Source organism: Phasianus colchicus, chromosome 32 (genome assembly GCF_987193195.1).
Source record: "Phasianus colchicus chromosome 32, bPhaCol1.hap1.1, whole genome shotgun sequence".
NCBI classification, from domain to species: Eukaryota; Metazoa; Chordata; class Aves; order Galliformes; family Phasianidae; genus Phasianus; species Phasianus colchicus.
The window spans coordinates 912,741-1,184,174 of record NC_143467.1 but is presented as its reverse complement, the minus strand read 5'-3'; the positions used below and the strand labels follow the sequence as shown (position 1 = coordinate 1,184,174).

At 54.0% G+C, this 271,434-nt stretch overlaps 19 protein-coding genes, 4 long non-coding RNA genes and 2 pseudogenes across 37 annotated transcripts in view; 6 read left to right on the top strand and 19 right to left on the bottom strand.

Moving 5' to 3' along the window:
* The window catches only part of LOC149914009 (antigen WC1.1-like), a 7,532-nt gene extending 3,988 nt beyond the window's left edge, over window positions 1–3,544 (top strand). Inside the window, exons 6-14 of one of the 2 annotated variants that reach the window (XM_090127977.1) lie at window positions 1–233; window positions 446–760; window positions 881–937; window positions 1,009–1,323; window positions 1,494–1,529; window positions 1,765–1,902; window positions 2,068–2,163; window positions 2,359–2,511; window positions 2,724–3,544. The exon at window positions 1–233 is cut by the window's left edge and continues 82 nt beyond it. In XM_090127977.1, coding sequence (XP_089984103.1) covers window positions 1–233; window positions 446–760; window positions 881–937; window positions 1,009–1,323; window positions 1,494–1,529; window positions 1,765–1,902; window positions 2,068–2,163; window positions 2,359–2,511; window positions 2,724–2,839 — 1,459 coding nt within the window. In that variant the 3' untranslated portion in view covers window positions 2,840–3,544. The remainder of the gene's footprint in view (window positions 234–445; window positions 761–880; window positions 938–1,008; window positions 1,324–1,493; window positions 1,530–1,764; window positions 1,903–2,067; window positions 2,164–2,358; window positions 2,512–2,723) is intronic. The other variant, XM_090127975.1, reaches the window with a different exon arrangement.
* A 13,372-nt stretch (window positions 3,545–16,916) lies between these two features.
* On the bottom strand, window positions 16,917–20,565 carry LOC149914008 (coiled-coil domain-containing protein 81-like). The gene is made up of 8 exons (XM_090128003.1): window positions 20,439–20,565; window positions 20,217–20,278; window positions 19,629–19,782; window positions 19,174–19,430; window positions 18,904–18,989; window positions 18,174–18,265; window positions 17,558–17,654; window positions 16,917–17,246 (listed from the first exon to the last, which is right to left on the bottom strand). Exons 1-8 carry the CDS (start codon window positions 20,563–20,565, stop codon window positions 17,021–17,023), a joined length of 1,101 nt encoding a protein of 366 aa, XP_089984129.1. The 3' UTR covers window positions 16,917–17,020.
* Window positions 20,566–30,641: 10,076 nt separating this feature from the next.
* Window positions 30,642–33,934, bottom strand: LOC149914007 (uncharacterized). The gene is made up of 3 exons (XM_090128069.1): window positions 33,852–33,934; window positions 31,578–32,069; window positions 30,642–30,828 (listed from the first exon to the last, which is right to left on the bottom strand). The coding sequence occupies exons 1-3, from the start codon at window positions 33,932–33,934 to the stop codon at window positions 30,642–30,644; spliced, it is 762 nt and encodes a 253-aa protein (XP_089984195.1).
* Window positions 33,935–36,078: 2,144 nt separating this feature from the next.
* LOC149914006 (coiled-coil domain-containing protein 81-like) lies at window positions 36,079–39,637 on the bottom strand. Its single transcript, XM_090128068.1, has 8 exons — window positions 39,517–39,637; window positions 39,295–39,356; window positions 38,707–38,860; window positions 38,252–38,508; window positions 37,981–38,066; window positions 37,251–37,342; window positions 36,616–36,712; window positions 36,079–36,304 (listed from the first exon to the last, which is right to left on the bottom strand). Exons 1-8 carry the CDS (start codon window positions 39,629–39,631, stop codon window positions 36,079–36,081), a joined length of 1,089 nt encoding a protein of 362 aa, XP_089984194.1. The 5' UTR covers window positions 39,632–39,637.
* A 205-nt stretch (window positions 39,638–39,842) lies between these two features.
* On the bottom strand, window positions 39,843–42,979 carry LOC149914005 (uncharacterized). Its single transcript, XR_016460737.1, has 3 exons — window positions 42,168–42,979; window positions 41,757–41,833; window positions 39,843–41,633 (listed from the first exon to the last, which is right to left on the bottom strand). It is a non-coding gene; the product is annotated as an uncharacterized LOC149914005 (long non-coding RNA).
* Window positions 42,980–43,307: 328 nt separating this feature from the next.
* On the bottom strand, window positions 43,308–49,382 carry LOC149914004 (uncharacterized). Of its 4 annotated transcripts, none has more exons than XM_090127993.1 (5): window positions 48,896–49,382; window positions 45,713–45,787; window positions 45,142–45,228; window positions 44,833–44,898; window positions 43,308–44,734 (listed from the first exon to the last, which is right to left on the bottom strand). In XM_090127993.1, exons 2-5 carry the CDS (start codon window positions 45,717–45,719, stop codon window positions 43,542–43,544), a joined length of 1,353 nt encoding a protein of 450 aa, XP_089984119.1. In that variant the 5' UTR covers window positions 45,720–45,787; window positions 48,896–49,382; the 3' UTR covers window positions 43,308–43,541. The 4 variants fall into 4 exon arrangements, with proteins under 4 accessions (XP_089984119.1, XP_089984118.1, XP_089984120.1 ...); XM_090127992.1 differs by lacking the exon at window positions 48,896–49,382 and adding an exon at window positions 46,361–46,888; XM_090127994.1 differs by lacking the exon at window positions 48,896–49,382 and adding an exon at window positions 46,063–46,175.
* Window positions 49,383–65,746: 16,364 nt separating this feature from the next.
* Window positions 65,747–68,632, bottom strand: LOC149914003 (uncharacterized). Its single transcript, XM_090128066.1, has 2 exons — window positions 68,550–68,632; window positions 65,747–66,767 (listed from the first exon to the last, which is right to left on the bottom strand). The coding sequence occupies exons 1-2, from the start codon at window positions 68,630–68,632 to the stop codon at window positions 66,053–66,055; spliced, it is 798 nt and encodes a 265-aa protein (XP_089984192.1). The 3' UTR covers window positions 65,747–66,052.
* Window positions 68,633–70,776: 2,144 nt separating this feature from the next.
* On the bottom strand, window positions 70,777–74,332 carry LOC149914002 (coiled-coil domain-containing protein 81-like). Its single transcript, XM_090128065.1, has 8 exons — window positions 74,218–74,332; window positions 73,996–74,057; window positions 73,408–73,561; window positions 72,953–73,209; window positions 72,682–72,767; window positions 71,952–72,043; window positions 71,314–71,410; window positions 70,777–71,002 (listed from the first exon to the last, which is right to left on the bottom strand). Exons 1-8 carry the CDS (start codon window positions 74,330–74,332, stop codon window positions 70,777–70,779), a joined length of 1,089 nt encoding a protein of 362 aa, XP_089984191.1.
* A 274-nt stretch (window positions 74,333–74,606) lies between these two features.
* Window positions 74,607–77,201, bottom strand: LOC149914001 (uncharacterized). The gene is made up of 3 exons (XR_016460738.1): window positions 76,867–77,201; window positions 76,456–76,532; window positions 74,607–76,332 (listed from the first exon to the last, which is right to left on the bottom strand). It is a non-coding gene; the product is annotated as an uncharacterized LOC149914001 (long non-coding RNA).
* Window positions 77,202–78,006: 805 nt separating this feature from the next.
* Window positions 78,007–190,019, bottom strand: LOC149913991 (uncharacterized). 8 transcript variants are annotated; one of them, XM_090127988.1, is made up of 5 exons: window positions 188,538–190,019; window positions 80,412–80,486; window positions 79,841–79,927; window positions 79,532–79,597; window positions 78,007–79,433 (listed from the first exon to the last, which is right to left on the bottom strand). In XM_090127988.1, the coding sequence occupies exons 2-5, from the start codon at window positions 80,416–80,418 to the stop codon at window positions 78,241–78,243; spliced, it is 1,353 nt and encodes a 450-aa protein (XP_089984114.1). In that variant the 5' UTR covers window positions 80,419–80,486; window positions 188,538–190,019; the 3' UTR covers window positions 78,007–78,240. The 8 variants fall into 8 exon arrangements, 7 of the variants coding, with proteins under 7 accessions (XP_089984114.1, XP_089984111.1, XP_089984110.1 ...); XM_090127985.1 differs by lacking the exon at window positions 188,538–190,019 and adding an exon at window positions 83,595–84,035; XM_090127984.1 differs by lacking the exon at window positions 188,538–190,019 and adding an exon at window positions 81,060–82,015.
* LOC149914000 (uncharacterized) lies at window positions 85,858–92,713 on the bottom strand. The gene is made up of 5 exons (XM_090128064.1): window positions 92,696–92,713; window positions 90,682–91,263; window positions 89,534–89,671; window positions 89,244–89,395; window positions 85,858–86,490 (listed from the first exon to the last, which is right to left on the bottom strand). The coding sequence occupies exons 1-4, from the start codon at window positions 92,711–92,713 to the stop codon at window positions 89,285–89,287; spliced, it is 849 nt and encodes a 282-aa protein (XP_089984190.1). The 3' UTR covers window positions 85,858–86,490; window positions 89,244–89,284.
* On the top strand, window positions 92,766–93,898 carry LOC149913999 (olfactory receptor 6F1-like; annotated as a pseudogene).
* LOC149913998 (antigen WC1.1-like) lies at window positions 95,112–103,544 on the top strand. Of its 3 annotated transcripts, XM_090127973.1 has the most exons (15): window positions 95,112–95,372; window positions 96,811–97,170; window positions 98,020–98,334; window positions 98,540–98,848; window positions 99,068–99,373; window positions 99,526–99,843; window positions 99,920–100,234; window positions 100,447–100,761; window positions 100,882–100,938; window positions 101,010–101,324; window positions 101,495–101,530; window positions 101,766–101,903; window positions 102,069–102,164; window positions 102,360–102,512; window positions 102,725–103,544. In XM_090127973.1, the coding sequence occupies exons 2-15, from the start codon at window positions 97,104–97,106 to the stop codon at window positions 102,838–102,840; spliced, it is 2,856 nt and encodes a 951-aa protein (XP_089984099.1). In that variant the 5' UTR covers window positions 95,112–95,372; window positions 96,811–97,103; the 3' UTR covers window positions 102,841–103,544. The 3 variants fall into 3 exon arrangements, with proteins under 3 accessions (XP_089984099.1, XP_089984098.1, XP_089984100.1); XM_090127972.1 differs by lacking the exon at window positions 95,112–95,372 and having other exon boundaries at window positions 96,014–97,170; XM_090127974.1 differs by lacking the exons at window positions 95,112–95,372; window positions 99,068–99,373 and having other exon boundaries at window positions 96,014–97,170.
* LOC149913997 (uncharacterized) lies at window positions 106,527–110,028 on the bottom strand. Its single transcript, XM_090128063.1, has 4 exons — window positions 109,996–110,028; window positions 108,292–108,873; window positions 107,144–107,281; window positions 106,527–107,005 (listed from the first exon to the last, which is right to left on the bottom strand). The coding sequence occupies exons 1-4, from the start codon at window positions 110,026–110,028 to the stop codon at window positions 106,895–106,897; spliced, it is 864 nt and encodes a 287-aa protein (XP_089984189.1). The 3' UTR covers window positions 106,527–106,894.
* Window positions 110,055–112,150, top strand: LOC149913996 (olfactory receptor 6F1-like; annotated as a pseudogene).
* On the top strand, window positions 112,722–121,154 carry LOC149913995 (antigen WC1.1-like). The gene is made up of 15 exons (XM_090127971.1): window positions 112,722–112,982; window positions 114,421–114,780; window positions 115,630–115,944; window positions 116,150–116,458; window positions 116,678–116,983; window positions 117,136–117,453; window positions 117,530–117,844; window positions 118,057–118,371; window positions 118,492–118,548; window positions 118,620–118,934; window positions 119,105–119,140; window positions 119,376–119,513; window positions 119,679–119,774; window positions 119,970–120,122; window positions 120,335–121,154. Exons 2-15 carry the CDS (start codon window positions 114,714–114,716, stop codon window positions 120,448–120,450), a joined length of 2,856 nt encoding a protein of 951 aa, XP_089984097.1. The 5' UTR covers window positions 112,722–112,982; window positions 114,421–114,713; the 3' UTR covers window positions 120,451–121,154.
* LOC149913994 (coiled-coil domain-containing protein 81-like) lies at window positions 135,887–139,549 on the bottom strand. The gene is made up of 8 exons (XM_090128001.1): window positions 139,423–139,549; window positions 139,201–139,262; window positions 138,613–138,766; window positions 138,158–138,414; window positions 137,888–137,973; window positions 137,158–137,249; window positions 136,542–136,638; window positions 135,887–136,230 (listed from the first exon to the last, which is right to left on the bottom strand). The coding sequence occupies exons 1-8, from the start codon at window positions 139,547–139,549 to the stop codon at window positions 136,005–136,007; spliced, it is 1,101 nt and encodes a 366-aa protein (XP_089984127.1). The 3' UTR covers window positions 135,887–136,004.
* Window positions 152,159–155,703, bottom strand: LOC149913993 (coiled-coil domain-containing protein 81-like). The gene is made up of 8 exons (XM_090128061.1): window positions 155,577–155,703; window positions 155,355–155,416; window positions 154,767–154,920; window positions 154,312–154,568; window positions 154,042–154,127; window positions 153,312–153,403; window positions 152,696–152,792; window positions 152,159–152,384 (listed from the first exon to the last, which is right to left on the bottom strand). Exons 1-8 carry the CDS (start codon window positions 155,701–155,703, stop codon window positions 152,159–152,161), a joined length of 1,101 nt encoding a protein of 366 aa, XP_089984187.1.
* Window positions 166,319–169,981, bottom strand: LOC116240317 (coiled-coil domain-containing protein 81-like). Its single transcript, XM_090128002.1, has 8 exons — window positions 169,855–169,981; window positions 169,633–169,694; window positions 169,045–169,198; window positions 168,590–168,846; window positions 168,320–168,405; window positions 167,590–167,681; window positions 166,974–167,070; window positions 166,319–166,662 (listed from the first exon to the last, which is right to left on the bottom strand). The coding sequence occupies exons 1-8, from the start codon at window positions 169,979–169,981 to the stop codon at window positions 166,437–166,439; spliced, it is 1,101 nt and encodes a 366-aa protein (XP_089984128.1). The 3' UTR covers window positions 166,319–166,436.
* On the bottom strand, window positions 180,425–184,467 carry LOC149913992 (coiled-coil domain-containing protein 81-like). The gene is made up of 8 exons (XM_090127999.1): window positions 184,143–184,467; window positions 183,921–183,982; window positions 183,333–183,486; window positions 182,878–183,134; window positions 182,607–182,692; window positions 181,877–181,968; window positions 181,261–181,357; window positions 180,425–180,949 (listed from the first exon to the last, which is right to left on the bottom strand). The coding sequence occupies exons 1-8, from the start codon at window positions 184,276–184,278 to the stop codon at window positions 180,724–180,726; spliced, it is 1,110 nt and encodes a 369-aa protein (XP_089984125.1). The 5' UTR covers window positions 184,279–184,467; the 3' UTR covers window positions 180,425–180,723.
* Window positions 190,020–192,688: 2,669 nt separating the features above from the next.
* Window positions 192,689–195,446, top strand: LOC149913990 (uncharacterized). Its single transcript, XR_016460729.1, has 2 exons — window positions 192,689–193,008; window positions 193,970–195,446. It is a non-coding gene; the product is annotated as an uncharacterized LOC149913990 (long non-coding RNA).
* An 11,920-nt stretch (window positions 195,447–207,366) lies between these two features.
* On the bottom strand, window positions 207,367–210,387 carry LOC149913989 (coiled-coil domain-containing protein 81-like). Its single transcript, XM_090128005.1, has 6 exons — window positions 210,303–210,387; window positions 209,848–210,104; window positions 209,577–209,662; window positions 208,847–208,938; window positions 208,231–208,327; window positions 207,367–207,919 (listed from the first exon to the last, which is right to left on the bottom strand). Exons 1-6 carry the CDS (start codon window positions 210,385–210,387, stop codon window positions 207,694–207,696), a joined length of 843 nt encoding a protein of 280 aa, XP_089984131.1. The 3' UTR covers window positions 207,367–207,693.
* Window positions 210,388–215,460: 5,073 nt separating this feature from the next.
* On the bottom strand, window positions 215,461–219,288 carry LOC149913988 (coiled-coil domain-containing protein 81-like). The gene is made up of 8 exons (XM_090128036.1): window positions 219,168–219,288; window positions 218,946–219,007; window positions 218,358–218,511; window positions 217,903–218,159; window positions 217,633–217,718; window positions 216,930–217,021; window positions 216,325–216,421; window positions 215,461–216,013 (listed from the first exon to the last, which is right to left on the bottom strand). The coding sequence occupies exons 1-8, from the start codon at window positions 219,280–219,282 to the stop codon at window positions 215,788–215,790; spliced, it is 1,089 nt and encodes a 362-aa protein (XP_089984162.1). The 5' UTR covers window positions 219,283–219,288; the 3' UTR covers window positions 215,461–215,787.
* Window positions 219,289–232,771: 13,483 nt separating this feature from the next.
* Window positions 232,772–250,880, bottom strand: LOC149913987 (uncharacterized). Its single transcript, XM_090128060.1, has 11 exons — window positions 250,766–250,880; window positions 250,544–250,605; window positions 249,956–250,109; window positions 249,501–249,778; window positions 243,608–243,693; window positions 242,982–243,106; window positions 242,360–242,464; window positions 241,838–242,043; window positions 239,397–239,954; window positions 239,082–239,248; window positions 232,772–232,877 (listed from the first exon to the last, which is right to left on the bottom strand). Exons 1-11 carry the CDS (start codon window positions 250,878–250,880, stop codon window positions 232,772–232,774), a joined length of 1,962 nt encoding a protein of 653 aa, XP_089984186.1.
* A 16,097-nt stretch (window positions 250,881–266,977) lies between these two features.
* Window positions 266,978–271,301, bottom strand: LOC149913986 (uncharacterized). Of its 2 annotated transcripts, none has more exons than XR_016460739.1 (3): window positions 270,953–271,301; window positions 269,425–269,746; window positions 266,978–268,158 (listed from the first exon to the last, which is right to left on the bottom strand). It is a non-coding gene; the product is annotated as an uncharacterized LOC149913986 (long non-coding RNA). The 2 variants fall into 2 exon arrangements; XR_016460740.1 differs by having other exon boundaries at window positions 271,048–271,301.
* Window positions 271,302–271,434: the final 133 nt, after the last annotated feature.

Below are 271,434 nucleotides of genomic sequence, written 5' to 3'. Positions count from 1 at the left end.
GGTCTGCGACGATGCCTGGGACACGGCCGACGCCAACGTGGTTTGCCGCCAGCTGAGCTGCGGATGGGCCGTGGAGGCGGCCGGCTCGGCTCACTTTGGGGAGGGCTCCGGGCACATCTGGCTGGATGGCGTCAACTGCTCTGGGGCCGAATCTGCTCTCTGGAACTGCTCTGCTGAGGCCTGGGGACAGCACGACTGCGGGCACAAGGAGGATGCGGGAGTCGTCTGCTCAGGTCTGTGCTGGGAGCCCAGGACAGGGAGGCGGCCGGGGGGCTGAGGCCACCAAAGGCCGCTTCCCGAGCCCGGCCTGGGGACACCCCATCCACCGGTGCGGCTGGGGGCAGTGGGGAGCACGGCCAGCCTAACACTGAGCAGGGAGCACAGGGGGCTTCCTCTCTCCAGCCCCCAACCAGCGACTTCCCCCTGGGGCCTTTCCTCCTGCCAGAATTCATGGCCCTGAGGCTGGAGAACAGCGATGGCTGCTCCGGGCGCCTGCAAGTTTCCTACAATGGCATGTGGGGGAGCGTTTGCTCCAACTCGATGACTCCCTACACGGCGCCACTGGTGTGCAAGGAGCTGGGCTGCGGGGACACAGGGACCCTGGAAACCAGCATCTACTACAGCAGGGTGAATGGCACCGCGTGGCTGGATCGCGTGCAGTGTGGGGAGAGCAACAGCTCCTTCTGGCAGTGTCCCTCTGATCCCTGGCAGCTGCAGTCCTACGATGATGTGCGAGACAAGGCCAGCATCACCTGCAATGGTAAGTGAGCCACCTGGGCACCAGATCCTGCCCCCCTCACCACGACCAAGGTGTCACGGCGAGGTGCAAGCAGAGGCCCGCCCTGCACAGCTTCCTTCACTGCTACGTTTCCCTCCACAGGGAGAAAGCCGGAAAGGACGCCGGCAGCTGCGTGCCCCAATTCCACGAGCTGCACAGGTGGGAGCTCCTTCTCCGTGTGACTCCTCACCCAGTCGTGCCGGTGCCATGGGAGGTCACTGCCTCTGCAGACAGGGAGAAGATCCGTGCTGTGGGAGGCAAGGACGGGTGCTCGGGCAGAGTGGAGGTGTGGCACCGTGGCTCCTGGGGAACTGTGTGCGACGACTCGTGGGACATGCAGGACGCCCAGGTGGCATGCAGGCAGCTGGGCTGTGGCCCTGCGCTGTCTGCCCTGGCCGAGGCTGCCTTTGGGGAGGGGACAGGACCCATCTGGCTGGAGCAGGTGGAGTGCAGGGGCACGGAGCCATCTCTGCAGGATTGCTGGGCCCGGACTGCGGGTGGCGGTGCCTGCCAGCATAAGGAAGATGCAGCTGTGAACTGCTCGGGTGAGTAGCTGGGGTTACTCAGGCTCTGCTCACAGCCCAGAGCTAAGCAGAGCTCTGGGCTGTGTTCCAGCCTGGAGGAAAGGATAATCTGGGTGGGACGTGTTGGCTGCATCAGCCACTGGTCTGCCTGGTACCGCAAACCCACCTCTCAGCTCAGCTTTTCTCTGCAGCTGCACCCAGGATGACAGCTTCCCCCCCACAAAGAGGTAACATCTCCTCCCACTCGAGCTGGGTCTCCCCCCGACACAGAACTGGGGCTTCTTACTGGGCATTTCATACCCCAGGAAAAAGCACCAGGCTGGGGGATATATGGGGAGGGCCATCATGTACCCAGTAGGGTGGGAGGTTTCCCATCATCCACCCCCTGCCCCTCTACCCCTTACTGCCCCCAACTCTCACGCACGTGCTTGGTGCTGCTCCTGCCACATTTGTTCCCTGCAGACCCCATCCTGGGCTATGCGACCGTCAGCAGGAGAGTCTCGGTGCCTGTCATCATCTGCATCATCCTGGGGCTCCTTATTTGCCTGCTCCTGGCCCTCCTGGCAAGGCAGATGCAAAGCGCCAGAGCTCGGCGCAGAGGTAGGTCCTGACTCAGCGGTGCGTGGGATGTGCCGTGTCACTCCATTGGCATCCAGCAACAAGCAATAGAGAGAGCCCAGTGGTGGGGGAGTTCATGGTGGAGCGAGGGGAGAAGTGGCAGAAGGAGGCTGGGGAAGCACAGCAGGGTCTCGTCTCTGTCCCCAGACTCCAGGAGATCTGGGGAGCCCTTCTCTGAAGCCGTCTATGAGGAGATCGAGTACAGCCCAGTCAGGGAGAAGAAAATGAGATACAGTTTCTCAGGTGGGTGCAGGTCCCTGCAGGAACACATTTGACAACACTTTTTTCCAGCCCCAGCCCACAGCTCACACCACAGCACGTGCTGCGCCTCTTTCCAGGCTCCTATTTGGAGTGCTCCCTGACCAAACTGCAGCCCTACCTCGGGAAATGTGAGGAGGAGGATCTTATCACTGTTATCTGCTCCCCTCTCTCTTACAGACATCCCTGTTGTGCCCGGTGATTCCCCAGTAGAGGGCTATGATGATGCTGGGGAGGTTTCTGACCCTGGAGAGCATCCTGTCCCAGGGCAGGGAGACTGGCAAGAGCCTGGGGCACAGGAGGAGGGAGAGGGACCCAGGGATGCTGCCAGAGGTGAGAAGGAAATGCAGTGCTGCAGCTTGCTGGGTGCCATCCCTGGTGCAGTAATGAGAGCCACACCTCGTGGGTTGAGGAACTTTCCTCGGGAGGTTTCATGGGGAGAAAGGGACTGGGAGAACGGGCTGAATGTCCCACCGAGGAGACAAGTGATGGACCACCCAGGAGGAGCACCCCATGGGGCAAACAGTTGTCTTTGCTGCTGGCAGGAGAGAGTCTGCACTCCTGGAGAAGTGCCGGAGCCCCTGAAGCTGATGGAGACACCTCACCTCTGTCCCTTGCGAGCACGGGCTATGATGATGCTGATGAGATGTCTCTCTCATAACCCCACTGGACACAAAGGCTGTGACACCAGAGCACTGGGATGCCTGAGCTCTGGGACAAGAGACTCTGTCCCTGCCATGAAGTTGGGTGTAGACACAAAGGAGAGGTCAGTGCCGCTGGGAGAGCCGTGAGTGCCAGGAGCTCTTTTCACAGGGGCATCAGAAACAGCCAAGCAATTCCTCGAAGTTTTATCCCTCTGCTTTTATGCTGTGCATCCGTATTGGTTCCTATTAAAAGCCCGTGAGAACTTTGACCCAGAGCTTTTGCTTCCCTGCCCATATTTTGGGACATCTCTCTGAGGCTGACTGGATAAGCAGAGCACAAGGGCACAGTGTTGGGCTGGGGCACTTCTTGGGGACAGTGGGCTTGGGCTCAGGGCCATGGTGCCTGGGAAGTATTCCTGCTGAATCTACTCCAACCAGGGCAGCCAATGTGACCCTCTGCAAAGTCCCACGATGCTCCCCAGTAGGAGGGACTGACTGCTGCTGCCTTGGAGCCTGTGGACTCCAAGCACTTCAAGAATGGGAAGATCTTTCCTTCTAGATTGTTGGAAGCAGAGGACAGAGGGACGGAAATCATCCCCACAAGATGTGGGCTGCGGCCCTAGGTCATGGCAAAGCCCCTGGCCAGCAGAAGGGCCCCACTCCAGTTCTTCTACCAGGTATGCCAGACAGTGGGGTGAATAAAAAAACAAATCACCCAAATGGAAAAAAATGAGCTATAGATATAGGAAGGTCTAAAAACAGTATAGCTTTATGTAAGGTAGAGTACTCCATTTTATGCTGATGAACCAGAAGAAGTAATCCATGGAAGGCTAGATGACTAACTACTTCATACCACAGGCCTCTCTCAAGAAGTCTATCATGAGGGTGGGTTCATTCATCTAAGCAGGTGTCAGCGGTTTACGGGCTGGTTCGGCCCGGTTCCATGACCAGCGGGGCAGAGGGATCCGCAGATCTGCGCCTCCAGAAAAAGGGAACAGGGGACCCCAAAATAATTAAAAACAGCGGCAACAATCTGAGGAGAAACAAAGTAATTTACTAAATATAGTATCGGAATGCAAGATAACACACTATAATACAGTATAATTAAAATTGAAGCTAATAAATCAAATATAATGAGAGAGAGAATGTCCGAAAGGTGGGTAGGCTTCACCACAACGCGGAGAGCTGAGGTGAGATGCGCAGTCCAGTTGAGCAGCAGGGAGAAAAGGGAGGAGAGCTGATGAAAAGCAGGCAAAGAAGAGCGCATCAGGTGACCTTGCCAGGAGTTGTATCTCGAGACTCTCTGTGACCGCAAAGTCCCCTGGGGAATGCAGTTCTTCTTCTCTTCCAGGCAGGTACCCAGAGCTTGAGCACCAACAGTTAAACTCCCAGTGCCCCACATGATGTTATGATGTGGAATACCGAAAACCAAAAATCACAAAACCATGATATTCCACCCCTTATTCTACATCACTACATCATGCTTAACATACACAAACAAAATATAATTACCAAACACTAAACACGCACACACAAACCTATATATCTACATGGAATTACTGACTGCACTCCCCCAGCATCAAATTCCCTTGTGGTACACATTGAACATCCCCGTTTTTCTGCATCACCCACCAAGTGGATCCAGGTCCCTGGGCAAAAACAGTTCCACAAAGAGGTTTGCCCTTCCCAGAAGCTGGAAAGACCCAAACTGCTTTTCCCAACATGTTCTTTACATGTACTACAGGGACCTTATCTCCCTTGACAGTATGTAGGGAGCTAGCAGGACCATCACGATTGATAGATCCTCTGGTATTGACTAACCAGGGGGCTTCTGCCAAATGTTTCTCCCAATGCTTAAATGTTCCGCCACCCATTGCTTTCAGCATTGTTTTTAACAACCCATTGTATCGTTCGATTTTACCAGAGGCTGGTGCATGGTAGGGAATATGGTAAATCCACTCAATGCCATGATCTTTGGCCCAAGTATTTACAAGAGAATTTTTGAAATGAGTCCCATTATCTGACTCAATTCTTTCTGGGGTGCCATGTCGCCACAGGACTTGTTTCTCAAGACCTAATATGGTGTTTCGGGCGGCAGCATGGGGTACTGCATATGTTTCAAGCCACCCAGTGGTCGCCTCTACCATGGTAAGCACATAACACTTACCACTGCGGGATCGTGGCAAGGTGATAGAATCAACCTGCCGTGCCTCCCCATAGTTATTCATTTGCCATCGCCCTTCCTCCCAGAGTGGTTTCATCTTCTTGGCTTGTTTGATTATAGCACATGTTTCACAGTCATGAATAACCTGTGCAATAGCATCCACAGTTAAGTCCACCCCTCGGTCTCTAGCCCACTTATATGTTGCATCTCTCCCCTGATGGCCCGAGGTCTCATGAGCCCACTGAGCTAGAAAAAATTCACCCTTGTTCTGCCAGTCCAGGTCTATCTGAGCCACCTCAATTTTGGCAGCTCGGTCCACCTGGTGGTTATTTTGCTGTTCTTCAGTAGCCCGTCTCTTGGGCACATGAGCATCTACATGGCGCACCTTCACGGCCATATTCTTTATTTGGGCAGCAATATCTTTCCACAGTTCAGCAGCCCAAATAGGTTTACCCCTTCTTTGCCAGTTATTTTGCTCCCACTGCTGTAACCACCCCCACAAAGCATTTGCCACCAGTTTTGAGCTCTTCTCCTGCCCTGCATACCTCAGCAATTTCTAATTCTGCCTATCTTTCCTCCCCCCATGCTTTCTTAGGGGCCCTTTCCTGCTGAGTGGAGAAGGCTCTTGTTTCACTGGAAACCAGATACTCCATGAGCAGCAATGTGGAGATATGTTCTCCTTGCAGTTGTTCCCCTGTGGCTTCTTTCTGATGTGCGTGGAAACTCCCACTAGAATAGGCTGCTGCATGAGACAGAGGCCTGATACAGCATCACTTGTGTGGGTGGAGTTTTACTATCTCCTTGTTCATCTTTTATGTTTGTTTGTTTTATTTCAACTCTATGTATGTGTGCATTGGTGCAAGTCTGCCTTTGCTAACTCCTTTTCTTGTGGCCTTAGGCAACAATCAAGGGGGTCTCAAGTTTTAGTGCTGAACAAGAAGCGCAGGCACTCAGGAAAGCCATGAAGGGCTTTGCTAAGTTGATCTCCCTCCCTCCACAGGTCAACTTTTATTTTTTCCCCAGCACTGGCAAGGGCTGCTCTGGTGGTTTGTTAGAGGGAAGCGTAGCTGCTTGCATTGCTCTGCTGCACAACTGCCCTAAAAATCGTTGGAGAGTGGAAACAGAACTGCCCTTCATGTCCCGAAATGCAGCTGCTCTGGTGGTGTGGGTCGTGGCACTTTGTGTGCATAGCTGTAGTCCTGGGGCTGTTGAGAGCTGGCTGTGTAGGGGACTGGAGGTGGCCCAAGAGCAGAGGGCACTTGTGATTCTTGTGCAAGCAGCCTGACTAGCTTCCATTTGTTTCTTGCAGGCACGGATGAAGATGCCAGCATTGATGTCTTGACCAAACTAAATGTTTCCCAACATCAGTGAGTTCTGATCACCTATAAGAGCACCAGTGGCAGGGTAGGTGGTCTGCAGAGATGTGTGAACGTGGTTGTGTCACTTGGGTGAAAAGCGAAAAACGACGCCATCTCCATAAGAGAAAGGTCAGCAGAGACTTTGCCTGACCAAGGCTGTTTGGTTCTTGTTCAGTTCAGAGCAGTTGTTGATGCAAGGAGGGTTGGAGCCTGAAGGGAAGTGGTGAACAGCTCAGTTCCTTCTGTCCTCGAAGGCCGTACCTTCTGCCAACTCCTTTCTCCTCTCTTGGCCTTCTAGGATTTGACTGATGACTTGAAGTCGGAGCTGAGTGGGAGTTTTGAGAGGGTGATCATTGGGGTGATGACTCCCACCACCACGTATGATGTGCACGAACTAAGGAGGCCTGTGAAGGTTTGGAAGTCTTCCTTTCGTGTTGCTTAAGTTCTGGCCAAGGACTTACTGCTTTGTTATGTATGTCTTCTTATTTTACATTAACTCTTAACGAAACCTGGTTGCACGTCACGAGCAGTTGTTGGTATCTTAAATCTTGCCTTGGCGATTCCCTTGGGAGCAGGAACAGATGAAGGCTGCCTGATTGAAATTGTGGCTTCTCACACCAAGGAAGAGATTCGTCGCATTGATGAGAACTACAAGCTTTGTAAGTAGAGCAAAAGGCCAGGCCTTGTCCTGCTGTCTGACAGTCAGTCTGTGTGTGTGCAGGCAGACGTGAAGAGGAAGGAGTCTGGGGAACTTTTAGGTGTGACGCACTGGCCAACCTGGGTGTTGCTGTTTGTCCAGAGAGAAGCTAGACTAGAATTTCACCAGCATCTGAGCTGGTGTAAATAAAATGGGGAGGAGCATTCTGTCTGTCAGCAGGACGTGTGGCTCTCTTGCCAGTTTCTTACTGTCTGCGCTTCTTAATTGGAGGCTGTAGCACTACTGATGATGGCTGGAGTGCTGCAGTGATGCTGAGAGCCCTGGGCTCAGTTCTGTACTTAGCAGGTTATGGCTGGCAAATGCTGTGGGCAGCACCCAGGTGGTGGCCCTGCTCCTAGCAGATGCTGTGTGTGTGTTCTTGCTAGAATGTGGCTGCTCCCTTGAGGATAACATTGTATCTGACACATTGTCCATGTTTCGAAGGGTCCTCGTGTCCCTCGCAGCGCTGAGCCACGTTGAGGGGAGAAGGGGGTGAATCTTCAGAGCTGTGGGCACAGCTCTGCACTCAGTGGTGAGGATCTCCAGGCTGGCTTTTTCACATGGGACCCTGTGTGTCCCATGGCCTGCTCCTCACATGCAGATTCTGCAGGGAGGAGACTCTGACTCTGGGTGTGCATGAGTGGTGTGGGCCCTTCTTTAAACATCCCAGTAAAGTGGGTTGCTGCTTGTTTCAGAAGGAAGCCCGAAGCACACCTGAGCTGTGTTTCGCTGTGTTTGTAAGCTGGTGTTCCCTTTGACAGACTCCATTATCCATCTCCAGCAGCTGGTCCTGAATGGGGAGTTCTCAGGAGTTGTTTCCAGTAGATGCTCTGGTGAACTGAGTCTTCTATCCTTGTGTCTTTGCAGGGAAGCTGAGTTGAGGGAATGTATGTGGATGATGGCCTTGCTCAGCAGGATGCTCAGGTGTGTAGTAACATGCTTACTTCCAACCTGTTTGTGTCTGCGTGATGCGTGGTGAAGAGAAGACAACGTGTGAAATGGGAATAATGGTTCTAGCCTTGTTTCCAAGTCTCTAATGAGAGGTCTTTAGCCAGGCTGGTTCCTTGGCAGGGGCAATGACTTTTGGTTGTGGGTTGCTGTGCCTGGTTGGTGCTTGTTGGAAAATACCCATGATCTAGACAAGTACGGGCCAGCAGTGCTCTAGCTCCGAGGAATTAAAGATCTCCTGTACACCCAGTCTTCTCCACGAGCCTTACTTTGCCATCCATGATGTCTGTAAGTGCCTGTACGAAGCGGGGGAGAAGAAGTGGGGAACAGATGAGGTGCAGTTAGGTCCATCCTCTGTACACGGAACAGGGATCACCTACTGAGAGGTAGGACCCCTCCGCCGTGTCCTGGGTTTTTCTTTCCTTCCTCGTTTGTACGCGGTGCTTTTGTAGGAGCTCCGTAGGTGTTCAGTAGATGGGAACTCCTCTGAGGCAGCAGGTGTCCTGGAGAGAGCCCCATTGCACCCATTCCATTCGGGCTGTTTTATTCCCTCCTGAGACTGAAAGGGACTTCAGAAACCTAAGTACACCTGGCTGCAGCTCCAGCATGGAAAGCAGAGATCACCAAGTGATCTCCACGTCCTTGCAAAGCTCCAGCTTGTCATAATTTTCCAGGACGGTATCTCTGATAAAGCAGATTTTCTTTACAATGGCAGTGTTGGGCCTCCTGCAAGCAGGAGCGCGCAGAAAACAGTGTTCCACCTTTTATCCCCTACTGCCCAACGCTGATCTCTTTCTGCCCTGGTTCCTCATTGGCTGAGTACTGCAGGTTCACACTGTTTCGTGATGCTTCACTAATCACACATATGCCAAGTGAACACAAATCTTTGCCATCCAAACACAGATACCTTAATTGGTTAATTGCCTTCTAACCATTGCTTTCTGAACAAACATCTGGTCAGGTCAAGAGGCAGATGTGTCACCTCTCAGAAACGACTTGATTTCAGTGGCCTTAAACGGTCCCTGTGTGATGGTTATCTTCTTACTGACTCGCTGTCAAACACAGCCAGTGGATCTCTGTACGTGCAGTTTGGAGCTCCTAGCTAAAACAGACTGCACAAATGCAGATTACGGATATTCTTATCTCAGCACTCTTCTGAGATGGAGCATTCCAATTACAAGACCTTCAGTCTACTGTTTAATCTGACCAGCAGGAAGACTTCACGACAGTTATTTTCCTTGATTCCTGTGCAATTTTATTTGAGAATTGGAGCTCGACCTAATTTAAACCATTTTTTGCAAAGTCTGTAAGGAGAGTTGCATTTTTGCTTATATCTAGCCGCTTTGATCCACGGTGAGTGGAAGTCACAAAACAGAGTATAAAGGGAGTTTCTAAACTGCCTGTTGTTGAGTGCATTGAAGGCAACAGGAGAGCCCAGAATGTGACCTGTGAGAGTAGATGTGCCTCTGCTTCTTACTGAGTTTTGTGCCTCTGCTTCTTACTGAGTTTTGTATTGCACTTTTCTGGGGGTGCATTTCTTCTGACTCAGAAATACGAGTTACAATGAAGGTGAGGTACTTCCCAGTACATTAGAGATCTTCAACAAAAATGCATTTGGAAAACACATTATAAGCCTAAACACTGCAGAAGGACACAGACTAAGAATATATCGCCCTTAAATAGAATCCATCTTTGCACACAGCTGGAAAATGCTCTTTCTGCATTTCATTGATCACCACGTCAGCACCTCTAGGGATCAGCCCATCGGTTCACTGGAATAGCAGTACACTGCCAAAGTGCTGCTGTAATCCTGGAAACCACGGAATGCTCATGGATTTTGTCAGCCAATTTACAGCCTGGTTTCAACACTGCTGAATAGGCATTTGTTCTCCAGCAAAACATCTCAGAATCTGCAGAACGTTGCTAGTAACAGCAGTGGAACAGGGAGGAATGGTGAGAACAGATTTCTGCTTAGAATGCTTTCCAGTTTAATACTTAATGCATCTTATTGTCACTTTCATAGGATTATCATGAACTCTAGATATGCAGTTAAAAAAGCTAAATGAGACAGCAGAACTGAATCACAAGCACAGGAAACAGATTCTGCGTTCATTTTCTTGCATGTCTGTCCTGCTGGCATGTTTGTTGTACTTTCTACCATTTCAGAACCACAGGAGCTCAAACAGCCTGAAAAACAAGAGTGCAAACCCTTGTCTTTGGAAGGCCCACCCAGTTACCCAACTCCCAAGCAAAGAAAAAGAAGAACCAAGGCCTCACTCACCACACACACTCAAGTCAGTCAGCCCTGAACTAAAAGCTACCTTTTTCATGCACCTCCACAGATGTGTGGGAGAAAAGCACTCTGGGCATTCAGCAGATTGCTTCCTTCCTTTTGATCACTCGGGCTGTCTGGTGAGAAGCCTGATAATCGTTTACACCAAGAAATGGAGCAAATTCACAGTCCATGCACACAGTCCTCTTCTGTTGCCGTGGCATCCACAAACTGCAGTAAGGTTCCACCCTGGGATGGAGGCACCCAAGTCTCAGGCTCACGAGTTGACCAGTTCTCACAGATCACTGGGCTGTTCTCAAAGCCCTGGCTAACACTGTCCAGGTTAACTGGCTCTTTTCTCCCCGTATTGGGGTTCTCCTCTTCCAAGGCAAATGGTTTTAGGTTGCATTTGGTCAAAGCAGGCAAAAATAAAATAATAAAAAGGCATCCTTCAAATCCAGAAGGGAAACTCCACCTCCTCATTCATAAGTTGGTTAATGAAGTGTATGGATTTGCTACCACTAGGTGCATACATTCAGCAGTCCTATCACTTGCCCTCAAGTCTTGTACCAAACTGCAGCTCTTGCCGTCCAGTTTTTCATCGGCAGGATTGGGGTGCTGTGTTTGGACTCACATTCAATTAGCAATCCAAACTCCAAAAGTTATTTATGATTTCTATCCTTCTACAGTCTCGTATCCTCAGAGGGCACTGCTTTACGCTGACTGGGCTGGCTCCTGCTTTTAACTTCACTTCCTCTGGGGCTGCATTTTGGCTCTGCCAGGCATCCCTGATAGCCACACTCCTAAGTAATTAGGATTTAAGATCTCGGTAACTTCTGGGGGTACAACCTTGTTTTTCCCAGTTTGTGTTAAAGCCAGAGGATGAGGAGATGGCGGGGAGGGAATGGGGGGCAATGGGCGATGGGGAGATGGAAGGGTTGGAGTGGGGCATGTAGGGGTTGGAGGTGGGAGGATGGGGGGGAGGAGAGTGGGATGGAGAAGAGAGGTGAAAGGATGGACAGAGAAGAGGATGGATGGAGAACGTGGAAGGAGAGGTGGACAGAAGTGAAAGGATGGATAAGGGGAGGGATGGAGAGCAAGGAAGGAGGGAGGGACACGCACCAGGCCACGTGCTTGGCTCACGTGCTTGGACAGAGAAGGACCACGGTGGCACTGGAAGCGATGGGCAGAGCCAGCACGGCGTCCCTGCTGCAAAGGGCACTTTTCCTCTCTCCTGCTTTGGTTCTCACCTGGCTCTGCAGAGTTACTTCCACTCCATACCCGCTCATCCAAAGCGTCATGCAGAGCCAACGTGGAAAACCTGCTTGCAAAACAAGTCTTGGCACCAACAAGATGAACTGCCAAGCTCAGCTCTCACTACAGAACCAGTTATTTGTGACTACAGCTACAACTATCAGCCCCCATCAAACTGGCTAAACTGCTTCTTCCATCCCAGGATCACTCATCAGTCAGGGGCCTCAGGTAACTGCTACACAGTAAGCTTTCATATTTGCCTGCCCTGTAGTTGAGCTAAATAATTAAAAACAATGGATTGCAACATTTCTTTCCTCACTTTGTGCTTCTTTCATTATTTTTTCTGTTTTTCTAACAACCTTTCCCACCCAATACCCTTCCAAGCCCCAACTTACCTTTCCTGCTCTTCACTGACTTCTTGACTCTCTTGGCTTTTGCTGCTACTCACCATGAAATGCCTCCGCTGCTGCTTCTGGTCAGCTTAAGGCCTCTTTGGTTAGAGACTGAATCCAACGTGCTGGCTCTGTTTTACTTATGCACAGCAGGTTCTGAAGGGCAACCAGAAACGTGAACAGAGGTTATGTTGGAAGCAAAAAAGCAGCAACAGAGCTTCCAGCGCACAGGCAAACCAAATGCACGCTTGGATTCCCTTTTTGCACAAATAGAAGCTAAGAAAATAAACTGAAATTATTCCCAGTATTTATTTCCTTCTCAATGAAAATTTGAGCTAGGTAACTTGACAGATTCCTTTACCTGTGTCTTCCACAGGTGTTTTTCTTTTCTTTCTTCTTTCTTTTTTTGTTTCTTTGTTGCATTTTTCTTCCTTCCCTTCCTCTCCCTGCAGACTCCCCAGGATATTTCAGCAATCCAGAAAGAAAAGGGCCTCAGGTGCTTATCTTTGAAAGCTCGAGGGTGAGTGAATTTGAAATTGTACAACTGGTTTCTAAAGAGCTGACCACATAGAGACACAAAGCTTTAAACACGGCTGTGAAAACCAACTCTGCCAACAAACATATGGGTTTTTGAGTACTCAATAAAAATAACTAAATCACAGAATGGTTGAGGTTGGAGACACCTCTGGATCCATGTGCTCAGCAGACTCAGGGCAGGGTTCCTGGGACCACGTCCAGACTGCTTTTGGAGATCCCCACGGATCCACCCCACAACCTCTCCAGGCAGCCTTTGCCACTGCTCTGACATCTGCACAGCACAGAAGTGCTTCCTGCTGGTCAGACAGAACCTGTGTTCCAGGTTGTGCCTACTGCCTCTTGTCCTGGCACTGGGCACCACCCAAATGAGCCTGTCTCTGACCTCTCTGCACGCTCTCTTCAGGCCTCTATAGACATTCCACACGGAGACATCCCAGCTCTCTCAGCCTTGCCTCCTACAAGGGGCGCTCCAGGGCTTTCATCACCTTGGTAGCCCTGTTTTGGAGTCTTTCTTCTTCGTTCACGTGTCTTTTATACCGGGGAGTCAGAATTGGACCCAGTGCTTCAGGTGCAGACTCACCAACACTGAGCATAGGGGAAGAATCACTTCCCAGCACTCACAGGCAATATTCTGCCTAATGCAGCCAGGAAGCCATCAGCCTTCTTAGTGGCAAGGACACAGTGCTAGCTCACGTTCCACTTGGTGTCCACCAGGAGCCCCAGGCTCTTTCCTGCAGAGCTGCTCTCCAGCCGAGTGCCACCAGCATACACTGGTGCCTGGGCTGGTTTCGCCCCAGATGCAGGACTCTGCACTTCTCAAGGAACTCCATGAGACTCTCTATAATGAAGTTACCCCTGGAGGGATCCTGTTTTAGCAGGGGGGTTGGACTAGGCGATCTCCAGAGGTTCTTTCCAGCCCCTACAGTTCTACGATTCCGTGATCCTGTGTCAGCCACCTCACAGCCTGCTGAGTGCACTCTGGATGGCTGCATGGCCCTCTGCTCAGTCAGTCACTGCCCCCACTTTTGGGACAGCTGGCACCTCCTGAGGGTTCACTCTGCCCCGCTATCCAGATCCTGAGGGAAGATATTAGAACAGGACCCACTACTGACCTCTCAGGAACTCCTGTCATTCATGGCCTCCAGCAAGACTTACATCACTGAAATCCTCTTAAATAACCTTTTCTTTTTAAACATTCCCCGCTTATACTTTCTTAGAGGTATATGACTTCGTTTACTTCAAAGTCAGACTCCCTCATTGGTTCACAGCAGCTCCAAGCAAGAGAGATCATGACAGTGCAGGTCCAGCAGTACACAGTCCTTTCTACTTGGCTCCTTGTGTGAATTCGCTCTCCAACAACAGCCAGCAAGCTAAACACAACAACAAACTATTCCACCCAGAGGTTCCCAGACTCTTCAGGTTATTACCAACTCCAACAACATAAAATTAAGAACAATAATAAAACATACCCTCTTCATTTATGGCATCTTTAGGCAGAATCAGCAATGCATTTATTTACTCACATAGTCATTAAACAGCACGGAGCTGCCTGCTGCACTTCCAGCCCCAGTTTGCTTTAACTATTTTAGCCTACACAACAACACAGGCAGTCATCAGCACAACGATCTTCAGGTAAGAGTAGAAGAGGGAAAGAGACAAAAGTCCCACGAAAGAACAAACAGAAAGCCTAGGCAGACAGACAGTGCTACAGCACTGCAGCTCACAACACCTCCTTACCCACAGAGGCTCTCCCCTCCCCCCCTTCCTCAATACGATTCAATCAAATCCCATGCTTCTCCCCTAAAATGAGCTACAATTAATCCATGTCACAGAAAACAGTTGCCAATACAAGGCACTTGCTGTCAGCTCATGGCACCAACAGTCCCTCCAACACAGCATTTCCACTGCCAAACCTAACTGATTTCTCAACTGCAGTGCCCTTTCAGAAGGTATTACCCCCAAAAGGAAAAGAACTCAATCCAGAACACAAAGACAACACTGCTGAACCCATTCTGAAGACCAGGCACACACAACACAACAAAGAACACACCTCCATGCAGAGAGCCCTTACAGGGGGCAGCCAGCCCTGAAATGAGGTTAGGGAGGGGTGGCACCAGGCTCCACCCCTTTGCCAGACAGGTGAATTGCTTCCACCTGTCCTCCCCAGCAGAACAAGGGCTCATGAAGATGAAAGAGCAGTTGGCTGGGGAGGGGGACCTACATTGGCAGCTTGGGCTGGGCTGATGTGATCTTTTCTTCTTAGTCCTCTGCCTGAGGAGTTTGAGTGATCCACAAGGCAGATGTGGCAGCCCTGGCTGGTCTGCCTTGGGGCTGCGTGGAGCGGCTGCACTCAGCCCTTGAGGGAGATCCGGAATCTTTGGTAAAGCTGGCTGACTGGCTGGGGAAGCCTTCCGAGGCCTGAAGCCTCCTGGCCGGCCAGTTGGGCCAGGCCGAAAGCCGGCTGGCCGTTCAGGGGAGCACTGCCAGGCGAAAGGTGGCCGGCCGGCTGGCCCATGGAGCTCTGCATTTCCAGACCTCTCCAAGCCAGCCAAAGGGGCCCTGCCAGGCCAAAAGCTGGCTGGCCAGCCAAAATGGGGAACCCTGCCAGGCCAAAAGCTGGCAAGCTGACTGACTCGGGTTGCCCTGCCAGGCCATAAGACTCCTGGCTGGCCAGGGGGCCCTGCCAAGCCAAAAGCCAGCTGGCCTGTCAGGCCCTGCTTGCAGAAAGCTGGCAGGTTGGCCGTGGTATCCCGGCCGGCTGGGGGAACGTACCAGGCCAAAAGCTGGCCAGCCAGGGTCCCAGCCAGGCCAAAAGCAGGCCAGCGGCTTGAGAGGGCCGTGCCGGGCCAAAGGCTGGCCAGCCAGCCCAGCAGATGCTGCCAGGCCCAAAGCCGGCCAACCGGCTGGCCGGGGGGGCCCTGTGAGGTTTAAAACGGGCTGGCCCTTGAGACCCTGCCAGGCCAAAAGCTGGCCGGCCAGGTCAAAAGCTGGACCAAGGCGTGGGTAGGATGTGTCCTCCCTGTGGTCAGGGGCTTTGGTCTTCAGAGGCTGACACTTGGCAGACCCCGTTTCTTCTCTTATCGGTGGCAGCAATCCAGAGCGGGTGATGCAAGTCTCCTCAGGCAGGCTGGTTTCCCCACGAAGTGGTGATGCTGCCATCTGCTTCAGTGTGTCCAGCACTGGCCTGATCTTCCTTACCCTCTGCCTGAGAAGTTTCGCTGAGTCACATGCCAGAAGTGGGAGCCGGGATGGTCTGCCTTGAGGCTCCATAGACTCAGCCCTCGAGGAAGATCTTCTCGACTCACTTCTGAAAGGTGTTGTTGGCCTGAAGGTGATGTGATGGGGTGAGGCCTTGGCTGTCTGCAGTTTTCGCACCGCACGCTCACGATGGGCTTTTCCTGCTTCCTGCACTTCATCAAGGAAGCGCACGTGTTTGGTTCCCGGTGCTCGGCGCAGGTCTTGTTGGCTTGATGTGCCTGCTTCCCCCTGCAGGTCAAAACACTGAGGGGAGGCAGCCATTTCTCTGCCTCTCTTTATCCCTTCCCTGCAAGTCGCCCAGCTGCAGTGTTTTGCTCCTAAGCTATGCCAGCACCTCCCCAAAAGCCCTTGTCTTCCCACCAGGGATCTAAAGGAGCAGCGAGCTGGAAGGAAAGAGTCTCCTCTCTGGCCTCACACTTAGCTACACCTTTGAGCTGCTGCAAAACCGTGGGCTTTGCTATGCTCTGCGTGTCACCGGAAAAGAGCACCGCATTGGAAAATGAGGAACTCGGGGTCCCAGGGCTCCAAGGAACGTAGCCACCCCATCTGTCAGAGCCAAGGGGTCTTGGAAGAGTCCCCATCGTCCCTCTGCTTCTCTTCAAGGAGATGGCACTGTCTCGCTGCTATTATCAGAGCGAGAGGAGCTGCTAATCTATGTATACCTGACGGTGAGATTAATACACAAAGGGTAGATGTTAGCCCGTCCAGTTTATTGCAAATGCTGGTCATCTGGGGAGATGGGGAAGGGAAGACGGGCGATAGAAAAGATGGTTCAGATGTTGATCTCCAGATGTTGATCTTCAGTGGTGGGTCTTGAAGGGTTGCTGTTTGGTTGACGACTGCACAAACTTATTTCTAAGTCCAAAAGTGGTTGAGTCAGCCTTCCTTGGAGTGGCAGCTTCTGGCCTTAGGATCTCAGCAGAAACTCCTTTGTTCCCACCTCCCGGGCCTTGCCAGCAGATCAGATGGAGCAGGGAGGTGCCCACCTGCATCCCGGTCTTCATGAGATACGATGGTGTCCTTCCCCACTTCTCCCATACCAAGCTGGAGTTTCTGGTCACAGGCCAGATATTCTGCCAGTAAACACTCCTGAGCCCTCTTCTGAAGGCAAACAGCTCCCAAGAAATGCTTTGAAAGGTAAAATTGTCCACAAATGGATGTTGGTTGCTGCCACACAGACACTTCTCATCTGCTGCAGAAGTCAGTGTCTTACTGCAAGAAGTGCCTGAGAAAGCAAACTTTCAGCCACCAACAAAGAAGGGTTCAGGCAGGCACCCAGGAATGGCACAGACAGGAATTGCAAACCTGTCTGTCAGCCTCAGGTGGGGCTCTGCTCCTCCTGGGCACCCCACGCCCTGCTCAGCGTGGGCAGGACTGGACAGGACATCCCCCGCCTGGGGAGCTCCACTTTGATTGGTGGCAGAGTCTGCAGAGATCCAGTCCTCTTGTGCATCTTTGATCCTTTTCTTATGGTGGAGCACGTTCCCTTCTCTTCCTGGGGCTCCTCTTGGGCAGAAGATGCCCCCGGGATCGCTGGCAGCTGACTGAAAGGACAGAGTGGGAGAGGTCTGCCTGAGTGGGGGACGGCTTTGGGGCCGTATCCTGCAACCCCGAGCCAGGACCCCTGGCTGCAACGCAGCCTTCCCTACACATAGCTCTCGGGTTGCGCTGGTGCTTTCCTGAGGGCTGGAGAGGGGCCAGCCCTGTGAGCTGGGGGCTCCCAGCAGCCCCATCCCACCCCTCCACTGCTGCATTCACGTGCCCTGAACAGTGCCTGCCTGGCCTTGGGGAATGGGCTCTTGTTGGGGTGGGGAAACACAGCGTGCAGATCTGTACCCTGAGCCTGCAGTCTCACCTTGCCTTCCTCTTGTCCTCGCTTGTTCCCTCCTCAGACTCCACTACAGAGGTGATGTGGATCCAGCTGGGGAGGGGATGCAGTTCAGGAAATTTCCCTGCAATTGAGAAGGACAGATCTCGTCAGAGGAGACTGACTGTGGACCTGCTGGCCCGGTGACACGCAGGGGTGCTCAGTGTCCCAAAGCACCCAAGAGGGCTGCTCTGTCCCCCTTGCAGATGCAGTCTCCCTCTGTGCCCTCCGTGCCTCGTGCCCAGCTCCTCCTCCCCAGGCTGCAGCTCTGTTTTGGGACTGCATTAAGGGCTTTGCTTTGGGAAAGAGGAGCTGGGTGGCGCCTGTGCGGTGACAGTGTCTTTTGGGGGCTCATTTCCTGGGGGAAAGGACAGGGCCGAGGACCCCCCGTGCTCTTGCCATCCCCTGGGATGGGAGCACTTGTGGGAACGTGGCAGCCAGCATCTCAGATTTGATGAGGACGACGTGTGGTCGGGAAGAGAGGCAGTGCTGAGCTGGTGCGAATGGTTTCACAAGTCAGATCCTGTGGGTGATGGTGGGATGGGGATTTTGCCATCACGTGTTGGTTGCGTGTGGTATAGAGAGGGACTGGCAGCTGCTTTACCTTCCTTCCCCCGGCCAAGACGTAGCAAAGGGACTTTTGAGGCCTTGCTGGGTTTCCCGGGCGGTGGTTTGGGCGCAAACTGCCGTTTAAACCTGTACAAAAGGAGAAGACGCGGTGTGAGCCAGGGCTCCGGCGGCCCTTTCTGCTGGTTGGGATCACCCTGCTCACAGGCAGATTCTCACATCGCCTGAAGGCCATCCTTCCCCAGGATCGACTGAGCCCCAGAACCAAGGACTGTCCTGGGAAACGGAGTCACCCGGCCACGATGGGATGAAAATGTCACCTACATCCCTTCATCTCTTCCCCCAGATCTACCTCTCGAGAGAAGGTCAGCCTTCCCTGAGTTCCCTAAGCACCGTGACCTGTGACCTGAGGTGTTAGCGAGCACCAGGGGAGCCTGGCACGCTGCCTCTAAGAAAGCGCGGACTGTGGAGCAGGGTGGATTTGCGTGGCCACATTCCATGACCGCCCTGCAAGGATGGGGACTTGATGACGCTATTGGAGCAGATAAGCTACCCTGTTTTCCTGGCCCACCCTGAGCCAAGGCTTTCCACCTTACATGTTTTCAAGTACACTCTGCAGGACAAAGGTATATTTGACTTGGGAGACTCAAGCTCTACCCGAAAGTAAGAAGTGGTATAAAACGGCATGAGAGAGAAGGAACAAGGGGGGGTGGAAGGATGCCGTAGGCAAGTGGGGAAGCAGGGGCTGCAGCCACAAACATCCTCACCTGGGAAAGACGATGACTCGGCCTGAGGAGGTCAGCGAGGCTACAGCTGCCATCCGGGACACCAGCATGTTCAGCAGCCAGGGGACCTGCAGGGGAGGAGCAGGGAGGATGCGGGACGTCCTCGTCACGGCTGAGGCACTGGGGACACGAGGAGCTGACGGCAGCACAGCTCTCGCACGGCCCAAGCAGCCGGCCAGCGCCTGGTGAGCCATGTGCAGGCAGCTCTGGGCTCGTGGGACTGCCCAGGCCACGGAGAAACCTACAGCTCACCTTGAAAACAACTTTCTCTAGGTTCTCCTTCCCGCTGATCCTCTCCAGGAAGTCGTAGTAGAACTTGACGTGGACTCTCGTTCCCTCGATGAGGAGCACTCCGATGTCCTTCAGGACAAAGGCGATGTTCTCCCCCTTCTTCAGGCAGTGGGAGACGAGGGACGTGGTGCCGAATATGCAGGCCTTCGCAGTCTGCCGGCTCACAGATGCGGCCGCGGCCACCTGAGAGTATTTGAGGGCCTCCACCTCCTTATGGCCTGGAAAATCACACGGCAGAGTTTGTCATGCGGCGGCTCTTCCACGGCTGCTTCCCAAGTGCTGCTTCTTGCAGTCACCACCCAGGACAGCCCCATATTTGCACGGACTCCATGCAGGGAGGGTGAGGTTTGCTTTTGCAATGGATGGCTCCATTCGTCCTGTCTGTGCAGCAAGAAGGGGTTTAAGCCTCCTCGTACCTGGCAGGTAATCCTTGTTATCCGCGAGGTTACGGATGCCCGCAAGGTTCCTGGCCAGGTGAAACGCAGGCCACTGAAGAGTCATGGTTCCATCCTCAGCCTCGATCCGCTCGGAGGCAATGCTGAAGGAACCGAGGGTGGGAATTCGGACTCCCTGCACGTGGAAGAGAAGGGAAGGGCTGAAGTGTGAAGGCTGGAGGAAGAGCTGAAGGTTGCCCCGTCCACGGACGGTGCTTTGGGTCCTGCTGTGCCCTCTCCCACTGTTCGGAAGCTCAGGCAGGGCGGTGGGAGAGCTTTGGGAAGGAGCTGCCCGCTCCTCCCCCTCCCTTCGCCCTCCAAAAACGCGGCACAGCAGTCAGGGCAGAAGCAGCCTCGTGGAATCCAGAAGCTTGCAGAGCTTGTGAGCAGCCCCAGCACACTTGGTGCAGCCATACCACGCATGTGGGAGGCCCACTGGTACCCGAGAGGCATTTTGGGGGTGAATAGCCTGCTTTCCGTGGAGGGGAAGAGTCATTGCGTTCTGTGGCCCAAGGCGAGGGGACTCCCCACCCCTGCAAGCAGACAAGTGGGAAGAAGGCGCCGACCCACCTTGCGCAGCAGGAGCTGCTCTTGGACATAGACGGCCACCGCATCCCAGACAGCAACTTGCTCTGCAGGGCAAAGGAAAAGCAGGTCACGCTCTGCTTCTGCCGCTTCTCCTGCTGGCTCAGGGCAGGAGGGAGGTGGCAGATGGAAAATGTCGTCCCTGTCCCCAGCCCCACACGGAGGCAGTCCTGAGACGGTCCCCGTGTCGGCTGTGGGCCCGCGTACCTTTGGCGGTGACCTCTGGCATTCTGTAGCCCCGCTGTGTGGCGGGGCCATCCTCCCAGAATTTCATCTCGGTCTGCTTCACACCAGCGCGATGCTCCCTGTTGGCAACAGCCATGCCGGAGCTCATCCTTCAGATGTGTCTGCTCTCTGCCAGATGCTCCTTCAGGATGCAGGACCCACCTCCGTGCTCCGCCTTCATACTCCTCCCAGGCGGCCGTGTCACAAACGTCGCCGTGGTGACACGGTGACAGCGTGGCCGGTGCTGCCTGCTGCCCATTATGACGCTGGCACAGCAGCCTGCTGCCCGCCCTGCCGCGGCAGGAGCCCAGCTCTGCGCCTTGGTGGCTGGCAATGCCCAGACCCGGAGCCCTGGTGTGCCAGCAGCACCACACCGGAGGTGTTGCCGGCGGCCCCTCGGGCAGGCTGGCCTCACAGTCAGATGCTGAGTCTGCAATCTTCGAAGGTTCTCCCTGTGCTGGCCTGAACTCCTTCGCCCTAAACTTCAGGCATTTGGCTGAGCTGGAGCTCGGTGGCTGCAGCGCTCGCTTGCTCCCTCTGGGCACCGAGGGCAGGCTGGCCTTCGAGCTCCATAAAGACCACGGGGTGGGTTTGGCTGCCTTTACTCAGTGCAGGTCTGCTGCTTGGCCTTGGGTTCCACGTTAGTTTGGCTGGATGCTTTTCAGGCAGCAGACCGCCCCGGAACACCCGCGCCCTCTTAGAGATGGCCAGCTGAATGCCTGGAGAGGGGGCGAGAGAGAACCAGCATTTCCAGGGAGCTTGGCAGCAGGCGCCTGTTCTCTGTTTTCCTTCTAAAGTGAGCTTCTCTAAGAGCAAGAGGAAGGAAATTTCATCTCAAAGAGCGCTTCACAGGAAATGCGATACCCTGAAAACCAGTTTGGACGTGGGACTAGTTTTTGGTCACAATACAGTTTAGAAGAGAAAAATGCAAACGCTTCTATTAAGTGCTAAAGTGCAGTTATTCTCCATGGAGCCTGCGTGTCAGGGAGCCTGCGCCTTCCCACCAGTGCCCCATTCCATGGTGTTGCCATGCGACAGATGGGGCAATCTGACAAACTGGCACCTGGCATGGAAGTGTGTGTGGAGCAAAGGTGTGGACCTGAGCTCCTTCGTGCAGAAAAAATGGCACCCACTGACCTTCACTGATGTTCACGGAGACAAAACAGTAGATGTCGGCTTTGGCATCACGTAGAAGTAGCACGGAGTGCACTGTGAAGAGCTGCAACCTTGTAATGAAGAACAGATAGCAAGGATTGCAGCCTTTCAGTACCTAAAGGGAGCCTGCAAACAGGACGGGAATCAACTCTTTGGAAGGGGAGATAACTGCAGGACGAGGGGAAATGGTTTGAAGTTGAGGGAGGGGAGATTTAGGTTGGATGTCAGGGGAAATTCTTTACTATGAGAGTGGTGAGGTGCTGGAACAGCTGCCCAGAGAGGCTGTGGATCCCCGTCCATCCCTGGAGGTGTTCGAGGCCAGGCTGGATGGGGCCCTGGGCAGCCTGGTCTGGTATGAAATGGGGAGGTTGGTGGCCCTGCGTGTGGCAGGGGGCTGGAGATTCGTGATCCTTGAGGTCCCTTCCAACCCTGGCCATTCTGTGATTCTGTGATTTTTGTGCTTTTGGTTAGGAACACAGAGGCAAAATCCTTGGCATCAAAATGCATAGAATGATGGAATCACCACGGTTGGAAAAGACCTCCAAGACCATCCGACCCAACCACCCCCCTGTCACCAATATTCACCACTAAACCACGTCCCTCAGCACGGCATCTAAACTCTTCTTGACCACCTCCAAAGATGCTGACTCCAATTCCTCCCTGGGCAGCCCGTTCCAGCCCCTGACCACTCTCTCGGAGAAGGTTTTCCTAACATCCCACCTGAAACACCTCTCTTTTCTTAAAGGTTCTTTAATTCCTTCACAAAGGTGTTCACAATCTTCATCTGTTTCTTCCCTCTCAATAGAATATGCAGTAGCTCTCAAAGAATAAGCTCAAAGAATAAGACCTGCAATTTTACAGTTAGAACTATTTTCCCCCAGCCAATGAATTTCTTGTGATCGCATAGGAAACCTTTACTCTTTTCATAGGTGAGTTTGGGAGGTTATCTCAGTGAATGCTGTTAGCATAACAACGCAAAAGTTAATCACTAAAGTGTCGTGGTTTTATGACACGGCTCCCCAGCCGTCTTGCCTTCAGCTTTAGCATAAAGCCTTTGGTTCTGGACACTCACCCTCTCATTCATTCGGTTTATTAGGGAGAAGCAGGCAGCTCAGCACCACGCAGCCATTCACCCGCTCTCCACAGTGAGATGGGGGACAGAATCCAAATTGAATGTGTAAAAACCCGTGGGCTGAGATGAAGAGAGTTCATCATGAGAGAAAAGGCAGATAACTAATAGTAAGAAAAACAAGGAGGGTGATCATCATCATGCAAGGAGAGTAAGAATGATGAAAGAATAATATATGGAACAAGAGATGCACGGTGCCATTGCTCACCATCTGCTGAACTGCCCAGCCAGTTCATGAGCCCCGTTCTACTGTTCAGCCCCACGGCACAGCCTCACAGCTGGTGACGGACTGAAGCTGGAGAAGCCTGGCAGCAGAGGACGCTCCTGCCCCACAGAAGGGCTCGCGGCTCCATCGCAGCTCCGGTGCCCTCAGTGCTGGAGAGGAGGCTGAGGTGCCTCCAAGCGATGGATGCGGTCCACCCAACCTTCCAGCTCGTGTGGTTCACCGTGCAAGGCCAGCAGGAAGAAGGGTGGGCACAGGTCACACTGCATCCAGAGTGACTGCAGAGCTCTCGGGCTGGTAGTCCAGGCTGTGGGGCAGGAGTGAAAGGAGGGCACTGGTGCTGCGTGCCAGTCCTTGGCTGCAGGACTGGTGCTGGTGGCAGGGCCTTGGGTTCTGTGTCTGCAGCACCTATTTGCGGATTGGTGCCTGCTTGGAAGGGATGGGACCCACCTCCTTAAGGGAGGTGAGGATATTTTTGTCAGTAGGATGGCAGCCTTGCAAGGGAGGCTTTAAACCAAGAATTGGGAGGGCTGCTGAGCAAAGGGATGGGGTGATGCAAGGGACAAGCAACAGAAAATGAGCACTTGCAGGGTGGCAAGGAAATGCCTGAAGGCACCACTATGGGGAGATCCCCCAAAGCTCCAGAGGAGGTTCTGGTGGGTAACAGGGGGAGGCTGCTGGGAGCGAGGAACAGATGGACAGAGGGACCAATGGAGGAGGGATGGATGGAAAAAGGGATTGAAGAATCATTGGATGGATGGAACGATTGTTGGATGAAAGGATGGATGCAAATACAGGTGGATGGAGGGATCAACAGGAAAATATGATTTCTGCCTCAAAGAGCAGTGTGCCCCCAGGCCCCACTCCCTCCATGTGCACCAGTGGGGGTGGCCCTGGGGGTACAGGAGCCACGACCCATTGTCAGAAGCCACTCCCTGGGCTGCTACAGAACCCTGAACATGTCAAACGAGTTACACTGTAAAAGGAGGTCTCTTCCCAGGCTAAAACCCCTCCCACCTACATTGAGAAAAAGCAAACGAGTCACGGACTCATCTTTTCTTTAGGAGTTGAACTTTCAGTCCTGCACTTTCCTTGACAGTGCAAGTAGTTCCCAGGCATCTTGGAGTAACCTCCTGTAGCAATACTTCAGTTACCTCCTGTGCCTTATTAATTCTACAAGGGAATGCCTGCAGCCACCCTAAGAAGCTATCAGCACCAACTTCTGCGGGTACAACCTTGTTTTTCCCCAGCTTCTGTTAAAGCCAGAGGAGGAGGAGATGGCGGGGAGGGAATGGGGGGCAATGGGCAATGAGGAGATGGAAGGGTTGGAGTGGGGCAAATAGGGGTTGGACGTGGGAGGATGGGGGGGAGGAGAGTGGGATGGAGAAGAGAGGTGAAAGGATGGACGGAGAACGTGGAAGGAGGGGTGGACAGAAGTGAAAGGATGGATAAGGGGAGGGATGGAGAGCAAGGAAGGGGGGAGGGACACGCACCAGGCCACGTGCTTGGCTCACGTGCTTGGACAGAGAAGGACCACGGCATCCCTGCTGCAAAGGGCACTTTTCCTCTCTCCTGCTTTGGTTCTCACCTGGCTCTGCAGAGTTACTTCCACTCCATACCCGCTCATCCAAAGCGTCATGCAGAGCCAACGTGGAAAACCTGCTTGCAAAACAAGTCTTGGCACCAACAAGATGAACTGCCAGGCTCAGCTCTCACTACAGAACCAGTTATTTGTGACTACAGCTACAACTATCAGCCCCCATCAAACTGGCAAAACTCCTTCTTCCATCCCAGGATCACTCATCAGTCAGGGGCCTCAGGTAACTGCTACACAGTAAGCTTTCATATTTGCCTGCCCTGTACTTGAGCTAAATAATTAAAAACAATGGATTGCAACATTTCTTTCCTCACTTTGTGCTTCTTTCATTATTTTTTCTGTTTTTTTTTTTTTTTTTTTTTTTTTAAACAACCTTTCCCACCCAATACCCATCCAAGCCCCAGCTTACCTTTCCTGCTCTTCACTGACTTCTTGACTCTCTTGGCTTTTGCTGCTACTCTCGCCTTGCTTTCCTTTGCAGTGCCATGCATTGCTCTCTCTCTATTTGTTGCCACCCATTCTTTTCTTCGGTGGTGTTCTTTACTTCTTACTTGACTTCTTTTTTCTTTTCGCTTTACCTTTTGTCTCTTTGCTTTATTTGGTTTTCCTTTTTGTCTTTTTTCATATATTATTTTTCTTTTTCTTCTTTTCTCTTTTTTCTCTTTTTCTTTTTTTTTTCTCATTTTTTTCCATTTTTTTTCTCATTTTTTTCCTGTTTTTTTTTTTTTTTTAATCATAGGTTTTCCTTTAAGCCCCCCTTCATTTCCTCTTCTCCCATCCCCTCCCCTCTTTTCTCCCTTACCCTCACCTCCCTTGCTCCTCCCCTTCCCCCTGCCTTAGCCTACCATTACCTTCCCTGCCTTTCACTTACCTTCTCCTCACTTCCTCCTCCTTGATGCTCTTGGCTTTTGCTGCTACCTTGATGCCCAATCTCAACACTTGCCTGCTCTGCTCGCTGCTCTGCCAAATGGATTAAAGTTTACAATAGCAGTTTGAGAGCTGAGAGACTGTGAGAAAATAAATAGAAGCATTCATCTTCTATACGTCAAATAAGTACAAAAGTGATGAAGCTAAATGTAACACACATTATATTAATTGACTGATATTAATAAAGGGACATTCACTTCTGAAATACTCAACTACATTTCCATTAGTTGGTACTAGAGATCACGTCTGGACCACAGCTGCCCTAGGGATCTGAAAGGCACCTAAGATTTGTGCACTGTAGTTCTGAACTCTATTCAAGAGCCCAGCGAAGCTGAGATGATGGACAGCCGGGCTTAAAATGCTGCAGTATCGTACTGATACAAGAATTTCCTGCCTCTGTTTAATCAGGAGCAGGATTATTTCACAGTAGCATTTCAATTAGTTTACTTCTAGAGCTTTCTGACAGACGTGGGTTCTAGAGAGGGATTTGAAGGAGAGTACAGTACCTGGCAAACAGACACGGTACCTAACGACCATGGAATCTAACATGCAGGAGTTTGCCATCAGACACAAGTTCCTGAATCACGCAGCAAAATCCAGAAGCAGTGCAAAGCTCTTCATTCACACTTAAGGTATGTAACTTCTGAAGAGTTGTTACGTGCCCTTAACACCTGGGCACAGAATTGTACTTCTGTGCCTACTCACCATGAAATGCCTCCACTGCTGCTTCTGGTCAGCTTAAGGCCTCTTTGGTTAGAGACTGAATCCAACGTGCTGGCTCTGTTTTACTTATGCACAGCAGGTTCTGAAGGGCAACCAGAAACGTGAACAGAGGTTATGTTGGAAGCAAAAAAGCAGCAACAGAGCTTCCAGCGCACAGGCAAACCAAATGCACGCTTGGATTCCCTTTTTGCACAAATAGAAGCTAAGAAAATAAACTGAAATTATTCCCAGTATTTATTTCCTTCTCAATGAAAATTTGAGCTAGGTAACTTGACAGATTCCTTTACCTGTGTCTTCCATGGGCGTTTTTCTTTTCTTTCTTCTTTCTTTTTTTGTTTCTTTGTTGCATTTTTCTTCCTTCCCTTCCTCTCCCTGCAGACTCCCCAGGATATTTCAGCAGTCCGGAAAGAAAAGGGCTTCAGGTGCTTATCTTTGAAAGCTCGAGGATGAGTGAATTTGAAATTGTACAACTGGTTTCTAAAGAGCTGACCACATAGAGACACAAAGCTTTAAGCACGGCTGTGAAAACCAACTCTGCCAACAAACATATGGGTTTTGGAGTACTCAATAAAAATAAGTGAATCACAGAATGGTTGAGGTTGGAGACACCTCTGGATCCTTGTGCTCAGCAGACTCAGGGCAGGGTTCCTGGGACCACGTCTAGACTGCTTTTGGAGATCCCCACGGATCCACCCCACAACCTCTCCAGGCAGCCTTTGCCACTGCTCTGACATCTGCACAGCACAGAAGTGCTTCCTGCTGGTCAGACAGAACCTGTGTTCCAGGTTGTGCCTACTGCCTCTTGTCCTGGCACTGGGCACCACCCAAATGAGCCTGTCTCTGACCTCTCTGCACGCTCTCTTCAGGCCTCTATAGACATTCCACACGGAGACATCCCAACTCTCTCAGCCTTGCCTCCTACAAGGGGCGCTCCAGGGCTTTCATCACCTTGGTAGCCCTGTTTTGGAGTCTTTCTTCTTCGTTCACGTGTCTTTTATACTGGGGAGTCAGAATTGGACCCAGTGCTTCAGGTGCAGACTCACCAACACTGAGCACAGGGGAAGAATCACCTCCCAGCACTCACAGGCAATATTCTGCCTAATGCAGCCAGGAAGCCATCAGCCTTCTTAGCGGCAAGGACACAGTGCTAGCTCACGTTCCACTTGGTGTCCACCAGGAGCCCCAGGCTCTTTCCTGCAGAGCTGCTCTCCAGCCGAGTGCCACCAGCATACACTGGTGCCTGGGCTGGTTTCGCCCCAGATGCAGGACTCTGCACTTCTCAAGGAACTCCATGAGACTCTCTATAATGAAGTTACCCCTGGAGGGATCCTGTTTTAGCAGGGGGGTTGGACTAGGCGATCTCCAGAGGTTCTTTCCAGCCCCTACAGTTCTACGATTCCGTGATCCTGTGTCAGCCACCTCACAGCCTGCTGAGTGCACTCTGGATGGCTGCATGGCCTCTGCTCAGTCAGTCACTGCCCCCACTTTTGGGACAGCTGGCACCTCCGGAGGGTTCACTCTGCCCTGCTATCCAGATCCTGAGGGAAGATATTAGAACAGGACCCACTACTGACCTCTCAGGAACTCCTGTCATTCATGGCCTCCAGCATGACTTACATCACTGGAATCCTCTTAAATAACCTTTTCTTTTTAAACATTCCCCGCTTATACTTTCTTAGAGGTATATGACTTCGTTTACTTCAAAGTCAGACTCCCTCATTGGTTCACAGCAGCTCCAAGCAAGAGGGATCATGACAGTGCAGGGACCAGCAGTACACAGTCCTTTCTACTTGGCTCCTTGTGTGAATTCGCTCTCCAACAACAGCCAGCAAGCTAAACACAACAACAAACTATTCCACCCAGAGGTTCCCAGACTCTTCAGGTTATTACCAACTCCAACAACATAAAATTAAGAACAATAATAAAACATACCCTCTTCATTTATGGCATCTTTAGGCAGAATCAGCAATGCATTTATTTACTCACATAGTCATTAAACAGCACGGAGCTGCCTGCTGCACTTCCAGCCCCAGTTTGCTTTAACTATTTTAGCCTACACAACAACACAGGCAGTCATCAGCACAGCGATCTTCAGGTAAGAGTAGAAGAGGGAAAGAGACAAAAGTCCCACGAAAGAACAAACAGAAAGCCTAGGCAGACAGACAGTGCTACAGCACTGCAGCTCACAACACCTCCTTACCCACAGAGGCTCTCCCCTCCCCCCCTTCCTCAATACGATTCAATCAAATCCCATGCTTCTCCCCTAAAATGAGCTACAATTAATCCATGTCACAGAAAACAGTTGCCAATACAAGGCTTGTGCTGTCAGCTCATGGCACCAACAGTCCCTCCAACACAGCATTTCCACTGCCAAACCTAACTGATTTCTCAACTGCAGTGCCCTTTCAGAAGGTATTACCCCCAAAAGGAAAAGAACTCAATCCAGAACACAAAGACAACACTGCTGAACCCATTCTGAAGACCAGGCACACACAACACAACAAAGAACACACCTCCATGCAGAGAGCCCTTACAGGGGGCAGCCAGCCCTGAAATGAGGTTAGGGAGGGGTGGCACCAGGCTCCACCCCTTTGCCAGACAGGTGAATTGCTTCCACCTGTCCTCCCCAGCAGAACAAGGGCTCATGAAGATGAAAGAGCAGTTGGCTGGGGAGGGGGACCTACATTGGCAGCTTGGGCTGGGCTGATGTGATCTTTTCTTCTTAGTCCTCTGCCTGAGGAGTTTGAGTGATCCACAAGGCAGATGTGGCAGCCCTGGCTGGTCTGCCTTGGGGCTGCGTGGAGCGGCTGCACTCAGCCCTTGAGGGAGATCCGGAATCTTTGGTAAAGCTGGCTGACTGGCTGGGGAAGCCTTCCGAGGCCTGAAGCCTCCTGGCCGGCCAGTTGGGCCAGGCCGAAAGCCGGCTGGCCGTTCAGGGGAGCACTGCCAGGCGAAAGGTGGCCGGCCGGCTGGCCCATGGAGCTCTGCACTTCCAGACCTCTCCAAGCCAGCCAAAGGGGCCCTGCCAGGCCAAAAGCTGGCTGGCCAGCCAAAATGGGGAACCCTGCCAGGCCAAAAGCTGGCAAGCTGACTGACTCGGGTTGCCCTGCCAGGCCATAAGACTCCTGGCCGGCCAGGGGGCCCTGCCAAGCCAAAAGCCAGCTGGCCTGTCAGGCCCTGCTTGCAGAAAGCTGGCAGGTTGGCCGTGGTATCCCAGCCGGCTGGGGGAACGTACCAGGCCAAAAGCTGGCCAGCCAGGGTCCCAGCCAGGCCAAAAGCAGGCCAGCGGCTTGAGAGGGCCGTGCCGGGCCAAAGGCTGGCCAGCCAGCCCAGCAGATGCTGCCAGGCCCAAAGCCGGCCAACCGGCTGGCCGGGGGGGCCCTGTGAGGTTTAAAACGGGCTGGCCCTTGAGACCCTGCCAGGCCAAAAGCTGGCCGGCCAGGTCAAAAGCTGGACCAAGGCGTGGGTAGGATGTGTCCTCCCTGTGGTCAGGGGCTTTGGTCTTCAGAGGCTGACACTTGGCAGACCCCGTTTCTTCTCTTATCGGTGGCAGCAATCCAGAGCGGGTGATGCAAGTCTCCTCAGGCAGGCTGGTTTCCCCACGAAGTGGTGATGCTGCCATCTGCTTCAGTGCATCCAGCACTGGCCTGATCTTCCTTACCCTTTGCCTGAGAAGTTTCACTGAGTCGCATGCCAGAAGTGGGAGCCGGGATGGTCTGCCTTGAGGCTCCGTAGACAGGCAGGACTCAGCCCTTGAGGAAGATCTTCTTGACTCATTTATGAAAGCTGTTGTCTGCCTCAAGGTGATGTGATGGTGTGAGGCCTTGGCTTTCTGCAATTTGGGTGCAGCACCCTCACAGTGGGATTTTTCTGCTCCCTGGTCTTCACCAGGGAAGCTCACACGTTTTGCAGCCCTGGGAGCCCCGGCCAGGCCAATAGGTGGCCAACCGTGGGGACACAACCAGGAAAAAAGACGGCTGGCCAGCCAGACACCCTGCCAGGCCAATAGCTGGCTGGCCAGCCGGCCGAGGAAGCCGTGCCAGGCCAAAAGCTGGCAAGCCAACTGACCCAGATAGCCCTGCTAGGCCCTGAGCATGCCAGCCAACCTGGGGGTACCTGCCAGGTTAAACGCCTGCTGGCCGGGCGGGGGGGGCCAGCAGGGTTAAAAGACAGTTGATCGGCTGGCCTGGGTAATCCTGCCTGGCCAGAAGCATCCTGGCAGACCGGGTCAATGCGGTTGGCCAGCCAAAATGGGGTAAGCCCCGCCTGGCCAAAAGCCGTCCTGCCAACTGACCCAGGTAGCATTGCCAGGCCAGAAGACTTCCAGCTGACCAGGATGCCCTGCCAGGCCAGAACCCACCAGGCTGGCCTGTGGGGCCCTGCCAGGCCTAAAGCCAGCTGGCTGGGTGGGCCCTGCCAGGCCGAATCCCCTTAGCCCTCTGCCTGAAAAGCTTCAGTGATTCGGAAGCCGGAAGATTCAGCCTGCATGGTCTGCCCTGGGATTCCGTGTACAGGGTGGACTCGGCCCTGGGGAAGATCCGGAATCCTTGTTATAAACTGGCTAGGTGGTCGGAAGGGCCCGACCAGACCAAAGGCCAGCTGGCTGGCCCAGATGGCCCTGCCAGGTTAAAAGCTGGCTGGCCAGTCGGGGGGCCAGAAGACTCCCAGCCGGCCTGGGGGGCCCTGCCGGGTCAAAAGCCGATAAGCTTGTGGCCCAGATAAGACAAAAGAGACGCTGGATTTCCTTTGGCATCAACAAAAGCACCGTGAGACGCTCTGATGCCCTCTCACAATTCCTTCTCCCTCCACCAGCACAAGAGCTGGCGTCAAAAGACGCAATGACACTGTCACAGGCGTTCTGGAGATTTTTAAGGGATAGGCCATGGTAAGGCTTTATTGACAGTTTTGCCCCTCTACATTTCACCCTAGATCTCCTTGTTTGGCCTGGGGAAGGGAAGGCAGCGGGGTGACCTCATTGCAGCCTTCCGTTACGTAAAGGGAGCCTACAAACAGGAGGGGAGTCAACTCTGTGATAGTGTAGCTACTGTCAGGCCAAGGGGAAGCGGTTTTGAGTTGAGGATGTCAGATTGGCTTGTTCTTTCCAGAGAGAGTGGAGAGATGCTGGAAGCGGATGCCCAGAGATGTCAGTTGTGGATGCCCCGTCCCTGGAGGTGTTCAAGGCCAGGTTGGACGGGGCCCTGGGCAGCCTGGTTTAGGAGTAGATATGATGCAGATGGGATTGATGCATCTGTGTTGCAGCCTCCATTGTTGCTCTGTCTGTCCTGGGCACCCCGTGCCCGCATCAGCGTGGGTAGGGTGTGTGTGCCCTTCCTGCGGAGTGGGGCTTTGGTCTTTGGAGGCTGACACGTGGGAGACCCCGTTTCTTCTCTTATGGGTGGCAGCAATCCAGAGCGGTTAAGGGAAGACTCCTCAGGCAGGCTGGACCCACCACAAAGTGGTGATGCTGCCATCTGCTTCAGTGCGTCCAGCACCGGTCTGATCTTCCTTGCCCTCTGCCTGAGAAGTTTCACTGAGTCGCAAGCCAGTGGGAGCCTGGATGGTCGGCCTTGAGGCTCCGTAGACTCAGCCCTCGAGGAAGATCTTCTCGACTCGCTTCTGAAAGGCGTGGTTGGCCTGAAGGTGATGTGATGGGGTGAGGCCTTGGCTGTCTGCAGTTTTCGCACCGCACGCTCACGATGGGCTTTTCCTGCTTCCTGCACTTCATCAAGGAAGCGCACGTGTTTGGTTCCCGGTGCTCGGCACAGGTCTTGTTGGCTTGATGTGCCTGCTTCCCCCTGCAGCTCGCAGGTCACCGGCTGCTCTTGGGCTTCAGACGCCCTCCGGATGGGTGGCAGCGGACTGAAAGGACAGAGCGGGAGTGGTCCGCGTGAGTGGCTGATGGCTTTGGGGCCACATGCTGCAAGCCTGAGCCAGGAGCCTTGGCTGCAACGCAGCCCTGCCCACAGACAGCTCAGCGGCTGCCCCGTGGCTCTCCTGAGATGCGGAGAGGGGCCAGCCCTGTGAGACGGGGGGCTCCTGGCATCCCCATCCCAGCACGGTGGGTGCTGCGTTCAGCACTGTTGGGCGGCCACCAACAGTGACCCTTTGGGGCTAGGGAACGGGCTCTCGTTGGGTCACCCCCATGCACATCCCAGCCCAGAGCCTCCAGCCTCACCTGGCCTTGGATCTCTCCTTCACCAGCAAGCTCCTTATCCTTCTGAAACGGGGAGGATGTGGGACATCCTCTCACGGCTGAGGCACTGGGGACATGATTACAGGGAGACAAAGGCACTGTGCTGGTGGCTGTGATGCTGAGAACAGCATCCTTTGTCTTATGAGGCAGAAAGGCCAAGCCCTGATACCTGGGCCGTTGGAAGGGAGGTCCTGTCCCCTATGCAGGATCGAGACTATTCCTGGGGCGGTGGGAGCCTTTGCATGGGGCACAAGGAGGCCACGAGAGCCCAGTGCCACGAGGACAGCGTGTCCCCTCACAGTTCTCTGTAGCACAGACACCACCCACAGCCTGCTGGACAAAGACCTTGGCTCTGTCAGGGCCTTCAGCGTTGCCAGCCCCTCAGCCATCTCCACCACGTGCTGTCCTACACTGCCCCATGCAGTCTGCACCTGTTTCCCTGCAGGATGTAGGCACCAAGCCTGCTTCCCACCGCAGTGTCGTGGGCTACAATTGCACTCATGTGAGCTTCTGCTTCACCAGGCCTAAGCCCAGGCCTCTCTGCTTGCTTACCCCTAGCCCCAAACAATCCTGTTGCAAACCTCTGTTGGATCTGCCCCAGGTCCTTCCCACTCTTCCAAAGCGAAGAGCCCCACGCTGGCTCACACTCTGACCAATGTTGCCATGCTGGTCCTGAAGCAAGGGCTCTATCAAACACTGTTACTGGGCTCTTTGTATCTGTTGTAGTTTCCACGGGAATAAGTAGGAGGCCTTACTTCCTCCAACGGGGAAGCTTCCTATACAGAAAAAGTCCTCTGGACATCTGTGAGTCTCTTCGTCACTTCCTTTTCCAACCTGTTTTCCTATGATTGTTCTTCTAGAAAAGCTTCCTGCCAGTTGACATCCTGAAGGCATGACCTGTACCAGCAGGAAAGACAGGATAGGGTCATGCACCTCACTCGGCGCCTGCTGTGTTGCGTGCTCTGCATGCAGTTTGTACACTGGTCCCATCAATTCTGTTTGTTAGCATCCCAACGCCAGGAGAACCTTACAATCAGAATCATGGGATCACAGAATGGCCAGGGTTGGAAGGGACCTCGAGGATCACGAATCTCCACCCCCCCTGCCACACGCAGGGCCACCAACCTCCCCATTTCATACCAGACCAGGCTGCCCAGGGCCCCATCCAGCCTGGCCTTGAACACCTCCAGGGATGGATGGGGATCCACAGCCTCTCTGGGCAGCTGTTCCAGCACCTCATCACCCTCTCACTGATAAATTTCTCTCTGATACCTAACTTAAATCTCTGCTCTTTTTGCTTAAAACTCTTCCCCTTCGCTCTGTTGCTCTCTCCCCGTGTTAAGAGCTGACTTCCCTCCTGCTCATAAGTTCCCATTTAATTACTGGAAGGTCACATCAGGTGTCCCCAGACTATTCTCTTCTCCAGACTGAACAAGCCCAGCTCTCACTGCTGGCTCAGGTGAGGTTTTTTGTCCGCCAGCACGCCTAAGTTCTTCTCAGCAGGGCTGCCCTCAGTCAATTCTTCTTCCATTCTGGACATATACCTGGGATTGCCCCGACCCAGGTGCAACACCCTACACTTGACCTTATGGAATCTCCTTAGGTTCACGTGCTCCCTCCCAGATGAAGATTTTGAAACAGCTTTGTGAAGAAATGCAAGAAAGCAGCGAGAGTTCTTGCAGGCTGGACGTTAGGAAAAACTCCTCCAAAAGAGTGGTTGGGCAGTGGGACAGACTGACAGAGTGCCCAGGGAGAGACTGGAGTCAGGTTCCCTGGAGGTGTTCAGGAAACGTTTAGGTGTGGGACTGAGGATGACGAGTGATGTGGAACAGGTTTCTATGGAATTGTTTCAGAACGGCATTTCACTTAATTATGAACAAGGCACGAGGGTGTAGAATGAACAGAGGAAAACAGAGGAAAACAGGGAGGGATGTCGAGGGGGGGTGAGCTGAGGAATGCAGCCTTGTCTCTCTCTGGCACCAGGCACTCATGCTCATGTATTGGTTCAGACTGCGACTTCGGAATTCCACTGCAAGTCACAGTAACTCAGCAATTGGGGCGGATGATATGATAATAACTTCTTGGAAACAGTTGTGATATCCCCTCCCATTCTAATTGTAATATCAGAATACTCTACGCCTAGTTGTTGGAACCAATGTAATTATCCCCTCCTCTTCTTGCGTATGTATAACTTGTCTCCAAAAATATCCTTAAGCTGCCACTTTGTGGTGTGCAAGCTAGGAGGGGCTACCCCCTCTGCACCCAGCGTGTGTGTGCGCAGCACTCACCTGCTTTGGAACTACTTTGCGGGTTTTTGGCTTCTCTTTTGCTTCGTAAATGAGAAATTGCAATTGTTTCACTTGGAGCCTGCGTTTCAGGGAGAAGAGCATCCCTGTAAGGCTGATGGATCTTGTTCAGTGCACCGATGATGGGAACGGAGCAAAGGACCGCTTTCTGCAAGACCTTTCTTGCATTTTCTTCCATCTCTTTCCGTGTGGTCCAACAGCCAATGGGTTTCCGTACAAGAAGAGAAACTCTTCTCAAAAAATAGGGCGGTTCTTCTCCCGGATGCAGACCCTGGGGATGGTTTGAGGTCAGAACGCTGAGGGGAGGCAGCCATTTCTCTGCCTCTCTTTATCCCTTCCCTACAAGTCGCCCAGCTGCAGTGTTTTGCTCCTAAGCTATGCCAGCACCTCCCCAAAAGCCCTTGTCTTCCCACCAGGGATCTAAAGGAGCAGCGAGCTGGAAGGAAAAAGTCCTCTCTGGCCTCACACTTAGCTACACCTTTCAGCTGCTGCAAAACCGTGGGCTTTGCTATGCTCTGCGTGTCACCGGAAGAGAGCACCGCATTGGAAAATGAGGAACTCGGGGTCCCAGGGCTCCAAGGAACGTAGCCACCCCATCTGTCAGAGCCAAGGGGTCTTGGAAGAGTCCCCATCGTCCCTCTGCTTCTCTTCAAGGAGATGGCACTGTCTCGCTGCTATTATCAGAGCGAGAGGAGCTGCTAATCTATGTATACCTGACGGTGAGATTAATACACAAAGGGTAGATGTTAGCCCGTCCAGTTTATTGCAAACGCTGGTCATCTGGGGAGATGGGGAAGGGAAGACGGGCGATAGAAAAGATGGTTCAGATGTTGATCTCCAGATGTTGATCTTCAGTGGTGGGTCTTGAAGGGTTGCTGTTTGGTTGACGACTGCACAAACTTATTTCTAAGTCCAAAAGTGGTTGAGTCAGCCTTCCTTGGAGTGGCAGCTTCTGGCCTTAGGATCTCAGCAGAAACTCCTTTGTTCCCACCTCCCGGGCCTTGCCAGCAGATCAGATGGAGCAGGGAGGTGCCCACCTGCATCCCGGTCTTCATGAGATACGATGGTGTCCTTCCCCACTTCTCCCATACCAAGCTGGAGTTTCTGGTCACAGGCCAGATATTCTGCCAGTAAACACTCCTGAGCCCTCTTCTGAAGGCAAACAGCTCCCAAGAAATGCTTTGAAAGGTAAAATTGTCCACAAATGGATGTTGGTTGCTGCCACACAGACACTTCTCATCTGCTGCAGAAGTCAGTGTCTTACTGCAAGAAGTGCCTGAGAAAGCAAACTTTCAGCCACCAACAAAGAAGGGTTCAGGCAGGCACCCAGGAATGGCACAGACAGGAATTGCAAACCTGTCTGTCAGCCTCAGGTGGGGCTCTGCTCCTCCTGGGCACCCCACGCCCTGCTCAGCGTGGGCAGGACTGGACAGGACATCCCCCGCCTGGGGAGCTCCACTTTGATTGGTGGCAGAGTCTGCAGAGATCCAGTCCTCTTGTGCATCTTTGCTCCTCTTCTTACAGTGGAGCACGTTCCCTTCTCTTCCTGGGGCTCCTCTTGGGCAGAAGATGCCCCCGGGATCGCTGGCAGCTGACTGAAAGGACAGAGTGGGAGAGGTCTGCCTGAGTGGGGGATGGCTTTGGGGCCGTATCCTGCAACCCCGAGCCAGGACCCCTGGCTGCAACGCAGCCTTCCCTACACATAGCTCTCGGGTTGCGCTGGTGCTTTCCTGAGGGCTGGAGAGGGGCCAGCCCTGTGAGCTGGGGGCTCCCAGCAGCCCCATCCCACCCCTCCACTGCTGCATTCACGTGCCCTGAACAGTGCCTGCCTGGCGTTGGGGAATGGGCTCTTGTCGGGGTGGGGAAACACAGCGTGCAGATCTGTAGCCTGAGCCTGCAGTCTCACCTTGCCTTCCTCTTGTCCTCGCTTGTTCCCTCCTCAGACTCCACTACAGAGGTGATGTGGATCCAGCTGGGGAGGGGATGCAGTTCAGGAAATTTCCCTGCAATTGAGAAGGACAGATCTCGTCAGAGGAGACTGACTGTGGACCTGCTGGCCCGGTGACACGCAGGGGTGCTCAGTGTCTCAAAGCACCCAAGAGGGCTGCTCTGCTCCCCTTGCAGATGCAGTCTCCCTCTGTGCCCTCCGTGCCTCGTGCCCAGCTCCTCCTCCCCAGGCTGCAGCTCTGTTTTGGGACTGCATTAAGGGCTTTGCTTTGGGAAAGAGGAGCTGGGTGGCGCCTGTGCGGTGACAGTGTCTTTTGGGGGCTCATTTCCTGGGGGAAAGGACAGGGCCGAGGACCCCCCGTGCTCTTGCCATCCCCTGGGATGGGAGCACTTGTGGGAACGTGGCAGCCAGCATCTCAGATTTGATGAGGACGACGTGTGGTCGGGAGGAGAGGCAGTGCTGAGCTGGTGCGAATGGTTTCACAAGGTGCAAATGGTTTCACAAGTCAGAGCCTTTGGGTGATGGTGGGATGGGGATTTTGCCATCACGTGTTGGTTGCGTGTGGTATAGAGAGGGACTGGCAGCTGCTTTACCTTCCTTCCCCCGGCCAAGACGTAGCAAAGGGACTTTTGAGGCCTTGCAGGGTTTCCCGGGCGGTGGTTTGGGCGCAAACTCCCGTTTAAACCTGTACAAAAGGAGAAGACGCGGTGTGAGCCAGGGCTCCGGCGGCCCTTTCTGCTGGCTGGGATCACCCTGCTCACAGGCAGATTCTCACATCGCCTGAAGGCCATCCTTCCCCAGGATCGACTGAGCCCCAGAACCAAGGACTGTCCTGGGAAACGGAGTCACCCGGCCACGATGGGGTGAAAATGTCACCTACATCCCTTCATCTCTTCCACCAGATGTACCTCTCGAGAGAAGGTCAGCCTTCCCTGAGTTCCCTAAGCACCGTGACCTGTGACCTGAGGTGTTAGCGAGCACCAGGGGAGCCTGGCACGCTGCCTCTAAGAAAGCATGGAGTGTGGAGCAGGGTGGATTCGCGTGGCCACATTCCATGACCGCCCTGCAAGGATGGGGACTTGATGACGCTATTGGAGCAGATAAGCTACCCTGTTTTCCTGGCCCACCCTGAGCCAAGGCTTTCCACCTTACATGTTTTCAAGTACACTCTGCAGGACAAAGGTATATTTGACTTGGGAGACTCAAGCTCTACCCGAAAGTAAGAAGTGGTATAAAACGGCATGAGAGAGAAGGAATACGGGGGGGTGGAAGGATGCCGTAGGCAAGTGGGGAAGCAGGGGCTGCAGCCACAAACATCCTCACCTGGGAAAGACGATGACTCGGCCTGAGGAGGTCAGCGAGGCTACAGCTGCCATCCGGGACACCAGCATGTTCAGCAGCCAGGGGACCTGCAGGGGAGGAGCAGGGGAGGATGCGGGACGTCCTCGTCACGGCTGAGGCACTGGGGACACGAGGAGCTGACGGCAGCACAGCTCTCGCACGGCCCAAGCAGCCAGCCAGCGCCTGGTGAGCCATGTGCAGGCAGCTCTGGGCTCGTGGGACTGCCCAGGCCACGGAGAAACCTACAGCTCACCTTGAAAACAACTTTCTCTAGGTTCTCCTTCCCGCTGATCCTCTCCAGGAAGTCGTAGTAGAACTTGACGTGGACTCTCGTTCCCTCGATGAGGAGCACTCCGATGTCCTTCAGGACAAAGGCGATGTTCTCCCCCTTCTTCAGGCAGTGGGAGACGAGGGACGTGGTGCCGAATATGCAGGCCTTCGCAGTCTGCCGGCTCACAGATGCGGCCGCGGCCACCTGAGAGTATTTGAGGGCCTCCACCTCCTTATGGCCTGGAAAATCACACGGCAGAGTTTGTCATGCGGCGGCTCTTCCACGGCTGCTTCCCAAGTGCTGCTTCTTGCAGTCACCACCCAGGACAGCCCCATATTTGCACGGACTCCATGCAGGGAGGGTGAGGTTTGCTTTTGCAATGGATGGCTCCATTCGTCCTGTCTGTGCAGCAAGAAGGGGTTTAAGCCTCCTCGTACCTGGCAGGTAATCCTTGTTATCCGCGAGGTTACGGATGCCCGCAAGGTTCCTGGCCAGGTGAAACGCAGGCCACTGAAGAGTCATGGTTCCATCCTCAGCCTCGATCCGCTCGGAGGCAATGCTGAAGGAACCGAGGGTGGGAATTCGGACTCCCTGCACGTGGAAGAGAAGGGAAGGGCTGAAGTGTGAAGGCTGGAGGAAGAGCTGAAGGTTGCCCCGTCCACGGACGGTGCTTTGGGTCCTGCTGTGCCCTCTCCCACTGTTCGGAAGCTCAGGCAGGGCGTTGGGAGAGCTTTGGGAAGGAGCTGCCCGCTCCTCCCCCTCCCTTCGCCCTCCAAAAACGCGGCACAGCAGTCAGGGCAGAAGCAGCCTCGTGGAATCCAGAAGCTTGCAGAGCTTGTGAGCAGCCCCAGCACACTTGGTGCAGCCATACCACGCATGCGGGAGGCCCACTGGTACCCGAGAGGCATTTTGGGGGTGAATAGCCTGCTTTCCGTGGAGGGGAAGAGTCATTGCGTTCTGTGGCCCAAGGCGAGGGGACTCCCCACCCCTGCAAGCAGACAAGTGGGAAGAAGGCGCCGACCCACCTTGCGCAGCAGGAGCTGCTCTTGGACATAGACGGCCACCGCATCCCAGACAGCAACTTGCTCTGCAGGGCAAAGGAAAAGCAGGTCACGCTCTGCTTCTGCTGCTTCTCCTGCTGGCTCAGGGCAGGAGGGAGGTGGCAGATGGAAAATGTCGTCCCTGTCCCCAGCCCCACACGGAGGCAGCCCTGAGACAGTCCCCGTGCCGGCTGTGGGCCCGCGTACCTTTGGCGGTGACCTCTGGCATTCTGTAGCCCCGCTGTGTGGCGGGGCCATCCTCCCAGAATTTCATCTCGGTCTGCTTCACACCAGCGCGATGCTCCCTGTTGGCAACAGCCATGCCGGAGCCCAGCCAGTTCATGAGCCCCGTTCTACTGTTCAGCCTGGTGCCATGTGGTGTGGAATATTGCTTTGGCCCTTCTGGGTCGGCAGTCCTGGTTCTGTCCCCTCCCAGCTCCTCGTGCCTCCCCAGCTCCTCACTGGCAAGGCAGTCTGAAGAGCTGACGACGCCTTGGCTGAGTGGAAGAACTGCCCAGCAACAGCCAAAGCATCGACATTATTCTCATACAGAATCCAAAGGACAGGAAGCACACACAAAGAAACAGGGTCGGTTGGGTTTATGCCAAGGTTTTGGTAGCAGGAGGCTGAAGGTATGGCTTCTGGGAGAAGAGACCAGGACCAACCGTTCCTGCAGACTCCTCCAAAACCCCTTGGCCATTGGCACGTGTGATGGATGTATTTCACAGAATCATCACAGAACCATAGAATGGCTGGCCTGGGTTGAAAAGGACCTCAAAGATCATCTCGTTTCCACCCTTGCAGGGTCGCCAACCACCAGACCAGGCTGCCCAGAGCCACATCCACAATTTGCTGGCAGTTCTTTGTGTGCACAATGGCCACAAATCCAATCAGGTCCCTTTAGTGCTACTGATCAAAGGGTCCATCCCATTCATCAGCCAGTTTATGAGCTTGAAAGTATGTGGCGGTGAGAGGTCCAAAAGGACACCCTGCCACATTGCAGTTCCAGCCATGACCAGTATCACTCTCATTCCTGCTCCACTTTCACCTCCAAGCTCCCTGGAGGCGTCAGGCCTCCAGGAGCATCTCATACCTCCAGCTTCAGTCAACAGGGTGTTGTTGGCGGAGGACTAGGAGTGAGAGAACCCTTGTCCCAGTCCCAGCTGATTGTATGTACCACCCCCATTGATGCACAGTGGGGCTTCCTGCTCGAGGTCCCTTTTCAAAACCCATTTTACGATAAACCCAAGTGCAATTGCTTGTCCCAACGTAGATACCACCTGGCTGAGTACGATTCAGACAAAAAATCCCCACAGTGGCATTTTGCATTGGCCATGGAGATGGATTCTTCCCAGCGGGTAGCGCGGTTGATTCTGCTGTAGCTGCTTGCCAGCCATTTAGGGGCGATAGGAGTTGAAACCCAGGGTCAGGTTTCAAGTCCCATGGGTCCTCCGCAGACCTAACAGTTACTCAGCCTATAGACATTTGCTATTTGCTCAGCCAGTTGGAAGAAAAAGGGTTTTTTATATCCCACCCCTTCCCATCCCTGAAGTTTTGGGGAAGATGACCAACTGTGACAGGAGTTGCAACACATACTATCCAGCAAAATAACAAAAATGACATTTTGGTCAAACGTTGCAAGACTAATCACCAAAGCACCAATGATTAAAGTCAGCTGTCGGCCTCCCTGTGTTCAGTCACGGTCCCTCAGGAGTCTTCTGTAAAATAAAACAGACATCGGCTTGCCCTTTTGAGCTTTGTTAATACGGTTAAAATGAGGGAATAATCCAGCGAGTGTTAATTTTATATTCCTGTTCCTGGACATCGTTAGCCTTGCAAGCATATTTATTATTCCGTTAGGGTCAGGGGGACTGGCCCCACACTAGGCAAGTCAACCAACACAGGCTGGCCAGGGAGATAAGAGGGCTTCCCTGGCTTATCTGCATCTGGATCGAGAGTGACGGGCAAGAGTGGTGGGGCCTTGGGACAGAAGGCATTAAATCGAGGACAGCCATTAATTCCCCAGCAATCGTTAATTCTTCTGACTGCCTCAGAGGTGCTGGTGGTCCAATGGGGTTCTTCCAGTCTCAGGAATTTCTGAAGGAGGACGTTGGATCATTCCACAATGCCACTAGCTTGGCTGTAGCAGGGGATGTGAAAGATCCAACGAATGCCTTCCTCTCTGGCCCATTCTCCTACACCTCTGCGGTGAAATGGGAGCCATTGTCTGATTGGAAGGCAGCCGCTGCCTTCTGACGCTCCTCCTCTCGGTCCTTCAGCTGCAGCTTCTGCATCATCTCCACAAGGCTTTTCGTTGCACAGGACTGGAAAGAAACAAGGCGAGTGTAGGAAGAGGACACCACTTCCCTCGGGAAATCTCTTCCGTGTCCGACAGACGGAGGCCCTGGGAACAACAGGAGCCGTGTCTGTGCTCACCAAGGACTCACCTCTGCTCGTGCAGCAGCAGCTCTCTGAGAAGCCTTCTTCAGTTCCACGCTCCTCTCTTTTCGTCGCTGTCTTCTTGCTGTAAGGCAAGAGAAAAGATGAATTTGTTTTGTCGACAGCAAAACTGCAGAAACATGGGTACCGTAAAAGCAGATGGCAGAAAAAAGACAAAGGGAGTTGGACTAGGAAGCCTCTCAGTGAATGACATTTCCATGGGACGTGCAGACCACCACCATGGAGCTAACGGAAAGAGGCGGGCTTGCGCATTCTGGCACCTCACTGCCCTTGGACTTTGTAGCCTTCAACCCATTGCCCCTGTACAGAGAAGGAAAAAGCAAAGCAAACCCTAAGCAAACTCGGGGTGCTTGAAAAGGGAAGCAGCTCAGCACGGCGGTACCACAGCACCTGCTCACCTCTTCGCCTGGAGCTCCGCGCTGCGGCAGGCCCAGGCTGTGCTGCTGGAGCCGGCACGCTGTCTCCGCTCTGACCCCTCGCTCTCTTTTTGGCAGGCAGTTGCGCTGCTGTTGGTCTCCCTTCTTCCAAGCCCTTGCGTTTACATCCAGCCTGGGCCTTGGAGACGGAGCGGGGGCACACGGCAGGGGAAGGTCTTCCCCCTGTGCTGGACCTGCTCTTCTAGGAAGCCCTCCAGCCTGGAGAGGAGCTTCAGCTGCTGTTTGGTGACAAGCTCTCTCAGAACGCACCTGCTGCACCACTTTCACAGAGATATTGCCATTTGGCTGAGCACCAATCTCTGTTAAGAAAGGAGAAGCAACAAGATTTAGCAAGAGCCCAACGCTACTTTCAGTCTGCAAAATGGGCCACAATGCTAGGACATCTCATCTGGAGTGTTCACGGTCATGGATCTTAGGATCTCGGGTGAACCGTGGTTCACATTTCTAATCAGTACAGGAATGCTAATGTGATTATGACCACAGCCAACACACGACGACAACAGTCCCAGCAAGGGACAGACAGAAAGCCTAACTAGAAAGACGGTGCACCAAACCCCGATGCCTGTTGTGTGCCTGGACCTCTCTTGGGTGCCATGTCACACTCGGTGCTCCCCCTCTGCCTTTCCGCATGGCTGCGCTTCAGAGGAAGGCCACTGGCATCAGCTTCTGACAGAAAGAAAACAAGGAAGACATGAAGAGCATCTCCTTGGAGGAAGAGTTCAGCACAGTCAGCCACAAACTTCTGGTCCTCAAGCGTAGTTTCTTCAATTGGCCTTTCCGCTGCTATATATTCCCTCCATGGGAAATGCCCCTGCCGGAGTCTCTTCTGGCACAGTGAGCCAGGGCAATTCCCCTCCATCCGCCCGTGCCTGCTGCCCATCCCCACAGCAATGCATGGTACTGGGCAGCACAGGCGAGCTGTGTGAAACACCCTCTGCATCCTGCTGCACAAAGGAGTGCAGGGAGAGAGGAACGCTGGGGCTGGTGGTGGCAGCTGAGGGACACGGCCATCTGTGGTGCCCCATCCTGCCCCAGAGGCGGGTATGGGGAGCAGGGGGGCTGTGACACAGCACAAATGACTGCAGGCAGAGGGACACAGCAAAGGGAGCACAAAGCTTTTAATAACGTAACATAGAAAACAAGGAGTAACAGTAAGGACGATAACCCTAAAATTCCCATCCCACAAGAGTTCATTGCCAGATGACGTCCCATCCCACTGCCACGATGACTCCGGAGGACAGCTTGGTTCTGGAAAGGAGGGATGGGGCCGCTGGCGGTGCCTCTGGAACGCTGCCACTGCTGCCTGGTGCTGTGGGGCCGGCGAGGAGCGCAGGGTTACGGGTAGCCATACTGGTCGGCTATGGCCATGTCTATCTCCCGCTGCACCAGGAACTGCACGGGGCCGATCTTCATCTGCTGGGCCGCCCGCTGCCGCTCCTCCTGGGCCAGCTTCTTCATGCGCTCCCGCTCGGGCCGCTGCTCGGCTGTGATGGGCAGCGACTCCTCCATCACTATGGGTACCGCACTGCCGCCCGCCCGTGGCCCCACGCAGGGCACAAAGTCCCCGGGGCGCTGCAGCCGAGGCTGCTGCTGGTGCAGCACTGCTGGTGGTGGTGGTGGTGGTGGTGGTGATGGTGGGTCCCTCCGCAGCGGTGAGCTCCTCTGCGGGGACGGGCGCAGGCAGCTCGGCGCCGTCTTCTCGGCAGTGCCCCCCTCTTGCCCCGTGCTGCCTGGAGATGCCGGCGCTGCCTGGTCTGTGCCGCTGTGCTGGGGCCGGAGGGCAGCAGGGCCGGTGCTGGCTGAGGGTTGGGGCTGCACGGAGGGTGGCTGGCGCGCCGGGCCCACCACAGTCACCCTCTGCCCCAGCGGGTGCACGACCTGGATGGATTTACACAAGTGCACGCGCAGCTCGCTGGCAGTGCCCGCTTGCCCGCTGCTGCTGGCTCCTGCGCTGGCCCCAGACAGCTCCGCTTGGCACGGGCCTTTGCGGCCTTTTCTCTCTGTTCTTTCCCTGCGCGGCGGCAGCTTCCTTTTCTTGGCTGGAGCGCTGGTGGTGGGCTGCTCCTGCTGGGAGCTCTCCCGTTTCTGGGGGGTGCCGGCAGGCGCAGGGCGCTTGGCCCGCTTGGTGCTGCCCCTCTTCTTCTTTTCTGCCACCCGGCTGGGGACAGAGCCCGGTGACGGGGGCGAGTGAGCCTCACCCACCTGCGGCTCCCTTTGCTGCACCTCCTCGGTGGGCTGTGCGCTTTGGGCTGAGGGAGGCGTGGTGACAGCCAAGGCGGTCGGCTGTGGACTGAGCCGGGCACTCGCAGGTGCCGTGATGGGGCGCAGCTGCGACAACCCACAGTGCAGCTCAGGCAGGAACCCGGGGGATGGTGGGAGCCCCCAGAAGGGGTCGGCGGGCGTCCCGGAGGCAGCCTGTGTGCTGAGCTCTCTGCTGTCCCTGGGGTTGTCAGGGAGCTCAGCCATGAAGCATCCTGGGGCAGGGCTGCTGGGGTTCTCATGGGGGACCTCAACAGCTCTTGCCACGTCTGAAAATGCAAGAACATCCCCAACAATGGCGATGATAGCCTTCCCACACCCGCTCTGCGCAAACACGCACCTGCAGCTCTGCAGCCCCCAAACTCACCATCGATCCAAGACAGCAAACCCTGGATGTCCGTGATGTCCTCCGGCACATCTGAGCTGGTCGCCACTGCAGGGAAAAGCAAAAAAATCCCAAAGAGTGAATGCCAGCTCTCCCGGACCATGTTCACAGAACGGGATCTAGGACGAACATCGGCTTCCCATTATAAATCAGGACAGGAAAGGTAACTGTAAATCCCAGGGATTAAGACCCCAAGCAACACGCAATGAGAACAGTCCCAGGAAAGAACAGGCAGAAAGCCTAACGAGAAAGACAGTGCACCAAACCCCGATGCCTGTTGTGTGTCCGCACCTCTCTTGGGTGCTGTGCCACACTCCGTGCTCCTGCCCTGGCTTTCCACCTGGCTGCGCTTCAGAGGAAGGCCACTTGCATCAGCTTCTGACAGCAAAGAGACAAGACAGACATGAAGAGCATCTCTTTGGAGGAAGATTGGAGCACTGCCAACCACAAACTTCTGGTCTTCAAGAGCAGTTTTGTCAGTTGGCCATTCTGCTGCTGCAGCCTTGTGCCACTTCTGCAGTCAGCACAGAACTGCAGTGTCCTTTCCTCTCTCCTCCATCACACACAGCCCTGCACGCAGCCCTGTTTAGAGGCAGGTACCCACACCGCAGCTCACAAGAGCTTCTTCCCTGCGGAGGCTTTCCGTTTCCCCCCTTGCCCCGCACCATTCCACAGATGCACTGGTTTTGTCCCTACAACAACAGACAGTATGTTGATTTCACAGACACCAGCAGGCAGAGAAGTATTGTCCAGTAAGACCACGTCTCCCCCAAAAACAGAAAGATGCTACTTTGATAGCCCAAACACAAACTGACACAAACTCTTCTCACTGCCCCTTCCTGCACTCCAAACGGATGCTTACTTGACATCGCCTACAGCACTGCAACTGCAGTCTTCAGCTGCCTTGATTCCTGAGTTCTCCTTTTGGACAGGAACCCTACACAAAGTATGAACAAGTGAAAAATCATGAGGAAGAAGCGTTTTCCCAGCTTTCTTCTGCCATGCAATGTAGCCTCTGGAGGAGGGCAATGCTTGGACATCAGCTGGCTGCAACAGCTGCCCATCACTAGCTCCAGCTTGTGTCTGACTGCCATGGCTTCTGTCAGCAAGTGCCCCCAGGTCCCCTTTTCCCCCACAGCTGTGCTGATCGTCCACGGCCACAGCTGAGCAGCTGGCTCTCTGCCGTGACTGCAGCGTGGTTTGGGGAAACACCTGCTGGGTATGGCACACCAAGCAATCCATGGAGCAGTGAGCCACAAGTTGCACTCTATGGAGCCTGCGCTCTGCTTCCTTGGAAAGGTCTGACACGAAGGTGGGGGCTCGGCAGCAGTTTTCCAGGGGAGGAATGACGTTTCATCATCCTCACCGAATCGTGGGATGGAATCTCAACAAGAGCCCATTTCCTGTGGGTACAGCCAGAAGGGCACTGTGTGAGCTGGGAAATCCTCCCCAGCCCAGCTTTTCTGCTGAGACACCTCCCGGCAACCAGCCAGCACCCAACCCAGCTCACCTGGTCAGCCTGCTCAGCCTGAGCTGTGCCCAGCTCACACACACGCCGCAGCGGTGCTTCCAGTGGGCTCTCACAGGGTGATCTCTCTCAAGAAAAGCACAGAGCTCAGTCTCCGCGTGCAGCACGCTCACGAGTGCACCAGCTCTGCTCACCAGCTGTGGCACAAACGCTCCCAGCCTGGCAACGACTGTGACCTCAGCGAGTGCCCGCATCACTTCTGTGCTTTCATCACAGGCAAAGGGAGTGGTCACCTCCTAGACCCACATTTTAGGAAACCAACACCAGGGCCGCCCAGTGGGCTGAATGGGGGTAATTGAAGGGGGGTTAATTGAAGTAAAGCAACAGAGAAGTGAAGATGACTCTTGTGCCGCCCAGTAAAAACTCAGTATGGCCTCGTAGTGGTCAGTGGAGTCCCAGAGGAACTAGTGGGAACTGGGAGGAGTGCACAGCAGTATGGACCAGAAAAGTCCAGTATGGCTAAGTAAAAACCAGCGAGGACCAGTATGGCCTCAGAGTGGTCAGTGGAGTCCTATAGCTATCAGTAGAAACCAACAGGAAGGCACATCTGTGTGCCCCAGGGCCGGTGCCGGCCTCTGCCTCTGGCTTTGGGCCCCAGGGCTGGTGCTGGGCTCTCTGGCTGGAGCTTCAGACTTCAGGGCCGGCACCAGCCTCTCAGGCTGTGGCTTCAGGCCCGAAGCTGGTGCTGGCTTCTTGTGTTGTGGCTTCAGGTTTAGGCCCAGGACTCGTGCCAGCCTCTCTGGCTGGGGCTGGGCTTTAAGGGAGGGAATGGCCTCAAGTTGCACCAGGGCAGATTCAGGCTGGACGTTAGGAAATATTACTGCTGCAACAGAGTGGTCGGGTGCTGGAATGGGCTGCACTGGGAGTGGTGGAGTCACCAACCCTGGAGGTGTTCAAGGAACATTGAGACGTTGTGTTGAGGGACGCGGATTAGTGAGAGCTATTGGTGATTTCAACCTGGTGATTGTGTGATTGTGTGATTCTGGATGGGGGATTCAGGGAGTACGCTGGGGGGGAGAGGGAGGAAGGAGGGGAGGAGGAGCATCAGAATGGGGGACTAGGAGGGGTGGGTCGGGGGAAGGGGAGGAGGAAAGGCACCCTGGGGGTCAGAATGGGGAATGGGGAGGGAACTGAGAAGGGGGCAGTGAGGTGGGGGGTGGAGGAGGACTGCAGGGATGAGAATGGGGGAACTGGAGTTGGGAGGGTGTTCCAGTAGTCAGATGGGAAGGGGACCACAGAGGAGGGTGTGACCCTGGAGGTCAGAAAGAGGGACTGCGGGGGTTGCGGGCGAACCACTGGGGGGGACACAGAGCACCTCCTGCCACCGAGCTGAGGCCCTGAGGGACACAGAAGCCCCACGGGGCCAAAGCAGAGCAGCACGTGGCCCCTGGCTCCCTTAGCCCCGGTCCCCATCTCGGTGCATCCTCCCCCAGACACCCACATGTAGAAGCTGAGGCAGCATGTACTCCCCCTCTGAAGTACTGTGTCCAGGTCTAGGGCCCTCAATACAAGGAAGGCAGAGAGATGTTGAGAAGGTGCAGAGGAGTGCCACAAAGATGATCAGAATGCTGCAGCACCTCCCCTACAAAGACAGGCTAAGGGAGCTGGGCTTGTTCCACTTGGAGAAAAGAAGGCTGTGGGGTGAGCGAATGGCAGCCTTTCGGGACCTAAAGGGAGCCTACAAACAGGAGGGAAGTCAACTCTTTGAAAGGGTAAAGAACAGCAGGACAAGGGGAAATGGTTTGAAGCTGAGGCAGGGAAGATTTAGCTTGGATGTCAGGGAGAAATTCTTTACTATGAGAGTGGTGAGGTGCTGGAACAGCTGCCCAGAGAGGCTGTGGATGCCCCATCCATCCCTGGAGGTGTTCAAGGCCAGGTTGGATGGGGCCCTGGGCAGCCTGGTCTGGTATGAAATGGGGAGGTTGGTGGCCCTGCCTGTGGTGGGAAGGTGTTAAAGATGATGCTTAGAGTCCATTCCAACCTGGGCCATTCTGTGTGATTCTGTGATTCTATCCTGCTCCTATCAGCGCTCCAGGCCATCCTGCAGGCTGTTGTGCAGAGCGCAGAGCTGCAGAACTCTGCTTCCCGGCCCTGTGCTCTCCAGCACTCTCCTGTGAGTTCCGCCTCTTCCAGGAACCTCCGCTGCTCCCCTGCACACACATCTGTGTGCACATTCGTGTGCAGAACCACACACCCACGTGCAAGGACTTCCCCGCACACATACCTGTGCATTCACACGCACGTGTAAGCACATCCTTGCACAGCCCTGTGTGCACACTCCATCCACGTGCATGCAAATGTGTGCAAAACCACACGGCCTTGTGCAAAGACCTGGATGCACACAACTGTGTTCATGCACACGTGTGCAAATTCACCCCTTTGCACATCAACATGCATGAAGACACGAGCGCAGCGGCAGCCTTGCACACAGCCATGCACGCACACACACATGGAAAAGTAAAAACCCTGGCCATTCTAGGATTCTACAATCTCTGCACACCCTGTATGCACACATACCTGCACTCACTGCTCTGTAACCAAACGCCACTCACATGGCACAGCCAACGTGCAGAGGATGGGAAATGTCAGGAGGAAAGATGCCCCGTTACGCTCCTTCATTCTCCTCTCTTTAATGAAGGCACTGGGGCACAGCTGCAGCCCATCCTGAGATGCGGGTTGCTGCGGGATTCCTCGTTTGGACGCTGCAGGGTTAACCCGGAGACGCAGCCTGAGGGACGCTCCTCATGTGCTCTGCAGATGGAAGTTGTGCCAGGAGCCAAGACAAGACTTTCACAGACAGCGCAGGGATGGCGCTCCTGGGCCGGGCGGTGACTGCAGAGCAGTGCCCACTGCCCTGGGATCTGCAGCACTGCACAAGGGCTCAGGGTGCAGCACTGCAGCACCGCTCACTGAGGACGCTGGGCTCAGCACCAGAGCCCTGGGTGAGCTATGGGGGTCCTGGGACGGTGATGGGGGTCCTGTCAGGGACTGTGGGAGTCTGTGAGATCCCAAGCGTGAGCCGAGGGGGTAAGGGAGGACAGCAGGAAAAAATAGCTGGGTTCTGGGGGAGCCCAGAGCAGGGACAGGGGGTGTTGATGGAGACTGTGGGTCTCTGTGAGGTCCTCGGCTGGCTGTGGGGGAGGTGCACCAGGTCTGAGGAGGTCCTTGAGGAGCTATGGGGCTCTGTGGTGGGGGGGGGGGGGGGGATACAGGCACCTGGGATGGATATGGCAACACAACCTGCAGGAGCAGAATGCTGCTCTGGTGAAAACAAGATGACGGCTGCAGGTGGGACACTGGGATATGGGAAGGTCTGGGGACAGTGGGGGTGCAGGAGAATGCGGGGAGTGGTTGGAGTTAGAAGGGGGTTGGGGGGGGGTGTGGGGTGCTGTTGGAGTGGTTTTATTTCTTCCTGAGAGGGAACCGGGGGTCCCTGTGGCCCAAAGGTGAGGCCCTGAGCCACGACCCCACCGGAGCCATAACCCAAGATGACCACATAACCCTGTATGTGCGTGATCCCATGGCTGCACGTGAGCCACAGCCCTGTGTGAACCATACCCCCACACGACCCTGGGACTCCCTGACCCTGCCTGCCCCCATCATGCTGTGACCTGACACCGTGTGACCTCATCTGGAGAAACAGCAAAGCGGATGCGTGGCATAGACTGTGAGCCTGCAGTCCCCAGCCAAGAGGGAACAGGAGAGCAGGGACTGCCACGGGAGGAGAGCAACAGGAGCAGAAGGAGCTCAGTGAGCAGCTGCGCCTTTTGTCCCTCACCACGAGGAGGGAGAGTGCAGTCATGCCATAGCAACAACAGATGAGCTTTGCTGCTGCACCGAGCTGTGCCAGGTGGAACAGCAGTGATGAGAGCGTTCCTCGCACTCCCCATGGGCACTGGAGGGATCTGCTGGGATGGGGAGAAGCCCTACAAACTTGTGGGACGGCTAAAGGACACCTATGGGAGGACCCCAAAGGAGCACTTTGGAGCAGCTATGGAGCAGAGCCACACCTGGGAGCTGCCTTTAGCCAACACACCGCTGGGGGTGGAACTGCTGCTGGCCACAGGCCGTGGGCAGTGATGGGGCTGTTCTGGGATGCTCTAGGATGGCTCTGGGGCTGCTATGGGGCAGCTATGGGACACAGCCACAGCTCAGTGGGGTTGATGTTCCCCCACACGGAGCTGGCGGTGAATCTGCTCTGATCATGGAACCTCTTCCCATAGCCCCCCACCGCCCCCTGGACGCCCATCTTGCCCAGCAAGATGGGGGAGAGCTGGGGGTCAGCAGATGTTATAGGCAGCTGATCTACAGCGACCCCAGAGCCACCCTAGAGTGTCCCCTGAACGACACAAGAACAGACCCATCACTGTCCACAGCCCCATCTGGGATTATGATGCCCATAGGGTTATGGGTCATGTGGAGCCTTGGGGTCACGCCAAGTTATGTGGGGTTATGGGGTCATATGGGGTTTTGGATCAGGACCCCACCTTTGGGCCACAGGGAACCCCAATCCCCTCTCAGGAAGGAATCAATAAATACATTCCAACACCTCCCCACATCCCCCATTCTCACCCAAACCCCTCCCCACGTGCCCCCAGACCCCCTACATCCCCATGCCAACCCACGTCCCCACAGCCACAAGTCCCACCTTTACCTCACACGTTGCCTTCTCCTGCACAGCACTCTGCTCCCGCTGCCTGTGGCCCACATCCCCAGTGCCCCCACATCACTTTCACCCACATCTGTGTTGTGTAGGTGCTGCTCCAGCTCCAGATTCCTCTCCTGCTGCAGCCACCCCTGCCCCAGTACTATTTGGTTGTTTGGGTGCTGGAGGGAGAAGGGGGTGAGGAGGGGCCCCAGGTGGGCTACTGGGGTCCTGGAATAGTGACGGGGCTCCTGTCAGGGACCTGTGGGTTCTCTGAGGTTGCTAAGGAGCCCTAGAGGTGGTAAGGGAGATCTGAGGGAGGAAATAGTGGTGTTCAGTTGGGGTCTAGTGGGGGATATGGGGTGCTGCTGGGGACTATGGAGGTCTGTGAGGTTTTGGGCCAGCTATGGTAGAGAAGTACCAGGTCTGAGGAGGTCATTAAGGGGCAATGGGGTTCTGTGGTGGGCTGTAGGGTGGCTACTGGGGTCTTGCAGGGAAGGTATTGAGGGAGGTATCGGTGCTCTGAGGGAATTATGGGTGGGCTGTAATGGAAAGGTAATGGGTTACCTTGGGGAAAGCAAGGGGCAGCCAGGGGGATGGAAGGGACACGCACTGGATTGCAAGGGAATCCAGCTGAGGCAAGGGGACAGCTAGGGGAAGAACTGGGGAACGTCCCAGGAACTGAGTTCTTTCCAATCCACATCTTCTGCTTCCTGACGTAGCTGCAAAACTGCCAGAGGAGCTGCAGTACCGCTGCCCGTCTCCTGCCTGTGTCAGAAAGAGCTGCACGTTAGCGGGCTGCAATTGCCATTAAAAAGCCAACTCCATTATATATATATATATATATATATATATACATATTAAGCGTGATGCAGTGATGTGGAATATTGAAAATCAAATAAGCAAAAACCAAAACCATGACATTCCACCCCTTATTCTACATCACTACATCACGCTTTATATATATATATATATATATATATACACACATATACAAACAAACAAAATGATTACAAATGCATCACACGCACACGTCTATATACATATACATGGAATTACTGTCTGCACTCCCCCAGCATCAAATTTCCTTGTGGTACACATTGAACATCCCCATTTTCCTGCATTACCCACCAAGTGGATCCAGGTCCCTGGGCAAAAACAGTACCGCGGAGGTTTGCCCTTTCCAGAAGCTGGAAGAACCCAAACTGCTTTTCCCAACATGCTCTTTACATGTACAACAGGGACCTTATCACAATTGATAGATCCTCTGGTATTGACTAACCAGGGGGCTTCTGCCAAATGTTTCTCCCAATGCTTAAATGTTCCGCCACCCATTGCTTTCAGCATTGTTTTTAACAACCCATTGTATCGTTCGATTTTACCAGAGGCTGGTGCATGGTAGGGAATATGGTAAATCCACTCAATGCCATGATCTTTGGCCCAAGTATTTACAAGAGAATTTTTGAAATGAGTCCCATTATCTGACTCAATTCTTTCTGGGGTGCCATGTCGCCACAGGACTTGTTTCTCAAGACCTAATATGGTATTTCGGGCGGTAGCATGGGGTACCTATAGGTATATATACCTATAGGTATGAAACCTATGTTTCAAGCCACCCAGTGGTCGCCTCTACCATGGTAAGCACATAACACTTACCACTGCGGGATCGTGGCAAGGTGATAGAATCAACCTGCCATGCCTCCCCATAGTTATTCATTTGCCATCGCCCTTCCTCCCAGAGTGGTTTCATCTTCTTGGCTTGTTTGATTATAGCACATGTTTCACAGTCATGAATAACCTGTGCAATAGCATCCACAGTTAAGTCCACCCCTCGGTCTCTAGCCCACTTATATGTTGCATCTCTCCCCTGATGGCCCGAGGTCTCATGAGCCCACTGAGCTAGAAAAAATTCACCCTTGTTCTGCCAGTCCAGGTCTATCTGAGCCACCTCAATTTTGGCAGCTCGGTCCACCTGGTGGTTATTTTGCTGTTCTTCAGTAGCCCGTCTCTTGGGCACATGAGCATCTACATGGCGCACCTTCACGGCCATATTCTTTATTTGGGCAGCAATATCTTTCCACAGTTCAGCAGCCCAAATAGGTTTACCCCTTCTTTGCCAGTTATTTTGCTCCCACTGCTGTAACCACCCCCACAAAGCATTTGCCACCAGTTTTGAGCTCTTCTCCTGCCCTGCATACCTCAGCAATTTCTAATTCTGCCTATCTTTCCTCCCCCCATGCTTTCTTAGGGGCCCTTTCCTGCTGAGTGGAGAAGGCTCTTGTTTCACTGGAAACCAGATACTCCATGAGCAGCAATGTGGAGATATGTTCTCCTTGCAGTTGTTCCCCTGTGGCTTCTTTCTGATGTGCGTGGAAACTCCCACTAGAATAGGCTGCTGCATGAGACAGAGGCCTGATACAGCATCACTTGTGTGGGTGGAGTTTTACTATCTCCTTGTTCATCTTTTATGTTTGTTTGTTTTATTTCAACTCTATGTATGTGTGCATTGGTGCAAGTCTGCCTTTGCTAACTCCTTTTCTTGTGGCCTTAGGCAACAATCAAGGGGGTCTCAAGTTTTAGTGCTGAACAAGAAGCGCAGGCACTCAGGAAAGCCATGAAGGGCTTTGCTAAGTTGATCTCCCTCCCTCCACAGGTCAACTTTTATTTTTTCCCCAGCACTGGCAAGGGCTGCTCTGGTGGTTTGTTAGAGGGAAGCGTAGCTGCTTGCATTGCTCTGCTGCACAACTGCCCTAAAAATCGTTGGAGAGTGGAAACAGAACTGCCCTTCATGTCCCGAAATGCAGCTGCTCTGGTGGTGTGGGTCGTGGCACTTTGTGTGCATAGCTGTAGTCCTGGGGCTGTTGAGAGCTGGCTGTGTAGGGGACTGGAGGTGGCCCAAGAGCAGAGGGCACTTGTGATTCTTGTGCAAGCAGCCTGACTAGCTTCCATTTGTTTCTTGCAGGCACGGATGAAGATGCCAGCATTGATGTCTTGACCAAACTAAATGTTTCCCAACATCAGTGAGTTCTGATCACCTATAAGAGCACCAGTGGCAGGGTAGGTGGTCTGCAGAGATGTGTGAACGTGGTTGTGTCACTTGGGTGAAAAGCGAAAAACGACGCCATCTCCATAAGAGAAAGGTCAGCAGAGACTTTGCCTGACCAAGGCTGTTTGGTTCTTGTTCAGTTCAGAGCAGTTGTTGATGCAAGGAGGGTTGGAGCCTGAAGGGAAGTGGTGAACAGCTCAGTTCCTTCTGTCCTCGAAGGCCGTACCTTCTGCCAACTCCTTTCTCCTCTCTTGGCCTTCTAGGATTTGATTGATGACTTGAAGTCGGAGCTGAGTGGGAGTTTTGAGAGGGTGATCATTGGGGTGATGACTCCCACCACCACGTATGATGTGCACGAACTAAGGAGGCCTGTGAAGGTTTGGAAGTCTTCCTTTCGTGTTGCTTAAGTTCTGGCCAAGGACTTACTGCTTTGTTATGTATGTCTTCTTATTTTACATTAACTCTTAACGAAACCTGGTTGCACGTCACGAGCAGTTGTTGGTATCTTAAATCTTGCCTTGGCGATTCCCTTGGGAGCAGGAACAGATGAAGGCTGCCTGATTGAAATTGTGGCTTCTCACACCAATGAAGAGATTTGTCGCATTGATGAGAACTACAAGCTTTGTAAGTAGAGCAAAAGGCCAGGCCTTGTCCTGCTGTCTGACAGTCAGTCTGTGTGTGTGCAGGCAGACGTGAAGAGGAAGGAGTCTGGGGAGCTTTTAGGTGTGATGCACTGGCCAGCCTGGGTGTTGCTGTTTGTCCAGAGAGAAGCTAGACTAGAATTTCACCAGCATCTGAGCTGGTGTAAATAAAATGGGGAAGAGCATTCTGTCTGTCAGCAGGACGTGTGGCTCTCTTGCCAGTTTCTTACTGTCTGCGCTTCTTAATTGGAGGCTGTAGCACTAATGATGACGGCTGGAGTGCTGCAGTGATGCTGAGAGCCCTGGGCCCAGTTCTGTACTTAGCAGGTTATGGCTGGCAAATGCTGTGGGCAGCACCCAGGTGGTGGCCCTGCTCCTAGCAGATGCTGTGTGTGTGTTCTTGCTAGAATGTGGCTGCTCCCTTGAGGATAACATTGTATCTGACACATTGTCCATGTTTCGAAGGGTCCTCGTGTCCCTCGCAGCGCTGAGCCACGTTGAGGGGAGAAGGGGGTGAATCTTCAGAGCTGTGGGCACAGCTCTGCACTCAGTGGTGAGGATCTCCAGGCTGGCTTTTTCTCACCCTGTGTGTCCCATGGCCTGCTCCTCTAACCCAGCTTCTGCAGGGAGGAGACTCTGACTCTGGGTGTGCATGAGTGCTGTGGGCCCTTCTTTAAACATCCCAGTAAAGTGGGTTGCTGCTTGTTTCAGAAGGAAGCCTGAAGCACACCTGAGCTGTGTTTCGCTGTGTTTGTAAGCTGGTATTCCCTTTGACAGACTCCATTATCCATCTCCAGCAGCTGGTCCTGAATGGGGAGTTCTCAGGAGTTGTTTCCAGTAGATGCTCTGGTGAACTGAGTCTTCTATCCTTGTGTCTTTGCAGGGAAACTGAGTTGAGGGAATGTATGTGGATGATGGCCTTGCTCAGCAGGATGCTCAGGTGTGTAGTAACGTGCTTCCTTTTGCAACCTGTTTGTGTCTGCGTGATGCGTGGTGAAGAGAAGACAACGTGTGAAATGGGAATAATGGTTCTAGCCTTGTTTCCAAGTCTCTAATGAGAGGTCTCTAGCCAGGCTGGTTCCTTGGCAGGGGCAATGACTTTTGGTTGTGGGTTGCTGTGCCTGGTTGGTGCTTGTTGGAAAATACCCATGATCTAGACAAGTACGGGCCAGCAGTGCTCTAGCTCCGAGGAATTAAAGATCTCCTGTACACCCAGTCTTCTCCACGAGCCTTACTTTGCCATCCATGATGTCTGTAAGTGCCTGTATGAAGCGGGGGAGAAGAAGTGGGGAACAGATGAGGTGCCGTTAGGTCCATCCTCTGTACACGGAACAGGGATCACCTACTGAGAGGTAGGACCCCTCCGCCGTGTCCTGGGTTTTTCTTTCCTTCCTCGTTTGTGCGTGGTGCTTTTGTAGGAGCTCCGTAGGTGTTCAGTAGATGGGAACTCCTCTGAGGCAGCAGGTGTCCTGGAGAGAGCCCCATTGCACCCATTCCATTCGGGCTGTTTTATTCCCTCCTGAGACTGAAAGGGACTTCAGAAACCTAAGTACACCTGGCTGCAGCTCCAGCATGGAAAGCAGAGATCACCAAGTAATCTCCACGTCCTTGCAAAGCTCCAGCTTGTCATAATTTTCCAGGATGGTATCTCTGATAAAGCAGATTTTCTTTACAATGGCAGTGTTGGGCCTCCTGCAAGCAGGAGCGCGCAGAAAACAGTGTTCCACCTTTTATCCCCTACTGCCCAACGCTGATCTCTTTCTGCCCTGGTTCCTCATTGGCTGAGTACTGCAGGTTCACACTGTTTCGTGATGCTTCACTAATCACACATATGCCAAGTGAACACAAATCTTTGCCATCCAAACACAGATACCTTAATTGGTTAATTGCCTTCTAACCATTGCTTTCCGAACAAACATCTGGTCAGGTCAAGAGGCAGATGTGTCACCTCTCAGAAACGACTTGATTTCAGTGGCCTTAAACGGTCCCTGTGTGATGGTTATCTTCTTACTGACTCGCTGTCAAACACAGCCAGTGGATCTCTGTACGTGCAGTTTGGAGCTCCTAGCTAAAACAGACTGCATAAATGCAGATTACGGATATTCTTATCTCAGCACTCTTCTGAGATGGAGCATTCCAATTACAAGACCTTCAGTCTACTGTTTAATCTGACCAGCAGGAAGACTTCACGACAGTTATTTTCCTTGATTCCTGTGCAATTTTATTTGAGAATTGGAGCTCGACCTAATTTAAACCATTTTTTGCAAAGTCTGTAAGGAGAGTTGCATTTTTGCTTATATCTAGCCGCTTTGATCCACGGTGAGTGGAAGTCACAAAACAGAGTATAAAGGGAGTTTCTAAACTGCCTGTTGTTGAGTGCATTGAAGGCAACAGGAGAGCCCAGAATGTGACCTGTGAGAGTAGATGTGCCTCTGCTTCTTACTGAGTTTTGTGCCTCTGCTTCTTACTGAGTTTTGTATTGCACTTTTCTGGGGGTGCATTTCTTCTGACTCAGAAATACGAGTTACAATGAAGGTGAGGTACTTCCCAGTACATTAGAGATCTTCAACAAAAATGCATTTGGAAAACACATTATAAACCTTAACACTGCAGAAGGACACTGACTAGGAGTCTATTTAAGAGCAATAGATTCTATCTTTGCACACAGCTGGAAAATGCTCTTTCTGCATTTCATTGATCACCACGTCAGCACCTCTAGGGATCAGCCCATCGGTTCACTGGAATAGCAGTACACTGCCAAAGTGCTGCTGTAATCCTGGAAACCACGGAATGCTCATGGATTTTGTCAGCCAATTTACAGCCTGGTTTCAACACTGCTGAATAGGCATTTGTTCTCCAGCAAAACATCTCAGAATCTGCAGAACGTTGCTAGTAACAGCAGTGGAACAGGGAGGAATGGTGAGAACAGATTTCTGCTTAGAATGCTTTCCAGTTTAATACTTAATGCATCTTATTGTCACTTTCATAGGATTATCATGAACTCTAGATATGCAGTTGAAAAAGCTAAATGAGACAGCAGAACTGAATCACAGGCACAGGAAACAGATTCTGCGTTCATTTTCTTGCATGTCTGTCCTGCTGGCATGTTTGTTGTACTTTCTACCATTTCAGAACCACAGGAGCTCAAACAGCCTGAAAAACAAGAGTGCAAACCCTTGTCTTTGGAAGGCCCACCCAGTTACCCAACCCCCAAGCAAAGAAAAAGAAGAACCAAGGCCTCACTCACCACACACACTCAAGTCAGTCAGCCCTGAACTAAAAGCTACCTTTTTCATGCACCTCCACATGTGTGTGGGAGAAAAGCACTCTGGGCATTCAGCAGATTGCTTCCTTCCTTTTGATCACTCGGGCTGTCTGGTGAGAAGCCTGATAATCGTTTACACCAAGAAATGGTGTTCACAGTCCATGCACACAGTCCTCTTCTGTTGCCGTGGCATCCACAAACTGCAGTAAGGTTCCACCCTGGGATGGAGGCACCCAAGTCTCAGGCTCACGAGTTGACCAGTTCTCACAGATCACTGGGCTGTTCTCACAGCCCTGGCTAACACTGTCCAGGTTAACTGGCTCTTTTCTCCCCGTATTGGGGTTCTCCTCTTCCAAGGCAAATGGTTTTAGGTTGCATTTGGTCAAAGCAGGCAAAAATAAAATAATAAAAAGGCATCCTTCAAATCCAGAAGGGAAACTCCACCTCCTCATTCATAAGTTGGTTAATGAAGTGTATGGATTTGCTACCGCTGGGTGCATACATTCAGCAGTCCTATCACTTGCCCTCAAGTCTTGTACCAAACTACAGCTCTTGCCGTCCAGTTTTTCATCGGAAGATTGGGGTGCTGTGTTTGGACTCACATTCAATTAGCAATCCAAACTCCAAAAGTTATTTATGATTTCTATCCTTCTACAGTCTCGTATCCTCAGAGGGCACTGCTTTACGCTGACTGGGCTGGCTCCTGCTTTTAACTTCACTTCCTTTGGGGCTGCATTTTGGCTCTGCCAGGCATCCCTGATAGCCACACTCCTAAGTAATTTAGCATTTAAGATCTCGGTAACTTCTGGGGGTACAACCTTGTTTTTCCCAGTTTGTGTTAAAGCCAGAGGAGGAGGAGATGGCGGGGAGGGAATGGGGGGGAATGGGCGATGGGGAGATGGAAGGGTTGGAGTGGGGCATGTAGGGGTTGGAGGCCCACCTAGGATGGGGGAGAGGAGAGTGGGATGGAGAAGAGAGGTGAAAGGATGGACGGAGAAGAGGATGGATGGAGAAGAGGATGGATGGAGAAGAGGATGGATGGAGAAGAGGATGGATGGAGAACGTGGAAGGAGAGGTGGACAGAAGTGAAGGGATGGATAAGGGGAGGGATGGAGAGCAAGGAAGAAGGGAGGGACACGCACCAGGCCACGTGCTTGGCTCACGTGCTTGGACAGAGAAGGACCACGGTGGCACTGGAAGCGATGGGCAGAGCCAGCACGGCGTCCCTGCTGCAAAGGGCACTTTTCCTCTCTCCTGCTTTGGTTCTCACCTGGCTCTGCAGGGTTTCTTCCACTCCATACCCGCTCATCCAAAGCGTCATGCAGAGCCAACGTGGAAAACCTGCTTGCAAAACAAGTCTTGGCACCAACAAGATGAACTGCCAGGCTCAGCTCTCACTACAGAACCAGTTATTTGTGACTACAGCTACAACTATCAGCCCCCATCAAACTGGCAAAACTCCTTCTTCCATCCCAGGATCACTCATCAGTCAGGGGCCTCAGGTAACTGCTACACAGTAAGCTTTCATATTTGCCTGCCCTGTATTTGTTGCAATCCACTGTTTTTAATTGTTATTATTGAGCTCATTTCTTTCTTCACTTAACGCTTTTTTCATTATTATTTATTTTTTTTTTTTTTAACAACCCTTCCCACCCAATACCCTTCCAAGCCCCAGCTTACCTTTCCTGCTCTTCACTGACTTCTTGACTCTCTTGGCTTTTGCTGCTACTCTCACCTTGCTTTCCTTTGCAGTGCCATGCATTGCTCTCTACTTGTTGCCACCCATTCTTTTCTTAGGTGGTATTCTTTACTTTTTACTTGACTTTTTTCTTCTTTTCTCTTTACCTTTTGTCTCTTTCCTTTATTCGGTTTTCCTTTTTGCCTTTTTTCATATATTCTTCTTTTTTTTTCCCTTTTCTCTTTTCTCTTTTTCCTTTTTTCTTTTCTGTTTTAATTTTTTTTCTCATTTTTTTCCTTTCTTTTATTTTTTTTTAAATCATAGGTTTTCCTTTATTCCCGTCTCCGACCTTTTCCTCTTCTCCCATCCCCTCCCCTCTTTTCTCCCTTACCCTCACCTCCCTTGCTCCTCCCCTTCCCCCTGCCTTAGCCTACCATCACCTTCTCTGCCTTTCACTTACCTTCTCCTCACTTCCTCCTCCTTGATGCTCTTGGCTTTTGTTGCTACCTTGATGCCCAATCTCAACACTTGCCTGCTCTGCTCGCTGCTCTGCCAAATGGATTAAAGTTTACAATAGCAGTTTGAGAGCTGAGAGACTGTGAGAAAATAAATAGAAGCATTCATCTTCTATACGTCAAATAAGTACAAAAGTGATGAAGCTAAATGTAACACACATTATATTAATTGACTGATATTAATAAAGAGACATTCACTTCTGAAATACTCAACTACATTTCCATTAGTTGGTACCAGAGATCACGTCTGGACCACAGCTGCCCTAGGGATCTGAAAGGCACCTAAGATTTGTGCAATGTAGTTCTGAATTCCACTCAAGAGCCCAGCGAAGCTGAGATGATGGACAGCCGGGCTTAAAATGCTGCAGTATCGTACTGATACAAGAATTTCCTGCCTCTGTTTAATCAGGAGCAGGATTATTTCACAGTAGCATTTCAATTAGTTTACTTCTAGAGCTTTCTGACAGACGTGGGTTTTAGAGAGGGATTTGAAGGAGAGTACAGTACCTGGCAAACAGACACGGTACCTAACGACCATGGAATCTAACATGCAGGAGTTTGCCATCAGACACAAGTTCCTGAATCACGCAGCAAAATCCAGAAGCAGGGAAAAGCTCTTCATTCACACTCAAGGTATGTAACTTCTGAAGAGTTGTTACGTGCCCTTAACACCTGGGCACAGAATTGTACTTCTGTGCCTACTCACCATGAAATGCCTCCACTGCTGCTTCTGGTCAGCTTAAGGCCTCTTTGGTTAGAGACTGAATCCAACGTGCTGGCTCTGTTTTACTTATGCACAGCAGGTTCTGAAGGGCAACCAGAAACATGAACAGAGGTTATGTTGGAAGCAAAAAAGCAGCAACAGAGCTTCCAGCGCACAGGCAAACCAAATGCACGCTTGGATTCCCTTTTTGCACAAATAGAAGCTAAGAAAATAAACTGAAATTATTCCCAGTATTTATTTCCTTCTCAATGAAAATTTGAGCTAGGTAACTTGACAGATTCCTTTACCTGTGTCTTCCACAGGTGTTTTTCTTTTCTTTCTTCTTTCTTTTTTTGTTACTTGTGGCATTTTTCTTCCTTCCCTTCCTCTCCCTGCAGACTCTCCAGGATATTTCAGCAGTCCGGAAAGAAAAGGGCTTCAGGTGCTTATCTTTGAAAGCTCGAGGATGAGTGAATTTGAAATTGTACAACTGGTTTCTAAAGAGCTGACCACATAGAGACACAAAGCTTTAAACACGGCTGTGAAAACCAACTCTGCCAACAAACATATGGGTTTTGGAGTACTCAATAAAAATAAGTGAATCACAGAATGGTTGAGGTTGGAGACACCTCTGGATCCTTGTGCTCAGCAGACTCAGGGCAGGGTTCCTGGGACCACGGCCAGACTGCTTTTGGAGATCCCCACAGATCCACCCCACAACCTCTCCAGGCAGCCTTTGCCACTGCTCTGACATCTGCACAGCACAAAAGTGCTTCCTGCTGGTCAGACAGAACCTGTGTTCCAGGTTGTGCCTACTGCCTCTTGTCCTGGAACTGGGCACACCCAAATGAGCCTGTCTCTGACCTCTCTGCACGCTCTCTTCAGGCCTCTATAGACATTCCACACGGAGACATCCCAGCTCTCTCAGCCTTGCCTCCTACAAGGGGTGCTCCAGGACTTTCATCACCTTGGTAGCCCTGTTTTGGAGTCTTTCTTCTTCGTTCACTTGTCGGTTATATGGGGGAGTCAGAATTGGACCCAGTGCTTCAGGTGCAGACTCACCAACACTGAGCATAGGGGAAGAATCACTTCCCAGCACTCACAGGCAATATTCTGCCTAATGCAGCCAGGAAGCCATCAGCCTTCTTAGCGGCAAGGACACAGTGCTAGCTCACGTTCCACTTGGTGTCCACCAGGAGCCCCAGGCTCTTTCCTGCAGAGCTGCTCTCCAGCCGAGTGCCACCAGCATACACTGGTGCCTGGGCTCGTTTCGCCCCAGATGCAGGACTCTGCACTTCTCAAGGAACTCCATGAGACTCTCTATAATGAAGTTACCCCTGGAGGGATCCTGTTTTAGCAGGGGGGTTGGACTAGGCGGTCTCCAGAGGTTCTTTCCAGCCCCTACAGTTCTACGATTCCGTGATCCTGTGTCAGCCACCTCACAGCCTGCTGAGTGCACTCTGGATGGCTGCATGGCCCTCTGCTCAGTCAGTCACTGCCCCCACTTTTGGGACAGCTGGCACCTCCTGAGGGTTCACTCTGCCCTGCTATCCAGATCCTGAGGGAAGATATTAGAACAGGACCCACTACTGACCCCTCAGGAACTCCTGTCATTCATGGCCTCCAGCAAGACTTACATCACTGAAATCCTCTTAAATAACCTTTTCTTTTTAAACATTCCCTGCTTATACTTTCTTAGAGGTATATGACTTCGTTTACTTCAAAGTCAAAGTGTGAGGTTCAAAGTGTGAACCTCATTGGTTCACAGCAGCTCCAAGCAAGAGAGATCATGACAGTGCAGGTCCAGCAGTACACAGTCCTTTCTACTTGGCTCTTTGTGTAAATTCACTCTCCAACACCAGCCAGCAAGCAAACACAACAACAAACTATTCCACCCAGAGGTTCCCAGACTCTTCAGGTTATTACCAACTCCAGCAGCATAAAATTAAGAACAATAATAAAACATACCCTCTTCATTTATGGCATCTTTAGGAAGAATCAGCAATGCATTTATTTACTCACATAGTCATTAAACAGCACGGAGCTGCCTGCTGCACTTCCAGCCCCAGTTTGCTTTAACTATTTTAGCCTACACAACAACACAGGCAGTCATCAGCACAACGATCTTCAGGTAAGAGTAGAAGAGGGAAAGAGACAAAAGTCCCACGAAAGAACAAACAGAAAGCCTAGGCAGACAGACAGTGCTACAGCACTGCAGCTCACAACACCTCCTTACCCACAGAGGCTCTCCCCTCCCCCCCTTCCTCAATACGATTCAATCAAATCCCATGCTTCTCCCCTAAAATGAGCTACAATTAATCCATGTCACAGAAAACAGTTGCCAATACAAGGCTTGTGCTGTCAGCTCATGGCCACCAACAGTCCCTCCAACACAGCATTTCCACTGCCAAACCTAACTGATTTCTCAACTGCAGTGCCCTTTCAGAAGGTATTACCCCCAAAAGGAAAAGAACTCAATCCAGAACACAAAGACAACACTGCTGAACCCATTCTGAAGACCAGGCACACACAACACAACAAAGAACACACCTCCATGCAGAGAGCCCTTACAGGGGGCAGCCAGCCCTGAAATGAGGTTAGGGAGGGGTGGCACCAGGCTCCACCCCTTTGCCAGACAGGTGAATTGCTTCCACCTGTCCTCCCCAGCAGAACAAGGGCTCATGAAGATGAAAGAGCAGTTGGCTGGGGAGGGGGACCTACATTGGCAGCTTGGGCTGGGCTGATGTGATCTTTTCTTCTTAGTCCTCTGCCTGAGGAGTTTGAGTGATCCACAAGGCAGATGTGGCAGCCCTGGCTGGTCTGCCTTGGGGCTGCGTGGAGCGGCTGCACTCAGCCCTTGAGGGAGATCCGGAATCTTTGGTAAAGCTGGCTGACTGGCTGGGGAAGCCTTCCGAGGCCTGAAGCCTCCTGGCCGGCCAGTTGGGCCAGGCCGAAAGCCGGCTGGCCGTTCAGGGGAGCACTGCCAGGCGAAAGGTGGCCGGCCGGCTGGCCCATGGAGCTCTGCACTTCCAGACCTCTCCAAGCCAGCCAAAGGGGCCCTGCCAGGCCAAAAGCTGGCTGGCCAGCCAAAATGGGGAACCCTGCCAGGCCAAAAGCTGGCAAGCTGACTGACTCGGGTTGCCCTGCCAGGCCATAAGACTCCTGGCCGGCCAGGGGGCCCTGCCAAGCCAAAAGCCAGCTGGCCTGTCAGGCCCTGCTTGCAGAAAGCTGGCAGGTTGGCCGTGGTATCCCGGCCGGCTGGGGGAACGTACCAGGCCAAAAGCTGGCCAGCCAGGGTCCCAGCCAGGCCAAAAGCAGGCCAGCGGCTTGAGAGGGCCGTGCTGAGCCAAAGGCTGGCCAGCCAGCCCAGCAGATGCTGCCAGGCCCAAAGCCGGCCAACCGGCTGGCCGGGGGGGCCCTGTGAGGTTTAAAACGGGCTGGCCCTTGAGACCCTGCCAGGCCAAAAGCTGGCCGGCCAGGTCAAAAGCTGGACCAAGGCGTGGGTAGGATGTGTCCTTCCTGTGGTCTGGGGCTTTGGTCTTCAGAGGCTGACACTTGGCAGACCCCGTTTCTTCTCTTATCGGTGGCAGCAATCCAGAGCGGGTGATGCAAGTCTCCTCAGGCAGGCTGGTTTCCCCACAAAGTGGTGATGCTGCCATCTGCTTCAGTGCATCCAGCACTGGCCTGATCTTTCTTGCCCTCTGCCTGAGAAGTTTCGCTGAGTCGCATGCCAGAAGTGGGAGCCGGGATGGTCTGCCTTGAGGCTCCGTAGACAGGCAGGACTCAGCCCTTGAGGAAGATCTTCTTGACTCATTTATGAAAGCTGTTGTCTGCCTCAAGGTGATGTGATGGTGTGAGGCCTTGGCTTTCTGCAATTTGGGTGCAGCACCCTCACAGTGGGATTTTTCTGCTCCCTGGTCTTCACCAGGGAAGCTCACACGTTTTGCAGCCCTGGGAGCCCCGGCCAGGCCAATAGGTGGCCAACCGTGGGGACACAACCAGGAAAAAAGACGGCTGGCCAGCCAGACACCCTGCCAGGCCAATAGCTGGCTGGCCAGCCGGCCGAGGAAGCCATGCCAGGCCAAAAGCTGGCAAGCCAACTGACCCAGATAGCCCTGCTAGGCCCTGAGCATGCCAGCCAACCTGGGGGTACCTGCCAGGTTAAACGCCTGCTGGCCGGGCGGGGGGGGCCAGCAGGGTTAAAAGACAGTTGATCGGCTGGCCTGGGTAATCCTGCCTGGCCAGAAGCATCCTGGCAGACCGGGTCAATGCGGTTGGCCAGCCAAAATGGGGTAAGCCCCGCCTGGCCAAAAGCCGTCCTGCCAACTGACCCAGGTAGCATTGCCAGGCCAGAAGACTTCCAGCTGACCAGGATGCCCTGCCAGGCCAGAACCCACCAGGCTGGCCTGTGGGGCCCTGCCAGGCCTAAAGCCAGCTGGCTGGGTGGGCCCTGCCAGGCCGAATCCCCTTAGCCCTCTGCCTGAAAAGCTTCAGTGATTCGGAAGCCGGAAGTTTCAGCCTGCATGGTCTGCCCTGGGATTCCGTGTACAGGGTGGACTCGGCCCTGGGGAAGATCCGGAATCCTTGTTATAAACTGGCTAGGTGGTCGGAAGGGCCCGACCAGACCAAAGGCCAGCTGGCTGGCCCAGATGGCCCTGCCAGGTTAAAAGCTGGCTGGCCAGTCGGGGGGCCAGAAGACTCCCAGCCGGCCTGGGGGGCCCTGCCGGGTCAAAAGCCGATAAGCTTGTGGCCCAGATAGGACAAAAGAGACGCTGGATTTCCTTTGGCATCAAGTAAAGCACCGTGAGACGCTCTGATGCCCTCTCACAATTCCTTCTCCCTCCACCAGCACAAGAGCTGGCGTCAAAAGACGCAATGACACTGTCACAGGCGTTCTGGAGATTTTTAAGGGATAGGCCATGGTAAGGCTTTATTGACAGTTTTGCCCCTCTACATTTCACCCTAGATCTCCTTGTTTGGCCTGGGGAAGGGAAGGCAGCGGGGTGACCTCATTGCAGCCTTCCGTTACGTAAAGGGAGCCTACAAACAGGAGGGGAGTCAACTCTGTGATAGTGTAGCTACTGTCAGGCCAAGGGGAAGCGGTTTTGAGTTGAGGATGTCAGATTGGCTTGTTCTTTCCAGAGAGAGTGGAGAGATGCTGGAAGCGGATGCCCAGAGATGTCAGTTGTGGATGCCCCGTCCCTGGAGGTGTTCAAGGCCAGGTTGGACGGGGCCCTGGGCAGCCTGGTTTAGGAGTAGATATGATGCAGATGGGATTGACACATCTGTGTTGCAGCCTCCATTGTTGCTCTGTCTGTCCTGGGCACCCCGTGCCCGCATCAGCGTGGGTAGGGTGTGTGTGCCCTTCCTGCGGAGTGGGGCTTTGGTCTTTGGAGGCTGACACGTGGGAGACCCCGTTTCTTCTCTTATGGGTGGCAGCAATCCAGAGCGGTTAAGGGAAGACTCCTCAGGCAGGCTGGACCCACCACAAAGTGGTGATGCTGCCATCTGCTTCAGTGCGTCCAGCACCGGTCTGATCTTCCTTGCCCTCTGCCTGAGAAGTTTCACTGAGTCGCAAGCCAGTGGGAGCCTGGATGGTCGGCCTTGAGGCTCCGTAGACTCAGCCCTCGAGGAAGATCTTCTCGACTCGCTTCTGAAAGGCGTGGTTGGCCTGAAGGTGATGTGATGGGGTGAGGCCTTGGCTGTCTGCAGTTTTCGCACCGCACGCTCACGATGGGCTTTTCCTGCTTCCTGCACTTCATCAAGGAAGCGCACGTGTTTGGTTCCCGGTGCTCGGCGCAGGTCTTGTTGGCTTGATGTGCCTGCTTCCCCCTGCAGCTCGCAGGTCACCGGCTGCTCTTGGGCTTCAGACGCCCTCCGGATGGGTGGCAGCGGACTGAAAGGACAGAGCGGGAGTGGTCCGCGTGAGTGGCTGATGGCTTTGGGGCCACATGCTGCAAGCCTGAGCCAGGAGCCTTGGCTGCAACGCAGCCCTGCCCACAGACAGCTCAGCGGCTGCCCCGTGGCTCTCCTGAGATGCGGAGAGGGGCCAGCCCTGTGAGACGGGGGGCTCCTGGCATCCCCATCCCAGCACGGTGGGTGCTGCGTTCAGCACTGTTGGGCGGCCACCAACAGTGACCCTTTGGGGCTAGGGAACGGGCTCTCGTTGGGTCACCCCCATGCACATCCCAGCCCAGAGCCTCCAGCCTCACCTGGCCTTGGATCTCTCCTTCACCAGCAAGCTCCTTATCCTTCTGAAACGGGGAGGATGTGGGACATCCTCTCACGGCTGAGGCACTGGGGACATGATTACAGGGAGACAAAGGCACTGTGCTGGTGGCTGTGATGCTGAGAACAGCATCCTTTGTCTTATGAGGCAGAAAGGCCAAGCCCTGATACCTGGGCCGTTGGAAGGGAGGTCCTGTCCCCTATGCAGGATCGAGACTATTCCTGGGGCGGTGGGAGCCTTTGCACGGGGCACAAGGAGGCCACGAGAGCCCAGTGCCACGAGGACAGCGTGTCCCCTCACAGTTCTCTGTAGCACAGACACCACCCACAGCCTGCTGGACAAAGACCTTGGCTCTGTCAGGGCCTTCAGCGTTGCCAGCCCCTCAGCCATCTCCACCACGTGCTGTCCTACACTGCCCCATGCAGTCTGCACCTGTTTCCCTGCAGGATGTAGGCACCAAGCCTGCTTCCCACCGCAGTGTCGTGGGCTACAATTGCACTCATGTGAGCTTCTGCTTCACCAGGCCTAAGCCCAGGCCTCTCTGCTTGCTTACCCCTAGCCCCAAACAATCCTGTTGCAAACCTCTGTTGGATCTGCCCCAGGTCCTTCCCACTCTTCCAAAGCGAAGAGCCCCACGCTGGCTCACACTCTGACCAATGTTGCCATGCTGGTCCTGAAGCAAGGGCTCTATCAAACACTGTTACTGGGCTCTTTGTATCTGTTGTAGTTTCCACGGGAATAAGTAGGAGGCCTTACTTCCTCCAACGGGGAAGCTTCCTATACAGAAAAAGTCCTCTGGACATCTGTGAGTCTCTTCGTCACTTCCTTTTCCAACCTGTTTTCCTATGATTGTTCTTCTAGAAAAGCTTCCTGCCAGTTGACATCCTGAAGGCATGACCTGTACCAGCAGGAAAGACAGGATAGGGTCATGCACCTCACTCGGCGCCTGCTGTGTTGCGTGCTCTGCATGCAGTTTGTACACTGGTCCCATCAATTCTGTTTGTTAGCATCCCAACGCCAGGAGAACCTTACAATCAGAATCATGGGATCACAGAATGGCCAGGGTTGGAAGGGACCTCGAGGATCACGAATCTCCACCCCCCCTGCCACACGCAGGGCCACCAACCTCCCCATTTCATACCAGACCAGGCTGCCCAGGGCCCCATCCAGCCTGGCCTTGAACACCTCCAGGGATGGATGGGGATCCACAGCCTCTCTGGGCAGCTGTTCCAGCACCTCATCACCCTCTCACTGATAAATTTCTCTCTGATACCTAACTTAAATCTCTGCTCTTTTTGCTTAAAACTCTTCCCCTTCGCTCTGTTGCTCTCTCCCCGTGTTAAGAGCTGACTTCCCTCCTGCTCATAAGTTCCCATTTAATTACTGGAAGGTCACATCAGGTGTCCCCAGACTATTCTCTTCTCCAGACTGAACAAGCCCAGCTCTCACTGCTGGCTCAGGTGAGGTTTTTTGTCCGCCAGCACGCCTAAGTTCTTCTCAGCAGGGCTGCCCTCAGTCAATTCTTCTTCCATTCTGGACATATACCTGGGATTGCCCCGACCCAGGTGCAACACCCTACACTTGACCTTATGGAATCTCCTTAGGTTCACGTGCTCCCTCCCAGATGAAGATTTTGAAACAGCTTTGTGAAGAAATGCAAGAAAGCAGCGAGAGTTCTTGCAGGCTGGACGTTAGGAAAAACTCCTCCAAAAGAGTGGTTGGGCAGTGGGACAGACTGACAGAGTGCCCAGGGAGAGACTGGAGTCAGGTTCCCTGGAGGTGTTCAGGAAACGTTTAGGTGTGGGACTGAGGATGACGAGTGATGTGGAACAGGTTTCTATGGAATTGTTTCAGAACGGCATTTCACTTAATTATGAACAAGGCACGAGGGTGTAGAATGAACAGAGGAAAACAGAGGAAAACAGGGAGGGATGTCGAGGGGGGGTGAGCTGAGGAATGCAGCCTTGTCTCTCTCTGGCACCAGGCACTCATGCTCATGTATTGGTTCAGACTGCGACTTCGGAATTCCACTGCAAGTCACAGTAACTCAGCAATTGGGGCGGATGATATGATAATAACTTCTTGGAAACAGTTGTGATATCCCCTCCCATTCTAATTGTAATATCAGAATACTCTACGCCTAGTTGTTGGAACCAATGTAATTATCCCCTCCTCTTCTTGCGTATGTATAACTTGTCTCCAAAAATATCCTTAAGCTGCCACTTTGTGGTGTGCAAGCTAGGAGGGGCTACCCCCTCTGCACCCAGCGTGTGTGTGCGCAGCACTCACCTGCTTTGGAACTACTTTGCGGGTTTTTGGCTTCTCTTTTGCTTCGTAAATGAGAAATTGCAATTGTTTCACTTGGAGCCTGCGTTTCAGGGAGAAGAGCATCCCTGTAAGGCTGATGGATCTTGTTCAGTGCACCGATGATGGGAACGGAGCAAAGGACCGCTTTCTGCAAGACCTTTCTTGCATTTTCTTCCATCTCTTTCCGTGTGGTCCAACAGCCAATGGGTTTCCGTACAAGAAGAGAAACTCTTCTCAAAAAATAGGGCGGTTCTTCTCCCGGATGCAGACCCTGGGGATGGTTTGAGGTCAGAACGCTGAGGGGAGGCAGCCATTTCTCTGCCTCTCTTTATCCCTTCCCTACAAGTCGCCCAGCTGCAGTGTTTTGCTCCTAAGCTATGCCAGCACCTCCCCAAAAGCCCTTGTCTTCCCACCAGGGATCTAAAGGAGCAGCGAGCTGGAAGGAAAAAGTCCTCTCTGGCCTCACACTTAGCTACACCTTTGAGCTGCTGCAAAACCGTGGGCTTTGCTATGCTCTGCGTGTCACCGGAAGAGAGCACCGCATTGGAAAATGAGGAACTCGGGGTCCCAGGGCTCCAAGGAACGTAGCCACCCCATCTGTCAGAGCCAAGGGGTCTTGGAAGAGTCCCCATCGTCCCTCTGCTTCTCTTCAAGGAGATGGCACTGTCTCACTGCTATTATCAGAGCGAGAGGAGCTGCTAATCTATGTATACCTGACGGTGAGATTAATACACAAAGGGTAGATGTTAGCCCATCCAGTTTATTGCAAATGCTGGTCATCTGGGGAGATGGGGAAGGGAAGACGGGCGATAGAAAAGATGGTTCAGATGTTGATCTCCAGATGTTGATCTTCAGTGGTGGGTCTTGAAGGGTTGCTGTTTGGTTGACGACTGCACAAACTTATTTCTAAGTCCAAAAGTGGTTGAGTCAGCCTTCCTTGGAGTGGCAGCTTCTGGCCTTAGGATCTCAGCAGAAACTCCTTTGTTCCCACCTCCCGGGCCTTGCCAGCAGATCAGATGGAGCAGGGAGGTGCCCACCTGCATCCTGGTTTTCATGAGATACGATGGTGTCCTTCCCCACTTCTCCCATACCAAGCTGGAGTTTCTGGTCACAGGCCAGATATTCTGCCAGTAAACACTCCTGAGCCCTCTTCTGAAGGCAAACAGCTCCCAAGAAATGCTTTGAAAGGTAAAATTGTCCACAGATTGATGTTGGTTGCTGCCACACGGACACTTCTCATCTGCTGCAGAAGTCAGCGTCTTACTGCAAGAAGTGCCTGAGAAAGCAAACTTTCAGCCACCAGCAAAGAAGGGTTCAGGCAGGCACCCAGGAATGGCACAGACAGGAATTGCAAACCTGTCTGTCAGCCTCAGGTGGGGCTCTGCTCCTCCTGGGCACCCCACGCCCTGCTCAGCGTGGGCAGGACTGGACAGGACATCCCCCGCCTGGGGAGCTCCACTTTGATTGGTGGCAGAGTCTGCAGAGATCCAGTCCTCTTGTGCATCTTTGCTCCTTTTCTTACGGTGGAGTACGTTCCCTTCTCTTCCTGGGGCTCCTCTTGGGCAGAAGATGCCCCCGGGATCGCTGGCAGCTGACTGAAAGGACAGAGTGGGAGAGGTCTGCCTGAGTGGGGGACGGCTTTGGGGCCATATCCTGCAACCCCGAGCCAGGACTCCTGGCTGCAACGCAGCCTTCCCTACACATAGCTCTCGGGTTGCGCTGGTGCTTTCCTGAGGGCTGGAGAGGGGCCAGCCCTGTGAGCTGGGGGCTCCCAGCAGCCCCATCCCACCCCTCCACTGCTGCATTCACGTGCCCTGAACAGTGCCTGCCTGGCGTTGGGGAATGGGCTCTTGTCGGGGTGGGGAAACACAGCGTGCAGATCTGTACCCTGAGCCTGCAGTCTCACCTTGCCTTCCTCTTGTCCTCGCTTGTTCCCTCCTCAGACTCCACTATAGAGGTGACGTGGATCCAGCTGGGGAGGGGATGCAGTTCAGGAAATTTCCCTGCAATTGAGAAGGACAGATCTCGTCAGAGGAGACTGACTGTGGACCTGCTGGCCCGGTGACACACAGGGGTGCTCAGGTCTCTCCCAAAGCACCCGAGAGGGCTGCTCTGCTCCCCTTGCAGATGCAGTCTCCCTCTGTGCCCTCCGTGCCTCGTGCCCAGCTCCTCCTCCCCAGGCTGCAGCTCTGTTTTGGGACTGCATTAAGGGCTTTGCTTTGGGAAAGAGGAGCTGGGTGGCGCCTGTGCGGTGACAGTGTCTTTTGGGGGCTCATTTCCTGGGGGAAAGGACAGGGCCGAGGACCCCCCGTGCTCTTGCCATCCCCTGGGATGGGAGCACTTGTGGGAACGTGGCAGCCAGCATCTCAGATTTGATGAGGACGACGTGTGGTCGGGAGGAGAGGCAGTGCTGAGCTGGTGCGAATGGTTTCACAAGGTGCAAATGGTTTCACAAGTCAGAGCCTTTGGGTGATGGTGGGATGGGGATTTTGCCATCACGTGTTGGTTGCGTGTGGTATAGAGAGGGACTGGCAGCTGCTTTACCTTCCTTCCCCCGGCCAAGACGTAGCAAAGGGACTTTTGAGGCCTTGCAGGGTTTCCCGGGCGGTGGTTTGGGCGCAAACTCCCGTTTAAACCTGTACAAAAGGAGAAGACGCGGTGTGAGCCAGGGCTCCGGCGGCCCTTTCTGCTGGCTGGGATCACCCTGCTCACAGGCAGATTCTCACATCGCCTGAAGGCCATCCTTCCCCAGGATCGACTGAGCCCCAGAACCAAGGACTGTCCTGGGAAACGGAGTCACCCGGCCACGATGGGATGAAAATGTCACCTACATCCCTTCATCTCTTCCCCCAGATCTACCTCTCGAGAGAAGGTCAGCCTTCCCTGAGTTCCCTAAGCACCGTGACCTGTGACCTGAGGTGTTAGCGAGCACCAGGGGAGCCTGGCACGCTGCCTCTAAGAAAGCATGGAGTGTGGAGCAGGGTGGATTCGCGTGGCCACATTCCATGACCGCCCTGCAAGGATGGGGACTTGATGACACTATTGGAGCAGATAAGCTACCCTGTTTTCCTGGCCCACCCTGAGCCAAGGCTTTCCACCTTACATGTTTTCAAGTACACTCTGCAGGACAAAGGTATATTTGACTTGGGAGACTCAAGCTCTACCCGAAAGTAAGAAGTGGTATAAAACGGCATGAGAGAGAAGGAATACGGGGGGGTGGAAGGATGCCGTAGGCAAGTGGGGAAGCAGGGGCTGCAGCCACAAACATCCTCACCTGGGAAAGACGATGACTTGGCCTGAGGAGGTCAGCGAGGCTACAGCTGCCATCCGGGACACCAGCATGTTCAGCAGCCAGGGGACCTGCAGGGGAGGAGCAGGGGAGGATGCGGGACGTCCTCGTCACGGCTGAGGCACTGGGGACACGAGGAGCTGACGGCAGCACAGCTCTCGCACGGCCCAAGCAGCCGGCCAGCGCCTGGTGAGCCATGTGCAGGCAGCTCTGGGCTCGTGGGACTGCCCAGGCCACGGAGAAACCTACAGCTCACCTTGAAAACAACTTTCTCTAGGTTCTCCTTCCCGCTGATCCTCTCCAGGAAGTCGTAGTAGAACTTGACATGGACTCTCGTTCCCTCGATGAGGAGCACTCCGATGTCCTTCAGGACAAAGGCGATGTTCTCCCCCTTCTTCAGGCAGTGGGAGACGAGGGACGTGGTGCCGAATATGCAGGCCTTCGCAGTCTGCCGGCTCACAGATGCGGCCGCGGCCACCTGAGAGTATTTGAGGGCCTCCACCTCCTTATGGCCTGGAAAATCACACGGCAGAGTTTGTCATGCGGCGGCTCTTCCACGGCTGCTTCCCAAGTGCTGCTTCTTGCAGTCACCACCCAGGACAGCCCCATATTTGCACGGACTCCATGCAGGGAGGGTGAGGTTTGCTTTTGCAATGGATGGCTCCATTCGTCCTGTCTGTGCAGCAAGAAGGGGTTTAAGCCTCCTCGTACCTGGCAGGTAATCCTTGTTATCCGCGAGGTTACGGATGCCCGCAAGGTTCCTGGCCAGGTGAAACGCAGGCCACTGAAGAGTCATGGTTCCATCCTCAGCCTCGATCCGCTCGGAGGCAATGCTGAAGGAACCGAGGGTGGGAATTCGGACTCCCTGCACGTGGAAGAGAAGGGAAGGGCTGAAGTGTGAAGGCTGGAGGAAGAGCTGAAGGTTGCCCCGTCCACGGACGGTGCTTTGGGTCCTGCTGTGCCCTCTCCCACTGTTCGGAAGCTCAGGCAGGGCGTTGGGAGAGCTTTGGGAAGGAGCTGCCCGCTCCTCCCCCTCCCTTCGCCCTCCAAAAACGCGGCACAGCAGTCAGGGCAGAAGCAGCCTCGTGGAATCCAGAAGCTTGCAGAGCTTGTGAGCAGCCCCAGCACACTTGGTGCAGCCATACCACGCATGCGGGAGGCCCACTGGTACCCGAGAGGCATTTTGGGGGTGAATAGCCTGCTTTCCGTGGAGGGGAAGAGTCATTGCGTTCTGTGGCCCAAGGCGAGGGGACTCCCCACCCCTGCAAGCAGACAAGTGGGAAGAAGGCGCCGACCCACCTTGCGCAGCAGGAGCTGCTCTTGGACATAGACGGCCACCGCATCCCAGACAGCAACTTGCTCTGCAGGGCAAAGGAAAAGCAGGTCACGCTCTGCTTCTGCCGCTTCTCCTGCTGGCTCAGGGCAGGAGGGAGGTGGCAGATGGAAAATGTCGTCCCTGTCCCCAGCCCCACACGGAGGCAGCCCTGAGACAGTCCCCGTGCCGGCTATGGGCCCGCGTACCTTTGGCGGTGACCTCTGGCATTCTGTAGCCCCGCTGTGTGGCGGGGCCATCCTCCCAGAATTTCATCTCGGTCTGCTTCACACCAGCGCGATGCTCCCTGTTGGCAACAGCCATGCCGGAGCCCAGCCAGTTCATGAGCCCCGTTCTACTGTTCAGCCTGGTGCCATGTGGTGTGGAATATTGCTTTGGCCCTTCTGGGTCGGCAGTCCTGGTTCTGTCCCCTCCCAGCTCCTCGTGCCTCCCCAGCTCCTCACTGGCAAGGCAGTCTGAAGAGCTGACGACGCCTTGGCTGAGTGGAAGAACTGCCCAGCAACAGCCAAAGCATCGACATTATTCTCATACAGAATCCAAAGGACAGGAAGCACACACAAAGAAACAGTCGGTTGGGTTTATGCCAAGGTTTTGGTAGCAGGAGGCTGAAGGTATGGCTTCTGGGAGAAGAGACCAGGACCAACCGTTCCTGCAGACTCCTCCAAAACCCCTTGGCCATTGGCACGTGTGATGGATGTATTTCACAGAATCATCACAGAACCATAGAATGGCTGGCCTGGGTTGAAAAGGACCTCAAAGATCATCTCGTTTCCACCCTTGCAGGGTCGCCAACCACCAGACCAGGCTGCCCAGAGCCACATCCACAATTTGCTGGCAGTTCTTTGTGTGCACAATGGCCACAAATCCAATCAGGTCCCTTTAGTGCTACTGATCAAAGGGTCCATCCCATTCATCAGCCAGTTTATGAGCTTGAAAGTATGTGGTGGTGAGAGGTCCAAAAGGACACCCTGCCACATTGCAGTTCCAGCCATGACCAGTATCACTCTCATTCCTGCTCCACTTTCACCTCCAAGCTCCCTGGAGGCGTCAGGCCTCCAGGAGCATCTCATACCTCCAGCTTCAGTCAACAGGGTGTTGTTGGCGGAGGACTAGGAGTGAGAGAACCCTTGTCCCAGTCCCAGCTGATTGTATGTACCACCCCCATTGATGCACAGTGGGGCTTCCTGCTCGAGGTCCCTTTTCAAAACCCATTTTACGATAAACCCAAGTGCAATTGCTTGTCCCAACGTAGATACCACCTGGCTGAGTACGATTCAGACAAAAAATCCCCACAGTGGCATTTTGCATTGGCCATGGAGATGGATTCTTCCCAGCGGGTAGCGCGGTTGATTCTGCTGTAGCTGCTTGCCAGCCATTTAGGGGCGATAGGAGTTGAAACCCAGGGTCAGGTTTCAAGTCCCATGGGTCCTCCGCAGACCTAACAGTTACTCAGCCTATAGACATTTGCTATTTGCTCAGCCAGTTGGAAGAAAAAGGGTTTTTTATATCCCACCCCTTCCCATCCCTGAAGTTTTGGGGAAGATGACCAACTGTGACAGGAGTTGCAACACATACTATCCAGCAAAATAACAAAAATGACATTTTGGTCAAACGTTGCAAGACTAATCACCAAAGCACCAATGATTAAAGTCAGCTGTCGGCCTCCCTGTGTTCAGTCACGGTCCCTCAGGAGTCTTCTGTAAAATAAAACAGACATCGGCTTGCCCTTTTGAGCTTTGTTAATACGGTTAAAATGAGGGAATAATCCAGCGAGTGTTAATTTTATATTCCTGTTCCTGGACATCGTTAGCCTTGCAAGCATATTTATTATTCCGTTAGGGTCAGGGGGACTGGCCCCACACTAGGCAAGTCAACCAACACAGGCTGGCCAGGGAGATAAGAGGGCTTCCCTGGCTTATCTGCATCTGGATCGAGAGTGACGGGCAAGAGTGGTGGGGCCTTGGGACAGAAGGCATTAAATCGAGGACAGCCATTAATTCCCCAGCAATCGTTAATTCTTCTGACTGCCTCAGAGGTGCTGGTGGTCCAATGGGGTTCTTCCAGTCTCAGGAATTTCTGAAGGAGGACGTTGGATCATTCCACAATGCCACTAGCTTGGCTGTAGCAGGGGATGTGAAAGATCCAACGAATGCCTTCCTCTCTGGCCCATTCTCCTACACCTCTGCGGTGAAATGGGAGCCATTGTCTGATTGGAAGGCAGCCGCTGCCTTCTGACGCTCCTCCTCTCGGTCCTTCAGCTGCAGCTTCTGCATCATCTCCACAAGGCTTTTCGTTGCACAGGACTGGAAAGAAACAAGGCGAGTGTAGGAAGAGGACACCACTTCCCTCGGGAAATCTCTTCCGTGTCCGACAGACGGAGGCCCTGGGAACAACAGGAGCCGTGTCTGTGCTCACCAAGGACTCACCTCTGCTCGTGCAGCAGCAGCTCTCTGAGAAGCCTTCTTCAGTTCCACGCTCCTCTCTTTTCGTCGCTGTCTTCTTGCTGTAAGGCAAGAGAAAAGATGAATTTGTTTTGTCGACAGCAAAACTGCAGAAACATGGGTACTGTAAAAGCAGATGGCAGAAAAAAGACAAAGGGAGTTGGACTAGGAAGCCTCTCAGTGAATGACATTTCCATGGGACGTGCAGACCACCACCATGGAGCTAACGGAAAGAGGCGGGCTTGCGCATTCTGGCACCTCACTGCCCTTGGACTTTGTAGCCTTCAACCCATTGCCCCTGTACAGAGAAGGAAAAAGCAAAGCAAACCCTAAGCAAACTCGGGGTGCTTGAAAAGGGAAGCAGCTCAGCACGGCGGTACCACAGCACCTGCTCACCTCTTCGCCTGGAGCTCCGCGCTGCGGCAGGCCCAGGCTGTGCTGCTGGAGCCGGCACGCTGTCTCCGCTCTGACCCCTCGCTCTCTTTTTGGCAGGCAGTTGCGCTGCTGTTGGTCTCCCTTCTTCCAAGCCCTTGCGTTTACATCCAGCCTGGGCCTTGGAGACGGAGCGGGGGCACACGGCAGGGGAAGGTCTTCCCCCTGTGCTGGACCTGCTCTTCTAGGAAGCCCTCCAGCCTGGAGAGGAGCTTCAGCTGCTGTTTGGTGACAAGCTCTCTCAGAACGCACCTGCTGCACCACTTTCACAGAGATATTGCCATTTGGCTGAGCACCAATCTCTGTTAAGAAAGGAGAAGCAACAAGATTTAGCAAGAGCCCAACGCTACTTTCAGTCTGCAAAATGGGCCACAATGCTAGGACATCTCATCTGGAGTGTTCACGGTCATGGATCTTAGGATCTCGGGTGAACCGTGGTTCACATTTCTAATCAGTACAGGAATGCTAATGTGATTATGACCACAGCCAACACACGACAAAAACAGTCCCAGCAAGGGACAGACAGAAAGCCTAACTAGAAAGACGGTGCACCAAACCCCGATGCCTGTTGTGTGCCTGGACCTCTCTTGGGTGCCATGTCACACTCGGTGCTCCCCCTCTGCCTTTCCGCATGGCTGCGCTTCAGAGGAAGGCCACTGGCATCAGCTTCTGACAGAAAGAAAACAAGGAAGACATGAAGAGCATCTCCTTGGAGGAAGAGTTCAGCACAGTCAGCCACAAACTTCTGGTCCTCAAGCGTAGTTTCTTCAATTGGCCTTTCCGCTGCTATATATTCCCTCCATGGGAAATGCCCCTGCCGGAGTCTCTTCTGGCACAGTGAGCCAGGGCAATTCCCCTCCATCCGCCCGTGCCTGCTGCCCATCCCCACAGCAATGCATGGTACTGGGCAGCACAGGCGAGCTGTGTGAAACACCCTCTGCATCCTGCTGCACAAAGGAGTGCAGGGAGAGAGGAACGCTGGGGCTGGTGGTGGCAGCTGAGGGACACGGCCATCTGTGGTGCCCCATCCTGCCCCAGAGGCGGGTATGGGGAGCAGGGGGGCTGTGACACAGCACAAATGACTGCAGGCAGAGGGACACAGCAAAGGGAGCACAAAGCTTTTAATAACGTAACATAGAAAACAAGGAGTAACAGTAAGGACGATAACCCTAAAATTCCCATCCCACAAGAGTTCATTGCCAGATGACGTCCCATCCCACTGCCACGATGACTCCGGAGGACAGCTTGGTTCTGGAAAGGAGGGATGGGGCCGCTGGCGGTGCCTCTGGAACGCTGCCACTGCTGCCTGGTGCTGTGGGGCCGGCGAGGAGCGCAGGGTTACGGGTAGCCATACTGGTCGGCTATGGCCATGTCTATCTCCCGCTGCACCAGGAACTGCACGGGGCCGATCTTCATCTGCTGGGCCGCCCGCTGCCGCTCCTCCTGGGCCAGCTTCTTCATGCGCTCCCGCTCGGGCCGCTGCTCGGCTGTGATGGGCAGCGACTCCTCCATCACTATGGGTACCGCACTGCCGCCCGCCCGTGGCCCCACGCAGGGCACAAAGTCCCCGGGGCGCTGCGGCCGAGGCTGCTGCTGGTGCAGCACTGCTGGTGGTGGTGGTGGTGGTGGTGGTGATGGTGGGTCCCTCCGCAGCGGTGAGCTCCTCTGCGGGGATGGGCGCAGGCAGCTCGGCGCCGTCTTCTCGGCAGTGCCCCCCTCTTGCCCCGTGCTGCCTGGAGATGCCGGCGCTGCCTGGTCTGTGCCGCTGTGCTGGGGCCGGAGGGCAGCAGGGCCGGTGCTGGCTGAGGGTTGGGGCTGCACGGAGGGTGGCTGGCGCGCCGGGCCCACCACAGTCACCCTCTGCCCCAGCGGGTGCACGACCTGGATGGATTTACACAAGTGCACGCGCAGCTCACTGGCAGTGCCCGCTTGCCCGCTGCTGCTGGCTCCTGCGCTGGCCCCAGACAGCTCCGCTTGGCACGGGCCTTTGCGGCCTTTTCTCTCTGTTCTTTCCCTGCGCGGCGGCAGCTTCCTTTTCTTGGCTGGAGCGCTGGTGGTGGGCTGCTCCTGCTGGGAGCTCTCCCGTTTCTGGGGGGTGCCGGCAGGCGCAGGGCGCTTGGCCCGCTTGGTGCTGCCCCTCTTCTTCTTTTCTGCCACCCGGCTGGGGACAGAGCCCGGTGACGGGGGCGAGTGAGCCTCACCCACCTGCGGCTCCCTTTGCTGCACCTCCTCGGTGGGCTGTGCGCTTTGGGCTGAGGGAGGCGTGGTGACAGCCAAGGCGGTCGGCTGTGGACTGAGCCGGGCACTCGCAGGTGCCGTGATGGGGCGCAGCTGCGACAACCCACAGTGCAGCTCAGGCAGGAACCCGGGGGATGGTGGGAGCCCCCAGAAGGGGTCGGCGGGCGTCCCGGAGGCAGCCTGTGTGCTGAGCTCTCTGCTGTCCCTGGGGTTGTCAGGGAGCTCAGCCATGAAGCATCCTGGGGCAGGGCTGCTGGGGTTCTCATGGGGGACCTCAACAGCTCTTGCCACGTCTGAAAATGCAAGAACATCCCCAACAATGGCGATGATAGCCTTCCCACACCCGCTCTGCGCAAACACGCACCTGCAGCTCTGCAGCCCCCAAACTCACCATCGATCCAAGACAGCAAACCCTGGATGTCCGTGATGTCCTCCGGCACATCTGAGCTGGTCGCCACTGCAGGGAAAAGCAAAAAAATCCCAAAGAGTGAATGCCAGCTCTCCCGGACCATGTTCACAGAACGGGATCTAGGACGAACATCGGCTTCCCATTATAAATCAGGACAGGAAAGGTAACTGTAAATCCCAGGGATTAAGACCCCAAGCAACACGCAATGAGAACAGTCCCAGGAAAGAACAGGCAGAAAGCCTAACGAGAAAGACAGTGCACCAAACCCCGATGCCTGTTGTGTGTCCGCACCTCTCTTGGGTGCTGTGCCACACTCCGTGCTCCTGCCCTGGCTTTCCACCTGGCTGCGCTTCAGAGGAAGGCCACTTGCATCAGCTTCTGACAGCAAAGAGACAAGACAGACATGAAGAGCATCTCTTTGGAGGAAGATTGGAGCACTGCCAACCACAAACTTCTGGTCTTCAAGAGCAGTTTTGTCAGTTGGCCATTCTGCTGCTGCAGCCTTGTGCCACTTCTGCAGTCAGCACAGAACTGCAGTGTCCTTTCCTCTCTCCTCCATCACACACAGCCCTGCACGCAGCCCTGTTTAGAGGCAGGTACCCACACCGCAGCTCACAAGAGCTTCTTCCCTGCGGAGGCTTTCCGTTTCCCCCCTTGCCCCGCACCATTCCACAGATGCACTGGTTTTGTCCCTACAACAACAGACCGTATGTTGATTTCACAGACACCAGCAGGCAGAGAAGTATTGTCCAGTAAGACCACGTCTCCCCCAAAAACAGAAAGATGCTACTTTGATAGCCCAAACACAAACTGACACAAACTCTTCTCACTGCCCCTTCCTGCACTCCAAACGGATGCTTACTTGACATCGCCTACAGCACTGCAACTGCAGTCTTCAGCTGCCTTGATTCCTGAGTTCTCCTTTTGGACAGGAACCCTACACAAAGTATGAACAAGTGAAAAATCATGAGGAAGAAGCGTTTTCCCAGCTTTCTTCTGCCATGCAATGTAGCCTCTGGAGGAGGGCAATGCTTGGACATCAGCTGGCTGCAACAGCTGCCCATCACTAGCTCCAGCTTGTGTCTGACTGCCATGGCTTCTGTCAGCAAGTGCCCCCAGGTCCCCTTTTCCCCCACAGCTGTGCTGATCGTCCACGGCCACAGCTGAGCAGCTGGCTCTCTGCCGTGACTGCAGCGTGGTTTGGGGAAACACCTGCTGGGTATGGCACACCAAGCAATCCATGGAGCAGTGAGCCACAAGTTGCACTCTATGGAGCCTGCGCTCTGCTTCCTTGGAAAGGTCTGACACGAAGGTGGGGGCTCGGCAGCAGTTTTCCAGGGGAGGAATGACGTTTCATCATCCTCACCGAATCGTGGGATGGAATCTCAACAAGAGCCCATTTCCTGTGGGTACAGCCAGAAGGGCACTGTGTGAGCTGGGAAATCCTCCCCAGCCCAGCTTTTCTGCTGAGACACCTCCCGGCAACCAGCCAGCACCCAACCCAGCTCACCTGGTCAGCCTGCTCAGCCTGAGCTGTGCCCAGCTCACACACACGCCGCAGCGGTGCTTCCAGTGGGCTCTCACAGGGTGATCTCTCTCAAGAAAAGCACAGAGCTCAGTCTCCGCGTGCAGCACGCTCACGAGAGCACCAGCTCTGCTCACCAGCTGTGGCACAAACGCTCCCAGCCTGGCAACGACTGTGACCTCAGCGAGTGCCCGCATCACTTCTGTGCTTTCATCACAGGCAAAGGGAGTGGTCACCTCCTAGACCCACATTTTAGGAAACCAACACCAGGGCCGCCCAGTGGGCTGAATGGGGGTAATTGAAGGGGGGTTAATTGAAGTAAAGCAACAGAGAAGTGAAGATGACTCTTGTGCCGCCCAGTAAAAACTCAGTATGGCCTCGTAGTGGTCAGTGGAGTCCCAGAGGAACTAGTGGGAACTGGGAGGAGTGCACAGCAGTATGGACCAGAAAAGTCCAGTATGGCTAAGTAAAAACCAGCGAGGACCAGTATGGCCTCAGAGTGGTCAGTGGAGTCCTATAGCAATCAGTAGAAACCAACAGGAAGGCACATCTGTGTGCCCCAGGGCCGGTGCCGGCCTCTGCCTCTGGCTTTGGGCCCCAGGGCTGGTGCTGGGCTCTCTGGCTGGAGCTTCAGACTTCAGGGCCGGCACCAGCCTCTCAGGCTGTGGCTTCAGGCCCGAAGCTGGTGCTGGCTTCTTGTGTTGTGGCTTCAGGTTTAGGCCCAGGACTCGTGCCAGCCTCTCTGGCTGGGGCTGGGCTTTAAGGGAGGGAATGGCCTCAAGTTGCACCAGGGCAGATTCAGGCTGGACGTTAGGAAATATTACTGCTGCAACAGAGTGGTCGGGTGCTGGAATGGGCTGCACTGGGAGTGGTGGAGTCACCAACCCTGGAGGTGTTCAAGGAACATTGAGACGTTGTGTTGAGGGACGCGGATTAGTGAGAGCTATTAGTGATTTCAACCTGGTGATTGTGTGATTGTGTGATTCTGGATGGGGGATTCAGGGAGTACGCTGGGGGGGAGAGGGAGGAAGGAGGGGAGGAGGAGCATCAGAATGGGGGACTAGGAGGGGTGGGTCGGGGGAAGGGGAGGAGGAAAGGCACCCTGGGGGTCAGAATGGGGAATGGGGAGGGAACTGAGAAGGGGGCAGTGAGGTGGGGGGTGGAGGAGGACTGCAGGGATGAGAATGGGGGAACTGGAGTTGGGAGGGTGTTCCAGTAGTCAGATGGGAAGGGGACCACAGAGGAGGGTGTGACCCTGGAGGTCAGAAAGAGGGACTGCGGGGGTTGCGGGCGAACCACTGGGGGGGACACAGAGCACCTCCTGCCACCGAGCTGAGGCCCTGAGGGACACAGAAGCCCCACGGGGCCAAAGCAGAGCAGCACGTGGCCCCTGGCTCCCTTAGCCCCGGTCCCCATCTCGGTGCATCCTCCCCCAGACACCCACATGTAGAAGCTGAGGCAGCATGTACTCCCCCTCTGAAGTACTGTGTCCAGGTCTAGGGCCCTCAATACAAGGAAGGCAGAGAGATGTTGAGAAGGTGCAGAGGAGTGCCACAAAGATGATCAGAATGCTGCAGCACCTCCCCTACAAAGACAGGCTAAGGGAGCTGGGCTTGTTCCACTTGGAGAAAAGAAGGCTGTGGGGTGAGCGAATGGCAGCCTTTCGGGACCTAAAGGGAGCCTACAAACAGGAGGGAAGTCAACTCTTTGAAAGGGTAAAGAACAGCAGGACAAGGGGAAATGGTTTGAAGCTGAGGCAGGGAAGATTTAGCTTGGATGTCAGGGAGAAATTCTTTACTATGAGAGTGGTGAGGTGCTGGAACAGCTGCCCAGAGAGGCTGTGGATGCCCCATCCATCCCTGGAGGTGTTCAAGGCCAGGTTGGATGGGGCCCTGGGCAGCCTGGTCTGGTATGAAATGGGGAGGTTGGTGGCCCTGCCTGTGGTGGGAAGGTGTTAAAGATGATGCTTAGAGTCCATTCCAACCTGGGCCATTCTGTGTGATTCTGTGATTCTATCCTGCTCCTATCAGCGCTCCAGGCCATCCTGCAGGCTGTTGTGCAGAGCGCAGAGCTGCAGAACTCTGCTTCCCGGCCCTGTGCTCTCCAGCACTCTCCTGTGAGTTCCGCCTCTTCCAGGAACCTCCGCTGCTCCCCTGCACACACATCTGTGTGCACATTCGTGTGCAGAACCACACACCCACGTGCAAGGACTTCCCCGCACACATACCTGTGCATTCACACGCACGTGTAAGCACATCCTTGCACAGCCCTGTGTGCACACTCCATCCACGTGCATGCAAATGTGTGCAAAACCACACGGCCTTGTGCAAAGACCTGGATGCACACAACTGTGTTCATGCACACGTGTGCAAATTCACCCCTTTGCACATCAACATGCATGAAGACACGAGCGCAGCGGCAGCCTTGCACACAGCCATGCACGCACACACACATGGAAAAGTAAAAACCCTGGCCATTCTAGGATTCTACAATCTCTGCACACCCTGTATGCACACATACCTGCACTCACTGCTCTGTAACCAAACGCCACTCACATGGCACAGCCAACGTGCAGAGGATGGGAAATGTCAGGAGGAAAGATGCCCCGTTACGCTCCTTCATTCTCCTCTCTTTAATGAAGGCACTGGGGCACAGCTGCAGCCCATCCTGAGATGCGGGTTGCTGCGGGATTCCTCGTTTGGACGCTGCAGGGTTAACCCGGAGACGCAGCCTGAGGGACGCTCCTCATGTGCTCTGCAGATGGAAGTTGTGCCAGGAGCCAAGACAAGACTTTCACAGACAGCGCAGGGATGGCGCTCCTGGGCCGGGCGGTGACTGCAGAGCAGTGCCCACTGCCCTGGGATCTGCAGCACTGCACAAGGGCTCAGGGTGCAGCACTGCAGCACCGCTCACTGAGGACGCTGGGCTCAGCACCAGAGCCCTGGGTGAGCTATGGGGGTCCTGGGATGGTGATGGGGGTCCTGTCAGGGACTGTGGGAGTCTGTGAGATCCCAAGGGTGAGCCGAGGGGGTAAGGGAGGACAGCAGGAAAAAATAGCTGGGTTCTGGGGGAGCCCAGAGCAGGGACAGGGGGTGTTGATGGAGACTGTGGGTCTCTGTGAGGTCCTCGGCTGGCTGTGGGGGAGGTGCACCAGGTCTGAGGAGGTCCTTGAGGAGCTATGGGGCTCTGTGGTGGGGGGGGGGGGGGGGATACAGGCACCTGGGATGGATATGGCAACACAACCTGCAGGAGCAGAATGCTGCTCTGGTGAAAACAAGATGACGGCTGCAGGTGGGACACTGGGATATGGGAAGGTCTAGGGACAGTGGGGGTGCAGGAGAATGCGGGGAGTGGTTGGAGTTAGAAGGGGGTTGGGGGGGGGTGTGGGGTGCTGTTGGAGTGGTTTTATTTCTTCCTGAGAGGGAACCGGGGGTCCCTGTGGCCCAAAGGTGAGGCCCTGAGCCACGACCCCACCGGAGCCATAACCCAAGATGACCACATAACCCTGTATGTGCGTGATCCCATGGCTGCACGTGAGCCACAGCCCTGTGTGAACCATACCCCCACACGACCCTGGGACTCCCTGACCCTGCCTGCCCCCATCATGCTGTGACCTGACACCGTGTGACCTCATCTGGAGAAACAGCAAAGCGGATGCGTGGCATAGACTGTGAGCCTGCAGTCCCCAGCCAAGAGGGAACAGGAGAGCAGGGACTGCCACGGGAGGAGAGCAACAGGAGCAGAAGGAGCTCAGTGAGCAGCTGCGCCTTTTGTCCCTCACCACGAGGAGGGAGAGTGCAGTCATGCCATAGCAACAACAGATGAGCTTTGCTGCTGCACCGAGCTGTGCCAGGTGGAACAGCAGTGATGAGAGCGTTCCTCGCACTCCCCATGGGCACTGGAGGGATCTGCTGGGATGGGGAGAAGCCCTACAAACTTGTGGGACGGCTAAAGGACACCTATGGGAGGACCCCAAAGGAGCACTTTGGAGCAGCTATGGAGCAGAGCCACACCTGGGAGCTGCCTTTAGCCAACACACCGCTGGGGGTGGAACTGCTGCTGGCCACAGGCCGTGGGCAGTGATGGGGCTGTTCTGGGATGCTCTAGGATGGCTCTGGGGCTGCTATGGGGCAGCTATGGGACACAGCCACAGCTCAGTGGGGTTGATGTTCCCCCACACGGAGCTGGCGGTGAATCTGCTCTGATCATGGAACCTCTTCCCATAGCCCCCCACCGCCCCCTGGACGCCCATCTTGCCCAGCAAGATGGGGGAGAGCTGGGGGTCAGCAGATGTTATAGGCAGCTGATCTACAGCGACCCCAGAGCCACCCTAGAGTGTCCCCTGAACGACACAAGAACAGACCCATCACTGTCCACAGCCCCATCTGGGATTATGATGCCCATAGGGTTATGGGTCATGTGGAGCCTTGGGGTCACGCCAAGTTATGTGGGGTTATGGGGTCATATGGGGTTTTGGATCAGGACCCCACCTTTGGGCCACAGGGAACCCCAATCCCCTCTCAGGAAGGAATCAATAAATACATTCCAACACCTCCCCACATCCCCCATTCTCACCCAAACCCCTCCCCACGTGCCCCCAGACCCCCTACATCCCCATGCCAACCCACGTCCCCACAGCCACAAGTCCCACCTTTACCTCACACGTTGCCTTCTCCTGCACAGCACTCTGCTCCCGCTGCCTGTGGCCCACATCCCCAGTGCCCCCACATCACTTTCACCCACATCTGTGTTGTGTAGGTGCTGCTCCAGCTCCAGATTCCTCTCCTGCTGCAGCCACCCCTGCCCCAGTACTATTTGGTTGTTTGGGTGCTGGAGGGAGAAGGGGGTGAGGAGGGGCCCCAGGTGGGCTACTGGGGTCCTGGAATAGTGACGGGGCTCCTGTCAGGGACCTGTGGGTTCTCTGAGGTTGCTAAGGAGCCCTAGAGGTGGTAAGGGAGATCTGAGGGAGGAAATAGTGGTGTTCAGTTGGGGTCTAGTGGGGGATATGGGGTGCTGCTGGGGACTATGGAGGTCTGTGAGGTTTTGGGCCAGCTATGGTAGAGAAGTACCAGGTCTGAGGAGGTCATTAAGGGGCAATGGGGTTCTGTGGTGGGCTGTAGGGTGGCTACTGGGGTCTTGCAGGGAAGGTATTGAGGGAGGTATCGGTGCTCTGAGGGAATTATGGGTGGGCTGTAATGGAAAGGTAATGGGTTACCTTGGGGAAAGCAAGGGGCAGCCAGGGGGATGGAAGGGACACGCACTGGATTGCAAGGGAATCCAGCTGAGGCAAGGGGACAGCTAGGGGAAGAACTGGGGAACGTCCCAGGAACTGAGTTCTTTCCAATCCACATCTTCTGCTTCCTGACGTAGCTGCAAAACTGCCAGAGGAGCTGCAGTACCGCTGCCCGTCTCCTGCCTGTGTCAGAAAGAGCTGCACGTTAGCGGGCTGCAATTGCCATTAAAAAGCCAACTCCATAATATATATATATATAAATATATATATATACATATTAAGCGTGATGCAGTGATGTGGAATATTGAAAATCAAATAAGCAAAAACCAAAACCATGACATTCCACCCCTTATTCTACATCACTACATCACGCTTTATATATATATATATATATATATATACACACATATACAAACAAACAAAATGATTACAAATGCATCACACGCACACGTCTATATACATATACATGGAATTACTGTCTGCACTCCCCCAGCATCAAATTTCCTTGTGGTACACATTGAACATCCCCATTTTCCTGCATTACCCACCAAGTGGATCCAGGTCCCTGGGCAAAAACAGTACCGCGGAGGTTTGCCCTTTCCAGAAGCTGGAAGAACCCAAACTGCTTTTCCCAACATGCTCTTTACATGTACAACAGGGACCTTATCACAATTGATAGATCCTCTGGTATTGACTAACCAGGGGGCTTCTGCCAAATGTTTCTCCCAATGCTTAAATGTTCCGCCACCCATTGCTTTCAGCATTGTTTTTAACAACCCATTGTATCGTTCGATTTTACCAGAGGCTGGTGCATGGTAGGGAATATGGTAAATCCACTCAATGCCATGATCTTTGGCCCAAGTATTTACAAGAGAATTTTTGAAATGAGTCCCATTATCTGACTCAATTCTTTCTGGGGTGCCATGTCGCCACAGGACTTGTTTCTCAAGACCTAATATGGTATTTCGGGCGGTAGCATGGGGTACCTATAGGTATATATACCTATAGGTATGAAACCTATGTTTCAAGCCACCCAGTGGTCGCCTCTACCATGGTAAGCACATAACACTTACCACTGCGGGATCGTGGCAAGGTGATAGAATCAACCTGCCATGCCTCCCCATATTTATTCATTTGCCATCGCCCTTCCTCCCAGAGTGGTTTCATCTTCTTGGCTTGTTTGATTATAGCACATGTTTCACAGTCATGAATAACCTGTGCAATAGCATCCACAGTTAAGTCCACCCCTCGGTCTCTAGCCCACTTATATGTTGCATCTCTCCCCTGATGGCCCGAGGTCTCATGAGCCCACTGAGCTAGAAAAAATTCACCCTTGTTCTGCCAGTCCAGGTCTATCTGAGCCACCTCAATTTTGGCAGCTCGGTCCACCTGGTGGTTATTTTGCTGTTCTTCAGTAGCCCGTCTCTTGGGCACATGAGCATCTACATGGCGCACCTTCACGGCCATATTCTTTATTTGGGCAGCAATATCTTTCCACAGTTCAGCAGCCCAAATAGGTTTACCCCTTCTTTGCCAGTTATTTTGCTCCCACTGCTGTAACCACCCCCACAAAGCATTTGCCACCATCCACGAGTCAGTGTAAAGATAAAGCATTGGCCACCTCTCCCCTTCAGCCACATCCAAGGCCAGTTGGACAGCCTTTACCTCTGCAAATTGGCTTGATTCTCCTTTCCCTTCAGTGGCCTCTGCAACTTGTCGTGTGGGGCTCCACACAGCAGATTTCCATCTGCGATGCTTTCCCACAATACGACACGATCCATCAGCGAACAGGGCATACTTTCTTTCATTTTCTGGTAATTCGTTGTATGGTGGGGCCTCTTTAGCTCGTGATACTTCTTCTGCTGGTGTTCCAAACTTTTTACCTTCAGGCCAGTCCATGATGACCTCTAGGATTCCTGGACAGCTGAGGTTCCCCATCCGCGCTTGTTGCGTAATCAACGCAATCCACTTACTCCAAGTGGCATCAGTTGCGTGATGGGTAGGGGGAACCTTTCCTTTAAACATCCAGTTCAGCACTGGTAGTCGAGGTGCCAGAAGGAGCTGTGTTTCAGTACCGACCACTTCAGAAGCAGCCCGAACCCCCTCATACGCGGCTAAGGTCTCCTTTTCAGTTGGCGTGTAGCCCTCTTCCGACCCCCTGTAGGCCCGACTCCAGAATCCCAGGGGTCGGCCTCGGGTCTCTCCTGAGGCTCTCTGCCACAAACTCCAAGTGGGACCTTTCTCTCCAGCAGCAGTGTAGAGGATGTTCTTTGTATCCTGCCCTGTCCGTACTGGCCCTAAGGCCACGGCACGGGCTATCTCCTGTTTAATCTGTTCAAAAGCCTGCTGCTGCTCAGGGCCCCATGTAAACTCATTCTTCATTCGCGTCACATGATAAAGGGGGCTTACAATGAAGCTATAGTTTGGAACATGCATTCTCCAAAAGCCCACTACACCCAAAAAAGATTGTGTCTCTTTCTTACTAGTGGGTGGAGACATAGTGGTGATTTTGTTGATCACATCTGTTGGGATGTGACGACGGCCATCTTGCCACTTTATACCTAGGAACTGAATCTCCTGAGCAGGTCCTTTCACTCTGCTCCGCTTAACAGCAAAACCAGCACGCAGAAGAATCTGGATTATTCGCTCTCCTTTTGTGAAGACTTCTTCTGCTGTATCGCCCCACACAACGACATCATCAATGTACTGCAAGTGCTCAGGGGCACTGCCCTGTTCTAATGCAGTTTGGATCAACCCGTGGCAAATGGTTGGGCTGTGTTTCCACCCCTGGGGCAAACCCCTGGAGGGGGAACCAAGACGCATGGAGGTCTGACATCTTTGTACAGAACCACAGCCACAAACTCTGAGAACTACAAACACAGGGAAATTCTGCATGCACGCAGATCAAATGGCATTACAGATCAACACCACTTTACCTCCTCCGCACCAACAGGCTCTGCAGTGCCCCAAACGTCTGTCAGTGGCAGTCTGTGAGGAACGGCCCTGCAGAACACGCAGAGTCACACAGGCTCTCCTCCTCCTGCCCAGCTGCTGCTGCTGCAGGCAGTGCTTTCCTTGCCTCCTCAGCCTACAGCCAGCAGACAACATCAGCGGATGCCTGGTGCTCACATACAAGCAGAAGTGCTGGTGGAAAACCACCGCAAAGCACAGACCGAGTCGCTGGTACCTTGCAGTGAGGAAAGGCTGAGATGCACAACGTCCTCACCTGCTTGCTTGGTGCAAGTGGAGGTTCAGCAGCAGCTCCACTCGTGATTAAGGCCTCCAGAAACCTTCTTCTTTCTTCTTGATCAGGAGACTGCAAAGCGAAACCTTCTCCAAAGTCATTATTAAACAATATCTCTACCTGAAGCCCAAGGAGAAAACACGTTTCATATTTAAGACCACAGAACATATTCTATTCCAATACAACTTCAATTGTAATTTAAATTTCATGACTAGCATTTCACCCACCCTGCTACGGAAGGGGGAAAGGGAGGGGGCAAAGGAAGGGGGAAAAGATAGGGAGAGTCTTTTAGCCCCACATCTGCTTATAGCCCACCCTATAGCCCCGTATCACCCTATGACCCCCACAGTCCCTTATAGATCCAGATTTCCCATACACACTCTATAGCCCCATTTCTCCCTATATCCACCAATAGCTTCCCACAGCCACCCTATATCTGCCCACAGCCCCCCTCACAACACAACCCTTATAGCACAACATCCCTCTCTGTAGCCCCCCCACCCCCTATTGTCCCAGACCCTCCCACAGCCCACCACAACCCCTCATAACTCTATAACCCCCTATAACACCCCCCGATTGCCCCATATCTCCCTATATCCCTCCACAACCCCCTATAGCTCCCCAATAGAATTGTATAGCTCCCTACAGCCCCCATACCCCCCCAGATCCCAAAAGCCCCACAGCCTCCGATTGCCCCCTACAGCCCTAAAACCTTCCCTACAGCCCCCCCAGCCCCACATCGGCCCTATACCTCCACAGCCCCCCACAATCCCCTGTATTACCCCCACAGCCCCCTCTTCTTCCATATCCTCTTATTCCCCTTCTATAGTCCCCCACAGCTTTCTATAGCCCCATATCCCCCCAGAGCCCCCGACAGCCCCCATCATCCCCTCTATTCCCCTCACAACTACCTGTTTCCTCATAGCCCCCACTATCCCCCCAGAGCCCACTGTTACCCCGTATCCTCCAATATCCACCCCTACAGACCCCCCATAGCCCCCCATATCCCCACATCACCCTATACCCCCCCTGTAGCCCCACATCCCCCCATTTCCCCCCATATCCCCCACCTCCCCTAACCTCCCACATCCCCAAGTTTCTCCCCCCCGCCCCCCGGACCCACAGCCCACCTCAGCCCCGGGGGCACCGGGAGCAGCGCTGGAGGGCTCGGGGGGGCACGGCCCGGACGCGGGCAGCAGCGCTGCGGCGGTGGGGGCCCCGAGTCCTTCAGCCGTCCCAAATCCCCGCATCCCGCGGCGGACGGGAGGGGAGCGGAGGGGAGCGGAGGGCGGGGCGGCTCGGGCCGCGCACGGTTCCTCTCCCCGGCCCCGGCCCGGAGCCGTTCTCCCGCACACCTCCGGCGCCGCTGTCCTCAGCACCGCTCCCGTCGTGCCGCGGTTCCGGCTCGGTGCTGCCCGGAAAGCTCCGGCGCGCAGCGGCTGCAGCGGCGGTGCCGCGCGGGGCTGCCCAGGCTGCGGGACCGGCGTCGTCTGAGGGGAGAGCCGGCTGCCAACGGCCGCTCCCGCGCGCTGCGCCTCGGCCAATCGGAGCCGGCGGCGCTGCCGCTGACCAATGAGAGGCGCGAAAGGGCCGGAACTGCCGCTCACCGATCGGAGACCGGAGGCGGGCCGGAGCCGCCGCTGACCAATGAGAGGACGAGGGGCCGGAAGTGCCCGTGACCAATGAGAGGCCGGGGGCGGGCCGGAGCGGCGCTGGGGGAAGAGGGGGCTGGGGGTGCGCCCTGTTGCTCTAGGGATGGGATTTGGGATCGGGATCGGGGTTAGGGATGTGGGATTGGGATGAGGGATTGGGATGAGGGATTGGGAATGAGATTTGGAACTGGGGTTGGGATGTGGGATATAGGGTGTGGGGTTGGGACGTGGGGTTGGGGTGTCGGATGTGGGATTGGAATTGAGATGTGGGATTGGGATGTGGGGTGTGGGGATATGGATGTGGGATGGATACGGAATGGGATATCGGGAAATGGGGCATAGATGGGATGGGCTCTGGATATGGGATGGACCTGGAATGGATATGGGATCGTAGAATCGTAGAATCATAGAATGGCTCAGGTTGGAAAGGAGCTTCAAGATCATCGAGTCCAACCACAGCCTGACCATCCTACCCTAACTAACAGCCCTGCGCTAAATCACGTCCCTGAGCACCGCATCCATGAGGTTTTGAAACACAGCCGGGGATGCTGACTCAACCACCTCCCTGGGCAGCCCATTCCAGTGCCTGACAGCCTTTTCTGTAAACCAGTTTTCCAACCTGGGTATCCGACCTTTACGTCCTCTTTCACAACTCGAGGCCATTTCCCCTCGTCCCGTCATCTGTCACCAGTGAGAAGAGACCAACCCCGCTCTGCTGCAATCACCTTTCAGCTGCTGGAAGAGAGAATAAGGTCTCCCCTCGGCCTCCTCTTCCCCAGACTCTCTGCTCCAAGCAGAGATGAGGGTCCAGTTTCCCTTGTACTGCCTGTCACTGTGGTCTGTCACTGCAGGCTTGGACGCCAGCTCAGCTTCTTCCCCTTGCGGGGACGTCAGACAGAGCAGTCGGTCTGCTGATGTCAGTGTACAGCACCAGGCATTCATCTCTTGCTCAGACTCCTCAGCACTGTGCTGCCTGCTGATTTTCTCTTGCAACCTTGACATTTACTCAAACATGTCACGGAGCTGAGCACACTCGCTCTCACAACAACCAGCTCTGCCCTCAGGCCCCAGCAGGGCTGCCAGATTCCTCACAGTCCTCACAGCCGAAGGTCTGAGCAGCACTTCCACTCCTCAGCAGGTCTGTGGAGGGAAGCTGGTGGCCCCTCTGGTCTCGCTTCCCACCTCAGTCCAGCCCTCGTGGCGAGTGGTCACCATATGTGTTTATTCCTGGAAAAGACAAGATGGGCCCCACTGCCCTCCCTGTGCACCTCTGCATGAACTATTGCAGACATTGGCCTGTGCCAGACCAGAGGCAAAGAGTAAGCCAGGGCATCTGAGGTCTTGGCCCCAAGCTGAACTGTCAGTTCAAGCGTGGAGGACAACCTGCTTCTGTACTTCCCATTTTACTTCTGTGCAAGTGCCCACTCTGCCTTGAGACAGAGCCCGAGGGAACAACACAGTCTGTGCAGAAATTGTGCTGCCCTGCTCAAACCCGTATCTCCTCCTCCATCCTTGCATCTTGAGGTGTTCTCTTCTTGGACTCATCTGTTGCACTTCTTTCTATGTCTGGCCATAAACTGAAAGGTAAAGGAGAAGAAGTCAGTCTTGACTGCTATGTTTTAGATCTGCTTCCTTCTCTGAAATGTTTATTTTGATTTTCAGAAGAGAGTAATTTACCAATGACACCAGAGACTTGAGACTTCAGTAATGAGTTTCATCTATTTCTCCGCAGTGCTTCTGAGAATTTGCTTTCCCCAAGCTCGCTCTCCAGTCAATGGAGACAAGAGAAAGAGCCAGCCTATAGATGCCCTGCAAAATAAAGCTTACCCATTTCTACTCTTCTCTCACTCTGCACTGACTGCATGGGAGGAAGTTAACTTGCTCAGCCTGAAGTGTCTGCACAGCAGTACCTTTTGTGAGCCTCCTCCTAGTTTTTCTAACACGGACCATCCTTAAGGACTTTAAGGTGAATTTTATTTCCCCTCAGAAATGTAAGGCGCTTAGATTGGGATGTTTGGTAGAAATAACAATTAGAAACTCTCTGGAAACTACTGCATTTCTGTGCAGAATAGCAGCAGGTGGGAGCGTGTGACAGATCCACTTCCGCAGTGTCTTTGCCTGTGATGTACAGGAGGCCTGCCAGCAAGGGAGAAGACGAGAAGGGAGGATAAAGTCTTCCATCCAGACTGTGAGATCACTGCACTTCTTTTTGCCGGGTTCCTCTCTCAGGAGGATGAACTGGAGTTGGCCACAGGACAAGGAAATGAAACTGCCGTTCCTGAATTCATCCTCGAGGGTTTCTCAGGGCTGAATCAAAGGCTACAGCTATTCCTCTCTCTGGTCCTTCTGCTCATATACCTGGCGACAGTGATGGGGAATACAACCATCATTGTCCTCGTGTGTGTGGATAACCGCCTGCAAATCCCTATGTACTTTTTCACTGGCAATCTGGCATTCCTGGGAATCTGGTTTACCTCCTGCACAAGCATCAAATTGCTGGTGATTCCGAGCTCTGGCAGGAGAACAGTCTCTGTAAGCGGCGGCTTTGCCGTCCTATTTTTGTTTTGCCCTGGGTTGTATGGTGTTGATTCTCCTTGTGCTTATGTCCTTTGAGCACATTTGGAAGCTTCCCTGTTCTCTATTCACAGCCCTCAGAACATGTTTCTTTGGAGACCAACAAAACTGGCTTTACTGAGCACTGTCCTGTACCCGTTCTTAAACCCTTTCATCTACAGCCTTAGAAACAAGCTTGTGGCACTGGTCCTGAAGGATGCCATTGCCCATGCAAGAGCGCAGCTTTTCCCTCAGTCGTGATGCATTTCTGGACAGCAATTTGAATTACCTGCTGTTGTATATAATGCTGCTGGGGGTGTAGGACACACTAGGTAGAGGAGAAGCATTTTTGGATTGCAGAAGAAAACAAGGGGTTAGGAGATGGAAAGTGCTTGTCAAGTATGCATTTATCTGGTACTGCCCTGCACCTGATCTGCAGTTTGTCTTGTCTTCCATTTAACTCCATTCTTCTGTCTTCCATTAACCTCGATTTCTACCTCTTTCCTGAGTGAAGCTCTCTTCTGCATGACGTGTACATGGGAGTGCAGCCATCGGACAGAACAAGGTGGGGACGGAATGAATTTAGGTGTGTGTGTGCCTGGGGTGGTCTGTGCCCACAGCTGGACTGCAGCTATGGCCATGGAGGCTTATAGATCTAGGTGCCCACAACTGGGGCCCAGAGTGGAGCCCTGGGGCAGATCCTGGACAGACTGAGAGTCTGAGCCCAGCTGCTAAAGGTATGAACCCCAGATAGATAGATAGACAGACAAATAAACAGATAGATAGACAGACAGACAGACAACAAATGCCTGTAGCATATATGTATATTCTACATATCTCACTAGCTATTTCTCCATCCTGTTCATCTAGAGAGGAGACTGTGGTAAGGCTGCTGCTGCTGCTAATTCTGTTTGCCTACAGGAATTATTCCATGGTCCTACGGTAAATGGAGCACTGCCTGTTCTGACTTGTAGTTCCCCTCTCTTGAAAGTCTGCAAAAGAAGACAAAGACCTTTGCATAGAGGAAGGGAAGGGGGAGAGTCCGACATCACTGGTAGAGTTCCAGTCAGGAATATGTCCCTCATACCAGACTGCAATTTCGCTTCTTGCCCCTGATCTACCTGCTGACTGCATTTGCAGTGTCTTCACCACCGCATCTCAGATGGTTTCAGAGCAAGCAGATGTGAATGAGAATAAGAACTGAAGCCCTGCAAAAGTAAAATTGGCTTATGCTGCATTAGTCCATTTCAAAAATTCATCCGGAAGTCCCAGAGTGATCTCTGGCATCACTGTGACCAACTTCTGTCCCATGTCCTTCTTCGAGGCACTGGGCAGAGAAGACGGGCTGCCATGGACAGTAAAAGGACCACAATTCCAACAGGGGAATGTCCTGGTAAATTTGGGTGGGAAGCATCAAGATGCTTTGAAGGCAGGGAAAAGGACAGCCTCCTGCTATGAACAGCACTTCCATTCTCATTTTCCCGTGTGCCGGCACTTCAAGGCAGACCCCAGGGGGACAACCCTACACACTTCTGCTGTGGCCTGACCCAAGCCTGGTTCTCTGCATCCTTACCAGCAGAACTGACAAGGAAGCCCTGTTGGCAACACACTGACAGGTGGGAGTTCCTTTAGTTCCTGCCCGTCTATGCACCTCATATCCAGAAGGTACCCCTATCTCTGCTGGGGCTTATAAGCCCCCCACCAGTTTCATGGCAAAACCAAACACCGGGGTCACTTCCTGAGGCCAAACCTGAGGCCAAGCCCTGTTAAGGAAATCCAGGAGAGGCTGGGTCCTCTATTGTTTTACATTCACCAGTAACAGGGATGAAAGGATAGAGTGCCTGCTCTGTCCAGAAAAGCCCAGAAATTCATTGATTTATAAGGACAAGTGGAGTGTGAGAATGTTAATTTCAGGAGAGCTGTCTGATTGAAGTCTTCAGATTGGCAGATTGGATGAGGCCCTGGGCAGCCTGGTTAGCATTAAATGGGGAGGTTGGTGGCCCTGCATGTGGCAGGGGGTTGGAGATTTGTGATCCTTGGGGTCCCTTCCAACCCTGGCCACTCTGTGATTCTGTGATTCAGAAGTGGCACGATAAGGAAAAACCAGTAAGTAAATACGATGGAACGTCGATCTGAATTCATGAACACGAAGACAGCTCCATATCCTTTGGTCATTAGTGCAGGACATACACAAGAGTGTCTGTCAAACAGTCGGCATAATTCTTGCCAGTGATTAATGCCTTCTGGGTCTGGCTGGGATGGATATCCTCTTCCCCACTGCAGCCCACTGCAGCAGTGCTTTGTTTCCTATAGCATCCCTACAGCCCGCGAGCTCTCAGCATAAGCTGTGCCACATCACTGCCGTTACCCCATGGCCATGTGTCTCAGCGCCGTTGGCCGTTGTGGTCAGTGGGATGTCCCAGGGGTCAGGACCCTGCCCCGTGCCCGTGAGGCCGAAGGAGCAGCCCCGCAGCCCTGGCTGGTGCAGCCGTGGTGAAGGTGGCTCGGGGACACCGCAGTGACGTGCCTGGGCACAGAGCCAGGAGGAAACCACCGTCTTCCTGCCTGAGCGCTGTGACACGGGGCTGTGGTTTGTGCACCTGCAGCGGTGGGTGGGCTCCAACTCCCAGTCCTCTGTGAGGAATAACGGCCCCTGGTGACACGCTGAGTGCTGGGGACGCTTCTGAGCCCCTAGACTCAGTCTGCAGATCCTAGTCTGCTGCCAGGGCAGGACCTGTCCCAGCTCCAGCTCCTTCTGGGGACCCGACACGGGGCCCACCGTGGAAGAATGGCTGAGCCAGCACTTCCAATATGGGAGCCCAAGGACCTTTCCCAGCTGCTGCTCCTGGTACAGCAGGTCTGCAGCAGGCCCAGGGGCTGTTCCCCTGCCTTACGGACACAGCCCTGGTGCAGTCCCAACCCTGCGGTTCCTGCAGCGTGGGGCCAGCTGGACATTCCCATCTTGGTCTGTTGGGCATTCCCGGCACAAGAGATGCTCAGCGCTCCTGCAGAGTGCAAGTGGTGAGATGGTGATAGAGCCACGTCCTCCTACAGCCAACGCGGTGATTCCCGTCACAGCGACATGACACCCACAGCAGAGCCGTCCCTCATATATGGTCATGAAGAGCTCTGGAGAAGTTCATTGGAGGGCTGGGCTGCCTTGGAGGGGAGACAACTTCTGAGAAGGTCTAAAAAGGAGACTGCTGCTTTGATTGGCTTCTTCTGCATCTGCGTCATCAGCTGCAGAGATATATTGCTCTCCTGCTGTCATTGTCCCCAAAGCCCCCGGGAGCTGCGGCAGGGAGTTGGGCGCTGCAGGGCTGTGCCAGCAGGACGGGAGGCTCAGGATGGGGACAGAAGGACTCCTATGCCCTCGGGTGCTGTGGCTCCTCCTCTGGCTGCAGCCGTGCAGAGGTAAGTGCCAGCTGCCTTGACCAGCAGTCCAAGCTGACCTAGGGCCAGTGAGCGTCACCGAGATCCCTCTGGGAAGGAGATTTCTTTCTAAGAACCACTGAAACAAGGGCAGTTTAAGTTCTTTACAGAGAGAGTGGTGAGATGCTGGAACAGATGCCCAGAGAGGCTGTGGATCCCCGTCCATCCCTGGAGGTGTTCGAGGCCAGGCTGGATGGGGCCCTGGGCAGCCTGGTCTGGTATGAAATGTGGAGGACGGTGGCCCTGCATGTGGCAGGGGGTTGGCGATTCGTGATCCTTGAGGTCCCTTCCAGCCCTGGCCATTCTGTGATTCTGTGATTCTCTGATTCTGTGAATCTGTGGCAGAAGTTGCTGAAGTACATGGATCCTTTGCTTTGTTCTGTGTCTCTCCGGGTGGATGAGTGTATCATAATTTTCCAGGACTACTGAATTTATGGCAGCCCTGGTTATATGCCTGGTTATATTTCCAGACAATGAAGCATCCTTCTGTGACCCCTTGCTCACCAGCACAGTGCTCTTGCTGTGCTGGTGGCCCAGCTGGTAACGGTGGCACACAGAAATCCCCAGAGCACAGCCAGACTCCTCAGGGTCATCCCTGGGGACCCTGGTCAAGAAGGGTCTGATCCACTGGGTTGGGGTGATCCTCAGGATCAGCTCGGTGCTTCCTGGGAACATGGAAAGCCCTGAGGATGGTAGTGAGTCTGGAGATGTAGAGACAGGCAGTGGGAAGTCTCCCACCCCAAATCTTGTGACTGTGCCAGCCTGAGGGTCTAGGATCCCCCAGTTTGGGGCCTGGGCCTCTCCTGACAGATCCTGTGTTGATGTTTGAAGGGGCAGCAGAGGTCAGGCTGGCGGATGGCAGCGGGCACTGCGATGGGAGAGTGGAGGTGAAACACCAGGAGCAGTGGGGGACCGTGTGTGATTACAACTGGGACAAGGAAGATGCAGCAGTGGTTTGTAAGCAGCTGAGATGTGGGTCAGCAATCAGTGCTACACGGAATGAAAGATTTGTGCTAGGATCTGGCCCCATTTGGATGGCTGATGTCCAGTGTCAAGGCACCGAGTCTGCCCTGTCTGACTGCACACACGATGAAGAGATTGTTCAATACTGCGGACACAGTGAGGATGCTGGAGTTACATGTACAGGTGAGGAACTAGCCATTTGCAACCTCCATGGCCAGATTTGGGGGATCAGTAAATAGATATCATACGTGGCCAGTTGTGCTGCCATTGCTGGTCCCTGGGGAATTGCCATTGGGTCCTGCTTGGTCCCCAGCTGAGGAGGAGGTGAGGAGGGACATGGAATTGCCAGAGGGCTCTGGGACCCCACAGGTGCCTTTGTTCACTCCAGGATTTGTCCGTCTGGTCGGAGGGGACAGCCGCTGCTCAGGACGAGTGGAGATCCATGACGGGGATGGGTGGAAATCTGTCTGTGACTCACGCTTTGGTCCCAAAGCTGCTGATGTGGTCTGCAGAGATCTTCAGTGTGGCGCAGCCCTGCCCGTCCCCAGAGCAAGTCCCTTTGGAGAAGGGACCGGTGCCATCTGGGACAGAGAGCTGCGGTGTGTGGGGAACGAATCCAGCCTCTCCTCCTGCCCCACGGGGACGCCTCAGGACCAGCCCTGCACCCAGACAAGCATTGCTGCTGTCACCTGCACACGTAAGGGCTCAGGGAGGGCTGCTGGACACTGACTGTGTGCCAGGGCCAGGGACGGGGCTGTGCCGGGTGTGAGGACAGGAGAGTGATGTGGTATTCTGCAGCCCTAAGGTAGAGCTGAAGGAAGTGGCGTCGTGTTGTCCCTTTGGCTTCTCCTCCCTGTCCTGAGGGAACCAGAGCACAAACCACCCCCCTCCATCCTCCTCTGTCCTCAATCCACAGGGTTCAGGCTGGTGAATGGCAGCACGGCGTGCGAGGGCAGGGTGGAAGTGGAGGTGCAGGGAACATGGGGCAGCCTTTGTGCCTCCCGCTGGGACCTCTTGGATGCCCACGTTCTCTGTCATCACCTGGGCTGCGGGTTTGCGGTGTCCGTTCCTGGAGGAGGGCATTTTGGGAGAGGAAGTGGCCCGGTGTGGAATGACTGGTTCCACTGTGCAGGGACTGAGAGCAGCCCGGATCAGTGCCCGGTGAGCGCCCTGGGGGCCTCTCCGTGCTCCCATGAGAACGACGCTGCCGTCATTTGCTCAGGTGTGCGTCAGGATAACGCTGCAGGAATTGCGCCTCGTGTGCCACACGGCCACCTCCAAGTCCCCTGGGGATCCCACGGCATCACCAGGCTGAACCCGTCCCCGGAGCAGTCCTGCAGCGTGCAGGACTTCTGGCATTTCTGCTCTCCCCAGGCCCGCCTCACAGCGCATCTCTAAGGCTGGTGGGTGGAGGGAGCCGGTGCGACGGGCGCGTGGAGATGTTGCAGCGCGGGACGTGGGGCAGAGTCCTGGATGATCAGTGGGACATGGAGGACGCGAGCGTGGTGTGCTGGCAGCTGCGCTGCGAGGAGGCAGAGGCAGCCTACACTGTGCCGAGGGCCGAGCGAGGGACGGGCCCCGTGGGGCTGCGTGGGGTGCGGTGTGCAGGCCACGAGGCCGGCCTGAGCCTCTGCAACATCTCCCTGCCTGAGGCCGCGGGCATCATGGAGGACGTGGGGGCCGTGTGCCGGGGTGAGCAGCGCGTCCTCTGGATGCGGGATCGGGTGCGCGGCCGGCCTCTGACAGCCCGGGCTTCCCCCCACTGCAGGGAGCCGCCAGGTCCGGCTGGTGGACGGGGCTGGGCGATGTGCAGGGAGAGTGGAGATCTACTACCGGGGGCAGTGGGGCACGGTCTGCGACGATGCCTGGGACACGGCCGACGCCAACGTGGTTTGCCGCCAGCTGAGCTGCGGATGGGCCGTGGAGGCGGCCGGCTCGGCTCACTTTGGGGAGGGCTCCGGGCACATCTGGCTGGATGGCGTCAACTGCTCTGGGGCCGAATCTGCTCTCTGGAACTGCTCTGCTGAGGCCTGGGGACAGCACGACTGCGGGCACAAGGAGGATGCGGGAGTCGTCTGCTCAGGTCTGTGCTGGGAGCCCAGGACAGGGAGGCGGCCGGGGGGCTGAGGCCACCAAAGGCCGCTTCCCGAGCCCGGCCTGGGGACACCCCATCCACCGGTGCGGCTGGGGGCAGTGGGGAGCACGGCCAGCCTAACACTGAGCAGGGAGCACAGGGGGCTTCCTCTCTCCAGCCCCCAACCAGCGACTTCCCCCTGGGGCCTTTCCTCCTGCCAGAATTCATGGCCCTGAGGCTGGAGAACAGCGATGGCTGCTCCGGGCGCCTGCAAGTTTCCTACAATGGCATGTGGGGGAGCGTTTGCTCCAACTCGATGACTCCCTACACGGCGCCACTGGTGTGCAAGGAGCTGGGCTGCGGGGACACAGGGACCCTGGAAACCAGCATCTACTACAGCAGGGTGAATGGCACCGCGTGGCTGGATCGCGTGCAGTGTGGGGAGAGCAACAGCTCCTTCTGGCAGTGTCCCTCTGATCCCTGGCAGCTGCAGTCCTACGATGATGTGCGAGACAAGGCCAGCATCACCTGCAATGGTAAGTGAGCCACCTGGGCACCAGATCCTGCCCCCCTCACCACGACCAAGGTGTCACGGCGAGGTGCAAGCAGAGGCCCGCCCTGCACAGCTTCCTTCACTGCTACGTTTCCCTCCGCAGGGAGAAAGCCGGAAAGGACGCCGGCAGCTGCGTGCCCCAATTCCACGAGCTGCACAGGTGGGAGCTCCTTCTCCGTGTGACTCCTCACCCAGTCGTGCCGGTGCCATGGGAGGTCACTGCCTCTGCAGACAGGGAGAAGATCCGTGCTGTGGGAGGCAAGGACGGGTGCTCGGGCAGAGTGGAGGTGTGGCACCGTGGCTCCTGGGGAACTGTGTGCGACGACTCGTGGGACATGCAGGACGCCCAGGTGGCATGCAGGCAGCTGGGCTGTGGCCCTGCGCTGTCTGCCCTGGCCGAGGCTGCCTTTGGGGAGGGGACAGGACCCATCTGGCTGGAGCAGGTGGAGTGCAGGGGCACGGAGCCATCTCTGCAGGATTGCTGGGCCCGGACTGCGGGTGGCGGTGCCTGCCAGCATAAGGAAGATGCAGCTGTGAACTGCTCGGGTGAGTAGCTGGGGTTACTCAGGCTCTGCTCACAGCCCAGAGCTAAGCAGAGCTCTGGGCTGTGTTCCAGCCTGGAGGAAAGGATAATCTGGGTGGGACGTGTTGGCTGCATCAGCCACTGGTCTGCCTGGTACCGCAAACCCACCTCTCAGCTCAGCTTTTCTCTGCAGCTGCACCCAGGATGACAGCTTCCCCCCCACAAAGAGGTAACATCTCCTCCCACTGGAGCTGGGTCTCCCCCCGACACAGAACTGGGGCTTCTTACTGGGCATTTCATACCCCAGGAAAAAGCACCAGGCTGGGGGATATATGGGGAGGGCCATCATGTACCCAGTAGGGTGGGAGGTTTCCCATCATCCACCCCCTGCCCCTCTACCCCTTACTGCCCCCAACTCTCACGCACGTGCCTGGTGCTGCTCCTGCCACATTTGTTCCCTGCAGACCCCATCCTGGGCTATGCGACCGTCAGCAGGAGAGTCTCGGTGCCTGTCATCATCTGCATCATCCTGGGGCTCCTTATTTGCCTGCTCCTGGCCCTCCTGGCAAGGCAGATGCAAAGCGCCAGAGCTCGGCGCAGAGGTAGGTCCTGACTCAGCGGTGCGTGGGATGTGCCGTGTCACTCCATTGGCATCCAGCAACAAGCAATAGAGAGAGCCCAGTGGTGGGGGAGTTCATGGTGGAGCGAGGGGAGAAGTGGCAGAAGGAGGCTGGGGAAGCACAGCAGGGTCTCGTCTCTGTCCCCAGACTCCAGGAGATCTGGGGAGCCCTTCTCTGAAGCCGTCTATGAGGAGATCGAGTACAGCCCAGTCAGGGAGAAGAAAATGAGATACAGTTTCTCAGGTGGGTGCAGGTCCCTGCAGGAACACATTTGACAACACTTTTTTCCAGCCCCAGCCCACAGCTCACACCACAGCACGTGCTGCGCCTCTTTCCAGGCTCCTATTTGGAGTGCTCCCTGACCAAACTGCAGCCCTACCTCGGGAAATGTGAGGAGGAGGATCTTATCACTGTTATCTGCTCCCCTCTCTCTTACAGACATCCCTGTTGTGCCCGGTGATTCCCCAGTAGAGGGCTATGATGATGCTGGGGAGGTTTCTGACCCTGGAGAGCATCCTGTCCCAGGGCAGGGAGACTGGCAAGAGCCTGGGGCACAGGAGGAGGGAGAGGGACCCAGGGATGCTGCCAGAGGTGAGAAGGAAATGCAGTGCTGCAGCTTGCTGGGTGCCATCCCTGGTGCAGTAATGAGAGCCACACCTCGTGGGTTGAGGAACTTTCCTCGGGAGGTTTCATGGGGAGAAAGGGACTGGGAGAACGGGCTGAATGTCCCACCGAGGAGACAAGTGATGGACCACCCAGGAGGAGCACCCCATGGGGCAAACAGTTGTCTTTGCTGCTGGCAGGAGAGAGTCTGCACTCCTGGAGAAGTGCCGGAGCCCCTGAAGCTGATGGAGACACCTCACCTCTGTCCCTTGCGAGCACGGGCTATGATGATGCTGATGAGATGTCTCTCTCATAACCCCACTGGACACAAAGGCTGTGACACCAGAGCACTGGGATGCCTGAGCTCTGGGACAAGAGACTCTGTCCCTGCCATGAAGTTGGGTGTAGACACAAAGGAGAGGTCAGTGCCGCTGGGAGAGCCGTGAGTGCCAGGAGCTCTTTTCACAGGGGCATCAGAAACAGCCAAGCAATTCCTCGAAGTTTTATCCCTCTGCTTTTATGCTGTGCATCCGTATTGGTTCCTATTAAAAGCCCGTGAGAACTTTGACCCAGAGCTTTTGCTTCCCTGCCCATATTTTGGGACATCTCTCTGAGGCTGACTGGATAAGCAGAGCACAAGGGCACAGTGTTGGGCTGGGGCACTTCTTGGGGACAGTGGGCTTGGGCTCAGGGCCATGGTGCCTGGGAAGTATTCCTGCTGAATCTACTCCAACCAGGGCAGCCAATGTGACCCTCTGCAAAGTCCCACGATGCTCCCCAGTAGGAGGGACTGACTGCTGCTGCCTTGGAGCCTGTGGACTCCAAGCACTTCAAGAATGGGAAGATCTTTCCTTCTAGATTGTTGGAAGCAGAGGACAGAGGGACGGAAATCATCCCCACAAGATGTGGGCTGCGGCCCTAGGTCATGGCAAAGCCCCTGGCCAGCAGAAGGGCCCCACTCCAGTTCTTCTACCAGGTATGCCAGACAGTGGGGTGAATAAAAAAACAAATCACCCAAATGGAAAAAAATGAGCTATAGATATAGGAAGGTCTAAAAACAGTATAGCTTTATGTAAGGTAGAGTACTCCATTTTATGCTGATGAACCAGAAGAAGTAATCCATGGAAGGCTAGATGACTAACTACTTCATACCACAGGCCTCTCTCAAGAAGTCTATCATGAGGGTGGGTTCATTCATCTAAGCAGGTGTCAGCGGTTTACGGGCTGGTTCGGCCCGGTTCCATGACCAGCGGGGCAGAGGGATCCGCAGATCTGCGCCTCCAGAAAAAGGGAACAGGGGACCCCAAAATAATTAAAAACAGCGGCAACAATCTGAGGAGAAACAAAGTAATTTACTAAATATAGTATCGGAATGCAAGATAACACACTATAATACAGTATAATTAAAATTGAAGCTAATAAATCAAATATAATGAGAGAGAGAATGTCCGAAAGGTGGGTAGGCTTCACCACAACGCGGAGAGCTGAGGTGAGATGCGCAGTCCAGTTGAGCAGCAGGGAGAAAAGGGAGGAGAGCTGATGAAAAGCAGGCAAAGAAGAGCGCATCAGGTGACCTTGCCAGGAGTTGTATCTCGAGACTCTCTGTGACCGCAAAGTCCCCTGGGGAATGCAGTTCTTCTTCTCTTCCAGGCAGGTACCCAGAGCTTGAGCACCAACAGTTAAACTCCCAGTGCCCCACATGATGTTATGATGTGGAATACCGAAAACCAAAAATCACAAAACCATGATATTCCACCCCTTATTCTACATCACTACATCATGCTTAACATACACAAACAAAATATAATTACCAAACACTAAACACGCACACACAAACCTATATATCTACATGGAATTACTGACTGCACTCCCCCAGCATCAAATTCCCTTGTGGTACACATTGAACATCCCCGTTTTTCTGCATCACCCACCAAGTGGATCCAGGTCCCTGGGCAAAAACAGTTCCACAAAGAGGTTTGCCCTTCCCAGAAGCTGGAAAGACCCAAACTGCTTTTCCCAACATGTTCTTTACATGTACTACAGGGACCTTATCTCCCTTGACAGTATGTAGGGAGCTAGCAGGACCATCACGATTGATAGATCCTCTGGTATTGACTAACCAGGGGGCTTCTGCCAAATGTTTCTCCCAATGCTTAAATGTTCCGCCACCCATTGCTTTCAGCATTGTTTTTAACAACCCATTGTATCGTTCGATTTTACCAGAGGCTGGTGCATGGTAGGGAATATGGTAAATCCACTCAATGCCATGATCTTTGGCCCAAGTATTTACAAGAGAATTTTTGAAATGAGTCCCATTATCTGACTCAATTCTTTCTGGGGTGCCATGTCGCCACAGGACTTGTTTCTCAAGACCTAATATGGTGTTTCGGGCGGCAGCATGGGGTACTGCATATGTTTCAAGCCACCCAGTGGTCGCCTCTACCATGGTAAGCACATAACACTTACCACTGCGGGATCGTGGCAAGGTGATAGAATCAACCTGCCGTGCCTCCCCATAGTTATTCATTTGCCATCGCCCTTCCTCCCAGAGTGGTTTCATCTTCTTGGCTTGTTTGATTATAGCACATGTTTCACAGTCATGAATAACCTGTGCAATAGCATCCACAGTTAAGTCCACCCCTCGGTCTCTAGCCCACTTATATGTTGCATCTCTCCCCTGATGGCCCGAGGTCTCATGAGCCCACTGAGCTAGAAAAAATTCACCCTTGTTCTGCCAGTCCAGGTCTATCTGAGCCACCTCAATTTTGGCAGCTCGGTCCACCTGGTGGTTATTTTGCTGTTCTTCAGTAGCCCGTCTCTTGGGCACATGAGCATCTACATGGCGCACCTTCACGGCCATATTCTTTATTTGGGCAGCAATATCTTTCCACAGTTCAGCAGCCCAAATAGGTTTACCCCTTCTTTGCCAGTTATTTTGCTCCCACTGCTGTAACCACCCCCACAAAGCATTTGCCACCATCCACGAGTCAGTGTAAAGATAAAGCATTGGCCACCTCTCCCCTTCAGCCACATCCAAGGCCAGTTGGACAGCCTTTACCTCTGCAAATTGGCTTGATTCTCCTTTCCCTTCAGTGGCCTCTGCAACTTGTCGTGTGGGGCTCCACACAGCAGATTTCCATCTGCGATGCTTTCCCACAATACGACACGATCCATCAGTGAACAGGGCATACTTTCTTTCATTTTCTGGTAATTCGTTGTATGGTGGGGCCTCTTTAGCTCGTGATACTTCTTCTGCTGGTGTTCCAAACTTTTTACCTTCAGGCCAGTCCATGATGACCTCTAGGATTCCTGGACAGCTGAGGTTCCCCATCCGCGCTTGTTGCGTAATCAACGCAATCCACTTACTCCAAGTGGCATCAGTTGCGTGATGGGTAGGGGGAACCTTTCCTTTAAACATTCAGTTCAGCACTGGTAGTCGAGGTGCCAGAAGGAGCTGTGTTTCAGTACCGACCACTTCAGAAGCAGCCCGAACCCCCTCATACGCGGCTAAGATCTCCTTTTCAGTTGGCGTGTAGCCCTCTTCCGACCCCCTGTAGGCCCGACTCCAGAATCCCAGGGGTCGGCCTCGGGTCTCTCCTGAGGCTCTCTGCCACAAACTCCAAGTGGGACCTTTCTCTCCAGCAGCAGTGTAGAGGATGTTCTTTGTATCCTGCCCTGTCCGTACTGGCCCTAAGGCCACGGCACGGGCTATCTCCTGTTTAATCTGTTCAAAAGCCTGCTGCTGCTCAGGGCCCCATGTAAACTCATTCTTCATTCGCGTCACATGATAAAGGGGGCTTACAATGAAGCTATAGTTTGGAACATGCATTCTCCAAAAGCCCACTACACCAAAAAAAGATTGTGTCTCTTTCTTACTAGTGGGTGGAGACATAGTGGTGATTTTGTTGATCACATCTGTTGGGATGTGACGACGGCCATCTTGCCACTTTATACCTAGGAACTGAATCTCCTGAGCAGGTCCTTTCACTCTGCTCCGCTTAACAGCAAAACCAGCACGCAGAAGAATCTGGATTATTCGCTCTCCTTTTGTGAAGACTTCTTCTGCTGTATCGCCCCACACAACGACATCATCAATGTACTGCAAGTGCTCAGGGGCACTGCCCTGTTCTAATGCAGTTTGGATCAACCCGTGGCAAATGGTTGGGCTGTGTTTCCACCCCTGGGGCAAACCCCTGGAGGGGGAACCAAGACGCATGGAGGTCTGACATCTTTGTACAGAACCACAGCCACAAACTCTGAGAACTACAAACACAGGGAAATTCTGCATGCACGCAGATCAAATGGCATTACAGATCAACACCACTTTACCTCCTCCGCACCAACAGGCTCTGCAGTGCCCCAAACGTCTGTCAGTGGCAGTCTGTGAGGAACGGCCCTGCAGAACACGCAGAGTCACACAGGCTCTCCTCCTCCTGCCCAGCTGCTGCTGCTGCAGGCAGTGCTTTCCTTGCCTCCTCAGCCTACAGCCAGCAGACAACATCAGCGGATGCCTGGTGCTCACATACAAGCAGAAGTGCTGGTGGAAAACCACCGCAAAGCACAGACCGAGTCGCTGGTACCTTGCAGTGAGGAAAGGCTGAGATGCACAACGTCCTCACCTGCTTGCTTGGTGCAAGTGGAGGTTCAGCAGCAGCTCCACTCGTGATTAAGGCCTCCAGAAACCTTCTTCTTTCTTCTTGATCAGGAGACTGCAAAGCGAAACCTTCTCCAAAGTCATTATTAAACAATATCTCTACCTGAAGCCCAAGGAGAAAACACGTTTCATATTTAAGACCACAGAACATATTCTATTCCAATACAACTTCAATTGTAATTTAAATTTCATGACTAGCATTTCACCCACCCTGCTACGGAAGGGGGAAAGGGAGGGGGCAAAGGAAGGGGGAAAAGATAGGGAGAGTCTTTTAGCCCCACATCTGCTTATAGCCCACCCTATAGCCCCGTATCACCCTATGACCCCCACAGTCCCTTATAGATCCAGATTTCCCATACACACTCTATAGCCCCATTTCTCCCTATATCCACCAATAGCTTCCCACAGCCACCCTATATCTGCCCACAGCCCCCCTCACAACACAACCCTTATAGCACAACATCCCTCTCTGTAGCCCCCCCACCCCCTATTGTCCCAGACCCTCCCACAGCCCACCACAACCCCTCATAACTCTATAACCCCCTATAACACCCCCCGATTGCCCCATATCTCCCTATATCCCTCCACAACCCCCTATAGCTCCCCAATAGAATTGTATAGCTCCCTACAGCCCCCATACCCCCCCAGATCCCAAAAGCCCCACAGCCTCCGATTGCCCCCTACAGCCCTAAAACCTTCCCTACAGCCCCCCCAGCCCCACATCGGCCCTATACCTCCACAGCCCCCCACAATCCCCTGTATTACCCCCACAGCCCCCTCTTCTTCCATATCCTCTTATTCCCCTTCTATAGTCCCCCACAGCTTTCTATAGCCCCATATCCCCCCAGAGCCCCCGACAGCCCCCATCATCCCCTCTATTCCCCTCACAACTACCTGTTTCCTCATAGCCCCCACTATCCCCCCAGAGCCCACTGTTACCCCGTATCCTCCAATATCCACCCCTACAGACCCCCCACAGCCCCCCATAGCCCCACATCACCCTATACCCCCCCTGTAGCCCCACATCCCCCCATTTCCCCCCATATCCCCCACCTCCCCTAACCTCCCACATCCCCAAGTTTCTCCCCCCCGCCCCCCGGACCCACAGCCCACCTCAGCCCCGGGGGCACCGGGAGCAGCGCTGGAGGGCTCGGGGGGGCACGGCCCGGACGCGGGCAGCAGCGCTGCGGCGGTGGGGGCCCCGAGTCCTTCAGCCGTCCCAAATCCCCGCATCCCGCGGCGGACGGGAGGGGAGCGGAGGGGAGCGGAGGGCGGGGCGGCTCGGGCCGCGCACGGTTCCTCTCCCCGGCCCCGGCCCGGAGCCGTTCTCCCGCACACCTCCGGCGCCGCTGTCCTCAGCACCGCTCCCGTCGTGCCGCGGTTCCGGCTCGGTGCTGCCCGGAAAGCTCCGGCGCGCAGCGGCTGCAGCGGCGGTGCCGCGCGGGGCTGCCCAGGCTGCGGGACCGGCGTCGTCTGAGGGGAGAGCCGGCTGCCAACGGCCGCTCCCGCGCGCTGCGCCTCGGCCAATCGGAGCCGGCGGCGCTGCCGCTGACCAATGAGAGGCGCGAAAGGGCCGGAACTGCCGCTCACCGATCGGAGACCGGAGGCGGGCCGGAGCCGCCGCTGACCAATGAGAGGACGAGGGGCCGGAAGTGCCCGTGACCAATGAGAGGCCGGGGGCGGGCCGGAGCGGCGCTGGGGGAAGAGGGGGCTGGGGGTGCGCCCTGTTGCTCTAGGGATGGGATTTGGGATCGGGATTGGGGTTAGGGATGTGGGATTGGGATGAGGGATTGGGATGAGGGATTGGGAATGAGATTTGGAACTGGGGTTGGGATGTGGGATATAGGGTGTGGGGTTGGGACGTGGGGTTGGGGTGTCGGATGTGGGATTGGAATTGAGATGTGGGATTGGGATGTGGGGTGTGGGGATATGGATGTGGGATGGATACGGAATGGGATATCGGGAAATGGGGCATAGATGGGATGGGCTCTGGATATGGGATGGACCTGGAATGGATATGGGATCGTAGAATCGTAGAATCATAGAATGGCTCAGGTTGGAAAGGAGCTTCAAGATCATCGAGTCCAACCACAGCCTGACCATCCTACCCTAACTAACAGCCCTGCGCTAAATCACGTCCCTGAGCACCGCATCCATGAGGTTTTGAAACACAGCCGGGGATGCTGACTCAACCACCTCCCTGGGCAGCCCATTCCAGTGCCTGACAGCCTTTTCTGTAAACCAGTTTTCCAACCTGGGTATCCGACCTTTACGTCCTCTTTCACAACTCGAGGCCATTTCCCCTCGTCCCGTCATCTGTCACCAGTGAGAAGAGACCAACCCCGCTCTGCTGCAATCACCTTTCAGCTGCTGGAAGAGAGAATAAGGTCTCCCCTCGGCCTCCTCTTCCCCAGACTCTCTGCTCCAAGCAGAGATGAGGGTCCAGTTTCCCTTGTACTGCCTGTCACTGTGGTCTGTCACTGCAGGCTTGGACGCCAGCTCAGCTTCTTCCCCTTGCGGGGATGTCAGACAGAGCAGTCGGTCTGCTGATGTCAGTGTACAGCACCAGGCATTCATCTCTTGCTCAGACTCCTCAGCACTGTGCTGCCTGCTGATTTTCTCTTGCAACCTTGACATTTACTCAAACATGTCACGGAGCTGAGCACACTCGCTCTCACAACAACCAGCTCTGCCCTCAGGCCCCAGCAGGGCTGCCAGATTCCTCACAGTCCTCACAGCCGAAGGTCTGAGCAGCACTTCCACTCCTCAGCAGGTCTGTGGAGGGAAGCTGGTGGCCCCTCTGGTCTCGCTTCCCACCTCAGTCCAGCCCTCGTGGCGAGTGGTCACCATATGTGTTTATTCCTGGAAAAGACAAGATGGGCCCCACTGCCCTCCCTGTGCACCTCTGCATGAACTATTGCAGACATTGGCCTGTGCCAGACCAGAGGCAAAGAGTAAGCCAGGGCATCTGAGGTCTTGGCCCCAAGCTGAACTGTCAGTTCAAGCGTGGAGGACAACCTGCTTCTGTACTTCCCATTTTACTTCTGTGCAAGTGCCCACTCTGCCTTGAGACAGAGCCCGAGGGAACAACACAGTCTGTGCAGAAATTGTGCTGCCCTGCTCAAACCCGTATCTCCTCCTCCATCCTTGCATCTTGAGGTGTTCTCTTCTTGGACTCATCTGTTGCACTTCTTTCTATGTCTGGCCATAAACTGAAAGGTAAAGGAGAAGAAGTCAGTCTTGACTGCTATGTTTTAGATCTGCTTCCTTCTCTGAAATGTTTATTTTGATTTTCAGAAGAGAGTAATTTACCAATGACACCAGAGACTTGAGACTTCAGTAATGAGTTTCATCTATTTCTCCGCAGTGCTTCTGAGAATTTGCTTTCCCCAAGCTCGCTCTCCAGTCAATGGAGACAAGAGAAAGAGCCAGCCTATAGATGCCCTGCAAAATAAAGCTTACCCATTTCTACTCTTCTCTCACTCTGCACTGACTGCATGGGAGGAAGTTAACTTGCTCAGCCTGAAGTGTCTGCACAGCAGTACCTTTTGTGAGCCTCCTCCTAGTTTTTCTAACACGGACCATCCTTAAGGACTTTAAGGTGAATTTTATTTCCCCTCAGAAATGTAAGGCGCTTAGATTGGGATGTTTGGTAGAAATAACAATTAGAAACTCTCTGGAAACTACTGCATTTCTGTGCAGAATAGCAGCAGGTGGGAGCGTGTGACAGATCCACTTCCGCAGTGTCTTTGCCTGTGATGTACAGGAGGCCTGCCAGCAAGGGAGAAGACGAGAAGGGAGGATAAAGTCTTCCATCCAGACTGTGAGATCACTGCACTTCTTTTTGCCGGGTTCCTCTCTCAGGAGGATGAACTGGAGTTGGCCACAGGACAAGGAAATGAAACTGCCGTTCCTGAATTCATCCTCGAGGGTTTCTCAGGGCTGAATCAAAGGCTACAGCTATTCCTCTCTCTGGTCCTTCTGCTCATATACCTGGCGACAGTGATGGGGAATACAGCCATCATTGTCCTCGTGTGTGTGGATAACCGCCTGCAAATCCCTATGTACTTTTTCACTGGCAATCTGGCATTCCTGGGAATCTGGTTTACCTCCTGCACAAGCATCAAATTGCTGGTGATTCCGAGCTCTGGCAGGAGAACAGTCTCTGTAAGCGGCGGCTTTGCCGTCCTATTTCTGTTTTGCCCTGGGTTGTATGGTGTTGATTCTCCTTGTGCTTATGTCCTTTGAGCACATTTGGAAGCTTCCCTGTTCTCTATTCACAGCCCTCAGAACATGTTTCTTTGGAGACCAACAAAACTGGCTTTACTGAGCACTGTCCTGTACCCGTTCTTAAACCCTTTCATCTACAGCCTTAGAAACAAGCTTGTGGCACTGGTCCTGAAGGATGCCATTGCCCATGCAAGAGCGCAGCTTTTCCCTCAGTCGTGATGCATTTCTGGACAGCAATTTGAATTACCTGCTGTTGTATATAATGCTGCTGGGGGTGTAGGACACACTAGGTAGAGGAGAAGCATTTTTGGATTGCAGAAGAAAACAAGGGGTTAGGAGATGGAAAGTGCTTGTCAAGTATGCATTTATCTGGTACTGCCCTGCACCTGATCTGCAGTTTGTCTTGTCTTCCATTTAACTCCATTCTTCTGTCTTCCATTAACCTCGATTTCTACCTCTTTCCTGAGTGAAGCTCTCTTCTGCATGACGTGTACATGGGAGTGCAGCCATCGGACAGAACAAGGTGGGGACGGAATGAATTTAGGTGTGTGTGTGCCTGGGGTGGTCTGTGCCCACAGCTGGACTGCAGCTATGGCCATGGAGGCTTATAGATCTAGGTGCCCACAACTGGGGCCCAGAGTGGAGCCCTGGGGCAGATCCTGGACAGACTGAGAGTCTGAGCCCAGCTGCTAAAGGTATGAACCCCAGATAGATAGATAGACAGACAAATAAACAGATAGATAGACAGACAGACAGACAACAAATGCCTGTAGCATATATGTATATTCTACATATCTCACTAGCTATTTCTCCATCCTGTTCATCTAGAGAGGAGACTGTGGTAAGGCTGCTGCTGCTGCTAATTCTGTTTGCCTACAGGAATTATTCCATGGTCCTACGGTAAATGGAGCACTGCCTGTTCTGACTTGTAGTTCCCCTCTCTTGAAAGTCTGCAAAAGAAGACAAAGACCTTTGCATAGAGGAAGGGAAGGGGGAGAGTCCGACATCACTGGTAGAGTTCCAGTCAGGAATATGTCCCTCATACCAGACTGCAATTTCGCTTCTTGCCCCTGATCTACCTGCTGACTGCATTTGCAGTGTCTTCACCACCGCATCTCAGATGGTTTCAGAGCAAGCAGATGTGAATGAGAATAAGAACTGAAGCCCTGCAAAAGTAAAATTGGCTTATGCTGCATTAGTCCATTTCAAAAATTCATCCGGAAGTCCCAGAGTGATCTCTGGCATCACTGTGACCAACTTCTGTCCCATGTCCTTCTTCGAGGCACTGGGCAGAGAAGACGGGCTGCCATGGACAGTAAAAGGACCACAATTCCAACAGGGGAATGTCCTGGTAAATTTGGGTGGGAAGCATCAAGATGCTTTGAAGGCAGGGAAAAGGACAGCCTCCTGCTATGAACAGCACTTCCATTCTCATTTTCCCGTGTGCCGGCACTTCAAGGCAGACCCCAGGGGGACAACCCTACACACTTCTGCTGTGGCCTGACCCAAGCCTGGTTCTCTGCATCCTTACCAGCAGAACTGACAAGGAAGCCCTGTTGGCAACACACTGACAGGTGGGAGTTCCTTTAGTTCCTGCCCGTCTATGCACCTCATATCCAGAAGGTACCCCTATCTCTGCTGGGGCTTATAAGCCCCCCACCAGTTTCATGGCAAAACCAAACACCGGGGTCACTTCCTGAGGCCAAACCTGAGGCCAAGCCCTGTTAAGGAAATCCAGGAGAGGCTGGGTCCTCTATTGTTTTACATTCACCAGTAACAGGGATGAAAGGATAGAGTGCCTGCTCTGTCCAGAAAAGCCCAGAAATTCATTGATTTATAAGGACAAGTGGAGTGTGAGAATGTTAATTTCAGGAGAGCTGTCTGATTGAAGTCTTCAGATTGGCAGATTGGATGAGGCCCTGGGCAGCCTGGTTAGCATTAAATGGGGAGGTTGGTGGCCCTGCATGTGGCAGGGGGTTGGAGATTTGTGATCCTTGGGGTCCCTTCCAACCCTGGCCACTCTGTGATTCTGTGATTCAGAAGTGGCACGATAAGGAAAAACCAGTAAGTAAATACGATGGAACGTCGATCTGAATTCATGAACACGAAGACAGCTCCATATCCTTTGGTCATTAGTGCAGGACATACACAAGAGTGTCTGTCAAACAGTCGGCATAATTCTTGCCAGTGATTAATGCCTTCTGGGTCTGGCTGGGATGGATATCCTCTTCCCCACTGCAGCCCACTGCAGCAGTGCTTTGTTTCCTATAGCATCCCTACAGCCCGCGAGCTCTCAGCATAAGCTGTGCCACATCACTGCCGTTACCCCATGGCCATGTGTCTCAGCGCCGTTGGCCGTTGTGGTCAGTGGGATGTCCCAGGGGTCAGGACCCTGCCCCGTGCCCGTGAGGCCGAAGGAGCAGCCCCGCAGCCCTGGCTGGTGCAGCCGTGGTGAAGGTGGCTCGGGGACACCGCAGTGACGTGCCTGGGCACAGAGCCAGGAGGAAACCACCGTCTTCCTGCCTGAGCGCTGTGACACGGGGCTGTGGTTTGTGCACCTGCAGCGGTGGGTGGGCTCCAACTCCCAGTCCTCTGTGAGGAATAACGGCCCCTGGTGACACGCTGAGTGCTGGGGACGCTTCTGAGCCCCTAGACTCAGTCTGCAGATCCTAGTCTGCTGCCAGGGCAGGACCTGTCCCAGCTCCAGCTCCTTCTGGGGACCCGACACGGGGCCCACCGTGGAAGAATGGCTGAGCCAGCACTTCCAATATGGGAGCCCAAGGACCTTTCCCAGCTGCTGCTCCTGGTACAGCAGGTCTGCAGCAGGCCCAGGGGCTGTTCCCCTGCCTTACGGACACAGCCCTGGTGCAGTCCCAACCCTGTGGTTCCTGCAGCGTGGGGCCAGCTGGACATTCCCATCTTGGTCTGTTGGGCATTCCCGGCACAAGAGATGCTCAGCGCTCCTGCAGAGTGCAAGTGGTGAGATGGTGATAGAGCCACGTCCTCCTACAGCCAACGCGGTGATTCCCGTCACAGCGACATGACACCCACAGCAGAGCCGTCCCTCATATATGGTCATGAAGAGCTCTGGAGAAGTTCATTGGAGGGCTGGGCTGCCTTGGAGGGGAGACAACTTCTGAGAAGGTCTAAAAAGGAGACTGCTGCTTTGATTGGCTTCTTCTGCATCTGCGTCATCAGCTGCAGAGATATATTGCTCTCCTGCTGTCATTGTCCCCAAAGCCCCCGGGAGCTGCGGCAGGGAGTTGGGCGCTGCAGGGCTGTGCCAGCAGGACGGGAGGCTCAGGATGGGGACAGAAGGACTCCTATGCCCTCGGGTGCTGTGGCTCCTCCTCTGGCTGCAGCCGTGCAGAGGTAAGTGCCAGCTGCCTTGACCAGCAGTCCAAGCTGACCTAGGGCCAGTGAGCGTCACCGAGATCCCTCTGGGAAGGAGATTTCTTTCTAAGAACCACTGAAACAAGGGCAGTTTAAGTTCTTTACAGAGAGAGTGGTGAGATGCTGGAACAGATGCCCAGAGAGGCTGTGGATCCCCGTCCATCCCTGGAGGTGTTCGAGGCCAGGCTGGATGGGGCCCTGGGCAGCCTGGTCTGGTATGAAATGTGGAGGACGGTGGCCCTGCATGTGGCAGGGGGTTGGCGATTCGTGATCCTTGAGGTCCCTTCCAGCCCTGGCCATTCTGTGATTCTGTGATTCTCTGATTCTGTGAATCTGTGGCAGAAGTTGCTGAAGTACATGGATCCTTTGCTTTGTTCTGTGTCTCTCCGGGTGGATGAGTGTATCATAATTTTCCAGGACTACTGAATTTATGGCAGCCCTGGTTATATGCCTGGTTATATTTCCAGACAATGAAGCATCCTTCTGTGACCCCTTGCTCACCAGCACAGTGCTCTTGCTGTGCTGGTGGCCCAGCTGGTAACGGTGGCACACAGAAATCCCCAGAGCACAGCCAGACTCCTCAGGGTCATCCCTGGGGACCCTGGTCAAGAAGGGTCTGATCCACTGGGTTGGGGTGATCCTCAGGATCAGCTCGGTGCTTCCTGGGAACATGGAAAGCCCTGAGGATGGTAGTGAGTCTGGAGATGTAGAGACAGGCAGTGGGAAGTCTCCCACCCCAAATCTTGTGACTGTGCCAGCCTGGGGGTCTAGGATCCCCCAGTTTGGGGCCTGGGCCTCTCCTGACAGATCCTGTGTTGATGTTTGAAGGGGCAGCAGAGGTCAGGCTGGCGGATGGCAGCGGGCACTGCGATGGGAGAGTGGAGGTGAAACACCAGGAGCAGTGGGGGACCGTGTGTGATTACAACTGGGACAAGGAAGATGCAGCAGTGGTTTGTAAGCAGCTGAGATGTGGGTCAGCAATCAGTGCTACACGGAATGAAAGATTTGTGCTAGGATCTGGCCCCATTTGGATGGCTGATGTCCAGTGTCAAGGCACCGAGTCTGCCCTGTCTGACTGCACACACGATGAAGAGATTGTTCAATACTGCGGACACAGTGAGGATGCTGGAGTTACATGTACAGGTGAGGAACTAGCCATTTGCAACCTCCATGGCCAGATTTGGGGGATCAGTAAATAGATATCATACGTGGCCAGTTGTGCTGCCATTGCTGGTCCCTGGGGAATTGCCATTGGGTCCTGCTTGGTCCCCAGCTGAGGAGGAGGTGAGGAGGGACATGGAATTGCCAGAGGGCTCTGGGACCCCACAGGTGCCTTTGTTCACTCCAGGATTTGTCCGTCTGGTCGGAGGGGACAGCCGCTGCTCAGGACGAGTGGAGATCCATGACGGGGATGGGTGGAAATCTGTCTGTGACTCACGCTTTGGTCCCAAAGCTGCTGATGTGGTCTGCAGAGATCTTCAGTGTGGCGCAGCCCTGCCCGTCCCCAGAGCAAGTCCCTTTGGAGAAGGGACCGGTGCCATCTGGGACAGAGAGCTGCGGTGTGTGGGGAACGAATCCAGCCTCTCCTCCTGCCCCACGGGGACGCCTCAGGACCAGCCCTGCACCCAGACAAGCATTGCTGCTGTCACCTGCACACGTAAGGGCTCAGGGAGGGCTGCTGGACACTGACTGTGTGCCAGGGCCAGGGACGGGGCTGTGCCGGGTGTGAGGACAGGAGAGTGATGTGGTATTCTGCAGCCCTAAGGTAGAGCTGAAGGAAGTGGCGTCGTGTTGTCCCTTTGGCTTCTCCTCCCTGTCCTGAGGGAACCAGAGCACAAACCACCCCCCTCCATCCTCCTCTGTCCTCAATCCACAGGGTTCAGGCTGGTGAATGGCAGCACGGCGTGCGAGGGCAGGGTGGAAGTGGAGGTGCAGGGAACATGGGGCAGCCTTTGTGCCTCCCGCTGGGACCTCTTGGATGCCCACGTTCTCTGTCATCACCTGGGCTGCGGGTTTGCGGTGTCCGTTCCTGGAGGAGGGCATTTTGGGAGAGGAAGTGGCCCGGTGTGGAATGACTGGTTCCACTGTGCAGGGACTGAGAGCAGCCCGGATCAGTGCCCGGTGAGCGCCCTGGGGGCCTCTCCGTGCTCCCATGAGAACGACGCTGCCGTCATTTGCTCAGGTGTGCGTCAGGATAACGCTGCAGGAATTGCGCCTCGTGTGCCACACGGCCACCTCCAAGTCCCCTGGGGATCCCACGGCATCACCAGGCTGAACCTGTCCCCGGAGCAGTCCTGCAGCGTGCAGGACTTCTGGCATTTCTGCTCTCCCCAGGCCCGCCTCACAGCGCATCTCTAAGGCTGGTGGGTGGAGGGAGCCGGTGCGACGGGCGCGTGGAGATGTTGCAGCGCGGGACGTGGGGCAGAGTCCTGGATGATCAGTGGGACATGGAGGACGCGAGCGTGGTGTGCTGGCAGCTGCGCTGCGAGGAGGCAGAGGCAGCCTACACTGTGCCGAGGGCCGAGCGAGGGACGGGCCCCGTGGGGCTGCGTGGGGTGCGGTGTGCAGGCCACGAGGCCGGCCTGAGCCTCTGCAACACCTCCCTGCCTGAGGCCGCGGGCATCATGGAGGACGTGGGGGCCGTGTGCCGGGGTGAGCAGCGCGTCCTCTGGATGCGGGATCGGGTGTGCGGCCGGCCTCTGACAGCCCGGGCTTCCCCCCACTGCAGGGAGCCGCCAGGTCCGGCTGGTGGACGGGGCTGGGCGATGTGCAGGGAGAGTGGAGATCTACTACCGGGGGCAGTGGGGCACGGTCTGCGACGATGCCTGGGACACGGCCGACGCCAACGTGGTTTGCCGCCAGCTGAGCTGCGGATGGGCCGTGGAGGCGGCCGGCTCGGCTCACTTTGGGGAGGGCTCCGGGCACATCTGGCTGGATGGCGTCAACTGCTCTGGGGCCGAATCTGCTCTCTGGAACTGCTCTGCTGAGGCCTGGGGACAGCACGACTGCGGGCACAAGGAGGATGCGGGAGTCGTCTGCTCAGGTCTGTGCTGGGAGCCCAGGACAGGGAGGCGGCCGGGGGGCTGAGGCCACCAAAGGCCGCTTCCCGAGCCCGGCCTGGGGACACCCCATCCACCGGTGCGGCTGGGGGCAGTGGGGAGCACGGCCAGCCTAACACTGAGCAGGGAGCACAGGGGGCTTCCTCTCTCCAGCCCCCAACCAGCGACTTCCCCCTGGGGCCTTTCCTCCTGCCAGAATTCATGGCCCTGAGGCTGGAGAACAGCGATGGCTGCTCCGGGCGCCTGCAAGTTTCCTACAATGGCATGTGGGGGAGCGTTTGCTCCAACTCGATGACTCCCTACACGGCGCCACTGGTGTGCAAGGAGCTGGGCTGCGGGGACACAGGGACCCTGGAAACCAGCATCTACTACAGCAGGGTGAATGGCACCGCGTGGCTGGATCGCGTGCAGTGTGGGGAGAGCAACAGCTCCTTCTGGCAGTGTCCCTCTGATCCCTGGCAGCTGCAGTCCTACGATGATGTGCGAGACAAGGCCAGCATCACCTGCAATGGTAAGTGAGCCACCTGGGCACCAGATCCTGCCCCCCTCACCACGACCAAGGTGTCACGGCGAGGTGCAAGCAGAGGCCCGCCCTGCACAGCTTCCTTCACTGCTACGTTTCCCTCCGCAGGGAGAAAGCCGGAAAGGACGCCGGCAGCTGCGTGCCCCAATTCCACGAGCTGCACAGGTGGGAGCTCCTTCTCCGTGTGACTCCTCACCCAGTCGTGCCGGTGCCATGGGAGGTCACTGCCTCTGCAGACAGGGAGAAGATCCGTGCTGTGGGAGGCAAGGACGGGTGCTCGGGCAGAGTGGAGGTGTGGCACCGTGGCTCCTGGGGAACTGTGTGCGACGACTCGTGGGACATGCAGGACGCCCAGGTGGCATGCAGGCAGCTGGGCTGTGGCCCTGCGCTGTCTGCCCTGGCCGAGGCTGCCTTTGGGGAGGGGACAGGACCCATCTGGCTGGAGCAGGTGGAGTGCAGGGGCACGGAGCCATCTCTGCAGGATTGCTGGGCCCGGACTGCGGGTGGCGGTGCCTGCCAGCATAAGGAAGATGCAGCTGTGAACTGCTCGGGTGAGTAGCTGGGGTTACTCAGGCTCTGCTCACAGCCCAGAGCTAAGCAGAGCTCTGGGCTGTGTTCCAGCCTGGAGGAAAGGATAATCTGGGTGGGACGTGTTGGCTGCATCAGCCACTGGTCTGCCTGGTACCGCAAACCCACCTCTCAGCTCAGCTTTTCTCTGCAGCTGCACCCAGGATGACAGCTTCCCCCCCACAAAGAGGTAACATCTCCTCCCACTGGAGCTGGGTCTCCCCCCGACACAGAACTGGGGCTTCTTACTGGGCATTTCATACCCCAGGAAAAAGCACCAGGCTGGGGGATATATGGGGAGGGCCATCATGTACCCAGTAGGGTGGGAGGTTTCCCATCATCCACCCCCTGCCCCTCTACCCCTTACTGCCCCCAACTCTCACGCACGTGCCTGGTGCTGCTCCTGCCACATTTGTTCCCTGCAGACCCCATCCTGGGCTATGCGACCGTCAGCAGGAGAGTCTCGGTGCCTGTCATCATCTGCATCATCCTGGGGCTCCTTATTTGCCTGCTCCTGGCCCTCCTGGCAAGGCAGATGCAAAGCGCCAGAGCTCGGCGCAGAGGTAGGTCCTGACTCAGCGGTGCGTGGGATGTGCCGTGTCACTCCATTGGCATCCAGCAACAAGCAATAGAGAGAGCCCAGTGGTGGGGGAGTTCATGGTGGAGCGAGGGGAGAAGTGGCAGAAGGAGGCTGGGGAAGCACAGCAGGGTCTCGTCTCTGTCCCCAGACTCCAGGAGATCTGGGGAGCCCTTCTCTGAAGCCGTCTATGAGGAGATCGAGTACAGCCCAGTCAGGGAGAAGAAAATGAGATACAGTTTCTCAGGTGGGTGCAGGTCCCTGCAGGAACACATTTGACAACACTTTTTTCCAGCCCCAGCCCACAGCTCACACCACAGCACGTGCTGCGCCTCTTTCCAGGCTCCTATTTGGAGTGCTCCCTGACCAAACTGCAGCCCTACCTCGGGAAATGTGAGGAGGAGGATCTTATCACTGTTATCTGCTCCCCTCTCTCTTACAGACATCCCTGTTGTGCCCGGTGATTCCCCAGTAGAGGGCTATGATGATGCTGGGGAGGTTTCTGACCCTGGAGAGCATCCTGTCCCAGGGCAGGGAGACTGGCAAGAGCCTGGGGCACAGGAGGAGGGAGAGGGACCCAGGGATGCTGCCAGAGGTGAGAAGGAAATGCAGTGCTGCAGCTTGCTGGGTGCCATCCCTGGTGCAGTAATGAGAGCCACACCTCGTGGGTTGAGGAACTTTCCTCGGGAGGTTTCATGGGGAGAAAGGGACTGGGAGAACGGGCTGAATGTCCCACCGAGGAGACAAGTGATGGACCACCCAGGAGGAGCACCCCATGGGGCAAACAGTTGTCTTTGCTGCTGGCAGGAGAGAGTCTGCACTCCTGGAGAAGTGCCGGAGCCCCTGAAGCTGATGGAGACACCTCACCTCTGTCCCTTGCGAGCACGGGCTATGATGATGCTGATGAGATGTCTCTCTCATAACCCCACTGGACACAAAGGCTGTGACACCAGAGCACTGGGATGCCTGAGCTCTGGGACAAGAGACTCTGTCCCTGCCATGAAGTTGGGTGTAGACACAAAGGAGAGGTCAGTGCCGCTGGGAGAGCCGTGAGTGCCAGGAGCTCTTTTCACAGGGGCATCAGAAACAGCCAAGCAATTCCTCGAAGTTTTATCCCTCTGCTTTTATGCTGTGCATCCGTATTGGTTCCTATTAAAAGCCCGTGAGAACTTTGACCCAGAGCTTTTGCTTCCCTGCCCATATTTTGGGACATCTCTCTGAGGCTGACTGGATAAGCAGAGCACAAGGGCACAGTGTTGGGCTGGGGCACTTCTTGGGGACAGTGGGCTTGGGCTCAGGGCCATGGTGCCTGGGAAGTATTCCTGCTGAATCTACTCCAACCAGGGCAGCCAATGTGACCCTCTGCAAAGTCCCACGATGCTCCCCAGTAGGAGGGACTGACTGCTGCTGCCTTGGAGCCTGTGGACTCCAAGCACTTCAAGAATGGGAAGATCTTTCCTTCTAGATTGTTGGAAGCAGAGGACAGAGGGACGGAAATCATCCCCACAAGATGTGGGCTGCGGCCCTAGGTCATGGCAAAGCCCCTGGCCAGCAGAAGGGCCCCACTCCAGTTCTTCTACCAGGTATGCCAGACAGTGGGGTGAATAAAAAAACAAATCACCCAAATGGAAAAAAATGAGCTATAGATATAGGAAGGTCTAAAAACAGTATAGCTTTATGTAAGGTAGAGTACTCCATTTTATGCTGATGAACCAGAAGAAGTAATCCATGGAAGGCTAGATGACTAACTACTTCATACCACAGGCCTCTCTCAAGAAGTCTATCATGAGGGTGGGTTCATTCATCTAAGCAGGTGTCAGCGGTTTACGGGCTGGTTCGGCCCGGTTCCATGACCAGCGGGGCAGAGGGATCCGCAGATCTGCGCCTCCAGAAAAAGGGAACAGGGGACCCCAAAATAATTAAAAACAGCGGCAACAATCTGAGGAGAAACAAAGTAATTTACTAAATATAGTATCGGAATGCAAGATAACACACTATAATACAGTATAATTAAAATTGAAGCTAATAAATCAAATATAATGAGAGAGAGAATGTCCGAAAGGTGGGTAGGCTTCACCACAACGCGGAGAGCTGAGGTGAGATGCGCAGTCCAGTTGAGCAGCAGGGAGAAAAGGGAGGAGAGCTGATGAAAAGCAGGCAAAGAAGAGCGCATCAGGTGACCTTGCCAGGAGTTGTATCTCGAGACTCTCTGTGACCGCAAAGTCCCCTGGGGAATGCAGTTCTTCTTCTCTTCCAGGCAGGTACCCAGAGCTTGAGCACCAACAGTTAAACTCCCAGTGCCCCACATGATGTTATGATGTGGAATACCGAAAACCAAAAATCACAAAACCATGATATTCCACCCCTTATTCTACATCACTACATCATGCTTAACATACACAAACAAAATATAATTACCAAACACTAAACACGCACACACAAACCTATATATCTACATGGAATTACTGACTGCACTCCCCCAGCATCAAATTCCCTTGTGGTACACATTGAACATCCCCGTTTTTCTGCATCACCCACCAAGTGGATCCAGGTCCCTGGGCAAAAACAGTTCCACAAAGAGGTTTGCCCTTCCCAGAAGCTGGAAAGACCCAAACTGCTTTTCCCAACATGTTCTTTACATGTACTACAGGGACCTTATCTCCCTTGACAGTATGTAGGGAGCTAGCAGGACCATCACGATTGATAGATCCTCTGGTATTGACTAACCAGGGGGCTTCTGCCAAATGTTTCTCCCAATGCTTAAATGTTCCGCCACCCATTGCTTTCAGCATTGTTTTTAACAACCCATTGTATCGTTCGATTTTACCAGAGGCTGGTGCATGGTAGGGAATATGGTAAATCCACTCAATGCCATGATCTTTGGCCCAAGTATTTACAAGAGAATTTTTGAAATGAGTCCCATTATCTGACTCAATTCTTTCTGGGGTGCCATGTCGCCACAGGACTTGTTTCTCAAGACCTAATATGGTGTTTCGGGCGGCAGCATGGGGTACTGCATATGTTTCAAGCCACCCAGTGGTCGCCTCTACCATGGTAAGCACATAACACTTACCACTGCGGGATCGTGGCAAGGTGATAGAATCAACCTGCCGTGCCTCCCCATAGTTATTCATTTGCCATCGCCCTTCCTCCCAGAGTGGTTTCATCTTCTTGGCTTGTTTGATTATAGCACATGTTTCACAGTCATGAATAACCTGTGCAATAGCATCCACAGTTAAGTCCACCCCTCGGTCTCTAGCCCACTTATATGTTGCATCTCTCCCCTGATGGCCCGAGGTCTCATGAGCCCACTGAGCTAGAAAAAATTCACCCTTGTTCTGCCAGTCCAGGTCTATCTGAGCCACCTCAATTTTGGCAGCTCGGTCCACCTGGTGGTTATTTTGCTGTTCTTCAGTAGCCCGTCTCTTGGGCACATGAGCATCTACATGGCGCACCTTCACGGCCATATTCTTTATTTGGGCAGCAATATCTTTCCACAGTTCAGCAGCCCAAATAGGTTTACCCCTTCTTTGCCAGTTATTTTGCTCCCACTGCTGTAACCACCCCCACAAAGCATTTGCCACCAGTTTTGAGCTCTTCTCCTGCCCTGCATACCTCAGCAATTTCTAATTCTGCCTATCTTTCCTCCCCCCATGCTTTCTTAGGGGCCCTTTCCTGCTGAGTGGAGAAGGCTCTTGTTTCACTGGAAACCAGATACTCCATGAGCAGCAATGTGGAGATATGTTCTCCTTGCAGTTGTTCCCCTGTGGCTTCTTTCTGATGTGCGTGGAAACTCCCACTAGAATAGGCTGCTGCATGAGACAGAGGCCTGATACAGCATCACTTGTGTGGGTGGAGTTTTACTATCTCCTTGTTCATCTTTTATGTTTGTTTGTTTTATTTCAACTCTATGTATGTGTGCATTGGTGCAAGTCTGCCTTTGCTAACTCCTTTTCTTGTGGCCTTAGGCAACAATCAAGGGGGTCTCAAGTTTTAGTGCTGAACAAGAAGCGCAGGCACTCAGGAAAGCCATGAAGGGCTTTGCTAAGTTGATCTCCCTCCCTCCACAGGTCAACTTTTATTTTTTCCCCAGCACTGGCAAGGGCTGCTCTGGTGGTTTGTTAGAGGGAAGCGTAGCTGCTTGCATTGCTCTGCTGCACAACTGCCCTAAAAATCGTTGGAGAGTGGAAACAGAACTGCCCTTCATGTCCCGAAATGCAGCTGCTCTGGTGGTGTGGGTCGTGGCACTTTGTGTGCATAGCTGTAGTCCTGGGGCTGTTGAGAGCTGGCTGTGTAGGGGACTGGAGGTGGCCCAAGAGCAGAGGGCACTTCTGATTCTTGTGCAAGCAGCCTGACTAGCTTCCATTTGTTTCTTGCAGGCACGGATGAAGATGCCAGCATTGATGTCTTGACCAAACTAAATGTTTCCCAACATCAGTGAGTTCTGATCACCTATAAGAGCACCAGTGGCAGGGTAGGTGGTCTGCAGAGATGTGTGAACGTGGTTGTGTCACTTGGGTGAAAAGCGAAAAACGACGCCATCTCCATAAGAGAAAGGTCAGCAGAGACTTTGCCTGACCAAGGCTGTTTGGTTCTTGTTCAGTTCAGAGCAGTTGTTGATGCAAGGAGGGTTGGAGCCTGAAGGGAAGTGGTGAACAGCTCAGTTCCTTCTGTCCTCGAAGGCCGTACCTTCTGCCAACTCCTTTCTCCTCTCTTGGCCTTCTAGGATTTGATTGATGACTTGAAGTCGGAGCTGAGTGGGAGTTTTGAGAGGGTGATCATTGGGGTGATGACTCCCACCACCACGTATGATGTGCACGAACTAAGGAGGGCTGTGAAGGTTTGGAAGTCTTCCTTTCGTGTTGCTTAAGTTCTGGCCAAGGACTTACTGCTTTGTTATGTATGTCTTCTTATTTTACATTAACTCTTAACGAAACCTGGTTGCACGTCACGAGCAGTTGTTGGTATCTTAAATCTTGCCTTGGCGATTCCCTTGGGAGCAGGAACAGATGAAGGCTGCCTGATTGAAATTGTGGCTTCTCACACCAAGGAAGAGATTCGTCGCATTGATGAGAACTACAAGCTTTGTAAGTAGAGCAAAAGGCCAGGCCTTGTCCTGCTGTCTGACAGTCAGTCTGTGTGTGTGCAGGCAGACGTGAAGAGGAAGGAGTCTGGGGAACTTTTAGGTGTGACGCACTGGCCAACCTGGGTGTTGCTGTTTGTCCAGAGAGAAGCTAGACTAGAATTTCACCAGCATCTGAGCTGGTGTAAATAAAATGGGGAGGAGCATTCTGTCTGTCAGCAGGACGTGTGGCTCTCTTGCCAGTTTCTTACTGTCTGCGCTTCTTAATTGGAGGCTGTAGCACTACTGATGATGGCTGGAGTGCTGCAGTGATGCTGAGAGCCCTGGGCTCAGTTCTGTACTTAGCAGGTTATGGCTGGCAAATGCTGTGGGCAGCACCCAGGTGGTGGCCCTGCTCCTAGCAGATGCTGTGTGTGTGTTCTTGCTAGAATGTGGCTGCTCCCTTGAGGATAACATTGTATCTGACACATTGTCCATGTTTCAAAGGGTCCTCGTGTCCCTCGCAGCGCTGAGCCACGTTGAGGGGAGAAGGGGGTGAATCTTCAGAGCTGTGGGCACAGCTCTGCACTCAGTGGTGAGGATCTCCAGGCTGGCTTTTTCACATGGGACCCTGTGTGTCCCATGGCCTGCTCCTCACATGCAGATTCTGCAGGAAGGAGACTCTGACTCTGGGTGTGCATGAGTGGTGTGGGCCCTTCTTTAAACATCCCAGTAAAGTGGGTTGCTGCTTGTTTCAGAAGGAAGCCCGAAGCACACCTGAGCTGTGTTTCGCTGTGTTTGTAAGCTGGTGTTCCCTTTGACAGACTCCATTATCCATCTCCAGCAGCTGGTCCTGAATGGGGAGTTCTCAGGAGTTGTTTCCAGTAGATGCTCTGGTGAACTGAGTCTTCTATCCTTGTGTCTTTGCAGGGAAGCTGAGTTGAGGGAATGTATGTGGATGATGGCCTTGCTCAGCAGGATGCTCAGGTGTGTAGTAACATGCTTACTTCCAACCTGTTTGTGTCTGCGTGATGCGTGGTGAAGAGAAGACAACGTGTGAAATGGGAATAATGGTTCTAGCCTTGTTTCCAAGTCTCTAATGAGAGGTCTTTAGCCAGGCTGGTTCCTTGGCAGGGGCAATGACTTTTGGTTGTGGGTTGCTGTGCCTGGTTGGTGCTTGTTGGAAAATACCCATGATCTAGACAAGTACGGGCCAGCAGTGCTCTAGCTCCGAGGAATTAAAGATCTCCTGTACACCCAGTCTTCTCCACGAGCCTTACTTTGCCATCCATGATGTCTGTAAGTGCCTGTACGAAGCGGGGGAGAAGAAGTGGGGAACAGATGAGGTGCAGTTAGGTCCATCCTCTGTACACGGAACAGGGATCACCTACTGAGAGGTAGGACCCCTCCGCCGTGTCCTGGGTTTTTCTTTCCTTCCTCGTTTGTACGCGGTGCTTTTGTAGGAGCTCCGTAGGTGTTCAGTAGATGGGAACTCCTCTGAGGCAGCAGGTGTCCTGGAGAGAGCCCCATTGCACCCATTCCATTCGGGCTGTTTTATTCCCTCCTGAGACTGAAAGGGACTTCAGAAACCTAAGTACACCTGGCTGCAGCTCCAGCATGGAAAGCAGAGATCACCAAGTGATCTCCACGTCCTTGCAAAGCTCCAGCTTGTCATAATTTTCCAGGACGGTATCTCTGATAAAGCAGATTTTCTTTACAATGGCAGTGTTGGGCCTCCTGCAAGCAGGAGCGCGCAGAAAACAGTGTTCCACCTTTTATCCCCTACTGCCCAACGCTGATCTCTTTCTGCCCTGGTTCCTCATTGGCTGAGTACTGCAGGTTCACACTGTTTCGTGATGCTTCACTAATCACACATATGCCAAGTGAACACAAATCTTTGCCATCCAAACACAGATACCTTAATTGGTTAATTGCCTTCTAACCATTGCTTTCTGAACAAACATCTGGTCAGGTCAAGAGGCAGATGTGTCACCTCTCAGAAACGACTTGATTTCAGTGGCCTTAAACGGTCCCTGTGTGATGGTTATCTTCTTACTGACTCGCTGTCAAACACAGCCAGTGGATCTCTGTACGTGCAGTTTGGAGCTCCTAGCTAAAACAGACTGCACAAATGCAGATTACGGATATTCTTATCTCAGCACTCTTCTGAGATGGAGCATTCCAATTACAAGACCTTCAGTCTACTGTTTAATCTGACCAGCAGGAAGACTTCACGACAGTTATTTTCCTTGATTCCTGTGCAATTTTATTTGAGAATTGGAGCTCGACCTAATTTAAACCATTTTTTGCAAAGTCTGTAAGGAGAGTTGCATTTTTGCTTATATCTAGCCGCTTTGATCCACGGTGAGTGGAAGTCACAAAACAGAGTATAAAGGGAGTTTCTAAACTGCCTGTTGTTGAGTGCATTGAAGGCAACAGGAGAGCCCAGAATGTGACCTGTGAGAGTAGATGTGCCTCTGCTTCTTACTGAGTTTTGTGCCTCTGCTTCTTACTGAGTTTTGTATTGCACTTTTCTGGGGGTGCATTTCTTCTGACTCAGAAATACGAGTTACAATGAAGGTGAGGTACTTCCCAGTACATTAGAGATCTTCAACAAAAATGCATTTGGAAAACACATTATAAGCCTAAACACTGCAGAAGGACACAGACTAAGAATATATCGCCCTTAAATAGAATCCATCTTTGCACACAGCTGGAAAATGCTCTTTCTGCATTTCATTGATCACCACGTCAGCACCTCTAGGGATCAGCCCATCGGTTCACTGGAATAGCAGTACACTGCCAAAGTGCTGCTGTAATCCTGGAAACCACGGAATGCTCATGGATTTTGTCAGCCAATTTACAGCCTGGTTTCAACACTGCTGAATAGGCATTTGTTCTCCAGCAAAACATCTCAGAATCTGCAGAACGTTGCTAGTAACAGCAGTGGAACAGGGAGGAATGGTGAGAACAGATTTCTGCTTAGAATGCTTTCCAGTTTAATACTTAATGCATCTTATTGTCACTTTCATAGGATTATCATGAACTCTAGATATGCAGTTAAAAAAGCTAAATGAGACAGCAGAACTGAATCACAAGCACAGGAAACAGATTCTGCGTTCATCTTCTTGCATGTCTGTCCTGCTGGCATGTTTGTTGTACTTTCTACCATTTCAGAACCACAGGAGCTCAAACAGCCTGAAAAACAAGAGTGCAAACCCTTGTCTTTCGAAGGCCCACCCAGTTACCCAACTCCCAAGCAAAGAAAAAGAAGAACCAAGGCCTCACTCACCACACACTCAAGTCAGTCAGCCCTGAACTAAAAGCTACCTTTTTCATGCACCTCCACAGATGTGTGGGAGAAAAGCACTCTGGGCATTCAGCAGATTGCTTCCTTCCTTTTGATCACTCGGGCTGTCTGGTGAGAAGCCTGATAATCGTTTACACCAAGAAATGGAGCAAATTCACAGTCCATGCACACAGTCCTCTTCTGTTGCCGTGGCATCCACAAACTGCAGTAAGGTTCCACCCTGGGATGGAGGCACCCAAGTCTCAGGCTCACGAGTTGACCAGTTCTCACAGATCACTGGGCTGTTCTCAAAGCCCTGGCTAACACTGTCCAGGTTAACTGGCTCTTTTCTCCCCGTATTGGGGTTCTCCTCTTCCAAGGCAAATGGTTTTAGGTTGCATTTGGTCAAAGCAGGCAAAAATAAAATAATAAAAAGGCATCCTTCAAATCCAGAAGGGAAACTCCACCTCCTCATTCATAAGTTGGTTAATGAAGTGTATGGATTTGCTACCACTGGGTGCATACATTCAGCAGTCCTATCACTTGCCCTCAAGTCTTGTACCAAACTGCAGCTCTTGCCGTCCAGTTTTTCATCGGCAGGATTGGGGTGCTGTGTTTGGACTCACATTCAATTAGCAATCCAAACTCCAAAAGTTATTTATGATTTCTATCCTTCTACAGTCTCGTATCCTCAGAGGGCACTGCTTTACGCTGACTGGGCTGGCTCCTGCTTTTAACTTCACTTCCTCTGGGGCTGCATTTTGGCTCTGCCAGGCATCCCTGATAGCCACACTCCTAAGTAATTAGGATTTAAGATCTCGGTAACTTCTGGGGGTACAACCTTGTTTTTCCCAGTTTGTGTTAAAGCCAGAGGATGAGGAGATGGCGGGGAGGGAATGGGGGGCAATGGGCGATGGGGAGATGGAAGGGTTGGAGTGGGGCATGTAGGGGTTGGAGGTGGGAGGATGGGGGGGAGGAGAGTGGGATGGAGAAGAGAGGTGAAAGGATGGACAGAGAAGAGGATGGATGGAGAACGTGGAAGGAGAGGTGGACAGAAGTGAAAGGATGGATAAGGGGAGGGATGGAGAGCAAGGAAGGAGGGAGGGACACGCACCAGGCCACGTGCTTGGCTCACGTGCTTGGACAGAGAAGGACCACGGTGGCACTGGAAGCGATGGGCAGAGCCAGCACGGCGTCCCTGCTGCAAAGGGCACTTTTCCTCTCTCCTGCTTTGGTTCTCACCTGGCTCTGCAGAGTTACTTCCACTCCATACCCGCTCATCCAAAGCGTCATGCAGAGCCAACGTGGAAAACCTGCTTGCAAAACAAGTCTTGGCACCAACAAGATGAACTGCCAAGCTCAGCTCTCACTACAGAACCAGTTATTTGTGACTACAGCTACAACTATCAGCCCCCATCAAACTGGCTGAACTGCTTCTTCCATCCCAGGATCACTCATCAGTCAGGGGCCTCAGGTAACTGCTACACAGTAAGCTTTCATATTTGCCTGCCCTGTACTTGAGCTAAATAATTAAAAACAATGGATTGCAACATTTCTTTCCTCACTTTGTGCTTCTTTCATTATTTTTTCTGTTTTTCTAACAACCTTTCCCACCCAATACCCTTCCAAGCCCCAACTTACCTTTCCTGCTCTTCACTGACTTCTTGACTCTCTTGGCTTTTGCTGCTACTCACCATGAAATGCCTCCGCTGCTGCTTCTGGTCAGCTTAAGGCCTCTTTGGTTAGAGACTGAATCCAACGTGCTGGCTCTGTTTTACTTATGCACAGCAGGTTCTGAAGGGCAACCAGAAACGTGAACAGAGGTTATGTTGGAAGCAAAAAAGCAGCAACAGAGCTTCCAGCGCACAGGCAAACCAAATGCACGCTTGGATTCCCTTTTTGCACAAATAGAAGCTAAGAAAATAAACTGAAATTATTCCCAGTATTTATTTCCTTCTCAATGAAAATTTGAGCTAGGTAACTTGACAGATTCCTTTACCTGTGTCTTCCATAGGCGTTTTTCTTTTCTTTCTTCTTTCTTTTTTTGTTTCTTTGTTGTATTTTTCTTCCTTCCCTTCCTCTCCCTGCAGACTCCCCAGGATATTTCAGCAGTCCGGAAAGAAAAGGGCTTCAGGTGCTTATCTTTGAAAGCTCGAGGATGAGTGAATTTGAAATTGTACAACTGGTTTCTAAAGAGCTGACCACATAGAGACACAAAGCTTTAAGCACGGCTGTGAAAACCAACTCTGCCAACAAACATATGGGTTTTTGAGTACTCAATAAAAATAAGTGAATCACAGAATGGTTGAGGTTGGAGACACCTCTGGATCCTTGTGCTCAGCAGACTCAGGGCAGGGTTCCTGGGACCACGTCTAGACTGCTTTTGGAGATCCCCACGGATCCACCCCACAACCTCTCCAGGCAGCCTTTGCCACTGCTCTGACATCTGCACAGCACAGAAGTGCTTCCTGCTGGTCAGACAGAACCTGTGTTCCAGGTTGTGCCTACTGCCTCTTGTCCTGGCACTGGGCACCACCCAAATGAGCCTGTCTCTGACCTCTCTGCACGCTCTCTTCAGGCCTCTATAGACATTCCACACGGAGACATCCCAACTCTCTCAGCCTTGCCTCCTACAAGGGGCGCTCCAGGGCTTTCATCACCTTGGTAGCCCTGTTTTGGAGTCTTTCTTCTTCGTTCACGTGTCTTTTATACTGGGGAGTCAGAATTGGACCCAGTGCTTCAGGTGCAGACTCACCAACACTGAGCATAGGGGAAGAATCACCTCCCAGCACTCACAGGCAATATTCTGCCTAATGCAGCCAGGAAGCCATCAGCCTTCTTAGCGGCAAGGACACAGTGCTAGCTCACGTTCCACTTGGTGTCCACCAGGAGCCCCAGGCTCTTTCCTGCAGAGCTGCTCTCCAGCCGAGTGCCACCAGCATACACTGGTGCCTGGGCTGGTTTCGCCCCAGATGCAGGACTCTGCACTTCTCAAGGAACTCCATGAGACTCTCTATAATGAAGTTACCCCTGGAGGGATCCTGTTTTAGCAGGGGGGTTGGACTAGGCGATCTCCAGAGGTTCTTTCCAGCCCCTACAGTTCTACGATTCCGTGATCCTGTGTCAGCCACCTCACAGCCTGCTGAGTGCACTCTGGATGGCTGCATGGCCTCTGCTCAGTCAGTCACTGCCCCCACTTTTGGGACAGCTGGCACCTCCGGAGGGTTCACTCTGCCCTGCTATCCAGATCCTGAGGGAAGATATTAGAACAGGACCCACTACTGACCTCTCAGGAACTCCTGTCATTCATGGCCTCCAGCAAGACTTACATCACTGAAATCCTCTTAAATAACCTTTTCTTTTTAAACATTCCCCGCTTATACTTTCTTAGAGGTATATGACTTCGTTTACTTCAAAGTCAGACTCCCTCATTGGTTCACAGCAGCTCCAAGCAAGAGAGATCATGACAGTGCAGGGCCCAGCAGTACACAGTCCTTTCTACTTGGCTCCTTGTGTGAATTCGCTCTCCAACAACAGCCAGCAAGCTAAACACAACAACAAACTATTCCACCCAGAGGTTCCCAGACTCTTCAGGTTATTACCAACTCCAACAACATAAAATTAAGAACAATAATAAAACATACCCTCTTCATTTATGGCATCTTTAGGCAGAATCAGCAATGCATTTATTTACTCACATAGTCATTAAACAGCACGGAGCTGCCTGCTGCACTTCCAGCCCCAGTTTGCTTTAACTATTTTAGCCTACACAACAACACAGGCAGTCATCAGCACAACGATCTTCAGGTAAGAGTAGAAGAGGGAAAGAGACAAAAGTCCCACGAAAGAACAAACAGAAAGCCTAGGCAGACAGACAGTGCTACAGCACTGCAGCTCACAACACCTCCTTACCCACAGAGGCTCTCCCTTCCCCCCCTTCCTCAATACGATTCAATCAAATCCCAGGCTCCTCCCCTAAAATGAGCTACAATTAATCCATGTCACAGAAAACAGTTGCCAATACAAGGCTTGTGCTGTCAGCTCATGGCACCAACAGTCCCTCCAACACAGCATTTCCACTGCCAAACCTAACTGATTTCTCAACTGCAGTGCCCTTTCAGAAGGTATTACCCCCAAAAGGAAAAGAACTCAATCCAGAACACAAAGACAACACTGCTGAACCCATTCTGAAGACCAGGCACACACAACACAACAAAGAACACACCTCCATGCAGAGAGCCCTTACAGGGGGCAGCCAGCCCTGAAATGAGGTTAGGGAGGGGTGGCACCAGGCTCCACCCCTTTGCCAGACAGGTGAATTGCTTCCACCTGTCCTCCCCAGCAGAACAAGGGCTCATGAAGATGAAAGAGCAGTTGGCTGGGGAGGGGGACCTACATTGGCAGCTTGGGCTGGGCTGATGTGATCTTTTCTTCTTAGTCCTCTGCCTGAGGAGTTTGAGTGATCCACAAGGCAGATGTGGCAGCCCTGGCTGGTCTGCCTTGGGGCTGCGTGGAGCGGCTGCACTCAGCCCTTGAGGGAGATCCGGAATCTTTGGTAAAGCTGGCTGACTGGCTGGGGAACCCTTCCGAGGCCTGAAGCCTCCTGGCCGGCCAGTTGGGCCAGGCCGAAAGCCGGCTGGCCGGTCAGAAAGGCACTGACAGGCCAAAAGCTGGCCGGCCAGGTCAAAAGCTGGACCAAGGCGTGGGTAGGATGTGTCCTTCCTGTGGTCAGGGGCTTTGGTCTTCAGAGGCTGACACTTGGCGGACCCCGTTTCTTCTCTTATCGGTGGCAGCAATCCAGAGCGGGTGATGCAAGTCTCCTCAGGCAGGCTGGTTTCCCCACGACGTGGTGATGCTGCCATCTGCTTCAGTGCATCCAGCACTGGCCTGATCTTTCTTGCCCTCTGCCTGAGAAGTTTCGCTGAGTGGCATGCCAGAAGTGGGAGCCTGGATGGTCTGCCTTGAGGCTCCATAGACTCAGCCCTCGAGGAAGATCTTCTCGACTCACTTCTGAAAGGTGTTGTTGGCCTGAAGGTGATGTGATGGGGTGAGGCCTTGGCTTTCTGCAATTTGGGCACAGCACCCTCACAGTGGGATTTTTCTGCTCCCTGGTCTTCACCAGGGAAGCTCACACGTTTTGCAGCCCTGGGAGCCCCGGCCAGGCCAATAGCTGGCCAACCGTGGAGACACTACCAGGAAAAAAGACGGCTGGCCAGCCAGACACCCTGCCAGGCCAATAGCTGGCTGGCCAGCCGGCCGAGGAAGCCGTGCCAGGCCAAAAGCTGGCAAGCCAACTGACCCAGGTAGCCCTGCTAGGCCCTGAGCATGCCAGCCAACCTGGGGGTACCTGCCAGGTTAAACGCCTGCTGGCCGGGCGGGGGGGGCCAGCAGGGTTAAAAGACAGTTGATCGGCTGGCCTGGGTAATCCTGCCTGGCCAGAAGCATCCTGGCAGCCCGGGTGTGCCCTACCAGGCCAATAGCTGGTTGGCCAGCCAAAATGGGGTAAGACCCACCTGGCCAAAAGCCGTCCTGCCAACTGACCCAGGTAGCATTGCCAGGCCAGAAGACTTCCAGCTGACCAGGATGCCCTGCCAGGCCAGAACCCACCAGGCTGGCCTGTGGGGCCCTGCCAGGCCTAAAGCCAGCTGGCTGGGTGGGCCCTGCCAGGCCGAATCCCCTTAGCCCTCTGCCTGAAAAGCTTCAGTGATTCGGAAGCCGGAAGATTCAGCCTGCATGGTCTGCCCTGGGATTCCGTGTACAGGGTGGACTCGGCCCTGGGGAAGATCCGGAATCCTTGTTATAAACTGGCTAGGTGGTCGGAAGGGCCCGACCAGACCAAAGGCCAGCTGGCTGGCCCAGATGGCCCTGCCAGGTTAAAAGCTGGCAGGCCAGTCGGGGGGCCAGAAGACTCCCAGCCGGCCTGGGGGGCCCTGCCGGGTCAAAAGCCGATAAGCTTGTGGCCCAGATAAGACAAAAGAGACGCTGGATTTCCTTTGGCATCAAGTAAAGCACCGTGAGACGCTCTGATGCCCTCTCACAATTCTTTCTCCCTCCACCAGCACAAGAGCTGGCGTCAAAAGACGCAATGACACTGTCACAGGCGTTCTGGAGATTTTTAAGGGATAGGCCATGGTAAGGCTTTATTGACAGTTTTGCCCCTCTACATTTCACCCTAGATCTCCTTGTTTGGCCTGGGGAAGGGAAGGCAGCGGGGTGACCTCATTGCAGCCTTCCGTTACGTAAAGGGAGCCTACAAACAGGAGGGGAGTCAACTCTGTGATAGTGTAGCTACTGTCAGGCCAAGGGGAAGCGGTTTTGAGTTGAGGATGTCAGATTGGCTTGTTCTTTCCAGAGAGAGTGGAGAGATGCTGGAAGCGGATGCCCAGAGATGTCAGTTGTGGATGCCCCGTCCCTGGAGGTGTTCAAGGCCAGGTTGGATGGGGCCCTGGGCAGCCTGGTTTAGGAGTAGATATGATGCAGATGGGATTGATGCATCTGTGTTGCAGCCTCCATTGTTGCTCTGTCTGTCCTGGGCACCCCATGCCCGCATCAGCGTGGGTAGGGTGTGTGTGCCCTTCCTGCGGAGTGGGGCTTTGGTCTTTGGAGGCTGACACGTGGGAGACCCCGTTTCTTCTCTTATCGGTGGCAGCAATCCAGAGCGGTTGATGCAAGACTCCTCAGGCAGGCTGGTTTCCCCACGAAGTGGTGATGCTGCCATCTGCTTCAGTGCGTCCAGCACTGGCCTGATCTTTCTTGCCCTCTGCCTGAGAAGTTTCGCTGAGTCACATGCCAGAAGTGGGAGCCGGGATGGTCTGCCTTGAGGCTCCATAGACTCAGCCCTCGAGGAAGATCTTCTCGACTCACTTCTGAAAGGTGTTGTTGGCCTGAAGGTGATGTGATGGGGTGAGGCCTTGGCTGTCTGCAGTTTTCGCACCGCACGCTCACGATGGGCTTTTCCTGCTTCCTGCACTTCATCAAGGAAGCGCACGTGTTTGGTTCCCGGTGCTCGGCGCAGGTCTTGTTGGCTTGATGTGCCTGCTTCCCCCTGCAGGTCAGAACGCTGAGGGGAGGCAGCCATTTCTCTGCCTCTCTTTATCCCTTCCCTACAAGTCGCCCAGCTGCAGTGTTTTGCTCCTAAGCTATGCCAGCACCTCCCCAGAAGCCCTTGTCTTCCCACCAGGGATCTAAAGGAGCAGCGAGCTGGAAGGAAAGAGTCTCCTCTCTGGCCTCACACTTAGCTACACCTTTGAGCTGCTGCAAAACCGTGGGCTTTGCTATGCTCTGCGTGTCACCGGAAAAGAGCACCGCATTGGAAAATGAGGAACTCGGGGTCCCAGGGCTCCAAGGAACGTAGCCACCCCATCTGTCAGAGCCAAGGGGTCTTGGAAGAGTCCCTCTGCTTCTCTTCAAGGAGATGGCACTGTCTCGCTGCTATTATCAGAGCGAGAGGAGCTGCTAATCTATGTATACCTGACGGCGAGATTAATACACAAAGGGTAGATGTTAGCCCGTCCAGTTTATTGCAAATGCTGGTCATCTGGGGAGATGGGGAAGGGAAGACGGGCGATAGAAAAGATGGTTCAGATGTTGATCTCCAGATGTTGATCTTCAGTGGTGGGTCTTGAAGGGTTGCTGTTTGGTTGACGACTGCACAAACTTATTTCTAAGTCCAAAAGTGGTTGAGTCAGCCTTCCTTGGAGTGGCAGCTTCTGGCCTTAGGATCTCAGCAGAAACTCCTTTGTTCCCACCTCCCGGGCCTTGCCAGCAGATCAGATGGAGCAGGGAGGTGCCTTCCTGCATCCTGTTTTTCATGAGATACGATGGTGTCCTTCCCCACTTCTCCCATACCAAGCTGGAGTTTCTGGTCACAGGCCAGATATTCTGCCAGTAAATACTCCTGAGCCCTCTTCTGAAGGCAAACAGCTCCCAAGAAATGCTTTGAAAGGTAAAATTGTCCACAAATGGATGTTGGTTGCTGCCACACAGACACTTCTCATCTGCTGCAGAAGTCAGCGTCTTACTGCAAGAAGTGCCTGAGAAAGCAAACTTTCAGCCACCAACAAAGAAGGGTTCAGGCAGGCACCCAGGAATGGCACAGACAGGAATTGCAAACCTGTCTGTCAGCCTCAGGTGGGGCTCTGCTCCTCCTGGGCACCCCACGCCCTGCTCAGCGTGGGCAGGACTGGACAGGACATCCCCCGCCTGGGGAGCTCCACTTTGATTGGTGGCAGAGTCTGCAGAGATCCAGTCCTCTTGTGCATCTTTGATCCTTTTCTTATGGTGGAGCACGTTCCCTTCTCTTCCTGGGGCTCCTCTTGGGCAGAAGATGCCCCCGGGATCGCTGGCAGCTGACTGAAAGGACAGAGTGGGAGAGGTCTGCCTGAGTGGGGGACGGCTTTGGGGCCGTATCCTGCAACCCCGAGGCAGGACCCCTGGCTGCAACGCAGCCTTCCCTACACATAGCTCTCGGGTTGCGCTGGTGCTTTCCTGAGGGCTGGAGAGGGGCCAGCCCTGTGAGCTGGGGGCTCCCAGCAGCCCCATCCCACCCCTCCACTGCTGCATTCACGTGCCCTGAACAGTGCCTGCCTGGCATTGGGGAATGGGCTCTTGTTGGGGTGGGGAAACACAGCGTGCAGATCTGTACCCTGAGCCTGCAGTCTCACCTTGCCTTCCTCTTGTCCTCGCTTGTTCCCTCCTCAGACTCCACTACAGAGGTGATGTGGATCCAGCTGGGGAGGGGATGCAGTTCAGGAAATTTCCCTGCAATTGAGAAGGACAGATCTCGTCAGAGGAGACTGACTGTGGACCTGCTGGCCCGGTGACACGCAGGGGTGCTCAGTGTCTCAAAGCACCCAAGAGGGCTGCTCTGCCCCCCTTGCAGATGCAGTCTCCCTCTGTGCCCTCCGTGCCTCGTGCCCAGCTCCTCCTCCCCAGGCTGCAGCTCTGTTTTGGGACTGCATTAAGGGCTTTGCTTTGGGAAAGAGGAGCTGGGTGGCGCCTGTGCGGTGACAGTGTCTTTTGGGGGCTCATTTCCTGGGGGAAAGGACAGGGCCGAGGACCCCCCGTGCTCTTGCCATCCCCTGGGATGGGAGCACTTGTGGGAACGTGGCAGCCAGCATCTCAGATTTGATGAGGACGACGTGTGGTCGGGAAGAGAGGCAGTGCTGAGCTGGTGCGAATGGTTTCACAAGTCAGATCCTGTGGGTGATGGTGGGATGGGGATTTTGCCATCACGTGTTGGTTGCGTGTGGTATAGAGAGGGACTGGCAGCTGCTTTACCTTCCTTCCCCCGGCCAAGACGTAGCAAAGGGACTTTTGAGGCCTTGCTGGGTTTCCCGGGCGGTGGTTTGGGCGCAAACTGCCGTTTAAACCTGTACAAAAGGAGAAGACGCGGTGTGAGCCAGGGCTCCGGCGGCCCTTTCTGCTGGTTGGGATCACCCTGCTCACAGGCAGATTCTCACATTGCCTGAAGGCCATCCTTCCCCAGGATCGACTGAGCCCCAGAACCAAGGACTGTCCTGGGAAACGGAGTCACCCGGCCACGATGGGATGAAAATGTCACCTACATCCCTTCATCTCTTCCCCCAGATCTACCTCTCAAGAGAAGGTCAGCCTTCCCTGAGTTCCCTAAGCACCGTGACCTGTGACCTGAGGTGTTAGCGAGCACCAGGGGAGCCTGGCACGCTGCCTCTAAGAAAGCGCGGACTGTGGAGCAGGGTGGATTTGCGTGGCCACATTCCATGACCGCCCTGCAAGGATGGGGACTTGATGACGCTATTGGAGCAGATAAGCTACCCTGTTTTCCTGGCCCACCCTGAGCCAAGGCTTTCCACCTTACATGTTTTCAAGTACACTCTGCAGGACAAAGGTATATTTGACTTGGGAGACTCAAGCTCTACCCGAAAGTAAGAAGTGGTATAAAACGGCATGAGAGAGAAGGAACAAGGGGGGGTGGAAGGATGCCGTAGGCAAGTGGGGAAGCAGGGGCTGCAGCCACAAACATCCTCACCTGGGAAAGACGATGACTCGGCCTGAGGAGGTCAGCGAGGCTACAGCTGCCATCCGGGACACCAGCATGTTCAGCAGCCAGGGGACCTGCAGGGGAGGACCAGGGAGGATGCGGGACGTCCTCATCAGGGCTGAGGCACTGGGGACACGAGGAGCTGACGGCAGCACAGCTCTCGCACGGCCCAAGCAGCCGGCCAGCGCCTGGTGAGCCATGTGCAGGCAGCTCTGGGCTCGTGGGACTGCCCAGGCCACGGAGAAACCTACAGCTCACCTTGAAAACAACTTTCTCTAGGTTCTCCTTCCCGCTGATCCTCTCCAGGAAGTCGTAGTAGAACTTGACGTGGACTCTCGTTCCCTCGATGAGGAGCACTCCGATGTCCTTCAGGACAAAGGCGATGTTCTCCCCCTTCTTCAGGCAGTGGGAGACGAGGGACGTGGTGCCGAATATGCAGGCCTTCGCAGTCTGCCGGCTCACAGATGCGGCCGCGGCCACCTGAGAGTATTTGAGGGCCTCCACCTCCTTATGGCCTGGAAAATCACACGGCAGAGTTTGTCATGCGGCGGCTCTTCCACGGCTGCTTCCCAAGTGCTGCTTCTTGCAGTCACCACCCAGGACAGCCCCATATTTGCACGGACTCCATGCAGGGAGGGTGAGGTTTGCTTTTGCAATGGATGGCTCCATTCGTCCTGTCTGTGCAGCAAGAAGGGGTTTAAGCCTCCTCGTACCTGGCAGGTAATCCTTGTTATCCGCGAGGTTACGGATGCCCGCAAGGTTCCTGGCCAGGTGAAACGCAGGCCACTGAAGAGTCATGGTTCCATCCTCAGCCTCGATCCGCTCGGAGGCAATGCTGAAGGAACCGAGGGTGGGAATTCGGACTCCCTGCACGTGGAAGAGAAGGGAAGGGCTGAAGTGTGAAGGCTGGAGGAAGAGCTGAAGGTTGCCCCGTCCACGGACGGTGCTTTGGGTCCTGCTGTGCCCTCTCCCACTGTTCGGAAGCTCAGGCAGGGCGGTGGGAGAGCTTTGGGAAGGAGCTGCCCGCTCCTCCCCCTCCCTTCGCCCTCCAAAAACGCGGCACAGCAGTCAGGGCAGAAGCAGCCTCGTGGAATCCAGAAGCTTGCAGAGCTTGTGAGCAGCCCCAGCACACTTGGTGCAGCCATACCACGCATGTGGGAGGCCCACTGGTACCCGAGAGGCATTTTGGGGGTGAATAGCCTGCTTTCCGTGGAGGGGAAGAGTCATTGCGTTCTGTGGCCCAAGGCGAGGGGACTCCCCACCCCTGCAAGCAGACAAGTGGGAAGAAGGCGCCGACCCACCTTGCGCAGCAGGAGCTGCTCTTGGACATAGACGGCCACCACATCCCAGACAGCAACTTGCTCTGCAGGGCAAAGGAAAAGCAGGTCACGCTCTGCTTCTGCCGCTTCTCCTGCTGGCTCAGGGCAGGAGGGAGGTGGCAGATGGAAAATGTCGTCCCTGTCCCCAGCCCCACATGGAGGCAGTCCTGAGACGGTCCCCGTGTCGGCTGTGGGCCCGCGTACCTTTGGCGGTGACCTCTGGCATTCTGTAGCCCCGCTGTGTGGCGGGGCCATCCTCCCAGAATTTCATCTCGGTCTGCTTCACACCAGCGCGATGCTCCCTGTTGGCAACAGCCATGCCGGAGCTCATCCTTCAGATGTGTCTGCTCTCTGCCAGATGCTCCTTCAGGATGCAGGACCCACCTCCGTGCTCCGCCTTCATACTCCTCCCAGGCGGCCGTGTCACAAACGTCGCCGTGGTGACACGGTGACAGCGTGGCCGGTGCTGCCTGCTGCCCATTATGACGCTGGCACAGCAGCCTGCTGCCCGCCCTGCCGCGGTAGGAGCCCAGCTCTGCGCCTTGGTGGCTGGCAATGCCCAGACCCGGAGCCCTGGTGTGCCAGCAGCACCACACCAGAGGTGTTGCCGGCGGCCCCTCGGGCAGGCTGGCCTCACAGTCAGATGCTGAGTCTGCAATCTTCGAAGGTTCTCCCTGTGCTGGCCTGAACTCCTTCGCCCTAAACTTCAGGCATTTGGCTGAGCTGGAGCTCGGTGGCTGCAGCGCTCGCTTGCTCCCTCTGGGCACCGAGGGCAGGCTGGCCTTCGAGCTCCATAAAGACCACGGGGTGGGTTTGGCTGCCTTTACTCAGTGCAGGTCTGCTGCTTGGCCTTGGGTTCCACGTTAGTTTGGCTGGATGCTTTTCAGGCAGCAGACCGCCCCGGAACACCCGCGCCCTCTTAGAGATGGCCAGCTGAATGCCTGGAGAGGGGGCGAGAGAGAACCAGCATTTCCAGGGAGCTTGGCAGCAGGCGCCTGTTCTCTGTTTTCCTTCTAAAGTGAGCTTCTCTAAGAGCAAGAGGAAGGAAATTTCATCTCAAAGAGCGCTTCACAGGAAATGCGATACCCTGAAAACCAGTTTGGACGTGGGACTAGTTTTTGGTCACAATACAGTTTAGAAGAGAAAAATGCAAACGCTTCTATTAAGTGCTAAAGTGCAGTTATTCTCCATGGAGCCTGCGTGTCAGGGAGCCTGCGCCTTCCCACCAGTGCCCCGTTCCATGGTGTTGCCATGCGACAGATGGGGCAATCTGACAAACTGGCACCTGGCATGGAAGTGTGTGTGGAGCAAAGGTGTGGACCTGAGCTCCTTCGTGCAGAAAAAATGGCACCCACTGACCTTCACTGATGTTCACGGAGACAAAACAGTAGATGTCGGCTTTGGCATCACGTAGAAGTAGCACGGAGTGCACTGTGAAGAGCTGCAACCTTGTAATGAAGAACAGATAGCAAGGATTGCAGCCTTTCAGTACCTAAAGGGAGCCTGCAAACAGGACGGGAATCAACTCTTTGGAAGGGGAGATAACTGCAGGACGAGGGGAAATGGTTTGAAGTTGAGGGAGGGGAGATTTAGGTTGGATGTCAGGGGAAATTCTTTACTATGAGAGTGGTGAGGTGCTGGAACAGCTGCCCAGAGAGGCTGTGGATCCCCGTCCATCCCTGGAGGTGTTCGAGGCCAGGCTGGATGGGGCCCTGGGCAGCCTGGTCTGGTATGAAATGGGGAGGTTGGTGGCCCTGCGTGTGGCAGGGGGCTGGAGATTCGTGATCCTTGAGGTCCCTTCCAACCCTGGCCATTCTGTGATTCTGTGATTTTTGTGCTTTTGGTTAGGAACACAGAGGCAAAATCCTTGGCATCAAAATGCATAGAATGATGGAATCACCACGGTTGGAAAAGACCTCCAAGACCATCCGACCCAACCACCCCCCTGTCACCAATATTCACCACTAAACCACGTCCCTCAGCACGGCATCTAAACTCTTCTTGACCACCTCCAAAGATGCTGACTCCAATTCCTCCCTGGGCAGCCCGTTCCAGCCCCTGACCACTCTCTCGGAGAAGGTTTTCCTAACATCCCACCTGAAACACCTCTCTTTTCTTAAAGGTTCTTTAATTCCTTCACAAAGGTGTTCACAATCTTCATCTGTTTCTTCCCTCTCAATAGAATATGCAGTAGCTCTCAAAGAATAAGCTCAAAGAATAAGACCTGCAATTTTACAGTTAGAACTATTTTCCCCCAGCCAATGAATTTCTTGTGATCGCATAGGAAACCTTTACTCTTTTCATAGGTGAGTTTGGGAGGTTATCTCAGTGAATGCTGTTAGCATAACAACGCAAAAGTTAATCACTAAAGTGTCGTGGTTTTATGACACGGCTCCCCAGCCGTCTTGCCTTCAGCTTTAGCATAAAGCCTTTGGTTCTGGACACTCAGCCTCTCATTCATTCGGTTTATTAGGGAGAAGCAGGCAGCTCAGCACCACGCAGCCATTCACCCGCTCTCCACAGTGAGATGGGGGACAGAATCCAAATTGAATGTGTAAAAACCCGTGGGCTGAGATGAAGAGAGTTCATCATGAGAGAAAAGGCAGATAACTAATAGTAAGAAAAACAAGGAGGGTGATCATCATCATGCAAGGAGAGTAAGAATGATGAAAGAATAATATATGGAACAAGAGATGCACGGTGCCATTGCTCACCATCTGCTGAACTGCCCAGCCAGTTCATGAGCCCCGTTCTACTGTTCAGCCCCACGGCACAGCCTCACAGCTGGTGACGGACTGAAGCTGGAGAAGCCTGGCAGCAGAGGACGCTCCTGCCCCACAGAAGGGCTCGCGGCTCCATCGCAGCTCCGGTGCCCTCAGTGCTGGAGAGGAGGCTGAGGTGCCTCCAAGCGATGGATGCGGTCCACCCAACCTTCCAGCTCGTGTGGTTCACCGTGCAAGGCCAGCAGGAAGAAGGGTGGGCACAGGTCATACTGCATCCAGAGTGACTGCAGAGCTCTCGGGCTGGTAGTCCAGGCTGTGGGGCAGGAGTGAAAGGAGGGCACTGGTGCTGCGTGCCAGTCCTTGGCTGCAGGACTGGTGCTGGTGGCAGGGCCTTGGGTTCTGTGTCTGCAGCACCTATTTGCGGATTGGTGCCTGCTTGGAAGGGATGGGACCCACCTCCTTAAGGGAGGTGAGGATATTTTTGTCAGTAGGATGGCAGCCTTGCAAGGGAGGCTTTAAACTAAGAATTGGGAGGGCTGCTGAGCAAAGGGATGGGGTGATGCAAGGGACAAGCAACAGAAAATGAGCACTTGCAGGGTGGCAAGGAAATGCCTGAAGGCACCACTATGGGGAGATCCCCCAAAGCTCCAGAGGAGGTTCTGGTGGGTAACAGGGGGAGGCTGCTGGGAGCGAGGAACAGATGGACAGAGGGACCAATGGAGGAGGGATGGATGGAAAAAGGGATTGAAGAATCATTGGATGGATGGAACGATTGTTGGATGAAAGGATGGATGCAAATACAGGTGGATGGAGGGATCAACAGGAAAATATGATTTCTGCCTCAAAGAGCAGTGTGCCCCCAGGCCCCACTCCCTCCATGTGCACCAGTGGGGGTGGCCCTGGGGGTACAGGAGCCACGACCCATTGTCAGAAGCCACTCCCTGGGCTGCTACAGAACCCTGAACATGTCAAACGAGTTACACTGTAAAAGGAGGTCTCTTCCCAGGCTAAAACCCCTCCCACCTACATTGAGAAAAAGCAAACGAGTCACGGACTCATCTTTTCTTTAGGAGTTGAACTTTCAGTCCTGCACTTTCCTTGACAGTGCAAGTAGTTCCCAGGCATCTTGGAGTAACCTCCTGTAGCAATACTTCAGTTACCTCCTGTGCCTTATTAATTCTACAAGGGAATGCCTGCAGCCACCCTAAGAAGCTATCAGCACCAACTTCTGCGGGTACAACCTTGTTTTTCCCCAGCTTCTGTTAAAGCCAGAGGAGGAGGAGATGGCGGGGAGGGAATGGGGGGCAATGGGCAATGAGGAGATGGAAGGGTTGGAGTGGGGCAAATAGGGGTTGGACGTGGGAGGATGGGGGGGAGGAGAGTGGGATGGAGAAGAGAGGTGAAAGGATGGACGGAGAACGTGGAAGGAGGGGTGGACAGAAGTGAAAGGATGGATAAGGGGAGGGATGGAGAGCAAGGAAGGGGGGAGGGACACGCACCAGGCCACGTGCTTGGCTCACGTGCTTGGACAGAGAAGGACCACGGCATCCCTGCTGCAAAGGGCACTTTTCCTCTCTCCTGCTTTGGTTCTCACCTGGCTCTGCAGAGTTACTTCCACTCCATACCCGCTCATCCAAAGCGTCATGCAGAGCCAACGTGGAAAACCTGCTTGCAAAACAAGTCTTGTCACCAACAAGATGAACTGCCAGGCTCAGCTCTCACTACAGAACCAGTTATTTGTGACTACAGCTACAACTATCAGCCCCCATCAAACTGGCAAAACTCCTTCTTCCATCCCAGGATCACTCATCAGTCAGGGGCCTCAGGTAACTGCTACACAGTAAGCTTTCATATTTGCCTGCCCTGTACTTGAGCTAAATAATTAAAAACAATGGATTGCAACATTTCTTTCCTCACTTTGTGCTTCTTTCATTATTTTTTCTGTTTTTTTTTTTTTTTTTTTTTTTTTAAACAACCTTTCCCACCCAATACCCATCCAAGCCCCAGCTTACCTTTCCTGCTCTTCACTGACTTCTTGACTCTCTTGGCTTTTGCTGCTACTCTCGCCTTGCTTTCCTTTGCAGTGCCATGCATTGCTCTCTCTCTATTTGTTGCCACCCATTCTTTTCTTCGGTGGTGTTCTTTACTTCTTACTTGACTTCTTTTGTCTTTTCGCTTTACCTTTTGTCTCTTTGCTTTATTTGGTTTTCCTTTTTGTCTTTTTTCATATATTATTTTTCTTTTTCTTCTTTTCTCTTTTTTCTCTTTTTCTTTTTTTTTTCTCATTTTTTTCCATTTTTTTTCTCATTTTTTTCCTGTTTTTTTTTTTTTTTTTTTTTTTAATCATAGGTTTTCCTTTAAGCCCCCCTTCATTTCCTCTTCTCCCATCCCCTCCCCTCTTTTCTCCCTTACCCTCACCTCCCTTGCTCCTCCCCTTCCCCCTGCCTTAGCCTACCATTACCTTCCCTGCCTTTCACTTACCTTCTCCTCACTTCCTCCTCCTTGATGCTCTTGGCTTTTGCTGCTACCTTGATGCCCAATCTCAACACTTGCCTGCTCTGCTCGCTGCTCTGCCAAATGGATTAAAGTTTACAATAGCAGTTTGAGAGCTGAGAGACTGTGAGAAAATAAATAGAAGCATTCATCTTCTATACGTCAAATAAGTACAAAAGTGATGAAGCTAAATGTAACACACATTATATTAATTGACTGATATTAATAAAGGGACATTCACTTTTGAAATACTCAACTACATTTCCATTAGTTGGTACTAGAGATCACGTCTGGACCACAGCTGCCCTAGGGATCTGAAAGGCACCTAAGATTTGTGCACTGTAGTTCTGAACTCTATTCAAGAGCCCAGCGAAGCTGAGATGATGGACAGCCGGGCTTAAAATGCTGCAGTATCGTACTGATACAAGAATTTCCTGCCTCTGTTTAATCAGGAGCAGGATTATTTCACAGTAGCATTTCAATTAGTTTACTTCTAGAGCTTTCTGACAGACGTGGGTTCTAGAGAGGGATTTGAAGGAGAGTACAGTACCTGGCAAACAGACACGGTACCTAACGACCATGGAATCTAACATGCAGGAGTTTGCCATCAGACACAAGTTCCTGAATCACGCAGCAAAATCCAGAAGCAGTGCAAAGCTCTTCATTCACACTTAAGGTATGTAACTTCTGAAGAGTTGTTACGTGCCCTTAACACCTGGGCACAGAATTGTACTTCTGTGCCTACTCACCATGAAATGCCTCCACTGCTGCTTCTGGTCAGCTTAAGGCCTCTTTGGTTAGAGACTGAATCCAACGTGCTGGCTCTGTTTTACTTATGCACAGCAGGTTCTGAAGGGCAACCAGAAACGTGAACAGAGGTTATGTTGGAAGCAAAAAAGCAGCAACAGAGCTTCCAGCGCACAGGCAAACCAAATGCACGCTTGGATTCCCTTTTTGCACAAATAGAAGCTAAGAAAATAAACTGAAATTATTCCCAGTATTTATTTCCTTCTCAATGAAAATTTGAGCTAGGTAACTTGACAGATTCCTTTACCTGTGTCTTCCACAGGTGTTTTTCTTTTCTTTCTTCTTTCTTTTTTTGTTTCTTTGTTGCATTTTTCTTCCTTCCCTTCCTCTCCCTGCAGACTCTCCAGGATATTTCAGCAGTCCGGAAAGAAAAGGGCTTCAGGTGCTTATCTTTGAAAGCTCGAGGATGAGTGAATTTGAAATTGTACAACTGGTTTCTAAAGAGCTGACCACATAGAGACACAATGCTTTAAACACGGCTGTGAAAACCAACTCTGCCAACAAACATATGGGTTTTTGAGTACTCAATAAAAATAAGTGAATCACAGAATGGTTGAGGTTGGAGACACCTCTGGATCCTTGTGCTCAGCAGACTCAGGGCAGGGTTCCTGGGACCACGTCTAGACTGCTTTTGGAGATCCCCACGGATCCACCCCACAACCTCTCCAGGCAGCCTTTGCCACTGCTCTGACATCTGCACAGCACAGAAGTGCTTCCTGCTGGTCAGACAGAACCTGTGTTCCAGGTTGTGCCTACTGCCTCTTGTCCTGGCACTGGGCACCACCCAAATGAGCCTGTCTCTGACCTCTCTGCACGCTCTCTTCAGGCCTCTATAGACATTCCACACGGAGACATCCCAACTCTCTCAGCCTTGCCTCCTACAAGGGGCGCTCCAGGGCTTTCATCACCTTGGTAGCCCTGTTTTGGAGTCTTTCTTCTTCGTTCACGTGTCTTTTATACTGGGGAGTCAGAATTGGACCCAGTGCTTCAGGTGCAGACTCACCAACACTGAGCATAGGGGAAGAATCACCTCCCAGCACTCACAGGCAATATTCTGCCTAATGCAGCCAGGAAGCCATCAGCCTTCTTAGCGGCAAGGACACAGTGCTAGCTCACGTTCCACTTGGTGTCCACCAGGAGCCCCAGGCTCTTTCCTGCAGAGCTGCTCTCCAGCCGAGTGCCACCAGCATACACTGGTGCCTGGGCTGGTTTCGCCCCAGATGCAGGACTCTGCACTTCTCAAGGAACTCCATGAGACTCTCTATAATGAAGTTACCCCTGGAGGGATCCTGTTTTAGCAGGGGGGTTGGACTAGGCGATCTCCAGAGGTTCTTTCCAGCCCCTACAGTTCTACGATTCCGTGATCCTGTGTCAGCCACCTCACAGCCTGCTGAGTGCACTCTGGATGGCTGCATGGCCTCTGCTCAGTCAGTCACTGCCCCCACTTTTGGGACAGCTGGCACCTCCGGAGGGTTCACTCTGCCCTGCTATCCAGATCCTGAGGGAAGATATTAGAACAGGACCCACTACTGACCCCTCAGGAACTCCTGTCATTCATGGCCTCCAGCATGACTTACATCACTGAAATCCTCTTAAATAACCTTTTCTTTTTAAACATTCCCCGCTTATACTTTCTTAGAGGTATATGACTTCGTTTACTTCAAAGTCAGACTCCCTCATTGGTTCACAGCAGCTCCAAGCAAGAGGGATCATGACAGTGCAGGGACCAGCAGTACACAGTCCTTTCTACTTGGCTCCTTGTGTGAATTCGCTCTCCAACAACAGCCAGCAAGCTAAACACAACAACAAACTATTCCACCCAGAGGTTCCCAGACTCTTCAGGTTATTACCAACTCCAACAACATAAAATTAAGAACAATAATAAAACATACCCTCTTCATTTATGGCATCTTTAGGCAGAATCAGCAATGCATTTATTTACTCACATAGTCATTAAACAGCACGGAGCTGCCTGCTGCACTTCCAGCCCCAGTTTGCTTTAACTATTTTAGCCTACACAACAACACAGGCAGTCATCAGCACAACGATCTTCAGGTAAGAGTAGAAGAGGGAAAGAGACAAAAGTCCCACGAAAGAACAAACAGAAAGCCTAGGCAGACAGACAGTGCTACAGCACTGCAGCTCACAACACCTCCTTACCCACAGAGGCTCTCCCTTCCCCCCCTTCCTCAATACGATTCAATCAAATCCCAGGCTCCTCCCCTAAAATGAGCTACAATTAATCCATGTCACAGAAAACAGTTGCCAATACAAGGCACTTGCTGTCAGCTCATGGCACCAACAGTCCCTCCAACACAGCATTTCCACTGCCAAACCTAACTGATTTCTCAACTGCAGTGCCCTTTCAGAAGGTATTACCCCCAAAAGGAAAAGAACTCAATCCAGAACACAAAGACAACACTGCTGAACCCATTCTGAAGACCAGGCACACACAACACAACAAAGAACACACCTCCATGCAGAGAGCCCTTACAGGGGGCAGCCAGCCCTGAAATGAGGTTAGGGAGGGGTGGCACCAGGCTCCACCCCTTTGCCAGACAGGTGAATTGCTTCCACCTGTCCTCCCCAGCAGAACAAGGGCTCATGAAGATGAAAGAGCAGTTGGCTGGGGAGGGGGACCTACATTGGCAGCTTGGGCTGGGCTGATGTGATCTTTTCTTCTTAGTCCTCTGCCTGAGGAGTTTGAGTGATCCACAAGGCAGATGTGGCAGCCCTGGCTGGTCTGCCTTGGGGCTGCGTGGAGCGGCTGCACTCAGCCCTTGAGGGAGATCCGGAATCTTTGGTAAAGCTGGCTGACTGGCTGGGGAACCCTTCCGAGGCCTGAAGCCTCCTGGCCGGCCAGTTGGGCCAGGCCGAAAGCCGGCTGGCCGTTCAGGGGAGCACTGCCAGGCGAAAGGTGGCCGGCCGGCTGGCCCATGGAGCTCTGCATTTCCAGACCTCTCCAAGCCAGCCAAAGGGGCACTGCCAGGCCAAAAGCTGGCTGGCCAGCCAAAATGGGGAACCCTGCCAGGCCAAAACCTGGCAAGCTGACTGACTCGGGTTGCACTGCCAGGCCATAAGACTCCCGGCCGGCCAGGGGGCCCTGCCAAGCCAAAAGCCGGCTGGCCTGTCAGGCGCTGCTTGCAAAAAGCTGGCAGGTCGGCCAGGGGGGCTCAGCCAGGCCAAAAGATGTCAGGCTGACTGACCCAGGTAGTCCTGCCACGCTATCCCGGCCGGCTGGGAGAACGTACCAGGCCAAAAGCTGGCCAGCCAGGGTCCCAGCCAGGCCAAAAGCAGGCCAGCGGCTTGAGAGGGCCGTGCCGGGCCAAAGGCTGGCCAGCCAGCCCAGCAGATGCTGCCAGGCCCAGAGCCGGCCAACCGGCTGGCCAGGGGGGCCCTGTGAGGTTTAAAATGGGCTAGCCCTTGAGACCCTGCCAGGCCAAAAGCTGGCCGGCCAGGTCAAAAGCTGGACCAAGGCGTGGGTAGGATGTGTCCTTCCTGTGGTCTGGGGCTTTGGTCTTCAGAGGCTGACACTTGGCAGACCCCGTTTCTTCTCTTATCAGTGGCAGCAATCCAGAGCGGGTGGTGCAAGTCTCCTCAGGCAGGCTGGTTTCCCCACGACGTGGTGATGCTGCCATCTGCTTCAGTGCATCCAGCACTGGCCTGATCTTCCTTACCCTCTGCCTGAGAAGTTTCACTGAGTCGCAAGCCAGTGGGAGCCTGGATGGTCGGCCTTGAGGCTCCGTAGACAGGCAGGACTCAGCCCTTGAGGAAGATCTTCTTGACTCATTTATGAAAGCTGTTGTCTGCCTCAAGGTGATGTGATGGTGTGAGGCCTTGGCTTTCTGCAATTTGGGCACAGCACCCTCACAGTGGGATTTTTCTGCTCCCTGGTCTTCACCAGGGAAGCTCACACGTTTTGCAGCCCTGGGAGCCCCGGCCAGGCCAATAGCTGGCCAACCGTGGAGACACTACCAGGAAAAAAGACGGCTGGCCAGCCAGACACCCTGCCAGGCCAATAGCTGGCTGGCCAGCCGGCCGAGGAAGCCGTGCCAGGCCAAAAGCTGGCAAGCCAACTGACCCAGGTAGCCCTGCTAGGCCCTGAGCATGCCAGCCAACCTGGGGGTACCTGCCAGGTTAAACGCCTGCTGGCCGGGCGGGGGGGGCCAGCAGGGTTAAAAGACAGTTGATCGGCTGGCCTGGGTAATCCTGCCTGGCCAGAAGCATCCTGGCAGCCCGGGTGTGCCCTACCAGGCCAATAGCTGGTTGGCCAGCCAAAATGGGGTAAGACCCACCTGGCCAAAAGCCGTCCTGCCAACTGACCCAGGTAGCATTGCCAGGCCAGAAGACTTCCAGCTGACCAGGATGCCCTGCCAGGCCAGAACCCACCAGGCTGGCCTGTGGGGCCCTGCCAGGCCTAAAGCCAGCTGGCTGGGTGGGCCCTGCCAGGCCAAATCCCCTTAGCCCTCTGCCTGAAAAGCTTCAGTGATTCGGAAGCCGGAAGATTCAGCCTGCATGGTCTGCCCTGGGATTCCGTGTACAGGGTGGACTCGGCCCTGGGGAAGATCCGGAATCCTTGTTATAAACTGGCTAGGTGGTCGGAAGGGCCCGACCAGACCAAAGGCCAGCTGGCTGGCCCAGATGGCCCTGCCAGGTTAAAAGCTGGCAGGCCAGTCGGGGGGCCAGAAGACTCCCAGCCGGCCTGGGGGGCCCTGCCGGGTCAAAAGCCGATAAGCTTGTGGCCCAGATAGGACAAAAGAGACACTGGATTTCCTTTGGCATCAAGTAAAGCACCGTGAGACGCTCTGATGCCCTCTCACAATTCCTTCTCCCTCCACCAGCACAAGAGCTGGCGTCAAAAGACGCAATGACACTGTCACAGGCGTTCTGGAGATTTTTAAGGGATAGGCCATGGTAAGGCTTTATTGACAGTTTTGCCCCTCTACATTTCACCCTAGATCTCCTTGTTTGGCCTGGGGAAGGGAAGGCAGCGGGGTGACCTCATTGCAGCCTTCCGTTACGTAAAGGGAGCCTACAAACAGGAGGGGAGTCAACTCTGTGATAGTGTAGCTACTGTCAGGCCAAGGGGAAGCGGTTTTGAGTTGAGGATGTCAGATTGGCTTGTTCTTTCCAGAGAGAGTGGAGAGATGCTGGAAGCGGATGCCCAGAGATGTCAGTTGTGGATGCCCCGTCCCTGGAGGTGTTCAAGGCCAGGTTGGATGGGGCCCTGGGCAGCCTGGTTTAGGAGTAGATATGATGCAGATGGGATTGATGCATCTGTGTTGCAGCCTCCATTGTTGCTCTGTCTGTCCTGGGCACCCCATGCCCGCATCAGCGTGGGTAGGGTGTGTGTGCCCTTCCTGCGGAGTGGGGCTTTGGTCTTTGGAGGCTGACACGTGGGAGACCCCGTTTCTTCTCTTATCGGTGGCAGCAATCCAGAGCGGTTGATGCAAGACTCCTCAGGCAGGCTGGTTTCCCCACGAAGTGGTGATGCTGCCATCTGCTTCAGTGCGTCCAGCACTGGCCTGATCTTTCTTGCCCTCTGCCTGAGAAGTTTCGCTGAGTCACATGCCAGAAGTGGGAGCCGGGATGGTCTGCCTTGAGGCTCCATAGACTCAGCCCTCGAGGAAGATCTTCTCGACTCACTTCTGAAAGGTGTTGTTGGCCTGAAGGTGATGTGATGGGGTGAGGCCTTGGCTGTCTGCAGTTTTCGCACCGCACGCTCACGATGGGCTTTTCCTGCTTCCTGCACTTCATCAAGGAAGCGCACGTGTTTGGTTCCCGGTGCTCGGCGCAGGTCTTGTTGGCTTGATGTGCCTGCTTCCCCCTGCAGGTCAGAACACTGAGGGGAGGCAGCCATTTCTCTGCCTCTCTTTATCCCTTCCCTACAAGTCGCCCAGCTGCAGTGTTTTGCTCCTAAGCTATGCCAGCACCTCCCCAAAAGCCCTTGTCTTCCCACCAGGGATCTAAAGGAGCAGCGAGCTGGAAGGAAAGAGTCTCCTCTCTGGCCTCACACTTAGCTACACCTTTGAGCTGCTGCAAAACCGTGGGCTTTGCTATGCTCTGCGTGTCACCGGAAAAGAGCACCGCATTGGAAAATGAGGAACTCGGGGTCCCAGGGCTCCAAGGAACGTAGCCACCCCATCTGTCAGAGCCAAGGGGTCTTGGAAGAGTCCCCATCGTCCCTCTGCTTCTCTTCAAGGAGATGGCACTGTCTCGCTGCTATTATCAGAGCGAGAGGAGCTGCTAATCTATGTATACCTGATGGTGAGATTAATACACAAAGGGTAGATGTTAGCCCGTCCAGTTTATTGCAAATGCTGGTCATCTGGGGAGATGGGGAAGGGAAGACGGGCGATAGAAAAGATGGTTCAGATGTTGATCTCCAGATGTTGATCTTCAGTGGTGGGTCTTGAAGGGTTGCTGTTTGGTTGACGACTGCACAAACTTATTTCTAAGTCCAAAAGTGGTTGAGTCAGCCTTCCTTGGAGTGGCAGCTTCTGGCCTTAGGATCTCAGCAGAAACTCCTTTGTTCCCACCTCCCGGGCCTTGCCAGCAGATCAGATGGAACAGGGAGGTGCCCACCTGCATCCCGGTCTTTATGAGATACGATGGTGTCCTTCCCCACTTCTCCCATACCAAGCTGGAGTTTCTGGTCACAGGCCAGATATTCTGCCAGTAAACACTCCTGAGCCCTCTTCTGAAGGCAAACAGCTCCCAAGAAATGCTTTGAAAGGTAAAATTGTCCACAAATGGATGTTGGTTGCTGCCACACAGACACTTCTCATCTGCTGCAGAAGTCAGCGTCTTACTGCAAGAAGTGCCTGAGAAAGCAAACTTTCAGCCACCAACAAAGAAGGGTTCAGGCAGGCACCCAGGAATGGCACAGACAGGAATTGCAAACCTGTCTGTCAGCCTCAGGTGGGGCTCTGCTCCTCCTGGGCACCCCACGCCCTGCTCAGCGTGGGCAGGACTGGACAGGACATCCCCCGCCTGGGGAGCTCCACTTTGATTGGTGGCAGAGTCTGCAGAGATCCAGTCCTCTTGTGCATCTTTGATCCTTTTCTTATGGTGGAGCACGTTCCCTTCGCTTCCTGGGGCTCCTCTTGGGCAGAAGATGCCCCCGGGATCGCTGGCAGCTGACTGAAAGGACAGAGTGGGAGAGGTCTGCCTGAGTGGGGGATGGCTTTGGGGCCGTATCCTGCAACCCCGAGCCAGGACCCCTGGCTGCAACGCAGCCTTCCCTACACATAGCTCTCGGGTTGCGCTGGTGCTTTCCTGAGGGCTGGAGAGGGGCCAGCCCTGTGAGCTGGGGGCTCCCAGCAGCCCCATCCCACCCCTCCACTGCTGCATTCACGTGCCCTGAACAGTGCCTGCCTGGCATTGGGGAATGGGCTCTTGTTGGGGTGGGGAAACACAGCGTGCAGATCTGTACCCTGAGCCTGCAGTCTCACCTTGCCTTCCTCTTGTCCTCGCTTGTTCCCTCCTCAGACTCCACTACAGAGGTGATGTGGATCCAGCTGGGGAGGGGATGCAGTTCAGGAAATTTCCCTGCAATTGAGAAGGACAGATCTCGTCAGAGGAGACTGACTGTGGACCTGCTGGCCCGGTGACACGCAGGGGTGCTCAGTGTCCCAAAGCACCCAAGAGGGCTGCTCTGCCCCCCTTGCAGATGCAGTCTCCCTCTGTGCCCTCCGTGCCTCGTGCCCAGCTCCTCCTCCCCAGGCTGCAGCTCTGTTTTGGGACTGCATTAAGGGCTTTGCTTTGGGAAAGAGGAGCTGGGTGGCGCCTGTGCGGTGACAGTGTCTTTTGGGGGCTCATTTCCTGGGGGAAAGGACAGGGCCGAGGACCCCCCGTGCTCTTGCCATCCCCTGGGATGGGAGCACTTGTGGGAACGTGGCAGCCAGCATCTCAGATTTGATGAGGACGACGTGTGGTCGGGAAGAGAGGCAGTGCTGAGCTGGTGCGAATGGTTTCACAAGTCAGATCCTGTGGGTGATGGTGGGATGGGGATTTTGCCATCACGTGTTGGTTGCGTGTGGTATAGAGAGGGACTGGCAGCTGCTTTACCTTCCTTCCCCCGGCCAAGACGTAGCAAAGGGACTTTTGAGGCCTTGCTGGGTTTCCCGGGCGGTGGTTTGGGCGCAAACTGCCGTTTAAACCTGTACAAAAGGAGAAGACGCGGTGTGAGCCAGGGCTCCGGCGGCCCTTTCTGCTGGTTGGGATCACCCTGCTCACAGGCAGATTCTCACATCGCCTGAAGGCCATCCTTCCCCAGGATCGACTGAGCCCCAGAACCAAGGACTGTCCTGGGAAACGGAGTCACCCGGCCACGATGGGATGAAAATGTCACCTACATCCCTTCATCTCTTCCCCCAGATCTACCTCTCGAGAGAAGGTCAGCCTTCCCTGAGTTCCCTAAGCACCGTTACCTGTGACCTGAGGTGTTAGCGAGCACCAGGGGAGCCTGGCACGCTGCCTCTAAGAAAGCGTGGAGTGTGGAGCAGGGTGGATTTGCGTGGCCACATTCCATGACCGCCCTGCAAGGATGGGGACTTGATGACGCTATTGGAGCAGATAAGCTACCCTGTTTTCCTGGCCCACCCTGAGCCAAGGCTTTCCACCTTACATGTTTTCAAGTACACTCTGCAGGACAAAGGTATATTTGACTTGGGAGACTCAAGCTCTACCCGAAAGTAAGAAGTGGTATAAAACGGCATGAGAGAGAAGGAACAAGGGGGGGTGGAAGGATGCCGTAGGCAAGTGGGGAAGCAGGGGCTGCAGCCACAAACATCCTCACCTGGGAAAGACGATGACTCGGCCTGAGGAGGTCAGCGAGGCTACAGCTGCCATCCGGGACACCAGCATGTTCAGCAGCCAGGGGACCTGCAGGGGAGGAGCAGGGAGGATGCGGGACGTCCTCATCAGGGCTGAGGCACTGGGGACACGAGGAGCTGACGGCAGCACAGCTCTCGCATGGCCCAAGCAGCCGGCCAGCGCCTGGTGAGCCATGTGCAGGCAGCTCTGGGCTCGTGGGACTGCCCAGGCCACGGAGAAACCTACAGCTCACCTTGAAAACAACTTTCTCTAGGTTCTCCTTCCCGCTGATCCTCTCCAGGAAGTCATAGTAGAACTTGACGTGGACTCTCGTTCCCTCGATGAGGAGCACTCCGATGTCCTTCAGGACAAAGGCGATGTTCTCCCCCTTCTTCAGGCAGTGGGAGACGAGGGACGTGGTGCCGAATATGCAGGCCTTCACAGTCTGCCGGCTCACAGATGCGGCCGCGGCCACCTGAGAGTATTTGAGGGCCTCCACCTCCTTATGGCCTGGAAAATCACACGGCAGAGTTTGTCATGCGGCGGCTCTTCCACGGCTGCTTCCCAAGTGCTGCTTCTAGCAGTCACCACCCAGGACAGCCCCATATTTGCACGGACTCCATGCAGGGAGGGTGAGGTTTGCTTTTGCAATGGATGGCTCCATTCGTCCTGTCTGTGCAGCAAGAAGGGGTTTAAGCCTCCTCGTACCTGGCAGGTAATCCTTGTTATCCGCGAGGTTACGGATGCCCGCAAGGTTCCTGGCCAGGTGAAACGCAGGCCACTGAAGAGTCATGGTTCCATCCTCAGCCTCGATGTGCTCGGAGGCAATGCTGAAGGAACCGAGGGTGGGAATTCGGACTCCCTGCACGTGGAAGAGAAGGGAAGGGCTGAAGTGTGAAGGCTGGAGGAAGAGCTGAAGGTTGCCCCGTCCACGGACGGTGCTTTGGGTCCTGCTGTGCCCTCTCCCACTGTTCGGAAGCTCAGGCAGGGCGGTGGGAGAGCTTTGGGAAGGAGCTGCCCGCTCCTCCCCCTCCCTTCGCCCTCCAAAAACGCGGCACAGCAGTCAGGGCAGAAGCAGCCTCGTGGAATCCAGAAGCTTGCAGAGCTTGTGAGCAGCCCCAGCACACTTGGTGCAGCCATACCACGCATGTGGGAGGCCCACTGGTACCCGAGAGGCATTTTGGGGGTGAATAGCCTGCTTTCCGTGGAGGGGAAGAGTCATTGCGTTCTGTGGCCCAAGGCGAGGGGACTCCCCACCCCTGCAAGCAGACAAGTGGGAAGAAGGCGCCGACCCACCTTGCGCAGCAGGAGCTGCTCTTGGACATAGACGGCCACCGCATCCCAGACAGCAACTTGCTCTGCAGGGCAAAGGAAAAGCAGGTCACGCTCTGCTTCTGCCGCTTCTCCTGCTGGCTCAGGGCAGGAGGGAGGTGGCAGATGGAAAATGTCGTCCCTGTCCCCAGCCCCACATGGAGGCAGTCCTGAGACGGTCCCCGTGTCGGCTGTGGGCCCGCGTACCTTTGGCGGTGACCTCTGGCATTCTGTAGCCCCGCTGTGTGGCGGGGCCATCCTCCCAGAATTTCATCTCGGTCTGCTTCACACCAGCGCGATGCTCCCTGTTGGCAACAGCCATGCCGGAGCTCATCCTTCAGATGTGTCTGCTCTCTGCCAGATGCTCCTTCAGGATGCAGGACCCACCTCCGTGCTCCGCCTTCATACTCCTCCCAGGCGGCCGTGTCACAAACGTCGCCGTGGTGACACGGTGACAGCGTGGCCGGTGCTGCCTGCTGCCCATTATGACGCTGGCACAGCAGCCTGCTGCCCGCCCTGCCGCGGTAGGAGCCCAGCTCTGCGCCTTGGTGGCTGGCAATGCCCAGACCCGGAGCCCTGGTGTGCCAGCAGCACCACACCAGAGGTGTTGCCGGCGGCCCCTCGGGCAGGCTGGCCTCACAGTCAGATGCTGAGTCTGCAATCTTCGAAGGTTCTCCCTGTGCTGGCCTGAACTCCTTCGCCCTAAACTTCAGGCATTTGGCTGAGCTGGAGCTCGGTGGCTGCAGCGCTCGCTTGCTCCCTCTGGGCACCGAGGGCAGGCTGGCCTTCGAGCTCCATAAAGACCACGGGGTGGGTTTGGCTGCCTTTACTCAGTGCAGGTCTGCTGCTTGGCCTTGGGTTCCACGTTAGTTTGGCTGGATGCTTTTCAGGCAGCAGACCGCCCCGGAACACCCGCGCCCTCTTAGAGATGGCCAGCTGAATGCCTGGAGAGGGGGCGAGAGAGAACCAGCATTTCCAGGGAGCTTGGCAGCAGGCGCCTGTTCTCTGTTTTCCTTCTAAAGTGAGCTTCTCTAAGAGCAAGAGGAAGGAAATTTCATCTCAAAGAGCGCTTCACAGGAAATGCGATACCCTGAAAACCAGTTTGGACGTGGGACTAGTTTTTGGTCACAATACAGTTTAGAAGAGAAAAATGCAAACGCTTCTATTAAGTGCTAAAGTGCAGTTATTCTCCATGGAGCCTGCGTGTCAGGGAGCCTGCGCCTTCCCACCAGTGCCCCGTTCCATGGTGTTGCCATGCGACAGATGGGGCAATCTGACAAACTGGCACCTGGCATGGAAGTGTGTGTGGAGCAAAGGTGTGGACCTGAGCTCCTTCGTGCAGAAAAAATGGCACCCACTGACCTTCACTGATGTTCACGGAGACAAAACAGTAGATGTCGGCTTTGGCATCACGTAGAAGTAGCACGGAGTGCACTGTGAAGAGCTGCAACCTTGTAATGAAGAACAGATAGCAAGGATTGCAGCCTTTCAGTACCTAAAGGGAGCCTGCAAACAGGACGGGAATCAACTCTTTGGAAGGGGAGATAACTGCAGGACGAGGGGAAATGGTTTGAAGTTGAGGGAGGGGAGATTTAGGTTGGATGTCAGGGGAAATTCTTTACTATGAGAGTGGTGAGGTGCTGGAACAGCTGCCCAGAGAGGCTGTGGATCCCCGTCCATCCCTGGAGGTGTTCGAGGCCAGGCTGGATGGGGCCCTGGGCAGCCTGGTCTGGTATGAAATGGGGAGGTTGGTGGCCCTGCGTGTGGCAGGGGGCTGGAGATTCGTGATCCTTGAGGTCCCTTCCAACCCTGGCCATTCTGTGATTCTGTGATTTTTGTGCTTTTGGTTAGGAACACAGAGGCAAAATCCTTGGCATCAAAATGCATAGAATGATGGAATCACCACGGTTGGAAAAGACCTCCAAGACCATCCGACCCAACCACCCCCCTGTCACCAATATTCACCACTAAACCACGTCCCTCAGCACGGCATCTAAACTCTTCTTGACCACCTCCAAAGATGCTGACTCCAATTCCTCCCTGGGCAGCCCGTTCCAGCCCCTGACCACTCTCTCGGAGAAGGTTTTCCTAACATCCCACCTGAAACACCTCTCTTTTCTTAAAGGTTCTTTAATTCCTTCACAAAGGTGTTCACAATCTTCATCTGTTTCTTCCCTCTCAATAGAATATGCAGTAGCTCTCAAAGAATAAGCTCAAAGAATAAGACCTGCAATTTTACAGTTAGAACTATTTTCCCCCAGCCAATGAATTTCTTGTGATCGCATAGGAAACCTTTACTCTTTTCATAGGTGAGTTTGGGAGGTTATCTCAGTGAATGCTGTTAGCATAACAACGCAAAAGTTAATCACTAAAGTGTCGTGGTTTTATGACACGGCTCCCCAGCCGTCTTGCCTTCAGCTTTAGCATAAAGCCTTTGGTTCTGGACACTCAGCCTCTCATTCATTCGGTTTATTAGGGAGAAGCAGGCAGCTCAGCACCACGCAGCCATTCACCCGCTCTCCACAGTGAGATGGGGGACAGAATCCAAATTGAATGTGTAAAAACCCGTGGGCTGAGATGAAGAGAGTTCATCATGAGAGAAAAGGCAGATAACTAATAGTAAGAAAAACAAGGAGGGTGATCATCATCATGCAAGGAGAGTAAGAATGATGAAAGAATAATATATGGAACAAGAGATGCACGGTGCCATTGCTCACCATCTGCTGAACTGCCCAGCCAGTTCATGAGCCCCGTTCTACTGTTCAGCCCCACGGCACAGCCTCACAGCTGGTGACGGACTGAAGCTGGAGAAGCCTGGCAGCAGAGGACGCTCCTGCCCCACAGAAGGGCTCGCGGCTCCATCGCAGCTCCGGTGCCCTCAGTGCTGGAGAGGAGGCTGAGGTGCCTCCAAGCGATGGATGCGGTCCACCCAACCTTCCAGCTCGTGTGGTTCACCGTGCAAGGCCAGCAGGAAGAAGGGTGGGCACAGGTCACACTGCATCCAGAGTGACTGCAGAGCTCTCGGGCTGGTAGTCCAGGCTGTGGGGCAGGAGTGAAAGGAGGGCACTGGTGCTGCGTGCCAGTCCTTGGCTGCAGGACTGGTGCTGGTGGCAGGGCCTTGGGTTCTGTGTCTGCAGCACCTATTTGCGGATTGGTGCCTGCTTGGAAGGGATGGGACCCACCTCCTTAAGGGAGGTGAGGATATTTTTGTCAGTAGGATGGCAGCCTTGCAAGGGAGGCTTTAAACTAAGAATTGGGAGGGCTGCTGAGCAAAGGGATGGGGTGATGCAAGGGACAAGCAACAGAAAATGAGCACTTGCAGGGTGGCAAGGAAATGCCTGAAGGCACCACTATGGGGAGATCCCCCAAAGCTCCAGAGGAGGTTCTGGTGGGTAACAGGGGGAGGCTGCTGGGAGCGAGGAACAGATGGACAGAGGGACCAATGGAGGAGGGATGGATGGAAAAAGGGATTGAAGAATCATTGGATGGATGGAACGATTGTTGGATGAAAGGATGGATGCAAATACAGGTGGATGGAGGGATCAACAGGAAAATATGATTTCTGCCTCAAAGAGCAGTGTGCCCCCAGGCCCCACTCCCTCCATGTGCACCAGTGGGGGTGGCCCTGGGGGTACAGGAGCCACGACCCATTGTCAGAAGCCACTCCCTGGGCTGCTACAGAACCCTGAACATGTCAAACGAGTTACACTGTAAAAGGAGGTCTCTTCCCAGGCTAAAACCCCTCCCACCTACATTGAGAAAAAGCAAACGAGTCACGGACTCATCTTTTCTTTAGGAGTTGAACTTTCAGTCCTGCACTTTCCTTGACAGTGCAAGTAGTTCCCAGGCATCTTGGAGTAACCTCCTGTAGCAATACTTCAGTTACCTCCTGTGCCTTATTAATTCTACAAGGGAATGCCTGCAGCCACCCTAAGAAGCTATCAGCACCAACTTCTGCGGGTACAACCTTGTTTTTCCCCAGCTTCTGTTAAAGCCAGAGGAGGAGGAGATGGCGGGGAGGGAATGGGGGGCAATGGGCAATGAGGAGATGGAAGGGTTGGAGTGGGGCAAATAGGGGTTGGACGTGGGAGGATGGGGGGGAGGAGAGTGGGATGGAGAAGAGAGGTGAAAGGATGGACGGAGAACGTGGAAGGAGGGGTGGACAGAAGTGAAAGGATGGATAAGGGGAGGGATGGAGAGCAAGGAAGGGGGGAGGGACACGCACCAGGCCACGTGCTTGGCTCACGTGCTTGGACAGAGAAGGACCACGGCATCCCTGCTGCAAAGGGCACTTTTCCTCTCTCCTGCTTTGGTTCTCACCTGGCTCTGCAGAGTTACTTCCACTCCATACCCGCTCATCCAAAGCGTCATGCAGAGCCAACGTGGAAAACCTGCTTGCAAAACAAGTCTTGTCACCAACAAGATGAACTGCCAGGCTCAGCTCTCACTACAGAACCAGTTATTTGTGACTACAGCTACAACTATCAGCCCCCATCAAACTGGCAAAACTCCTTCTTCCATCCCAGGATCACTCATCAGTCAGGGGCCTCAGGTAACTGCTACACAGTAAGCTTTCATATTTGCCTGCCCTGTACTTGAGCTAAATAATTAAAAACAATGGATTGCAACATTTCTTTCCTCACTTTGTGCTTCTTTCATTATTTTTTCTGTTTTTTTTTTTTTTTTTTTTTTTTTTTAAACAACCTTTCCCACCCAATACCCATCCAAGCCCCAGCTTACCTTTCCTGCTCTTCACTGACTTCTTGACTCTCTTGGCTTTTGCTGCTACTCTCGCCTTGCTTTCCTTTGCAGTGCCATGCATTGCTCTCTCTCTATTTGTTGCCACCCATTCTTTTCTTCGGTGGTGTTCTTTACTTCTTACTTGACTTCTTTTGTCTTTTCGCTTTACCTTTTGTCTCTTTGCTTTATTTGGTTTTCCTTTTTGTCTTTTTTCATATATTATTTTTCTTTTTCTTCTTTTCTCTTTTTTCTCTTTTTCTTTTTTTTTTCTCATTTTTTTCCATTTTTTTTCTCATTTTTTTCCTGTTTTTTTTTTTTTTTTTTAATCATAGGTTTTCCTTTAAGCCCCCCTTCATTTCCTCTTCTCCCATCCCCTCCCCTCTTTTCTCCCTTACCCTCACCTCCCTTGCTCCTCCCCTTCCCCCTGCCTTAGCCTACCATTACCTTCCCTGCCTTTCACTTACCTTCTCCTCACTTCCTCCTCCTTGATGCTCTTGGCTTTTGCTGCTACCTTGATGCCCAATCTCAACACTTGCCTGCTCTGCTCGCTGCTCTGCCAAATGGATTAAAGTTTACAATAGCAGTTTGAGAGCTGAGAGACTGTGAGAAAATAAATAGAAGCATTCATCTTCTATACGTCAAATAAGTACAAAAGTGATGAAGCTAAATGTAACACACATTATATTAATTGACTGATATTAATAAAGGGACATTCACTTTTGAAATACTCAACTACATTTCCATTAGTTGGTACTAGAGATCACGTCTGGACCACAGCTGCCCTAGGGATCTGAAAGGCACCTAAGATTTGTGCACTGTAGTTCTGAACTCTATTCAAGAGCCCAGCGAAGCTGAGATGATGGACAGCCGGGCTTAAAATGCTGCAGTATCGTACTGATACAAGAATTTCCTGCCTCTGTTTAATCAGGAGCAGGATTATTTCACAGTAGCATTTCAATTAGTTTACTTCTAGAGCTTTCTGACAGACGTGGGTTCTAGAGAGGGATTTGAAGGAGAGTACAGTACCTGGCAAACAGACACAGTACCTAACGACCATGGAATCTAACATGCAGGAGTTTGCCATCAGACACAAGTTCCTGAATCACGCAGCAAAATCCAGAAGCAGTGCAAAGCTCTTCATTCACACTTAAGGTATGTAACTTCTGAAGAGTTGTTACGTGCCCTTAACACCTGGGCACAGAATTGTACTTCTGTGCCTACTCACCATGAAATGCCTCCACTGCTGCTTCTGGTCAGCTTAAGGCCTCTTTGGTTAGAGACTGAATCCAACGTGCTGGCTCTGTTTTACTTATGCACAGCAGGTTCTGAAGGGCAACCAGAAACGTGAACAGAGGTTATGTTGGAAGCAAAAAAGCAGCAACAGAGCTTCCAGCGCACAGGCAAACCAAATGCACGCTTGGATTCCCTTTTTGCACAAATAGAAGCTAAGAAAATAAACTGAAATTATTCCCAGTATTTATTTCCTTCTCAATGAAAATTTGAGCTAGGTAACTTGACAGATTCCTTTACCTGTGTCTTCCACAGGTGTTTTTCTTTTCTTTCTTCTTTCTTTTTTTGTTTCTTTGTTGCATTTTTCTTCCTTCCCTTCCTCTCCCTGCAGACTCCCCAGGATATTTCAGCAGTCCGGAAAGAAAAGGGCTTCAGGTGCTTATCTTTGAAAGCTCGAGGATGAGTGAATTTGAAATTGTACAACTGGTTTCTAAAGAGCTGACCACATAGAGACACAATGCTTTAAACACGGCTGTGAAAACCAACTCTGCCAACAAACATATGGGTTTTTGAGTACTCAATAAAAATAAGTGAATCACAGAATGGTTGAGGTTGGAGACACCTCTGGATCCTTGTGCTCAGCAGACTCAGGGCAGGGTTCCTGGGACCACGTCTAGACTGCTTTTGGAGATCCCCACGGATCCACCCCACAACCTCTCCAGGCAGCCTTTGCCACTGCTCTGACATCTGCACAGCACAGAAGTGCTTCCTGCTGGTCAGACAGAACCTGTGTTCCAGGTTGTGCCTACTGCCTCTTGTCCTGGCACTGGGCACCACCCAAATGAGCCTGTCTCTGACCTCTCTGCACGCTCTCTTCAGGCCTCTATAGACATTCCACACGGAGACATCCCAACTCTCTCAGCCTTGCCTCCTACAAGGGGCGCTCCAGGGCTTTCATCACCTTGGTAGCCCTGTTTTGGAGTCTTTCTTCTTCGTTCACGTGTCTTTTATACTGGGGAGTCAGAATTGGACCCAGTGCTTCAGGTGCAGACTCACCAACACTGAGCATAGGGGAAGAATCACTTCCCAGCACTCACAGGCAATATTCTGCCTAATGCAGCCAGGAAGCCATCAGCCTTCTTAGCGGCAAGGACACAGTGCTAGCTCACGTTCCACTTGGTGTCCACCAGGAGCCCCAGGCTCTTTCCTGCAGAGCTGCTCTCCAGCCGAGTGCCACCAGCATACACTGGTGCCTGGGCTGGTTTCGCCCCAGATGCAGGACTCTGCACTTCTCAAGGAACTCCATGAGACTCTCTATAATGAAGTTACCCCTGGAGGGATCCTGTTTTAGCAGGGGGGTTGGACTAGGCGATCTCCAGAGGTTCTTTCCAGCCCCTACAGTTCTACGATTCCGTGATCCTGTGTCAGCCACCTCACAGCCTGCTGAGTGCACTCTGGATGGCTGCATGGCCTCTGCTCAGTCAGTCACTGCCCCCACTTTTGGGACAGCTGGCACCTCCGGAGGGTTCACTCTGCCCTGCTATCCAGATCCTGAGGGAACATATTAGAACAGGACCCACTACTGACCCCTCAGGAACTCCTGTCATTCATGGCCTCCAGCATGACTTACATCACTGAAATCCTCTTAAATAACCTTTTCTTTTTAAACATTCCCCGCTTATACTTTCTTAGAGGTATATGACTTCGTTTACTTCAAAGTCAGACTCCCTCATTGGTTCACAGCAGCTCCAAGCAAGAGGGATCATGACAGTGCAGGGCCCAGCAGTACACAGTCCTTTCTACTTGGCTCCTTGTGTGAATTCGCTCTCCAACAACAGCCAGCAAGCTAAACACAACAACAAACTATTCCACCCAGAGGTTCCCAGACTCTTCAGGTTATTACCAACTCCAACAACATAAAATTAAGAACAATAATAAAACATACCCTCTTCATTTATGGCATCTTTAGGCAGAATCAGCAATGCATTTATTTACTCACATAGTCATTAAACAGCACGGAGCTGCCTGCTGCACTTCCAGCCCCAGTTTGCTTTAACTATTTTAGCCTACACAACAACACAGGCAGTCATCAGCACAACGATCTTCAGGTAAGAGTAGAAGAGGGAAAGAGACAAAAGTCCCACGAAAGAACAAACAGAAAGCCTAGGCAGACAGACAGTGCTACAGCACTGCAGCTCACAACACCTCCTTACCCACAGAGGCTCTCCCTTCCCCCCCTTCCTCAACACGATTCAATCAAATCCCAGGCTTCTCCCCTAAAATGAGCTACAATTAATCCATGTCACAGAAAACAGTTGCCAATACAAGGCACTTGCTGTCAGCTCATGGCACCAACAGTCCCTCCAACACAGCATTTCCACTGCCAAACCTAACTGATTTCTCAACTGCAGTGCCCTTTCAGAAGGTATTACCCCCAAAAGGAAAAGAACTCAATCCAGAACACAAAGACAACACTGCTGAACCCATTCTGAAGACCAGGCACACACAACACAACAAAGAACACACCTCCATGCAGAGAGCCCTTACAGGGGGCAGCCAGCCCTGAAATGAGGTTAGGGAGGGGTGGCACCAGGCTCCACCCCTTTGCCAGACAGGTGAATTGCTTCCACCTGTCCTCCCCAGCAGAACAAGGGCTCATGAAGATGAAAGAGCAGTTGGCTGGGGAGGGGGACCTACATTGGCAGCTTGGGCTGGGCTGATGTGATCTTTTCTTCTTAGTCCTCTGCCTGAGGAGTTTGAGTGATCCACAAGGCAGATGTGGCAGCCCTGGCTGGTCTGCCTTGGGGCTGCGTGGAGCGGCTGCACTCAGCCCTTGAGGGAGATCCGGAATCTTTGGTAAAGCTGGCTGACTGGCTGGGGAACCCTTCCGAGGCCTGAAGCCTCCTGGCCGGCCAGTTGGGCCAGGCCGAAAGCTGGCTGGCCGTTCAGGGGAGCACTGCCAGGCGAAAGGTGGCCGGCCGGCTGGCCCATGGAGCTCTGCATTTCCAGACCTCTCCAAGCCAGCCAAAGGGGCACTGCCAGGCCAAAAGCTGGCTGGCCAGCCAAAATGGGGAACCCTGCCAGGCCAAAACCTGGCAAGCTGACTGACTCGGGTTGCACTGCCAGGCCATAAGACTCCCGGCCGGCCAGGGGGCCCTGCCAAGCCAAAAGCCGGCTGGCCTGTCAGGCGCTGCTTGCAAAAAGCTGGCAGGTCGGCCAGGGGGGCTCAGCCAGGCCAAAAGATGTCAGGCTGACTGACCCAGGTAGTCCTGCCACGCTATCCCGGCCGGCTGGGAGAACGTACCAGGCCAAAAGCTGGCCAGCCAGGGTCCCAGCCAGGCCAAAAGCAGGCCAGCGGCTTGAGAGGGCCGTGCCGGGCCAAAGGCTGGCCAGCCAGCCCAGCAGATGCTGCCAGGCCCAGAGCCGGCCAACCGGCTGGCCAGGGGGGCCCTGTGAGGTTTAAAATGGGCTAGCCCTTGAGACCCTGCCAGGCCAAAAGCTGGCCGGCCAGGTCAAAAGCTGGACCAAGGCGTGGGTAGGATGTGTCCTTCCTGTGGTCTGGGGCTTTGGTCTTCAGAGGCTGACACTTGGCAGACCCCGTTTCTTCTCTTATCAGTGGCAGCAATCCAGAGCGGGTGATGCAAGTCTCCTCAGGCAGGCTGGTTTCCCCACGAAGTGGTGATGCTGCCATCTGCTTCAGTGCGTCCAGCACTGGCCTGATCTTTCTTGCCCTCTGCCTGAGAAGTTTCGCTGAGTCACATGCCAGAAGTGGGAGCCGGGATGGTCTGCCTTGAGGCTCCATAGACTCAGCCCTCGAGGAAGATCTTCTCGACTCACTTCTGAAAGGTGTTGTTGGCCTGAAGGTGATGTGATGGGGTGAGGCCTTGGCTGTCTGCAGTTTTCGCACCGCACGCTCACGATGGGCTTTTCCTGCTTCCTGCACTTCATCAAGGAAGCGCACGTGTTTGGTTCCCGGTGCTCGGCGCAGGTCTTGTTGGCTTGATGTGCCTGCTTCCCCCTGCAGGTCAGAACGCTGAGGGGAGGCAGCCATTTCTCTGCCTCTCTTTATCCCTTCCCTACAAGTCGCCCAGCTGCAGTGTTTTGCTCCTAAGCTATGCCAGCACCTCCCCAGAAGCCCTTGTCTTCCCACCAGGGATCTAAAGGAGCAGCAAGCTGGAAGGAAAAAGTCCTCTCTGGCCTCACACTTAGCTACACCTTTGAGCTGCTGCAAAACCGTGGGCTTTGCTATGCTCTGCGTGTCACCGGAAGAGAGCACCGCATTGGAAAATGAGGAACTCGGGGTCCCAGGGCTCCAAGGAACGTAGCCACCCCATCTGTCAGAGCCAAGGGGTCTTGGAAGAGTCCCTCTGCTTCTCTTCAAGGAGATGGCACTGTCTCGCTGCTATTATCAGAGCGAGAGGAGCTGCTAATCTATGTATACCTGACGGTGAGATTAATACACAAAGGGTAGATGTTAGCCCGTCCAGTTTATTGCAAATGCTGGTCATCTGGGGAGATGGGGAAGGGAAGACGGGCGATAGAAAAGATGGTTCAGATGTTGATCTCCAGATGTTGATCTTCAGTGGTGGGTCTTGAAGGGTTGCTGTTTGGTTGACGACTGCACAAACTTATTTCTAAGTCCAAAAGTGGTTGAGTCAGCCTTCCTTGGAGTGGCAGCTTCTGGCCTTAGGATCTCAGCAGAAACTCCTTTGTTCCCACCTCCCGGGCCTTGCCAGCAGATCAGATGGAGCAGGGAGGTGCCCACCTGCATCCCGGTCTTCATGAGATACGATGGTGTCCTTCCCCACTTCTCCCATACCAAGCTGGAGTTTCTGGTCACAGGCCAGATATTCTGCCAGTAAACACTCCTGAGCCCTCTTCTGAAGGCAAACAGCTCCCAAGAAATGCTTTGAAAGGTAAAATTGTCCACAAATGGATGTTGGTTGCTGCCACACAGACACTTCTCATCTGCTGCAGAAGTCAGCGTCTTACTGCAAGAAGTGCCTGAGAAAGCAAACTTTCAGCCACCAACAAAGAAGGGTTCAGGCAGGCACCCAGGAATGGCACAGACAGGAATTGCAAACCTGTCTGTCAGCCTCAGGTGGGGCTCTGCTCCTCCTGGGCACCCCACGCCCTGCTCAGCGTGGGCAGGACTGGACAGGACATCCCCCGCCTGGGGAGCTCCACTTTGATTGGTGGCAGAGTCTGCAGAGATCCAGTCCTCTTGTGCATCTTTGATCCTTTTCTTATGGTGGAGCACGTTCCCTTCTCTTCCTGGGGCTCCTCTTGGGCAGAAGATGCCCCCGGGATCGCTGGCAGCTGACTGAAAGGACAGAGTGGGAGAGGTCTGCCTGAGTGGGGGACGGCTTTGGGGCCGTATCCTGCAACCCCGAGCCAGGACCCCTGGCTGCAACGCAGCCTTCCCTACACATAGCTCTCGGGTTGCGCTGGTGCTTTCCTGAGGGCTGGAGAGGGGCCAGCCCTGTGAGCTGGGGGCTCCCAGCAGCCCCATCCCACCCCTCCACTGCTGCATTCACGTGCCCTGAACAGTGCCTGCCTGGCGTTGGGGAATGGGCTCTTGTTGGGGTGGGGAAACACAGCGTGCAGATCTGTACCCTGAGCCTGCAGTCTCACCTTGCCTTCCTCTTGTCCTCGCTTGTTCCCTCCTCAGACTCCACTACAGAGGTGATGTGGATCCAGCTGGGGAGGGGATGCAGTTCAGGAAATTTCCCTGCAATTGAGAAGGACAGATCTCGTCAGAGGAGACTGACTGTGGACCTGCTGGCCCGGTGACACGCAGGGGTGCTCAGTGTCCCAAAGCACCCAAGAGGGCTGCTCTGCCCCCCTTGCAGATGCAGTCTCCCTCTGTGCCCTCCGTGCCTCGTGCCCAGCTCCTCCTCCCCAGGCTGCAGCTCTGTTTTGGGACTGCATTAAGGGCTTTGCTTTGGGAAAGAGGAGCTGGGTGGCGCCTGTGCGGTGACAGTGTCTTTTGGGGGCTCATTTCCTGGGGGAAAGGACAGGGCCGAGGACCCCCCGTGCTCTTGCCATCCCCTGGGATGGGAGCACTTGTGGGAACGTGGCAGCCAGCATCTCAGATTTTATGAGGACGACGTGTGGTCGGGAAGAGAGGCAGTGCTGAGCTGGTGCGAATGGTTTCACAAGTCAGAGCCATTGGGTGATGGTGGGATGGGGATTTTGCCATCACGTGTTGGTTGCGTGTGGTATAGAGAGGGACTGGCAGCTGCTTTACCTTCCTTCCCCCGGCCAAGACGTAGCAAAGGGACTTTTGAGGCCTTGCTGGGTTTCCCGGGCGGTGGTTTGGGCGCAAACTCCCGTTTAAACCTGTACAAAAGGAGAAGACGCGGTGTGAGCCAGGGCTCCGGCGGCCCTTTCTGCTGGTTGGGATCACCCTGCTCACAGGCAGATTCTCACATCGCCTGAAGGCCATCCTTCCCCAGGATCGACTGAGCCCCAGAACCAAGGACTGTCCTGGGAAACGGAGTCACCCGGCCACGATGGGATGAAAATGTCACCTACATCCCTTCATCTCTTCCCCCAGATCTACCTCTCGAGAGAAGGTCAGCCTTCCCTGAGTTCCCTAAGCACCGTGACCTGTGACCTGAGGTGTTAGCGAGCACCAGGGGAGCCTGGCACGCTGCCTCTAAGAAAGCGCGGACTGTGGAGCAGGGTGGATTTGCGTGGCCACATTCCATGACCGCCCTGCAAGGATGGGGACTTGATGACGCTATTGGAGCAGATAAGCTACCCTGTTTTCCTGGCCCACCCTGAGCCAAGGCTTTCCACCTTACATGTTTTCAAGTACACTCTGCAGGACAAAGGTATATTTGACTTGGGAGACTCAAGCTCTACCCGAAAGTAAGAAGTGGTATAAAACGGCATGAGAGAGAAGGAACAAGGGGGGGTGGAAGGATGCCGTAGGCAAGTGGGGAAGCAGGGGCTGCAGCCACAAACATCCTCACCTGGGAAAGACGATGACTCGGCCTGAGGAGGTCAGCGAGGCTACAGCTGCCATCCGGGACACCAGCATGTTCAGCAGCCAGGGGACCTGCAGGGGAGGAGCAGGGAGGATGCGGGACGTCCTCATCAGGGCTGAGGCACTGGGGACACGAGGAGCTGACGGCAGCACAGCTCTCGCACGGCCCAAGCAGCCGGCCAGCGCCTGGTGAGCCATGTGCAGGCAGCTCTGGGCTCGTGGGACTGCCCAGGCCACGGAGAAACCTACAGCTCACCTTGAAAACAACTTTCTCTAGGTTCTCCTTCCCGCTGATCCTCTCCAGGAAGTCGTAGTAGAACTTGACGTGGACTCTCGTTCCCTCGATGAGGAGCACTCCGATGTCCTTCAGGACAAAGGCGATGTTCTCCCCCTTCTTCAGGCAGTGGGAGACGAGGGACGTGGTGCCGAATATGCAGGCCTTCGCAGTCTGCCGGCTCACAGATGCGGCCGCGGCCACCTGAGAGTATTTGAGGGCCTCCACCTCCTTATGGCCTGGAAAATCACACGGCAGAGTTTGTCATGCGGCGGCTCTTCCACGGCTGCTTCCCAAGTGCTGCTTCTTGCAGTCACCACCCAGGACAGCCCCATATTTGCACGGACTCCATGCAGGGAGGGTGAGGTTTGCTTTTGCAATGGATGGCTCCATTCGTCCTGTCTGTGCAGCAAGAAGGGGTTTAAGCCTCCTCGTACCTGGCAGGTAATCCTTGTTATCCGCGAGGTTACGGATGCCCGCAAGGTTCCTGGCCAGGTGAAACGCAGGCCACTGAAGAGTCATGGTTCCATCCTCAGCCTCGATGTGCTCGGAGGCAATGCTGAAGGAACCGAGGGTGGGAATTCGGACTCCCTGCACGTGGAAGAGAAGGGAAGGGCTGAAGTGTGAAGGCTGGAGGAAGAGCTGAAGGTTGCCCCGTCCACGGACGGTGCTTTGGGTCCTGCTGTGCCCTCTCCCACTGTTCGGAAGCTCAGGCAGGGCGGTGGGAGAGCTTTGGGAAGGAGCTGCCCGCTCCTCCCCCTCCCTTCGCCCTCCAAAAACGCGGCACAGCAGTCAGGGCAGAAGCAGCCTCGTGGAATCCAGAAGCTTGCAGAGCTTGTGAGCAGCCCCAGCACACTTGGTGCAGCCATACCACGCATGTGGGAGGCCCACTGGTACCCGAGAGGCATTTTGGGGGTGAATAGCCTGCTTTCCGTGGAGGGGAAGAGTCATTGCGTTCTGTGGCCCAAGGCGAGGGGACTCCCCACCCCTGCAAGCAGACAAGTGGGAAGAAGGCGCCGACCCACCTTGCGCAGCAGGAGCTGCTCTTGGACATAGACGGCCACCACATCCCAGACAGCAACTTGCTCTGCAGGGCAAAGGAAAAGCAGGTCACGCTCTGCTTCTGCCGCTTCTCCTGCTGGCTCAGGGCAGGAGGGAGGTGGCAGATGGAAAATGTCGTCCCTGTCCCCAGCCCCACATGGAGGCAGTCCTGAGACGGTCCCCGTGTCGGCTGTGGGCCCGCGTACCTTTGGCGGTGACCTCTGGCATTCTGTAGCCCCGCTGTGTGGCGGGGCCATCCTCCCAGAATTTCATCTCGGTCTGCTTCACACCAGCGCGATGCTCCCTGTTGGCAACAGCCATGCCGGAGCTCATCCTTCAGATGTGTCTGCTCTCTGCCAGATGCTCCTTCAGGATGCAGGACCCACCTCCGTGCTCCGCCTTCATACTCCTCCCAGGCGGCCGTGTCACAAACGTCGCCGTGGTGACACGGTGACAGCGTGGCCGGTGCTGCCTGCTGCCCATTATGACGCTGGCACAGCAGCCTGCTGCCCGCCCTGCCGCGGTAGGAGCCCAGCTCTGCGCCTTGGTGGCTGGCAATGCCCAGACCCGGAGCCCTGGTGTGCCAGCAGCACCACACCAGAGGTGTTGCCGGCGGCCCCTCGGGCAGGCTGGCCTCACAGTCAGATGCTGAGTCTGCAATCTTCGAAGGTTCTCCCTGTGCTGGCCTGAACTCCTTCGCCCTAAACTTCAGGCATTTGGCTGAGCTGGAGCTCGGTGGCTGCAGCGCTCGCTTGCTCCCTCTGGGCACCGAGGGCAGGCTGGCCTTCGAGCTCCATAAAGACCACGGGGTGGGTTTGGCTGCCTTTACTCAGTGCAGGTCTGCTGCTTGGCCTTGGGTTCCACGTTAGTTTGGCTGGATGCTTTTCAGGCAGCAGACCGCCCCGGAACACCCGCGCCCTCTTAGAGATGGCCAGCTGAATGCCTGGAGAGGGGGCGAGAGAGAACCAGCATTTCCAGGGAGCTTGGCAGCAGGCGCCTGTTCTCTGTTTTCCTTCTAAAGTGAGCTTCTCTAAGAGCAAGAGGAAGGAAATTTCATCTCAAAGAGCGCTTCACAGGAAATGCGATACCCTGAAAACCAGTTTGGACGTGGGACTAGTTTTTGGTCACAATACAGTTTAGAAGAGAAAAATGCAAACGCTTCTATTAAGTGCTAAAGTGCAGTTATTCTCCATGGAGCCTGCGTGTCAGGGAGCCTGCGCCTTCCCACCAGTGCCCCGTTCCATGGTGTTGCCATGCGACAGATGGGGCAATCTGACAAACTGGCACCTGGCATGGAAGTGTGTGTGGAGCAAAGGTGTGGACCTGAGCTCCTTCGTGCAGAAAAAATGGCACCCACTGACCTTCACTGATGTTCACGGAGACAAAACAGTAGATGTCGGCTTTGGCATCACGTAGAAGTAGCACGGAGTGCACTGTGAAGAGCTGCAACCTTGTAATGAAGAACAGATAGCAAGGATTGCAGCCTTTCAGTACCTGAAGGGAGCCTGCAAACAGGACGGGAATCAACTCTTTGGAAGGGGAGATAACTGCAGGACGAGGGGAAATGGTTTGAAGTTGAGGGAGGGGAGATTTAGGTTGGATGTCAGGGGAAATTCTTTACTATGAGAGTGGTGAGGTGCTGGAACAGCTGCCCAGAGAGGCTGTGGATCCCCGTCCATCCCTGGAGGTGTTCGAGGCCAGGCTGGATGGGGCCCTGGGCAGCCTGGTCTGGTATGAAATGGGGAGGTTGGTGGCCCTGCGTGTGGCAGGGGGCTGGAGATTCGTGATCCTTGAGGTCCCTTCCAACCCTGGCCATTCTGTGATTCTGTGATTTTTGTGCTTTTGGTTAGGAACACAGAGGCAAAATCCTTGGCATCAAAATGCATAGAATGATGGAATCACCACGGTTGGAAAAGACCTCCAAGACCATCCGACCCAACCACCCCCCTGTCACCAATATTCACCACTAAACCACGTCCCTCAGCACGGCATCTAAACTCTTCTTGACCACCTCCAAAGATGCTGACTCCAATTCCTCCCTGGGCAGCCCGTTCCAGCCCCTGACCACTCTCTCGGAGAAGGTTTTCCTAACATCCCACCTGAAACACCTCTCTTTTCTTAAAGGTTCTTTAATTCCTTCACAAAGGTGTTCACAATCTTCATCTGTTTCTTCCCTCTCAATAGAATATGCAGTAGCTCTCAAAGAATAAGCTCAAAGAATAAGACCTGCAATTTTACAGTTAGAACTATTTTCCCCCAGCCAATGAATTTCTTGTGATCGCATAGGAAACCTTTACTCTTTTCATAGGTGAGTTTGGGAGGTTATCTCAGTGAATGCTGTTAGCATAACAACGCAAAAGTTAATCACTAAAGTGTCGTGGTTTTATGACACGGCTCCCCAGCCGTCTTGCCTTCAGCTTTAGCATAAAGCCTTTGGTTCTGGACACTCAGCCTCTCATTCATTCGGTTTATTAGGGAGAAGCAGGCAGCTCAGCACCACGCAGCCATTCACCCGCTCTCCACAGTGAGATGGGGGACAGAATCCAAATTGAATGTGTAAAAACCCGTGGGCTGAGATGAAGAGAGTTCATCATGAGAGAAAAGGCAGATAACTAATAGTAAGAAAAACAAGGAGGGTGATCATCATCATGCAAGGAGAGTAAGAATGATGAAAGAATAATATATGGAACAAGAGATGCACGGTGCCATTGCTCACCATCTGCTGAACTGCCCAGCCAGTTCATGAGCCCCGTTCTACTGTTCAGCCCCACGGCACAGCCTCACAGCTGGTGACGGACTGAAGCTGGAGAAGCCTGGCAGCAGAGGACGCTCCTGCCCCACAGAAGGGCTCGCGGCTCCATCGCAGCTCCGGTGCCCTCAGTGCTGGAGAGGAGGCTGAGGTGCCTCCAAGCGATGGATGCGGTCCACCCAACCTTCCAGCTCGTGTGGTTCACCGTGCAAGGCCAGCAGGAAGAAGGGTGGGCACAGGTCATACTGCATCCAGAGTGACTGCAGAGCTCTCGGGCTGGTAGTCCAGGCTGTGGGGCAGGAGTGAAAGGAGGGCACTGGTGCTGCGTGCCAGTCCTTGGCTGCAGGACTGGTGCTGGTGGCAGGGCCTTGGGTTCTGTGTCTGCAGCACCTATTTGCGGATTGGTGCCTGCTTGGAAGGGATGGGACCCACCTCCTTAAGGGAGGTGAGGATATTTTTGTCAGTAGGATGGCAGCCTTGCAAGGGAGGCTTTAAACTAAGAATTGGGAGGGCTGCTGAGCAAAGGGATGGGGTGATGCAAGGGACAAGCAACAGAAAATGAGCACTTGCAGGGTGGCAAGGAAATGCCTGAAGGCACCACTATGGGGAGATCCCCCAAAGCTCCAGAGGAGGTTCTGGTGGGTAACAGGGGGAGGCTGCTGGGAGCGAGGAACAGATGGACAGAGGGACCAATGGAGGAGGGATGGATGGAAAAAGGGATTGAAGAATCATTGGATGGATGGAACGATTGTTGGATGAAAGGATGGATGCAAATACAGGTGGATGGAGGGATCAACAGGAAAATATGATTTCTGCCTCAAAGAGCAGTGTGCCCCCAGGCCCCACTCCCTCCATGTGCACCAGTGGGGGTGGCCCTGGGGGTACAGGAGCCACGACCCATTGTCAGAAGCCACTCCCTGGGCTGCTACAGAACCCTGAACATGTCAAACGAGTTACACTGTAAAAGGAGGTCTCTTCCCAGGCTAAAACCCCTCCCACCTACATTGAGAAAAAGCAAACGAGTCACGGACTCATCTTTTCTTTAGGAGTTGAACTTTCAGTCCTGCACTTTCCTTGACAGTGCAAGTAGTTCCCAGGCATCTTGGAGTAACCTCCTGTAGCAATACTTCAGTTACCTCCTGTGCCTTATTAATTCTACAAGGGAATGCCTGCAGCCACCCTAAGAAGCTATCAGCACCAACTTCTGCGGGTACAACCTTGTTTTTCCCCAGCTTCTGTTAAAGCCAGAGGAGGAGGAGATGGCGGGGAGGGAATGGGGGGCAATGGGCAATGAGGAGATGGAAGGGTTGGAGTGGGGCAAATAGGGGTTGGACGTGGGAGGATGGGGGGGAGGAGAGTGGGATGGAGAAGAGAGGTGAAAGGATGGACGGAGAACGTGGAAGGAGGGGTGGACAGAAGTGAAAGGATGGATAAGGGGAGGGATGGAGAGCAAGGAAGGGGGGAGGGACACGCACCAGGCCACGTGCTTGGCTCACGTGCTTGGACAGAGAAGGACCACGGCATCCCTGCTGCAAAGGGCACTTTTCCTCTCTCCTGCTTTGGTTCTCACCTGGCTCTGCAGAGTTACTTCCACTCCATACCCGCTCATCCAAAGCGTCATGCAGAGCCAACGTGGAAAACCTGCTTGCAAAACAAGTCTTGTCACCAACAAGATGAACTGCCAGGCTCAGCTCTCACTACAGAACCAGTTATTTGTGACTACAGCTACAACTATCAGCCCCCATCAAACTGGCAAAACTCCTTCTTCCATCCCAGGATCACTCATCAGTCAGGGGCCTCAGGTAACTGCTACACAGTAAGCTTTCATATTTGCCTGCCCTGTACTTGAGCTAAATAATTAAAAACAATGGATTGCAACATTTCTTTCCTCACTTTGTGCTTCTTTCATTATTTTTTCTGTTTTTTTTTTTTTTTTTTTTTTTTTAAACAACCTTTCCCACCCAATACCCATCCAAGCCCCAGCTTACCTTTCCTGCTCTTCACTGACTTCTTGACTCTCTTGGCTTTTGCTGCTACTCTCGCCTTGCTTTCCTTTGCAGTGCCATGCATTGCTCTCTCTCTATTTGTTGCCACCCATTCTTTTCTTCGGTGGTGTTCTTTACTTCTTACTTGACTTCTTTTGTCTTTTCGCTTTACCTTTTGTCTCTTTGCTTTATTTGGTTTTCCTTTTTGTCTTTTTTCATATATTATTTTTCTTTTTCTTCTTTTCTCTTTTTTCTCTTTTTCTTTTTTTTTTCTCATTTTTTTCCATTTTTTTTCTCATTTTTTTCCTGTTTTTTTTTTTTTTTTTTTTAATCATAGGTTTTCCTTTAAGCCCCCCTTCATTTCCTCTTCTCCCATCCCCTCCCCTCTTTTCTCCCTTACCCTCACCTCCCTTGCTCCTCCCCTTCCCCCTGCCTTAGCCTACCATTACCTTCCCTGCCTTTCACTTACCTTCTCCTCACTTCCTCCTCCTTGATGCTCTTGGCTTTTGCTGCTACCTTGATGCCCAATCTCAACACTTGCCTGCTCTGCTCGCTGCTCTGCCAAATGGATTAAAGTTTACAATAGCAGTTTGAGAGCTGAGAGACTGTGAGAAAATAAATAGAAGCATTCATCTTCTATACGTCAAATAAGTACAAAAGTGATGAAGCTAAATGTAACACACATTATATTAATTGACTGATATTAATAAAGGGACATTCACTTTTGAAATACTCAACTACATTTCCATTAGTTGGTACTAGAGATCACGTCTGGACCACAGCTGCCCTAGGGATCTGAAAGGCACCTAAGATTTGTGCACTGTAGTTCTGAACTCTATTCAAGAGCCCAGCGAAGCTGAGATGATGGACAGCCGGGCTTAAAATGCTGCAGTATCGTACTGATACAAGAATTTCCTGCCTCTGTTTAATCAGGAGCAGGATTATTTCACAGTAGCATTTCAATTAGTTTACTTCTAGAGCTTTCTGACAGACGTGGGTTCTAGAGAGGGATTTGAAGGAGAGTACAGTACCTGGCAAACAGACACGGTACCTAACGACCATGGAATCTAACATGCAGGAGTTTGCCATCAGACACAAGTTCCTGAATCACGCAGCAAAATCCAGAAGCAGTGCAAAGCTCTTCATTCACACTTAAGGTATGTAACTTCTGAAGAGTTGTTACGTGCCCTTAACACCTGGGCACAGAATTGTACTTCTGTGCCTACTCACCATGAAATGCCTCCACTGCTGCTTCTGGTCAGCTTAAGGCCTCTTTGGTTAGAGACTGAATCCAACGTGCTGGCTCTGTTTTACTTATGCACAGCAGGTTCTGAAGGGCAACCAGAAACGTGAACAGAGGTTATGTTGGAAGCAAAAAAGCAGCAACAGAGCTTCCAGCGCACAGGCAAACCAAATGCACGCTTGGATTCCCTTTTTGCACAAATAGAAGCTAAGAAAATAAACTGAAATTATTCCCAGTATTTATTTCCTTCTCAATGAAAATTTGAGCTAGGTAACTTGACAGATTCCTTTACCTGTGTCTTCCACAGGTGTTTTTCTTTTCTTTCTTCTTTCTTTTTTTGTTTCTTTGTTGCATTTTTCTTCCTTCCCTTCCTCTCCCTGCAGACTCTCCAGGATATTTCAGCAGTCCGGAAAGAAAAGGGCTTCAGGTGCTTATCTTTGAAAGCTCGAGGATGAGTGAATTTGAAATTGTACAACTGGTTTCTAAAGAGCTGACCACATAGAGACACAATGCTTTAAACACGGCTGTGAAAACCAACTCTGCCAACAAACATATGGGTTTTTGAGTACTCAATAAAAATAAGTGAATCACAGAATGGTTGAGGTTGGAGACACCTCTGGATCCTTGTGCTCAGCAGACTCAGGGCAGGGTTCCTGGGACCACGTCTAGACTGCTTTTGGAGATCCCCACGGATCCACCCCACAACCTCTCCAGGCAGCCTTTGCCACTGCTCTGACATCTGCACAGCACAGAAGTGCTTCCTGCTGGTCAGACAGAACCTGTGTTCCAGGTTGTGCCTACTGCCTCTTGTCCTGGCACTGGGCACCACCCAAATGAGCCTGTCTCTGACCTCTCTGCACGCTCTCTTCAGGCCTCTATAGACATTCCACACGGAGACATCCCAACTCTCTCAGCCTTGCCTCCTACAAGGGGCGCTCCAGGGCTTTCATCACCTTGGTAGCCCTGTTTTGGAGTCTTTCTTCTTCGTTCACGTGTCTTTTATACTGGGGAGTCAGAATTGGACCCAGTGCTTCAGGTGCAGACTCACCAACACTGAGCATAGGGGAAGAATCACCTCCCAGCACTCACAGGCAATATTCTGCCTAATGCAGCCAGGAAGCCATCAGCCTTCTTAGCGGCAAGGACACAGTGCTAGCTCACGTTCCACTTGGTGTCCACCAGGAGCCCCAGGCTCTTTCCTGCAGAGCTGCTCTCCAGCCGAGTGCCACCAGCATACACTGGTGCCTGGGCTGGTTTCGCCCCAGATGCAGGACTCTGCACTTCTCAAGGAACTCCATGAGACTCTCTATAATGAAGTTACCCCTGGAGGGATCCTGTTTTAGCAGGGGGGTTGGACTAGGCGATCTCCAGAGGTTCTTTCCAGCCCCTACAGTTCTACGATTCCGTGATCCTGTGTCAGCCACCTCACAGCCTGCTGAGTGCACTCTGGATGGCTGCATGGCCTCTGCTCAGTCAGTCACTGCCCCCACTTTTGGGACAGCTGGCACCTCCGGAGGGTTCACTCTGCCCTGCTATCCAGATCCTGAGGGAAGATATTAGAACAGGACCCACTACTGACCCCTCAGGAACTCCTGTCATTCATGGCCTCCAGCATGACTTACATCACTGAAATCCTCTTAAATAACCTTTTCTTTTTAAACATTCCCCGCTTATACTTTCTTAGAGGTATATGACTTCGTTTACTTCAAAGTCAGACTCCCTCATTGGTTCACAGCAGCTCCAAGCAAGAGGGATCATGACAGTGCAGGGACCAGCAGTACACAGTCCTTTCTACTTGGCTCCTTGTGTGAATTCGCTCTCCAACAACAGCCAGCAAGCTAAACACAACAACAAACTATTCCACCCAGAGGTTCCCAGACTCTTCAGGTTATTACCAACTCCAACAACATAAAATTAAGAACAATAATAAAACATACCCTCTTCATTTATGGCATCTTTAGGCAGAATCAGCAATGCATTTATTTACTCACATAGTCATTAAACAGCACGGAGCTGCCTGCTGCACTTCCAGCCCCAGTTTGCTTTAACTATTTTAGCCTACACAACAACACAGGCAGTCATCAGCACAACGATCTTCAGGTAAGAGTAGAAGAGGGAAAGAGACAAAAGTCCCACGAAAGAACAAACAGAAAGCCTAGGCAGACAGACAGTGCTACAGCACTGCAGCTCACAACACCTCCTTACCCACAGAGGCTCTCCCTTCCCCCCCTTCCTCAATACGATTCAATCAAATCCCAGGCTCCTCCCCTAAAATGAGCTACAATTAATCCATGTCACAGAAAACAGTTGCCAATACAAGGCACTTGCTGTCAGCTCATGGCACCAACAGTCCCTCCAACACAGCATTTCCACTGCCAAACCTAACTGATTTCTCAACTGCAGTGCCCTTTCAGAAGGTATTACCCCCAAAAGGAAAAGAACTCAATCCAGAACACAAAGACAACACTGCTGAACCCATTCTGAAGACCAGGCACACACAACACAACAAAGAACACACCTCCATGCAGAGAGCCCTTACAGGGGGCAGCCAGCCCTGAAATGAGGTTAGGGAGGGGTGGCACCAGGCTCCACCCCTTTGCCAGACAGGTGAATTGCTTCCACCTGTCCTCCCCAGCAGAACAAGGGCTCATGAAGATGAAAGAGCAGTTGGCTGGGGAGGGGGACCTACATTGGCAGCTTGGGCTGGGCTGATGTGATCTTTTCTTCTTAGTCCTCTGCCTGAGGAGTTTGAGTGATCCACAAGGCAGATGTGGCAGCCCTGGCTGGTCTGCCTTGGGGCTGCGTGGAGCGGCTGCACTCAGCCCTTGAGGGAGATCCGGAATCTTTGGTAAAGCTGGCTGACTGGCTGGGGAACCCTTCCGAGGCCTGAAGCCTCCTGGCCGGCCAGTTGGGCCAGGCCGAAAGCTGGCTGGCCGTTCAGGGGAGCACTGCCAGGCGAAAGGTGGCCGGCCGGCTGGCCCATGGAGCTCTGCATTTCCAGACCTCTCCAAGCCAGCCAAAGGGGCACTGCCAGGCCAAAAGCTGGCTGGCCAGCCAAAATGGGGAACCCTGCCAGGCCAAAACCTGGCAAGCTGACTGACTCGGGTTGCACTGCCAGGCCATAAGACTCCCGGCCGGCCAGGGGGCCCTGCCAAGCCAAAAGCCGGCTGGCCTGTCAGGCGCTGCTTGCAAAAAGCTGGCAGGTCGGCCAGGGGGGCTCAGCCAGGCCAAAAGATGTCAGGCTGACTGACCCAGGTAGTCCTGCCACGCTATCCCGGCCGGCTGGGAGAACGTACCAGGCCAAAAGCTGGCCAGCCAGGGTCCCAGCCAGGCCAAAAGCAGGCCAGCGGCTTGAGAGGGCCGTGCCGGGCCAAAGGCTGGCCAGCCAGCCCAGCAGATGCTGCCAGGCCCAGAGCCGGCCAACCGGCTGGCCGGGGGGGCCCTGTGAGGTTTAAAATGGGCTAGCCCTTGAGACCCTGCCAGGCCAAAAGCTGGCCGGCCAGGTCAAAAGCTGGACCAAGGCGTGGGTAGGATGTGTCCTTCCTGTGGTCTGGGGCTTTGGTCTTCAGAGGCTGACACTTGGCAGACCCCGTTTCTTCTCTTATCAGTGGCAGCAATCCAGAGCGGGTGATGCAAGTCTCCTCAGGCAGGCTGGTTTCCCCACGAAGTGGTGATGCTGCCATCTGCTTCAGTGCGTCCAGCACTGGCCTGATCTTTCTTGCCCTCTGCCTGAGAAGTTTCGCTGAGTCACATGCCAGAAGTGGGAGCCGGGATGGTCTGCCTTGAGGCTCCATAGACTCAGCCCTCGAGGAAGATCTTCTCGACTCACTTCTGAAAGGTGTTGTTGGCCTGAAGGTGATGTGATGGGGTGAGGCCTTGGCTGTCTGCAGTTTTCGCACCGCACGCTCACGATGGGCTTTTCCTGCTTCCTGCACTTCATCAAGGAAGCGCACGTGTTTGGTTCCCGGTGCTCGGCGCAGGTCTTGTTGGCTTGATGTGCCTGCTTCCCCCTGCAGGTCAGAACGCTGAGGGGAGGCAGCCATTTCTCTGCCTCTCTTTATCCCTTCCCTACAAGTCGCCCAGCTGCAGTGTTTTGCTCCTAAGCTATGCCAGCACCTCCCCAAAAGCCCTTGTCTTCCCACCAGGGATCTAAAGGAGCAGCGAGCTGGAAGGAAAAAGTCCTCTCTGGCCTCACACTTAGCTACACCTTTGAGCTGCTGCAAAACCGTGGGCTTTGCTATGCTCTGCGTGTCACCGGAAGAGAGCACCGCATTGGAAAATGAGGAACTCGGGGTCCCAGGGCTCCAAGGAACGTAGCCACCCCATCTTTCAGAGCCAAGGGGTCTTGGAAGAGTCCCCATCGTCCCTCTGCTTCTCTTCAAGGAGATGGCACTGTCTCACTGCTATTATCAGAGTGAGAGAAGCTGCTAATCTACGTATACCTGACGGTGAGATTAATACACAAAGGGTAGATGTTAGCCTGTCCAGTTTATTGCAAATGCTGGTCATCTGGGGAGATGGGGAAGGGAAGACGGGCGATAGAAAAGATGGTTCAGATGTTGATCTCCAGATGTTGATCTTCAGTGGTGGGTCTTGAAGGGTTGCTGTTTGGTTGACGACTGCACAAACTTATTTCTAAGTCCAAAAGTGGTTGAGTCAGCCTTCCTTGGAGTGGCAGCTTCTGGCCTTAGGATCTCAGCAGAAACTCCTTTGTTCCCACCTCCCGGGCCTTGCCAGCAGATCAGATGGAGCAGGGAGGTGCCCACCTGCATCCCGGTCTTTATGAGATACGATGGTGTCCTTCCCCACTTCTCCCATACCAAGCTGGAGTTTCTGGTCACAGGCCAGATATTCTGCCAGTAAACACTCCTGAGCCCTCTTCTGAAGGCAAACAGCTCCCAAGAAATGCTTTGAAAGGTAAAATTGTCCACAAATGGATGTTGGTTGCTGCCACACGGACACTTCTCATCTGCTGCAGAAGTCAGCGTCTTACTGCAAGAAGTGCCTGAGAAAGCAAACTTTCAGCCACCAACAAAGAAGGGTTCAGGCAGGCACCCAGGAATGGCACAGACAGGAATTGCAAACCTGTCTGTGAGCCTCAGGTGGGGCTCTGCTCCTCCTGGGCACCCCACGCCCTGCTCAGCGTGGGCAGGACTGGACAGGACATCCCCCGCCTGGGGAGCTCCACTTTGATTGGTGGCAGAGTCTGCAGAGATCCAGTCCTCTTGTGCATCTTTGATCCTTTTCTTATGGTGGAGCACGTTCCCTTCTCTTCCTGGGGCTCCTCTTGGGCAGAAGATGCCCCCGGGATCACTGGCAGCTGACTGAAAGGACAGAGTGGGAGAGGTCTGCCTGAGTGGGGGATGGCTTTGGGGCCGTATCCTGCAACCCCGAGGCAGGACCCCTGGCTGCAACGCAGCCTTCCCTACACATAGCTCTCGGGTTGCACTGGTGCTTTCCTGAGGGCTGGAGAGGGGCCAGCCCTGTGAGCTGGGGGCTCCCAGCAGCCCCATCCCACCCCTCCACTGCTGCATTCACGTGCCCTGAACAGTGCCTGCCTGGCCTTGGGGAATGGGCTCTTGTCGGGGTGGGGAAACACAGCGTGCAGATCTGTACCCTGAGCCTGCAGTCTCACCTTGCCTTCCTCTTGTCCTTGCTTGTTCCCTCCTCAGACTCCACTACAGAGGTGACGTGGATCCAGCTGGGGAGGGGATGCAGTTCAGGAAATTTCCCTGCAATTGAGAAGGACAGATCTCGTCAGAGGAGACTGACTGTGGACCTGCTGGCCCGGTGACACGCAGGGGTGCTCAGTCTCCCAGAGCACCCGAGAGGGCTGCTCTGCCCCCCTTGCAGATGCAGTCTCCCTCTGTGCCCTCCGTGCCTCATGCCCAGCTCCTCCTCCCCAGGCTGCAGCTCTGTTTTGGGACTGCATTAAGGGCTTTGCTTTGGGAAAGAGGTTCTGGGTGGCGCCTGTGCGGTGACAGTGTCTTTTGGGGGCTCATTTCCTGGGGGAGAGGACAGGGACGAGGACCCCCCCTGCTCTTGCCATCCCCTGGGATGGGAGCACTTGTGGGAACGTGGCAGCCAGCATCTCAGATTTGATGAGGACGACGTGTGGTCGGGAGGAGAGGCAGTGCTGAGCTGGTGCGAATGGTTTCACAAGTCAGATCCTGTGGGTGATGGTGGGATGGGGATTTTGCCATCACGTGTTGGTTGCGTGTGGTATGGAGAGGGACTGGCAGCTGCTTTACCTTCCTTCCCCCGGCCAAGACGTAGCAAAGGGACTTTTGAGGCCTTGCAGGGTTTCCCGGGCGGTGGTTTGGGCGCAAACTCCCATTTAAACCTGTACAAAAGGAGAAGACGCGGTGTGAGCCAGGGCTCCGGCGGCCCTTTCTGCTGGCTGGGATCACCCTGCTCACAGGCAGATTCTCACATCGCCTGAAGGCCATCCTTCCCCAGGATCGACTGAGCCCCAGAACCAAGGACTGTCCTGGGAAACGGAGTCACCCGGCCACGATGGGGTGAAAATGTCACCTACATCCCTTCATCTCTTCCACCAGATGTACCTCTCGAGAGAAGGTCAGCCTTCCCTGAGTTCCCTAAGCACCGTGACCTGTGACCTGAGGTGTTAGCGAGCACCAGGGGAGCCTGGCACGCTGCCTCTAAGAAAGCATGGAGTGTGGAGCAGGGTGGATTCGCGTGGCCACATTCCATGACCGCCCTGCAAGGATGGGGACTTGATGACGCTATTGGAGCAGATAAGCTACCCTGTTTTCCTGGCCCACCCTGAGCCAAGGCTTTCCACCTTACATGTTTTCAAGTACACTCTGCAGGACAAAGGTATATTTGACTTGGGAGACTCAAGCTCTACCCGAAAGTAAGAAGTGGTATAAAACGGCATGAGAGAGAAGGAATACGGGGGGGTGGAAGGATGCCGTAGGCAAGTGGGGAAGCAGGGGCTGCAGCCACAAACATCCTCACCTGGGAAAGACGATGACTCGGCCTGAGGAGGTCAGCGAGGCTACAGCTGCCATCCGGGACACCAGCATGTTCAGCAGCCAGGGGACCTGCAGGGGAGGAGCAGGGGAGGATGCGGGACGTCCTCGTCACGGCTGAGGCACTGGGGACACGAGGAGCTGACGGCAGCACAGCTCTCGCACGGCCCAAGCAGCCAGCCAGCGCCTGGTGAGCCATGTGCAGGCAGCTCTGGGCTCGTGGGACTGCCCAGGCCACGGAGAAACCTACAGCTCACCTTGAAAACAACTTTCTCTAGGTTCTCCTTCCCGCTGATCCTCTCCAGGAAGTCGTAGTAGAACTTGACGTGGACTCTCGTTCCCTCGATGAGGAGCACTCCGATGTCCTTCAGGACAAAGGCGATGTTCTCCCCCTTCTTCAGGCAGTGGGAGACGAGGGACGTGGTGCCGAATATGCAGGCCTTCGCAGTCTGCCGGCTCACAGATGCGGCCGCGGCCACCTGAGAGTATTTGAGGGCCTCCACCTCCTTATGGCCTGGAAAATCACACGGCAGAGTTTGTCATGCGGCGGCTCTTCCACGGCTGCTTCCCAAGTGCTGCTTCTTGCAGTCACCACCCAGGACAGCCCCATATTTGCACGGACTCCATGCAGGGAGGGTGAGGTTTGCTTTTGCAATGGATGGCTCCATTCGTCCTGTCTGTGCAGCAAGAAGGGGTTTAAGCCTCCTCGTACCTGGCAGGTAATCCTTGTTATCCGCGAGGTTACGGATGCCCGCAAGGTTCCTGGCCAGGTGAAACGCAGGCCACTGAAGAGTCATGGTTCCATCCTCAGCCTCGATCCGCTCGGAGGCAATGCTGAAGGAACCGAGGGTGGGAATTCGGACTCCCTGCACGTGGAAGAGAAGGGAAGGGCTGAAGTGTGAAGGCTGGAGGAAGAGCTGAAGGTTGCCCCGTCCACGGACGGTGCTTTGGGTCCTGCTGTGCCCTCTCCCACTGTTCGGAAGCTCAGGCAGGGCGTTGGGAGAGCTTTGGGAAGGAGCTGCCCGCTCCTCCCCCTCCCTTCGCCCTCCAAAAACGCGGCACAGCAGTCAGGGCAGAAGCAGCCTCGTGGAATCCAGAAGCTTGCAGAGCTTGTGAGCAGCCCCAGCACACTTGGTGCAGCCATACCACGCATGCGGGAGGCCCACTGGTACCCGAGAGGCATTTTGGGGGTGAATAGCCTGCTTTCCGTGGAGGGGAAGAGTCATTGCGTTCTGTGGCCCAAGGCGAGGGGACTCCCCACCCCTGCAAGCAGACAAGTGGGAAGAAGGCGCCGACCCACCTTGCGCAGCAGGAGCTGCTCTTGGACATAGACAGCCACCGCATCCCAGACAGCAACTTGCTCTGCAGGGCAAAGGAAAAGCAGGTCACGCTCTGCTTCTGCTGCTTCTCCTGCTGGCTCAGGGCAGGAGGGAGGTGGCAGATGGAAAATGTCGTCCCTGTCCCCAGCCCCACACGGAGGCAGCCCTGAGACAGTCCCCGTGCCGGCTGTGGGCCCGCGTACCTTTGGCGGTGACCTCTGGCATTCTGTAGCCCCGCTGTGTGGCGGGGCCATCCTCCCAGAATTTCATCTCGGTCTGCTTCACACCAGCACGATGCTCCCTGTTGGCAACAGCCATGCCGGAGCCCAGCCAGTTCATGAGCCCCGTTCTACTGTTCAGCCTGGTGCCATGTGGTGTGGAATATTGCTTTGGCCCTTCTGGGTCGGCAGTCCTGGTTCTGTCCCCTCCCAGCTCCTCGTGCCTCCCCAGCTCCTCACTGGCAAGGCAGTCTGAAGAGCTGACGACGCCTTGGCTGAGTGGAAGAACTGCCCAGCAACAGCCAAAGCATCGACATTATTCTCATACAGAATCCAAAGGACAGGAAGCACACACAAAGAAACAGGGTCGGTTGGGTTTATGCCAAGGTTTTGGTAGCAGGAGGCTGAAGGTATGGCTTCTGGGAGAAGAGACCAGGACCAACCGTTCCTGCAGACTCCTCCAAAACCCCTTGGCCATTGGCACGTGTGATGGATGTATTTCACAGAATCATCACAGAACCATAGAATGGCTGGCCTGGGTTGAAAAGGACCTCAAAGATCATCTCGTTTCCACCCTTGCAGGGTCGCCAACCACCAGACCAGGCTGCCCAGAGCCACATCCACAATTTGCTGGCAGTTCTTTGTGTGCACAATGGCCACAAATCCAATCAGGTCCCTTTAGTGCTACTGATCAAAGGGTCCATCCCATTCATCAGCCAGTTTATGAGCTTGAAAGTATGTGGCGGTGAGAGGTCCAAAAGGACACCCTGCCACATTGCAGTTCCAGCCATGACCAGTATCACTCTCATTCCTGCTCCACTTTCACCTCCAAGCTCCCTGGAGGCGTCAGGCCTCCAGGAGCATCTCATACCTCCAGCTTCAGTCAACAGGGTGTTGTTGGCGGAGGACTAGGAGTGAGAGAACCCTTGTCCCAGTCCCAGCTGATTGTATGTACCACCCCCATTGATGCACAGTGGGGCTTCCTGCTCGAGGTCCCTTTTCAAAACCCATTTTACGATAAACCCAAGTGCAATTGCTTGTCCCAACGTAGATACCACCTGGCTGAGTACGATTCAGACAAAAAATCCCCACAGTGGCATTTTGCATTGGCCATGGAGATGGATTCTTCCCAGCGGGTAGCGCGGTTGATTCTGCTGTAGCTGCTTGCCAGCCATTTAGGGGCGATAGGAGTTGAAACCCAGGGTCAGGTTTCAAGTCCCATGGGTCCTCCGCAGACCTAACAGTTACTCAGCCTATAGACATTTGCTATTTGCTCAGCCAGTTGGAAGAAAAAGGGTTTTTTATATCCCACCCCTTCCCATCCCTGAAGTTTTGGGGAAGATGACCAACTGTGACAGGAGTTGCAACACATACTATCCAGCAAAATAACAAAAATGACATTTTGGTCAAACGTTGCAAGACTAATCACCAAAGCACCAATGATTAAAGTCAGCTGTCGGCCTCCCTGTGTTCAGTCACGGTCCCTCAGGAGTCTTCTGTAAAATAAAACAGACATCGGCTTGCCCTTTTGAGCTTTGTTAATACGGTTAAAATGAGGGAATAATCCAGCGAGTGTTAATTTTATATTCCTGTTCCTGGACATCGTTAGCCTTGCAAGCATATTTATTATTCCGTTAGGGTCAGGGGGACTGGCCCCACACTAGGCAAGTCAACCAACACAGGCTGGCCAGGGAGATAAGAGGGCTTCCCTGGCTTATCTGCATCTGGATCGAGAGTGACGGGCAAGAGTGGTGGGGCCTTGGGACAGAAGGCATTAAATCGAGGACAGCCATTAATTCCCCAGCAATCGTTAATTCTTCTGACTGCCTCAGAGGTGCTGGTGGTCCAATGGGGTTCTTCCAGTCTCAGGAATTTCTGAAGGAGGACGTTGGATCATTCCACAATGCCACTAGCTTGGCTGTAGCAGGGGATGTGAAAGATCCAACGAATGCCTTCCTCTCTGGCCCATTCTCCTACACCTCTGCGGTGAAATGGGAGCCATTGTCTGATTGGAAGGCAGCCGCTGCCTTCTGACGCTCCTCCTCTCGGTCCTTCAGCTGCAGCTTCTGCATCATCTCCACAAGGCTTTTCGTTGCACAGGACTGGAAAGAAACAAGGCGAGTGTAGGAAGAGGACACCACTTCCCTCGGGAAATCTCTTCCGTGTCCGACAGACGGAGGCCCTGGGAACAACAGGAGCCGTGTCTGTGCTCACCAAGGACTCACCTCTGCTCGTGCAGCAGCAGCTCTCTGAGAAGCCTTCTTCAGTTCCACGCTCCTCTCTTTTCGTCGCTGTCTTCTTGCTGTAAGGCAAGAGAAAAGATGAATTTGTTTTGTCGACAGCAAAACTGCAGAAACATGGGTACCGTAAAAGCAGATGGCAGAAAAAAGACAAAGGGAGTTGGACTAGGAAGCCTCTCAGTGAATGACATTTCCATGGGACGTGCAGACCACCACCATGGAGCTAACGGAAAGAGGCGGGCTTGCGCATTCTGGCACCTCACTGCCCTTGGACTTTGTAGCCTTCAACCCATTGCCCCTGTACAGAGAAGGAAAAAGCAAAGCAAACCCTAAGCAAACTCGGGGTGCTTGAAAAGGGAAGCAGCTCAGCACGGCGGTACCACAGCACCTGCTCACCTCTTCGCCTGGAGCTCCGCGCTGCGGCAGGCCCAGGCTGTGCTGCTGGAGCCGGCACGCTGTCTCCGCTCTGACCCCTCGCTCTCTTTTTGGCAGGCAGCTGCGCTGCTGTTGGTCTCCCTTCTTCCAAGCCCTTGCGTTTACATCCAGCCTGGGCCTTGGAGACGGAGCGGGGGCACACAGCAGGGGAAGGTCTTCCCCCTGTGCTGGACCTGCTCTTCTAGGAAGCCCTCCAGCCCGGAGAGGAGCTTCAGCTGCTGTTTGGTGACAAGCTCTCTCAGAACGCACCTGCTGCACCACTTTCACAGAGATATTGCCATTTGGCTCAGCACCAATCTCTGTTAAGAAAGGAGAAGCAACAAGATTTAGCAAGAGCCCAACGCTACTTTCAGTCTGCAAAATGGGCCACAATGCTAGGACATCTCATCTGGAGTGTTCACGGTCATGGATCTTAGGATCTCGGGTGAACCGTGGTTCACATTTCTAATCAGTACAGGAATGCTAATGTGATTATGACCACAGCCAACACACGACAAAAACAGTCCCAGCAAGGGACAGACAGAAAGCCTAATTAGAAAGACGGTGCACCAAACCCCGATGCCTGTTGTGTGCCTGGACCTCTCTTGGGTGCCATGTCACACTCGGTGCTCCCCCTCTGCCTTTCCGCATGGCTGCGCTTCAGAGGAAGGCCACTGGCATCAGCTTCTGACAGAAAGAAAACAAGGAAGACATGAAGAGCATCTCCTTGGAGGAAGAGTTCAGCACAGTCAGCCACAAACTTCTGGTCCTCAAGCGTAGTTTCTTCAATTGGCCTTTCCGCTGCTACAGCGTTGTGCCACTTCTGCAGTCAGCACAGAACTGCACAGAACTGCCCTTTCTTCTCTCCTCCATCACACACTGCCCTTCATGCTGCCCTATTTAGAGGCAGGTACCCACACCACAGCTCACAAGAGCTTCTTACCTGCGGAGGCTTTCCGTTTCCCCCCATGCCCAGCACCATTCCACGGACACGCAGGCTCCGTCCCTACAACAACAGATCGTGTGTCGATTTCACAGACACCAGGAGCAGCATTGTCCTGTGAGCCCACGTCCACCCCGCAAAAACCAAAGGACACTGTTCTACAGCCAAAACAGAAACTGATGTTTAAACTGCAGTGCGCTCACACAAAGCATTACTGCTCTCATTCCTGCTCAGAGGGCAGCAGAGGAACCCCGGTCTGCCTGGCAGCTCTGCATTCTGCAGAGCAAAGGGGCACCAGCAAACAGAAGGTGCAGAAGCTGAGGAAGGTATTTTTTGGCCCTAAAAGGAATTCACCCAGCTCTGAGCACCACGGTTTATGCACAAACATCTGTCTCACTACTGCCATCCACTGCCACTGTTGGCGTCTCTAATGTAAAGTAACAATGGTCACTTGACATCCCCTACAGCACTGCACCTGCCCAGAAGTAATACTCAACATTCATTCCTACATACTCCATGACACAGGACTGAAGAAACTCACTTTTGCATGGCAGTAAGGACGGCCCGTCCCCATCGCGTCCCTCTGTGCCCAGCAGTGGATTTCCAAGGCAGTAATGACATTTCATCGCCCTCATCGCATGGTGGGATGGAATCTCAGCAAGAACCCATTTCCCCCAGAAACAGCCGTGCTGAGGGGCACCGCTGGAGCTGGGAACTCCTCCCCAGCCCAGCTTTTCTGCTGAGACACCTCCCGGCAACCAGCCAGCAGCAAACCCAGCTCACCTGCTCACTGCTCAGCCCGAGCTGTGCCCAGCTCACACACACGCCGCAGCGCTGCTTCCGACGGGCTCTCGCAGGGTGATCTCTCTCAAGGAAGGCTCAATAACAGCTCAGTCTCTGCGTGCAGCACGCTCACCAGAGCACCAGCTCTGCTCACCAGCTGTGGCACAAACGCTCCCAGCCCAGCAGCCACTGTGACCTCAGCGAGTGCCCGCATCGCTTCTGTGCCTTCATCGTAAGTGAAGGAGATGGACGCCTCCCAGATCCAAATTCTAGGAAACCAACACCCTGGTCACCCAGTGGGGCTATGGGACGTAAAATAACGGAGAAGTGAGGATGACTTCTGCGCAGCCCAATAAAAACCGGGAAAGGCCAGTACGGCCTCCCGTGGTCGATGGAGTCCCAGGGGAACTAGCAGGAAGCAACAGGAACGCACATCTGGATGCCCCAGGGCCGGTGCTGGCCTCTGACTGTGGCTTTAGGCCCAGGGCTGGTGCTGTCTGGCTGGCTGTGGTTGGAGCTTTAAGCCCAGGGCTGGTGCCGGCCTCTCTGTGGCTTTAGGCCCCGGGACCCTTCCAGCCTCTCAGGCTGTGGCTGTGTCTCTTCACCCCAGGGCCTGTGCCGGCCTCACTGGCTGTGGCTGTGCCTTCAGGTCCTGGGGCCAGTGCCAGTCTCTCAGGCCCCACGACTGGTGTTGGCCTCTCAAGCTCTGGCTTTAGGCACTAAAGCTTGTGCCAGCCTATAACAACGTGCATTTCAAAATAGTTCATGTCAGTAAATGAAAGCAGGAGAGCACTGAGCTCTTCTGGGTATTTCTAGAACTGGGACAGAGACAGGAGAGCGTGCTTGGTTGAATACAGCAATCTCTACAAAAAGAAAAAGTACAAGGTAATAGTCGTGTTTTTTTCTTCTAGTCAGCATGCCATAACTAAACCTTCCATACTAAGGCTTATACCTTGATAGGGATGTTCCCTTCACCTCACACCTTTAGCACAACACCTTCTGTTGAGATTCCCACCAGTGAAGAAGTATTAGTGCCACTCCTTGCTCCTTGCTGCTAGGATGGGCTGTTTGAAGACTGATGCACGTGCTGTGATCAAATCTCTCTTGCGGGAATAAAGTGCTGAGCAAAAAGAATGTCTGGGCCAGGTGACCTCAGAAGTCTGGCTTTTCTGGATGATGGCAGCTGATGGCAACAGGTATTCTTGTGACTGTTCAGCTTTTAACACGAGTCAGGTGTGCTGCAGCAAGAACCATCAGGCTCTGAAATGCCTTTAAACACGCACACTACCTGTTTCTGTCCTGCCGTGCCATCTTTGTTTCTTATTGTGCAGGTATCTTTACCAGCATGTATTGGGCTTGTTTGCTTGTGGAAGGAACAACGTTATGTGTAGTTTTCACAGTGAACTTCTGTTATGATTTCTGTGTACATTTAATCCTAAGTATCACGAGTGCTGCAAGAAAGGGCCCTGCCAGTGCCAGTGAGGTCCTCTGCGTGACGGACCCCATGTGGAGGGAAGCGTAAAGGATGGCAGCTCAGAGTCCTCTCTTGCCAGCTTCACGTGTTGGATTTTGAGCTTTTGAAGCGTGCTCTGTCTTTCTGAGGTGTTCCCTTCTGTTTCAGAGGAGAAGGGCTGCAGGGTGATATTTCTCTTGTGGCTTGCAGATGCGCTCCTTGGCACAGACCCCTCTCAGCCTGCAGCATTGTTTCCTTGGGCAAACCATTTTGCAGACTGTGGCTGTCCCAGATTCAGCCTTCTATTTCTCTGGTCTGACAAATACTTTACTCGGAGGAGGAAAGAGAGAATGTAGTTTAATGAGAACAACATTTGAGTGCTAACGCAGCGAGGTGAATGAGGTGTTGCCACAGGGGCAACTTGGTGCTGTTGAAGCACTGCCCAGTGACGAGGTCGGAGGTAACACCTGCTGGCAGAGGAGGAAAATGCTTCGGGACCGAGGTGAGGAGAGAATAAAACACGACGACTGAGCTGCCTGCAAAGGGCTGCTGGGAGAAGCTTGGTGCCAACGCTGAATTCATCTGATAACCTCCTGTGCACGTTCTACGTTTATTCCACCCTCCATCTTTCCCACAGCCATCCACGGGGCTCTGGGCAGCGGGCGTTTCTGTTGCTGGGGGTCCTGCTGCCACCTCGAGGTGCTGAGCCAAACTGCCACCTTCCGTGTGAAACTTGAGTTAAAAACGCAATTCTGAACCCGCAGCACCTCCAAGTCCCTTCAGGAGCCCCCAGCTACTGCCCTGAGCCCTCCGGTGTTCCCTGCTGCCCCTTAAAAACCTCGGGAGTGCCAGCAGCACCTCGTGCCTTAGGATGCCCGCTGGATTTCACGAGGATGCACTCATCTCCTGCGCCGTGATCATCGGCAGAAATATCCAACGGCGCTGACCCGAGCTGGGGGCTCAGCGGTGACATACAGGGAAACCTGAGCTGGACGAGCTGCAGCTCTCGGCTTGTAGGAAATATCCAAATAATTTTCTAGGACGGTATCTCTGATAAAGCAGGTTTTATTCGCAATTGCAATGGCGGGCCTCCTGCAAGCAGGAGAGCCCCGAGAAAACAGGGTTACATCTTTTTATCCCCTACTGCCCGACACTTACCTCCTTCTGCCCTGGTTCCTCATTGGCTGAGTACTGTAGGTTCACGCTCTTCGCGACGCTCCACTAGTTATACAAATACCGAGTAAATACAAATCTCCTGACGCCTAAACATATATCTTAATTGTTTAATTACCTTCTAACAGTTGTTTTCTCAACAGACATTTGGTCACGGTTTTTGGATATCTGTTTTATAACATAAACATAGCCCCTTGATTGTTTTATGACCCCCCCTTTAACATTTGTACCCCTTAACACTAAGTCATTGTTCTGGTCATTCATCTGTCCTTCCATAGAGATAAGCTCGGAAGGAGGATAGAAGGGAGTATCCTGGAGCCTGCTTATGGCATCCTGACATTCCCACAGAGTGTGACAGTTTTGCTTTGTGTAAAGGCCCTGACTCTTTGTAAGTTTGTTAAATGTATTTCACTTCTGCCGGTCTAATGAACAACGTTACAATATATTCTCTAGTTCCAAACACTATACACACATTGTTTAGAACATTCAAAATCTGCTGTGAGAACGAATTTGTTAGGTAATTCAGTAATTAAGTTTCTAAAAATGTTACCAATATGTGTATATTATTCTTACTTTTCGTACTAATTATTTCTAAGAATATGCTACAACTTAATTCTTTAGATCAATTGCCCTTCTCCATTGTTCACTGCAGAAACAACACTTTCACTTTCCACAGGCTCGCAGCAACCACCCCAACGTCCCCCAGCTGCCGGACGTGCTGCACGGGACGGGCGCCTCTGGGTGCGCACCGTCTGCACGGGCTGCGCAGCCTGCCTAGCGCAAGCAGGGGGAAGCGGCGCGGCGGTGGCAGCACTGCGGGGAAACCCGCTGTGCCGCAGCGCGAGCCTCCGGTCCTCTGCTGGGCACCGCCGGGCGCAGCCCGGCTCCGTCCTCGCCGCACCTCCGTGCGGGGACCGATGGCCGCGCCCGGGATCCCCCCGAGCCTCTTCTGCAGGCCGAGCCGCCCCAGCTCTCCCGGAATCCCACCCAACATTTCCCACGCGGTGCTGAGGAGGGCAGGGGACGCGGGGGGAGGAACGGCGCCGGCGGTCGCAGTCCTACGACACGGCCGTTTGTGCTGCCCGTCCTTCCCCAGCGGTGGGCACGGGGACGGGGCGGGCTGCTGGAGCTGCGGAAACGACCGCGGGCAGAAGCGCCGAGAAACGAACGCTAAGCGTGTCATCAACGAGCGCGCGGAGCAACGAACGGGGAAACGAGCGCGTTCCCAACCGGCTCCCGGCCGAACGGCGACTCCGGAGGACGGCTCGGCGCCGACGGGGGACGGACGGGCCGCCGCGCCGCCTTCCCCTGACCGCCCGGCGTCCCCGAGGCACGGGGCGGGCGGCGGCGGGGACGCGGGGCGGCGGAGCGCCGCTCGCCCCGCACGGAGCCCCGCGGCCGCGGCCGCCATCGGCGGAGAGCCCGCGCTCGGCCCCGCCTCCGCCGCGCTGCCATTGGTCGGCCGGCGGAACGGGGCGGGCGCTGCGGGGCGGGGGGTCCTTTCCGCCCGCGGTCGCGCCGTCGTTGCGTCATCGCCGCGCGCGGCCCTCGTGGCCCCGGCCCGGCTGCCCGCGCCGATGCCTGTCGCCGTGCGCCCGCTCCGCCATCCGGCAGCACGGGAGCTGCGGTTCTGGCTGCAGCAGCAGGAGCTCAGCGCAGCCCTGCACGGAGCGGTCCGGCAGCACTGTGTCCGGGTCTGCAGCCCCCAGAAGAAGAAAGACAGAGAGCTGCTGGAGAGGGTCCAGAGGAGAGCCACGAAGATGATCGGCGGACTGCAGCGCCTCCCCTACGAAGACAGGCTGAGGGAGCTGGGCTCGTTCCGCCTGGAGAAAAGAAGGCTGCGGGGTGAGCTCATTGCAGCCTTCAGTACCTGAAGGGAGCCTGCAAGCAGCAGGGGAATCAACTCTTTGAAAGGGGAGATAACAGCAGGACGAGGGGAAATGGTTTGACGTTGAGGGCGGGGAGATTTAGGTTGGATGTCAGGGGAAATTCTTTACAGAGAGAGCGGTGAGGTGCTGGAACAGCTGCCCAGAGAGGCTGTGGATCCCCGTCCATCCCTGGAGGTGCTCGAGGCCAGGCTGGATGGGGCCCTGGGCTGCTGGTCTGGTATGAAATGGGGAGGTTGGTGGCCCTGCGTGTGGCAGGGGGTTGGAGATCCGTGATCCTTGAGGGCCCTTCCAACCCTGGCCATTCTGTGATTCGGTTGTTAGAGTTAGGGTATGCTTAGGTCGTGGGTGGACTCGATGATCTTGAAGGTCTTTTCCTACCTGAGTGACTCTGTGGTTCTGCGGGGACGCTGTGTGTTGGATTGCTGTTCTTTGCAGAGCACCAGCACAGGGCAGGACTGGGGACTGGGATGATGGGGGTGGTGAGGGCAGTGTGCGGCCGTGGGCTCCTCAGGTGGTACCAGGAAACATCTCCACGTGTTTGTAGCTGCGTGGAGGTGTGCGTGTCTCCTGCTGTAGCAGAGATGGAGGGGATGGCGCTGACTGAGGGGCAGTGACTGGAGGCAGCACGAAGGCGCCGTGAGGCGGCCGCAGTCAGTCCGGCCGCAGCACAGACAGATGGCCCTGCGTTTGGTTTTCTTTCTGCCGGCTCCTTTGCACTCAGAACACTTCTGCCTCCCTCTCCCTTTTGCACTGACCTTTCTTTTGTGCTGCGATCTGCTTGTTTAATAGCCCTGCTTCCTGCTTATCGTCGTGCTTTACAGTCCCAATCTCTTCACCAGCACCGTGAAATGGCAGGGGTGGTACGTTCTCAGAACTGTTTGCTAGAAAACCAATGCTCTCTCTGTTTTTTATTGCAGTTGCCAGCTGCTGGTGGACCTGAACGATAAGAGAGTGACTAGAAAGATGGATTGCAGGAGGCAGTGTGATCCCACAGAGATGGCGCTGAGCAGGAGGCAGGAGAAACCCGTTTGTGAATGGCCGTTTTGAGCCAAACACAGCGCGTCGCGGTGCGCTGTGGAAGCACAGGATGGCTGATGATGGAAGGGACCTCTGGGTCCATCTGGTCCAGCCCTGCTCCAACAGGACCACCAGAGCTGGTGCCGGGACACATCCAGATGGGTTTGGAGATCTCCAGGAGGAGACACCGCAACCTCTCTGGTCCCTGTGGCAGTGCTGCGGCGCTTACAGTGCAGGAGTGCTCCTGATGTTTGGTGGCAACCTCTGGTCCTGGCACTGGGCTCCACTGGATGCAGCCTGGCCCCGTCCTCTCTGCCCCTCCCTGCAGGGCTTGATGGCCGTGGGTGGGATCCCCCTGAGCTGCCCTTCTCCAGGCTGAGCAGCTCCCTCTCTCTCAGCCTCCTGTCATGGCAGAGGTGTTCAGTCCCTTCACCACCTTGGTAGCCCTCCATTGGACTCTTTCCAGTACGTCCAGCTGTCTCTTGTACTGGGAGCCCAGACCTGGACGCTGTTCTCCAGGTGCAGCCTCACCAGTGCCAAGCAGAGCAAAAGTAATGGTGCAGAATAATGGTCCTTACCTGCTACAAGTCAGGACTGGGGCTATGATGGGAGCACACTGCTTTATGATTGACATGGAGAACTGCTAGGAAGAGGGCCTGGTGGGACTGAACACAGATGGCAGGTGGTCCAGCTTTTGTTTCACTGGAAACCAGATACTCCATGGGCAGCAATGTGGAGATATGTTCTCCTTGCAGTTGTTCCCCTGTGGCTTCTTTCTGATCTGCGTGGAAACTCCCACTAGAATAGGCTGCTGCATGAGACAGAGGCCTGATACAACATCACTTGTGTGGGTGGAGTTTTACTATCTCCTTGTTCATCTTTTATGTTTGTTTGTTTAATTTCAACTCTATCTGTGCATCTGTGTGAGTCTGCCTTTGCTCAATCCTTTTCTTGTGGCCTTAGGCAACAATCAAGGGGGTCTCAAGTTTTAGTGCTGAACAAGAAGCGCAGGCACTCAGGAAAGCCATGAAGGGCTTTGCTAAGTTGATCTCCCTCCCTCCACAGGTCAACTTTTATTTTTTCCCCAGCACTGGGAAGGGCTGCTCTGGTGGTTTGTTAGAGGGAAGCGTAGCTGCTTGCATTGCTCTGCTGCACAACTGCCCTAAAAATCGTTGGAAAGTGGAAACAGAACTGCCCTTCATGTCCCGAAATGCAGCTGCTCTGGTGGTGTGGGTCGTGGCACTTTGTGTGCATAGCTGTAGTCCTGGGGCTGTTGAGAGCTGGCTGTGTAGGGGACTGGAGGTGGCCCAAGAGCAGAGGGCACTTGTGATTCTTGTGCAAGCAGCCTGACTAGCTTCCATTTGTTTCTTGCAGGCACGGATGAAGATGTTCCTTCTGTCCTCGAAGGCCGTACCTTCTGCCAACTCCTTTCTCCTCTCTTGGCCTTCTAGGATTTGATTGATGACTTGAAGTCGGAGCTGAGTGGGAGTTTTGAGAGGGTGATCATTGGGGTGATGACTCCCACCACCACGTATGATGTGCACGAACTAAGGAGGGCTGTGAAGGTTTGGAAGTCTTCCTTTCGTGTTGCTTAAGTTCTGGCCAAGGACTTACTGCTTTGTTATGTATGTCTTCTTATTTTATATGAACTCTTAAAGAAACCTGGTTGCACGTCACGAGCAGTTGTTGGTACCTTAAATCTTGCCTTGGCGATTCCCTAGGGAGCAGGAACAGATGAAGGTTGCCTGATTGAAATTGTGGCTTCTCACACCAAGGAAGAGATTCGTCGCATTGATGAGAACTACAAGCTTTGTAAGTAGAGCAAAAGGCCAGGCCTTGTCCTGCTGTCTGACAGTCAGTCTGTGTGTGTGCAGGCAGACGTGAAGAGGAAGGAGTCTGGGGAACTTTTAGGTGTGACGCACTGGCCAGCCTCGGTGTTGCTGTTTGTCCAGAGAGAAGCTAGACTAGCATTTCACCAGCATCTGAGCTGGTGTAAATAAAATGGGGAGGAGCATTCTGTCTGTCAGCAGGACGTGTGGCTCTCTTGCCAGTTTCTTACTGTCTGCGCTTCTTAATTGGAGGCTGTAGCACTACTGATGACGGCTGCAGTGCTGCAGTGATGCTGAGAGCCCTGGGCCCAGTTCTGTACTTAGCAGGTTATGGCTGGCAAATGCTGTGGGCAGCACCCAGGTGGTGGCCCTGTTCCTAGTAGATGCTGTGTGTGTGTTCTTGCTAGAATGTGGCTGCTCCCTTGAGGATAACATTGTATCTGACACATTGTCCATGTTTCGAAGGGTCCTCGTGTCCCTCGCAGCAGTGAGCCACGCTGAGGGGAGAAGGGGGTGAATCTTCAGAGCTGTGGGCACAGCTCTGCACTCAGTGGTGAGGATCTCCAGGCTGGCTTTTTCACATGGGACCCTGTGTGTCCCATGGCCTGCTCCTCACATGCAGATTCTGCAGGGAGGAGACTCTGACTCTGGGTGTGCATGAGTGGTGTGGGCCCTTCTTTAAACATCCCAGTAAAGTGGGTTGCTGCTTGTTTCAGAAGGAAGCCCGAAGCACACCTGAGCTGTGTTTCGCTGTGTTTGTAAGCTGGTATTCCCTTTGACAGACTCCATTATCCATCTCCAGCAGCTGGTCCTGAATGGGGAGTTCTCAGGAGTTGTTTCCAGTAGATGCTCTGGTGAACTGAGTCTTCTATCCTTGTGTCTTTGCAGGGAAGCTGAGTTGAGGGAATGTATGTGGATGATGGCCTTGCTCAGCAGGATGCTCAGGTGTGTAGTAACATGCTTACTTCCAACCTGTTTGTGTCTGCGTGATGCGTGGTGAAGAGAAGACAACGTGTGAAATGGGAATAATGGTTCTAGTCTTGTTTCCAAGTCTCTAATGAGAGGTCTCTAGCCAGGCTGGTTACTTGGCAGGGGCAATGACTTTTGGTTGTGGGTTGCTGTGCCTGGTTGGTGCTTGTTGGAAAATACCCATGATCTAGACAAGTACGGGCCAGCAGTGCTCTAGCTCCGAGGAATTAAAGATCTCCTGTACGCCCAGTCTTCTCCACGAGCCTTACTTTGCCATCCATGATGTCTGTAAGTGCCTGTACGAAGCGGGGGAGAAGAAGTGGGGAACAGATGAGGTGCAGTTAGGTCCATCCTCTGTACACGGAACAGGGATCACCTACTGAGAGGTAGGACCCCTCCGCCGTGTCCTGGGTTTTTCTTTCCTTCCTCGTTTGTGCGTGGTGCTTTTGTAGGAGCTCCGTAGGTGTTCAGTAGATGGGAACTCCTCTGAGGCAGCAGGTGTCCTGGAGAGAGCCCCATTGCACCCATTCCATTCGGGCTGTTTTATTCCCTCCTGAGACTGAAAGGGACTTCAGAAACCTAAGTACACCTGACTGCAGCTCCAGCATGGAAAGCAGAGATCACCAAGTGATCTCCACGTCCTTGCAAAGCTCCAGCTTGTCATAATTTTCCAGGACGGTATCTCTGATAAAGCAGATTTTCTTTACAATGGCAGTGTTGGGCCTCCTGCAAGCAGGAGCGCGCAGAAAACAGTGTTCCACCTTTTATCCCCTACTGCCCAACGCTGATCTCTTTCTGCCCTGGTTCCTCATTGGCTGAGTACTGCAGGTTCACACTGTTTCGTGATGCTTCACTAATCACACATATGCCAAGTGAACACAAATCTTTGCCATCCAAACACAGATACCTTAATTGGTTAATTGCCTTCTAACCATTGCTTTCTGAACAAACATCTGGTCAGGTCAAGAGGCAGATGTGTCACCTCTCAGAAACGACTTGATTTCAGTGGCCTTAAACGGTCCCTGTGTGATGGTTATCTTCTTACTGACTCGCTGTCAAACACAGCCAGTGGATCTCTGTACGTGCAGTTTGGAGCTCCTAGCTAAAACAGACTGCATAAATGCAGATTACGGATATTCTTATCTCAGCACTCTTCTGAGATGGAGCATTCCAATTACAAGACCTTCAGTCTACTGTTTAATCTGACCAGCAGGAAGACTTCACTACAGTTAGCTTCCTTGATTCCTGTGCAATTTTATTTTAGAATTCAAGCTCGACCTAATTTAAACCATTTTTTGCAAAGTCTGTAAGGAAAGTTGCATTTTTGCTTATATCTAGCCGCTTTGATCCACGGTGAATGAAGTCATAAAACAGAGTATAAAGGGAGTTTCTAAACTGCCTGTTATTGAGTGCCTTGAAGGCAACAGGAGAGCCCAGAATGTGACCTGTGAGAGTAGATGTGCCTCTGCTTCTTACTGAGTTTTGTATTGCACTTTTCTGGGTGTGCATTTCTTCTGACTCAGAAATACGAGTTACAATGAAGGTGAGGTACTTCCCAGTACATTAGAGATCTTCAACAAAAATGCATTTGGAAAACACATCATAAGCCTAAACACTGCAGAAGGACACTGACTAGGAGTCTATTTAAGAGCAATAGATTCTATCTTTGCACACAGCTGGAAAATGCTCTTTCTGCATTTCATTGATCACCATGTCAGCACCTCTAGGGATCAGCCCATCGGTTCACTGGAATAGCAGTACACTGCCAAAGTGCTGCTGTAATCCTGGAAACCACGGAATGCTCATGGATTTTGTCAGCCAATTTGCAGCCTGGTTTCAACACTGCTGAATAGGCATTTGTTCTCCAGCAAAACATCTCAGAATCTGCAGAACGTTGCTAGTAACAGCAGTGGAACAGGGAGGAATGGTGAGAACAGATTTCTGCTTAGAATGCTTTCCAGTTTAATACTTAATGCATCTTATTGTCACTTTCGTAGGATTATCATGAACTCTAGATATGCAGTTGAAAAAGCTAAATGAGACAGCAGAACTGAATCACAAGCACAGGAAACAGATTCTGCGTTCATTTTCTTGCATGTCTGTCCTGCTGGCATGTTTGTTGTACTTTCTACCATTTCAGAACCACAGGAGCTCAAACAGCCTGAAAAACAAGAGTGCAAACCCTTGTCTTTGGAAGGCCCACCCAGTTACCCAACTCCCAAGCAAAGAAAAAGAAGAACCAAGGCCTCACTCACCACACACACTCAAGTCAGTCAGCCCTGAACTAAAAGCTACCTTTTTCATGCACCTCCACAGATGTGTGGGAGAAAAGCACTCTGGGCATTCAGCAAATTGCTTCCTTCCTTTTGATCACTCGGGCTGTCTGGTGAGAAGCCTGATAATCGTTTACACCAAGAAATGGAGCAAATTCACAGTCCATGCACACAGTCCTCTTCTGTTGCCGTGGCATCCACAAACTGCAGTAAGGTTCCACCCTGGGATGGAGGCACCCAAGTCTCAGGCTCACGAGTTGACCAGTTCTCACAGATCACTGGGCTGTTCTCACAGCCCTGGCTAACACTGTCCAGGTTAACTGGCTCTTTTCTCCCCGTATTGGGGTTCTCCTCTTCCAAGGCAAATGGTTTTAGGTTGCATTTGGTCAAAGCAGGCAAAAATAAAATAATAAAAAGGCATCCTTCAAATCCAGAAGGGAAACTCCACCTCCTCATTCATAAGTTGGTTAATGAAGTGTATGGATTTGCTACCGCTGGGTGCATACATTCAGCAGTCCTATCACTTGCCCTCAAGTCTTGTACCAAACTACAGCTCTTGCCATCCAGTTTTTCATCAGAAGATTGGGGTGCTGTGTTTGGACTCACATTCACTTACCAATCGAAACTCCAAAAGTTATTTATGATTTCTATCCTTCTACAGTCTCATATCCTCAGAGGGCACTGCTTTACGCTGATTGGGCTGGCTCCTGCTTTTAACTTTACTTCCTTTGGGGCTGCATTTTGGCTCTGCCAGGCATCCCTGATAGCCACACTCCTAAGTAATTTAGGATTTAAGATCTCGGTAACTTCTGGGGGTACAACCTTGTTTTTCCCAGTTTGTGTTAAAGCCAGAGGAGGAGGAGATCGCGGGGAGGGAATGGGGGGCAATGGGCGATGGGGAGATGGAAGGGTTGGAGTGGGGCATGTAGGGGTTGGAGGTGGGAGGATGGGGGGGAGGAGAGTGGGATGGAGAAGAGAGGTGAAAGGATGGACGGAGAAGAGGATGGATGGAGAACGTGGAAGGAGGGGTGGACAGAAGTGAAAGGATGGATAAGGGGAGGGATGGAGAGCAAGGAAGGAGGGAGGGACACGCACCAGGCCACGTGCTTGGCTCACGTGCTTGGACAGAGAAGGACCACGGCATCCCTGCTGCAAAGGGCACTTTTCCTCTCTCCTGCTTTGGTTCTCACCTGGCTCTGCAGAGTTACTTCCACTCCATACCCACTCATCCAAAGTGGAAAACCTGCTTGCAAAACAAGTCTTGGCACCAACAAGATGAACTGCCAAGCTCAGCTCTCACTACAGAACCAGTTACTTGTGACTACAGCTACAACTATCAGCCCCCATCAAACTGGCAAAACTCCTTCTTCCATCCCAGGATCACTCATCAGTCAGGGGCCTCAGGTAACTGCTACACAGTAAGCTTTCATATTTGCCTGCCCTGAATTTGTTGCAATCCACTGTTTTTAATTGTTATTATTCAGCTCATTTCTTTCTTCACTTAACTCATTTTCATTATTATGTATTTATTTATTTTTAACAACCCTTCCCACCCAATACCCATCCAAGCCCCAGCTTACCTTTCCTGCTCTTCACTGACTTCTTGACTCTCTTGGCTTTTGCTGCTACTTGCCATGAAATGCCTCCACTGCTGCTTCTGGTCAGCTTAAGGCCTCTTTGGTTAGAGACTGAATCCAACGTGCTGGCTCTGTTTTACTTATGCACAGCAGGTTCTGAAGGGCAACCAGAAACGTGAACAGAGGTTATGTTGGAAGCAAAAAAGCAGCAACAGAGCTTCCAGCGCACAGGCAAACCAAATGCACGCTTGGATTCCCTTTTTGCACAAATAGAAGCTAAGAAAATAAACTGAAATTATTCCCAGTATTTATTTCCTTCTCAATGAAAATTTGAGCTAGGTAACTTGACAGATTCCTTTACCTGTGTCTTCCATAGGCGTTTTTCTTTTCTTTCTTCTTTCTTTTTTTGTTTCTTTGTTGTATTTTTCTTCCTTCCCTTCCTCTCCCTGCAGACTCCCCAGGATATTTCAGCAGTCCGGAAAGAAAAGGGCTTCAGGTGCTTATCTTTGAAAGCTCGAGGATGAGTGAATTTGAAATTGTACAACTGGTTTCTAAAGAGCTGACCACATAGAGACACAAAGCTTTAAACACGGCTGTGAAAACCAACACTGCCAACAAACATATGGGTTTTGGAGTACTCAATAAAAATAACTAAATCACAGAATGGTTGAGGTTGGAGACACCTCTGGATCCTTGTGCTCAGCAGACTCAGGGCAGGGTTCCTGGGACCACGTCCAGACTGCTTTTGGAGATCCCCACGGATCCACCCCACAACCTCTCCAGGCAGCCTTTGCCACTGCTCTGACATCTGCACAGCACAGAAGTGCTTCCTGCTGGTCAGACAGAACCTGTGTTCCAGGTTGTGCCTACTGCCTCTTGTCCTGGAACTGGGCACACCCAAATGAGCCTGTCTCTGACCTCTCTGCACGCTCTCTTCAGGCCTCTATAGACATTCCACACGGAGACATCCCAGCTCTCTCAGCCTTGCCTCCTACAAGGGGTGCTCCAGGGCTTTCATCACCTTGGTAGCCCTGTTTTGGAGTCTTTCTTCTTCGTTCACTTGTCGGTTATATGGGGGAGTCAGAATTGGACCCAGTGCTTCAGGTGCAGACTCACCAACACTGAGCATAGGGGAAGAATCACTTCCCAGCACTCACAGGCAATATTCTGCCTAATGCAGCCAGGAAGCCATCAGCCTTCTTAGCGGCAAGGACACAGTGCTAGCTCACGTTCCACTTGGTGTCCACCAGGAGCCCCAGGCTCTTTCCTGCAGAGCTGCTCTCCAGCCGAGTGCCACCAGCATACACTGGTGCCTGGGCTGGTTTCGCCCCAGATGCAGGACTCTGCACTTCTCAAGGAACTCCATGAGACTCTCTATAATGAAGTTACCCCTGGAGGGATCCTGTTTTAGCAGGGGGGTTGGACTAGGCGATCTCCAGAGGTTCTTTCCAGCCCCTACAGTTCTACGATTCCGTGATCCTGTGTCAGCCACCTCACAGCCTGCTGAGTGCACTCTGGATGGCTGCATGGCCTCTGCTCAGTCAGTCACTGCCCCCACTTTTGGGACAGCTGGCACCTCCTGAGGGTTCACTCTGCCCCGCTATCCAGATCCTGAGGGAAGATATTAGAACAGGACCCACTACTGACCTCTCAGGAACTCCTGTCATTCATGGCCTCCAGCAAGACTTACATCACTGAAATCCTCTTAAATAACCTTTTCTTTTTAAACATTCCCCGCTTATACTTTCTTAGAGGTAAATGACTTCGTTTACTTCAAAGTCAGACTCCCTCATTGGTTCACAGCAGCTCCAAGCAAGAGGGATCATGACAGTGCAGGTCCAGCAGTACACAGTCCTTTCTACTTGGCTCCTTGTGTGAATTCGCTCTCCAACAACAGCCAGCAAGCTAAACACAACAACAAACTATTCCACCCAGAGGTTCCCAGACTCTTCAGGTTATTACCAACTCCAACAACATAAAATTAAGAACAATAATAAAACATACCCTCTTCATTTATGGCATCTTTAGGCAGAATCAGCAATGCATTTATTTACTCACATAGTCATTAAACAGCACGGAGCTGCCTGCTGCACTTCCAGCCCCAGTTTGCTTTAACTATTTTAGCCTACACAACAACACAGGCAGTCATCAGCACAACGATCTTCAGGTAAGAGTAGAAGAGGGAAAGAGACAAAAGTCCCACGAAAGAACAAACAGAAAGCCTAGGCAGACAGACAGTGCTACAGCACTGCAGCTCACAACACGTCCTTACCCACAGAGGCTCTCCCTTCCCCCCCTTCCTCAATACGATTCAATCAAATCCCAGGCTCCTCCCCTAAAATGAGCTACAATTAATCCATGTCACAGAAAACAGTTGCCAATACAAGGCACTTGCTGTCAGCTCACGGCACCAACAGTCCCTCCAACACAGCATTTCCACTGCCAAACCTAACTGATTTCTCAACTGCAGTGCCCTTTCAGAAGGTATTACCCCCAAAAGGAAAAGAACTCAATCCAGAACACAAAGACAACACTGCTGAACCCATTCTGAAGACCAGGCACACACAACACAACAAAGAACACACCTCCATGCAGAGAGCCCTTACAGGGGGCAGCCAGCCCTGAAATGAGGTTAGGGAGGGGTGGCACCAGGCTCCACCCCTTTGCCAGACAGGTGAATTGCTTCCACCTGTCCTCCCCAGCAGAACAAGGGCTCATGAAGATGAAAGAGCAGTTGGCTGGGGAGGGGGACCTACATTGGCAGCTTGGGCTGGGCTGATGTGATCTTTTCTTCTTAGTCCTCTGCCTGAGGAGTTTGAGTGATCCACAAGGCAGATGTGGCAGCCCTGGCTGGTCTGCCTTGGGGCTGCGTGGAGCGGCTGCACTCAGCCCTTGAGGGAGATCCGGAATCTTTGGTAAAGCTGGCTGACTGGCTGGGGAACCCTTCCGAGGCCTGAAGCCTCCTGGCCGGCCAGTTGGGCCAGGCCGAAAGCCGGCTGGCCGTTCAGGGGAGCACTGCCAGGCGAAAGGTGGCCGGCCGGCTGGCCCATGGAGCTCTGCATTTCCAGACCTCTCCAAGCCAGCCAAAGGGGCCCTGCCAGGCCAAAAGCTGGCTGGCCAGCCAAAATGGGGAACCCTGCCAGGCCAAAAGCTGGCAAGCTGACTGACTCGGGTTGCCCTGCCAGGCCATAAGACTCCTGGCTGGCCAGGGGGCCCTGCCAAGCCAAAAGCCAGCTGGCCTGTCAGGCCCTGCTTGCAGAAAGCTGGCAGGTTGGCCGTGGTATCCCGGCCGGCTGGGGGAACGTACCAGGCCAAAAGCTGGCCAGCCAGGGTCCCAGCCAGGCCAAAAGCAGGCCAGCGGCTTGAGAGGGCCGTGCCGGGCCAAAGGCTGGCCAGCCAGCCCAGCGGATGCTGCCAGGCCCAAAGCCGGCCAACCGGCTGGCCGGGGGGGCCCTGTGAGGTTTAAAACGGGCTGGCCCTTGAGGCCCTGCCAGGCCAAAAGCTGGCCGGCCAGGTCAAAAGCTGGACCAAGGCGTGGGTAGGATGTGTCCTTCCTGTGGTCTGGGGCTTTGGTCTTCAGAGGCTGACACTTGGCAGACCCCGTTTCTTCTCTTATCGGTGGCAGCAATCCAGAGCGGGTGATGCAAGTCTCCTCAGGCAGGCTGGTTTCCCCACGAAGTGGTGATGCTGCCATCTGCTTCAGTGCATCCAGCACTGGCCTGATCTTCCTTACCCTTTGCCTGAGAAGTTTCGCTGAGTCGCATGCCAGAAGTGGGAGCCGGGATGGTCTGCCTTGAGGCTCCGTAGACAGGCAGGACTCAGCCCTTGAGGAAGATCTTCTTGACTCATTTATGAAAGCTGTTGTCTGCCTCAAGGTGATGTGATGGTGTGAGGCCTTGGCTTTCTGCAATTTGGGCACAGCACCCTCACAGTGGGATTTTTCTGCTCCCTGGTCTTCACCAGGGAAGCTCACACGTTTTGCAGCCCTGGGAGCCCCGGCCAGGCCAATAGCTGGCCAACCGTGGAGACACTACCAGGAAAAAAGACGGCTGGCCAGCCAGACACCCTGCCAGGCCAATAGCTGGCTGGCCAGCCGGCCGAGGAAGCCGTGCCAGGCCAAAAGCTGGCAAGCCAACTGACCCAGGTAGCCCTGCTAGGCCCTGAGCATGCCAGCCAACCTGGGGGTACCTGCCAGGTTAAACGCCTGCTGGCCGGGCGGGGGGGGCCAGCAGGGTTAAAAGACAGTTGATCGGCTGGCCTGGGTAATCCTGCCTGGCCAGAAGCATCCTGGCAGCCCGGGTGTGCCCTACCAGGCCAATAGCTGGTTGGCCAGCCAAAATGGGGTAAGACCCACCTGGCCAAAAGCCGTCCTGCCAACTGACCCAGGTAGCATTGCCAGGCCAGAAGACTTCCAGCTGACCAGGATGCCCTGCCAGGCCAGAACCCACCAGGCTGGCCTGTGGGGCCCTGCCAGGCCTAAAGCCAGCTGGCTGGGTGGGCCCTGCCAGGCCGAATCCCCTTAGCCCTCTGCCTGAAAAGCTTCAGTGATTCGGAAGCCGGAAGATTCAGCCTGCATGGTCTGCCCTGGGATTCCGTGTACAGGGTGGACTCGGCCCTGGGGAAGATCCGGAATCCTTGTTATAAACTGGCTAGGTGGTCGGAAGGGCCCGACCAGACCAAAGGCCAGCTGGCTGGCCCAGATGGCCCTGCCAGGTTAAAAGCTGGCAGGCCAGTCGGGGGGCCAGAAGACTCCCAGCCGGCCTGGGGGGCCCTGCCGGGTCAAAAGCCGATAAGCTTGTGGCCCAGATAGGACAAAAGAGACGCTGGATTTCCTTTGGCATCAAGTAAAGCACCGTGAGACGCTCTGATGCCCTCTCACAATTCCTTCTCCCTCCACCAGCACAAGAGCTGGCGTCAAAAGACGCAATGACACTGTCACAGGCGTTCTGGAGATTTTTAAGGGATAGGCCATGGTAAGGCTTTATTGACAGTTTTGCCCCTCTACATTTCACCCTAGATCTCCTTGTTTGGCCTGGGGAAGGGAAGGCAGCGGGGTGACCTCATTGCAGCCTTCCGTTACGTAAAGGGAGCCTACAAACAGGAGGGGAGTCAACTCTGTGATAGTGTAGCTACTGTCAGGCCAAGGGGAAGCGGTTTTGAGTTGAGGATGTCAGATTGGCTTGTTCTTTCCAGAGAGAGTGGAGAGATGCTGGAAGCGGATGCCCAGAGATGTCAGTTGTGGATGCCCCGTCCCTGGAGGTGTTCAAGGCCAGGTTGGATGGGGCCCTGGGCAGCCTGGTTTAGGAGTAGATATGATGCAGATGGGATTGATGCATCTGTGTTGCAGCCTCCATTGTTGCTCTGTCTGTCCTGGGCACCCCATGCCCGCATCAGCGTGGGTAGGGTGTGTGTGCCCTTCCTGCGGAGTGGGGCTTTGGTCTTTGGAGGCTGACACTTGGCAGACCCCGTTTCTTCTCTTATCGGTGGCAGCAATCCAGAGCGGTTGATGCAAGACTCCTCAGGCAGGCTGGTTTCCCCACGAAGTGGTGATGCTGCCATCTGCTTCAGTGCGTCCAGCACTGGCCTGATCTTTCTAGCCCTCTGCCTGAGAAGTTTCGCTGAGTCACATGCCAGAAGTGGGAGCCGGGATGGTCTGCCTTGAGGCTCCATAGACTCAGCCCTCGAGGAAGATCTTCTCGACTCACTTCTGAAAGGTGTTGTTGGCCTGAAGGTGATGTGATGGGGTGAGGCCTTGGCTGTCTGCAGTTTTCGCACCGCACGCTCACGATGGGCTTTTCCTGCTTCCTGCACTTCATCAAGGAAGCGCACGTGTTTGGTTCCCGGTGCTCGGCGCAGGTCTTGTTGGCTTGATGTGCCTGCTTCCCCCTGCAGGTCAGAACGCTGAGGGGAGGCAGCCATTTCTCTGCCTCTCTTTATCCCTTCCCTACAAGTCGCCCAGCTGCAGTGTTTTGCTCCTAAGCTATGCCAGCACCTCCCCAAAAGCCCTTGTCTTCCCACCAGGGATCTAAAGGAGCAGTGAGCTGGAAGGAAAGAGTCTCCTCTCTGGCCTCACACTTAGCTACACCTTTGAGCTGCTGCAAAACCGTGGGCTTTGCTATGCTCTGCATGTCACCGGAAGAGAGCACCGCATTGGAAAATGAGGAACTCGGGGTCCCAGGGCTCCAAGGAACGTAGCCACCCCATCTGTCAGAGCCAAGGGGTCTTGGAAGAGTCCCCATCGTCCCTCTGCTTCTTTTCAAGGAGATGGCACTGTCTCACTGCTATTATCAGAGCGAGAGGAGCTGCTAATCTATGTATACCTGACGGTGAGATTAATACACAAAGGGTAGATGTTAGCCCGTCCAGTTTATTGCAAATGCTGGTCATCTGGGGAGATGGGGAAGGGAAGACGGGCGATAGAAAAGATGGTTCAGATGTTGATCTCCAGATGTTGATCTTCAGTGGTGGGTCTTGAAGGGTTGCTGTTTGGTTGACGACTGCACAAACTTATTTCTAAGTCCAAAAGTGGTTGAGTCAGCCTTCCTTGGAGTGGCAGCTTCTGGCCTTAGGATCTCAGCAGAAACTCCTTTGTTCCCACCTCCCGGGCCTTGCCAGCAGATCAGATGGAGCAGGGAGGTGCCCACCTGCATCCTGTTTTTCATGAGATACGATGGTGTCCTTCCCCACTTCTCCCATACCAAGCTGGAGTTTCTGGTCACAGGCCAGATATTCTGCCAGTAAACACTCCTGAGCCCTCTTCTGAAGGCAAACAGCTCCCAAGAAATGCTTTGAAAGGTAAAATTGTCCACAAATGGATGTTGGTTGCTGCCACACGGACACTTCTCATCTGCTGCAGAAGTCAGCGTCTTACTGCAAGAAGTGCCTGAGAAAGCAAACTTTCAGCCACCAACAAAGAAGGGTTCAGGCAGGCACCCAGGAATGGCACAGACAGGAATTGCAAACCTGTCTGTGAGCCTCAGGTGGGGCTCTGCTCCTCCTGGGCACCCCACGCCCTGCTCAGCGTGGGCAGGACTGGACAGGACATCCCCCGCCTGGGGAGCTCCACTTTGATTGGTGGCAGAGTCTGCAGAGATCCAGTCCTCTTGTGCATCTTTGATCCTTTTCTTATGGTGGAGCACGTTCCCTTCTCTTCCTGGGGCTCCTCTTGGGCAGAAGATGCCCCCGGGATCGCTGGCAGCTGACTGAAAGGACAGAGTGGGAGAGGTCTGCCTGAGTGGGGGATGGCTTTGGGGCCGTATCCTGCAACCCCGAGGCAGGACCCCTGGCTGGAACGCAGCCTTCCCTACACATAGCTCTCGGGTTGCACTGGTGCTTTCCTGAGGGCTGGAGAGGGGCCAGCCCTGTGAGCTGGGGGCTCCCAGCAGCCCCATCCCACCCCTCCACTGCTGCATTCACGTGCCCTGAACAGTGCCTGCCTGGCATTGGGGAATGGGCTCTTGTCGGGGTGGGGAAACACAGCGTGCAGATCTGTACCCTGAGCCTGCAGTCTCACCTTGCCTTCCTCTTGTCCTCGCTTGTTCCCTCCTCAGACTCCACTACAGAGGTGACGTGGATCCAGCTGGGGAGGGGATGCAGTTCAGGAAATTTCCCTGCAATTGAGAAGGACAGATCTCGTCAGAGGAGACTGACTGTGGACCTGCTGGCCCGGTGACACGCAGGGGTGCTCAGTCTCCCAGAGCACCCAAGAGGGCTGCTCTGCCCCCCTTGCAGATGCAGTCTCCCTCTGTGCCCTCCGTGCCTCATGCCCAGCTCCTCCTCCCCAGGCTGCAGCTCTGTTTTGGGACTGCATTAATGGCTTTGCTTTGGGAAAGAGGAGCTGGGTGGCGCCTGTGCGGTGACAGTGTCTTTTGGGGGCTCATTTCCTGGGGGAAAGGACAGGGCCGAGGACCCCCCGTGCTCTTGCCATCCCCTGGGATGGGAGCACTTGTGGGAACGTGGCAGCCAGCATCTCAGATTTTATGAGGACGACGTGTGGTCGGGAGGAGAGGCAGTGCTGAGCTGGTGCGAATGGTTTCACAAGTCAGAGCCATTGGGTGATGGTGGGATGGGGATTTTGCCATCACGTGTTGGTTGCGTGTGGTATGGAGAGGGACTGGCAGCTGCTTTACCTTTCTTCCCCCGGCCAAGACGTAGCAAAGGGACTTTTGAGGCCTTGCAGGGTTTCCCGGGCGGTGGTTTGGGCGCAAACTCCCGTTTAAACCTGTACAAAAGGAGAAGACGCGGTGTGAGCCAGGGCTCCGGCGGCCCTTTCTGCTGGCTGGGATCACCCTGCTCACAGGCAGATTCTCACATCGCCTGAAGGCCATCCTTCCCCAGGATCGACTGAGCCCCAGAACCAAGGACTGTCCTGGGAAACGGAGTCACCCGGCCACGATGGGATGAAAATGTCACCTACATCCCTTCATCTCTTCCACCAGACGTACCTCTCGAGAGAAGGTCAGCCTTCCCTGAGTTCCCTAAGCACCGTGACCTGTGACCTGAGGTGTTAGCGAGCACCAGGGGAGCCTGGCACGCTGCCTCTAAGAAAGCATGGAGTGTGGAGCAGGGTGGATTCGCGTGGCCACATTCCATGACCGCCCTGCAAGGATGGGGACTTGATGACACTATTGGAGCAGATAAGCTACCCTGTTTTCCTGGCCCACCCTGAGCCAAGGCTTTCCACCTTACATGTTTTCAAGTACACTCTGCAGGACAAAGGTATATTTGACTTGGGAGACTCAAGCTCTACCCGAAAGTAAGAAGTGGTATAAAATGGCATGAGAGAGAAGGAATACGGGGGGGTGGAAGGATGCCGTAGGCAAGTGGGGAAGCAGGGGCTGCAGCCACAAACATCCTCACCTGGGAAAGACGATGACTCGGCCTGAGGAGGTCAGCGAGGCTACAGCTGCCATCCGGGACACCAGCATGTTCAGCAGCCAGGGGACCTGCAGGGGAGGAGCAGGGGAGGATGCGGGACGTCCTCGTCACGGCTGAGGCACTGGGGACACGAGGAGCTGACGGCAGCACAGCTCTCGCACGGCCCAAGCAGCCGGCCAGCGCCTGGTGAGCCATGTGCAGGCAGCTCTGGGCTCGTGGGACTGCCCAGGCCACGGAGAAACCTACAGCTCACCTTGAAAACAACTTTCTCTAGGTTCTCCTTCCCGCTGATCCTCTCCAGGAAGTCGTAGTAGAACTTGACGTGGACTCTCGTTCCCTCGATGAGGAGCACTCCGATGTCCTTCAGGACAAAGGCGATGTTCTCCCCCTTCTTCAGGCAGTGGGAGACGAGGGACGTGGTGCCGAATATGCAGGCCTTCGCAGTCTGCCGGCTCACAGATGCGGCCGCGGCCACCTGAGAGTATTTGAGGGCCTCCACCTCCTTATGGCCTGGAAAATCACACGGCAGAGTTTGTCATGCGGCGGCTCTTCCACGGCTGCTTCCCAAGTGCTGCTTCTAGCAGTCACCACCCAGGACAGCCCCATATTTGCACGGACTCCATGCAGGGAGGGTGAGGTTTGCTTTTGCAATGGATGGCTCCATTCGTCCTGTCTGTGCAGCAAGAAGGGGTTTAAGCCTCCTCGTACCTGGCAGGTAATCCTTGTTATCCGCGAGGTTACGGATGCCCGCAAGGTTCCTGGCCAGGTGAAACGCAGGCCACTGAAGAGTCATGGTTCCACCCTCAGCCTCGATCCGCTCGGAGGCAATGCTGAAGGAACCGAGGGTGGGAATTCGGACTCCCTGCACGTGGAAGAGAAGGGAAGGGCTGAAGTGTGAAGGCTGGAGGAAGAGCTGAAGGTTGCCCCGTCCACGGACGGTGCTTTGGGTCCTGCTGTGCCCTCTCCCACTGTTCGGAAGCTCAGGCAGGGCGGTGGGAGAGCTTTGGGAAGGATCTGCCCGCTCCTCCCCCTCCCTTCGCCCTCCAAAAACGCGGCACAGCAGTCAGGGCAGAAGCAGCCTCGTGGAATCCAGAAGCTTGCAGAGCTTGTGATCAGCCCCAGCACACTTGGTGCAGTCATACCACGCATGTGGGAGGCCCACTGGTACCCGAGAGGCATTTTGGGGGTGAATAGCCTGCTTTCCGTGGAGGGGAAGAGTCATTGCGTTCTGTGGCCCAAGGCGAGGGGACTCCCCACCCCTGCAAGCAGACAAGTGGGAAGAAGGCGCCGACCCACCTTGCGCAGCAGGAGCTGCTCTTGGACATAGACGGCCACCGCATCCCAGACAGCAACTTGCTCTGCAGGGCAAAGGAAAAGCAGGTCACGCTCTGCTTCTGCCGCTTCTCCTGCTGGCTCAGGGCAGGAGGGAGGTGGCAGATGGAAAATGTCGTCCCTGTCCCCAGCCCCACACGGAGGCAGCCCTGAGACGGTCCCCGTGCCGGCTGTGGGCCCGCGTACCTTTGGCGGTGACCTCTGGCATTCTGTAGCCCCGCTGTGTGGCGGGGCCATCCTCCCAGAATTTCATCTCGGTCTGCTTCACACCAGCGCGATGCTCCCTGTTGGCAACAGCCATGCCGGAGCTCATCCTTCAGATGCGTCTGCTCTCTGCCAGATGCTCCTTCAGGATGCAGGACCCACCTCCCTGCTCCGCCTTCATACCCCTCCCAGGCGGCCGTGTCACAAACGTCGCTGTGGTGACACGGTGACAGCGTGGCCAGTGCTGCCTGCTGCCCATTATGACGCTGGCACAGCAGCCTGCTGCCCGCCCTGCCGCCGCAGGAGCCCAGCTCTGCGCCTTGGTGGCTGGCAATGCCCAGACCCGGAGCCCCGGTGTGCCAGCAGCACCACACCAGAGGTGTTGCCGGCGGCCCCTCGGGCAGGCTGGCCTCACAGTCAGATGCTGAGACTGCAATCTTCGGAGGTTCTCCCTGTGCTGGCCTGAACTCCTTCACCCTAAACTTCAGGCATTTGGCTGAGCTGGAGCTCGGTGGCTGCAGCGCTCGCTTGCTCCCTCTGGGCACCGAGGGCAGGCTGGCCTTCGAGCTCCACAAAGACCACGGGGAGGGTTTGGCTGCCTTTACTCAGTGCAGGTCTGCTGCTTGGCCTTGGGTTCCACGTTAGTTTGGCTGGATGCTTTTCAGGCAGCAGACCGCCCCGGAACACCCGCGCCCTCTTAGAGATGGCCAGCTCTCTCAGCCTTGCCTCCTACAAGGGGTGCTCCAGGAATTTCATCACCTCGGTAGCCCTGTTTTGGAGTCTTTCTTCTTCGTTCATGTGTCTGTTATATGGGGGAGTCAGAATTGGACTCAGCGCTTCAGGTGCAGACTCACCAACACTGAGCATAGGGGAAGAATCACCTCCCAGCACTCACAGGCAATATTCTGCCTAATGCAGCCAGGAAGCCATCAGCCTTCTTAGCGGCAAGGACACAGTGCTAGCTCACGTTCCACTTGGTGTCCACCAGGAGCCCCAGGCTCTTTCCTGCAGAGCTGCTCTCCAGCCGAGTGCCACCAGCATACAGTGGTGCCTGGGCTCGTTTCTCCCCAGATGCAGGACTCTGCACTTCTCAAGGAACTCCATGAGACTCTCTATAATGAAGTTATGGCCTCCAACAAGACTTGCACCTCTGAAATCCTCTTAAATAACCTTTCCTTTTAAAACATTCCCTGCTTATACTTTCTTAGAGGTATATGACTTCGTTTACTTCAAAGTCAGACTCCCTCATTGGTTCACAGCAGCTCCAAGCAAGAGGGATCATGACAGTGCAGGGCCCAGCAGTACACAGTCCTTTCTACTTGGCTCCTTGTGTGAATTCACTCTCCAACAACAGCCAGCAAGCTAAACACAACAACAAACTATTCCACCCAGAGGTTCCCAGACTCTTCAGGCTATTACCAACTCCAACAGCATAAAATCAAGAACAATAATAAAACATACGCTCTACATTTATGGCATCTTTAGGCAGAATCAGCAATGCATTTATTTACTCACATAGTCATTAAACAGCACGGAGCTGCCTGCTGCACTTCCAGCCCCAGTTTGCTTTAACTATTTTAGCCTACACAACAACACAGGCAGTCATCAGCACAACGATCTTCAGGTAAGAGTAGAAGAGGGAAAGAGACAAAAGTCCCACGAAAGAACAAACAGAAAGCCTAGGCAGACAGACAGTGCTACAGCACTGCAGCTCACAACACGTCCTTACCCACAGAGGCTCTCCCCTCCCCCCCTTCCTCAACACGATTCAATCAAATCCCAGGCTCCTCCCCTAAAATGAGCTACAATTAATCCATGTCACAGAAAACAGTTGCCAATACAAGGCTTGTGCTGTCAGCTCATGGCACCAACAGTCCCTCCAACACAGCATTTCCACTGCCAAACCTAACTGATTTCTCAACTGCAGTGCCCTTTCAGAAGGTATTACCCCCAAAAGGAAAAGAACTCAATCCAGAACACAAAGACAACACTGCTGAACCCATTCTGAAGACCAGGCACACACAACACAACAAAGAACACACCTCCATGCAGAGAGCCCTTACAGGGGGCAGCCAGCCCTGAAATGAGGTTAGGGAGGGGTGGCACCAGGCTCCACCCCTTTGCCAGACAGGTGAATTGCTTCCACCTGTCCTCCCCAGCAGAACAAGGGCTCATGAAGATGAAAGAGCAGTTGGCTGGGGAGGGGGACCTACATTGGCAGCTTGGGCTGGGCTGATGTGATCTTTTCTTCTTAGTCCTCTGCCTGAGGAGTTTGAGTGATCCACAAGGCAGATGTGGCAGCCCTGGCTGGTCTGCCTTGGGGCTGCGTGGAGCGGCTGCACTCAGCCCTTGAGGGAGATCCGGAATCTTTGGTAAAGCTGGCTGACTGGCTGGGGAACCCTTCCGAGGCCTGAAGCCTCCTGGCCGGCCAGTTGGGCCAGGCCGAAAGCCGGCTGGCCGGTCAGAAAGGCACTGACAGGCCAAAAGCTGGCAGACCAGCTGGCCTGGGAGGCCTGGCCAGGCCAATAGCCAACCGACCAGGGGGACCCTGCCAGGAAAAGAGCCGGCTGGTCGGCCTGAGACCCTGCCAGGCCAATAGCTCGCTGGCCCGCCAAAATGGGGAACCCTGCCAGGCCAAAACCTGGCAAGCTGACTGACTCGGGTTGCCCTGCCAGGCCATAAGACTCCCGGCCGGCCGGGGGGCCCTGCCAAGCCAAAAGCCGGCTGGCCTGTCAGGCGCTGCTTGCAAAAAGCTGGCAGGTCGGCCAGGGGGGCTCAGCCAGGCCAAAAGATGTCAGGCCGACTGACCCAGGTAGTCCTGCCACGCTATCCCGGCCGGCTGGGGGAACGTACCAGGCCAAAAGCTGGCCAGCCAGGGTCCCAGCCAGGCCAAAAGCAGGCCAGCGGCTTGAGAGGGCCGTGCCGGGCCAAAGGCTGGCCAGCCAGCCCAGCAGATGCTGCCAGGCCCAAAGCCGGCCAACCGGCTGGCCGGGGGGGCCCTGTGAGGTTTAAAACGGGCTGGCCCTTGAGACCCTGCCAGGCCAAAAGCTGGCCGGCCAGGTCAAAAGCTGGACCAAGGCGTGGGTAGGATGTGTCCTCCCTGTGGTCAGGGGCTTTGGTCTTCAGAGGCTGACACTTGGCAGACCCCGTTTCTTCTCTTATCGGTGGCAGCAATCCAGAGCGGGTGATGCAAGTCTCCTCAGGCAGGCTGGTTTCCCCACGAAGTGGTGATGCTGCCATCTGCTTCAGTGTGTCCAGCACTGGCCTGATCTTCCTTACCCTCTGCCTGAGAAGTTTCGCTGAGTCACATGCCAGAAGTGGGAGCCGGGATGGTCTGCCTTGAGGCTCCATAGACTCAGCCCTCGAGGAAGATCTTCTCGACTCACTTCTGAAAGGTGTTGTTGGCCTGAAGGTGATGTGATGGGGTGAGGCCTTGGCTGTCTGCAGTTTTCGCACCGCACGCTCACGATGGGCTTTTCCTGCTTCCTGCACTTCATCAAGGAAGCGCACGTGTTTGGTTCCCGGTGCTCGGCGCAGGTCTTGTTGGCTTGATGTGCCTGCTTCCCCCTGCAGGTCAGAACGCTGAGGGGAGGCAGCCATTTCTCTGCCTCTCTTTATCCCTTCCCTACAAGTCGCCCAGCTGCAGTGTTTTGCTCCTAAGCTATGCCAGCACCTCCCCAAAAGCCCTTGTCTTCCCACCAGGGATCTAAAGGAGCAGCGAGCTGGAAGGAAAGAGTCTCCTCTCTGGCCTCACACTTAGCTACACCTTTGAGCTGCTGCAAAACCGTGGGCTTTGCTATGCTCTGCGTGTCACCGGAAGAGAGCACCGCATTGGAAAATGAGGAACTCGGGGTCCCAGGGCTCCAAGGAACGTAGCCACCCCATCTGTCAGAGCCAAGGGGTCTTGGAAGAGTCCCCATCGTCCCTCTGCTTCTCTTCAAGGAGATGGCACTGTCTCGCTGCTATTATCAGAGCGAGAGGAGCTGCTAATCTACGTATACCTGACGGTGAGATTAATACACAAAGGGTAGATGTTAGCCCGTCCAGTTTATTGCAAATGCTGGTCATCTGGGGAGATGGGGAAGGGAAGACGGGCGATAGAAAAGATGGTTCAGATGTTGATCTCCAGATGTTGATCTTCAGTGGTGGGTCTTGAAGGGTTGCTGTTTGGTTGACGACTGCACAAACTTATTTCTAAGTCCAAAAGTGGTTGAGTCAGCCTTCCTTGGAGTGGCAGCTTCTGGCCTTAGGATCTCAGCAGAAACTCCTTTGTTCCCACCTCCCGGGCCTTGCCAGCAGATCAGATGGAGCAGGGAGGTGCCCACCTGCATCCTGTTTTTCATGAGATACGATGGTGTCCTTCCCCACTTCTCCCATACCAAGCTGGAGTTTCTGGTCACAGGCCAGATATTCTGCCAGTAAACACTCCTGAGCCCTCTTCTGAAGGCAAACAGCTCCCAAGAAATGCTTTGAAAGGTAAAATTGTCCACAAATGGATGTTGGTTGCTGCCACACGGACACTTCTCATCTGCTGCAGAAGTCAGCGTCTTACTGCAAGAAGTGCCTGAGAAAGCAAACTTTCAGCCACCAACAAAGAAGGGTTCAGGCAGGCACCCAGGAATGGCACAGACAGGAATTGCAAACCTGTCTGTGAGCCTCAGGTGGGGCTCTGCTCCTCCTGGGCACCCCACGCCCTGCTCAGCGTGGGCAGGACTGGACAGGACATCCCCCGCCTGGGGAGCTCCACTTTGATTGGTGGCAGAGTCTGCAGAGATCCAGTCCTCTTGTGCATCTTTGATCCTTTTCTTATGGTGGAGCACGTTCCCTTCTCTTCCTGGGGCTCCTCTTGGGCAGAAGATGCCCCCGGGATCGCTGGCAGCTGACTGAAAGGACAGAGTGGGAGAGGTCTGCCTGAGTGGGGGATGGCTTTGGGGCCGTATCCTGCAACCCCGAGGCAGGACCCCTGGCTGGAACGCAGCCTTCCCTACACATAGCTCTCGGGTTGCACTGGTGCTTTCCTGAGGGCTGGAGAGGGGCCAGCCCTGTGAGCTGGGGGCTCCCAGCAGCCCCATCCCACCCCTCCACTGCTGCATTCACGTGCCCTGAACAGTGCCTGCCTGGCATTGGGGAATGGGCTCTTGTCGGGGTGGGGAAACACAGCGTGCAGATCTGTACCCTGAGCCTGCAGTCTCACCTTGCCTTCCTCTTGTCCTTGCTTGTTCCCTCCTCAGACTCCACTACAGAGGTGACGTGGATCCAGCTGGGGAGGGGATGCAGTTCAGGAAATTTCCCTGCAATTGAGAAGGACAGATCTCGTCAGAGGAGACTGACTGTGGACCTGCTGGCCCGGTGACACGCAGGGGTGCTCAGTCTCCCAGAGCACCCAAGAGGGCTGCTCTGCCCCCCTTGCAGATGCAGTCTCCCTCTGTGCCCTCCGTGCCTCATGCCCAGCTCCTCCTCCCCAGGCTGCAGCTCTGCATTAATGGCTTTGCTTTGGGAAAGAGGTTCTGGGTGGCGCCTGTGCGGTGACAGTGTCTTTTGGGGGCTCATTTCCTGGGGGAGAGGACAGGGACGAGGACCCCCCCTGCTCTTGCCATCCCCTGGGATGGGAGCACTTGTGGGAACGTGGCAGCCAGCATCTCAGATTTGATGAGGACGACGTGTGGTCGGGAGGAGAGGCAGTGCTGAGCTGGTGCGAATGGTTTCACAAGTCAGATCCTGTGGGTGATGGTGGGATGGGGATTTTGCCATCACGTGTTGGTTGCGTGTGGTATGGAGAGGGACTGGCAGCTGCTTTACCTTCCTTCCCCCGGCCAAGACGTAGCAAAGGGACTTTTGAGGCCTTGCTGGGTTTCCCGGGCGGTGGTATGGGCGCAAACTCCCGTTTAAACCTGTACAAAAGGAGAAGACGCGGTGTGAGCCAGGGCTCCGGCGGCCCTTTCTGCTGGCTGGGATCACCATGCTCACAGGCAGATTCTCACATCGCCTGAAGGCCATCCTTCCCCAGGATCGACTGAGCCCCAGAACCAAGGACTGTCCTGGGAAACGGAGTCACCCGGCCACGATGGGATGAAAATGTCACCTACATCCCTTCATCTCTTCCACCAGACGTACCTCTCGAGAGAAGGTCAGCCTTCCCTGAGTTCCCTAAGCACCGTGACCTGTGACCTGAGGTGTTAGCGAGCACCAGGGGAGCCTGGCACGCTGCCTCTAAGAAAGCATGGAGTGTGGAGCAGGGTGGATTCGCGTGGCCACATTCCATGACCGCCCTGCAAGGATGGGGACTTGATGACACTATTGGAGCAGATAAGCTACCCTGTTTTCCTGGCCCACCCTGAGCCAAGGCTTTCCACCTTACATGTTTTCAAGTACTTGGGAGACTCAAGCTCTACCCGAAAGTAAGAAGTGGTATAAAACGGCATGAGAGAGAAGGAATACGGGGGGGTGGAAGGATGCCGTAGGCAAGTGGGGAAGCAGGGGCTGCAGCCACAAACATCCTCACCTGGGAAAGACGATGACTCGGCCTGAGGAGGTCAGCGAGGCTACAGCTGCCATCCGGGACACCAGCATGTTCAGCAGCCAGGGGACCTGCAGGGGAGGACCAGGGAGGATGCGGGACGTCCTCATCAGGGCTGAGGCACTGGGGACACGAGGAGCTGACGGCAGCACAGCTCTCGCACGGCCCAAGCAGCCGGCCAGCGCCTGGTGAGCCATGTGCAGGCAGCTCTGGGCTCGTGGGACTGCCCAGGCCATGGAGAAACCTACAGCTCACCTTGAAAACAACTTTCTCTAGGTTCTCCTTCCCGCTGATCCTCTCCAGGAAGTCGTAGTAGAACTTGACGTGGACTCTCGTTCCCTCGATGAGGAGCACTCCGATGTCCTTCAGGACAAAGGCGATGTTCTCCCCCTTCTTCAGGCAGTGGGAGACGAGGGACGTGGTGCCGAATATGCAGGCCTTCGCAGTCTGCCGGCTCACAGATGCGGCCGCGGCCACCTGAGAGTATTTGAGGGCCTCCACCTCCTTATGGCCTGGAAAATCACACGGCAGAGTTTGTCATGCGGCGGCTCTTCCACGGCTGCTTCCCAAGTGCTGCTTCTTGCAGTCACCACCCAGGACAGCCCCATATTTGCACGGACTCCATGCAGGGAGGGTGAGGTTTGCTTTTGCAATGGATGGCTCCATTCGTCCTGTCTGTGCAGCAAGAAGGGGTTTAAGCCTCCTCGTACCTGGCAGGTAATCCTTGTTATCCGCGAGGTTACGGATGCCCGCAAGGTTCCTGGCCAGGTGAAACGCAGGCCACTGAAGAGTCATGGTTCCACCCTCAGCCTCGATCCGCTCGGAGGCAATGCTGAAGGAACCGAGGGTGGGAATTCGGACTCCCTGCACGTGGAAGAGAAGGGAAGGGCTGAAGTGTGAAGGCTGGAGGAAGAGCTGAAGGTTGCCCCGTCCACGGACGGTGCTTTGGGTCCTGCTGTGCCCTCTCCCACTGTTCGGAAGCTCAGGCAGGGCGGTGGGAGAGCTTTGGGAAGGAGCTGCCCGCTCCTCCCCCTCCCTTCGCCCTCCAAAAACGCGGCACAGCAGTCAGGGCAGAAGCAGCCTCGTGGAATCCAGAAGCTTGCAGAGCTTGTGAGCAGCCCCAGCACACTTGGTGCAGTCATACCACGCATGCGGGAGGCCCACTGGTACCCGAGAGGCATTTTGGGGGTGAATAGCCTGCTTTCCGTGGAGGGGAAGAGTCATTGCGTTCTGTGGCCCAAGGCGAGGGGACTCCCCACCCCTGCAAGCAGACAAGTGGGAAGAAGGCGCCGACCCACCTTGCGCAGCAGGAGCTGCTCTTGGACATAGACGGCCACCGCATCCCAGACAGCAACTTGCTCTGCAGGGCAAAGGAAAAGCAGGTCACGCTCTGCTTCTGCCGCTTCTCCTGCTGGCTCAGGGCAGGAGGGAGGTGGCAGATGGAAAATGTCGTCCCTGTCCCCAGCCCCACACGGAGGCAGCCCTGAGACGGTCCCCGTGCCGGCTGTGGGCCCACGTACCTTTGGCGGTGACCTCTGGCATTCTGTAGCCCCGCTGTGTGGCGGGGCCATCCTCCCAGAATTTCATCTCGGTCTGCTTCACACCAGCGCGATGCTCCCTGTTGGCAACAGCCATGCCGGAGCCCAGCCAGTTCATGAGCCCCATTCTACTGTTCAGCCTGGTGCCATGTGGTGTGGAATATTGCTTTGGCCCTTCTGGGTCGGCAGTCCTGGTTCTGTCCCCTCCCAGCTCCTCGTGCCTCCCCAGCTCCTCACTGGCAAGGCAGTCTGAAGAGCTGAAGACGCCTTGGCTGAGTGGAAGAACTGCCCAGCAACAGCCAAAGCATCGACATTATTCTCATACAGAATCCAAAGGACAGGAAGCACACACAAAGAAACAGGGTTGGTTGGGTTTATGCCAAGGTTTTGGTAGCAGGAGGCTGAAGGTATGGCTTCTGGGAGAAGAGACCAGGACCAACCGTTCCTGCAGACTCCTCCAAAACCCCTTGGCCATTGGCACGTGTGATGGATGTATTTCACAGAATCATCACAGAACCATAGAATGGCCTGGGTTGAAAAGGACCTCAAAGATCATCTCGTTTCCACCCTTGCAGGGTCGCCAACCACCAGACCAGGCTGCCCAGAGCCACATCCACAATTTGCTGGCAGTTCTTTGTGTGCACAATGGCCACAAATCCAATCAGGTCCCTTTAGTGCTACTGATCAAAGGGTCCATCCCATTCATCAGCCAGTTTATGAGCTTGAAAGTATGTGGTGGTGAGAGGTCCAAAAGGACGTCCTGCCACATTGCAGTTCCAGCCATGACCAGTATCACTCTCATTCCTGCTCCACTTTCACCTCCAAGCTCCCTGGAGGCGTCAGGCCTCCAGGAGCATCTCATACCTCCAGCTTCAGTCAACAGGGTGTTGTTGGCGGAGGACTAGGAGTGAGAGAACCCTTGTCCCAGTCCCAACTGATTGTATGTACCACCCCCATTGATGCACAGTGGGGCTTCCTGCTCGAGGTCCCTTTTCAACACCCATTTTACGATAAACCCAAGTGCAATTGCTTGTCCCAACGTAGATACCACCTGGCTGAGTACGATTCAGACAAAAAAACCCCACAGTGGGATTTTGCATTGGCCATGGAGATGGATTCTTCCCAGCGGGTAGCGCGGTTGATTCTGCTGTAGCTGCTTGCCAGCCATTTAGGGGCGATAGGAGTTGAAACCCAGGGTCAGGTTTCAAGTCCCATGGGTCCTCCGCAGACCCAACAGTTACTCAGCCTATAGACATTTGCTATTTGCTCAGCCAGTTGCAAGAAAAAGGGTTTTTTATATCCCACCCCTTCCCATCCCTGAAGTTTTGGGGAAGATGACCAACTGTGACAGGAGTTGCAACACATACTATCCAGCAAAATAACAAAAATGACATTTTGGTCAAACGTTGCAAGACTAATCACCAAAGCACCAATGATTAAAGTCAGCTGTCGGCCTCCCTGTGTTCAGTCACGGTCCCTCAGGAGTCTTCTGTAAAATAAAACAGACATCGGCTTGCCCTTTTGAGCTTTGTTAATACGGTTAAAATGAGGGAATAATCCAGCGAGTGTTAATTTTATATTCCTGTTCCTGGACATCGTTAGCCTTGCAAGCATATTTATTATTCCGTTAGGGTCAGGGGGACTGGCCCCACACTAGGCAAGTCAACCAACACAGGCTGGCCAGGGAGATAAGAGGGCTTCCCTGGCTTATCTGCATCTGGATCGAGAGTGACGGGCAAGAGTGGTGGGGCCTTGGGACAGAAGGCATTAAATCGAGGACAGCCATTAATTCCCCAGCAATCGTTAATTCTTCTGACTGCCTCAGAGGTGCTGGTGGTCCAATGGGGTTCTTCCAGTCTCAGGAATTTCTGAAGGAGGACGTTGGATCATTCCACAATGCCACTAGCTTGGCTGTAGCAGGGGATGTGAAAGATCCAACGAATGCCTTCCTCTCTGGCCCATTCTCCTACACCTCTGCGGTGAAATGGGAGCCATTGTCTGATTGGAAGGCAGCCGCTGCCTTCTGACGCTCCTCCTCTCGGTCCTTCAGCTGCAGCTTCTGCATCATCTCCACAAGGCTTTTCGTTGCACAGGACTGGAAAGAAACAAGGCGAGTGTAGGAAGAGGACACCACTTCCCTCGGGAAATCTCTTCCGTGTCCGACAGACGGAGGCCCTGGGAACAACAGGAGCCGTGTCTGTGCTCACCAAGGACTCACCTCTGCTCGTGCAGCAGCAGCTCTCTGAGAAGCCTTCTTCAGTTCCACGCTCCTCTCTTTTCGTCGCTGTCTTCTTGCTGTAAGGCAAGAGAAAAGATGAATTTGTTTTGTCGACAGCAAAACTGCAGAAACATGGGTACCGTAAAAGCAGATGGCAGAAAAAAGACAAAGGGAGTTGGACTAGGAAGCCTCTCAGTGAATGACATTTCCATGGGACGTGCAGACCACCACCATGGAGCTAACGGAAAGAGGCGGGCTTGCGCATTCTGGCACCTCACTGCCCTTGGACTTTGTAGCCTTCAACCCATTGCCCCCGTACAGAGAAGGAAAAAGCAAAGCAAACCCTAAGCAAACTCGGGGTGCTTGAAAAGGGAAGCAGCTCAGCACGGCGGTACCACAGCACCTGCTCACCTCTTCGCCTGGAGCTCCGCGCTGCGGCAGGCCCAGGCTGTGCTGCTGGAGCCGGCACGCTGTCTCCGCTCTGACCCCTCGCTCTCTTTTTGGCAGGCAGCTGCGCTGCTGTTGGTCTCCCTTCTTCCAAGCCCTTGCGTTTACATCCAGCCTGGGCCTTGGAGACGGAGCGGGGGCACACAGCAGGGGAAGGTCTTCCCCCTGTGCTGGACCTGCTCTTCTAGGAAGCCCTCCAGCCCGGAGAGGAGCTTCAGCTGCTGTTTGGTGACAAGCTCTCTCAGAACGCACCTGCTGCACCACTTTCACAGAGATATTGCCATTTGGCTCAGCACCAATCTCTGTTAAGAAAGGAGAAGCAACAAGATTTAGCAAGAGCCCAACGCTACTTTCAGTCTGCAAAATGGGCCACAATGCTAGGACATCTCATCTGGAGTGTTCACGGTCATGGATCTTAGGATCTCGGGTGAACCGTGGTTCACATTTCTAATCAGTACAGGAATGCTAATGTGATTATGACCACAGCCAACACACGACAAAAACAGTCCCAGCAAGGGACAGACAGAAAGCCTAACTAGAAAGACGGTGCACCAAACCCCGATGCCTGTTGTGTGCCTGGACCTCTCTTGGGTGCCATGTCACACTCGGTGCTCCCCCTCTGCCTTTCCGCATGGCTGCGCTTCAGAGGAAGGCCACTGGCATCAGCTTCTGACAGAAAGAAAACAAGGAAGACATGAAGAGCATCTCCTTGGAGGAAGACTTCAGCACAGTCGCCACAAACTTCTGGTCCTCAAGCGTAGTTTCTTCAATTGGCCTTTCCGCTGCTACAGCGTTGTGCCACTTCTGCAGTCAGCACAGAACTGCACAGAACTGCCCTTTCTTCTCTCCTCCATCACACACTGCCCTTCATGCTGCCCTATTTAGAGGCAGGTACCCACACCACAGCTCACAAGAGCTTCTTACCTGCGGAGGCTTTCCGTTTCCCCCCATGCCCAGCACCATTCCACGGACACGCAGGCTCCGTCCCTACAACAACAGATCGTGTGTCGATTTCACAGACACCAGGAGCAGCATTGTCCTGTGAGCCCACGTCCACCCCGCAAAAACCAAAGGACACTGTTCTACAGCCAAAACAGAAACTGATGTTTAAACTGCAGTGCGCTCACACAAAGCATTACTGCTCTCATTCCTGCTCAGAGGGCAGCAGAGGAACCCCGGTCTGCCTGGCAGCTCTGCATTCTGCAGAGCAAAGGGGCACCAGCAAACAGAAGGTGCAGAAGCTGAGGAAGGTATTTTTTGGCCCTAAAAGGAATTCACCCAGCTCTGAGCACCACGGTTTATGCACAAACATCTGTCTCACTACTGCCATCCACTGCCACTGTTGGCGTCTCTAATGTAAAGTAACAATGGTCACTTGACATCCCCTACAGCACTGCACCTGCCCAGAAGTAATACTCAACATTCATTCCTACATACTCCATGACACAGGACTGAAGAAACTCACTTTTGCATGGCAGTAAGGACGGCCCGTCCCCATCGCGTCCCTCTGTGCCCAGCAGTGGATTTCCAAGGCAGTAATGACATTTCATCGCCCTCATCGCATGGTGGGATGGAATCTCAGCAAGAACCCATTTCCCCCGGAAACAGCCGTGCTGAGGGGCACCGCTGGAGCTGGGAACTCCTCCCCAGCCCAGCTTTTCTGCTGAGACACCTCCCGGCAACCAGCCAGCAGCAAACCCAGCTCACCTGCTCACTGCTCAGCCCGAGCTGTGCCCAGCTCACACACACGCCGCAGCGCTGCTTCCGACGGGCTCTCGCAGGGTGATCTCTCTCAAGGAAGGCTCAATAACAGCTCAGTCTCTGCGTGCAGCACGCTCACCAGAGCACCAGCTCTGCTCACCAGCTGTGGCACAAACGCTCCCAGCCCAGCAGCCACTGTGACCTCAGCGAGTGCCCGCATCGCTTCTGTGCCTTCATCGTAAGTGAAGGAGATGGACGCCTCCCAGATCCAAATTCTAGGAAACCAACACCCTGGTCACCCAGTGGGGCTATGGGACGTAAAATAACGGAGAAGTGAGGATGACTTCTGCGCAGCCCAATAAAAACCGGGAAAGGCCAGTACGGCCTCCCGTGGTCGATGGAGTCCCAGGGGAACTAGCAGGAAGCAACAGGAACGCACATCTGGATGCCCCAGGGCCGGTGCTGGCCTCTGACTGTGGCTTTAGGCCCAGGGCTGGTGCTGTCTGGCTGGCTGTGGTTGGAGCTTTAAGCCCAGGGCTGGTGCCGGCCTCTCTGTGGCTTTAGGCCCCGGGACCCTTCCAGCCTCTCAGGCTGTGGCTGTGTCTCTTCACCCCAGGGCCTGTGCCGGCCTCACTGGCTGTGGCTGTGCCTTCAGGTCCTGGGGCCAGTGCCAGTCTCTCAGGCCCCACGACTGGTGTTGGCCTCTCAAGCTCTGGCTTTAGGCACTAAAGCTTGTGCCAGCCTATAACAACGTGCATTTCAAAATAGTTCATGTCAGTAAATGAAAGCAGGAGAGCACTGAGCTCTTCTGGGTATTTCTAGAACTGGGACAGAGACAGGAGAGCGTGCTTGGTTGAATACAGCAATCTCTACAAAAAGAAAAAGTACAAGGTAATAGTCGTGTTTTTTTCTTCTAGTCAGCATGCCATAACTAAACCTTCCATACTAAGGCTTATACCTTGATAGGGATGTTCCCTTCACCTCACACCTTTAGCACAACACCTTCTGTTGAGATTCCCACCAGTGAAGAAGTATTAGTGCCACTCCTTGCTCCTTGCTGCTAGGATGGGCTGTTTGAAGACTGATGCACGTGCTGTGATCAAATCTCTCTTGCGGGAATAAAGTGCTGAGCAAAAAGAATGTCTGGGCCAGGTGACCTCAGAAGTCTGGCTTTTCTGGATGATGGCAGCTGATGGCAACAGGTATTCTTGTGACTGTTCAGCTTTTAACACGAGTCAGGTGTGCTGCAGCAAGAACCATCAGGCTCTGAAATGCCTTTAAACACGCACACTACCTGTTTCTGTCCTGCCGTGCCATCTTTGTTTCTTATTGTGCAGGTATCTTTACCAGCATGTATTGGGCTTGTTTGCTTGTGGAAGGAACAACGTTATGTGTAGTTTTCACAGTGAACTTCTGTTATGATTTCTGTGTACATTTAATCCTAAGTATCACGAGTGCTGCAAGAAAGGGCCCTGCCAGTGCCAGTGAGGTCCTCTGCGTGACGGACCCCATGTGGAGGGAAGCGTAAAGGATGGCAGCTCAGAGTCCTCTCTTGCCAGCTTCACGTGTTGGATTTTGAGCTTTTGAAGCGTGCTCTGTCTTTCTGAGGTGTTCCCTTCTGTTTCAGAGGAGAAGGGCTGCAGGGTGATATTTCTCTTGTGGCTTGCAGATGCGCTCCTTGGCACAGACCCCTCTCGGCCTGCAGCATTGTTTCCTTGGGCAAACCATTTTGCAGACTGTGGCTGTCCCAGATTCAGCCTTCTATTTCTCTGGTCTGACAAATACTTTACTCGGAGGAGGAAAGAGAGAATGTAGTTTAATGAGAACAACATTTGAGTGCTAACGCAGCGAGGTGAATGAGGTGTTGCCACAGGGGCAACTTGGTGCTGTTGAAGCACTGCCCAGTGACGAGGTCGGAGGTAACACCTGCTGGCAGAGGAGGAAAATGCTTCGGGACCGAGGTGAGGAGAGAATAAAACACGATGACTGAGCTGCCTGCAAAGGGCTGCTGGGAGAAGCTTGGTGCCAACGCTGAATTCATCTGATAACCTCCTGTGCACGTTCTACGTTTATTCCACCCTCCATCTTTCCCACAGCCATCCACGGGGCTCTGGGCAGCGGGCGTTTCTGTTGCTGGGGGTCCTGCTGCCACCTCGAGGTGCTGAGCCAAACTGCCACCTTCCGTGTGAAACTTGAGTTAAAAACGCAATTCTGAACCCGCAGCACCTCCAAGTCCCTTCAGGAGCCCCCAGCTACTGCCCTGAGCCCTCCGGTGTTCCCTGCTGCCCCTTAAAAACCTCGGGAGTGCCAGCAGCACCTCGTGCCTTAGGATGCCCGCTGGATTTCACGAGGATGCACTCATCTCCTGCGCCGTGATCATCGGCAGAAATATCCAACGGCGCTGACCCGAGCTGGGGGCTCAGCGGTGACATACAGGGAAACCTGAGCTGGACGAGCTGCAGCTCTCGGCTTGTAGGAAATATCCAAATAATTTTCTAGGACGGTATCTCTGATAAAGCAGGTTTTATTCGCAATTGCAATGGCGGGCCTCCTGCAAGCAGGAGAGCCCCGAGAAAACAGGGTTACATCTTTTTATCCCCTACTGCCCGACACTTACCTCCTTCTGCCCTGGTTCCTCATTGGCTGAGTACTGTAGGTTCACGCTCTTCGCGACGCTCCACTAGTTATACAAATACCGAGTAAATACAAATCTCCTGACGCCTAAACATATATCTTAATTGTTTAATTACCTTCTAACAGTTGTTTTCTCAACAGACATTTGGTCACGGTTTTTGGATATCTGTTTTATAACATAAACATAGCCCCTTGATTGTTTTATGACCCCCCCTTTAACATTTGTACCCCTTAACACTAAGTCATTGTTCTGGTCATTCATCTGTCCTTCCATAGAGATAAGCTCGGAAGGAGGATAGAAGGGAGTATCCTGGAGCCTGCTTATGGCATCCTGACATTCCCACAGAGTGTGACAGTTTTGCTTTGTGTAAAGGCCCTGACTCTTTGTAAGTTTGTTAAATGTATTTCACTTCTGCCGGTCTAATGAACAACGTTACAATATATTCTCTAGTTCCAAACACTATACACACATTGTTTAGAACATTCAAAATCTGCTGTGAGAACGAATTTGTTAGGTAATTCAGTAATTAAGTTTCTAAAAATGTTACCAATATGTGTATATTATTCTTACTTTTCGTACTAATTATTTCTAAGAATATGCTACAACTTAATTCTTTAGATCAATTGCCCTTCTCCATTGTTCACTGCAGAAACAACACTTTCACTTTCCACAGGCTCGCAGCAACCACCCCAACGTCCCCCAGCTGCCGGACGTGCTGCACGGGACGGGCGCCTCTGGGTGCGCACCGTCTGCACGGGCTGCGCAGCCTGCCTAGCGCAAGCAGGGGGAAGCGGCGCGGCGGTGGCAGCACTGCGGGGAAACCCGCTGTGCCGCAGCGCGAGCCTCCGGTCCTCTGCTGGGCACCGCCGGGCGCAGCCCGGCTCCGTCCTCGCCGCACCTCCGTGCGGGGACCGATGGCCGCGCCCGGGATCCCCCCGAGCCTCTTCTGCAGGCCGAGCCGCCCCAGCTCTCCCGGAATCCCACCCAACATTTCCCACGCGGTGCTGAGGAGGGCAGGGGACGCGGGGGGAGGAACGGCGCCGGCGGTCGCAGTCCTACGACACGGCCGTTTGTGCTGCCCGTCCTTCCCCAGCGGTGGGCACGGGGACGGGGCGGGCTGCTGGAGCTGCGGAAACGACCGCGGGCAGAAGCGCCGAGAAACGAACGCTAAGCGTGTCATCAACGAGCGCGCGGAGCAACGAACGGGGAAACGAGCGCGTTCCCAACCGGCTCCCGGCCGAACGGCGACTCCGGAGGACGGCTCGGCGCCGACGGGGGACGGACGGGCCGCCGCGCCGCCTTCCCCTGACCGCCCGGCGTCCCCGAGGCACGGGGCGGGCGGCGGCGGGGACGCGGGGCGGCGGAGCGCCGCTCGCCCCGCACGGAGCCCCGCGGCCGCGGCCGCCATCGGCGGAGAGCCCGCGCTCGGCCCCGCCTCCGCCGCGCTGCCATTGGTCGGCCGGCGGAACGGGGCGGGCGCTGCGGGGCGGGGGGTCCTTTCCGCCCGCGGTCGCGCCGTCGTTGCGTCATCGCCGCGCGCGGCCCTCGTGGCCCCGGCCCGGCTGCCCGCGCCGATGCCTGTCGCCGTGCGCCCGCTCCGCCATCCGGCAGCACGGGAGCTGCGGTTCTGGCTGCAGCAGCAGGAGCTCAGCGCAGCCCTGCACGGAGCGGTCCGGCAGCACTGTGTCCGGGTCTGCAGCCCCCAGAAGAAGAAAGACAGAGAGCTGCTGGAGAGGGTCCAGAGGAGAGCCACGAAGATGATCGGCGGACTGCAGCGCCTCCCCTACGAAGACAGGCTGAGGGAGCTGGGCTCGTTCCGCCTGGAGAAAAGAAGGCTGCGGGGTGAGCTCATTGCAGCCTTCAGTACCTGAAGGGAGCCTGCAAGCAGCAGGGGAATCAACTCTTTGAAAGGGGAGATAACAGCAGGACGAGGGGAAATGGTTTGACGTTGAGGGCGGGGAGATTTAGGTTGGATGTCAGGGGAAATTCTTTACAGAGAGAGCGGTGAGGTGCTGGAACAGCTGCCCAGAGAGGCTGTGGATCCCCGTCCATCCCTGGAGGTGCTCGAGGCCAGGCTGGATGGGGCCCTGGGCTGCTGGTCTGGTATGAAATGGGGAGGTTGGTGGCCCTGCGTGTGGCAGGGGGTTGGAGATCCGTGATCCTTGAGGGCCCTTCCAACCCTGGCCATTCTGTGATTCGGTTGTTAGAGTTAGGGTATGCTTAGGTCGTGGGTGGACTCGATGATCTTGAAGGTCTTTTCCTACCTGAGTGACTCTGTGGTTCTGCGGGGACGCTGTGTGTTGGATTGCTGTTCTTTGCAGAGCACCAGCACAGGGCAGGACTGGGGACTGGGATGATGGGGGTGGTGAGGGCAGTGTGCGGCCGTGGGCTCCTCAGGTGGTACCAGGAAACATCTCCACGTGTTTGTAGCTGCGTGGAGGTGTGCGTGTCTCCTGCTGTAGCAGAGATGGAGGGGATGGCGCTGACTGAGGGGCAGTGACTGGAGGCAGCACGAAGGCGCCGTGAGGCGGCCGCAGTCAGTCCGGCCGCAGCACAGACAGATGGCCCTGCGTTTGGTTTTCTTTCTGCCGGCTCCTTTGCACTCAGAACACTTCTGCCTCCCTCTCCCTTTTGCACTGACCTTTCTTTTGTGCTGCGATCTGCTTGTTTAATAGCCCTGCTTCCTGCTTCTCGTCGTGCTTTACAGTCCCAATCTCTTCACCAGCACCGTGAAATGGCAGGGGTGGTACGTTCTCAGAACTGTTTGCTAGAAAACCAATGCTCTCTCTGTTTTTTATTGCAGTTGCCAGCTGCTGGTGGACCTGAACGATAAGAGAGTGACTAGAAAGATGGATTGCAGGAGGCAGTGTGATCCCACAGAGATGCGCCGAGCAGGAGGCAGGAGAAACCCGTTTGTGAATGGCCGTTTTGAGCCAAACACAGCACGTCGCGGTGCGCTGTGGAAGCACAGGATGGCTGATGATGGAAGGGACCTCTGGGTCCATCTGGTCCAGCCCTGCTCCAACAGGACCACCAGAGCTGGTGCCGGGACACATCCAGATGGGTTTGGAGATCTCCAGGAGGAGACACCGCAACCTCTCTGGTCCCTGTGGCAGTGCTGCGGCGCTTACAGTGCAGGAGTGCTCCTGATGTTTGGTGGCAACCTCTGGTCCTGGCACTGGGCTCCACTGGATGCAGCCTGGCCCCGTCCTCTCTGCCCCTCCCTGCAGGGCTTGATGGCCGTGGGTGGGATCCCCCTGAGCTGCCCTTCTCCAGGCTGAGCAGCTCCCTCTCTCTCAGCCTCCTGTCATGGCAGAGGTGTTCAGTCCCTTCACCACCTTGGTAGCCCTCCATTGGACTCTTTCCAGTACGTCCAGCTGTCTCTTGTACTGGGAGCCCAGACCTGGACGCTGTTCTCCAGGTGCAGCCTCACCAGTGCCAAGCAGAGCAAAAGTAATGGTGCAGAATAATGGTCCTTACCTGCTACAAGTCAGGACTGGGGCTATGATGGGAGCACACTGCTTTATGATTGACATGGAGAACTGCTAGGAAGAGGGCCTGGTGGGACTGAACACAGATGGCAGGTGGTCCAGCTTTTGTTTCACTGGAAACCAGATACTCCATGGGCAGCAATGTGGAGATATGTTCTCCTTGCAGTTGTTCCCCTGTGGCTTCTTTCTGATCTGCGTGGAAACTCCCACTAGAATAGGCTGCTGCATGAGACAGAGGCCTGATACAACATCACTTGTGTGGGTGGAGTTTTACTATCTCCTTGTTCATCTTTTATGTTTGTTTGTTTAATTTCAACTCTATCTGTGCATCTGTGTGAGTCTGCCTTTGCTCAATCCTTTTCTTGTGGCCTTAGGCAACAATCAAGGGGGTCTCAAGTTTTAGTGCTGAACAAGAAGCGCAGGCACTCAGGAAAGCCATGAAGGGCTTTGCTAAGTTGATCTCCCTCCCTCCTCAGGTCAACTTTTATTTTTTCCCCAGCACTGGGAAGGGCTGCTCTGGTGGTTTGTTAGAGGGAAGCGTAGCTGCTTGCATTGCTCTGCTGCACAACTGCCCTAAAAATCGTTGGAAAGTGGAAACAGAACTGCCCTTCATGTCCCGAAATGCAGCTGCTCTGGTGGTGTGGGTCGTGGCACTTTGTGTGCATAGCTGTAGTCCTGGGGCTGTTGAGAGCTGGCTGTGTAGGGGACTGGAGGTGGCCCAAGAGCAGAGGGCACTTGTGATTCTTGTGCAAGCAGCCTGACTAGATTCCATTTGTTTCTTGCAGGCACGGATGAAGATGCCAGCATTGATGTCTTGACCAAACTAAATGTTTCCCAATATCAGTGAGTTCTGATCACCTATAAGAGCACCAGTGGCAGGGTAGGTGGTCTGCAGAGATGTGTGAACATGCTTGTGTCACTTGGGTGAAAAGCGAAAAACGACGCCATCTCCATAAGAGAAAGGTCAGCAGAGACTTTGCCTGACCAAGGCTGTTTGGTTCTTGTTCAGTTCAGAGCAGTTGTTGATGCAAGGAGGGTTGGAGCCTGAAGGGAAGTGGTGAACAGCTCAGTTCCTTCTGTCCTCGAAGGCCGTACCTTCTGCCAACTCCTTTCTCCTCTCTTGGCCTTCTAGGATTTGATTGATGACTTGAAGTCGGAGCTGAGCGGGAGTTTTGAGAGGGTGATCATTGGGGTGATGACTCCCACCACCACGTATGATGTGCACGAACTAAGGAGGGCTGTGAAGGTTTGGAAGTCTTCCTTTCGTGTTGCTTAAGTTCTGGCCAAGGACTTACTGCTTTGTTATGTATGTCTTCTTATTTTACATTAACTCTTAAAGAAACCTGGTTGCACGTCACGAGCAGTTGTTGGTATCTTAAGTCTTGCCTTGGCGATTCCCTTGGGAGCAGGAACAGATGAAGGTTGCCTGATTGAAATTGTGGCTTCTCACACCAAGGAAGAGATTCGTCGCATTGATGAGAACTACAAGCTTTGTAAGTAGAGCAAAAGGCCAGGCCTTGTCCTGCTGTCTGACAGTCAGTCTGTGTGTGTGCAGGCAGACGTGAAGAGGAAGGAGTCTGGGGAGCTTTTAGGTGTGACGCACTGGCCAACCTGGGTGTTGCTGTTTGTCCAGAGAGAAGCTAGACTAGAATTTCACCAGCATCTGAGCTGGTGTAAATAAAATGGGGAGGAGCATTCTGTCTGTCAGCAGGACGTGTGGCTCTCTTGCCAGTTTCTTACTGTCTGCGCTTCTTAATTGGAGGCTGTAGCACTACTGATGATGGCTGGAGTGCTGCAGTGATGCTGAGAGCCCTGGGCTCAGTTCTGTACTTAGCAGGTTATGGCTGGCAAATGCTGTGGGCAGCACCCAGGTGGTGGCCCTGCTCCTAGCAGATGCTGTGTGTGTGTTCTTGCTAGAATGTGGCTGCTCCCTTGAGGATGACATTGTATCTGACACATTGTCCATGTTTCAAAGGGTCCTCGTGTCCCTCGCAGCAGTGAGCCATGCTGAGGGGAGAAGGGGGTGAATCTTCAGAGCTGTGGGCACAGCTCTGCACTCAGTGGTGAGGATCTCCAGGCTGGCTTTTTCTCACCCTGTGTGTCCCATGGCCTGCTCCTCAAACCCAGCTTCTGCAGGGAGGAGACTCTGACTCTGGGTGTGCATGAGTGGTGTGGGCCCTTCTTTAAACATCCCAGTAAAGTGGGTTGCTGCTTGTTTCAGAAGGAAGCCTGAAGCACACCTGAGCTGTGTTTCGCTGTGTTTGTAAGCTGGTATTCCCTTTGACAGACTCCATTATCCATCTCCAGCAGCTGGTCCTGAATGGGGAGTTCTCAGGAGTTGTTTCCAGTAGATGCTCTGGTGAACTGAGTCTTCTATCCTTGTGTCTTTGCAAGGAAACTGAGTTGAGTTAATGTATGTGGATGATGCCTTTGCTCAGCAGGATGCTCAGGTGTGTAGTAACATGCTTACTTCCAACCTGTTTGTGTCTGCGTGATGCATAGTGAAGAGAAGACAACGTGTGAAATGGGAATAATGGTTCTAGTCTTGTTTCCAAGTCTCTAATGAGAGGTCTTTAGCCAGGCTGGTTACTTGGCAGGGACAATGACTTTTGGTTGTGGGTTGCTGTGCCTGGTTGGTGCTTGTTGGAAAATACCCATGATCTAGACAAGTACGGGCCAGCAGTGCTCTAGCTCCGAGGAATTAAAGATCTCCTGTACGCCCAGTCTTCTCCACGAGCCTTACTTTGCCATCCATGATGTCTGTAAGTGCCTGTACGAAGCGGGGGAGAAGAAGTGGGGAACAGATGAGGTGCAGTTAGGTCCATCCTCTGTACACGGAACAGGGATCACCTACTGAGAGGTAGGACCCCTCCGCCGTGTCCTGGGTTTTTCTTTCCTTCCTCGTTTGTGCGTGGTGCTTTTGTAGGAGCTCCGTAGGTGTTCAGTAGATGGGAACTCCTCTGAGGCAGCAGGTGTCCTGGAGAGAGCCCCATTGCACCCATTCCATTCGGGCTGTTTTATTCCCTCCTGAGACTGAAAGGGACTTCAGAAACCTAAGTACACCTGACTGCAGCTCCAGCATGGAAAGCAGAGATCACCAAGTGATCTCCACGTCCTTGCAAAGCTCCAGCTTGTCATAATTTTCCAGGACGGTATCTCTGATAAAGCAGATTTTATTTACAATGGCAGTGTTGGGCCTCCTGCAAGCAGGAGCGCGCAGAAAACAGTGTTCCACCTTTTATCCCCTACTGCCCAACGCTGATCTCTTTCTGCCCTGGTTCCTCATTGGCTGAGTACTGCAGGTTCACACTGTTTCGTGATGCTTCACTAATCACACATATGCCAAGTGAACACAAATCTTTGCCATCCAAACACAGATACCTTAATTGGTTAATTGCCTTCTAACCATTGCTTTCTGAACAAACATCTGGTCAGGTCAAGAGGCAGATGTGTCACCTCTCAGAAACGACTTGATTTCAGTGGCCTTAAACGGTCCCTGTGTGATGGTTATCTTCTTACTGACTCGCTGTCAAACACAGCCAGTGGATCTCTGTACGTGCAGTTTGGAGCTCCTAGCTAAAACAGACTGCACAAATGCAGATTACGGATATTCTTATCTCAGCACTCTTCTGAGATGGAGCATTCCAATTACAAGACCTTCAGTCTACTGTTTAATCTGACCAGCAGGAAGACTTCACTACAGTTATTTTCCTTGATTCCTGTGCAATTTTATTTTAGAATTCAAGCTCGACCTAATTTAAACCATTTTTTGCAAAGTCTGTAAGGAAAGTTGCATTTTTGCTTATATCTAGCCGCTTTGATCCACGGTGAGTGGAAGTCACGAAACAGAGTATAAAGGGAGTTTCTAAACTGCCTGTTATTGAGTGCCTTGAAGGCAACAGGAGAGCCCAGAATGTGACCTGTGAGAGTAGATGTGCCTCTGCTTCTTACTGAGTTTTGTATTGCACTTTTCTGGGTGTGCATTTCTTCTGACTCAGAAATACGAGTTACAATGAAGGTGAGGTACTTCCCAGTACATTAGAGATCTTCAACAAAAATGCATTTGGAAAACACATCATAAGCCTAAACACTGCAGAAGGACACTGACTAGGAGTCTATTTAAGAGCAATAGATTCTATCTTTGCACACAGCTGGAAAATGCTCTTTCTGCATTTCATTGATCACCATGTCAGCACCTCTAGGGATCAGCCCATCGGTTCACTGGAATAGCAGTACACTGCCAAAGTGCTGCTGTAATCCTGGAAACCACGGAATGCTCATGGATTTTGTCAGCCAATTTGCAGCCTGGTTTCAACACTGCTGAATAGGCATTTGTTCTCCAGCAAAACATCTCAGAATCTGCAGAACGTTGCTAGTAACAGCAGTGGAACAGGGAGGAATGGTGAGAACAGATTTCTGCTTAGAATGCTTTCCAGTTTAATACTTAATGCATCTTATTGTCACTTTCATAGGATTATCATGAACTCTAGATATGCAGTTGAAAAAGCTAAATGAGACAGCAGAACTGAATCACAAGCACAGGAAACAGATTCTGCGTTCATTTTCTTGCATGTCTGTCCTGCTGGCATGTTTGTTGTACTTTCTACCATTTCAGAACCACAGGAGCTCAAACAGCCTGAAAAACAAGAGTGCAAACCCTTGTCTTTGGAAGGCCCACCCAGTTACCCAACTCCCAAGCAAAGAAAAAGAAGAACCAAGGCCTCACTCACCACACACACTCAAGTCAGTCAGCCCTGAACTAAAAGCTACCTTTTTCATGCACCTCCACATGTGTGTGGGAGAAAAGCACTCTGGGCATTCAACAAATTGCTTCCTTCCTTTTGATCACTCAGGCTGTCTGGTGAGAAGCCTGATAATCGTTTACACCAAGAAATGGAGCAAATTCACAGTCCATGCACACATCCTCTTCTGTTGCCGTGGCATCCACAAACTGCAGTAAGGTTCCACCCTGGGATGGAGGCACCCAAGTCTCAGGCTCACGAGTTGACCAGTTCTCACAGATCACTGGGCTGTTCTCACAGCCCTGGCTAACACTGTCCAGGTTAACTGGCTCTTTTCTCCCCGTATTGGGGTTCTCCTCTTCCAAGGCAAATGGTTTTAGGTTGCATTTGGTCAAAGTAGGCAAAAATAAAATAATAAAAAGGCATCCTTCAAATCCAGAAGGGAAACTCCACCTCCTCATTCATAAGTTGGTTAATGAAGTGTATGGATTTGCTACCGCTGGGTGCATACATTCAGCAGTCCTATCACTTGCCCTCAAGTCTTGTACCAAACTACAGCTCTTGCCATCCAGTTTTTCATCAGAAGATTGGGGTGCTGTGTTTGGACTCACATTCACTTAGCAATCGAAACTCCAAAAGTTATTTATGATTTCTATCCTTCTACAGTCTCGTATCCTCAGAGGGCACTGCTTTACGCTGATTGGGCTGGCTCCTGCTTTTAACTTTACTTCCTTTGGGGCTGCATTTTGGCTCTGCCAGGCATCCCTGATAGCCACACTCCTAAGTAATTTAGGATTTAAGATCTCGATAAGTTCTGGGGGTACAACCTTGTTTTTCCCAGTTTGTGTTAAAGCCAGAGGAGGAGGAGATGGCGGGGAGGGAATGGGGGGCAATGGGCGATGGGGAGATGGAAGTGTTGGAGTGGGGCATGTAGGGGTTGGAGGTGGGAGGATGGGGGGGAGGAGAGTGGGATGGAGAAGAGAGGTGAAAGGATGGACGGAGAAGAGGATGGACGGAGAACGTGGAAGGAGGGGTGGACAGAAGTGAAAGGATGGATAAGGGGAGGGATGGAGAGCAAGGAAGGAGGGAGGGACACGCACCAGGCCACGTGCTTGGCTCACGTGCTTGGACAGAGAAGGACCACGGCATCCCTGCTGCAAAGGGCACTTTTCCTCTCTCCTGCTTTGGTTCTCACCTGGCTCTGCAGGGTTTTTTCCACTCCATACCCACTCATCCGAAGTGGAAAACCTGCTTGCAAAACAAGTCTTGGCACCAACAAGATGAACTGCCAAGCTCAGCTCTCACTACAGAACCAGTTACTTGTGACTACAGCTACAACTATCAGCCCCCATCAACTGGCAAAACTCCTTCTTCCATCCCAGGATCACTCATCAGTCAGGGGCCTCAGGTAACTGCTACACAGTAAGCTTTCATATTTGCCTGCCCTGAATTTGTTGCAATCCACTGTTTTTAATTGTTATTATTCAGCTCATTTCTTTCTTCACTTAACTCATTTTCATTATTATGTATTTATTTATTTTTAACAACCCTTCCCACCCAATACCCATCCAAGCCCCAGCTTACCTTTCCTGCTCTTCACTGACTTCTTGACTCTCTTGGCTTTTGCTGCTACTCACCATGAAATGCCTCCACTGCTGCTTCTGGTCAGCTTAAGGCCTCTTTGGTTAGAGACTGAATCCAACGTGCTGGCTCTGTTTTACTTATGCAGAGCAGGTTCTGAAGGGCAACCAGAAACGTGAACAGAGGTTATGTTGGAAGCAAAAAAGCAGCAACAGAGCTTCCAGCGCACAGGCAAACCAAATGCACGCTTGGATTCCCTTTTTGCACAAATAGAAGCTAAGAAAATAAACTGAAATTATTCCCAGTATTTATTTCCTTCTCAATGAAAATTTGAGCTAGGTAACTTGACAGATTCCTTTACCTGTGTCTTCCATGGGCGTTTTTCTTTTCTTTCTTCTTTCTTTTTTTGTTTCTTTGTTGTATTTTTCTTCCTTCCCTTCCTCTCCCTGCAGACTCCCCAGGATATTTCAGCAATCCAGAAAGAAAAGGGCTTCAGGTGCTTATCTTTGAAAGCTCGAGGATGAGTGAATTTGAAATTGTACAACTGGTTTCTAAAGAGCTGACCACATAGAGACACAAAGCTTTAAACACGGCTGTGAAAACCAACTCTGCCAACAAACATATGGGTTTTGGAGTACTCAATAAAAATAAGTGAATCACAGAATGGTTGAGGTTGGAGACACCTCTGGATCCATGTGCTCAGCAGACTCAGGGCAGGGTTCCTGGGACCACGTCCAGACTGCTTTTGGAGATCCCCACGGATCCACCCCACAACCTCTCCAGGCAGCCTTTGCCACTGCTCTGACATCTGCACAGCACAGAAGTGCTTCCTGCTGGTCAGACAGAACCTGTGTTCCAGGTTGTGCCTACTGCCTCTTGTCCTGGCACTGGGCACCACCCAAATGAGCCTGTCTCTGACCTCTCTGCACGCTCTCTTCAGGCCTCTATAGACATTCCACACGGAGACATCCCAACTCTCTCAGCCTTGCCTCCTACAAGGGGTGCTCCAGGACTTTCATCACCTTGGTAGCCCTGTTTTGGAGTCTTTCTTCTTCGTTCACTTGTCTGTTATATGGGGGAGTCAGAATTGGACTCAGCGCTTCAGGTGCAGACTCACCAACACTGAGCATAGGGGAAGAATCACCTCCCAGCACTCACAGGCAATATTCTGCCTAATGCAGCCAGGAAGCCATCAGCCTTCTTAGCGGCAAGGACACAGTGCTAGCTCACGTTCCACTTGGTGTCCACCAGGAGCCCCAGGCTCTTTCCTGCAGCGCTGCTCTCCAGCCGAGTGCCACCAGCATACAGTGGTGCCTGGGCTGGTTTCGCCCCAGATGCAGGACTCTGCACTTCTCAAGGAACTCCATGAGACTCTCTATAATGAAGTTACCCCTGGAGGGATCCTGTTTTAGCAGGGGGGTTGGACTAGGCGATCTCCAGAGGTTCTTTCCAGCCCCTACAGTTCTACGATTCCGTGATCCTGTGTCAGCCACCTCACAGCCTGCTGAGTGCACTCTGGATGGCTGCATGGCCTCTGCTCAGTCAGTCACTGCCCCCACTTTTGGGACAGCTGGCACCTCCTGAGGGTTCACTCTGCCCCACTATCCAGATCCTGAGGGAAGATATTAGAACAGGACCCACTACTGACCTCTCAGGAATTCCTGTCATTCATGGCCTCCAGCAAGACTTACATCACTGAAATCCTCTTAAATAACCTTTTCTTTTTAAACATTCCCCGCTTATACTTTCTTAGAGGTATATGACTTCGTTTACTTCAAAGTCAGACTCCCTCATTGGTTCACAGCAGCTCCAAGCAAGAGAGATCATGACAGTGCAGGGCCCAGCAGTACACAGTCCTTTCTAATTGGCTCCTTGTGTGAATTCGCTCTCCAACAACAGCCAGCAAGCTAAACACAACAACAAACTATTCCACCCAGAGGTTCCCAGACTCTTCAGGTTATTACCAACTCCAACAGCATAAAATTAAGAACAATAATAAAACATACCCTCTTCATTTATGGCATCTTTAGGCAGAATCAGCAATGCATTTATTTACTCACATAGTCATTAAACAGCACGGAGCTGCCTGCTGCACTTCCAGCCCCAGTTTGCTTTAACTATTTTAGCCTACACAACAACACAGGCAGTCATCAGCACAACGATCTTCAGGTAAGAGTAGAAGAGGGAAAGAGACAAAAGTCCCACGAAAGAACAAACAGAAAGCCTAGGCAGACAGACAGTGCTACAGCACTGCAGCTCACAACACGTCCTTACCCACAGAGGCTCTCCCCTCCCCCTTCCTCAACACGATTCAATCAAATCCCAGGCTCCTCCCCTAAAATGAGCTACAATTAATCCATGTCACAGAAAACAGTTGCCAATACAAGGCACTTGCTGTCAGCTCACGGCACCAACAGTCCCTCCAACACAGCATTTCCACTGCCAAACCTAACTGATTTCTCAACTGCAGTGCCCTTTCAGAAGGTATTACCCCCAAAAGGAAAAGAACTCAATCCAGAACACAAAGACAACACTGCTGAACCCATTCTGAAGACCAGGCACACACAACACAACAAAGAACACACCTCCATGCAGAGAGCCCTTACAGGGGGCAGCCAGCCCTGAAATGAGGTTAGGGAGGGGTGGCACCAGGCTCCACCCCTTTGCCAGACAGGTGAATTGCTTCCACCTGTCCTCCCCAGCAGAACAAGGGCTCATGAAGATGAAAGAGCAGTTGGCTGGGGAGGGGGACCTACATTGGCAGCTTGGGCTGGGCTGATGTGATCTTTTCTTCTTAGTCCTCTGCCTGAGGAGTTTGAGTGATCCACAAGGCAGATGTGGCAGCCCTGGCTGGTCTGCCTTGGGGCTGCGTGGAGCGGCTGCACTCAGCCCTTGAGGGAGATCCGGAATCTTTGGTAAAGCTGGCTGACTGGCTGGGGAACCCTTCCGAGGCCTGAAGCCTCCTGGCCGGCCAGTTGGGCCAGGCCGAAAGCCGGCTGGCCGGTCAGAAAGGCACTGACAGGCCAAAAGCTGGCAGACCAGCTGGCCTGGGAGGCCTGGCCAGGCCAATAGCCAACCGACCAGGGGGACCCTGCCAGGAAAAGAGCCGGCTGGTCGGCCTGAGACCCTGCCAGGCCAATAGCTCGCTGGCCCGCCAAAATGGGGAACCCTGCCAGGCCAAAACCTGGCAAGCTGACTGACTCGGGTTGCCCTGCCAGGCCATAAGACTCCCGGCCGGCCGGGGGGCCCTGCCAAGCCGAAAGCCGGCTGGCCTGTCAGGCCCTGCTTGCAAAAAGCTGGCAGGTCGGCCAGGGGGGCTCAGCCAGGCCAAAAGATGTCAGGCCGACTGACCCAGGTAGTCCTGCCACGCTATCCCGGCCGGCTGGGGGAACGTACCAGGCCAAAAGCTGGCCAGCCAGGGTCCCAGCCAGGCCAAAAGCAGGCCAGCGGCTTGAGAGGGCCGTGCCGGGCCAAAGGCTGGCCAGCCAGCCCAGCGGATGCTGCCAGGCCCAAAGCCGGCCAACCGGCTGGCCGGGGGGGCCCTGTGAGGTTTAAAACGGGCTGGCCCTTGAGGCCCTGCCAGGCCAAAAGCTGGCCGGCCAGGTCAAAAGCTGGACCAAGGCGTGGGTAGGATGTGTCCTTCCTGTGGTCTGGGGCTTTGGTCTTCAGAGGCTGACACTTGGCAGACCCCGTTTCTTCTCTTATCAGTGGCAGCAATCCAGAGCGGGTGATGCAAGTCTCCTCAGGCAGGCTGGTTTCCCCACGAAGTGGTGATGCTGCCATCTGCTTCAGTGCATCCAGCACTGGCCTGATCTTCCTTACCCTTTGCCTGAGAAGTTTCGCTGAGTCGCATGCCAGAAGTGGGAGCCGGGATGGTCTGCCTTGAGGCTCCATAGACAGGCAGGACTCAGCCCTTGAGGAAGATCTTCTTGACTCATTTATGAAAGCTGTTGTCTGCCTCAAGGTGATGTGATGGTGTGAGGCCTTGGCTATCTGCAATTTGGGCACAGCACCCTCACAGTGGGATTTTTCTGCTCCCTGGTCTTCACCAGGGAAGCTCACACGTTTTGCAGCCCTGGGAGCCCCGGCCAGGCCAATAGCTGGCCAACCGTGGGGACAATAACGGGAAAAAAGACGGCTGGCCAGCCAGACACCCTGCCAGGCCAATAGCTGGCTGGCCAGCTGGCCGAGGAAGCCGTGCCAGGCCAAAAGCTGGCAAGCCAACTGACCCAGGTAGCCCTGCTAGGCCCTGAGCATGCCAGCCAACCTGGGGGTACCTGCCAGGTTAAACGCCTGCTGGCCGGGCGGGGGGGGCCAGCAGGGTTAAAAGACAGTTGATCGGCTGGCCTGGGTAATCCTGCCTGGCCAGAAGCATCCTGGCAGCCCGGGTGTGCCCTACCAGGCCAATAGCTGGTTGGCCAGCCAAAATGGGGTAAGACCCACCTGGCCAAAAGCCGTCCTGCCAACTGACCCAGGTAGCATTGCCAGGCCAGAAGACTTCCAGCTGACCAGGATGCCCTGCCAGGCCAGAACCCACCAGGCTGGCCTGTGGGGCCCTGCCAGGCCTAAAGCCAGCTGGCTGGGTGGGCCCTGCCAGGCCGAATCCCCTTAGCCCTCTGCCTGAAAAGCTTCAGTGATTCGGAAGCCGGAAGATTCAGCCTGCATGGTCTGCCCTGGGATTCCGTGTACAGGGTGGACTCGGCCCTGGGGAAGATCCGGAATCCTTGTTATAAACTGGCTAGGTGGTCGGAAGGGCCCGACCAGACCAAAGGCCAGCTGGCTGGCCCAGATGGCCCTGCCAGGTTAAAAGCTGGCAGGCCAGTCGGGGGGCCAGAAGACTCCCAGCCGGCCTGGGGGGCCCTGCCGGGTCAAAAGCCGATAAGCTTGTGGCCCAGATAGGACAAAAGAGACGCTGGATTTCCTTTGGCATCAAGTAAAGCACCGTGAGACGCTCTGATGCCCTCTCACAATTCCTTCTCCCTCCACCAGCACAAGAGCTGGCGTCAAAAGACGCAATGACACTGTCACAGGCGTTCTGGAGATTTTTAAGGGATAGGCCATGGTAAGGCTTTATTGACAGTTTTGCCCCTCTACATTTCACCCTAGATCTCCTTGTTTGGCCTGGGGAAGGGAAGGCAGCGGGGTGACCTCATTGCAGCCTTCCGTTACGTAAAGGGAGCCTACAAACAGGAGGGGAGTCAACTCTGTGATAGTGTAGCTACTGTCAGGCCAAGGGGAAGCGGTTTTGAGTTGAGGATGTCAGATTGGCTTGTTCTTTCCAGAGAGAGTGGAGAGATGCTGGAAGCGGATGCCCAGAGATGTCAGTTGTGGATGCCCCGTCCCTGGAGGTGTTCAAGGCCAGGTTGGATGGGGCCCTGGGCAGCCTGGTTTAGGAGTAGATATGATGCAGATGGGATTGATGCATCTGTGTTGCAGCCTCCATTGTTGCTCTGTCTGTCCTGGGCACCCCATGCTCGCATCAGCGTGGGTAGGGTGTGTGTGCCCTTCCTGCGGAGTGGGGCTTTGGTCTTTGGAGGCTGACACGTGGGAGACCCCGTTTCTTCTCTTATCGGTGGCAGCAATCCAGAGCGGTTGATGCAAGACTCCTCAGGCAGGCTGGTTTCCCCACGAAGTGGTGATGCTGCCATCTGCTTCAGTGCGTCCAGCACTGGCCTGATCTTTCTTGCCCTCTGCCTGAGAAGTTTCGCTGAGTCCCAAGCCAGTGGGAGCCTGGATGGTCGGCCTTGAGGCTCCATAGACTCAGCCCTCGAGGAAGATCTTCTCGACTCGCTTCTGAAAGGCGTGGTTGGCCTGAAGGTGATGTGATGGGGTGAGGCCTTGGCTGTCTGCAGTTTTTGCACCGCACGCTCACGATGGGCTTTTCCTGCTTCCTGCACTTCATCAAGGAAGCGCACGTGTTTGGTTCCCAGTGCTCGGCGCAGGTCTTGTTGGCTTGATGTGCCTGCTTCCCCCTGCAGCTCGCAGGTCACCGGCTGCTCTTGGGCTTCAGACGCCCTCCGGATGGGTGGCAGCGGACTGAAAGGACAGAGCGGGAGTGGTCCGCGGGAGTGGCTGATGGCTTTGGGGCCACATGCTGCAAGCCTGAGCCAGGAGCCTTGGCTGCAACGCAGCCCTGCCCACAGACAGCTCAGCGGCTGACCCGTGGCTCTCCTGAGATGCGGAGAGGGGCCAGCCCTGTGAGACGGGGGGCTCCTGGCATCCCCATCCCAGCACGGTGGGTGCTGCGTTCAGCACTGTTGGGCGGCCACCAACAGTGACCCTTTGGGGCTAGGGAACGGGCTCTCGTTGGGTCACCCCCATGCACATCCCAGCCCAGAGCCTCCAGCCTCATCTGGCCTTGGAGCTCTCCTTCAGCAGCAAGCTCCTTATCCTTCTGAGTTGTCCTCCATCAATGCTGTCTGTGCTCAAGCGTTTGATGAAGGTTGGACGGTCAGCAAAGCTCACTGGAATGGAGAAGGCAGAGGAGATTCACTGTAAACCCTTTGGCTCACTCACAAGGGGCTCTCAGGCCTGTTCCCAGAACATCCGAGAGGGCCACTCTGCTCCCGCCACTGCTGACATCTGCACCGCCCTCGGACCCTCCCTGACACCATCCCTGGCCCCACTCCTCCTCTCTGCAATTCAGCCCTGTTTTGGGACTGCATTAGTGACGTTGGCTTTGGGAAAGAGGAGCTGGGTGGTGATGATGAGGTGGCAGGGTGGCTTTTGGGGACCATATCCTTCTGCTGGGGGTGGGCAGGGCCAAAGATCTGCACATCCTCCTGCCATAGCCAGGGATGAGGGCACGTCACACCCAGCGCCGTAGTTTGGGAGAGGCCAACAATTCCTCATGGGAAGAGGCCGTGCTGAGCTGGCGTGAAGCTTTGACACAAGTCAGAGCCCTTGGCTGATGCTCAGCAGGAGATTTCCCATCTCAAGTATGTTGCCCATGCCACAGAAAGAAGCTGGCAGCTGCTTTACTGTTCTTGCCCTGGACAAGAGGTGGCAAAGTGTCTTCTTTCTTTGGTTTCTCCTGACCAGGGATGCTTCCCGAGGACCTGCGTTTTATTGCGGGCGGTGGTTTGGGTACAAACTCCATTTGAAACCTGTACGAGAGGAGAGGACAGCAACCGGTGTGACGCAGCGCTCCAGCAATCCTTGTTGCTGTCTCTGATTGTCTGCTCCCAGGCATTGTCATGCTGCATGAAGCACACTACTTTCTACAGTCTTTAGCAGGGTCAGTCGAGATAGGTGAGGGGGAAAGAGTTTCAAACAGCAGGAGGGAAGATTTAGATTGGAGATAAGCTTTTGACAGAAGGGTGGCAGGCACCGGAACATCTTGCCTAGACAGGTGGTGGGTGCCCGGACGGGCATTCAAGGTCGGGCTGGACCAGGCTCAGAGCAACCTCATCTGGCTGTAGGTGTCCCTGTTCCCTGCAGGGGAGTGGGACGAGGTGCCCTTTCAGGGTTCCTTCCAGCTCAAAGCATTCTCTGATTCTGTGACATATGCTGATGGGCAGGACAGTCATGGACACAAGGAAGAAGCGCTCCAGAACGAGAGCTGAGCAGCTGCATCAAGCAGCAGCTGCAGCCGCCAACATACTCACCTGGGAAAGACGACAACGCAGCCAGAGAGCACCAGGGAGGCCACCGGTGCCACCTGGGACACCACCATGTCCAGCAGCCAGGGGGCCTGCAGGGGAGAAACGGGGAGGATGTGGGACGTCCTCTCACGGCTGAGGCACTGGGGACATGATTACAGGGAGACAAAGGCACTGTGCTGGTGGCTGTGATGCTGAGAACAGCATCTTTCTGCCTCTTATGAGGCAGAAAGGCCAAGCCCTGATGCCTGGGCCTTTGGAAGGGAGATCCTGTCCCCTATGCAGGATCGAGCCTTTGCACGGGGCACAAGGAGGCCACGAGAGCCCAGTGCCACGAGGACAGCGTGTCCCCTCACAGTTCTCTGTAGCACGGACACCACCCACAGCCTGCTGGACAAAGACCTTGGCTCTGTCAGGGCCTTCAGCGTTGCCAGCCCCTCAGCCATCTCCACCACGTGCTGTCCTACACTGTCCCATGCAGTCTGCACCTGTTTCCCTGCAGGACATAGGCACCAAGCCTGCTTCCCACCGTAGTGTCGTGGGCTACAATTGCACTCATGTGAGCTTCTGCTTCACCAGGCCTAAGCCCAGGCCTCTCTGCTTGCTTACCCCTGGCCCCAAACAATCCTGTTGTAAACCTCTGTTGGATCTGCCCCAGGTCCTTCCCACTCTTCCAAGGCGAAGAGCCCCACGCTGGCTCTCACTCTGACAAATGTTGCCATGCTGGTCCTGAAGCAAGGGCTCTATCAAACACTGTTACTGGGCTCTGTTGTAGTTTCCACGGGAATAAGTAGGAGGCCTTACTTCCTCCAACGGGGAACCTTCCTATACAGAAAAAGTCCTCTGGACATCTGTGAGTCTCTTCGTCACTTCCTTTTCCAACCCATTTTCCTATGATTGTTCTTCTAGAAAAGCTTCCTGCCAGTTGACATCCTGAAGGCATGACCTGTACCAGCAGGAAAGACAGGATAGGGTCATGCACCTCACTCGGCGCCTGCTGTGTTGCGTGCTCTGCATGCAGTTTGTACACTGGTCCCATCAATTCTGTTTGTTAGCATCCCAACGCCAGGAGAACCTTACAATCAGAATCATGGGATCACAGAATGGCCAGGGTTAGAAGGGACCTCAAGGATCACGAATCTCAACCCCCCTGCCACACGCAGGGCCACCAGCCTCCCCATTTCATACCAGACCAGGCTGCCCAGGGCCCCATCCAGCCTGGCCTTGAACACCTCCAGGGATGGATGGGGATCCACAGCCTCTCTGGGCAGCTGTTCCAGCACCTCATCACCCTCTCACTGATAAATTTCTCTCTGATACCTAACTTAAATCTCCGCTCCTTTTGTTTAAAACTCTTCCCCTTCGCTCTGTTGCTCTCTCCCCGTGTTAAGAGCTGACTTCCCTCCTGCTCATAAGTTCCCACTTAATTACTGGAAGGTCACATCAGGTGTCCCCAGACTATTCTCTTCTCCAGACTGAACAAGCCCAGCTCTCACTGCTGGCTCAGGTGAGGTTTTATGTCCGCCAGCACGCCTAAGTTCTTCTCAGCAGGGCGGCCCTCAATGAATTCTTCTCCCATTCTGGACATATACCTAGGATTGCCCCGACCCAGGTGCAACACCCTACACTTGACCTTATGAAATCTCCTTAGGTTCACGTGCTCCCTCCCAGATGAAGATTTTGAAACAGCTTTGTGAAGAAATGCAAGAACCTTGAAAGCAACGAGAGTTCTTGCATGCTGGACGTTAGGAAAAACTCCTGCAAAAGAGTGGTTGGGCAGTGGGACAGACTGACAGAGTGCCCAGGGAGGGACTGGAGTCAGGTTCCCTGGAGGTGTTCAGGAAACGTTTAGGTGTGGGACTGAGGATGACGAGTGATGTGGAACAGGTTTCTTTGGAATTGTTTCAGAACGGCATTTCACTTAATTATGAACAAGGCACGAGGGTGTAGAATGAACAGAGGAAAACAGAGGAAAACAGGGAGGGATGTCGAGGGGGGGTGAGCTGAGGAATGCAGCCTTGTCTCTCTCTGGCACCAGGCACTCATGCACATGTATTGGTTCAGACTGCGACTTAGGAATTCCACTGCAAGTCACAGTAACTCAGCAATAGGGGCGGATGATATGATAATAACTTCTTGGAAACAGTTGTGATATCCCCTCCCATTCTAATTGTAATATCAGAATACTCTACGCCTAGTTGTTGGAACCAATGTAATTATCCCCTCCTCTTCTTGCGTATGTATAACTTGTCTCCAAAAATATCCTTAAGCTGCCACTTTGTGGTGTGCAAGCTAGGAGGGGCTACCCCCTCTGCACCCAGCGTGTGTGTGTGCAGCACTGTAATAAAAATATGCACCTGCTTTGGAACTACTTTGTGGGTTTTTGGCTTCTCTTTTGCTTTGTAAATGAGGAATTGAAATTGTTTCACTTGGAGCCTGCGTTTCAGGGAGAAGAGCATCCCTGTAAGGCTGATGGATCTTGTTCAGTGCACCGATGATGGGAACGGAGCAAAGGACCGTTTTCTGCAAGACCTTTCTCGCATTTTCTTCCATCTCTTTCCGTGTGGTCCAACAGCCAATGGGTTTCCGTACAAGAAGAGAAACTCTTCTCAAAAAATAGGGCGGTTCTTCTCCCGGATGCAGACCCTGGGGATGGTTTGAGGTCAGAACGCTGAGGGGAGGCAGCCATTTCTCTGCCTCTCTTTATCCCTTCCCTACAAGTCGCCCAGCTGCAGTGTTTTGCTCCTAAGCTATGCCAGCACCTCCCCAAAAGCCCTTGTCTTCCCACCAGGGATCTAAAGGAGCAGCGAGCTGGAAGGAAAGACTCTCCTCTCTGGCCTCACACTTAGCTACACCTTTGAGCTGCTGCAAAACCGTGGGCTTTGCTATGCTCTGCGTGTCACCGGAAGAGAGCACCGCATTGGAAAATGAGGAACTCGGGGTCCCAGGGCTCCAAGGAACGTAGCCACCCCATCTGTCAGAGCCAAGGGGTCTTGGAAGAGTCCCCATCGTCCCTCTGCTTCTCTTCAAGGAGATGGCACTGTCTCGCTGCTATTATCAGAGCGAGAGGAGCTGCTAATCTATGTATACCTGACGGCGAGATTAATACACAAAGGGTAGATGTTAGCCCGTCCAGTTTATTGCAAATGCTGGTCATCTGGGGAGATGGGGAAGGGAAGACGGGCGATAGAAAAGATGGTTCAGATGTTGATCTCCAGATGTTGATCTTCAGTGGTGGGTCTTGAAGGGTTGCTGTTTGGTTGACGACTGCACAAACTTATTTCTAAGTCCAAAAGTGGTTGAGTCAGCCTTCCTTGGAGTGGCAGCTTCTGGCCTTAGGATCTCAGCAGAAACTCCTTTGTTCCCACCTCCCGGGCCTTGCCAGCAGATCAGATGGAGCAGGGAGGTGCCCACCTGCATCCCGGTCTTCATGAGATACGATGGTGTCCTTCCCCACTTCTCCCATACCAAGCTGGAGTTTCTGGTCACAGGCCAGATATTCTGCCAGTAAACACTCCTGAGCCCTCTTCTGAAGGCAAACAGCTCCCAAGAAATGCTTTGAAAGGTAAAATTGTCCACAAATGGATGTTGGTTGCTGCCACACAGACACTTCTCACCTGCTGCAGAAGTCAGCGTCTTACTGCAAGAAGTGCCTGAGAAAGCAAACTTTCAGCCACCAACAAAGAAGGGTTCAGGCAGGCACCCAGGAATAGCACAGACAGGAATTGCAAACCTGTCTGTCAGCCTCAGGTGGGGCTCTGCTCCTCCTGGGCACCCCACGCCCTGCTCAGCGTGGGCAGGACTGGACAGGACATCCCCCGCCTGGGGAGCTCCACTTTGATTGGTGGCAGAGTCTGCAGAGATCCAGTCCTCTTGTGCATCTTTGCTCCTCTTCTTACGGTGGAGCACGTTCCCTTCTCTTCCTGGGGCTCCTCTTGGGCAGAAGATGCCCCCGGGATCGCTGGCAGCTGACTGAAAGGACAGAGTGGGAGAGGTCTGCCTGAGTGGGGGACGGCTTTGGGGCCGTATCCTGCAACCCCGAGGCAGGACCCCTGGCTGCAACGCAGCCTTGCCTACACATAGCTCTCGGGTTGCACTGGTGCTTTCCTGAGGGCTGGAGAGGGGCCAGCCCTGTGAGCTGGGGGCTCCCAGCAGCCCCATCCCACCCCTCCACTGCTGCATTCACGTGCCCTGAACAGTGCCTGCCTGGCATTGGGGAATGGGCTCTTGTTGGGGTGGGGAAACACAGCGTGCAGATCTGTACCCTGAGCCTGCAGTCTCACCTTGCCTTCCTCTTGTCCTCGCTTGTTCCCTCCTCAGACTCCACTACAGAGGTGATGTGGATCCAGCTGGGGAGGGGATGCAGTTCAGGAAATTTCCCTGCAATTGAGAAGGACAGATCTCGTCAGAGGAGACTGACTGTGGACCTGCTGGCCCGGTGACACGCAGGGGTGCTCAGTGTCCCAAAGCACCCAAGAGGGCTGCTCTGCCCCCCTTGCAGATGCAGTCTCCCTCTGTGCCCTCCGTGCCTCGTGCCCAGCTCCTCCTCCCCAGGCTGCAGCTCTGTTTTGGGACTGCATTAAGGGCTTTGCTTTGGGAAAGAGGAGCTGGGTGGCGCCTGTGCGGTGACAGTGTCTTTTGGGGGCTCATTTCCTGGGGGAAAGGACAGGGCCGAGGACCCCCCGTGCTCTTGCCATCCCCTGGGATGGGAGCACTTGTGGGAACGTGGCAGCCAGCATCTCAGATTTGATGAGGACGACGTGTGGTCGGGAGGAGAGGCAGTGCTGAGCTGGTGCGAATGGTTTCACAAGTCAGAGCCTTTGGGTGATGGTGGGATGGGGATTTTGCCATCACGTGTTGGTTGCGTGTGGTATAGAGAGGGACTGGCAGCTGCTTTACCTTCCTTCCCCCGGCCAAGACGTAGCAAAGGGACTTTTGAGGCCTTGCTGGGTTTCCCGGGCGGTGGTTTGGGCGCAAACTCCCGTTTAAACCTGTACAAAAGGAGAAGACGCGGTGTGAGCCAGGGCTCCGGCGGCCCTTTCTGCTGGCTGGGATCACCCTGCTCACAGGCAGATTCTCACATCGCCTGAAGGCCATCCTTCCCCAGGATCGACTGAGCCCCAGAACCAAGGACTGTCCTGGGAAACGGAGTCACCCGGCCACGATGGGATGAAAATGTCACCTACATCCCTTCATCTCTTCCCCCAGATCTACCTCTCGAGAGAAGGTCAGCCTTCCCTGAGTTCCCTAAGCACCGTGACCTGTGACCTGAGGTGTTAGCGAGCACCAGGGGAGCCTGGCACGCTGCCTCTAAGAAAGCGTGGAGTGTGGAGCAGGGTGGATTTGCGTGGCCACATTCCATGACCGCCCTGCAAGGATGGGGACTTGATGACGCTATTGGAGCAGATAAGCTACCCTGTTTTCCTGGCCCACCCTGAGCCAAGGCTTTCCACCTTACATGTTTTCAAGTACACTCTGCAGGACAAAGGTATATTTGACTTGGGAGACTCAAGCTCTACCCGAAAGTAAGAAGTGGTATAAAACGGCATGAGAGAGAAGGAACAAGGGGGGGTGGAAGGATGCCGTAGGCAAGTGGGGAAGCAGGGGCTGCAGCCACAAACATCCTCACCTGGGAAAGACGATGACTCGGCCTGAGGAGGTCAGCGAGGCTACAGCTGCCATCCGGGACACCAGCATGTTCAGCAGCCAGGGGACCTGCAGGGGAGGAGCAGGGAGGATGCGGGACGTCCTCATCAGGGCTGAGGCACTGGGGACACGAGGAGCTGACGGCAGCACAGCTCTCGCACGGCCCAAGCAGCTGGCCAGCGCCTGGTGAGCCATGTGCAGGCAGCTCTGGGCTCGTGGGACTGCCCAGGCCACGGAGAAACCTACAGCTCACCTTGAAAACAACTTTCTCTAGGTTCTCCTTCCCGCTGATCCTCTCCAGGAAGTCGTAGTAGAACTTGACGTGGACTCTCGTTCCCTCGATGAGGAGCACTCCGATGTCCTTCAGGACAAAGGCGATGTTCTCCCCCTTCTTCAGGCAGTGGGAGACGAGGGACGTGGTGCCGAATATGCAGGCCTTCGCAGTCTGCCGGCTCACAGATGCGGCCGCGGCCACCTGAGAGTATTTGAGGGCCTCCACCTCCTTATGGCCTGGAAAATCACACGGCAGAGTTTGTCATGCGGCGGCTCTTCCACGGCTGCTTCCCAAGTGCTGCTTCTTGCAGTCACCACCCAGGACAGCCCCATATTTGCACGGACTCCATGCAGGGAGGGTGAGGTTTGCTTTTGCAATGGATGGCTCCATTCGTCCTGTCTGTGCAGCAAGAAGGGGTTTAAGCCTCCTCGTACCTGGCAGGTAATCCTTGTTATCCGCGAGGTTACGGATGCCCGCAAGGTTCCTGGCCAGGTGAAACGCAGGCCACTGAAGAGTCATGGTTCCATCCTCAGCCTCGATCCGCTCGGAGGCAATGCTGAAGGAACCGAGGGTGGGAATTCGGACTCCCTGCACGTGGAAGAGAAGGGAAGGGCTGAAGTGTGAAGGCTGGAGGAAGAGCTGAAGGTTGCCCCGTCCACGGACGGTGCTTTGGGTCCTGCTGTGCCCTCTCCCACTGTTCGGAAGCTCAGGCAGGGCGGTGGGAGAGCTTTGGGAAGGAGCTGCCCGCTCCTCCCCCTCCCTTCGCCCTCCAAAAACGCGGCACAGCAGTCAGGGCAGAAGCAGCCTCGTGGAATCCAGAAGCTTGCAGAGCTTGTGAGCAGCCCCAGCACACTTGGTGCAGCCATACCACGCATGTGGGAGGCCCACTGGTACCCGAGAGGCATTTTGGGGGTGAATAGCCTGCTTTCCGTGGAGGGGAAGAGTCATTGCGTTCTGTGGCCCAAGGCGAGGGGACTCCCCACCCCTGCAAGCAGACAAGTGGGAAGAAGGCGCCGACCCACCTTGCGCAGCAGGAGCTGCTCTTGGACATAGACGGCCACCGCATCCCAGACAGCAACTTGCTCTGCAGGGCAAAGGAAAAGCAGGTCACGCTCTGCTTCTGCCGCTTCTCCTGCTGGCTCAGGGCAGGAGGGAGGTGGCAGATGGAAAATGTCGTCCCTGTCCCCAGCCCCACATGGAGGCAGTCCTGAGACGGTCCCCGTGTCGGCTGTGGGCCTGCGTACCTTTGGCGGTGACCTCTGGCATTCTGTAGCCCCGCTGTGTGGCGGGGCCATCCTCCCAGAATTTCATCTCGGTCTGCTTCACACCAGCGCGATGCTCCCTGTTGGCAACAGCCATGCCGGAGCTCATCCTTCAGATGCGTCTGCTCTCTGCCAGATGCTCCTTCAGGATGCAGGACCCACCTCCGTGCTCCGCCTTCATACTCCTCCCAGGCGGCCGTGTCACAAACGTCGCCGTGGTGACACGGTGACAGCGTGGCCGGTGCTGCCTGCTGCCCATTATGACGCTGGCACAGCAGCCTGCTGCCCGCCCTGCCGCGGCAGGAGCCCAGCTCTGCGCCTTGGTGGCTGGCAATGCCCAGACCCGGAGCCCTGGTGTGCCAGCAGCACCACACCAGAGGTGTTGCCGGCGGCCCCTCGGGCAGGCTGGCCTCACAGTCAGATGCTGAGTCTGCAATCTTCGAAGGTTCTCCCTGTGCTGGCCTGAACTCCTTCGCCCTAAACTTCAGGCATTTGGCTGAGCTGGAGCTCGGTGGCTGCAGCGCTCGCTTGCTCCCTCTGGGCACCGAGGGCAGGCTGGCCTTCGAGCTCCATAAAGACCACGGGGTGGGTTTGGCTGCCTTTACTCAGTGCAGGTCTGCTGCTTGGCCTTGGGTTCCACGTTAGTTTGGCTGGATGCTTTTCAGGCAGCAGACCGCCCCGGAACACCCGCGCCCTCTTAGAGATGGCCAGCTGAATGCCTGGAGAGGGGGCGAGAGAGAACCAGCATTTCCAGGGAGCTTGGCAGCAGGCGCCTGTTCTCTGTTTTCCTTCTAAAGTGAGCTTCTCTAAGAGCAAGAGGAAGGAAATTTCATCTCAAAGAGCGCTTCACAGGAAATGCGATACCCTGAAAACCAGTTTGGACGTGGGACTAGTTTTTGGTCACAATACAGTTTAGAAGAGAAAAATGCAAACGCTTCTATTAAGTGCTAAAGTGCAGTTATTCTCCATGGAGCCTGCGTGTCAGGGAGCCTGCGCCTTCCCACCAGTGCCCCGTTCCATGGTGTTGCCATGCGACAGATGGGGCAATCTGACAAACTGGCACCTGGCATGGAAGTGTGTGTGGAGCAAAGGTGTGGACCTGAGCTCCTTCGTGCAGAAAAAATGGCACCCACTGACCTTCACTGATGTTCACGGAGACAAAACAGTAGATGTCGGCTTTGGCATCACGTAGAAGTAGCACGGAGTGCACTGTGAAGAGCTGCAACCTTGTAATGAAGAACAGATAGCAAGGATTGCAGCCTTTCAGTACCTGAAGGGAGCCTGCAAACAGGACGGGAATCAACTCTTTGGAAGGGGAGATAACTGCAGGACGAGGGGAAATGGTTTGAAGTTGAGGGAGGGGAGATTTAGGTTGGATGTCAGGGGAAATTCTTTACTATGAGAGTGGTGAGGTGCTGGAACAGCTGCCCAGAGAGGCTGTGGATCCCCGTCCATCCCTGGAGGTGTTCGAGGCCAGGCTGGATGGGGCCCTGGGCAGCCTGGTCTGGTATGAAATGGGGAGGTTGGTGGCCCTGCGTGTGGCAGGGGGCTGGAGATTCGTGATCCTTGAGGTCCCTTCCAACCCTGGCCATTCTGTGATTCTGTGATTTTTGTGCTTTTGGTTAGGAACACAGAGGCAAAATCCTTGGCATCAAAATGCATAGAATGATGGAATCACCACGGTTGGAAAAGACCTCCAAGACCATCCGACCCAACCACCCCCCTGTCACCAATATTCACCACTAAACCACGTCCCTCAGCACGGCATCTAAACTCTTCTTGACCACCTCCAAAGATGCTGACTCCAATTCCTTCCTGGGCAGCCCGTTCCAGCCCCTGACCACTCTCTCGGAGAAGTTTTTCCTAACATCCCACCTGAAACACCTCTCTTTTCTTAAAGGTTCTTTAATTCCTTCACAAAGGTGTTCACAATCTTCATCTGTTTCTTCCCTCTCAATAGAATATGCAGTAGCTCTCAAAGAATAAGCTCAAAGAATAAGACCTGCAATTTTACAGTTAGAACTATTTTCCCCCAGCCAATGAATTTCTTGTGATCGCATAGGAAACCTTTACTCTTTTCATAGGTGAGTTTGGGAGGTTATCTCAGTGAATGCTGTTAGCATAACAACGCAAAAGTTAATCACTAAAGTGTCGTGGTTTTATGACACGGCTCCCCAGCCGTCTTGCCTTCAGCTTTAGCATAAAGCCTTTGGTTCTGGACACTCACCCTCTCATTCATTCGGTTTATTAGGGAGAAGCAGGCAGCTCAGCACCACGCAGCCATTCACCCGCTCTCCACAGTGAGATGGGGGACAGAATCCAAATTGAATGTGTAAAAACCCGTGGGCTGAGATGAAGAGAGTTCATCATGAGAGAAAAGGCAGATAACTAATAGTAAGAAAAACAAGGAGGGTGATCATCATCATGCAAGGAGAGTAAGAATGATGAAAGAATAATATATGGAACAAGAGATGCACGGTGCCATTGCTCACCATCTGCTGAACTGCCCAGCCAGTTCATGAGCCCCGTTCTACTGTTCAGCCCCACGGCACAGCCTCACAGCTGGTGACGGACTGAAGCTGGAGAAGCCTGGCAGCAGAGGACGCTCCTGCCCCACAGAAGGGCTCGCGGCTCCATCGCAGCTCCGGTGCCCTCAGTGCTGGAGAGGAGGCTGAGGTGCCTCCAAGCGATGGATGCGGTCCACCCAACCTTCCAGCTCGTGTGGTTCACCGTGCAAGGCCAGCAGGAAGAAGGGTGGGCACAGGTCACACTGCATCCAGAGTGACTGCAGAGCTCTCGGGCTGGTAGTCCAGGCTGTGGGGCAGGAGTGAAAGGAGGGCACTGGTGCTGCGTGCCAGTCCTTGGCTGCAGGACTGGTGCTGGTGGCAGGGCCTTGGGTTCTGTGTCTGCAGCACCTATTTGCGGATTGGTGCCTGCTTGGAAGGGATGGGACCCACCTCCTTAAGGGAGGTGAGGATATTTTTGTCAGTAGGATGGCAGCCTTGCAAGGGAGGCTTTAAACTAAGAATTGGGAGGGCTGCTGAGCAAAGGGATGGGGTGATGCAAGGGACAAGCAACAGAAAATGAGCACTTGCAGGGTGGCAAGGAAATGCCTGAAGGCACCACTATGGGGAGATCCCCCAAAGCTCCAGAGGAGGTTCTGGTGGGTAACAGGGGGAGGCTGCTGGGAGCGAGGAACAGATGGACAGAGGGACCAATGGAGGAGGGATGGATGGAAAAAGGGATTGAAGAATCATTGGATGGATGGAACGATTGTTGGATGAAAGGATGGATGCAAATACAGGTGGATGGAGGGATCAACAGGAAAATATGATTTCTGCCTCAAAGAGCAGTGTGCCCCCAGGCCCCACTCCCTCCATGTGCACCAGTGGGGGTGGCCCTGGGGGTACAGGAGCCACGACCCATTGTCAGAAGCCACTCCCTGGGCTGCTACAGAACCCTGAACATGTCAAACGAGTTACACTGTAAAAGGAGGTCTCTTCCCAGGCTAAAACCCCTCCCACCTACATTGAGAAAAAGCAAACGAGTCACGGACTCATCTTTTCTTTAGGAGTTGAACTTTCAGTCCTGCACTTTCCTTGACAGTGCAAGTAGTTCCCAGGCATCTTGGAGTAACCTCCTGTAGCAATACTTCAGTTACCTCCTGTGCCTTATTAATTCTACAAGGGAATGCCTGCAGCCACCCTAAGAAGCTATCAGCACCAACTTCTGCGGGTACAACCTTGTTTTTCCCCAGCTTCTGTTAAAGCCAGAGGAGGAGGAGATGGCGGGGAGGGAATGGGGGGCAATGGGCAATGAGGAGATGGAAGGGTTGGAGTGGGGCAAATAGGGGTTGGAGGTGGGAGGATGGGGGGGAGGAGAGTGGGATGGAGAAGAGAGGTGAAAGGATGGACGGAGAACGTGGAAGGAGGGGTGGACAGAAGTGAAAGGATGGATAAGGGGAGGGATGGAGAGCAAGGAAGGGGGGAGGGACACGCACCAGGCCACGTGCTTGGCTCACGTGCTTGGACAGAGAAGGACCACGGCATCCCTGCTGCAAAGGGCACTTTTCCTCTCTCCTGCTTTGGTTCTCACCTGGCTCTGCAGGGTTTCTTCCACTCCATACCCGCTCATCCAAAGCGTCATGCAGAGCCAACGTGGAAAACCTGCTTGCAAAACAAGTCTTGTCACCAACAAGATGAACTGCCAGGCTCAGCTCTCACTACAGAACCAGTTATTTGTGACTACAGCTACAACTATCAGCCCCCATCAAACTGGCAAAACTCCTTCTTCCATCCCAGGATCACTCATCAGTCAGGGGCCTCAGGTAACTGCTACACAGTAAGCTTTCATATTTGCCTGCCCTGTACTTGAGCTAAATAATTAAAAACAATGGATTGCAACATTTCTTTCCTCACTTTGTGCTTCTTTCATTATTTTTTCTGTTTTTTTTTTTTTTTTTTTTTTTTAAACAACCTTTCCCACCCAATACCCATCCAAGCCCCAGCTTACCTTTCCTGCTCTTCACTGACTTCTTGACTCTCTTGGCTTTTGCTGCTACTCTCGCCTTGCTTTCCTTTGCAGTGCCATGCATTGCTCTCTCTCTATTTGTTGCCACCCATTCTTTTCTTCGGTGGTGTTCTTTACTTCTTACTTGACTTCTTTTTTCTTTTCGCTTTACCTTTTGTCTCTTTGCTTTATTTGGTTTTCCTTTTTGTCTTTTTTCATATATTATTTTTCTTTTTCTTCTTTTCTCTTTTTTCTCTTTTTCTTTTTTTTTTCTCATTTTTTTCCATTTTTTTCTCATTTTTTTCCTGTTTTTTTTTTTTTTTTTTTTTTTAATCATAGGTTTTCCTTTAAGCCCCCCTTCATTTCCTCTTCTCCCATCCCCTCCCCTCTTTTCTCCCTTACCCTCACCTCCCTTGCTCCTCCCCTTCCCCCTGCCTTAGCCTACCATTACCTTCCCTGCCTTTCACTTACCTTCTCCTCACTTCCTCCTCCTTGATGCTCTTGGCTTTTGCTGCTACCTTGATGCCCAATCTCAACACTTGCCTGCTCTGCTCGCTGCTCTGCCAAATGGATTAAAGTTTACAATAGCAGTTTGAGAGCTGAGAGACTGTGAGAAAATAAATAGAAGCATTCATCTTCTATACGTCAAATAAGTACAAAAGTGATGAAGCTAAATGTAACACACATTATATTAATTGACTGATATTAATAAAGGGACATTCACTTTTGAAATACTCAACTACATTTCCATTAGTTGGTACTAGAGATCACGTCTGGACCACAGCTGCCCTAGGGATCTGAAAGGCACCTAAGATTTGTGCACTGTAGTTCTGAACTCTATTCAAGAGCCCAGCGAAGCTGAGATGATGGACAGCCGGGCTTAAAATGCTGCAGTATCGTACTGATACAAGAATTTCCTGCCTCTGTTTAATCAGGAGCAGGATTATTTCACAGTAGCATTTCAATTAGTTTACTTCTAGAGCTTTCTGACAGACGTGGGTTTTAGAGAGGGATTTGAAGGAGAGTACAGTACCTGGCAAACAGACACGGTACCTAACGACCATGGAATCTAACATGCAGGAGTTTGCCATCAGACACTAGTTCCTGAATCACGCAGCAAAATCCAGAAGCAGTGCGAAGCTCTTCATTCACACTTAAGGTATGTAACTTCTGAAGAGTTGTTACGTGCCCTTAACACCTGGGCACAGAATTGTACTTCTGTGCCTACTCACCATGAAATGCCTCCACTGCTGCTTCTGGTCAGCTTAAGGCCTCTTTGGTTAGAGACTGAATCCAACGTGCTGGCTCTGTTTTACTTATGCACAGCAGGTTCTGAAGGGCAACCAGAAACGTGAACAGAGGTTATGTTGGAAGCAAAAAAGCAGCAACAGAGCTTCCAGCGCACAGGCAAACCAAATGCACGCTTGGATTCCCTTTTTGCACAAATAGAAGCTAAGAAAATAAACTGAAATTATTCCCAGTATTTATTTCCTTCTCAATGAAAATTTGAGCTAGGTAACTTGACAGATTCCTTTACCTGTGTCTTCCACAGGTGTTTTTCTTTTCTTTCTTCTTTCTTTTTTTGTTTCTTTGTTGCATTTTTCTTCCTTCCCTTCCTCTCCCTGCAGACTCCCCAGGATATTTCAGCAGTCCGGAAAGAAAAGGGCTTCAGGTGCTTATCTTTGAAAGCTCGAGGATGAGTGAATTTGAAATTGTACAACTGGTTTCTAAAGAGCTGACCACATAGAGACACAAAGCTTTAAACACGGCTGTGAAAACCAACTCTGCCAACAAACATATGGGTTTTGGAGTACTCAATAAAAATAACTAAATCACAGAATGGTTGAGGTTGGAGACACCTCTGGATCCTTGTGCTCAGCAGACTCAGGGCAGGGTTCCTGGGACCACGTCTAGACTGCTTTTGGAGATCCCCACGGATCCACCCCACAACCTCTCCAGGCAGCCTTTGCCACTGCTCTGACATCTGCACAGCACAGAAGTGCTTCCTGCTGGTCAGACAGAACCTGTGTTCCAGGTTGTGCCTACTGCCTCTTGTCCTGGCACTGGGCACCACCCAAATGAGCCTGTCTCTGACCTCTCTGCACGCTCTCTTCAGGCCTCTATAGACATTCCACACGGAGACATCCCAACTCTCTCAGCCTTGCCTCCTACAAGGGGCGCTCCAGGGCTTTCATCACCTTGGTAGCCCTGTTTTGGAGTCTTTCTTCTTCGTTCACGTGTCTTTTATACTGGGGAGTCAGAATTGGACCCAGTGCTTCAGGTGCAGACTCACCAACACTGAGCATAGGGGAAGAATCACCTCCCAGCACTCACAGGCAATATTCTGCCTAATGCAGCCAGGAAGCCATCAGCCTTCTTAGCGGCAAGGACACAGTGCTAGCTCACGTTCCACTTGGTGTCCACCAGGAGCCCCAGGCTCTTTCCTGCAGAGCTGCTCTCCAGCCGAGTGCCACCAGCATACACTGGTGCCTGGGCTGGTTTCTCCCCAGATGCAGGACTCTGCACTTCTCAAGGAACTCCATGAGACTCTCTATAATGAAGTTACCCCTGGAGGGATCCTGTTTTAGCAGGGGGGTTGGACTAGGCGATCTCCAGAGGTTCTTTCCAGCCCCTACAGTTCTACGATTCCGTGATCCTGTGTCAGCCACCTCACAGCCTGCTGAGTGCACTCTGGATGGCTGCATGGCCTCTGCTCAGTCAGTCACTGCCCCCACTTTTGGGACAGCTGGCACCTCCGGAGGGTTCACTCTGCCCTGCTATCCAGATCCTGAGGGAAGATATTAGAACAGGACCCACTACTGACCTCTCAGGAACTCCTGTCATTCATGGCCTCCAGCATGACTTACATCACTGAAATCCTCTTAAATAACCTTTTCTTTTTAAACATTCCCCGCTTATAATTTCTTAGAGGTATATGACTTCGTTTACTTCAAAGTCAGACTCCCTCATTGGTTCACAGCAGCTCCAAGCAAGAGGGATCATGACAGTGCAGGGCCCAGCAGTACACAGTCCTTTCTACTTGGCTCCTTGTGTGAATTCACTCTCCAACAACAGCCAGCAAGCTAAACACAACAACAAACTATTCCACCCAGAGGTTCCCAGACTCTTCAGGTTATTACCAACTCCAACAACATAAAATTAAGAACAATAATAAAACATACCCTCTTCATTTATGGCATCTTTAGGCAGAATCAGCAATGCATTTATTTACTCACATAGTCATTAAACAGCACGGAGCTGCCTGCTGCACTTCCAGCCCCAGTTTGCTTTAACTATTTTAGCCTACACAACAACACAGGCAGTCATCAGCACAACGATCTTCAGGTAAGAGTAGAAGAGGGAAAGAGACAAAAGTCCCACGAAAGAACAAACAGAAAGCCTAGGCAGACAGACAGTGCTACAGCACTGCAGCTCACAACACGTCCTTACCCACAGAGGCTCTCCCCTCCCCCTTCCTCAACACGATTCAATCAAATCCCAGGCTCCTCCCCTAAAATGAGCTACAATTAATCCATGTCACAGAAAACAGTTGCCAATACAAGGCTTGTGCTGTCAGCTCACGGCACCAACAGTCCCTCCAACACAGCATTTCCACTGCCAAACCTAACTGATTTCTCAACTGCAGTGCCCTTTCAGAAGGTATTACCCCCAAAAGGAAAAGAACTCAATCCAGAACACAAAGACAACACTGCTGAACCCATTCTGAAGACCAGGCACACACAACACAACAAAGAACACACCTCCATGCAGAGAGCCCTTACAGGGGGCAGCCAGCCCTGAAATGAGGTTAGGGAGGGGTGGCACCAGGCTCCACCCCTTTGCCAGACAGGTGAATTGCTTCCACCTGTCCTCCCCAGCAGAACAAGGGCTCATGAAGATGAAAGAGCAGTTGGCTGGGGAGGGGGACCTACATTGGCAGCTTGGGCTGGGCTGATGTGATCTTTTCTTCTTAGTCCTCTGCCTGAGGAGTTTGAGTGATCCACAAGGCAGATGTGGCAGCCCTGGCTGGTCTGCCTTGGGGCTGCGTGGAGCGGCTGCACTCAGCCCTTGAGGGAGATCCGGAATCTTTGGTAAAGCTGGCTGACTGGCTGGGGAAGCCTTCCGAGGCCTGAAGCCTCCTGGCCGGCCAGTTGGGCCAGGCCGAAAGCCGGCTGGCCGTTCAGGGGAGCACTGCCAGGCGAAAGGTGGCCGGCCGGCTGGCCCATGGAGCTCTGCATTTCCAGACCTCTCCAAGCCAGCCAAAGGGGCACTGCCAGGCCAAAAGCTGGCTGGCCAGCCAAAATGGGGAACCCTGCCAGGCCAAAACCTGGCAAGCTGACTGACTCGGGTTGCACTGCCAGGCCATAAGACTCCCGGCCGGCCAGGGGGCCCTGCCAAGCCAAAAGCCGGCTGGCCTGTCAGGCGCTGCTTGCAAAAAGCTGGCAGGTCGGCCAGGGGGGCTCAGCCAGGCCAAAAGATGTCAGGCTGACTGACCCAGGTAGTCCTGCCACGCTATCCCGGCCGGCTGGGAGAACGTACCAGGCCAAAAGCTGGCCAGCCAGGGTCCCAGCCAGGCCAAAAGCAGGCCAGCGGCTTGAGAGGGCCGTGCCGGGCCAAAGGCTGGCCAGCCAGCCCAGCAGATGCTGCCAGGCCCAGAGCCGGCCAACCGGCTGGCCAGGGGGGCCCTGTGAGGTTTAAAATGGGCTAGCCCTTGAGACCCTGCCAGGCCAAAAGCTGGCCGGCCAGGTCAAAAGCTGGACCAAGGCGTTGGTAGGATGTGTCCTTCCTGTGGTCTGGGGCTTTGGTCTTCAGAGGCTGACACTTGGCAGACCCCGTTTCTTCTCTTATCAGTGGCAGCAATCCAGAGCGGGTGGTGCAAGTCTCCTCAGGCAGGCTGGTTTCCCCACGACGTGGTGATGCTGCCATCTGCTTCAGTGCATCCAGCACTGGCCTGATCTTCCTTACCCTCTGCCTGAGAAGTTTCACTGAGTCGCAAGCCAGTGGGAGCCTGGATGGTCGGCCTTGAGGCTCCGTAGACAGGCAGGACTCAGCCCTTGAGGAAGATCTTCTTGACTCATTTATGAAAGCTGTTGTCTGCCTCAAGGTGATGTGATGGTGTGAGGCCTTGGCTTTCTGCAATTTGGGCACAGCACCCTCACAGTGGGATTTTTCTGCTCCCTGGTCTTCACCAGGGAAGCTCACACGTTTTGCAGCCCTGGGAGCCCCGGCCAGGCCAATAGCTGGCCAACCGTGGAGACACTACCAGGAAAAAAGACGGCTGGCCAGCCAGACACCCTGCCAGGCCAATAGCTGGCTGGCCAGCCGGCCGAGGAAGCCGTGCCAGGCCAAAAGCTGGCAAGCCAACTGACCCAGGTAGCCCTGCTAGGCCCTGAGCATGCCAGCCAACCTGGGGGTACCTGCCAGGTTAAACGCCTGCTGGCCGGGCGGGGGGGGCCAGCAGGGTTAAAAGACAGTTGATCGGCTGGCCTGGGTAATCCTGCCTGGCCAGAAGCATCCTGGCAGCCCGGGTGTGCCCTACCAGGCCAATAGCTGGTTGGCCAGCCAAAATGGGGTAAGACCCACCTGGCCAAAAGCCGTCCTGCCAACTGACCCAGGTAGCATTGCCAGGCCAGAAGACTTCCAGCTGACCAGGATGCCCTGCCAGGCCAGAACCCACCAGGCTGGCCTGTGGGGCCCTGCCAGGCCTAAAGCCAGCTGGCTGGGTGGGCCCTGCCAGGCCGAATCCCCTTAGCCCTCTGCCTGAAAAGCTTCAGTGATTCGGAAGCCGGAAGATTCAGCCTGCATGGTCTGCCCTGGGATTCCGTGTACAGGGTGGACTCGGCCCTGGGGAAGATCCGGAATCCTTGTTATAAACTGGCTAGGTGGTCGGAAGGGCCCGACCAGACCAAAGGCCAGCTGGCTGGCCCAGATGGCCCTGCCAGGTTAAAAGCTGGCAGGCCAGTCGGGGGGCCAGAAGACTCCCAGCCGGCCTGGGGGGCCCTGCCGGGTCAAAAGCCGATAAGCTTGTGGCCCAGATAGGACAAAAGAGACGCTGGATTTCCTTTGGCATCAAGTAAAGCACCGTGAGACGCTCTGATGCCCTCTCACAATTCCTTCTCCCTCCACCAGCACAAGAGCTGGCGTCAAAAGACGCAATGACACTGTCACAGGCGTTCTGGAGATTTTTAAGGGATAGGCCATGGTAAGGCTTTATTGACAGTTTTGCCCCTCTACATTTCACCCTAGATCTCCTTGTTTGGCCTGGGGAAGGGAAGGCAGCGGGGTGACCTCATTGCAGCCTTCCGTTACGTAAAGGGAGCCTACAAACAGGAGGGGAGTCAACTCTGTGATAGTGTAGCTACTGTCAGGCCAAGGGGAAGCGGTTTTGAGTTGAGGATGTCAGATTGGCTTGTTCTTTCCAGAGAGAGTGGAGAGATGCTGGAAGCGGATGCCCAGAGATGTCAGTTGTGGATGCCCCGTCCCTGGAGGTGTTCAAGGCCAGGTTGGATGGGGCCCTGGGCAGCCTGGTTTAGGAGTAGATATGATGCAGATGGGATTGATGCATCTGTGTTGCAGCCTCCATTGTTGCTCTGTCTGTCCTGGGCACCCCATGCTCGCATCAGCGTGGGTAGGGTGTGTGTGCCCTTCCTGCGGAGTGGGGCTTTGGTCTTTGGAGGCTGACACGTGGGAGACCCCGTTTCTTCTCTTATCGGTGGCAGCAATCCAGAGCGGTTGATGCAAGACTCCTCAGGCAGGCTGGTTTCCCCACGAAGTGGTGATGCTGCCATCTGCTTCAGTGCGTCCAGCACTGGCCTGATCTTTCTTGCCCTCTGCCTGAGAAGTTTCGCTGAGTCACATGCCAGAAGTGGGAGCCGGGATGGTCTGCCTTGAGGCTCCATAGACTCAGCCCTCGAGGAAGATCTTCTCGACTCACTTCTGAAAGGTGTTGTTGGCCTGAAGGTGATGTGATGGGGTGAGGCCTTGGCTGTCTGCAGTTTTCGCACCGCACGCTCACGATGGGCTTTTCCTGCTTCCTGCACTTCATCAAGGAAGCGCACGTGTTTGGTTCCCGGTGCTCGGCGCAGGTCTTGTTGGCTTGATGTGCCTGCTTCCCCCTGCAGGTCAGAACGCTGAGGGGAGGCAGCCATTTCTCTGCCTCTCTTTATCCCTTCCCTACAAGTCGCCCAGCTGCAGTGTTTTGCTCCTAAGCTATGCCAGCACCTCCCCAAAAGCCCTTGTCTTCCCACCAGGGATCTAAAGGAGCAGCGAGCTGGAAGGAAAGAGTCTCCTCTCTGGCCTCACACTTAGCTACACCTTTGAGCTGCTGCAAAACCGTGGGCTTTGCTATGCTCTGCGTGTCACCGGAAGAGAGCACCGCATTGGAAAATGAGGAACTCGGGGTCCCAGGGCTCCAAGGAACGTAGCCACCCCATCTGTCAGAGCCAAGGGGTCTTGGAAGAGTCCCCATCGTCCCTCTGCTTCTCTTCAAGGAGATGGCACTGTCTCGCTGCTATTATCAGAGCGAGAGGAGCTGCTAATCTACGTATACCTGACGGTGAGATTAATACACAAAGGGTAGATGTTAGCCCGTCCAGTTTATTGCAAATGCTGGTCATCTGGGGAGATGGGGAAGGGAAGACGGGCGATAGAAAAGATGGTTCAGATGTTGATCTCCAGATGTTGATCTTCAGTGGTGGGTCTTGAAGGGTTGCTGTTTGGTTGACGACTGCACAAACTTATTTCTAAGTCCAAAAGTGGTTGAGTCAGCCTTCCTTGGAGTGGCAGCTTCTGGCCTTAGGATCTCAGCAGAAACTCCTTTGTTCCCACCTCCCGGGCCTTGCCAGCAGATCAGATGGAGCAGGGAGGTGCCCACCTGCATCCTGTTTTTCATGAGATACGATGGTGTCCTTCCCCACTTCTCCCATACCAAGCTGGAGTTTCTGGTCACAGGCCAGATATTCTGCCAGTAAACACTCCTGAGCCCTCTTCTGAAGGAAACAGCTCCCAAGAAATGCTTTGAAAGGTAAAATTGTCCACAAATGGATGTTGGTTGCTGCCACACAGACACTTCTCACCTGCTGCAGAAGTCAGCGTCTTACTGCAAGAAGTGCCTGAGAAAGCAAACTTTCAGCCACCAACAAAGAAGGGTTCAGGCAGGCACCCAGGAATGGCACAGACAGGAATTGCAAACCTGTCTGTCAGCCTCAGGTGGGGCTCTGCTCCTCCTGGGCACCCCACGCCCTGCTCAGCGTGGGCAGGACTGGACAGGACATCCCCCGCCTGGGGAGCTCCACTTTGATTGGTGGCAGAGTCTGCAGAGATCCAGTCCTCTTGTGCATCTTTGATCCTTTTCTTATGGTGGAGCACGTTCCCTTCTCTTCCTGGGGCTCCTCTTGGGCAGAAGATGCCCCCGGGATCGCTGGCAGCTGACTGAAAGGACAGAGTGGGAGAGGTCTGCCTGAGTGGGGGACGGCTTTGGGGCCGTATCCTGCAACCCCGAGGCAGGACCCCTGGCTGCAACGCAGCCTTCCCTACACATAGCTCTCGGGTTGCGCTGGTGCTTTCCTGAGGGCTGGAGAGGGGCCAGCCCTGTGAGCTGGGGGCTCCCAGCAGCCCCATCCCACCCCTCCACTGCTGCATTCACGTGCCCTGAACAGTGCCTGCCTGGCATTGGGGAATGGGCTCTTGTTGGGGTGGGGAAACACAGCGTGCAGATCTGTACCCTGAGCCTGCAGTCTCACCTTGCCTTCCTCTTGTCCTCGCTTGTTCCCTCCTCAGACTCCACTACAGAGGTGATGTGGATCCAGCTGGGGAGGGGATGCAGTTCAGGAAATTTCCCTGCAATTGAGAAGGACAGATCTCGTCAGAGGAGACTGACTGTGGACCTGCTGGCCCGGTGACACGCAGGGGTGCTCAGTGTCCCAAAGCACCCAAGAGGGCTGCTCTGCCCCCCTTGCAGATGCAGTCTCCCTCTGTGCCCTCCGTGCCTCGTGCCCAGCTCCTCCTCCCCAGGCTGCAGCTCTGTTTTGGGACTGCATTAAGGGCTTTGCTTTGGGAAAGAGGAGCTGGGTGGCGCCTGTGCGGTGACAGTGTCTTTTGGGGGCTCATTTCCTGGGGGAAAGGACAGGGCCGAGGACCCCCCGTGCTCTTGCCATCCCCTGGGATGGGAGCACTTGTGGGAACGTGGCAGCCAGCATCTCAGATTTGATGAGGACGACGTGTGGTCGGGAGGAGAGGCAGTGCTGAGCTGGTGCGAATGGTTTCACAAGTCAGAGCCTTTGGGTGATGGTGGGATGGGGATTTTGCCATCACGTGTTGGTTGCGTGTGGTATAGAGAGGGACTGGCAGCTGCTTTACCTTCCTTCCCCCGGCCAAGACGTAGCAAAGGGACTTTTGAGGCCTTGCTGGGTTTCCCGGGCGGTGGTTTGGGCGCAAACTCCCGTTTAAACCTGTACAAAAGGAGAAGACGCGGTGTGAGCCAGGGCTCCGGCGGCCCTTTCTGCTGGCTGGGATCACCCTGCTCACAGGCAGATTCTCACATCGCCTGAAGGCCATCCTTCCCCAGGATCGACTGAGCCCCAGAACCAAGGACTGTCCTGGGAAACGGAGTCACCCGGCCACGATGGGATGAAAATGTCACCTACATCCCTTCATCTCTTCCCCCAGATCTACCTCTCGAGAGAAGGTCAGCCTTCCCTGAGTTCCCTAAGCACCGTGACCTGTGACCTGAGGTGTTAGCGAGCACCAGGGGAGCCTGGCACGCTGCCTCTAAGAAAGCGTGGAGTGTGGAGCAGGGTGGATTTGCGTGGCCACATTCCATGACCGCCCTGCAAGGATGGGGACTTGATGACGCTATTGGAGCAGATAAGCTACCCTGTTTTCCTGGCCCACCCTGAGCCAAGGCTTTCCACCTTACATGTTTTCAAGTACACTCTGCAGGACAAAGGTATATTTGACTTGGGAGACTCAAGCTCTACCCGAAAGTAAGAAGTGGTATAAAACGGCATGAGAGAGAAGGAACAAGGGGGGGTGGAAGGATGCCGTAGGCAAGTGGGGAAGCAGGGGCTGCAGCCACAAACATCCTCACCTGGGAAAGACGATGACTCGGCCTGAGGAGGTCAGCGAGGCTACAGCTGCCATCCGGGACACCAGCATGTTCAGCAGCCAGGGGACCTGCAGGGGAGGAGCAGGGAGGATGCGGGACGTCCTCATCAGGGCTGAGGCACTGGGGACACGAGGAGCTGACCGCAGCACAGCTCTCGCACGGCCCAAGCAGCTGGCCAGCGCCTGGTGAGCCATGTGCAGGCAGCTCTGGGCTCGTGGGACTGCCCAGGCCACGGAGAAACCTACAGCTCACCTTGAAAACAACTTTCTCTAGGTTCTCCTTCCCGCTGATCCTCTCCAGGAAGTCGTAGTAGAACTTGACGTGGACTCTCGTTCCCTCGATGAGGAGCACTCCGATGTCCTTCAGGACAAAGGCGATGTTCTCCCCCTTCTTCAGGCAGTGGGAGACGAGGGACGTGGTGCCGAATATGCAGGCCTTCGCAGTCTGCCGGCTCACAGATGCGGCCGCGGCCACCTGAGAGTATTTGAGGGCCTCCACCTCCTTATGGCCTGGAAAATCACACGGCAGAGTTTGTCATGCGGCGGCTCTTCCACGGCTGCTTCCCAAGTGCTGCTTCTTGCAGTCACCACCCAGGACAGCCCCATATTTGCACGGACTCCATGCAGGGAGGGTGAGGTTTGCTTTTGCAATGGATGGCTCCATTCGTCCTGTCTGTGCAGCAAGAAGGGGTTTAAGCCTCCTCGTACCTGGCAGGTAATCCTTGTTATCCGCGAGGTTACGGATGCCCGCAAGGTTCCTGGCCAGGTGAAACGCAGGCCACTGAAGAGTCATGGTTCCATCCTCAGCCTCGATCCGCTCGGAGGCAATGCTGAAGGAACCGAGGGTGGGAATTCGGACTCCCTGCACGTGGAAGAGAAGGGAAGGGCTGAAGTGTGAAGGCTGGAGGAAGAGCTGAAGGTTGCCCCGTCCACGGACGGTGCTTTGGGTCCTGCTGTGCCCTCTCCCACTGTTCGGAAGCTCAGGCAGGGCGGTGGGAGAGCTTTGGGAAGGAGCTGCCCGCTCCTCCCCCTCCCTTCGCCCTCCAAAAACGCGGCACAGCAGTCAGGGCAGAAGCAGCCTCGTGGAATCCAGAAGCTTGCAGAGCTTGTGAGCAGCCCCAGCACACTTGGTGCAGCCATACCACGCATGTGGGAGGCCCACTGGTACCCGAGAGGCATTTTGGGGGTGAATAGCCTGCTTTCCGTGGAGGGGAAGAGTCATTGCGTTCTGTGGCCCAAGGCGAGGGGACTCCCCACCCCTGCAAGCAGACAAGTGGGAAGAAGGCGCCGACCCACCTTGCGCAGCAGGAGCTGCTCTTGGACATAGACGGCCACCGCATCCCAGACAGCAACTTGCTCTGCAGGGCAAAGGAAAAGCAGGTCACGCTCTGCTTCTGCCGCTTCTCCTGCTGGCTCAGGGCAGGAGGGAGGTGGCAGATGGAAAATGTCGTCCCTGTCCCCAGCCCCACATGGAGGCAGTCCTGAGACGGTCCCCGTGTCGGCTGTGGGCCTGCGTACCTTTGGCGGTGACCTCTGGCATTCTGTAGCCCCGCTGTGTGGCGGGGCCATCCTCCCAGAATTTCATCTCGGTCTGCTTCACACCAGCGCGATGCTCCCTGTTGGCAACAGCCATGCCGGAGCTCATCCTTCAGATGCGTCTGCTCTCTGCCAGATGCTCCTTCAGGATGCAGGACCCACCTCCGTGCTCCGCCTTCATACTCCTCCCAGGCGGCCGTGTCACAAACGTCGCCGTGGTGACACGGTGACAGCGTGGCCGGTGCTGCCTGCTGCCCATTATGACGCTGGCACAGCAGCCTGCTGCCCGCCCTGCCGCGGCAGGAGCCCAGCTCTGCGCCTTGGTGGCTGGCAATGCCCAGACCCGGAGCCCTGGTGTGCCAGCAGCACCACACCAGAGGTGTTGCCGGCGGCCCCTCGGGCAGGCTGGCCTCACAGTCAGATGCTGAGTCTGCAATCTTCGAAGGTTCTCCCTGTGCTGGCCTGAACTCCTTCGCCCTAAACTTCAGGCATTTGGCTGAGCTGGAGCTCGGTGGCTGCAGCGCTCGCTTGCTCCCTCTGGGCACCGAGGGCAGGCTGGCCTTCGAGCTCCATAAAGACCACGGGGTGGGTTTGGCTGCCTTTACTCAGTGCAGGTCTGCTGCTTGGCCTTGGGTTCCACGTTAGTTTGGCTGGATGCTTTTCAGGCAGCAGACCGCCCCGGAACACCCGCGCCCTCTTAGAGATGGCCAGCTGAATGCCTGGAGAGGGGGCGAGAGAGAACCAGCATTTCCAGGGAGCTTGGCAGCAGGCGCCTGTTCTCTGTTTTCCTTCTAAAGTGAGCTTCTCTAAGAGCAAGAGGAAGGAAATTTCATCTCAAAGAGCGCTTCACAGGAAATGCGATACCTTGAAAACCAGTTTGGACGTGGGACTAGTTTTTGGTCACAATACAGTTTAGAAGAGAAAAATGCAAACGCTTCTATTAAGTGCTAAAGTGCAGTTATTCTCCATGGAGCCTGCGTGTCAGGGAGCCTGCGCCTTCCCACCAGTGCCCCGTTCCATGGTGTTGCCATGCGACAGATGGGGCAATCTGACAAACTGGCACCTGGCATGGAAGTGTGTGTGGAGCAAAGGTGTGGACCTGAGCTCCTTCGTGCAGAAAAAATGGCACCCACTGACCTTCACTGATGTTCACGGAGACAAAACAGTAGATGTCGGCTTTGGCATCACGTAGAAGTAGCACGGAGTGCACTGTGAAGAGCTGCAACCTTGTAATGAAGAACAGATAGCAAGGATTGCAGCCTTTCAGTACCTGAAGGGAGCCTGCAAACAGGACGGGAATCAACTCTTTGGAAGGGGAGATAACTGCAGGACGAGGGGAAATGGTTTGAAGTTGAGGGAGGGGAGATTTAGGTTGGATGTCAGGGGAAATTCTTTACTATGAGAGTGGTGAGGTGCTGGAACAGCTGCCCAGAGAGGCTGTGGATCCCCGTCCATCCCTGGAGGTGTTCGAGGCCAGGCTGGATGGGGCCCTGGGCAGCCTGGTCTGGTATGAAATGGGGAGGTTGGTGGCCCTGCGTGTGGCAGGGGGCTGGAGATTCGTGATCCTTGAGGTCCCTTCCAACCCTGGCCATTCTGTGATTCTGTGATTTTTGTGCTTTTGGTTAGGAACACAGAGGCAAAATCCTTGGCATCAAAATGCATAGAATGATGGAATCACCACGGTTGGAAAAGACCTCCAAGACCATCCGACCCAACCACCCCCCTGTCACCAATATTCACCACTAAACCACGTCCCTCAGCACGGCATCTAAACTCTTCTTGACCACCTCCAAAGATGCTGACTCCAATTCCTCCCTGGGCAGCCCGTTCCAGCCCCTGACCACTCTCTCGGAGAAGGTTTTCCTAACATCCCACCTGAAACACCTCTCTTTTCTTAAAGGTTCTTTAATTCCTTCACAAAGGTGTTCACAATCTTCATCTGTTTCTTCCCTCTCAATAGAATATGCAGTAGCTCTCAAAGAATAAGCTCAAAGAATAAGACCTGCAATTTTACAGTTAGAACTATTTTCCCCCAGCCAATGAATTTCTTGTGATCGCATAGGAAACCTTTACTCTTTTCATAGGTGAGTTTGGGAGGTTATCTCAGTGAATGCTGTTAGCATAACAACGCAAAAGTTAATCACTAAAGTGTCGTGGTTTTATGACACGGCTCCCCAGCCGTCTTGCCTTCAGCTTTAGCATAAAGCCTTTGGTTCTGGACACTCACCCTCTCATTCATTCGGTTTATTAGGGAGAAGCAGGCAGCTCAGCACCACGCAGCCATTCACCCGCTCTCCACAGTGAGATGGGGGACAGAATCCAAATTGAATGTGTAAAAACCCATGGGCTGAGATGAAGAGAGTTCATCATGAGAGAAAAGGCAGATAACTAATAGTAAGAAAAACAAGGAGGGTGATCATCATCATGCAAGGAGAGTAAGAATGATGAAAGAATAATATATGGAACAAGAGATGCACGGTGCCATTGCTCACCATCTGCTGAACTGCCCAGCCAGTTCATGAGCCCCGTTCTACTGTTCAGCCCCACGGCACAGCCTCACAGCTGGTGACGGACTGAAGCTGGAGAAGCCTGGCAGCAGAGGACGCTCCTGCCCCACAGAAGGGCTCGCGGCTCCATCGCAGCTCCGGTGCCCTCAGTGCTGGAGAGGAGGCTGAGGTGCCTCCAAGCGATGGATGCGGTCCACCCAACCTTCCAGCTCGTGTGGTTCACCGTGCAAGGCCAGCAGGAAGAAGGGTGGGCACAGGTCACACTGCATCCAGAGTGACTGCAGAGCTCTCGGGCTGGTAGTCCAGGCTGGGGGGGCCCAGGTGGTGCTGTGGGACAGGAGTGAAAGGAGGGCACTGGTGGTGCGTGCCAGTCCTTGGCTGCAGGACTGGTGCTGGTGGCAGGGCCTTGGGTTCTGTGTCTGCAGCACCTATTTGTGGATTGGTGTCTGCTTGGAAGGGATGGGACCCACCTCCTTAAGGGAGGTGAGGATATTTTTGTCAGTAGGATGGCAGCCTTGCAAGGGAGGCTTTAAACTAAGAATTGGGAGGGCTGCTGAGCAAAGGGATGGGGTGATGCAAGGGACAAGCAACAGAAAATGAGCACTTGCAGGGTGGCAAGGAAATGCCTGAAGGCACCACTATGGGGAGATCCCCCAAAGCTCCAGAGGAGGTTCTGGTGGGTAACAGGGGGAGGCTGCTGGGAGCGAGGAACAGATGGACAGAGGGACCAATGGAGGAGGGATGGATGGAAAAAGGGATTGAAGAATCATTGGATGGATGGAACGATTGTTGGATGAAAGGATGGATGCAAATACAGGTGGATGGAGGGATCAACAGGAAAATATGATTTCTGCCTCAAAGAGCAGTGTGCCCCCAGGCCCCACTCCCTCCATGTGCACCAGTGGGGGTGGCCCTGGGGGTACAGGAGCCACGACCCATTGTCAGAAGCCACTCCCTGGGCTGCTACAGAACCCTGAACATGTCAAACGAGTTACACTGTAAAAGGAGGTCTCTTCCCAGGCTAAAACCCCTCCCACCTACATTGAGAAAAAGCAAACGAGTCACGGACTCATCTTTTCTTTAGGAGTTGAACTTTCAGTCCTGCACTTTCCTTGACAGTGCAAGTAGTTCCCAGGCATCTTGGAGTAACCTCCTGTAGCAATACTTCAGTTACCTCCTGTGCCTTATTAATTCTACAAGGGAATGCCTGCAGCCACCCTAAGAAGCTATCAGCACCAACTTCTGCGGGTACAACCTTGTTTTTCCCCAGCTTCTGTTAAAGCCAGAGGAGGAGGAGATGGCGGGGAGGGAATGGGGGGCAATGGGCAATGAGGAGATGGAAGGGTTGGAGTGGGGCAAATAGGGGTTGGAGGTGGGAGGATGGGGGGGAGGAGAGTGGGATGGAGAAGAGAGGTGAAAGGATGGACGGAGAACGTGGAAGGAGGGGTGGACAGAAGTGAAAGGATGGATAAGGGGAGGGATGGAGAGCAAGGAAGGGGGGAGGGACACGCACCAGGCCACGTGCTTGGCTCACGTGCTTGGACAGAGAAGGACCACGGCATCCCTGCTGCAAAGGGCACTTTTCCTCTCTCCTGCTTTGGTTCTCACCTGGCTCTGCAGGGTTTCTTCCACTCCATACCCGCTCATCCAAAGCGTCATGCAGAGCCAACGTGGAAAACCTGCTTGCAAAACAAGTCTTGTCACCAACAAGATGAACTGCCAGGCTCAGCTCTCACTACAGAACCAGTTATTTGTGACTACAGCTACAACTATCAGCCCCCATCAAACTGGCAAAACTCCTTCTTCCATCCCAGGATCACTCATCAGTCAGGGGCCTCAGGTAACTGCTACACAGTAAGCTTTCATATTTGCCTGCCCTGTACTTGAGCTAAATAATTAAAAACAATGGATTGCAACATTTCTTTCCTCACTTTGTGCTTCTTTCATTATTTTTTCTGTTTTTTTTTTTTTTTTTTTTTAAACAACCTTTCCCAC

Bases quoted from the DNA above. Each gene is read 5' to 3' on its own strand.
- LOC149914008 (XM_090128003.1), bottom strand. From the start codon at position 20,565: ATGAGCTCCGGCATGGCTGTTGCCAACAGGGAGCATCGCGCTGGTGTG. The intron at 18,990-19,173 runs GTGAGCTGTAGG...CCTCCCCTGCAG, and splicing joins TAGAGAAAGTTGTTTTCAAG to GTCCCCTGGCTGCTGAACAT. The intron at 17,655-18,173 runs GTAAAGCAGCTG...TCTCAATTGCAG, and splicing joins TCTTGGCCGGGGGAAGGAAG to GGAAATTTCCTGAACTGCAT.
- LOC149914007 (XM_090128069.1), bottom strand. From the start codon at position 33,934: ATGGAAGAAGAATTGACTGAGGGCAGCCCTGCTGAGAAGAACTTAGGC. The intron at 32,070-33,851 runs GTGAGAGCTGGG...CTGTCCTTTCAG, and splicing joins AAACCTCACCTGAGCCAGCA to TCCGCTGCCACCCATCCGGA. The intron at 30,829-31,577 runs GTGTCAGCCTCC...TTAACCTGGCAG, and splicing joins GAAGAAACGGGGTCTCCCAC to GGCCATCTGGGCCAGCCAGC.
- LOC149914006 (XM_090128068.1), bottom strand. From the start codon at position 39,631: ATGGCTGTTGCCAACAGGGAGCATCGCGCTGGTGTGAAGCAGACCGAG. The intron at 38,509-38,706 runs GTACGAGGAGGC...GTGATTTTCCAG, and splicing joins TAACAAGGATTACCTGCCAG to GCCATAAGGAGGTGGAGGCC. The intron at 38,067-38,251 runs GTGAGCTGTAGG...CCTCCCCTGCAG, and splicing joins TAGAGAAAGTTGTTTTCAAG to GTCCCCTGGCTGCTGAACAT.
- LOC149914004 (XM_090127993.1), bottom strand. The intron at 44,899-45,141 runs GTGCGGACACAC...TTTTCCCTGCAG, and splicing joins TGGCACAGCACCCAAGAGAG to TGGCGACCAGCTCAGATGTG. The intron at 44,735-44,832 runs GTGAGTTTGGGG...TTGCATTTTCAG, and splicing joins TTTGCTGTCTTGGATCGATG to ACGTGGCAAGAGCTGTTGAG.
- LOC149914003 (XM_090128066.1), bottom strand. From the start codon at position 68,632: ATGGAAGAAGAATTGACTGAGGGCAGCCCTGCTGAGAAGAACTTAGGC. The intron at 66,768-68,549 runs GTGAGAGCTGGG...CTGTCCTTTCAG, and splicing joins AAACCTCACCTGAGCCAGCA to TCCGCTGCCACCCATCCGGA.
- LOC149914002 (XM_090128065.1), bottom strand. From the start codon at position 74,332: ATGGCTGTTGCCAACAGGGAGCATCGCGCTGGTGTGAAGCAGACCGAG. The intron at 74,058-74,217 runs GTACGCGGGCCC...TTTGCCCTGCAG, and splicing joins GCCAGAGGTCACCGCCAAAG to AGCAAGTTGCTGTCTGGGAT. The intron at 71,003-71,313 runs GTGAGACTGCAG...CTGTCCTTTCAG, and splicing joins GAGGACAAGAGGAAGGCAAG to TCAGCTGCCAGCGATCCCGG.
- LOC149913991 (XM_090127988.1), bottom strand. The intron at 79,598-79,840 runs GTGCGGACACAC...TTTTCCCTGCAG, and splicing joins TGGCACAGCACCCAAGAGAG to TGGCGACCAGCTCAGATGTG. The intron at 79,434-79,531 runs GTGAGTTTGGGG...TTGCATTTTCAG, and splicing joins TTTGCTGTCTTGGATCGATG to ACGTGGCAAGAGCTGTTGAG.
- LOC149914000 (XM_090128064.1), bottom strand. The intron at 89,672-90,681 runs GTGGGCTGTGGG...CTTGGGCTTCAG, and splicing joins CCGGTGCCCCCGGGGCTGAG to GTAGAGATATTGTTTAATAA. The intron at 89,396-89,533 runs GTGAGGACGTTG...TGCTGGCTGTAG, and splicing joins CACTTGCACCAAGCAAGCAG to GCTGAGGAGGCAAGGAAAGC.
- LOC149913998 (XM_090127973.1), top strand. From the start codon at position 97,104: ATGGGGACAGAAGGACTCCTATGCCCTCGGGTGCTGTGGCTCCTCCTC. The intron at 97,171-98,019 runs GTAAGTGCCAGC...TGATGTTTGAAG, and splicing joins CTGGCTGCAGCCGTGCAGAG to GGGCAGCAGAGGTCAGGCTG. The intron at 101,904-102,068 runs GTAGGTCCTGAC...CTCTGTCCCCAG, and splicing joins CGCCAGAGCTCGGCGCAGAG to ACTCCAGGAGATCTGGGGAG.
- LOC149913997 (XM_090128063.1), bottom strand. From the start codon at position 110,028: ATGGTGACCACTCGCCACGAGGGCTGGACTGAG. The intron at 108,874-109,995 runs GTGGGAAGCGAG...CTCTTCCCCCAG, and splicing joins GCCACGAGGGCTGGACTGAG to CGCCGCTCCGGCCCGCCCCC. The intron at 107,006-107,143 runs GTGAGGACGTTG...TGCTGGCTGTAG, and splicing joins CACTTGCACCAAGCAAGCAG to GCTGAGGAGGCAAGGAAAGC.
- LOC149913995 (XM_090127971.1), top strand. From the start codon at position 114,714: ATGGGGACAGAAGGACTCCTATGCCCTCGGGTGCTGTGGCTCCTCCTC. The intron at 117,454-117,529 runs GTGAGCAGCGCG...CCCCCACTGCAG, and splicing joins CGTGGGGGCCGTGTGCCGGG to GGAGCCGCCAGGTCCGGCTG. The intron at 118,372-118,491 runs GTAAGTGAGCCA...TTCCCTCCGCAG, and splicing joins GGCCAGCATCACCTGCAATG to GGAGAAAGCCGGAAAGGACG.
- LOC149913994 (XM_090128001.1), bottom strand. From the start codon at position 139,549: ATGAGCTCCGGCATGGCTGTTGCCAACAGGGAGCATCGCGCTGGTGTG. The intron at 138,767-139,200 runs GTGGGTCGGCGC...TTCCACGTGCAG, and splicing joins AGCAGCTCCTGCTGCGCAAG to GGAGTCCGAATTCCCACCCT. The intron at 136,639-137,157 runs GTAAAGCAGCTG...TCTCAATTGCAG, and splicing joins TCTTGGCCGGGGGAAGGAAG to GGAAATTTCCTGAACTGCAT.
- LOC149913993 (XM_090128061.1), bottom strand. From the start codon at position 155,703: ATGAGCTCCGGCATGGCTGTTGCCAACAGGGAGCATCGCGCTGGTGTG. The intron at 154,128-154,311 runs GTGAGCTGTAGG...CCTCCCCTGCAG, and splicing joins TAGAGAAAGTTGTTTTCAAG to GTCCCCTGGCTGCTGAACAT. The intron at 153,404-154,041 runs GTGAGGATGTTT...CCTTTTGTACAG, and splicing joins CGAGTCATCGTCTTTCCCAG to GTTTAAACGGCAGTTTGCGC.
- LOC116240317 (XM_090128002.1), bottom strand. From the start codon at position 169,981: ATGAGCTCCGGCATGGCTGTTGCCAACAGGGAGCATCGCGCTGGTGTG. The intron at 169,199-169,632 runs GTGGGTCGGCGC...TTCCACGTGCAG, and splicing joins AGCAGCTCCTGCTGCGCAAG to GGAGTCCGAATTCCCACCCT. The intron at 168,847-169,044 runs GTACGAGGAGGC...GTGATTTTCCAG, and splicing joins TAACAAGGATTACCTGCCAG to GCCATAAGGAGGTGGAGGCC.
- LOC149913992 (XM_090127999.1), bottom strand. From the start codon at position 184,278: ATGAACTGGCTGGGCTCCGGCATGGCTGTTGCCAACAGGGAGCATCGT. The intron at 183,983-184,142 runs GTACGCGGGCCC...TTTGCCCTGCAG, and splicing joins GCCAGAGGTCACCGCCAAAG to AGCAAGTTGCTGTCTGGGAT. The intron at 181,969-182,606 runs GTGAGGATGTTT...CCTTTTGTACAG, and splicing joins CGAGTCATCGTCTTTCCCAG to GTTTAAATGGGAGTTTGCGC.
- LOC149913989 (XM_090128005.1), bottom strand. From the start codon at position 210,387: ATGACTCTTCAGTGGCCTGCGTTTCACCTGGCCAGGAACCTTGCGGGC. The intron at 209,663-209,847 runs GTGAGCTGTAGG...CCTCCCCTGCAG, and splicing joins TAGAGAAAGTTGTTTTCAAG to GTCCCCTGGCTGCTGAACAT. The intron at 207,920-208,230 runs GTGAGACTGCAG...CTGTCCTTTCAG, and splicing joins GAGGACAAGAGGAAGGCAAG to TCAGCTGCCAGCGATCCCGG.
- LOC149913988 (XM_090128036.1), bottom strand. From the start codon at position 219,282: ATGGCTGTTGCCAACAGGGAGCATCGCGCTGGTGTGAAGCAGACCGAG. The intron at 218,512-218,945 runs GTGGGTCGGCGC...TTCCACGTGCAG, and splicing joins AGCAGCTCCTGCTGCGCAAG to GGAGTCCGAATTCCCACCCT. The intron at 217,719-217,902 runs GTGAGCTGTAGG...CCTCCCCTGCAG, and splicing joins TAGAGAAAGTTGTTTTCAAG to GTCCCCTGGCTGCTGAACAT.
- LOC149913987 (XM_090128060.1), bottom strand. From the start codon at position 250,880: ATGGCTGTTGCCAACAGGGAGCATCGCGCTGGTGTGAAGCAGACCGAG. The intron at 250,606-250,765 runs GTACGCAGGCCC...TTTGCCCTGCAG, and splicing joins GCCAGAGGTCACCGCCAAAG to AGCAAGTTGCTGTCTGGGAT. The intron at 243,107-243,607 runs GTGAGTATGTTG...CCTCTCGTACAG, and splicing joins TGCGTTGTCGTCTTTCCCAG to GTTTCAAATGGAGTTTGTAC.